Source organism: Cheilinus undulatus, linkage group 12, assembly GCF_018320785.1.
Source record: "Cheilinus undulatus linkage group 12, ASM1832078v1, whole genome shotgun sequence".
Taxonomy (NCBI): Eukaryota; Metazoa; Chordata; class Actinopteri; order Labriformes; family Labridae; genus Cheilinus; species Cheilinus undulatus.
In genome coordinates, this window is record NC_054876.1 from 34,413,297 (window position 1) to 34,701,654 (window position 288,358).

Genomic DNA, 288,358 nt, shown 5'->3' on the forward strand with positions numbered 1-288,358 from the left:
AGATCCTTTTGGTCACGTTGTGCTGGCACATGGATGTGTTTCAGTGGCCAGCGCTGTCGTAGCAATTCCATATGATGCTGAAAATGAGCCTTCACATGGAGAATATTGCTCTGTTTCCATCGGGCAGTTGCCTCCATTAAGTGTGGTCTTGAAATGCTTGATGTACCATTTGACAGAACAGCCAGTAGACATGTAAGAACATAATTTGTTCATCATAATGGACAAATAGGGGGCACGCCAGCTTCAATCTCTGTCATCTGCTTGTGTGATGGTTACTCCATTCTGGGGGTCATTTGGCAGCACAGGAACATTCAAAGGAAACGCATTTATACGCTGAGTACGTTCTAAAAATTCTTCAAAAATGCTGCAGTAATAGCCTGCCACGCACTTCAACTACATCTGCGATTTGATTTCCATACATTGCTGTTGACAGAAGCCTCTTTTGTTTTCCTCTTTTTCTCTCTCATCCAATCAGACAACAGAGTGACAAATGGTGAGAAAGATAATTTTACCCCCAACACTTTTCCTGTCAACATTAATTCAAAGTGCAGAGCAATCCAGTAAATCTTGACACTGGAGTAAGTGTAACACTCTTTCTCTCATCTTTTAATCAATTTCAGTCCACAGACAGAAATCTCTTCAACAAGGTTACGATGAGTGTGCAGTAGAGTGTCCCACTGAGGACACTTCACCTTCCCCCTCACGCTGCGTCCGACTCATAGTCATATACTGGTGTTGTCTGCCGGCTCTTGCTGACATTAACAAGATATGCCTTTCAAATATCATGGCCTTTGGGACTGGGTCAGAGGAACTATTTATAGAAGGCCAGGACTTCATGATAGTTTGGCTCACTGTGGTGATAACTGAGAATAGAGTTGGTCTTAAGAGCTCTGCTACAGCTGATTTTGTGTCAGTTATTGCTGCAGGCGCGTGAACAGATGTGGTCCGCACAGACTCTGGATCACTGGCTCATGCACTACTTCCAGTCCTTGTGCAGTAATACAGTGGCATGGAAATGTTTAATGCTGCAGTCACTCTGATGGGCTTTAAAGCAGGCCAGTGTACATGTCCAGATCGAATGTCTGCTAAAAAGTGAAAAAGGGGACAGAAAAGTGTGAATTTAACATCAACACACAGCATGAAAAATGAGCAGATTTGCAGCTTTTTCCCTTTAGTTACAGCACTAAAATATAAGGGGAAGCAGAAGTTAATGTTCCAAGGCAGGGAGGGCAGCATTAATCATATTGTCAGTGCCAGTGGGCCAAATTGTTACTTTTTTTTCAGATACTCTTAAAATAGCCATTGTGATAACTAAAAATTTAATGAAAGGAGAAAATATAGTTTTAATTATAACAGCTATCAATATTTATGTTTATGAACTGATGAAAATATAATTACATTTATTTAAGGCTTCAATGCAGTGAACATGATAATTACCTTGAATTTTAATAGATTTTCTTTGCATATTTATTTCTTTAACAAGTGCATTTAGTGATGCAAATTAAAACATGTTTGCCAAAAACAATTGCTAAAAAATGGTTTAAAAATGGAAAATATATTTAAAATATAAAATACAATAAAAATATATGAAAGAAAAATGTTAAATAAATATTAAAAAATAAAAAATAAATAAAAATAATAAAATAAAAATATATTGAGAACTGTATGAAAAATAAATATAATAAAATTAAAAATAAAAATATAAATGAAATAGATAAACATGAAAGAAATTTCAAAATAAATCTAAAATATTTTGTCATCAAATAAAAAAACTAAATAAGATGAATAAAAACACACCAGTAATCAAAGATTATAGGAGAAGCATTTCTATTTTAATTTTATCTTCAACTTTATAATTTTTGGTGTTGAAATTGACTTGGGGGCTGCACTGAGTGTGATGGAGGGCCACATGTGGTCCCCGGGCCACCAGTTACTCACCAGTTATAAAGTAAAAGATTAAGAAGTCAGTAAACAGTAAGTATCCAAGGAACTCCTGTCAAGAAGAGGATAACAGGTATGTTGTTTTTCAACACACAAGGCAGTGATTTAGAAAATGCCTGTTCAGTTAATAAAATATAGAGAAATGAAACTGTGAAAAGATCTTTTTAGTTTTTCACTTTTCACTCTCATGGTTATATTAGATAATACTAAATTATTTAAATCATGTTGGAAGTCATCTTACCTCACTTTCATAATAAAACTTAAAAAGGCACCAGAAACTCTTTATTTTGAAAGGATGACTGAAAATGAAATTTCCTCCTCTTATACATATGATCTTATTCATTCACGTGTCACATTACTGAGAAGTTACAACCTCTAACTCTAAAATCTGCACCTCCCTTTCCCTAAAATATCCAATCAGCTCCACCCTCCTCTTAATATTAATAGCCTTGCCTTTAAATGTCTGAACCTGAGCCTGTAGTGTGGGCGCCTCTCCTGCTGTATATCCAGTCTTGGTGGTGTGCCTGCCTGCCTGCCTGCCCGCCTGCTGTCTGACTGTTTACATCCTCCCAGAACTCCTGCCACCATGTCGAAACCGCTGTCCGACCACGAAAGGAAGAAACAGATCTCAGTGAGAGGCCTTGCTGGTGTCGAAAATGTTGCAGACCTGAAGCAAAACTTCAACAGGCATCTCCACTTCACCCTGGTCAAGGACAGAAATGTGGCCACCAGGAGGGATTACTACTTTGCTCTGGCTCACACTGTGCGGGACCACTTGATTGGCAGGTGGATCAGAACCCAGCAGCACTACTATGAGAAAGATCCAAAAGTAAGATTGAGTAATCAAAAGCGTCATCTATATATAAGTGCATTCACTAGCTGGCTTAACTATTTTTAAATGCTCTCAGTTTTATGGAACTACGAACATAAAGCTTATATTTCATATTTTCTAATGATTCAAACTACCTTGAGATATAAATAGCTTCCAGTAGGATATGATTTTGCACAATACAATACAGTGAACGATAAAATAAAAATCATATTGTGTCATATTGTTATCAAATTGTTTGTATCGTACTGTATTAACAGAAGGGCTGAAATTTCATTAATCATGATTAATTACGGTCCACAATTGGTGCAAGTATTTTTCTTTAGTTGCCTTTAATAGCATGATTTATTGTCCCTTATAGCACTTTGGTTAAGCTGCTGCAACATCTCTCTGCAGCCACAGTGATGTAAATAAGTCCAGCACTACTCCTTAATGTCTCATTTCACTTAAAAACCCACAGACAGTTCAGTGGAAAAGTCAAATGTCATTTGCCCCTTGTGCTATTAAATATTTAAAGTCCCATTATTTTCTTTTCAATCCATAACAAGTTCCTATTTCCATGGTTATGATCATGATAAATATTCAATATACCATAAAAAGCAGGTCTGTCTCTAAACAGGGAGTCAATTACCCTTAGTTTAAGGCAAAAAAAATACCAAATCAGTTCTGAATGCAAAGTAGTGGAATTTTAAAAATGCTATGAAAAGGATGCGATCAGTTATGATTAACTACAGGATTTCTGAGATGAACTGTGATTAAAAATGTTCAAGGGATCTTTCAATAATTTTGAAGTTGGATTGGATGAGGTACTTGAGAAAAGCAGAGCCAATTGCCCCCAGAGATTTCACTGACCGTTGCCTCTTCAAACTTGACGTGCTTTGGGAAGCTAGGCCATATAGCACCACAGATGGGTATAGCTGCTCTGCGTAATTTATCAAGTTTAATGTAAAAATGGGCCCCAAAAAAAAAAACAAAAAACATGCTGGCTCAATTGTACGCATTATTGAACATTCTTGAGGGGTTTTATTTCCCACCCAGACAGACTTTGTGTTTGGCTCTATTTTGCGAGCCTTTGCTACCGTCGATGTGCTCTTCCGCCTCAGTGTATCTGAACTGCTGTTTGTGTTTGTGTTTGTGGGCTTTGGCAGAGGAAACAAGAACAAACTAAGCTAAAACAATAATAAAATGAATGAGTTTAAATTGAGTGATCATGATGAAAATAGTGCCAACTGAACCAACATTGTTTGTTGGCCCATTTTTACATTAAAATCGTTACATTACGCAGAGCAGCTACACCCATCTGTGGTGCTATATAGCCTAGCTTCCCCAAGCACATCCTGTTTGAAAGGGCAATGCTCATTGAAACCACTGAAGGCTGATGGTGCTACTATTGCCAAGTACCTCATACAACACAACCTCAGAAATACCGAAATGTCCCTTTGATGTTTCATTCAGATATCCTATCTTATCACCTTCTCAATGGTTAAATCCGACGTTGGATCAAATTAGCTCCAAGTATGATACGATAAAATGTGATTCAGCATGGGACAAAACAGCATGAATCAGCTCATACTGTTCAGTGATATACCACATTTGTATCTCATTGACACACTTGTATCCCATTTGCAGCTTTATGCCATCAAAGAGCTGGTTTACAAACCTTTTTAAAGAGAGGATTTAAGAGGAGATGAAATAAGATGAGAAAAGACAAGATGGGACGGGATGTGACTTGAGGGGACAGGAAAGGACAGGATGGTATGGGACAGGATGGTATAGGACAGAATAAAACAAGGCAAGGCGGGATGAGAAAAGATGAGATGAGATGATGGGACAGGAAGGAACAAAATGAGGTGAGGCAAGGCAATGTGAAGCTAGGCGAGGTGAGACTAGACGTAATAAGATGAGATGTTGCGAGATGAGGGGACATGAGGCGAGGCAAGGTGAGGCCAGATGAGATAAGATGAGGCGAGATGAGATGAGACAAGAAAATAAGATGATACAGAGTCTAGGAAAGTGAGATGAGACAAGGTAAGATGAGATAAGGCAAGGCAAAGCGAGACAAGATGAGGCAAGATGAGGCAAGACAAGATGAGATGAGGTGAGGTCAGATGGGACAAGACAAAGTGAATCAAGGCTAGGCAAGATGAGTTGGGCAAGGTAAGTTGGTATATGATTCAGTGAAGTGAATCTTATTGTTATGCATTGTTTCTCATTAATCATTGCATCATATTGCTTGGAACCAATCGCGTTGCATCACATCCCAATGTATCATGTACTCGTATTTTTCATCCAAGGACTCATCTAAATCTTGATTGAATTGTAAAAGTGTATCCTAATGTATCATATCTTATCCTAGCCTATCATCATCTTGCTTGTATGTTGAATCTGATTGGGGCTGGTTTAAGCATCCAGAAAAAATACAGTATGTATTCCTGGACACTGCCTGCCCTCAACAGTACAGAGCACAGTGTTTAATACACATGCCGAGCAAGAGCTACGCTCTTTCATAAAATAACTCTGCTACATCTTACCCATAGAAGTGTTTACAAAAAAAAGTCAACCACACCTTTTTAAAAGTGAGATCTTTATATTCCTAAGCTGCACTCTCCACAGCCTGATGTCAGTGTAATGCCAACTCCTGACATTTAAACTTCAGCGGGCTCCTCTTAGCACTCAGCTGGTATGCTGCCTCTCTTGTAGTGTGTTGAAACATTAAACCTCTCCATGACCTTCTGTACCCATCCTGTCTGACCATAAAGCACATTGCCTCTACTTGTGTCATATGAGCACATGCCCCCAAGGACATGCGAGTGCATGTTTAAGTCACAGAGTCAGAAAAAAAAATAGATCTCAGCACCTGCAGTGTTATTATCTCGCTGCTACAGAGAAAACAACAGGAAGCTGGTGTCACGATAGCAAACCATGCATCGTTATTGCTGAGAAATGTCACACAAATCTGCGTGTAATTACAATCCACGGTTCAGAAGTGGAGTCAAACTCTGCCTAGATTGCATTCACTGAACAGGGAAAATGTTTAATTCATTATTATTTATGATTTTTGTGAATAACCCCCCCCCCCCTTAGTATCAGAAGAACATTTTCCTACACACCTGGGCTTTCTCAGCTGGGTTATTTTTCTGCAATGCAAGTGCTGAAGCCAATGAATATTCATTTTATAGAGGAAGATGTCATTAAATGTGTCATATTTAATTAGGAACAGGTTAATCTCATGTCCTAATGTCCTACAAATGAAATCAGAAATGTTCTTCCTGCAGCCTGACTAATGTCTTGTTCTGGTTATCTAGACCAAAAGGTCAAGGACTCAGAGTTCTGTATAGAAACATTATATAAGCCCTCAGTCTTAAGTTTGGTGCTGGATATAAGGTCACATCTTGTAAATTTAAAATGAGTGTTTCTCCATTTTTTATGAGTATTACTGAAAACATACAAATCTGCATATGCAGAGATTGAAGTTTGCAAAATTTTGGAACATACGCTCATTTATAATTCATGAGATTCTATAACAGACAAGGCTCTGTCACATTCATTATTGCCTCCTGGTACCACCTCTCTTATGTATCACTCCCGTCTTGAACCCCACAATGAAAGGGTATCAGGCTTGGGCTGACCTTTACAGTGACCTCTACAGGAGCTATTTTTGCACCGACCAAAATGTTGGTGTTACGTAACACCCGGAGCAATCTGTCCCCCCAGCCCCTTTCCTCTCCTCTTCTCTCCTCTGCCTTTCTGCCTCTGCCTGGGTCTGCCCCTGCATGTTAGAGGAGCAAAACACAACTAAATGGCAAAGGCTAAACACAGGCTCAGGTGGCAGATTTCTAAGCAGCCCTGACTGGGATGCTAAATCATGAAACTTGAAGAATTCTTTGACAGTCGGCGGCGGCTGTTTTTAGGACATCTGGCGTCTGATTTCATGGGTTTTCTGAGGCAGAGCTTGAATCTGAAAACGTTTGGTGACCTTTCCCACAAAAAATAGGGATGTCCTGATAATATATTGCAGTACCTTAAGCTGAACAATACAGGATGTACATCTGCAAATTTTGTTTATTTATTTTTTGGGAAGGAAATAAACGGGTGTCACAGTACAAGAATACTGAACTTTGTTAAAATTCAAGGAAAAAATGTAATTACATTAAAACCTGCTTTGTACAATGATAAAAAAAAAACATTCCTAGACACCTTACAATTGGTAATTTTTTATTAAAAAATGAAGACTGCTACAAAAATTTTGCAAAAATTGGTAAACATTTCTGCATATTTAAGTCGTCAGATTCTTCAGTAAAAACAATGTGTTTCTAAATGCTAAAATCTTTACCATATGGATGACTGGAACGCATAACTCACCAGTTTCATCCACTTAACCTCATGTTGCCAACACATTTGTGCAATTTAGACAGTCCTCTCCATCTTCCTAAGTTGAAAAACATCTGAAAAGTACAACGGATCAAAAAATATTCAACTTTTCCAAATGTTTCCAACGCGTTTGTGCAATTTAATTAGTCCTCTCAATCTCCTTTAGTTTTAAACATCTAAAAATGTCTCTGTCCTATTTGATACCACTGATCATTAAAATATTCCACCAACTTTTTGAACGTTGCCAACACATTTGTGCAATTAAGCCAGTCTTTTCATTCACCTTAAGTTGAAAACATCTGGAAAAATCTCTGTATTTTTGATACTACTGATCATTACTCTACCAACTTTTCCTAATGTTGCCAATACGTTTTTGAAATTTAGACAGTAATTGCATTTGTGCTCTTTAGACAGTCCTCTCACTCACCTTAAGTAGAAAGCATCTGGAAAAATCTCTTTTTGATACTATTGATCATTCAAATATTCAAACAACTTTTCCAAATGTTGCCAACACATGTGTGCAGTGATGACTTTTTTGTTACTAAAAATATGACTGCATACATTTTTTGTATTTTTTTAATATCAACTATTTTTGAAACATCTCATCTACGTCCCCAAATGTTGCCAACATATTTTTGTGATTAATGAAGTTTGCGTAAGTTCATGCAGGACACGGAAGTCATGTGCCCCGCTGTTATCAGCTGACAGGCTGATGCTCGAATCACTGTTCCCAATCCCACTCAACCAATCACAGCACATGTTTAGCAATAAGGCGGTGTATTTAAATTATGTCTCCACTCTCACTTATCCCTGCTACTCCTATGCTACTCTGTCGCTGCTGTCTGAAATATTGCCTCCTCCACCCCAGCCTCCTCCTATTAAGTCTCCATGTTGTATCCTATCAAGTCTCCATGTATGTATTTACCCATATGGGGGATTTTGCATGCACTCCCTGGAAAGCCTAAGCCGGCTGCCTGGCTAACCCAGGGAGTACTCTGAAAAGCAGAGCTATAATGCCAACTCTAACTGTATTCCATTTGGCAATAAATGGTTCAAATCTATGACGAGAGTGTTCCTGACTGAAAGACAGTTATCACAAAAAATACTGAAGATCAATAAGTTTCTGTGCTTTTATAAGCTATCGGTCAACCAAATATCTAACCAGATGTTCCACATGTTGACAATGCATTTATTAAATTTTGACAGTGCTTTCTCTTCATAATCTGACTAAAGTCAATATTTATGATACACCAAACACTAAAATGTTTCACCCACTTATCCAGATAACAACAAACTTGTGCAAGTGAGACAGTAATCACCCTTCTTTTGCTAAAATATGACTGAAGATAAGTTTGTGCTTTTTTTATACAACTGTTCCTTCACACTCAAGCAACTTTTCCAGATTTTGACAGCTCATTACCAAATTTGTGCAATTTTAGACAGTTCTTTCTCTTTCCTTAGGTAAAAATACAAATGATGATCAACAGCGTGTATGCTTTTTCTGTATCACTCTTCATTCAAATATTCAACCAACTTTGCCACTGTATTTGTGCAATTCAGATAGTGCTTTATCTCCCCACTTCATTAAAATCTGACTGAAATTAAAAAATTTTTCTGTACTTTTTGGTACCATCAATAATCACAATGTTTCACCAACTTTCCCATTTGTTGTCAACACATCTGTGCAATCTGACAGCATTCTCCCTTTACTTTGGTTAAAAATATCATTGGAGAGCATTACTTTTTTATGTATTTTTGAGAACACCTATTTTCAAAATATTCCACACACTTTTCCAGATGTTCCCAACAAAATAAGTTTGACTGTGCCTTACTTTTTGTTGTTTGAATGCGTTGTCTTTGTACTGTGATAAAACTGATCATAATGTTGCTGAATTTTGTGCAAATTGGACAGTGCTCTCTCTGTGGCTCTATCCTTTGGTTTAAATTATGACTGAAGATCATTACATTTCTGTACTTTGTGATAACAATTTTAATTGAAATATCCCTAGAACAAATTCCAAATGTTGAAAACACATTCGTACAATTTAGACAGTGCGCTCACACTCCTTTAATAAAAAACATGTCTGTACTTTTTCTTACTACTGATTATCTCTTTCTGTCGCTACTTTGGGTAAAATTATGACTAAAGATCTGTACATTTTTGTTCTTTTTTCATAACATTTATCATTGAAACATCCCTCCAACTTTTCCAAATGTTGCCAACATATCCATGTAGTTATTATACTATTCCAAATGCTGACAATGCTCTGGTACACTTTAAAAATTGTTGCCTCTTTCCTTTGGATAAAAATGTGCATGTGGATCATTAAATATTTGTACCTATTTTGATGCCACCTATCTCTGAAATATTCAGCCTCCTTTTCCAAATGTATTTGCACAATATAGTTAGTGTGCAGGAGTTTTCTTTTTTCCCCATCTATACATTTCTAACAATGTTGTGGTCAAAAAAAAAAAAAAAAAAAAAAAAAAACATTTCTGTTAGTATTTCTTTTACAGAGCATTAGGCTGTCATTTTTTTTCTTTGAATCAGAATCCACTAAAACTAGATCAATAGAAACATCTGATTTATCTAATTTGAAAGATATGTTTATTTTAAAATTCAGCCCTACAAAATAGTAATAAAAATCCCTGTTAGCATTCATAAATTTGATATGATCTTTTCTCTTGCTGTAGCGTGTTTACTACATCTCCCTTGAGTTCTACATGGGCCGCACCCTGCAGAACACCATGGTGAATCTTGCACTGGAGAATGCCTGTGATGAGGCCACATACCAGGTGAGACACAGTGATCTACCATCTTTTGCTCTGTTCTGTCATTAAAATGGTTCTTTCATTAGTTGATGCTCTGCTCTGCTGTCATCTGTAGTTGGGTCTGGATATGGAGGAGCTGGAGGACATGGAGGAAGATGCAGGTTTGGGAAACGGTGGCCTGGGCCGCCTTGCCGGTGAGCATCTTTTCACCCTTCATATTAGATAAACTCAAGGTTCTATAAAGCCCTGTTGGCTGGTTTAAATAATACATTATCTTATGTAAGAGCTAGTCAAAGGTTCATCTGCTTTGTCTGTGCGGTTTTCAGCTTGTTTCCTTGACTCCATGGCCTCCCTGGGTCTGGCTGCATATGGTTACGGTATCCGTTATGAATTCGGTATCTTTAACCAAAAAATCGTCAACGGCTGGCAGGTAAAAAAGCATTTCTTCTTCATTAATTTGATCAACTTCACACACTTGTTTCAGCACCAGAGAGGCTGCTCATGTTTCTTTTCACCTTAAATCACCTGCTGGATTAGTTTCCTTCATCATTATCTTGCTCTGCTGTTTCTGTCATTTTCTCTGTCTGGCTCAGCTTAGAAGCCACTCAGCGGTGTAATGAGGGCTTTTTTCCTTCAATATAAATGTGTGTCATTACTCAGGTTGAGGAGGCTGATGATTGGCTGCGCTATGGCAACCCCTGGGAGAAGGCACGTCCTGAGTACATGCGCCCTGTGCACTTCTATGGCAGGACTGAGCATCACCCCGATGGTGTAAAATGGGTCGACACTCAGGTGAAAAAAGGGTTTCAAAGGATGATTACGTTAGTCAGAGAGAGATTAAATATTTACTCGTGTCATATGTGCATCTCTTCCTGTGTTGGTACTGGCAGGTGGTGCTGGCTCTGCCATATGACACCCCCGTCCCTGGCTACAGAAACAACGTTGTCAACACCATGAGGCTCTGGTCTGCCAAGGCGCCCTGCGAGTTTAACCTTAAAGACTGTGCGTGTCCAGGAGAGATCAAACATTTTCGGTCATGCAGCAGCTGTCAAATATGATAAATAAAAGGAGTTTGTGTGTTTCCTTACCCTTACAGTCAATGTTGGTGGCTACATTCAGGCTGTGCTGGACAGAAACTTGGCTGAGAACATCTCCCGTGTGCTGTATCCCAACGACAACGTAAGAAATTATGAATACATTACTATATATAAAGGCCATGCATGTGTAAACTTGGATTAGAAAGGAAACAGCTGAAGGTGGATCACTATAGGAGCTGTGTGCATTACCGTATGGCTCCTGTATATCCTGAGGACTTATCTTTGCTCAGCAAAGAGATGGATTTCCATAATTTGGACCCGAGCTGGTGTCCTTTGTCTTCAGCCAGAGCCATTGTGTGCTCTTTCAGCTTCCTTTAAAGCCATTTTATAGCTGACGTGAGGACTGACCACCGTGTGCCGACTCCCTGAAGGCTCAAGGAGGAGGATTTGGGAGATAACCATCTAGCCCAAGCTATTACTCATGTCAGGTGTAGTAATTTATGTCCCAGCAAGTGAGAGGAGAAACAGAGTTGGACCAGAGATACTAGCTTGGTTTAAATTCAGCTGTGTCAATGCTACACTGCTGTCATTTTAACTTGTGTATCACGAGTAGTGACACAACAGAATTAGCACTGGAGTGTACTGAGGGACAGGCTGGATTGTTTATCAACTAAAATATCACCAAGGTCAAATGGATTTCAGTTTTTCCCTTGAATAATTACAATGCATGTTACAAAAAGCATAACACCTTAAATTTAACCATAAATGATCAAGATTAATAGCTAAAAAGTATCTGCATATTCATAAAGGTCTTTACATTAAACGCACAACTGTGGAACTTTGTACAGTTAAACACTTAATGGGAAAAAACATCTCAATCTAAGGTGGGGAAAGCACCGTAAATAATTGTGCCAATCATGGGCATTATTCACCCCTTCCAACCAAAGTTAGCAAAACCAGATTGTCCAATGGTTCTCAAGATTATCTAGCAGTGATTTAAGGAAGACAATCAAGGCTGCCCCAGTTTGAAATTCTAAAAATTAAACACAAAACCAGAGTACAACCGAGCATTCTGTGGATTGTTACTTGGATTGGAAGGATAGCCAATCAGGACACAGACTGACTAAAGAGGGAAGCATAACAAACCCAGCCATGGTGATGATAGTAAATTTTTAGTTTAAAGTAAGATGTATATCAGCAATGGAGGACTAATTTGTTGATTTGTGGCAACAACAAAAGTGTTTGTAAATTTGTAAATTGATCCTGTAAAAGATACCACAGTCTAAATTGCATCCGTAGTAAACTTATCAGGTAGCGAACAGCAGTCCCAGTCCTACTATACTCGTGAGGCCTGGATGTTCACTGATGGCCAAGGGTGTATCTTTTGGTATCACTGGCAAGACAGTGTGTGGATGGGAAGGGTTGATACAGGAATGGCAGCTGCGCCTTTACAGGCACCTGGCATGCTTGGGCCTGATCCAGCTTACCACTTACTGGATACCTGGTGGGCTGGTCCAGATGCCGAAGTTGGCCAGGGCCGGCCGCATGCATGCGTGGTTGAGGCTCTGGAGGATGACCATCAGGAGGCCAGAGCAGTACAGGACCAAGGTTGATGCGGCCGATTCATCATATACACCAAGACCTGACCTAACAGCTAGCCACATTTAGCCTGTTTACTTAAAAGTTCAACTTCGCACATGCCACACACTATAAGAACAAAATCAATAAAAATCTCATTATTTATCATCATGTAAGGCAGGCCTATTCAATTAGCGGCCCAGGGGCCACATGCGGCCCAAAACCAACCCCAAAGTGAGCCTGTGGTCATGCCAGAGGGCAGAGGGCAACCTGCTGCACAAGTTTTCATAAACTCCCACAGCATTTCAGACCATGAATGCAACACTCCACGTAGCCTAGCAACAGTCTACCTACAACGCACTGCGTAGTTTTGAAGCGTGGCTAGCGATGCTGACAGAAGTAGGCCCAAGACATCGAGTGTAAAACATATCCTTTTCAACTGTAGCTACAACCGTGCAATTTAGTTTTTATAAACTTAAAGATTTGCCGGGGTATGATGTGACCAAAATTATTATTCACAGAATTTCCTTTTAATTTTTCATTCTATTTCTTCTACTTTTATTTAAGTGAAAAACACATTTCTGCTACCTCAGGTTAGGTTCAAATACAGCTCTGTTGTTGTGTTTTTAGGCATTTTTTTGATGTGCTTTTGTCATGTTGCCAAATTTAAAAGGGAGACTATGAACATTACAGACACATAGCTGACGTCTCCTGCTACATGTCAGCAGCCTGTTAGCTGAAGCTAGCATTACTAAGCATTCACTCTGAAATTCTCTGTTTATGATAAAAGATAAGGGAGTAAATACTCTAAAGCTTGTGTTAATGTCATACAAGAGTTTCAGGTTTCAAATTTGACCACAGCATACTGACATTTGACTGTGTTAGCAAGTTGCATCCTGGATGCTGGAAGAAGAGTCCATCATGATCAACATTGTTGACTCTCTAGTTTCCAATCCTTAAAAAGTATAGTGTTCCAAAGCTTATTGTGACCACAGACCCATCACACTTGTAACTCAATATCTAGGGGGTAATGTGAGTTATGTGGGCTCTGTTGTCCAACAAGACTTTCATTTATACCAACCGACTATCTGACTTTCCATTCCAATCAATCACTAACACATGCTTTACAGGCACAAAATGTCTAATTAACTGTGAGAGGTTAGGATTTGGGTCAGGAATATTTCAGATAGTTGTTAAAGGTTTTTGGTTCATCATAAAATGTATGAACAGATTTTATTCACTTTCACTGACAAACCACTTTCTATTAAAGACGAATGTTGGAATTTTTGCTGAAATTATTAAAATTCCTGCAGATGTTTTCTACAGAGCTATTAAAGATGTTCTAATACCTTTCTTTTAGGTTTCTTTTGATTGTTATTATAATGAAAGAAAATCTTTTCTCTAAGTGCATTCTAGTCAAAGAAATGCAAAAGGCCATGCTTAGAGAAGAGAAAAAACTATTCATGTGTGCCATCAGAGCAGAATCAGTCAAATATGTGTCTTCATCTGCAGTTCTTTGAAGGAAAGGAGCTCCGTCTGAAGCAGGAGTACTTTGTGGTATCTGCCACCCTGCAAGACATCATCCGCCGCTTCAAGGTCTCTAAGTTTGGCTCCAGAGAGATCACTCGCACAGACTTCAGCAAACTGCCTGACAAGGTGAAGCGAAAAACTCAACAAAATAGATTCTGTCAAAAATGAAAAGATTTCCCCCCGATGCTCTCCCTGTGCTGTCGTTAAATTGCCTCTGTCATTGTGTTGAACAGGTTGTGGGTGGCTTTTAGCGTATCGTATGAAATGAAAAGTCTCTACAGAGCGCTCTATGGTGTGTTCTAATTCTGTAGTGACACTTCATTATGTTTTGCATGTTCAGGTTGCCATTCAGCTGAACGACACTCACCCGGCCATGGCTATTCCTGAGCTCATGAGGGTCCTGGTTGATGAGGAGAAACTTGACTGGAAAAAGGTAATAAGAAGCAACAGGAGTTTGATTGTTTTTCATTTTAAAGCCTTATTTTTATGTTTTTTGTTAAATTTATATCAAACTGTCATATATTCTTTTCAAATATCTCTTTGATTGCTTTGCTGAATTTTTGCAGTTTACTTAATACTGTGAAATCCCATTTTATTGAAGAGACTAAACAACCAACAGCACAAAGATAAATCTAAATTACATTATTTGCTCTTTTACAAATATTTAAATGAGTTATTCCTGGTGTATTTCTTGGTAAATTTAAATGTCTGTATCCTGTCTATGAAGGCCTGGGACATCTGCGTGCGCACCTGTGCATACACCAATCACACCGTCCTTCCTGAAGCTCTGGAGCGCTGGCCAGTGGAGCTGTTTGCTCATCTGCTGCCTCGTCACCTGGAAATTGTCTATGAGATCAACCGCCGCCACCTGGAGGTCAGTACAGCACATTGCAACACTGCATCATGTCGCACTGCTATGCTGTGTTGTACACTGTAAGGCTGCTTCCTACTCTTTACAACAGAGGATCAGTCCACCTTCAATGAGAGAAAAGGAACCAATAATATGGTGATCAAGTCAAACCACTGAATATCTCTCTGTACTTTCAGGGGCTTAGCTGAACAGAAGGGACTCAGATTATATCTATTTAAATGTATGCTCATGCATAGTGCCATCAACTTAAGATAAATAAAGTGAAGTTAGAGAAGAAGAAAAATATCAACAATTCATCATCAGAGTTTAGATTAGATATTGATTATCTGTTTTTACAAGCTTTGTCATGCTTCTCATTGTCCATTGCTGACCATTCTTACTTTTCTTTATTTTTTCTACATTTTTACCTCTTGAATGAATGTCCATCTCTCCTCAAACACATCTTTCATGTTTACTCTGAGTTCATATTTTTTTCCATTTTATAAAATCTGAGGGTTTCATTTTCTTCCATTTTGATAGTAATATGAAGAAGTGCAGAGGCTTTTTGTTTCTTCCCAGTGAACTAAGAATATCCATGGAGGGATTCATAAATATTATTAACTATATGATTAATAGCACAGTTAATCAAAGAAAAGTTTAATCCAACTCTATGTCAGTAGGTCTTCACTTCACTAAGTGTGCAAAAGAGTTTCACTTTAAAAACAACAGTCCATCAGAAACATGAGCCAGGGAATCTCAGCTGTGATCTCTGTACAACAGGAAACATCTAAATATATCTGAACACATATAAACACACATCTCTGCCAAAGGGCATCATGGGAAAGCTATGCTTTCATATACCCAGGTTTGAAATTCACCAGTCTTAACCATTACCACTGCCATGTCCTCAGTCAACAGTTCAGCTATGCCTGATGGTTTGAAAAGCTCTTTGGCCCTAATATAGAAACACCCACAATGCACCACAGGCAAATGTGGTGCATTGTGGGTGGCAAATTCAAAACCAATCAGGAGACTAAAAATAAATTAGATAAAAAATCAGGATTGTGGAAAAGAAATTAATTTGTGTTTTTATTTCAATTTTGCATCTGAAATAATGTCTAAAACCTATGATTTATACTTCTTTTCTCATATTTTGCCCTTTTTCAATTTATAATTTTGACCTTTTTATCTCAAATTTTGCCCTTTTCCCAGTTATAATTTTGACTTTTTATCTAAAGTTTTGGCCTTTTCCCATTTATAATTTTGACTTTTATTTCAAATTTTGACCTTTTAGGGTCACAATTTTAAATTCTAAGTCATATTTTGACCTTTGTAACTAATCACTTTGAATTTCATCTCATGTTTTGACCTTTTAAACTCTTTTTACTTGAATTCTCATATTTGACATTTCAGACTGACAATTTTTAATTTTTTTCTCATATTTCGACCTTTAAAACTTTATTGTGACTTTCTATTTGATTTAGTTTTGTTTATTTATTAAGGGACAGTGTGTAATGACATTGATCATTCATACAAAGTAAATGAAAACATGGTTGCACCAGATTAGCGAGTCTCTAATTTCCATCTGTTGTCCCACATAAAACTGACACAAAACATACATAAAAGTCCATAAAAGTTGCAAAAACAGGGGCAGACACCTGAAAAGACCACAGCTGACAAGACAAAGTACAAAGCATTTTCCTTTTCAAAACATTACTTTAATATTTCATTTAGTTTTTGGACTTTAGAACAAAAATGTTTGACTTTTTATCTCAGATTTTAGCCTACAAACATACCATTTTGACTTTTTTAAAATCTCAAAATCATTTATCATCAGCGCTAAGTTTTTTCCCCCGTAATTTAAAAATAAGATGGACAGTTCTTTCTTAAATGTTGAACCTTTTAGGCCACCAGGTTAGACCTAAATTCAGAATCTGGCTCCTGCTGTGATTGAATTTGACACCCCTGGCTTAGACAGCTGACCCACTCAGCTTTTGATCTCATCCAGAGGTCCATCCACACTACTGTTAAACACTAAATGCAATAAAAAGATCCTTAAAAACAGAAAAAGTAAGAAAGGGATAGCTTCTACTCCTTTTCATTAAACATATTAGGAGTCTATCCATGAAGTAAAAAAGTTACTGTGATCCTGATATAAAGCCTACCTGTTAACTGCCCAAAATGCCACAGCAATTATCTAAATCTTCCCATTGTTCCTGCAAGATTCAAGGTTTGCAGTCAAGTGGGAGGCTGCACACAGATATTAAAGTCAATAATTTATTCCACTCAAACTTATAAAGATGACAAAAACTTAATATAATATGACTCGCTGTGGTATTTAGGTAGCAGACATATTAGACTTGTATGGATAGGAGAGAACACAGTGATCCGTGTTGGTGGTGCAGCAGATAAAAAAAAAAAGAAAAAAGTCTGAGGCGGATACAAAAAACAGAGCGTGAGAGACGGAAAACTTTCAGACAGGGAATTCCTTTATGTCTTTGAGAAGCTTACCAATGACAGGCAGGTATGAGCAGATGACCCTCCTCAGGCCACCCACCCTCAGACTCCCATTATCTGGAAAACAAGCAGCGGGGCAAGACAGATAGGCAGGCAGAGAGGCTGTGAGTGCCCACAGAAAATGAATGGATAGGCAGGAAAATTTGCTACACTTTATTGTGTATTGCAATAGCTGATTCACCAGGATACCTGGCAACGGGGACCAAACTTTGGAGCATCTTTTAATAGCTTTTCACGCTTATTATGTTGCACACATTTTTCTCAAGAAGACAACAATATAATGACAGATTAAAGGAAAACTTTTAGTAGCTTGGTGGATCAAAAAGGCACATCCATATAAAGTGTGTGTTATTGAATAGTCAGCAGGGCTGGGCAGATGCAGGTTCACATGAATTGGCTGGATGTATTAGGCTTTTATAGGCTAAGAAGTGCTGTTGGAGCATTTAAATGCTGCATCATAAAAGTCAACATGAGAACTAAAAGTATTTACAGGCTTTTTTGTTGCATTTGTCAGGATGATGTTTAATTGTCCCTGATAAAAAAAAAAGGAGTGCAACTAGACCTCACTCTGTTTCATTCATATAAAGTGTGAAGGGATAAAGGACGGTCGTTTCAAGCAAAGTTAGGGTTGAACAGTCATTGCATTCTTCAGATAAAGTCTGAATAACACAGAACCTCATTGACCTTTATTAGCCTTTACAACATGGAATGATAACAGACCATGGCAAACCACGAAGAGAGGGAAAATTACACTAATGTTTACACATTTTACAGAGGAGGCATGAAAATGGAAGGAAGTGAGCTGCCTTCCTCTGCCTCTATCTGGTAAACACTTGTTAGGGTCATCATTGTTTGTTTGAGTGGTTGTCTGAGATTTTTAGCAATGTAAACTGAGCTGGTTGCACTACCCTCCATCAGCTAAATTACTAACTTTATTACTGACATTGTAACTTTAAAGTCAACTAAATTTCAGACTTGCTAGAGCTAGGGCTAAAAAGGCATGGATAATGGCTTCTTGTCACATGCGATATGCCAGTATCGCATCCAATACCTGCATTTTCAGCAATATCCACCTCACACGGTTACAGTATTCTTCTTTATAGATCTCCTCTCATTCCTGCCTGACACATGTGCTGCTTTCAACTTTGGCATCTCAGCCACGAATTTCAGAAAATGTAGACACGCTCTTGCAAGCACCTAACCCATTAGGCCAGACCAGATATCTCTTCTTATTAAAAGAAAAAAAAAATGTAGATACAGAAAACAGTGAATGAACCAAAAAAGTTGTGCTTTTATCTGTTTGTGCAAGATCTGTATGCTGCTTATTCTGCAATAAATGCAAATTGGTGTGCAACCTTAGAGCAATGGTTCTCAACTGGTTTAGCTTCAGTACCCACCATCACCTCCTTAATGACAAATCGGGACCTAAATTTCTTAAATTTTCAACTGTAATTTAAAGTTTTTAATTAAAAATGGGGCAATTTGGACTTAAGATGGAACAAACAAGATGTAATGGAACTAAAAGATGGAGACATTTCCTTCAAAATTAAAAGCAAGTCAAAGCGCTTTTGCCACAGTTGCAACATCCAGGACCCACTGAAAATTGCTTCACGACCCACCATTGGGTTTGGACCCACCTGTTCAGAAGCAAGGCCTTGGGAAGCTAATTCAGCAACACTATTAGTGGCATGGATTTTAGACACACAAAACAAAAACATTTACACCCGCAAAGACTATCAAGGCATGTATGCTTGAATCAACTGAGGAGGTTGTTATGAATGAGATAATCCAAAACAGTTTGACTGATTAATTAAAGCTGTAAAAATTATTACACATACTGTATGCCATGAAAAATCTGAGATCCTTAATCATGATCTGGCCTCTATCCAGATTAACTGAGTAGCCCTGCACAACAGCGTTACCGTCAAGTGTTACCGTCCATTTAATAAATTGATAAGTTTCAATATCAGAAAATCAGGCCTCATCCTTTGTAGAGAAGTAAGCACTTTCTATGGTAAACCTTGATTAATCTCCTTTTATGTTGCATTTTAAAATTCCACTATCTTGTATTAAAACAGCTTTTGTTACTGGATTTTTTTTGCTGTCTTGAACGAAAGGTAATTGACTTTGACTTGACGTTACATCAGGCGTAAAAATAACACAGCATTTGATAAAAAGAACATCATGCCAACAGTCAAACATGGTGGTGGAAGTGTGATGGTCTGGGGCTGCTTTGCTGCTTCAGGACCTGGACCATTTGCTGTGATTGATGGAACAATGAATTCTGCTGTCTACCGGAAAATCCTGAACGCAAACATCCGGCCATCAGTTCATGACCTCAAGCTCAAGCACTTTTGGGTTATACAGCAGAACAACGACCCAAAACATAAATGCATGTCTACCTCTGAATGGCTCAAGAAAAACAAAATTAAGGTTTTGGAGTGGCCCAGTCAGGGTCTGGATTTAAATCCAACTGTGATGCTGTGGTGTGACCTTAAACACCAGTTCATGCTGGAAAACCCTCCAATATGGCTGAGTTTAACCGATTCTGCGAAGAAGAGTGGGTCAAAATTCCTCCACAGCAATGAGAAAGACTCATCACCAGTTATCACAAATGCTTGATTTCACTTATTGCTGCCAAGAGTGGCACAACCAGTTATTTGGTTCAGGGGGGAAATTACTTTTTCACACAGGGCCAGATACGTTTGGATTTTTTTCCCCTCTTAAAAAATTAAATAATCATTCAGACACTGCATTTTCTATTTACTTGGGTTGTCTTTGTGAAATGCAAAAATGAGTTTGATGTTTAGAAAAATTTAAGTGTGATAAATATGCAAAAAAATCAGGAATCAAAAAGGGGGGAAAAACTTTTCATGGCACTGTATGTGTTGAGTATAGAGTGTTATCATAACCTACCTTGTATTTCCCACCCCTGCTTTTAAAATCATAACATTATCAAGCCCATAAAAACGCACTCTAATATCAAAATTGTGTTCTTTTCACAGAAAGTTGCAGCCAAATATCCTGGTGATGTGGATCGTCTGCGCCGCATGTCTCTGATTGAGGAGGGTGGACAGAAGAGGATAAACATGGCTCACTTGTGCATTGTGGGTTCTCATGCAGTCAACGGCGTGGCCCAGATCCATTCTGACATCCTCAAAGCCACTGTGTATGTGCTGAAAATAACTGCTAATTAGCCTGTATTTGTGTTCATATCACAGTTAAAGCTCCTGTGGGGAGGTTTTAACTGGTCATGACACAAGGTGAAATGAATACTGATGCCTCTATGTGGCCTACAGAAGCAAACAAAATCATTAGTGAAGATTAATCATTTCTGTATTCTTATTTTATTTAATGTCTGCCATTCTTGCCATGGGGTAGGTGTCAGATGGGGTGAAACTGCATTTTTTAAAGTGTTTTCTCAACAAGGATTCATTGTACATTGGACATAAGACATATGAAGTAAAGATTTTTGTCAAAACCAATCACTTTAACATGCTCAGAATAAGATCAGCAGAGAGATAAATAGTCCCTTTTTGTCCACAGGGGTCCCCAAAATGACAAACCAGATCTCCCTCACAGGAGCTTAAACACAACAAAAACCACCAGATATATGGGCTGTTCATTGAGTTGGGTCTGTTTTATGAATCCCCAACCGTCACGGTTTCATGGGTTTTGTGATATTTATGACATTTCTCTCTCTGTGTCTGCAGTTTCAAGGACTTCTATGAAATGGAGCCACATAAATTCCAAAACAAGACCAACGGCATCACTCCCCGCCGCTGGCTCGTGATGTGCAACCCCGGGCTGGCTGATGTTATCGCCGAGGTCAGCTCTGACACAAACGCACTTCAAACAGGCAAAATTAACATCTGAAAATCCCTTTGACATTTTCTAAATGTCTGTTTCCAGAGAATTGGTGAAGACTTTATCCGTGATCTGGACCAGCTGAAAGGTCTCCTCAACTACGTGGACGATGAAGCGTTCATACGCGATGTAGCCAAAGTGAAGCAGGTAAGATGATTAGTTTCTATTATCTAAACCTACAGGACAAGAGCTGTTATAGAATGAACACCATCAGGATTAAGATAAGCAGATACTTGAGAACAGAGACTTGTTGGTTTCTATAGCTGAGTATGTAAATCTATGCAGATGTAGCTCAACAGCACGAAGCCCTGAGGAGAGATGTCACATACTCCACATTAAGCAATCTGTGCCCTTTAAAGATAACTAACACAGACTGCTTGATGGTGTACTGTGCACACAATCAGGCAGCTCTTTACAAAGAGCCGACCTGCAGAGCTGTTTGTTCCTCTGTGATCAATGTCAAAACCTCCACTAACAGCTTTTCCTCTGCACCAGCAGTCAGCATCATTCAAGTCAAGGAAATTGTTTTCCTTTGACACCAGGTACATGTTTTTACTCTCAAAGTGGGTTCTTTTTCTGCTTTGATGTAATTGGAAAAATTGTCGTGATGTGCTGATAATTTAGGAAAACAAGCTGAAGTTTGCAGTGCATCTGGAGGAACATTACAAGGTGAAAATCAACCCCAACTCCATGTTTGACATTCAAGTCAAGAGGATCCACGAATACAAGAGACAGCTGCTCAACTGTCTGCACATCATCACCTACTACAACCGTGAGCAAAACTATTCAATCTCCCATACCTTTAAATTTAAATATATGGACAATTTAAATCAATTAGATGTAAAAATGTATATTTCAATACTTTATTCCATCTGGTAGAGGGAGCTACACTATGTGGACAAAAGTATTAGGGTGCCTGACCATTACACCAGCAGGGACTGTAATGACATTCTATTTAAATACACACATGTAGCATGCAGCTATAACAGCCCCCACTCTTCTTGGGAGGCTTCCCTCAAGATTTAGGAGTGTTTCTGTGGCAATGTGTGCCCAGTCATTGTGTAGAGCATTTATGAGGTCAGACACTGGCTGTGTCCCAAATCACTCCCTTTTCACTATATAGTGCATTCATATAGTGAACATGCCATTTTGTAGTGGTGTCCAATTCTGAGTGGGCATTGTTATTCACTATATCAGGCCTATTCAATTAGCGGCCCAGGGACCACATGCGACCCAAAACCAACCCCCAAGTGGCCCAGCCTGTGGTCATGCCAGAGATGTAGAGGGCAACCTGTTGCGCAAGTTTTCATAAATTCCCGCAGCATTTCAGACCATGAATGCAACACTCCACGTAGCCTAGCAACAGTCTACCTACAATGCACTGCGTTATTTTGAAGCGTGGCTAGCGACGCTGACGGACTGTAGCTACAACTGTGCAAATTTAGTTTTTATAAACTTAAAGATATTATTCACAGAATTTCCTTTTAATTTTTCATTCTATTCATTTTACTTTTATTTAAGTGAAAAACACATTTCTGCTACCTCAGGTTAGGTTCAAATACAGCTCTGTTGTTGTGTTTTTAGGCACTTTTTGATGTGCTTCTGTCATGTTGCCAAATTTAAAAGGGAGATTATGAAAAAAAAGTACATATTTCATAAAAGTGATCTGTATAGGTTTGAATTTGACATAACCAGCTGCTTACTGGGCACCGAACATATATGACCCAGCTACATTTCTTGAGTTTAAAATATGACCCAGCTGAATTTGTAATTGAATAGCCACGCACTATTTAGTGCACTCATTCTGTCCCAACCGAACACCCGAATGTCACTAGCCCAGCAATACTTACCATCATGCATCGCGGTTGCTGCTCTCAAATATGAAGGGCGAATGAGAGGAGCACAGTGACACATAAAAAACTTTTTTAATGCTTTTTTTGTTTCTTGGTTTTAACCAAAGTATTTAATATGTAAAAAAATGTTAAGGATTCAAAACAGAGTAACTTTTTCCCCCTATGAGGATTAGAAGACATGAGACCGTCATCTTTAATATACACAAAAATGTGTATATTTTTACCACTAAAGACACAAAACTTATTAATCTATTAGTATTCTAATTTTATGTGAAAATATGTTCCATTCAGTTTCAGTTTTTAGTTAAATTCTACCATTAATTTCGATCCTCAGCTGCTGTCATGGAAATCAATGAGCTGTTCTTGCTATATGTTTTAATTGTGAGATGGCGCTGACTAATATGAAACAAATATAGACTGAAGACTGAGCAGAATCACTGCAGACACTTCTTCTGGTTTATAAATGATAATTCAGATGAAACACTAGATTTTAGGAAGGCCCTATACATTCTTTTTATAATGTGCTTTTTATTCAAATTTCAACTCATTTTGTCACAAATTTTGGACTGAACTGGGCATAAAGAATCCAATGTGTGATGGGGTTTTAAGGATTTTGGCTGATTTGGGGTTTTATCAGTAACTATGTAACCTCCACAGTATTACTTCTATCTATGAACAAAAATAAGTAAAAGGCTAATTAGCAGTTTTACATCCGAGAAAAAAATGTATTTATACATTAACTGACTTAAATCATATGCGTTTAAAAAATTAAAAGATTGTACAAATTGACAAAATACTACCATAATCCAAGTATTGTGAAACATCATATCACAAGTTGAGTGTATTGCTACATCCCTAGTTTTCAAGGTACTTTCAGGGCATAGACACTGAGGCCTTAGTCCTTTAATCTCTTCATTTCTCCTCCAGGCATCAAGAAAGAGCCTAACAAGCAGTGGACTCCAAGAACAATCATGATTGGAGGAAAGGTCTGCAGTTTCAAAGCATAAAATCCAGCTTTAAAAATTCACTCCACATCTCTAACTCTCTCATCTTCCTTTCAAACAGGCTGCTCCTGGATACCACACCGCCAAGATGATCATCCGTCTGATCACAGCTATCGGCGATGTGGTCAATAATGATCCCGTGGTCGGAGACCGTCTTAAAGTCATCTTCTTGGAGAACTACAGAGTCACACTGGCAGAAAGAGGTAATCACCAAATCAGTTCCACTTTCACAGCCTTTTATATCTGATATTCTGTTCCCATGTTTGAAATTCTGCTCCTTTTCTCCTCTGCAGATGTCCCATCATTATTATTTATGCACAACACAGAATGCTTATTAGAGTCATCACCCCTCTCCTTATGTCATCTTTCAGCCATCCCTGCAGCCGACCTGTCACAGCAGATCTCCACAGCCGGCACTGAGGCCTCTGGCACCGGCAACATGAAGTTCATGCTGAACGGCGCCCTAACCATCGGCACCATGGACGGAGCCAACGTGGAGATGGCTGAGGAGGCCGGCGAGGAGAACCTCTTCATCTTTGGCATGAGGGTGGATGATGTTGATGCACTTGACAAGAAAGGGTAAGAAGAAATGAACCTTGATTCGTCACAATTAAGCTTGTATCTGTCCAAACATACAGCTAGGGAGGGATTATCTGTGGGTTTTAATTTGCATCACGGACCATCAATTGTTGAGTGATTCAACAGTCAAATACATGAGTATGTGATCTGGAACCTAACAGTGTTCCTATGCAGAAACATTTCAAAGCTAATCAAATGAAAATTTAAATCTAGGCTAGTAAACTTACCCTTGCAAAGCAGATGGATCCGCTTGTTTCTGTTTCTCACTGGCAAATCACCTATGATGTCACGTGTTTTGTTGCTCTGATTGGCCCGTAAACATGTGACAGACAGAACGTTCATCCAATCACCCTCCTAGTTTTTTTTCAAAGGCTCTGACCTTTCCCAAACGCTGTCTATGAGAGGTTTATGAGATTGATGTGTGGAACAAATCTATCTAGCGTGTCAGGTTATAATAAACTTGTTTACGGGTGAGAAAATACTCAAAACAGTCCAAATGTAGCACAGTGGGCCTAGTACTGTTAGCACCAACGCCCTTCCCTGTGTAGAATATCATCCACATACCTGGTTGAGCAGTTAATAGTCAGCTCAAACAGCCTACATAACAGTAACAACTTCATCTTCATCTTCTGAAAGGGAATGGATGGACAGACTATATTATATGTGTGCAAACATCCAATATCATACATCCTTCAAGCAGACCTGGCACATGCTACAGCGTAGCTTGATGCTTAGATCAGGCTCTACATTCAGTTACCATAACCAAATCTACAGCCCTAGCTAGAGACCGGCAACTGTGTTACAGCTTAGACACAACATCTGGCCAGCATTGAGGGCCAGGATAAATAAAAAAATGATCAACATAACCAATGAATTATTCTGGTGCAGACTGAGAGGGAGATGGTATTTAATCATAAAGCTGGTTACACACCTCTTACATACACCACCACAAACAAACTGACACTACCCTATAGAACCTTAGTTCCCAGCCTGGGGTCTGGGACCCCCTGGGGCGTTGCCAGAGATTTCAGGGGGTGCCCGATGGCCTGTCTGCTCTGAGGTTCTTAAAATAAGGTTCACCCAAATTACCTAAAACCATGATAAAACCTATATGAATGGTTCATACCAAGGTCTTTTGTTAAAAACACTTGTGGTTTGGGCTATGGTGTTTGGCTTTAAATGATGAAAACAATTCAAATTTAGTGTATTTTTGACAGCAACATGTCACCTTTTTCCGTGCGGGTTCTGGGGGGACCCGGCTCTTCTTAGATATGTGAAGGGGGGCCCAATGGAAAAAAAGGTTGGGAACCACTGCTATAGAAAACAGCAGTAGAGCGCATATCAACATTACAAGAGTGGATATAAAAATTAAGAGCAGTGAAAACTCGTGTAAACTGGCAGCAAAGTAGAAGGTCGAAGTGCTCACCGGCTAACTTGCACACAGGTACAGAGGGGGTATGAATAATCAATATTTTTCCATTTTCTAGCAAATTGCAAACTCTTAATTATCAAGGGAAAGCATTTATGTTGTCATTGTTTAGACAGATCCCTTCATACAGGAAAATTTCAACACCACCCTTTAACATTGATTCTAGTTCATGAGACTTTTAATGAAATGATTAGCAGGAAGCATCTAAATATTTGTTGACGACCTAAAAAACAGTAAGCCTTTCAAAATTTAACAGGACTGGCTGCTGGATTTTTCCAAGCATAAATGTATTAGATAATGTATATGTGGATGTAATATGTATATGAACTGCATCATGGGTGGGTGTCAGTCACACAGTGTTTCATACGGTTCACACAGTGTGACATCTGCAATTTTATTTTAACCTATTAATCTCACTGAATGACGTGAATATTTCTGTTACATTTGTGTATATGTATGAATACATAAATGTATCTGAATATGTAATTATGGTTTTGCTTTAGTTTTAGCATCCTGAGCCTTATGCAGCATCCGCTGGTAGTCTGAGTGACAATAAAGGAACCTTGAATCTCAGAAGATTAATTTGCTGCCATTAATGCTCCACAGCCTTACTGTTAATAGTTCTTACTGAGAGCTTCATGCATGCTGTCAGTCATTTCCAGACCTGAGTGTTCTCCCCACCCCTGCTGATGTGTTGTGCACTTAAAGCATGGCCTTGTTGGGGTGCTTCTCTATGAATAGGCACTGATTACTACTCATTCATCAATAGGCTTGTTCCTACAGCAACAGGTGTGCATCTGTTGTTTGCAATAACGCTTATTGTTTTTATTTTGGTCTCTGCTTAGATACCATGCTGAAAAGTACTACAACTGCCTGCCTGAGCTGAAACAGGCTATTGACCAGATCGCCGGAGGCTTCTTTAGCCCAAAGCAGCCTGACCTGTTTAAAGAGATTGTCAACATGTTGATGCATCATGACAGGTAAAGACACATCTAACATTCGCAGCCTGAGGGCGATGCATGCATACACATACAAATAAGGACGTGTGTAAACTTGAGCCTTGGAATTACGTAAGAAAAAATAAAAAACTTGGCCTCTGCACATAAATGAACACTCATATAATACACAGCGTTCTACCTGATGTAAGCATTGTTTTAAATCAATTCTCTTTGTTCTGCACAGATTTAAGGTCTTTGCTGACTATGAGGACTATATTAAATGCCAGGAGAAAGTTAATGCTCTCTACAAGGTACGTTCATCAAGAGGGAATGGTTCCACAAAGCTCTATAATAACTCATAATCTTGAAATAATTCCCCTGAAATTCACTAACCAATCATTTTCCAACCAGACCCCCAAGGAATGGACCAAGAAGGTGATCTACAACATCGCTGGTTGTGGCAAGTTCTCCAGCGATCGCACCATTTCCCAGTATGCTCGTGAGATCTGGGGCATGGAGCCCACACTGGAGAAACTCCCCGCTCCTGATGACAAATAAAGAAAAAAAACAAAACAAAGCAGCCCACCATGCCTTACTTGCATCACAACATGAATGCCTTACCAACAACATGGTAGATACTGCGCCTAGTAAAAGCCCCCCACAAAGCTGCAGCCAAAGAGCATTAAATGCTTCCTGAGTGCTCCCTGAGTCATACACAAAATGTTAGACGGGCTTTTTAATTTAATTTTTCATACCAGTATCTTCTCATATCAGAGAAGGAGAAAACATTTTGCTAGTTATCTTCAGGGATGCAGGATTGGCTATTTATAGAAGCTGCTGTAAAGTGGATTAAAGAGCTTTGTGGTGGGCTTCTTGAATCTAATGGTGATATTTTTATATTCACAATATAAAGTCTTGTATTTCCACTCAGACTCATTCTGAATAAAATGTGTTTTAGAAAACAAAGCAGCCTGGTCTTTGTCAGTGTTCTTCACCTTTAAAGTACTTTAGTAAAGGTATTTTAAACACTTCTCTGGGCATATTTGTCCTTAATACTCCACTCAACTCCGCTGTATTTATAAAGCACCTTTCATACATAAAAGCATACAGCCCAAAGTGCTTCACAGAGGAACAACAGATGGTAGGTAAAAACAAAAATTTAAAGTACTTGGTCGAATTATAAAAGACTAAAACATTTTTTAAACAGATACAACAAAGACATAAAATCATGAAAGCACAAAACAATAAAACATGAGGGAGTTTCATTTTATCAAACTTAATAAAAATTGGGTGAAGTTTGATAAAACAAAAAAAGGCAAGAGATTAACCTAAAATAAAATACAGGGGAAAAAAGGTTCAGCAAGAATTTGAAAAAAGACGGGTCTTGGCTTTACTCTTGAAAAAATCCAGATAACTGGATTGCTATGCAGAAGTTGGATGTCAGAACCGAGGATGGCATCACACCAAAGTTTGTTGTGTTCCAGTTGCTGATAGTTGTTAACTCTACTACTGAGTAGAGGCTACAAGGCTACTAAAGTCCCTCAAGTTACAGAGTCCGAATTCTGAGTTCAAGGCGCATTTATGATGATGCATCTTACTGGCAACTAAGAATCTCTACCTTGTATACAATTAACACCCAAAGGCAGTGGATTCCATACTCCAGGGGCATATAAACAAAAAGCTCTATCCACTGTGCTTGTGTGGGATACATTGGGGGTGCAAACATTTAAACCAAATACTTAGCATATAGCGTTAGTTCAGGCAGGCCACCGTATCAAGCACTGACATTGCCCTCATCAGCTGACTGCCAGCTGACTTAAGCTAGGCTGTCTTTAGGCCAAATGTACTCATGCCGCCATATGCAAGCTGCTCTGGCATGCCTTCTCTTTGCTGCTCCATCTGCAACCCTCCTCCACCCCAGCTCCTCCTTTAAAATGCATCTAACTTAATCAATGTGATTTTGTTGTCACTGATGCCTGCTCTGCTCTGAGGTTTATTTCTGCTTCTCTCCCTGCCTCAGGCTTTCCTTGTATACAAGGGAACATGTGCTGTTCCTGCTTGATGGTTTCCACAAAGGCTCATGGGAGGGCAGGGGGATCCCAGAACAATCATACTGACCACAAATAACAGCAATATATGCATTATAATAGCTGCTGAGCTGAAGGGTTCAGTCAGTTGAGCAGACTAGTTTATTTCCCACTACTCCATCCTATTTACCGGACTCATTAACTATATTTACATTCCCTAATAACGTTATGGGATTGTAATGATAATTCAGTTATTAGTCAAGCCCTTAGGCATTGCTAGAGAAACGAGGTTGTTGCTTTTTTTAAACTTTAGATTTTGATCACAGTACACACAAAATAATAAATTGGTGTTTTATTGATTATTTTCTTTGGCAAGCAACCATAATATAAGCGGGATCACGCTCTTCGAGGTGTCCAGTTATCAGGGAATAATGGAGTTCATGGAGGCAACTGTCCTCCAATCTGCGTTGGACTGTTCAGGCCTCTACATTGTCCATTAATCCCTGGTAATTGGACATTTAATAGGGCATTTATCCTTACTTGTTATGCTTACAGCACCTGCAATCTCAGTTTCAGAGTGCCTCTCATTGGAACTTATTTATGCTAATTTCAAAAATTGTGTTTCTCCAGATTAGTCCGTTTTAAATAGCTTCTAGTGCTTAATATATTCCATTGTTCAGATCAACATCTCATCTTTCATTGTTGTCGCCACAGTTCATAGCAGAAGTCCTGCCCCTTCTTGAATTTTATTATTCTGTGAGAGCGATGTGTGCAGTTATTCATTTGAATTTTGATAGATGGTAATGGATATCGGCTTAGCTGTCTTCCACATGTGGGCCATGTTAGTTGGTGACTCTTTACTGCCACCTTCTGCTCTGGAGTACATAGCAAAAAGGATCTACTATACCAGGGGTTACCAAATGGCAGACCGCAGTCCAGGTCCGGACCCAGACGCCATCTGATACGGACCTGGACCTGGACCCGGACCCGGACCTACAATCATTAGAAAGATAAAGAGAGTAGACAAAAAGATGAGTGAGCTTAGACAGGGAGTGTAGGGCCCTATGGTTTCTGCGTTAGCAGAATCGCGAAATTGGCCAATAAAAACGGAATCTACAATTTAATGTGGACATCGCGAAAATTTGAATGAATCTGACTGAAATGCTGTGTTTTTATTTAATAGGAAAGTACATCTGAGGAATATGTTCCGGGGGGACACTTAGGCGTGGCACAACTTGTTACCTTTCTATTAAGTTACTATCACTGTCTGTTTGAGAGAACAGAAGGATTTCCTCATTTACTTTAGAAACATCAGTTAGGATGTGATTATGCACGTGGATGTGTCTTATGTTGGAAATATCTGACTGTTACACTGGTATGTCAGGGTTATCAAAACAGTGGCTCATGGGCAAACTGTGGCCCTTTTCCAATAAATTCAAGGTTGTTTCTGTTTAATTGGTGAACACTTTATTCATTTACATAAACAGGGCACTCTTTTTTATGGTAAAATTAGTGGAAAGATTAAAAAATAGAATTCCAAAATATTAAATGGAATTTGGCAAAAAATAAAATGGATTTCATAGGGCTCTAAAGGAGAGATTCACAGATGGAGAAATGGGTGAGCTGTAGACAAAGAAAAATTTCATATTTTATTAGTGCAACAAGTCCCTAATATTGCACCTTGATCCACATATCACACTAACTCAAGTTAGACATTATGATGTTCCAGACCTTTGGTTTAATATATTTTCTCTGACTGGACCTCTTTGAATTTTAATTGTTTACCCCTGTACTATACTGCTATGTTGATGTTATGTTATGTGATGTTATGCTAAATCAACATTATATAATTATATTAAACCCCAAAACTTGAATTAATTCTGTCGAAACTACATGATAATATCTTGTAAATGTAGCAAATAGCTGGTCTATTTTTGAGTGTAACAAATTTGCCAAACATAGATGGTGCTAGACCATGCAAACATTAAAAAACAGCTTAAGATTGCTGTCGCTAATAAAGTTTTCAAAGCTAAACATGTTTTGTTTCTCTAATATGAGAAAATTGTGACATTAAACAGGGTTTTCATCCTTGATTTTTATTGCCTTTTATAGGATATGAACAGTTTGGAAGCTGTCTGGGTGCTGCAAGCAATAAAGATGCCATTACTGGATGAAGGCCCTAAGGCTATAAGACAGGATCAAATCTTGAAATTGAGTTGTTCAAAAGAAAAGAAGTACAACTTAACTGGAAAAGATCAGTTTATGTAGTTGAAAATATCTGAGCAGGATTAGGATTCCTTTGATAAAAAAAAATCATTCTGATCCCAGCAGATGGCTGAATTCAGACTAGATTACAGGGGAAAATAATCAAGAACACTATTAGCTATAGCTAAAACACAAGAATGTCTGTCACCCACACCCACATGTGACAGTTGTCACACTGAATGAAGATACAATGTTAGTCATGTGACCACCACTATGTTTTTTTTTTAATATTTCTGTGACTATTCAGCTTTCAAGTCCAACTGAAATCCTGATCAGAAGCTAGAGAACAGAGCACTGTGCATACAGAGTACATTTCTCCTGCATGTATGTTTAGGCTGCAGGTCACACTGCTGTCACAAATAGACTACACTGGCAGATGCCAGAATACAGGAGGCCGACTCTAGGTGACTGGCTGTAAATAACCTCATCCCAGTGCTTGTAAATATACAGTCTGTTTATGGCAAAGACGTACGTTAATTGTCTAACATCTTCAGCGTGTAACAGTCAGGGAAGCTCAACATCATGAGTCTTCGTTTAATCAAAAGTTAAACACACCAGCCTGGTCGGATCAAGTTAGGTAAATTTCAACATCTTTAGAAACTGCGGATGAGACTTAAGGAACACAGACGAGTTTATCTGCGAAGTTCATGAGGAAACGAGTTGTTACATCTACCTGCTCTTCCACCAGCTCTTTCCGCCCTTGTGTGTGTGTGCGTGTGTGTGTGTGTGTGTGTTGGAGTTGCTAACAGATGACAGCCCAGTGTGACGTAGCGAAATCTGAGAATGGTTTAAATCCAAATAAGAAAAAATAAATAAATAAAAATGTTAATTCAAACGTAATAAATCTAAATAAAAAGGTTCTACATTTAGCTGGTTTAATTTCCTTATTTGCTTCGGTGACAAAAAAAATGTGGACATTAAGGTTAAAAAAAGGAAGCAGTTTATCCTTGCAGAAATACATTTACCAGCCACTTTATCAAACACATGCTCAATTGCTTGTTAACACAAATAGCTAATCAGCTGATCAAATGGCAGCAACTCAACGTATTTAGGCATGTAGATGTGGTCAAGATGAGTTGCTGAGGTTCAAACCGAGCATCAGAAAGGTGAAGAAAGGGGATTTAAGTGACTCTGAACATGGTGTGGTTGTTGTTGCCAGGCAGGTTGGTCTGAGTATTTAAGAAACTGCTGATCTACTGGGATTTTATAGGGTTTGCAGAGAATGGTCTGACAAAAATGTCTTGCTGATGGCAAAGGAGAATGGACCGAGTGGTTCGAGATGATAGAAAGGCAACATTAACTCAAATAACATCTCGTTACAAGCAAGGTATGCAGAACATCATCTTACAACACATGGAAGCCTGAAGCCGATGGGCTACAGCAGCAGAAGACCACACTGGGCACCACTCCTGTCAGCTAGGAACAGGATCTGAGGCTACAATTCCCTAACCTTGCAAAGCAGATGGATACGCCTGTTTCCTTGTTTCTCACTGGCGAATCCATCTTGCAAAGCTCCCATCTAAACCGCTTGGGCCCGGTTAGAAAGGGACGGGACCAATCAGCGACGAGGGGCAGTACTTTCAGGCGCGGCAGAGTCATGACATAAACAAGCAACAGCAAGAGGCTGGTGCAATTATGGTGGGAGAGGTTAGCGTGGATGCTGCTAAAGCGCCAGTTTTATCAGAACTTGATGACATTTCTTTGTTAAAAGAAGAACAAAGAACAGCAGTGAGTTGTTTTCTTTTCAAAAAAGACAAAAGTCAAGTACTTACATGTCTATAGTTGCCATGTTTCGCGTTATTCCTCTGTAGCTGCGCACGCACAACTCGATAGCAGCTACATCATGCGTTTTTTTGCTCTGATTGGCCCGTAGAGATGTGACAGACAGAACATTCATCCAATCCCACTCCGAGTTTTGTTCAAAGCCTCTGCCTTTTCCCAAATGTTTCCTATTGAAGCTTTCCCAGATGGATGTGTGAAACAAATCTATCTGGCGTGTCAGGTTAACAATTCCCACAGGCTCACCAAAATTAGAAAACAGAAGATTGGAAAAACGTTGCCTGGCCTGTTGAGGCTCCATTTCAGCTGTGACATTCAGATAGGGTCAGAATTTGGCATAAACAACATGAAAGCATGGATCCATCCTGCCTTGTATCCACAGTTCAGGCTGCTGGGGGTGTACTGGTGTGGGGGATATTTTCTTGGTACCCTTTGGGCCCTCCAGTACCAACGGAGCAATTGTTTAAACGCCACAGCCTACCTGAGTATTGTTGCTGACCATGTCCTTTACTTTATGACCACAGTGTACCCATCTTCCGATGGCTACATCCAGCAGGATAATGCACCATGTCACAAAGCTCAGATCATCTCAAACAGTTTTTTTGAACATGATAATGAGTTCACTGTACTCCAGTGGCCTTCAAAGTCACCAGATCTCAATCCAGTAGAGCACCTTAGGGATGTGGTGGAATGGGAGATTCGCATCATGGATGTGCAGCCGACACATCTGCAGTAACTTTGTGATGCCATCCTGTCCATTTAGGCAAAAAAGGGGGTGCAACCTGGTACTAGCAAAGTGGCCAGTGAGTGTAGTTCACCAAAAAGCCTCAAATATCTCACATAGGTAGTACTAATTTAAAGTAACTGGAGGTGTTTTTCAATTTGTGTGGATTCTCGACTGACCCGCAATTTCCACATATGACGACTGCGCTGCGCACGATCAGGGGTTCGGGGATTGTGTTGTATTTTGAAAGAACCGGATATTATACACTTGTGACTTCCTGTTTGGAGCTGTCTGGTTGATGATAACTGATCCGGTTTGGCAGCAGCCAGCACTGAAAATAGACCTGCAGTGTATCTCGAACAAAACAGAGCAGGGTGGTGCTCCAGGGACATGCCACTGCCAGAGTGGAGCTCAGGCAGTGGAACTGCTCTGATAGACTCGAGAGGGAGCAATCTGCTCCACAGTACAATTCGCTGGCAGAACACGGCGTGGTCGCTGTATGTGGAAATTGGAGGTAAGGGCTGCTTGATGATGGTAAAAATCATAATCTGAATTATTTTTGACTGAGTGAAAAAAAGTGTAAAATAATGATTAACAATTAAAATTAATAAACAAAAAAATTACTTTCATGGCCAAATTATCCCTATAAACACTGAAACATTTATCCAATAGCAAAACCTGTGGTTCATTTAATCATCATGTCTTGTCCTTGGTTTTCAACAAAAATGAGACTCAGTTAATTGCCCTGCACTACTGGGGGCAGTGTGAGGTTCTCTTCACAGCACTGGTTATCTGGGACTAAATGTTTGAAAGTAACTTAGCATGATAAAAGCTATAAGATAAGATTTAATCTTTAAATTGTTTTTTTTATAAGAAAAATGTTCTCATAATCAGGTACAGTGAGAAAAGGCTGGAAACAGAGCAAAAAAAGAAACTAAGAAAATTGTTAAACTGGTCAAGCAAAACAACATTTGTTCAACATTGTTGAAACCCCAAAGAAATTTTCCTCATAGAATATTTCACCAAATTGCTTAAATGCCAAACAGTGAACATCTTATTTAAATGATCTGCGGGAATCTTTCAGTTTGTGTGGCTTTTGGCGCCCCCTGTGTGCACACTGTGCACTGTGAAATCTCCCTGAAAGCACTGGTAATCCTTGTAATCCCTTAAAGTCTCTACATTCATCAGGTTGCTACAGTTCAGTTTGCTTTTTAACAGCAAGGATAAAGGTGAGCTGGTTGATGTGATCCTTTTAAATAAAAAAAGTGATAACCAAATCCAGACCGCTGTTATCAGGATTAAACCCTTTGAACCAATGCAGGCTCAGGATTGTATCTTTACAGAGGATCAGAACCAACCATCAGGTTCAGTTCAGCTGAAAGACAAGATTTTTAAAAAACCACCAGAAACAAATACAGCAGAAACCTCCACAGAAAAGAGAAAAGTATAAATAGTTAAGCAATGCTGGATGAATAATACATCTGAAAGCACACTACACGTAATCTGCTGCTTTCTTAAATATTAAACCATGTTTTCTATCAACAGAGATGTCAGTTTAAATTTACTAATTGCATCACAAATCTGCATTCATACCTATTCAACTGACTCACTTAGACATGCTTATAGAAGCAGCAGCTTTATCTAAGCTCTAAAGGAAAAAGAACATTTATATATATACTTTTTATACTGTCAAACAAGGCTGGTGACTGCTGACCATTGACAGTAAATGATTACGTCATCAGTCAGAATAACACAGATTGGAAAATAATGGGCCTGAAGTCAAATAAGATACTGCGAAACTAGAACAAACACTCTTGCACAAGGCCTGACTTCTGTGGAGCCACATTCATCTTTGTGTTTCCTGTTGGGCTATGGTTTGTGGGATGCAAGTTCAGGAGGGGAAGGAGAGATTTTAAGAGCATCAAATAAAAGACAACCTGAGAAAAAAAATCTGCAGAAAAAGAAATAGTTGATTGTGTTGCCAGTCGAAGCTGCAGGCTGCCGGACTGTTGAGTCAAATGTATCTATTCTCTCTAAGAGTGTCAGATGGTGAGCGATACTTCACTTTCTGCTTTCGTCTTCAATTTATGAGACAGCTATGCTTGATTCTGATTGGCTGATTACACAGTGCAACTGTCTGCTATTCCTTGATATTACATAAATGTTCAGAAGGACCAAATTTCAAAGCAAACAGTTGCTAACTGTTATCATATTGGTCTGCTGAAAATAGTCCTGTACATTTGAGGTTTTTCTGTTTACTGTAGTAAGAAAACAAGACAAGAAATGAAAACAGCAGCTAATGGACAGTATAAGATCCAAAAATCCTTCCCTGTGACAGAAAATTTAACAAATGAAAGATGGCATGTAATGTTAAAAGGCAACTGACATGAAGGAGTTCTTAAAAACACAGAAAAGATAATGTCCACAGACTGACTGTGAAGAGAAGAAATCAATCATCTGCTGATCTAATATATACTGACCCCTCTTAACCTCACTTTACCATCTATAGAAATGTTTACCTTACTGTGTGAGTTTCACTCTGTTAACTGCAGGTTTGGATCCAGCTCTCCCTCAAGTGAAAAAAAAACACTTGCTCACCTGGCCAAAGGATCCTTATCTCTACAACAATTTCAGACATCATTTTACTTCCCCTCCTATTAAATAATATCTGCTGAGATATTCTGGGTTATGCTGCTGAAAGTTAAATAGTAGAAAGTCTGGGAGGGTTGATAAAGTTCTGTGAGGATGTGAAGCTTTAGACGAAGCAAAATGTAGGACAATGTAGAGCAGAGGTAAGTGGGGCAACACAAACAAAAACACACAGGAGGGATAAGAGCGTGAGATAAAACTGCAGCACTACAATCTCCAGCATGACAACAGCATAAAAGAAGTAGAGCAGTAGTTTACTCTTTATTCTTTGGTGACAAAATCAAGAGCTACAATTAACAGGAAATCAAATAAATATGTGATAATTAAGTTTACACAATTTCATTGTTATGCTTTATGTTTTGTTGACATTTAAATTATTTTCTTGATTTATAAGGTCCTTGATGCTTGTTATGTTCCCAGAGGGGCGAGAGGACGAGGGAGTAACAGCAAAAATAAAAAAAATACAAGGGAACAAAGGAGGACTTGGGTATAAGCAAATTTCAAAAGGATTTATGTACAACCCAAAACTCGTTTCTATCCAGCTTTGGGAAGGGACACAATACACACAGTGATGTTTATCAGAGGGTTTGTGGTTACAACTGAATCAAACAGCTCTCCACCAGCTGAGCTGTTTCATTGATCAAGTAGTGCAGCAGTGCCCAAACAAGTGACAATCCCCACAGCAAAGTAGGATGCTGTCAAAACCAAACATCCAAGTATGAGTACCAGAGGTAATCAATGCACCGGCATGATTTTGCAGCGGACCATTTACTCGCACATGACTCTGACATCACTGTTTGGTGAAGGTGCAGACAGGCGGGCATGAGTTTACTTATTTGGGAACAAAGGTGACTCCTGCATAAACATACATGACAAACCGCCTAAGTGCAGTCCACTTTTTGTTAACTGAACACATTAAGCATTACCTCTATAGCTGTTATGAAGAGAGATATCAGTAAAACAAAACATTAAGTCATTATCAAACAATGTGAAACAGAAAATTATCCTTTTGGCTTAAAAATATGAAGAAAAAAATCCAACATAGTCGACAAAATTATTGACAATAATGGTTTGAAATAATAACAACAATGATAACATTTCTAATAATAAAATGAACAACAGTTCTTGGATTATGAACGATATGCTGATATTTACTTATTAATTATAGATGATAAAGATCCAGAATAATCCTGCAAAGCAGATGGATTTGCCAGTCCATTATCAGGCAAACTCATCTTGAGAAGCTCAGTTCACAATAATTGCGAGGAGCAGAAAACATTTTGGACCAATCAGCTTTCTATGAGGAGAACAAGGAAATAAAAACTAGGGCCCCACCAACAAATCAGCTGGCTGATTTACTTGGTCGATTGTTGCCTATCAAAAATAACTGTGGCTGATAGACGCAGATGTTAACACTTGTTTTATCAACAATACAGTGCAGGAATATGACTTGATTTTACTTAGATATGAGGTCTGTGTTTTATTATTCATCCAGTAGAGAGCACGCCGACTCCTTTCATGTCACACCCTCCATATTTACTCCCTTACAGCAGAGTGAACTAGAGCTCAGAGCAGAGGTTGCGCTGGACTTTTTTTTTTGTCCATAATTTGGACGGAAAGGGTTGTAAAAATTCCGTCATGCCATTTTACAATCCGTCAATATAATTTTCTCTTTAATACCTGTAATATAATTCAATATGACTTTATTTCTAGTGTTTAATTAATGAAGCAACCTTTCTAAACTTATATTCAAAAAACAATCTTTGAGGTTCTGCATTTTTAAATGGCACTGAGAGAAAGATGAACACAGCAGCACAGCGTTTACTCCTCGTCATTGTTATGCAGTGACAGTGGAGCAACAATCCCTGTCTTTAAGCAAGCAACTATGAACTGGGCCATTTAAGATATCACGCACAGTTTTAAGGATATTTTTAATGTCAAGATGTTGTAGTTTGATGACCATAGCTGCACTGCGGAGCTGTGCGCATTTTTGTCTGCTCCACAGGTGTCTAATTTGAAAAAACGTCACACACTCTGACCTTGCACATTGAGTCAGGTGCGTTTGGCCTTGACTGTGAAAAGAGATGGAGAACAACTTTTTATTCTGTCTCTGTTATGACTCGTAAGTAGGCTACAAAAATATGCCTTTATCTGTTATATTTTCATGGTTGATATCCACATAATACACGGGAAAACTACGGTGTTTAAAGTGATGTTTTAGTAAGAGAAAGAGAGAAAGAGAGAGAGAGGGGGTCAGGTGGTGGTGAGCGAGCAAGAGAGAATAAAGCAACAGGTGCTGATCTGAACCATCATTCACCCATCCCTCTGTTATATTTCCATGGATGATATCTACATGATAAAAGAGCAAACTTTGGTGTTTAAAGTGAGGTTTTGGTGGTGAGCAAGTGAGGTGGAAGCAGTGGGAACTGTTTTGAATCATCACCTTGGTCACCTTGGACTGATATGAAATTTTGCATAAAATCCAAACCTGTTCCAAAAAAAATGGTACAAATAAAACGACAATTTGGGCATCACTGTGCAGACATGGTTAGAACAACATGAAACTGACTCATTGTGCAAAGGCCTTAACACTCTGCATCCCGACCTGTGTACTGAGACTCCTGCAGCAGCCTCTCAGTGCGCTGTCAGCACGGAGACCAACGTGCTTTTACAAATCTACGGTGCCAGAGCCCATCGGCTACAAAATTTTTGAAAGATTAAATGACCTTGATAGTCCATGTGTGCTGAATGGAAAAGGTGCATCTGTCTGTGTGTGTGTGCTGAAATGCAGGCTCATCCTCATCATTCCAGTCCGTCAAAATGACAGCCTTCAAAATTCTCCGTCATCCTTCAAAAAAATCCGTCAATGACAGAGAATATTCAGTTAACATGACCTCTGGCTCAGAGCAGCTTGGCTGAACATCAAATGTGTTGAAGAAACCAGTTTGTCTTAATATTTTATAACTAGTTTGTGAAATAAACAATAACTCAACCCGCTTGTGCATGAGTCATGACGTGCCTCGTTGTGTCAGCCACACTTATCTGTTTAAGTTAGCGAGCTAAAGTTAGGAAGACCTAACTTAACATAAGCTAGTAATAAACTAATAAACACAATGGACCTAATGGTGTAATAACCCAGACAGCCGGATGATGCCAGATAAGACCAGGGCAAATCAGTAAAATGCTTTATTTCTGACAGTTTTGCACAGCATTCTGTTCATAAGTTATTTTTTGACTAAAATATGTGAAAATAAATAAAATAAAATATCTGAAAATAGTAAAATTTTCTGCCTTTAATCTATATGTTTGAACTATATTCATGGAATCATAGGACCTCTTTTTTATTAGTTAATGAAAACAAATGTATGTAAAAATTTAGATGTTTTTATTCCCTAATATTGGTGTTGGAGCTACTAACATTATTTTCTTTAGTTTGATAATTTTATATTTATTTATTTGTTTGGGTAGAACTCCAAGATTAATTTTAATATTATTGTATCAAGTATTTAAGTACTGATTGGGGCTTTTGTTTGAAATATTTGGTAGTTTGAGGTGATGTCTATAATAGGGTTTAGGTGGGGTAGGATGGGTGACACCAGGTAAGGTCAATGGGTTTTTACCAGGAAGGCACGAGTAAGGAGCACACCAGGAGAACGCCAATTGTTTGTGTGAAACCTTTGTGAATAAACATCTAAGAATCTATATTTTTTACATGGATATTGACATTTTGATCCTGCGTAAGATTCACTATCTGCAGGCCAGTGGTCAGTTTTATTTTGAGTTTGTTTGTTAATTGATGAGAGCAAATCGCCAATAAAATTCGTATCGACCCACAACAGAAATGTGGACTCATATTGGATTTAGATGGGCAACTCTTGCCTTCATCTCCCATATGTGACTGTACCCTAACAGTGTTGAACTTCAGGTAATATTAACCTGACAGCACACCTGCCAAAAATTACACTGCTTTAATCATAATTTTAAACTATTAGTGTAAATGTAATGACTTAAAAAAGTAACAAATACTGAATTTGACATTGTTTCTTTTAGGCCTTTCCTCACACTGCACTCCTTTAATATGTAAAAAGAGCATGTGATGAGCAAATGTTAGAGTTAGAGATAGAGTGTTTCCTGTTGTTAGAATCAAACTTTTCCACAAAAGGTCAAAGTATGAGATGTTCCTTGTGTTTGTAACTATTAACAGAAAAAGCAGCAGAGAACAAGAGAACATATGTAATGTGTTACTGCAGTAGACTCGTCAGTGTTTAACTCAAGCTTTACTGACGCAATAAATAACTGCTAAGGTTCTCTTTCTCTGTGTTTAGTTTGTGTCCAAGTCCAAACTCAAACCAAACATCCAACAGCTTAAGAGATCCGCAAAGCCAAAGAAACCACAAACTAACATAGTTTAAATGACACAATGTCAGGTTATCTGTGCTTCTGTCACATCTCACTTAATGTGTCTGAATCAAAGGGATCATCTCAATGACTGACTTTTGTTCTCTGGTCATTGTTTGTGCCTGAAGAACATGCATGCTTCATTGTGTGATTTGGTATGCAGATATACAGTACTGTGCAGAAGTTTTAGGCATGTAGAGCACTAACGGTTCTTCACAGGTCCTGAAAGAGGAGGGAGGGCAGCCAGAGTCAGTGTCGACACATTTGATTTGTACGTGTGTCGCTCAGCAGCCAAGGTCGAGATGAACAGCATTTCTTTTGCCTGGGCCTTTGCACCCCTGGTAATACGCCCAGCAACCACCAATATTTTTCAGGTGCTTAGAACATACACACGACAACCAGGGGGTTGTGGCAACCCTACTACCCACCCTAACAGTACCCTAGGCTATGTTTAAGCGCCAAATCTACCCATTACTCCGCCCTAAAGCTGTGGTTTTTGTTTTGTTTTCATCAGATTATTTTCCCATGCCCTTGGTAATGTACAAAGACATCCAGAGCATGACCTGGGTTGTGTTGATCCTTCTCGCCCAATGGCGCCCTCAGGTGGGCATACTCGCCACTACACGCCTTACTTCAGCCTCTAATTACAGCCCAAACATACCTAAAACTTCTGCACAGCACTGTAAGTAGATTGATCTTTTGGTGGTTTTACATCTCTTTGGTCATCACTTTACCTTTCATCCAGCAATGTTCTGTCAAAATAATAGCAATTAGCTGAGAATTCTTCACAGAATTCTGATAGCCATAAAAGTACCATTTTGGTCTAATCAAACCAAAGAACTTTTTCCCACTTCACCATGGAGTCTCCCACATGCCTTTAGGTGAGTTCTAGTTGAAACTTAACACGACTTTTGAACAGTGGCTTTATCGCTTTTTCTAGTCTCCTTCTTGCAAAGTCACTCAGTTTGTGATGACAGCCTGATCTAGGCAGATTTACAGATGTGCTATATTCCTCCCATCTCTTGATAATAGATTGAATTGAGCTCTGCGCCTTGGAGTTTTTTTTGTATCCATCCCCTGACTTATACTTTTCAATAGCCTTATTTCTGGGTTGCTTGGTGTTGCTTGGTCTTCATGGTGTAATGATAGCCAGGAATATTGATTAACTAGTGACTGGACCTTCCAGACAGAGGTGTCTTTACACTAAAATCTCATTCACTGCACTCAGGTGATCCCCATTTCACTAACGGTGAGACTACTAGCACCAATTTACTGGGCCTCTGTTGAATTAGGTCAGCTGATTTAAAGGGGGTCAATATTTATGCAGCCACTTATTTTACCTTACATATTTTTATTTACTTTGTAGAAATCTGTTTTTACTTTGATAATAAAGACGTTTTTGGTAAAATAAAAAAAAAGAAGAAAAAGTGTCAGAAAAGCCCAATTATATTGACCATGATTGATTTATAAAATCAATAAAAGGGTAAAACATCCAAGGGGGTTACGACTTTAATAGGCATTGTATACGGTTGTGGTTCTTTCTTTATCTCTTTATCTATCTAATGTTTACATGTAAAAAAACATATACAAAATGATGTATTTACTTTTATCTGTGTATCTTTCTTCCCCTCCATTCTCTTACCTGCCTACTTAGGGGACTTCTTCCTTTCTCTTGCAGCTCCCTCTGTCTCAAGATTGTAATAATACAAGAGTAAAAGAAAAGATCAGCAGTTATATAGGTTGGGCGGCCTGCTTGAGTATTTTCCATGAGGCAAACAAACTGAGGGATGTTAACTTGCAATTAATCAACTGATCACTGTTTGGACATCCATGCTCCTTGAAAGCCACACTTAATGTGAAGGCTTGAACTAAAGGTTTATCAAAATGATCTGGAAAGATCATACCATTATTCACAATCCGAACAAACCCTTTGCTGCTACATAACAATCCCTACTGTCCTGTTAGATAACTTAAAGATTAATTTGCAAGCACAATATGGTTGCAAATTTATAATGGCAGTTTTAATCAAGGCTTTCATTAGCGTTCATTGAATATCTTTCTCTGCCTGATTATCAGCATCAGCCTGACATTGTATCTTGCTGCAGTGACCCCTGACCTGTCTGACTTTAGTGGTTGAAAGTCTTGTGCAATATTTGACTAAACCAGTCACAATATAACTACTTACGAGGGCTTTCTTTCTTAATCTGTCTCTTACATAACATGACTCGTGCACATTACTCAGAGCTGAAATCGATGTAAGAAATCAGTGAGTCTCACTGACGCCTGATTTCTATACATACCTGTGCAGCGTTCCTAAAACTCACCCTGACAAAGCACTAAAAAGCACTACATGAAAAAGCACCTTAGCACATGGCACTATTTATTTACTAAGCACTCATATTCTCTCTTTTTTAGTTTACTTAGACTTTTAACTGGAATGTACACATATCACAACAGCCATTCAAATAACAAATAAATGTTTGAAAATTCTTCAGCTCAACTTCTGCAAGTGATTTAGCTCATTGACATTTTTTTTCCACCAATTTTCACAACAGAACAAGGAGCCCTGGGAAGGTTGCTAATTTAAGAGCAATTTCTTAAAATTTTCCTTTATTTTTCATATATTCCAATAAATGTGCACTTTTAGGGTTCAAACTTCAAAATACTCAGCAGAAGGAGCATTTCAAAAGGACTAACTTTACCCCGATCAGTCTTGCAGCTGACAAAACTGAGAGTTTATTGTTGTGCTTTGGTGCACCTGCAGCTTCATCCACTCTGACATCTCATGCTGATCATTACACAAGTGTACACATTCCTCAAAACTAATCATCAGGGCTCAAACCAGGCAGAAATGTCTCTGAGTTTAGCCACATGTACCTTACAAATACAGTTTAATAACTTGTGCTCCTTTTCCTGTCATTGTAACATCACTCATGGACTAGAATTTTGTCTTTATAGTGCATCCTTTAATCCTACTTTTGCATAGTTGATTACAACCTTCATGCTCTGCACTTTTGTCACCCTTACTTTTAATGTCTCTTCAAATTAGCTCAAAGCCTCTTGTTTGATCCTAATGAATCTTATCTGATTATTAAATTAAACAGGGAATAATTACAGGAAAGGTCAAACAGAACCCCTGAAATGAAGCCGCATTAGTTTGCTTGACCTCACGTGTAAACACGGGCTCACAAAGTCATTCATAGACAAACACACACACACGCACACACATGCACCCCATCACCCTGTCCTTCATAAAGAGTGGAAAAAAAGAGCTGAGCTCAGTTATGTGCACACTCTTGATGCTGGAGCTCAGTCACACTGAAACCTTGGAACCAACATTGTTGGTGCACAGTGAGGACTCAGCAATCTGCCACCAAGCTGCTAATACCACCAGGGGTTTCTCTGCACTACAAATAATCCAAAGTTCAGGCAAGCTGCAGGAATTTAAGAGGCGATTACTTACTGCAACACGCTGCAGAACACGACAACTTTTGCTGCTTTCAATGTTTTTTTAATTCTATTTTTATAAAAACGTGTCTGGAGCATTTACCGGGATTTTTTTGAAGAGTTAATATCATCGGTGTTTCCATGAAAATCTTAGACTTCTAAATAGTACTTTAAAGATGTTATAAGAAACAAAACTAGGAAAATTTTACAGGTGAGTCTATTTAATTTGCTTTTTAAGATATTTTAATCCATTCCAAAAATTATTTCTGTAGCTAATGTTTATTCCCTGAATATTTCAACAAAAAAAAATACTTTTTTGTCTTTATGAATTCACCAATATTCTAAGGATACAGCATCACCAGCTTTAGTCACCCTGTGGAGTTCTACCAGTACAAACAATGGCATTTGGTGACCTCCTGGAGCAGGTGGGCAGCACAGGACGCTTCCAGATCCTGCATGTGACCCTCCTTGCAATCCCCGTTTTCATGATGGCAAGTCATAACCTGCTGCAGAACTTTGTGGCCGCCGTGCCCGTTCACTACTGCAGCGCTCACACTAACCTCTCACAGTCCCGGCTGAGCACCGAGCAGACGCTGCTCATCTCAGTGCCATTGGACCACCAAGGGAAGCCGGAGAGATGTAGGCGTTATGTTACTCCACAGTGGCACCTCATCGCTGTGAATGGAACGTCCAGCTCATGGGGACAGGGAGACGGAGAGGAAGAATGGGGGGAGGCAGACCTGCAGGGATGCACAGACGGGTGGTCTTACAACATGACTGAGATGACCTCCACCATCATTTCTGATGTAAGATTATCAATCTTTCTTTAGTCTACTTAAATGTCTAATATGCCTCTTTCCCGTGTGTTTTAAATTGTCTTACATTTTCATCAGTGGCACCTGGTGTGTGATATGCGCTCTCTGAAGGAAATGGGTCAGACTGTCTACATGGGAGGTGTTCTTGTGGGAGCTATTGTCTTTGGTGGTCTGTCAGACAGGTAATCTTTAAAGTTACACTATGGTTTTAATTACTAACCAGGCATTTATAGCTTTCAATAACCATGAATTTAACTTCTCAACTGAATGTTTTTAGAAGTCTCTAAAGCTCCTGTGAGGAATTTTTGTTTGTTATTATTATTATAGTGATACCAATCAACATGGCCATACATTCTGCCCTCTTTTAAGATTTTCACTAATCAGGAATCTTCAGCATGAAAACTTTATTGGTACAGTGTGCAGTATTTCACCTATTTAGTAATTAGTGAAACAAACTTTGTAAAAATAAAATCTAATATTAATAAGTAGGCCTATATAAATTAAAGTTTACTCATCTGATTATGTGAAATTGTTTATTTTTTATTAAAATTTATATTCAAACATAAGGAGGGTCCCGTCCATGGACTCTGCTATCTTAGATTTTTGCATCTGGCATGCTTCTACATTACCACAGAAGGTACCTAATAACAGATACACATTTTTTCTAAATTGCACTGCTTGCCATGGTTACCACCAGAAGTGAGCATCACAACCGAGAATCTGCTAGATGTTACAGTTTTTTTTTTCAATTTTACACTGTCTTCAGGTCATTGTCTTGCTGGAAAAAAATATTCTCCTAAGCTGTAGTTCTCTTGCAGACTGAATAAGATTGTCCTCTAGGATTTTCCTATATTTTGTCGCATTCATTTTACCCTCTACCTTTACAAGCCATCCGGAGCCAGCTGCTGACAAGCATCCCCACAGCATGATGCTGCCATCAGCATCATGTTTGTGGTGATGTGCAGTGTTTGGTGTCCACCAAACATGTTTTGTCTGATGGCCAAAAACCACCATTATTGTCTCATTAGACCAAAGAACTTTCTTCCACTTCACCATGGATTCTCCCACATGCCTTTTGGTGAACTCTAGCTGAGATTAAATGAGTTTTCTTCAACAGTGGCTCTCTCTTTGCCTCTCTCTCATAAAGCTTTGACAGGTGAAGAACCTGGGGAACAGTTGTTGTATGCAGAGTCTCTCACATCTCAGCTGCTGAAGCTTGTAACTCCTCCAGAGTAGTCATACATGTCCTTGTAGCCTTTCTCACTAGTCTCCTTCTTACAAAGTCACTCAGTTTGTGATGACAGCCTGATCTAGGCAGATTTACAGATGTGCTGTATTACTTCCATCTCTTGATGATGGATTGAATTGAGCTCTGCACCTTGGAGTTTTTTTTTTGTATCCATCCCCTGACTTATACTTTTCAATAGCCTTATTTCTGAGTTGCTTGGAGTGTTCTTTTGTTGTCATGGTGTAATGATAGGCAGGAATACTGATAAACTAGTGACTGGACCTTCCAGACACAGGTGTCTTTATACTACACTTGAGACACATTCACTGCACTCAGGTGATCCCTTTTTGACTAATTGCAAGACAACATGTACCAACTGGCTGGGCCTCTGGGTTCAGCCACTTTAAAAGGAGTGAATATTTACACAATCACTTATTTTTCCTTACATTTTTTAATTGATTGCACTACTTTATTAGATCTGTTTTCACCACAACTAAAAGAATTCCTAATCAAAAAAAGGCAAATTATATTGACCATGATTGATTTATAAAACCATGGGGTGAACTTTTTATAAGCACTGTATAAAGAAAAATTTTTTTTGCTGATCGTCTTGTTTGCTTCTATAACTCATAAACCCTCATCACTATTTCATTAATTCCATAAACACAAAAAACTCACAAGGGCTTTAAATATCTTCACATAAAGTAAGAGAACTCAAAATCGTTCTACATTGTTCAAGCTAAAACCTCCCTGTTTGTAAATCAACTTGGCTTCCAGATACGGTCGACGCAACCTCCTTCTTTTCTCTCACCTGCTGATGGCCACGGCTGGAACCTGCGCTGCTTTCTCCACCTCTTTCTCGCTCTTCTGCCTGTTCCGGTTCATCTGTGGCATGTCTCTGTCCGGCATGGGGCTCAACACCTTCTCACTCAGTAAGATGTTCGCCTAAACAATCACAGCATCCTGTATGATGGAGTAGAAAGGAACTAATTATATTTACTTTAAGTACTGTAATTTACTGTAGTAGTTTTTTGTTAACTTTTTTAGTGCATTAGGAAATCACTACTTTTAACCAGAGTAACTGTACTTTTACTTTAGAACAATACCCTCGTATGTTTTCCACCTCTGTTGACTACACCTCATTTATTACTCTCACCTCCTTAACTCACATTTCATATTGAGACCATCATCACAAATAGACTTGTAAAGAGCAACACTACCACTACCAAGTCCATCAATAAATCAAACCTGTTAATCATCCCCTGTAAGCCATTGCCACCCACTCTACATTCCCCCCACCTAATCAACTCACATAAGCATTTAAAATTGGCCCTTTTCAACACATGCTCACTAAATGACAAAAGTCTCATCCTTCATGGAAAGATATCAAAACAACAACCATTTCCACCCCCATTTATAATTCATTTGAACACCTGGTTTTTAAACTCCCTGGTCCCACTCCTCTTGTCACTGCTATCATATACCGCCCCCCAATGCCAAATCCCACCTTTTCACAAAATTTTGACACAAGTAACTTGTTCACATAAGTAACTGCTCCTCTACAGCTCCCTTGTCTCAAGGTGTCCCCCAGGGGTCGGTGCTTGGTCCCCTCCTTTTCATCACATACCTGCTTCTCTTTGGCATTATCATCCGTCTCCATGGTCCCAATTTCCACTGTTATGCAGATGATATCCAACTATACATCTCAACCAGCTCAATTACAACTAGTACCCTTACAACCTTGTCAAACTGCTTAAACGACATAAATTCATGGATGAACACACATTTCCTTTCACTAAATCTGACATCATGATCATCAGCCCTAAATCCATCACTAAGAACATTCGAAACTTTAGCCTCAATATTGACAACTCTACCCTCACCCCCTCCCCTCACATCCACAATCTAGGCATAATTTTTGACAATCTCCTTTGAACAGCACGTCACACAACTTACAAAAAACACTTTTTGTCACCTTAAAAACATAGTCTGTCTTCGCCCACTACTCTCCTTCTCTGCTGCTGAAACCTTAATCCATGCTTTCATCACTTCCAGACTGGATTATTGTAATAGTATTCTCTACGGTACATCCTCCAAAGTTTTCAATAAACTTCAGTATATCCAAAAACTCTGCCGCACACCTCCTCATGACCTCACGACCTCCTTCACTGTCACACTCCCACTCGTAGCCTTCGTTCTTACCCTTCCAACCTCCTTTCCCCACCTTTAAGAACCAAGCACCACACCTGGGGCGACAGAGCCTTCTCCATAGTGGCCTCTTCCATTTGGAACTCACTCTCAACTCATATTCAAAACTGCACAGACCTCACTACTTTCAAATCACTCCTCAAAACACACCTCTTTAGACAAGCTTTTAATCTGTGATTCTGATCTTGCTTTGTCTTTTCTGTTTTGTTGTCTGTGTGTTTTGCTTGTCTTGACTTTGTCTGGGGTTTTTTTTATGGTACTGTTCATGCGATTTTATCTTTTTTCTGCTTTGTACAGTGTTTGAGTTTTTATGAAAAGCGCTTTATAAATAAAATGTATCATTATTATAATTACACAGTAGCACATAGAGAGAATGATTCCACATCCTCAACCAGCTGTTGCTACAGCGTGTTGCTATCTCAGGGTGAAATATTTCGAAGGGGATGTAACTCCAAAAATGTAATTTTAACTCCATTCTGTGTGAAATGGTCTTCAGTGTTGGAGTTATTAGACAGTGCTGATTCATCGGTGTTAGTTCAACTCTGTAAAGAGCCAATTGACCTAAGCTCCACTCACTATGATTTCAAATGTGGAAGGATTTGTGGGCAGAGTTCCCCATCATGCCCTTCGGCAGAGTCTTTCATTATGTTTGGATGTTGTCTGTTGTACAGTGATCCTTGCTGGGATTCTTTTGGTCGGGGTTCTAGTGGATTGATGTTGTTGATGTGAAACACATTTGCACCATGAGTGAAGTTATCCAATGAGTAAAAGTTGCTGCCTGTGACTTTTAGTGATCCTAAAGGACACACAGAGCATCAGTAAGCCTTGCTATGGGGTTGACTCTCTGCTTTGTTCTTTCCAGAGTAGACCTGCCCTGCCAATGGCTTTCAACGGTTACTGCAGCTCTTTAATACTGTAAAATATTTACCACTTTCATGAGTTTAGTTTTACTGTGAGTAGTGGGAATTGTTAAATTTAACTCAATGAGTGTAATTAACACTGTCACTTTTGCTATGTATTTTATTTTATCATAGAGGTCTGACTTTACCTGAACAACCTGATTACTGATCTATTTTCTTGTTGTTCTTGCCAATGAGAAAAGATCATACTTTACTGTACAGCTCTCAGTAGCTACTCAGTATTTAAAGTAAACTTTAGATTAGATACTTTTTACTTCTTGAGTAATTTATAGAAGAGTAATTTTACTCAAGTAAAACTGAACTAGAGTAACTGTACTTTTACTTGACCATAATTGTCGTGTATGTTTTTCCACCTCTGCCTGTATGAAGGATGAGTGCATTCAAGGTAAAATCTATCAAACATCTCCTCTTCTGTGATTCTTTATTTCAAGTTGTGGAGTGGATCCCCACTCGCGTACGGACTGTGGTGGGGACATTAACGGGCTACTGTTACACAGTGGGACAGCTGATCCTGGCAGTTGTAGCTTACTACATCCGAGACTGGAGGTGGTTGACCCTGGCTGTGTCGTTACCCTTTTATGTCTTCTTCCTCTACGCATGGTGAGTACTGAGACCATCAGGTGAACGTTGGGCTTTAGTGATCAGAGCTCTAAATATAAATTAAGTGAGCAATACAAAAAAAAAAGTTTTTTTCTCTGGTTCCTCTAAAATTTAAGACAGAATTTAACAAAGCAGCTGTCATCAACACATGAATAATGAATTGAACATGTATGTACTCATGCCTATTTGGTATTTGCATGCCCTTTTGTCCTTTCTTGTTTCATGTTGTTGATTGATTAGGGACAATTGAGTTGCTTGTCGTTTTATTTGCTGTATTTTGTGTAGTTTGCTCAACTTGTTATTTTTGCACATCTCCCTTACCTTCCAAAATCTTTGAAAGCTCATCTTTGGTGTCCTTTTTATGTGTCCTTGCTTTAATATGGTTTCCCTGAAATATTACACCTTCTGCAAAAAATGTTAGTCATATTGGGATTTAATCTAAATTCAATTGACTGCCTAGCCCTAGTTCTTATGATGTCAAACACACTTTAACATTTAGGAATGAGGATGAACAGAGAAAAAGTCTTCAGCTGATGTAGGTGCAGCTTTGAACTCCACAAACAGATAGCTTTATCTATTTATTTTAAGATATATTTTGGGCTTTTTGTGCCTTAACTTGACAGTGAGGACATTGGATAGTTGGAAACAGGGGCGAGAGAGTGGGGAGAGACATGCGGGCTACAGGCCTGATTTGCACCCGGGCTGCCCACATCCATGGAGCGCGTCTTAAACCACTAGGCCATCTGCTCCCTAAACGTATAGCTTTTTAAGTCAATATCTACCAGCACTAATATCATGCTGATAATATGGTGCATCAATAAAACAGATGCAGATTTTTTTTTAAGTTTGGGTCCTTTTAAATAATAATAAATAATGAATAAAGTAATAAGTAATAAATAAAGTCCTTGTATTGTATTGTATTGTATTTTAGATGATCTATATCACTAAAATGAGAAATAACAGCATTTGCAGCATGTGTTAAGTATCAAAAAATATCTACAATTATAATTCCAATATCATTCTATGAAATGCAATTCTAATTTGGTGATCACTCTTCTGACTCTTCCTGAGTTAGAACATCAGAATTGTGATGTTTAAAAATGATTGTGAGAATAAAACTAAACATATATCCCCTGCAGGTGGCTCCATGAGTCTTCAAGATGGTTAGTCCTGAGTAACAACCCTGAGAGAGCCGTCAAGAACCTCAAAAGCGTAGCTAAATTTAATGGACGTCAAGAGGAAGGAGAAAAAATTGACGTTAAAGTAAGAATGCTTTCTGTAACTACAGCATCAAACTGATTTTATAATAAATCTGAACTGACTTACCTTTAATTATTATGCATAGATGGTGCAGGAGTCGATGAAGAAGGAGCTGTCCTGTTCTCAGGGCACCCACACTGTCCTGGATCTGTTCCGTACAACCACAATGAGATCTATGACAATCAGCCTCAGTGCCGTCTGGTACATGCAACACACTTCTCACACAAAACCACAGAGGAAGTTTTGTATCATTTAAATGACATGTTTTTTTTTAATACCCAGGTTATCAACAAGTTTTGCCTATTACGGTCTTGCAATGGATCTGCAGAAGTTTGGGGTGGACATCTATCTGATTCAAGTGATCTTTGGAGCTGTCGACATCCCGGCTAAAGTCGTCATAACTGTGACGATGAGCTTCATTGGAAGGCGTCCCTCTCAATGTGGTGCTCTCATTGTGGCAGGAGTGACTATTCTGGCCAACCTGTTGGTACCAAACGGTAGTTAGCCCCACCTGTACACATACAGTGTGATTATTATGCCACAGAAACATATAAGTGATCTACAACTTGTTCCACTATCCTGCAGATCAACAGACTTTACGCACCAGTCTGGCTGTGGTGGGTAAAGGCTGCCTTGCTGCCTCCTTTAACTGCTGCTACCTTTACACTGGAGAGCTTTATCCTACTATCATTCGGTAAGTTTTACAAATCTCCCATTCACTTCTGCTGTTTGATTGAATCCCATAAAAGACCAATGGACTAAAAAATTAATTCTTAGCCAGCAAATCTTGTCCAGATACTAGAGATGCCTACATCTTTGCTTTCCTATGAGAAAGAATTTTTTAGATTAGAATTTTGAAATAATAGTCCAGAATTTACATCGAGTTTAAATTTTTTTTCTTGAAATTTACATAATTTATTCATACATTTTGGGTAATTTAATTGGAAATTTTGGGGATGTTTATTTTTGAAATTTCCTTACATTTTTTTTTAAAGATTATTTTTTGGGCATTTTTGTGCCTTTATTAGATAGAGGAGGACAGTGGATAGAGTCAGAAACAGAGTCAAGAGTGGGGATGAGACATGTGGTAAAGGGCCTCAGGCTGGATTCGAACCCGAGCCACCTGTGTACATGGGGAGCGCCTTTAACCACTAGGCCACCTGCTCTTCAATTTCCCAAATTTTAAGGGAATTTTTTTTAAATGTTTGTGGGAATTTTGGGAAACTTTGGATAGAATTTGCTTTGAAATTTTGAAAAATTATGCTTCAAAATGTCAGGATTTTAACACAGTTTTAGGAAGATGTCATTAAAATCTTTTGGCCTTTTGGTATGGGGTTCCATTTGTGGATACGGCATGGGCGAATTAATGAAAATGGACGGTTTCATGAACAAGAACGTCTACCACAACATCTTAGTGCATCATGGAATCCCTTCTGGACTGAATCTGATTGGTCGTGGGTTCATATACTAACAAGACAATGACCCCAAACATACTTCAAAGCTGTGCAGAGACTATTTGACCAAGAAAAAGGAATCTGGAGTACTGGAACTGATGGACTGGCCAAGTCAAAGTCCAGATTTGAATGCTATTGAACAAATTTGGGATTTAGTAGATTCAAAGACTGATGGCACAAAAGTTTCATCTAAAGCAAGTCTGTGGGAACAGCTAGAAACTATTTGGAACTCAATAACAAAGCAGACTGTGGAAAAGTACATAAAAACAATGCCAGCAAGAATGAAATATTAAGTTTTTTGGTTATTATGTGTGAAAAAGGACTATTTAGTTTTTTCAGTTTGTTATTTGCCAAATAAATAACAATAACATCTCTAGTTTTAAACAAGTTTTTGAAATATTTTTAAAATATTTGTTTTCTCCTTTTTATGACAAGTAGTCTAATAAATTTGTTAAGCACTGTGTGTGGGTGGGGGTGGTGGTGGTGGGGGGGGTTATTAGAAATCTCAAATAATTTCTTTTCTTTTATTTTCTTTTAATTGGTCAACAAGTTCTTGTGGTCAAAAAACTTCTCATCGATGTGTTGCTTCTGCAGAAACAAGAGATGTGTTTTGCCATTTATAAGTTCGCCTCAGTGCAGCCATCTTTAAAAACATGTTACCTCTTAAAGTGTCTTCATACAAGGAAAAAATATTTTTTGTTGGACATTAAGATAAGCCTACTGTCCTCATAGCCAAAAATCATTTTTTAGTGTTCACTCTTTCCTGTTCAAAGACAAGGCTTATGTTTTAAACTTATAAAGGTCTACTGATTCCAAATAAGTGGGAAAAACTAAAAATGTATCCAAACAAAAGCTTGGATTTTAGGAGGACATTGGCAGCAAATATCAGCGGAAAGTAAAGATATATTATTTGAGTTTAAACAGAGTCATTGAGCTCCCTTGGCTGAGGTTTATGGATTTCTTTTTCATCCCTTTTCCTTGAGCTTGAAAGCATAGCTACTAACCTTTTCCAACTTTAGATCTATGATGAGGTAAACAGAGAAGAAGAGGCTCTACTCACACAAATTCACTTTTTAATCAATATCATTTAATTTTACTCACATTTATGTCAGCAGATAGTCTAGAAATCAGAAAAAGAAGGATTGAAACATAAAAAAGGATTTAATTTTTAATCCTCTTCTTTGTAAATGTTTGCTTCATATGTACATTTATTAAAACAAGTAAAGATATCAAGAGAAATGGGTTGAAAAACAGCTCAGTAGTTAGTAGCTACAAGAAGGATTTTTTCAATGGGTGCTGATTGGAGGGGGATCCACCATTTTTAAGTTTGGGAACCCTCGATTTATTACAAAAGGAAAGTCATGAAGATTTTAAATTGTCATTTGAAAACACATTCAAGCTCACTCGTACTAAAACCAGAGGAGAATGAAACTCAGAGCTGGACCAGATGAGTATGTGGTGTTAAAGATCTACTTGTAATGTCTCAAAGATCTACCAGTAGACTGTGACAGGTTCATGATCCCTGCTTTAAAATGTGCTGTAAGGACTGGAATCTAAGTTCTGAACTACAGATAGTTTAGCTAGTTTGCACTTGAGAAGAATGTGTTTTTATGTCAGGCTATTTCTAGCATTTTATCAGGGTTCTCTCAAGAAACCATGCTGCAAACCCACAGTATTATTAGGAGAATTAATTTAATAAAATGTGAAGTAAAAAAGGGTACATTTTTAATTAGTGCACTCAGAGCTCACTGCCTAACAGTGGTTTGTTACAGTGCTGTTTGTAGCTCTCAAAAAAGATGATGGAGCTTGGTTTTAATGTAACTGTCAAATATGATTTTGACTATGACTCTGACAAAAGGAGTAACAGATGACAATACATATCAATATTGATCTAGGTGTTGGTTAAAACAAGTTTGGAAATACCAGCTTTTCATATATTGACACATCCCAGTATTGTACATCCCTACAAGTTACTAATCAAAACTGTCATTACATTAATAAGGAGGTGCATTCACTTAAAAAGTCAATTAACATCTTATTCCAAGATCTCAGACACTGAAAACGCTCTCTTTATTTCTTGTCATAAAAAAATATGTGGTTGCCTCAGGATTTAATCCCCAGCTCCTGCAGCAATGGGTCAATGTACCCTTGTGCAGGACAGTGAACCCAATCTCTGAACCCTACCTCTCCATCAACAGTGTGTGAATGTGGTGTTAAAGAGTTTAAAGGGCTTAGGTAGTCAGGCAACTGGGAAAGGGCTGACCAAGTCAGTTATAATTTAACACTTCATGACATTTATCTAGTAATTCTGATCAAACATTTTATTTCCAGACATCTGAAGAGTAAAAGCTGTTTAGCAGACTTACTCTTCAAGTTATTACAAGCAATGTAGGCCTGTTTTGCTTGTCATAACTTGAAATAAGATGATTATCTGGATTCCACATGTAAGTCTGGCTTAGTTTAAATGCAATAGGATATTTATGACTATAAATTCAATCAAATATGTAGCTTTGATCTGATTTTTTGTAGTGTGTACAGAAGTCTAATAATCTCCAACTTATCATATAGAATTTGGAATATAGAGAACTGCATATAATTTTGTCATTTATTTACAGTATATACAGTAAGAGCTCTTTCTTTGCGTCCAGACAGACATCTTTTGTTGCAGCTGACGAGTTAAAACTCGCTGCAAACTTCTGCTAATTGTTGCTGGTCTGCTGTTCCCTGTACAGGCATGTTTTTCTTTTGGGCGGGTGTAAACTAAAGGTCAGAGAGGATGTGGGCTGTTACTTATTTACAGCGTTAAACAAAGTCCCCTGAATGACACCAGGGTCCTGAGGATGTGACCACACGTTACATATTGTTGTTGTGTAGCACAAAGGTGCATTTTTGCTTTGTTTAGCTACAATTCACAATGGAAAGGTTACTTCACATATCTATTTCTCAGGACAGGTGCGTCGCAGGGCAAGGATTCCAGCAAGCATTTCAAAGACAAACATCCACACACTGTCCAACTTGCAAAAAAAAAGGGTATTTATTTGCAATGTTTCATTACTAGACCTTCATCAGGCAAAAAGCCTTGGCATTTTCTGTTTAACCTTTCTGTGTCCTGCCATCACTGCAACATAGCACAGTTTAAACTTAACATTATGGCCACCTATGAAGATCAATGAAGTCAGAGACAGAAATTCTACTTTATAAAGCTTCTGCTTTTTCAGTTTTTGTTAATGTGATGAGAAAAGAAACAATACTATTTTATCTGATGACTGAAGACTTCATTTTTAGTAATAATCTACTAGAGTGCATTAAATTAAAAGATGCTCTTGTCCATACCACCACACACTACAACCTCATCCCTCTGACCGTGTTAACTGTAGAACTTTAGTATAACTTAAATTCAAGACTGAACAGTTGTGGGTTGCGTTAGACTGCACAGGTGGTCACTGTGTTAAGGATAAACACAGTCTAATCAGTAACAGAGCTGGAGCATGAGGGGCTTAGCACATACCTACAGGGGCCACAGGGTGTGATGCCAGCTAAGCTTTTCAAGCCATTTTAGACAAAAGAATGAAGCATGGTGTGAATCTTATTGACAGATATACAAATACATGTTTTCCTGAGAGAAAACACCTCCCCGAATAATATCCTACCAACCAAAACTACATAGCCTAAACATAAATATTTCAGGAAACATACGACAACAGTCAGTGTTAGTACTTTTCACTCCAATAGCTAGGGAGAGGCTGAATGCATACAATTAACTATCAAATTACTAGTTATCAAAATAGTTGTGCAGTTAAAAGTCTGTTTTTAAAAAGGGGATAATTTGACTTTACATGACAAAAAACGTAAGGAATGCTGCAATATTTTTCTCTTATCAGCAGGGGGCACTTCCTGCTTGTGGGTTCTTTTGATCGACTTTAGGAATTGCAGTAGCACTTAAAAGTAGGGATGAACCACGGACACACGTCCAGGTCAAGATCTGACATTCAGGTACTCACCGATACAGAGTACAAATATGAGTACTTGATAATACCTATCTAAACTGATCCTAAAATTATTTTTGAAAGTTTGTCTTATCTTGATCAGATGTTTTTTTTTTAATCTCTCCTCTTGATAATTCATCAGTGCTTACATGTTTCATTCTCAACTTTTGTCATCCTCATTTACGTTAAAATATAACCAAACTGCAGACATGGCCCCATCTTTGATGATTGGGGGGATGTTGACGTTCATTTTACAGTTGATGAATGTTGGATGGCACGCTGAATTCAATGAGACATCAGCTGCTGGTTCAGTGGGTCATTAACAGCCATTGATGCATAAGGTGTCCTAAGTTAGTCTAATAGGTACTTAAAATGTCTAAAAAGATTTACTAACCTTTCAGTGAGTACTACTTCAACTTTTTAAGGTTATTGGTTATCTATGATATTTTGAGTTCCACTTGTCAGGGTTTACAGTGCACAGCAAGATTACAGAATTAATAGTACTGCATAATTAAAGTAGATGATTTAGTTTAAGTACTGCAAACTTAAATTAACATTTAAATCTCAGTTTTGAACACTTAAAATAATTCATTCAAAACTTGTATTGCACACTTAAAACAGTTGAGTTAGCATCAGTATTTATTACTCATGAATATCGAGTCAGTGTAACTACAGCACATTTAAAATAAATAAGCTATTTTAACTTACAAAGTCAAGTTTAGCTGACTTTTTATTTTTGAGGCAACAAGTTTCCACATTGTTCTCAAGTAAGTTCAACTCATTTTATTTTACACTGTATCGGCCAAATCATGCCCTTTGGACAAACATCGCCCATGGGTAAATAATGGGACATGAACAGAAATCAGTTACAGATTTTTTTTTTTTCTGTTTTGTAAAACTCTGACCTGTTTTCATGGTCAAATATGAAAGAAAATGTGGGCATAGTGTATATGTTACACCAAAAGAAAGAATGAAAAATTCTGGCAGCTGTTTTGGCACCTGCTAAATTGTCATTTAATCATCAGAATCCATATTGACCCTAAATTTCCCAACCAGTGTATCTGCAGTTCTATTTTAAGATTGTTTGGCCCGAATATTGGATTCTGACAATCTATTTTTCCTATTTGCTAATCAATGGGAAGGTGTTAACATGCAAAGTCCTGAGGTTTATACCACTTCCAGCTCTTTAGCCATAATATATCTTATAAAAGGGTAAAATGTGTCCTATGAACCTATCAAGATTCTTAATTCACATATAGTGTACAGTATTGAATATGGTTTAAGGTTTCTAATTTTAGTGGAGACTGAGTGTTAGGTGCATCTAAAAGCTTTGTTTTCTCTTTCAGTCAGAATGGCATGGGCTGGGTGTCTATGATGGCTCGAGTTGGAGCCATGGTGGCCCCGATGGTGCTACTCACAGGGGACTACAGGCCTTGGTTGCCAGGTCTGATCTATGGAGGAGCTCCTATTATCAGTGGAGTGGCTGCAATATTCCTTCCGGAAACACTTGGATCACCCCTTCCTGACACAATACAGGACGTGGAGGACAGGTAGGATTAAGCTCTAGCCAGCAAAACAACAACATATTATATATATATAACATTTAAATTACATAATTAGAGATTGAATTATAACTGAAACGCATGTCCATAAATTAACATGACAATTCATATCCACTATAGATGACATAAACAGGACGAATGCATACAAAAGCAATCAACAATCACAGTTAAAGTCCCCTCAAACAGCTTGAGTATATAACTCTGAGATAATGCAGGGTTATAAAAATGACTATGAAAATAGCACTACGTCACTCCTGGGAGCTAGTAGCTGCCTGCAAGTTTGCGCTAACTTTAGCACACAAAGCACACACTAGCAATGGCTTGCTTTTGACTTTACTCACATGAAAGTTTGGTGGTGCTTGACACACAGACATCTTCTTTAAGCACATTTTCTTCAGGAGTAGAGGCGAAGGAAACCCTTCGAGCAAAGTTGTCTTCTATGCTCTATGTTCTCTTCTATCAAAGTTCCTCTCTATGCTAACTGTCACAGTTGAAATTCTGGCTAGAAACTTGACAGACGATAATAGAGTTGGAATTGAAAGAGGACCTCTACGAAGCTAACCTACGCTAGTTAGCTTCACTTGCTAAGATATGCGTTGGCAGGCATCAGATAAACCAGCATAGCTTTTAAACGGCTTCTGATATGATCCCGAGATTAAGCAAGGCGGACTACTTTCTATGCTCTTCATGATGCGCACAGTTGCCTTCGTACAACCCCTGTAGGTGTTATGATAAATGTGCGACCCTGTTAATTTGTGACTTTCAGCCGACAGCTTCTACTGTAGACTAGTTTTTCAAACTGATGTTGATATCTTAATGAGATCTCAAATAAATGAGTGTTAAGCTTGTGGTTTTAATGTCAAACATGGGTTTCATATTTGTTCAACGAAAATTTAAAAAAGGCATGAGAACAACCACTACAGGGAGTCGTTGGTTTGCACAGTCACTCATTCCAGGACAAATTGGCTGTTGCTGCGTTCCATTTACCCCGGAAGTCGGATTGTGGAGCTGATAATCTCACCTGGGAGTAGGAATAACACATCCGCGGTGAAGTCATTCATTTGTACAACATTCTGTTAACGATTATGTATCTCGGGGTGACCGAAGTTCCTCCGAGTTTCTCAGTGAGCCTTAGTTCAGGAAGACATATCCGACTGTTATCTCTGAATTTTAAAATTCCAAAATGAACTAGAATGCACCATATGGGCCCTGTGTTAACTGGCGAACCACCACAACCGCAGAAACTTGCCGTTGCCTATTTCACCAAACCCAGAATTCGCGAGCAGTAGAAGACAGTCCAGTAGTTTCTTATCTGTGTTGTTTAATTTGTTTATCTCTGTATTTTGATCTATGGACTAACTAAAGTGCATACCTTTTTAAGCCTGTTCAAATTAGAATGCCTGAGATAAGTTACATTGACATTTTTAAGAAAAATTCAGTCTTGAACTCTGACAACAAGAAGACAAATATCTGGAAATAGCATTATATTTTACATTTTATTACAATAAGCAAAAAAAAATCTAAATAAATTAAAAGATATTTATGTGTATCACTTGAATATTCTGTAAACTGGGACATTAATAACTATGCTGATATGTACATATATATACTGTAAACAGAGGAACTGTAGGTTAGATCTTCTGAAAAAAGCTCAGCAGTAGAGTGAGTTAAGTTGGGAACAACATGTATGAAAAAAGATCCATCTGTTTTTTCTTTCTGTGTTTTTCTGCCAGAGGATCTGGGAGAACCTCCAAAAAGACACCAAAGGAGGCAATAATCTTGCAAGACACCCAGTCAAATCTCCTAAAGCAGGCTGCCTGAGGGCATCTCTGCACTGCTCCTGATGTTTTTACTGACATGTTAATGAAACTAGAGTGGGTGCTGCTTTCTCTCTGGCCTGCTTGTATGTGTTGATTTTCATTTTGAGTGTATTATTTGACATGAACGCTGGAAAAAAGGAGTGTCAATGTTTTTATGAACAGGTCAAACAGTGAAATGAATAGATGCCAAAAAATCAGTTTTATGTTTATTTTATATACACTAGCTTGTGTCTTGAAACAAATTGTTTTATATTTTATATCTATGTATACAAAGAGGGTATAATTCTTAATAAAAGCCTCATACAGGTTAAATCCTGTATTTGAAAAAAAATCTGCCTTTGTCTCTGTTTACTTGTGGTCTATTGATTTTAATTATACCCTCTCTTTTTTACCACCTATTTAAACGGTAGGCTGGGTCACTGATTTACTTAGCTTAGGGAGTTCCAAGAGCATCCTTGACCTGCAGAAGAAAGAGATGATTTAAGAGAAAACAGCGCCACCCAATGGAAGAAAGATGCAACAGGCACGGCCAAAAGAGGCCATGTTACCTTCTTCTCTGACGTCATCTTGAGTTTATGAAATAGATCACTCAGTAATTCACCTTGGTGTTGTTTTAAAATCCATAAAGAAAGCACTGTACAATTTCACATACAAAAAATACTGCTTCAGTTTTTTCTTTAACTTTTCAGTTTAATGTTTGAACAGCACCGTCTGGTTTCCTGTGTTAGGTCCTGTAAATATGAACTTTAATCTTTAAACATTTAACCTCACAGTTTGTCTGCAGGACTTTTAAAAATCAAACTGAGTCATGGGTTACAAATATTGCATGGTCATGCTGAGTAATGTATAACCAAAGGGAAGAGTTAAGAATACAGTCTGAAACTACTTACTTTTAACAACCATATAACTGAAAAATAAACCATCTATATGTTTAGAGTCATACTTAGGCGACTCTGCTACATTTGAAAAATAGATTAGAATTTATATTTATAGTAGATTGTATTTAAGACCAGAGGAATTCTGCAGTTTGGTATTTTATAAGCAACAGCTGGGAACTTAAACTGCTTAAGTTAACTTAATATCTGCCTTCTTGTTCAGTGACACATGTCTTATCAAAAGTTCTTTTTTTTATTATAAGGTGTGTTTCTTTAAAATGAGACAGCACAGAAAACTGTTCCTTTTGAGGCTGGTGAACCTCCCCAGGAACATTTATTATTAATCCTGCTGTTATGGCACCATCTAGTGGTGCATTTGTGCTCCTGCATCAAAAAACTCAAAATATATTTGATATGTAAGAATACCAAAAACACATTTTTTACGTTTTTTTACTGTCAAAAAGACCTGAAAAAAAGAGTTCAGTTTAGCTCAGTAGTTATAGTGGAGCCCAAATACAAAAGCTAAAGACCTCAATGCAGTGGTTGCTGGATCATTCCCGGTCCTGGAGCTGTTTGGTGCATGTCTTCCTTTCTTTTATCAACTTTTTTAATCAAAGAAATATATATATATATATATATCTTATATATATATATATATATATATATATATATATATATGTATATAGCTTAACAAATTTATTAGACCACCTGTCATATTTGTCTCAAAGACCATCCAGCATCATGAAGTGCTTTAATGCAGACTTTTTCATTTTCAGCATTAAAAATACCATTTCGATGAAAGAGCTTCTACACACTGGTGTATTAACCATTGCAGAAACATAAAAAATGATTTTGGCAATTACCAATGCTGTTTATTTAGGGCAGCTGTGGCATAAACCTTACTTTGGTTAGGGTTAGGGTGGTCTAATAAATTTGTTAAGCACTGTATATATATATATATATATATATATATATATATATATATACGTGTGTGTGTGTGTGTATATATATATATATATATATATATATATATATATATATATATACTAACCCCTAAGCATTCTGGGTAAAATTCAAAATGCCTATCCATGAATACCCAAATTAAATTGATGCTGTGTTTGAACAAGCACAAAGGGTCTTTAGAAAGATAACACTCTGAATTTTCTCTACAAACTTCCAGACTCACTGTATCAAAACACAAAATACAACAACAAAAAAAAAAACAATTATTATTTTTTTCCTGTTTAAATTTGTATAGTGAAACAGAGGCCTGAAGATGACTGCAGCTGGGAGGTATTAGCTGGAAAACTCAGCTGGAGCAAAGTACAAAGCCTTAGCTAGTTCAGATACATAGCTGATAACAACAGAACAGAAAACAAGTATTTGACACCTGTTTTTATGAGGTAAAATCCAGGTGTTTCAAAGTGGAGGATCAAGGTTGACAGACATTTTTCTGTACAGCATTGCTAATATTTACCTGGAAAAAAAGACATTATTACAGCAGTGGACTCCTGAGAGCAAAAACTGCAAACTTGAAATGATAAAAACAGTCCGTGGATCCTTATGGAATTAAATTATGTTGGACTAATAATTTGATGGAGTGTTATGATCAGGAGAGTAAAGGAGAGCTTCCAGCGGTGGGCTGTGTCCCTCTAATGAATGTTTATTTGTGACAAATGTATTCATTGTGGCTGCTGTGGTGGTTTTATCCTGGAATGGTTAACATAGAGTCCTTAGAATCAGAGTCTTCTGGTGGTGTATAACATGTTATGTTTATATTTTGTAAATAGTTAAAAAAAAACTCACCAGCCTGCTTTTGGGCCCTCTGATTTTCCTCACTTTCCTCATTTTTCTCACTCACGTTTAATGCAGTAGGGGACATTGTTTTTTTTTTTATTTATTTATTTCACCCACATGCTTGATCTTAAACAAGATCCATTCCTCAATCTAGTTCATCTGAATGGAGGACACTACAGATGACTAATAATCATGATTTTGATTGATTTGGCCTATAAAGCATAGTACATTAAGGTTGTTTCATGGTGTTCAAACTTTGTGCAGGTCTGTGCGTGTTTTCCTGTGGTTATGGTCTTGGCTCTTGCTGTGCTGGCAGTCACTTCAAAGAGCACAACCACCATGTAAAACAGATTTTTTTATCATCTATAAACTCAAAGGCACCATATTAAATATATATCATAACCAGATTTTATGTGAGCACTCCTGGGACACCCAGTGTATCGTGTGTGTATAACAGCAACCTTAAGTCAAGATCAGACAGATCAAAATTCACAGCAACGCTTTCTTCAGAAATAACTACATCATAAAATGATATGAATAAAGATTTATTTTCTCATATGAACAGGTGGATTCATTTTTCATTTTATTTTACAATCTATGACAATCTCGCATTTTTTTCTTTTTTTTTCTAGCATATTTCAGGAATGACATGGGGAAAGGTTCTTTTTTATTGCTGAATGTTAAATGAAATACACTTTCACTGACTGGAAAAAAGAATTGTCTGCTGCTTTTTTTTTTTCTTTTTTTTAAACCATGCACCCATCTAACCGTGACCACAAGGACATGCAGAAGAGAGGTGTTCAAACATTTCAAGCGAGGGTGGGGTCGGGTGTGGCGGTGTCAGGGGGTAATAAAATTAAAACGTGGACGTGCCTGGTAGCATCTTGGTTAAGTGGGAGGGCTGGCGAAGTGAAGGGAGTATTACATTTAAAGTAGAGGAGCTTCTTTTGCAGTTTTCAGACGTTAGACCCAGAGGAGAGAAACTCAATGAAACATCTGCAAAGTGAGGTGAGACCAAAGACCTTCCTATATAACATCACTGTGCATTGACCAAACAGCAGATACAATAGCAGATCAATCTTTTTCATACTCATAGAATAATTCAGCATTTGAAAATCAAGTCAATTTCAGTTAATTCATGAATTTCCTTTTGAATTTTCTTTTCCTTCGGTGGAGGACAAGGGTTTCCTTTAAATGTATTATCATATACAGACTGAATTTGAAATGACAAATCTGTCAACAAGACAAAGCAGTACACAGTACTCTTGGAGGAGACACTATTCGACATAACTTTTGAAGTGTACATGTAAAGTGGAGCACTCTTAACCAGGTGATAACATAAGTCATGAATACAGTCGTTCAATGGACGTGGATATGTGAACAAGAAAGGCTGACAGCTTGATAGGCGGCTGCATAATGGCTTTAAAAACTAACTCATGTAAATATGCATTTATATCATGATAGTTCATTCTACACTATAGGCATCACATAGCTTTTTACACACACAGCACACTACAGTCACCTCTTAGAAAATGATGTAATCAAACAGCAAAATAGAAAGTTTGCATATTTTTGCATTGTATGATCCTCCAAAGATTCACAGCTATTTTGTTGATATTGTCGAGTTTGTTCTGCACTGTTCTGCTTCCACTTGGCGTTCCTTTTCTCTTTGAAGGGGGGAATGGATGCGGACATTTAGGCCTTCATCATCTGAGAACCTAAGTCTTAGGTTAGGTTAAGTTGAGAATGGGTGAACAGGGTTTAAGATGGGGGTTGGGGCATGTGGAAATCCTGAGACGCTGTGTGGCCCTTTACACAAGCCACAAAAACAGAATGGACACAGAAGGATGATGAGGCATGGGACTGGGGGCTGAGTTGAGTGGAAACAGATGCAATCTTTTTTGTTTTGCCATCACCTCTGATGGCAGGGGTCACCCTGTGCCGGGCGGCTCAGTGTTTGTCGGCCTCATAACGGGCTAACACGAGGACAACCTGCTGGGAAATAAAAGGGACCTAATTGGGGCAGGCTGGGGAAAAGGGGGCAGAATAGCTGTAAACACATCAAGCAATGACCTGCATAACATAGAAGCCTACAGCAGCCTCACCTGTGCACCTACACTGAGGCTCAGTGTTTGATAAAGCACTAATCTGTGGACCTCTGAGACGCTCTGTCAGCTCTGCTGAGACACCAGGAGACCCACACGTCTGATGTTACCACAACAAACTATGAAATTCATCTAACAATCACAAATACATGCAAGCAAACTGACATGCGCGCACACGCACACAACACACGTACAGAGTCATCTGTGCACACACACAACCAACCAATCTCTCTCTCTGTAGACATTAGTCAGAGGGCAAACAGGATCTACGCTGTTATTCATCAGGCGTTCTACTAGATCCCGAATCAAAAATCCTACAGGCGAATCATATTAATGTAAACATACACTTTATGTTGAAGTGGTTTATATTGCGTGACATGGAAGGGGTTATGTTCCAGTGGGGCTAGACTCCTCAAAGAATGCAACTTGGAAAGAAAAAAATAAAATAAAACAGGAAACCAGAGAGGAAAAAAAACAAACGTGTATAAAAAATGAGGCGTCCATATAAGAAAGGCTACAAAAACCTCCACTGGCCCTCTGGCATCGGCATACAGCAAAAGGCACCACAATATTACTCTATTTTTTACGTTGTGAAAAAACTGGCACATCTTTTATGCTGTAAATCAAAATGTACATATAAATAGAGTTTTCCCTATAAAAAAGTCTTTGCTGTTAACTAGTAGACAACTTTTGCTAAAATGAAAATAAATATTTCATTTGTTTAGAATATCTGTCAGTTATATAAAATAAAAATATTTCTTATAGATGCAGGTCTATACTATATTGATTTTCGTTTTCACTCTTTAATGGGGTGTATTGTCCGGTTTGGAGCGTGAGTGTGTAAGTCTCGTGTGCATGTTTCCATGCCCACTGTGCCGCCCCGACGAGTGAGAAGTCCGACTGTCCGCCGGCCTGTAGATGGTGGACGGCTCGGCATTCATGTTCTGCATACTGAGGAAGGGCGTGCTCTCACCGTCCTCCTCTGACTCACTATCTGTTAGGCAGCTTCGAGATCCGTAGTCCCGAGATGCCTCATATCCGCGTGGGGCCACGTGGCCGTTCAGTCTGGATCTCCGCCAGCGCCGGCTCCCACTTCCACTGGACCCACTTCTCTTTGGTTGCTCCCGAGAGGAGAGATACTCCTGGGTGGTCTCATAGTCTTCTTCCTCAGCCAGCCGATAGGGGCTGGAGGGCAGGCTGCCCCTGCTGTCATTGAGATAGGTACGACGCTGCTGCCGGTAGGGCTCCTGGCACTGGGCGTCGTGTAGCGGCACCTGGTAGCGGCGTAGCAGAGGTTGGTCATCCTCCAGCGGGTAGGGGTTGTGGACAGCAGGAGGCAGAGACATAGCATGGCTGGCATTGGGGGATGTAATCTGGAAGGTAGGCACCTGCGATGGCAATGAGTAATGGAAATCCACCGGCGAGAGGCGGGCTGGTGTCGTCAATGCTGACACATATCTGTAAGGAAAAGCAGAAGGGGAATAGATTTGTCAAGCTCTTCGGAATATAGCCTTTAAAAGGAAGGCTTTATTATTGCTAAAGTATAACTGGAAGAACAAGGCACTGGACATGAAAGCCATCAATGAAAACACATGTTCAGTGGAGTATTGTTTCATATACATATTTAGTTTGGATTTTCATTAAAGTTTAATTTCTTAACTTTTTAGAATCCTGTATAACTTTTTACAATCAAATTCTACAATGCAGGATCTAAATCGATTGCCCCATTTTCCCTGAAACTGATCTAATTTTTGTCATCAGAACTTGAACATGTTAAAGGAAAGTATACTTGTCCCCACAACAAGTTTCATGTGGTATCCCACAGGGAGCTATTCTAGAGCCTCTTCTTTTCTTAATACTCTTCCGTACTGGAATATTGAAACAGGATGTGCTTGCTGCTGATAATTCTCGAAAGTAATACTGTTTCTGTTACATATTGCACTCATATCGATGCCTCTCTCTGAACAGCCTTGAAGTGGAGTTAAAACAGACTATTTAAGGTAGTTACTCACACTTTACTCATCTTAGTTGACAACCTGGCTTTATCAAAGCTTCTCAAGCCTTTTAAACCAAAGCCCAGCTTAAGATCATCAGACAGGAGCAGCTGTTTAAGCTGACCTTCAGTCAACAATGATATTTGATAGTTAGTAAGCAATTTTCCTCGACAGCGGTGTTACTTTTTTCATCTTTAAATGTTCATCAACTATATTTTTCCCAGGAGAAAGACTAGACTAAGGGTCTAGGCCCTTCCCCTTGGTTTTGTGCGTTCAAGTCAGGTGAAGGGGCGTCCCAATTCTCTTTTGAATCGAGGGCTAGGGCTAAGGGTTGAGGGCAAATGAAGATTTTTAAGAACCACACTAGAAACCAAGAAGCATGAAGAATTTCCCACCATGCACTGGGCTGACTTACAAAATGGCCCAATGGACTACGAAGGAGGCACATAAATGTAAAAATATTTTCGGCATAATGATTATCGAAAATACAACAGTTGTGTTTTCTCGTATATTTAAACTTTAGCTACTAGGGATGGGATTTTATTGTATTTTCAGTATGTACACTTGTAGTGAGGGGTATTAACTGTTTAAATATATAGAGAAGATCAACACAGCGATCCATAGTATGAATGAGATGGTTGAAGCTTTATTGTCACCTCCGATGGTGCACAGTTTATTGGCAATGTGTGATGATGAACAGCAATCAAGTGGCATCTCATTTCTTGAGGGAAGATTTTCACCCATACCCCTTACCACTCTGTTTAGAGGGGAAGGGGTAGACTAAGGGGAAGGGCTAAGGGGAAGGGTTAAGGGGTAGGCCCTTAGAATAGCCAAAAATATATTCTGACAAAAAGTAAGTTTAGTTTTTGTCAAGAAGACTAAAACAAGACTAAAAGGAAATGTAGTTTTTGTCAGACATTCAAAAGCCAAAATATTTCTCCACAGTGGGTAAATCTGTGCATAGTGTGCATAGAACACACTAACATGAGTTGGTACCAGATTTAGGAAGAGAGAAGAAAGAAAATAAATGTTTGGACTAAAAGTAAAGACTAAAATGTAAGGACCTGTATCTTACTCAAACTAAAAAAGTGTAGAACTAGTAACACATTAGCCAGTGCATATCATTATAACTAAGGACTATACTTCTCCTACGAGTCTCTTATACATTAGCTTATCACATTATATTTGCACCTTTGCACAATAAGCTGTCCTGTAATGAGCTATCAAGTCACTTTATAGTTATTGTTGTTATAATCTTAGGAATATTAGTGAAAACAGGATCCAGCACACGTTTCATGGCTCAATATTGAAGTGTCTGCTGATGATAGATAATGGAAGCTAGGTGCTTTCGCTAATAACATAAAAGACTTTGAAGTATCAAATCAATATTAATCTTTACTGACAGGTTCGTTTTAACCTGTGTTTGTTGACTAGCAGTAGTCTTGGTTTCAGATTCTGTTGATATAGTTACCACCTCCTTCATCTCTGCTTCAAACATCATTTTTTATTGTCAAATTATCAAAGACATGTGTCATCATCGAGCCCTTGAGTTTTAATGTATTACTAATAAACAAACTATACATGTATTATGCCCTTGAAAACCAACTTGGATTTGACATATCCCTGATGGTGAATCACTGTGCATCACAGTGTTTGGAATGGTCTGTGTATTGCCTTGAGGAAAAAACAACAGTCAGTGTGAGACACCAGCCTGAGATATTCCCACCACACTGCTGACTCAGCTAATTCAGACGCTCTCCCCATGATGGAAGAGGCGCCTGTTACCTGAAACGACTCTGAGGGGATGTTGGTTATGCAATCTGTGTCTGCACAACAACTCAATGGCCACAGTCTATTTATGCACACATGTTTGTTGCATGCTTGATATTTCACAATTTTAGATGCTTTCTTTGTTAGTTTACAAGAGTCTGATCATTTTCTCTGGTTACTCTTAATCCAGCAGGTATCTGCTTGCTCTGCATAGTTGACTGTGATCTTATCTAAATCAGATTTAAACTCTTGCTGCAGCAGGCATCTTCAGCAGGACAGAAATTTTAAAATTATTTACAGCTACATCCATAAAACAGCTATAAAAACTTTAGGACCTCATTGCTCCATTACTTCCATTTCTGGCTCTGATGTTAAAGCATGACTCAAGCTTGACGTTTGCTGATTTGCATTTTTAACACCTAAAGTGTGTATTTGCAGGAATAAACGACCATGTGTCACCAATTTTTTTTTCAGATGTAGAAACAGTTGTTGTATAAAGGGTCTAAATCTGTTCCTGCATGTTCCTTTTGAGTTTTTGTGAATGTAATGTACGTCAAATATGTATGACTTCTGAAACACTGTTCATCAAAGGTGGGCTGCACTGGCTTTCTCACTGAGCAAAGATGCACAAAGTCAGATCTTTGTGTGTCTAAACAACATATCTTTGTATACAGTGGGTACCGAATATTTTAGAAAATTAAATTGTGTGACTTGTTGCAAAGAAATGTCTAGAATGATCACTCATGCTAGTTCATGTTGGACCATTATCTGATTTAGCCAAAACTAGCTGCCTAGCCAAGACCAGAAAGGTGGCTGCTGCCATTTCTGCAGAGCTTATTACATTCTGTCTCATGGTAAGGTACTTTCCCCTGTCTTTCTACTTTCTCTTGTTTTCTCTTTGCTGTTTTTTTAATGTGTGATGTTTGCACAAGGATTAGTTGTCTTGTTTGTGGTAGCATGAAGGAGCCATGGGCTAGATTAGGTATCAGCATTGTCACTACCTAGAGCAGGGAGTAGAGCTGTGCAGGGAGTAGAGCTGTACAGGGGGACAGATTTTGTCTTGACAGGCTGGTCCACCAAATAAGCTAAAATAAAATAACATTTTGGTCTAACTATCTACTAGCATCTATCTATGGCTATTATTCATGATCATTTTATTTGTATTTTCTTTGAAATTGATTGTAATTTCTAGGCATTAACAGTGAGATCAGTCCCTATCGTCTATACTGCAGCCAGCCTCAAGGGAGCCACTGAGATATTTTGGCCTGAAGTGGAAAGTTGACACAGAAAACTGCTGATTTAATCAGGATGGGACATCATGCATCATATAAACCAGTGGTTCCCAACCTGGGGTCCAGGACTTACTAGGGGGAGTGCCAAAGATCTTAGGGGGGCTTTGTCTGCTCTGACAAAATTAGATTTGCAAATATTAAGTAAAATCATGATAAAGTAATACAGTTTATACAATGGTCTTTTGGTAATAAAAACCTGTTAATAGCCACATCCTTAGGGTTTAATCAATGAAACAATTAAACGGATGCTGATTTTTGGCAAAAATATGATGAAAAAAAATTTGTTAGGGTCTTGGGGGGGCTCAGCTTGTCTTCGAAACGTGTAAGGGGGGGCGCCAAGGAAAAATGGTTGGGAACCATAAAAACTAACCATGGCTGACAGGTGGATTTCTGTAAAAACAGAGAGAATGTTAAGTCTCTCCTGATAAAAACATTTCAATATTAATCATTTTTTGGGGTTGATTTAATAGCTGTAGGCATTCAAAGAGAAAAGCTACTCTAAAAAACTACATCTTTTCTCCTTCTCACCTACAGGCGGCCTGGGTTCAAGTCTGACCTGTGTCTCATGTCTCTCCCTGACTCTCTCATTCCCCTTTCCAATTCTACCCACTGTCCTCCTCCCCTATCAAAAAAGCTCTGAAATATATCTTTAAAGCAATAAAGTACTTGTGCTTGGCAATGCACAGTGAACTGTTTTTTATGACGACCCTGCACGTGTTAAATTAATTAAATCATTCTGATTGTCTGAGAATGTGACCACATTTGTTAACAATTTATCATAATGAAACAAGGCTGCTCTGTGGCTATCTTGGCTCCAACTTTATGAGCTCCAACTTTCCAAATGTCTTATTGACTGTATCTTTTGTGGCTTTACTGTGCTCTTTTTTTCCTAACGCCTCCCAGTAAAGTTATATCAAGCTTTCACTGTTCATGAGTTTTTTGAACCGTGATCTGATTGGCTGATGTGCAACATAAAGAAGTGTCCATGAGGAAGAATATGTGGGTTAAAAAGGAGTTCTGGTGACTTTAAAGTGACATAAATGAGGGCCTGTGTACACAGGAAGCTCTATGAACACAAAAGGCAGAGTGTCCTCATGTATAGCAACCTTAAGCATGTTGTGTTAAACCTTAAACACAGGGTTTTCAATTACAGAGTGAACAAAGACGCACACACTCTACCTAACTGGGGCATCGCTCTCTTCCTTACGCAGCTGTTTTTAAGGCTGCCGTGTTGATGCTTAAACATACAGTACACCATTTCAGCATGGGGCCAAATTAGGCTCACATATCCTACATTTCCTCCCTGCTCATCGCTAATACAGGCATGTTGAGTGATGGATCCTTGGCTGTGAAATGCATTGTAATTCAAAACACCAGCACAGAGCAGGGAGGACATTTTGAAATTAGAGATGTCACCACGACAAAATCAGGGAGTGTTTCTTCTGCATGTAGAAAGGAAGTTCAAACATCGGCCATGGGTGACATTGACTGAAATAGGGCGAGCGTTTAACACCTGAAAGCATGTTATTAAGAGTGGATCTACGTATTTCATTTGAGCTGCTGTGCGCCAGTTCATTTTAAAGGAACAATACAACTTTTTGTGAACAGCCTTCTTTCCATCTTTCCCAGTGTTAGAAGATTGATTTTTACTTTCCTGTGCCTTTAGTGCAGAAATAGCAGGATAAATTTAGATTACTTTGTAGTGTTTGAAAGGCTTATTTCCTGACTTCTGACAGAAAGAGCTAACTGTTTCTTCCTGCTTTACTCTTAGTGCTAAGCTAGGCTAATCCCATCCCAGACCTCTCTCTGTAACACAAAGATTAAATACATATACTTATGGGTCTTAGGCCAATATCACAAGTGAGTGTGTTCTCTAAAGGTCACATTGTTTCTTAGATCAAATTAAGCGGAAAATTTAAGCCAAGGCCAGGGAATCATTTTACTGAAACTGTTTCTCTCATGGAAGTAAGCAATGTTTTTACTTTAACACAAACTGTAAATAAGAAAATAGAAGTTGAAACAAAAAATAGTATCCAGGCTGCCTTAAAAGTTGAAGTTGACTGAATATGAGTTGATAAGTTTGCCTCAGTGATGTTGACATACTGTCATATCTGCCACAGTGAAAAATCCTTCTCCTGAAACCACCACCAGGATGATAGTCTATAAAGGTATGGAAAGTTCAATGAATCTGGATCAATAACGCTGCCATTTGGGAGGTAAAGAACAATACATTCCTCATCAAAGCGTCGGTAAGTGCTATATAGCTACAACTAGCTATGCAAGGTTACATAATAATATCAGGATCACTGTCATCTGTCAGTCAGTGTTCTGTGCTGGAATATTCTTCTCAATTACCAAATATTTGATGGCAGCATTAGGAGAAGTGTTCAGCACCACTGTAAACTATAAGAAGGGAGCAGAGCATTTAACGGTGTTGATCCACTTTCCCTTTACTTGTTTTATTTTCTCTAATGGGGGTCTGTAGAAGTAACCCAGGTTTGTTGAAACATGCAGGTGGTCTGAGACCACCAACATCCCAACAGAAGAAAGCCATTATTGCTCCCAAAGCAGCAGTTTCATCAGTGTGTTATGTCATGTGAAAGCTATGAATTATCTTTTTTTTCTGTACTAATTAATTAAGGAAACCCTTCTTCAGTTTGTCACTTCCTGTTTTTATTGAGTGTTTTATTTGTAACCTTTTTTTCGTTTTGACCTTGCTTGTAAATTGGAGGGTTACTGGTTGTTTTTATTGATTTTCTGCGTATCTTCAACACGACATGCCTTATGTTGCTGTATGAAAAGTAATGCAGAATTAAAGTAGGACTTATTGGTTTTATCATTTTGTCACCACAGTGTGACTTTTAACAGATACGTGTAACTGATAGTGTGAAACTTTCAGAGTAGATGTCCAGTACATGCTGCACTTTAGCAGCCATCTCTTCAACCAAAAAATACCCCTGTGTTTTTATTGAATAAAGCTGTACTACATTCAGATATGCAGCCAACACTAATTTGTATTTGTTTTTTATTTCTTTCAAGTATTTAAAGAAAATCTTTTCTTTGGTTTGAAAATTCTATCGGTTCTTCTTGAATTGTACTCTTGCTACGTAACGCCACCATTTTGCCTCTTCTAACAGCATCTCTGAGTGAGTAGGGGCATCTCTTTTCACCAGGTGGTAACAGGATAACGGCTGAACAGCAAAGGATTCACATGAATGAAAATGATCTGAACCTCTGAGTGAAACATAAACATGCAAAAGGAAACGCCATCCCATCCTGAGTGAACAAAGAGCTAAAAAACTACAAACCTAGAGGGGACTTCATGGACATATTACGCCTTCAAAAAGGTAATTCCAATATTTCATGTTAGAAAGCAACCTCGATAGAAGACTCAGGCCTAAGCAGGCTTTTTGTTTGCATTCAACAATTTAAAAGTTGTCAACATTAATAAAATAAAGGGTTCAAGGCCCCTTGAAATGTAAGGTGTATAGAATTCAAGGTTTAAAAAAGTTTATTCAGGAATAACTTGCCGGGTTTGTGGCCTAATACCAACAAACAAGTGAAACTGAAAAGTTGATTTTTAAAGGCATTTCAAATATTTCATGTTTTCAAAGTAACCTCAGGAGAAGAATTAGACCCAAGCATGAGTGTTACATGCATTCAAAAGTTTGAAAAGACAACTCAACAGTAGAAATGTTGATGGTGTTAATTATGCCGTATCCTGGTAACAGAAGTGCCTCAATATCGTCGTGAACATGGGATGCTTTCAAACTATAGGCTTTCAAGGTGAAAAGTGTGTTTATTTAGTGGAGCAGAGCAAAAGAAAGTGGGAACTACAGTTACCATCGACCCTTGCGTACCCATCATCCTTTGCACGCCACTTGCTGGCTTGATCTTACAGTGCAAAAATGGTGGATGCTACAAGTGGTGAGGGAGAACCGAGTGACAAAATTTTTAAAGATTAATTTTTGGGGCTTTTTGCACCTTTATTTGATAGAGGAGGACAGTGAATAGAGTTGGAAACAGGGATGAGAGAGTGGGGAGAAACACAGGCCAGATTTGAACCTGGGCCGCCCCAGTGACAACGTTTTTTGAGATTGTAGAGGTTCTAGTGACTTTAAAATCCGACACCTGGAAGCATTTTGGTTTCCTGGTGTCAAGAAATGAGAAAAGACAAACAAAAAACAATAATGCAGACTTGGGCCACTTGGTTTCACCAGAGCTAAGACTCTTAAGGAGACGTTCACAATCCCCACAACAGCACAAGGGCTCGATATATCACCAAAGACCTACAGCTGTTTTCAGTGGTGAACAACAAAGGTTTTAGAAGGTTAGTAAATGTGCTTGAGCAAAATATATATTTTTTAGCCTAATGCAAACCTCTGGCACTTTTTTTTGTAATTTATTGTTATTTAAAGTGCAATTTTTTTTTTAAAATAAATGCCGTCATCATTTTTTTCCAAGCCCTCTTTTCTTTTTTCTTTTTTTTGATACAGCAATAAATACTGTGCTGTGGACCTGTTACAAAGTAACGTCCCTACACAATAGTTAGTGGGCTTCTATTGTAACATTTTTTATATTTAATGTCCTGCTTTTCTGAATAATGTTTTTGTTCCTATTTTTTCTGTCTTTCAAATAAGTCACACACCTTGAGTTGTTCTATATATAAATGGAGCTCTATAAATAAACTTGCCCTGCCAAACTGACAATGACTTATAAGTTACAATGACTAATGCTTTTGCTGTGTATGTTGGTGTATTTCATCATCATCTTGGCTCCCCTCACAGGAGAAAACCAGCAGAGAGAGCAAACCTCTCAATATTCTCCAAACCCAAAGCTACAGCAGCCACGCAGGCCTGTTTCCCACCTGTCGCTGTGCGGAGAGTCTCCCAGCGAGTCAAAGGAGTCTCCGTACTGCAGGCCCGGCCGATGGGGGTCAGAGTAACCACAGTGTGCGGCCCGGCGAGCCCGTGCCTCCATGCACGCAGGACTGCTGCATTTACTGGTCCCCACGGATGATGACATCATTCCCGGCGAGTCAGAGAGGATGCTGTCAGAATGTTCCAGGCTCCATGTCCGTTCCTCGTGTCTGACAAATAAAAATGTGTTAACATGTACACACCCTAACAAGACAAGAATTCTGTTTCCTTTATTTTTTTCTTATAAGAAGTGTGCCTTTATGGAAGCTTTTAAACTTGTTTACTGAAGCATTTCAGAAATGGATACATTCATTTTCTGTCTTTGAGGTTCTGCATTTGTATGATATTTTCAAGTACTTTCTGGTGCATGCTTACCTGTGAGTTGATGAATGAGCTCGTGTGGAAGAGTTGTGGGATCTGGAAGAAGCATGGCTGGCAGGGAACGACCCCTCCGTTGCAGGCCTTATGACTCGTTCAGTTGCAGGGATGTTCTTTGATATGTACTGAGTTTCAAGAAAAATGGATTTGGCAGATGGAAAAAGTGAAAAAAGACAGGCTTTGATGATGTAACTAAGCATTAAAACATTTGCTGTGGCTCCATCTGTTCGCTTATACTTCAGTAATGTCAGGAATTCCTTCAGATACTTACATCTACCATGGGGATTTCCTCTGGGCCTGGTCCTGGGTGATTGGGTCCGTTAGGTACGTTACGATTGGGATGTTCTGGACACATGTTTGGTCGCAGATGATTGTGCATCTTCTTTCTTTGTTTCCTGTTAAGAAATTATGTTAAGCAGTCATCTTAATACAAAAATTGACTATTTTACTGATAAAAAATACTATTTTGTCACAACAAACACAGTTATCCATTATTTTCACCAACGCCAGACAACACAGGTAGTGCCAACAGTATGTCAGCAGCTCTGGTGCACAGTTAAGTGTAGTTTTATAAATAAAATACAGGTGGTCTTAGAAATCTGAAAGGAAGGCAGTATGAAAAGGACATTTTTTTTCAGCAGGACTTACTTGGTTTTACAGTAGGCAACCACACACACGATGCCCACCACCAACAGAGCCACACAAATACCCGTGATTGTCAGGACTCTTTTCTGGTAGAGTTCCTCTGCCTCTGTCAACATCACACCCACAAATACGCAGACGCACCCACACACAACACATGCGCACAGTGAGAGAAATAAAAGAAATATGAAAAATAATTAGTGTCTTGAAGGAGCAGCTTTCCAATTTTTCACTGTAGATCTGCATTTCATTCTTATTTGATATTTTTGGACTAAATCCTGAGCAGGATGAAGCTTCATCTTTGCCTCCCTGAAGACTCTGTTCACAGCCAAACCTCTCCTCTCTCTTAATCATAAATATAACAGATGCTGGAGCTGCCTGTGCTGCAGTAAGGCAGCGTGGGAGGGTACAGGGGCTCAGCAATAGTTAGACTAATCTATTAAGCAACTGTACTCTCTAAAAATGTAATAACTTTCCAGTTTATATGATGTTACGTTGCTAGAGGCCTTTGATTTATGAGCAGAAGAACCTGCAAAGTATGCAGTATAGCACCATTATACTTATGATTTGGCAATGTGCAGTTCTTGACTCAGAGTCCGTTTTCACTGGACCAAGTTTCTTTAAACTTTATGGATAAATCAAATTGACAATATTTGCAAAGCTATCAAAGCACTCAGGGAAGCTCAAATTGTTTTAAGGTCCTAAATTCAATATATTTCTGATCTAAAAAGTCTTAATTAGAGTAATTTATTTTATTGTAATTGTGAAGGGATTGTGTTTAATATTAAAGATAAATGTTACTATTTGATGCATTGTGCAGTTAGCTTAGAGATCATTTACATCTGCAGTCCCTTGAAAATGAATAATAGCATTTTTTCTGCCTCTCAATAGGTTGTGTACAATCATGTGATCCCGAATGTCCATGGGGGTGGGCAGGAAGTGGTAAAGTGATTACTTTTTAAATGGATCTCTATACTGCGATAATCTTCAGAACTTTTCTAAATACATTAAGTACAGTCGCTACACTTTAGAAAATGTGAGTTTTTTCCACAGTTCAACTGATTTACCTGGCATGGAGGTGATCAATATCACAATTTACTCAGTCCTAAAGACCTCCTAGTGTCTAGATGAAGACGGAAGAATGCACCAAGAGTTTTGAGGAGTGTTGTACTGAGGTAAGAGGCTATGAAAATATATGTTAAAAATCTTTATTTTGTCACAAGTGTGTTTTTAATTGAAACAATAAACTCATCCGAATAAACCTTGTGGGGTAAGCAGCGGAGTAAAGATGTGCCCTTTGTGAATGAGCCTGCGCTCCAAATCAGACCTTTAATGTGAGCTACAGTAGCTAGCACCTGTTTGAGTTCTAGTTTCCTTTCCTCTGTCTTTTGTTGTTTTAATCCTTATTTTAAAAGCCAAACTGTGACCTCTACTTAGCTGAGCCAAAAGATCTGGATCTCTTAAAGAAGATGGATTCCCTGTCACAATGGGAGAGACTGGATGGACATCAGCTGAGGAAACACAGGTGTGATTAGAGTTTAATGTAACCAAACCAGACTGCTTTGTGAAAATGGAGCACACACAAGCGTTGCAAGACAATGCTCGTCCAGGCTTTAAATAGAGGGTTTTTTAATCCACGCCTACCGTCAGTTTTTAAAATTTAAAAAAATGTTCTGCCTAAATATCCAAGTACTTTCAGGACACCAAACTAGCTTAAGAATAAAGAATGTTTCTATTTTCGCACTTTGAACCTTTGGCATAGCCATAAACAGCTCAATGCATGGCCTTTTTGTAACTTCCTCTATGCCAAAATCACTACTTAACCCCCAGGGGGGTTTTCTCTGCTACCTCTGATGCCTACGGATCCAAAACTGAATAAAAATAAGAACTGGTCATGGAAATCTAGAAAAAAATTTAAGGTGAACATCATATATGATGACGCATTAGCTACAGTAAGAAAGCAGCTAAGGCTAGCCTTTAGCCACTTTCTAGCTATTGATCTCATAACCTAGGAAATGGCTTAAACCTATATGTTTGGTGGAGCTATACCATAGAGTAGGAAAGTCATAAATTATTAGCTAATGTAACATTAGCGAGGATATGACTGAATACTAGTATTAGCAGTTTTCTGACCTTAGCTGATGTATTATGTCGAATAATATGTCGTCATACCTAGCACTCTAGTATTTCCTTTATGATTATTTTAGTCACAAATATTTCAGCAAATAATGAAATGACACCAAATCTCACTTATTCTAGCAGTATAACTCTAAAGTATCTGAGCTTCCCAACCTACGTATTACTGAGATAAAGGACAATGACTTCTGTGTGAATTTTCATTTACAATCTATTAAGTCTTCATCCATACTCAGGCATTTAGTAAGCAAAATTATAGACTTTTCATTTGACAGTTATCAAATAGACATGTAACTTTTAATGAAATGTAACAACATGAATCTAATGCATTTTATTTTTCCAGAGAAGAGCTTTGTGTGAGGTTGAGGAGGACTCTTTGTGTCCCTGATAAAATATGAAGGAGCAAAGAGGTAGTGTGCTCCTTGATAAATAATGTAATAAAAATAAATTGAATTTGTAGAACTCCTTCCATGCGAGGTTTCCTCCTTTCATTCACCAGCAGCCATTTTATGCCAGCATGCCAATTTGTGTCATGTTTCTGACGCCATAAATAAATCATATTCTTAAATGATATTAGTGTTGGTATAACAACACAGAGTCTGCATGGTCCAGTACATACATTTTGTAATTACATGATGCCTGGTTTTACTCTTCACTTCCAACCACTGGAGCTCTTTTCTGGAAAAGGTGGCAGAAAACAAGAACTAACAATGCAGGAGGATGGAAATAGCAGCAGATAGATGAAAAACATGACTGTAGGTTCTATATTTAGCATGGCATGCTCACATCACAGCATCTACTCCTCGAAAGATAATTCAAACCAGTTACACAGATATTATGCTTCAAACTTCAAAGTTACATTTTAGATTCACTAAAGACAGGGTGATGCAAGAATCATGGACAAGATCACACATAAATAAAAACAAAAGAGATGGCATATCAAAGGGAAAGACAGGCTCTAAAGGCATGAGACTAAAAGGATTTAGGAAAGAAAGAGATGAAGATTGAAGAAAAACATCTGGTAGCTTCAAACATGATACATCATGCTTGTTACTGATGGAACAACAAACCAAAAATCAGTCCAAGAAAATAAAAGAAAAATACTCTAATGTGAGTAAGATAGAAAATCTCTGTTAATGGTTCTACTTTACAATTAATGTGCAGGTGATGACATCCAGGTTAATGTTGTTTGATGGAGGTTTGGTTGCAATTGATCAGAGGTTTGTCATTACAATGAATAATGGTAGGATTGATCCAGCGATTGATTGGTTAATCAAGGGACGATATGATTTAAAGACGGTAGCAAGTCAAAATGAAGGACATCTATTTAGAAGCTTTGCTAGGACTGAGAGTCAAAATGGATTGTTCCATACCCATAAATTCAATCCCAAGATGCTCTGCCATGGCAGAGTGTTGACAGGTGGAAAGAAAACAAAAAAGAGACCAGGTTTAGATAAGAGAGTGGCACCTTCTTACATTCAGTGGAGCAAACAAAAGCAGGCTTTACAGTAATAAGATGACAAACATGTCAGTAATTGTCAGACTGACGTGGACAGAAACATCAAACACAAGACACACAAGCACACACATGCACGCAAAACCTACTACAAATCACGCTACATGAGCACATGAAAACATGGCTGCAATTTTTGTCTGTTTTTATATGACTGATGCTAAATCATTCTTGGGTTTCTAACTTCTGTATGTCCCAGCACAGTCTGATGCTATGTCATTTTTTGATAGGTGTTCCAGCTTCTCAAAGTGCTGTCATTACATAACCATTCTAAATCTCCTAATGGGAAGAGGACATATCAAGCGCAAAGGCTCTCATTACCGCTGCATGGGGAAAATATGCGTCATCTGCAGAGATTACCTTTGGTTTGAGTTTTTCTGCTTTCTAAAAATTGCTACACTGTCGGTTCCCAAACACACCCATCACATGAACAGGCACGTTAGAAGGAGTGCGTCTGTACAGTATCGGAGAAATTCCACCGAATAAGAAGAATTATAGTAGGCCTTTACGTTATGTGGCAGAGGGAGGCTGTAGGGAGGCTGCACCAACCAGCTGAGTCCATATCTCTGGCAGCTCACTTGCTTTACTTGGGTTGAAGAACGTCCCAGCTGTTCTTATGACAACATGTGATTTTAAAGCCAAGCCCTTATGGCTGAGGAGCAGAAGCCATCCTCCTTCTCCTCTGTGTCTCCTGGGGATGGGAGGCGCCCCACTAGGAGGCGGGTTTTTATGGATGTGTGCGTGCCTGCTCCTTGAGAGAAAATTTGATTTATTCTCCTTAATTGTGAGTGGAAAATCTGGAATATGTGAGAGGCTGCTACAGCTCACTTTGTATTTTCTACATCGATCATATTTGAATGTGGCTTTCATGAACCTGATTTTTAACGTGGACCTGCACTTTTGAACCACACAGAGGTTAACAGCTAATGTAGAAAAAAAGACGTAGGCTACACTTGAAATGAGTAAAGACTTTTTTTTTTTTTTAATACTTTTTTGATAAGTGTGAATGTTATCAGGTTTAAATACATAACACTATTGGTTCAATCAAATGTTTTCATTTTCATTTAAACCCTTATCCTTTTACACTTAAATTGATGGGTCTGGAGTTCAAATCAAGCTGTAATGCTGGATGACTGTGTTCTGAGAAGAAGTAGCATATAAACGCAGTAGAAATGTGATTAAATGTTGTCATTTAACTACTTCTTCATCTATCTTACACTTTATATATATGAGAAATTAAAAGAGACATCTGACTATATTTGCTGTAAAAACAACATGTATCATAAGCCATTTAGGTATGAAAGCTATCATATAATCCTTAACATTAGCAACTAGAAAAGCACTCAGAGAGCGCAGACCTCCGCCATTAGCCCCATCTCCCAATAGTACAGAATCCTTTTAAAAATTCCTGGATCCAGTTGACGATCTGTATCACTCCACAAATTTAATCAGTTCGTCCTTATGCCATTTTTGACATTTCCTGAAAATTTAATCCAAATCCGTCCATAACTTTTTGAGTTATGGTGCTAACAAACTAACAAACCCTGCCAATCACATAACCTCCTTGGCGGAGGTAATCAACCAAAATCCTAGCTAACACCACAGTTGGCACTTAAATTTGCAAGATTACATTACTGTCAAGCATCAAAAATTACATTAATTCAGAGATGTACACTTCACTCAGTAAACAAATATTGGAACTGTATCTTAAAGTACAAATTCGACCTGTCTTAGCTAGCAAAACAAACAAACAAAAAACATTAATATAAGATAGAAAAAAGAAAAAAAACTCTCAGGTAACAGAAATATAACATTTGTTGGCAGGGAACTTTTCATTTCTCTGCTTCAAAATTGACATCTCTTTTTTGGCTAGCAAACATAACATAACAATTAGCTAGAAAATTACAGATAGCTTACATTACAACATAACCGTTAGCAGGAGATTTAGATTTCTCTCAGCTAGCGAACATAAAAATATGGTTAGCTATAAGTTTTCATCTCTTCTCGCTAGAAATATTACAACATTATGGTAAGCTAGAAATTAAGATGGCTGTCAGCTAGCAAACATTATAACTTCTTGATTTGCGAGGAATTTAGATCAGTTAGCAAACATCAAATTATGGTTAGCTAAATCTTTACATCTCTTTCAGCTAGCAGCATTACAGCATTATTGTTAGCTGGAAATTTAGATAGCTCTAAGCCAGCAAACATTGAAATATTATGGTTAGCTAGAACTTCACATCTAGCAAAAGTTACAACATTATGGTTTGCTAGAAAATTTGATATCTCTCAGCTAGCAAACACTGTAACTTCAAGGGTAGCAAGGGATTTAGATCAGCTAGCTAAAATAGAAATTAGTTGGCTGGAAATTAAAATAGCCCTCAGCTAGCAAACATTATAACATTATTGTTAGCAAGAACTTAACAGCTAGCAAAAAGTATAGCATTCCTGTTTGCTAGAAATTTAGATATCTCTCAGCTAGCAAACATATTAACTTCATGATTTGAAATGAATTTTGATCAGCTGGCAAACATAACAGTATAGTTAGCTATGAAATGTACATCTATTTTAGCTAGCCAACCTCACATTATGGTGAGCCATATTTTCATAATTCATTCATCTAGCAAACATAACATTATGGTTAGCTTTAAGTGCCCACTTCTTTCAGCTAGCAAACATTATAACGTCATGGTTGGCCAGATCTTTAAAGCTAGCAAAAACAACATTGCAATTAGCTAGAAATTTCAAGCTAGCTTACATTATATTATTATGGATAGCTATAAATTCACACCTCTTTCAGATAACAAACATAACAGGCTAACTATTGTTAGGAACAAATTTACACTTTCAACGTTGTAAAATTACAAGTAGGAAATGTACCTCTCTAACAAACATTGTTAGCTTTAAATGTACACCCTTTTGGCTAGCAAACATTGTGTTAAGCTTGAAACGTACCCCATTAAATAAAACACATAAGTAAGAAAGTCCTTGAAAGCGTATGCTAAATAATAGCTACTAAATTTGCTACTTTATTTAATATAATTTAAATTAAAGTATGACTGTATTTTCTCTGTATCTTTAGTCTTTTTACTTGGTTATCAGCCTTTAAACATATGAAATTATTTTACAATGAAAATTACTTATCAGATTGTTTCATTTCTGAAATATGCAAACTGAGACAGAGAGTTTGAGTTTGCCACTTTGAGCATAAAAATGGCATCTGTGTAGTTTTGACAAATTGAATTGAATGTATACACATGTAAATTTTACATAATTTAAGCCTGGTCTGTGTTAACGCGAATGGATGAGGACTGGAAATTACTGCCACCCTTAAAGCAGCCACACAGCTGCTCTCATGTTAAACAGAAAGCAAAAAAAAAGTGAGTGCTGGAAAATAAGCTCCCACATAACTTTGTCTTCTCTGCCAAAAAGAGCAAGTAATTTCAGTGTAGTGGATTATGATTTAATGTGAAATAAAATCACTTGTCCTTAAGAAGGGGATTTTTGCATTGTACTCTGAGCCAACATACAACAAACAGTATGTGGAGGCTCTACAAATCAGACCACAGGGACTCTGAAGGCAGCACCAGGCAACTGAGAAGGCAGATGAGATTGGTAATTTTGTAGTTGTGATGTTACATAGAATTGAAACCACATGGGCTTGCAAAGACATGATACAGGAGATGTTTGTTTTAATCTGACATGAATTAAAGGGTTTAAAACCAATGCTATATTATTTTATACACACTATCTTTCACCCTCTTTATGTTTATATCAGAGCCAAGTCCTCTATGAAATCTAGTGTTTATATTTCATTAATGAAGCATCACTTACTACTTTCAATATCATGTCAACACTAGAAATCAACCACCAGGTAAGACTGAGGTATGAAATAAAGACAGGTGCAGATGATAATCTGCAGACGCAAGTTTTAAAGCACGTGCGTCTTTTCAAATACATAGAAAACCTAAAGGGCAAGATCTATCAAGCTGTAGTTCTCCCCACACGTTCATGTAATCTTGCTGTAATTCTGCAGGTGATGAATGTGTTTTCTGATGTTGTGTGGTGCAGGGCAGACATCTCTTACCCCGGGCTAGCAAAGTTGTTTGACACGACACTCGGGTAAAGAGCATGAACTCCATGCTGAGGACATCTGCTGTGAGAGCACCATTTTGTTGCAACTTCTGAAGCTGTTTGTTCGCAACAAATTGCAGTGCATTGGATTTAACAATGTTTGGTGTTTACTTGAGTGCTGGCTGTGATTAAGGTATTTTGAAAGTGAAAAAAGTGGTGCCTCTCTTTCAACAACTTGCCATTTGTTCAGCCTGTAGCTACATGTTTACTCTACATAAAGAAAGCACACTAACATCCTAAGTATTTCCCGTCTATGATTCAACCTTTGGCAAATCCCCATTACCTGTAAAAATACAATCACATTATTCAATAAGTACATTAAAGCTAACAGGAATGTTGTCAAGTCAGCTCATGTATGACCTACAGTATATAATACTCATATAATAAAATAGGCCACAACTCATACTTAACATCTTAATATGGAAGATTTACAGGCCATATATCATGAATATGAAATACATTCTAAAGGGCTAATACCAACATCATGACAGAACTCTGACTTTCACAGATCAGTGCACCACTGTAGCTCATTTGTCTTGCATATTAAGTTGCTACAATTTTTTCAGGCTAATCATTTCTGTCAGTCAGCTCTGATAGGATAATATATATTTTGTTTAATGCTCCTGTGAGGAGCTTTCATTTGCTTAAATCAATTTTGCTGATCTCAATGTTAACAACAGTAAATGTTATCTCTTAGATATTTAAGCATCTTCCAGTGAAAAATCTCATCCTGCTTTCTTTTAACAGCCAATCATGTAACACATACTGAATCTTTGTAGGAAAAACATGTTAATCACCTCATCAGACACTGACTCGGTGGTAGAAGTTACTTCTCATTGAAAATCTCTGTGGTGGGATACATAGAGGTCAAAATCGCTAATCAAAGTCAAGGTTTTGATTTGCTCTCATGTCCTGGAGGGTCTGGTTGATCATTTTTGTACAGCCTAACTAGATTGGAGTGAGCTTTAACCCAAATGCAGTAGCAAGAAAAGGTATGTGAACCCTTTGAAATTATCTAGTTTCTGTATTAATTGGTCGTCAAATGTGATCTGAGCTGCATCTAAGCCATACGTATAGACAAACACAGTGTGCTTACCTTAATACCACACACATAATTATGATATTTGAAGTCTTCATTGAAAGCAGCCATTAAACATTCACAGGATTCACCTAAGGGTTCACTTAGTTTTTCAAGCAGCACTATGAATGTCAACTGGCTGTGATCAATAAAGACTTTAAACATTATAATTGTTTGTGTGGTATTAGGTTAAACACATTGTGTCTGTCTATACTTGTGACATTGATGCAGATCAGATCACATTTGATGACCAATTCATGCAGAAAAGTAGAGCATTTCAAAGGGGTCACATACTTTTTCTTGCCACTGTAGGTGTCTTTCCCCTGGCTCTGCTTTTCCCCTCTTTTCTCAGTTTTTTAGTTTCCCTTCAACATAATTTTGGCATCAGGATTAGTTGTTATTTCTTAAGCTTAACTACCTAGCCTTCCAGTGGGCTGAACTTGAGACTGACTGTGGAAGATAATAAAACTACAAACTGATTATCTAATATAGGACAGTTAGAGAGTATAATCCTATGATAAGTATAATTTAACCAGAAGACATAGAACATTAGGTGCTTTTAGGAATTTCTCCTTCAGCCTTGGAGAGAGACTGGCAGGTTAATGCCGATCCAGAGGAGCACAAATTTAGTTCATTGGAATAGTCGAGAAAACTGAGATTCATTTTCAGTTTCACTGTCCAGTGCATGAGAACTTATGGTATTGTTATTGAAACTGTCTGGAGCTAGCATGTACAAGGCCTGGGTCTGTTAAAGGTGGAAGGGTGTGGTGGCCACTGAGGGCCATGTGGTATGGTATAAGACTTATCAGTAAAGCGTGAGGATGAACGTTTGGGTGCGGTGGGTGGGGTTCTCTCTGAGGGCTTATCCTTTTCATTAGGGCACTAGTATCTTGTGCTGTATTGACATCTCCATGTTTGTCTCATCAAGTTATTCTTGCTGCCATTTTCCAGTGTTTGCTCATCTGTGGACTGATGTTACATCTTTGCATCATATCAATATAACAAAGAGTTTAATCTAGGTCTGCTTTTGTTGTGACCTGGAGCTATACGGAATAAAAGTGACTAATCTGTTCATTCATTTTTAATATTAGACTGTGTTGTTACATGCAGCCGACTTTTTGGAGCTCCACATCCACACAGCATCTAAACTCAGCCGCCTACTTGTTGCTACCACATTTACTATCAGCTCTTATTCTGAGAGTGCACGTGCAACACAGTGCGAGTTAAAAGGGCACACAACATCACATGCAGACCAAACACAATACCAGACTCTCCGCTAAAACTATGCCAGCCTGTGAATGAGTCATCTAAGGAGGCACAGACACAACTGTTAGGTAATAACAGGACACTAATGCAATCTCTCTCCACACCAGCATGCACGCGTGACACAAAGACAGTCTGACAGAGTGACAGAAGAGGAAATTGACATACGGTAGAAACTGGCCATAACGTAGGTTTGACAGCGATCACCAGTAAAGTCATTTGGACACCTGATGGAAAGAAACAAAACCACAAGAAGAGAGGAGAAGGGAGGAGAAGGAGGGTAGTGGAGGAGTGAGGAAGAGAAAGAGAGAGAGGGCAAAGGTGGAGTGAAAAGGAGAGTTCGCACAGAAGAAAAGGGGGAGGGAGGGAGGGAGGAGAGAGGGAGAGAGACACAGAATTAGAACAACAGCATAACCACAGACAGCTGAAGCAGAGTGTTCCCATGGATGACACCACCGTGTGCAGGGTGTAGTGCACAGCTCATTGCGTGTTGACCTGAAGAGAAGAAAGAAGAAGAGGACAAGGGGAGGAGGAGGAGGAAGAGGAGGAAGGGCAGCAGGAGTCCACAGAGGTAATCCAGGTACAACTGTGTCCCTGTGCTCTGCTGCTCAAATCAAGCGGACATACTTTTGAAAGGATTGGGCATGTACGACCGCTGCGGCTCGGTTTGTAAGCATCGTGGGCCAAAGTATCCATCCGGACATCTGGGAAGGAGCAGACGTGTGTTATGAAAAGGAGAAATACAGAACATGGGGTGTACTGTAAATGAGTCACAATTAAACTTCAGAGTGGATACACTGTTTAAAAAAAACACAGAAAACATACTCCAGCAACAGGAAGTCTAATACGTTAACTTACACATCAGCGACATTCCATAGCCTGTATATTAAGATGGACAGAGCAACAGCTATCTGAAATTGAAGCCAAAATATTCAGAGCTCCCCTTACTGATCAGATGCAGTGCAGATCATAGCTCCACCTCCTTGATCCTAACAGATTTGTATATGTTGCAGGAGTATTTTGGATTCATTTTAATACGACAGGTTCTTCTAGTGATTCTGATGACACACGAATGTATGTTGGGGATCAGGAAGTGGGGGACAGCCATAAGGAATGAATTGGAGCGGAAGAAATTTAGTACTTAACAGCTTTAAATGGACCTATACACTGCAAATTTCTTTATACATTGAGTACCATCCCAACACTTAACAAAGAAGGGATTTGTTTCACTGTCTAACGTATTTACCTGGTTTGGAGGTGATCAACATCACAATTTACTAAGTCCTGCAGACCTCCTAGTGTCCGGTATGTCTAGCCAGATAAAATAAGATGTGCTGTCCATAAACGAGGTCACACTAAGAAACAGCTCTTTTATGTGAGTCACTGCAGCTAGCTCCTGTTTGAGTGCCAGTTTCCTTTCCTCCATCCTTTATCATTATCTAATTCACATTTAAAAAGTCAAACTGTTAAAAAAGAAGAACTGTCTTGGAGCCAAACAACCAGCTCTACTGCTGAGCCAAATGATCTGGATCTCTAAAAAGAGACAGATTTCCTTTCATAACAAGTGAGGCAGGATGGAAATCAGCCGATGAAATTTGGGCAATATCAGCTTAATTTGCTAAACCATGATAAAACTGGACTGAACCAAACCAGACCTCCTTATGGAAATGGACCACACATAATCTTTGTGTGACACCGCTCATCCAGACTTCAAACGGAGACTTTGCCTTTCTATATATGGATGCCTGCCCTACCCACTGAGCTAAAGCACCCGGATGGAGGCTTTCTATTTTCTGCCTGCTGTCACTTCATCTTGAGATTTTCTTTTAAATTCCTGAATATTTTCAGGACACAAAAGTAGCTTAAGTACAGGCATTAAGAATGATTTTATTTTCGCACTTTGAATGCTTGGCATAGTTGTACACCGCTTAAAACATGGCCTTTTTGGTGCGTTTCTCTATGCAGAAATCACCTCTTATACCCCCAAGTGGAGTTCTCATCCATTGTGTGAGATCATCTGAAAAGAGCCTGCAGTAGGAAATGGGAAAATGCTGTCCACATCAATACAGAGTCAATGGTGTGAACTGTGGACCAGATATGATAACACATAATCAGATACATTAGAAATAGTATAAATAATATACCTCTGCTAAACCTTGATAATACCATACTGAATGATGAAAAAATGGTCCATTTAAAAATACCTAACTTAGATAGGAGTGTTATGAATCAAAGTGGGGACACTTTTTATTACCATAAGGTGAGTTTTCATTAAAACAGTAAAATATATACTGTATAAAAACAGACTGAAAAAGAAAATAAAAAATATTCAATTTGATCACACATCAATTTCAAAAATTCAATTTTTTGTTCCAATCTGTCTTCTTAACTTGATTAAATAATTGAAAAAAGTTAACTGCATATTTATTAATTTTAAGAGGATTTCTTTCTCCATTTTTGCAGTGTAGACTTCAGAGGCTCCAGCAGCAAAGGTCAGCTCTCTATTTGACCTCAGTCTGTATTTTGCAGGAGCAGAGAAGCTTTGTAGGTGATCAATAAATCAATCCTGGCCAGCCTGTGCAGCTAAGCAGAAAATGGGGTAATGTGGTTTCCTCTCTTGGTGTCTGTTGGGAGCACAGTAGCTGTGTCCATAACCTGAAAATGTGACAGCTTTACAACTGTTACCATAAGACAGCATGGTAAGGTAGTCAGGAATCCTTAACTTCAGCCTCACAGGTTGAATTTCCTTTTATAATTGGAGGTTTTGTCCATGACTGGACGTCTCTGTTTACCGTGCTTCCTGACTTGAAGAAAAACATTTTTGACAGACTACTGTATCACTACCATCCTGTGTGCTGGCCTCAGCCATATTTCCTCATTATAATCACATTAGGAGGAGCAGTTGGTCTTTTAGGGGCACCAGCATTCCTCTCGCAGTCACAACTAGACCACCAATCCAACAGAGGTCATCGGTCGTAATTTACTGGTTTCACACAACGCCTCCCAGGAGCACCATAACATTCAGCATTAAATTACTCATCCTGAGTGATGGTGCTTAACTGGGGGAGAACCACCTAGACCAAGGAGACTTTGCTGACAGATGAAAGAAATAAACTGTCACTGCATAATTTAAAAATCAGATGAGCGTGCAAAATATCCAGGGTGGTGCAGCTGCTAACTCCATTAGCACTCTTTTATCTTTGCTTTAAAACAGGAGGAATAAATCACTGTCAACACGCATTAAAATATGATCAAAACTCAACACGGCATTTTGGATGGAAAACAATAAAAGTTTTACAATATGTTGCGAGACATGAAACTATATATTCTGTATTTGGTACACTTACATAAGCTGTTCCTTCCATTAAGAGATTTGTTGGAGGTCCCCAGAACATAATGCTGCTTTTATTTTGTTCGACACAAGAGATAATTCTCTTTCAATGAATACATTTGCTGCTTTTTGACATGACCACAGGTTCAGGAATTCAAAATAATCTTTATGATAAAATTTCATTTACTAGATAATTTCAAAGGGTTCACATTTCATTTTCTCATACCTTAGAGAAGCTAAGCTCCCATGGACCCACTTAGAAAATTTTATATCAATTTAAATTGTTTTCATTGACAAAATAGGCCTATACACACTTATATAAACTATCCATTATTACAATGGTTTATAAGGGCCACTATGGAAAAAAATATAAGTAAATTTGATTTGTTAATTTTCAAGAAAAAAAAAGTAAATTCTCTGGTTTAAAAAGTCACACATTTATATGAGAAAAAAATATTTTTTTGTACTTTAAAAGTCCTAAATGTATGTAAAAAAAAAAAAAAAAAAAAAAACTTGTCAAAATCCAACTGTTTTCAGTTTCGTTTCATGTACATTTTTTTACTTTACACACTTGTAAATTTACAATTTTAAAAACGTAAAAATTTTAAGAATTTGTAAAATCAAAATTAATTACTTTTTTAAACTTGGGAATTTTGAGTTTTCCCCCTAAATTTCCAACTTAAAAAAACTCTCTAATCTGTAGTTTTTCTTGTACATGTATGACTCTGTAATAAAAAAAAATACGTTTTTTTTTTCACCCCAAAAATTGACTTCTTTGCACAAAAATTAATCTAAATTTTTAGGTGGGCCCTAATATGCCAATGTAAGTCATGTTTCTAATCATAATTTTAGAATAATATATATACATTTGACAGAGTCCTGCACACCCCCTGAGATCTTCGGTACCCCCCTGTGGTGCCCGAACCCCAGCTTGGGAACCAATGGTCAAGAGCACTTTTATCAAAATAACTGGATAAACAGTGTTTATGTTTTACTCTATAGTTTCTTTTAGTGATTTTAAATTCACAGGACATTTAATGTCAATTAACTCCCTAGCTTTTTTTTAATGCAAGTTTCCAGTGTTTTACAAGTTTGCAACCGTTTTCCCCTGACTGAATCTTTTTGCCACTTGCAGCACATTAGTTATCACTGGCTACATAACAACAATCAGAATTTGTGATTAACTTCTTTACGTTTTGGCTCAAAAATCTTTAAATTGCCACATTCTTACTCATTTTTGGTAATTATTGTATTCATAGGAAGTTATTAGAGAAAATCTGTCTACTATAGATTTACCTTCTTTGTGTCATTTTTGAACCTCGGCTCTCCCCTAAACAAAGTTGAGGGCTTAAAGTGAAGGAGCGGGGCATTAAAGTAGGGCTCGCTGTCTGCAGGACTTGTTTAGCCGGTGAGTAATGTCCACTGAAGCCTGGCCTATATTGAATGAGATGGCTGAGGGGCAACAAATCCCTGCAGGCCTTCACTGCATTATCCAACTTTTCTGGCCCCGTGCCCCGGCCGTGAGTGAATTAGCTGCAGCAATTGAGTTATTGCTGCCTCCAATTTGTACACAGCGTATTGAACGGCTGTTGCAGCCGTGTCCTCACTGCTTGGAGAGCATTCTTCCTTCAGCCAACTGGGCACAAACGCCTTGCTAATGTTTCAGCTCTACATCAAGCTGGCTGGAGAATTATTCTACAATGACATATGGCGGAGCAGAACACGTAACCTGAGATGTGGCGACCATGACAGGAGAGCCCTGTGGATGTTTTGAGTTGTAAGTTTTGGGTATTATTGTGGTTTTTAGTGGAGCTATACTGAATAAAACATCAGTAGGGCTGCATTAAACATTTTTCTGATTGATTTTTAGAATTATTTTCTATGTCTTTTGGTTAATTAATCGCCTATCAGAGTTTTTAAAGACAACTGTTGAAATATGAGAAATTGTCTTGTAATTAATAACCCAAATTAAAGATATCTGTTTACTATATTGATATCTTTTCCTTTTGAGTATAAAATGATAAAGTAGCTTGTTTTGTTTTGGTGCATGTTTAAAGAACCCAAAGACTTGGACTTTGATTTTAAAGAGCAGTTGCTTGGTCTAACATTTTAAAATATATCCTGTTAAAAATAATAAAAACTTGAGAAGCTAAAACTGTGACTTCCTGACATTTTGCCATGATAACAATTCATCTATGTGCTAGTTTATCAAAACAGATTTTGACTGGTTTCCCAATAGTATATTTTACATCTGATTCTTCTGTCTTTGCCATAAAAACATATCTAAAAACAGAAAAACAAGAAGGAAAACTGTTTATTTGACATGATAACTCCTCCCTGAACATCATGCCAAATCGAGTTCCTTGACCTTCAGTCTTATACAAACTAAAATGTAAAAGTCAAAGCCAAAAAAAGAGGTTGTTTCTGTGATAATGTCAACCTGTTTTCTCCCTGAAAAGCACAGATCTATGGCTCCTCCGGTACACTTTACACTCGGGTCTTGATCCCCTCTGCCAAATGTAAGCAATGATTCTATTTACCTCACTGGGGGCCTCAGAGAGGCATAAATATTTGCTCACCACTAAACCAGTGACTCATGACATTTTGGAAAAGGCTTTTAATGTGAGGCTCTCCTGTACGCTAAACAAGACTTAAAAGGATGAGTGGAGCACCGCCTCGCTCCATTATTAGTGTTAAAATACACAACAGGTGGGTAGTTAGGCAGACTGGCAGCTTTTTCCTGTGATGTGATGCTGCTGTTGAACTAAAAGAGGGATGATCAAGTGCTTCCAAGTAAACAAAAAACTGAAGTAAGGAAATATTAGGGTTTTTAGGGTGACGATGGAAAACTTTTGAAGGTTCAAAAAAAAGAAATGAGGAAACTCACTTGCAGGAGAGCTGATTGATACCATGTATGAAGTAACAGTCGCCGCCATTCACACAGTAGGCCTTCTCTGTGTCGTTGCATCTTCTGGCGTGGCCTGAGCCTGGAGATAGCGTTGTGGTTACTATGAGAGAAAGCACAGAAAAACAAGGAGAGGGTTAGGAATGGCCCACATGAAAGGTTTTCAAAATGTTCACAGATGTTAAAAATGTAAGACAGTTTTATTCCTATTGTGTGTGAGAAGCAACAATCTGACAGTTCACAATATGCTCAAGATTTCATTCATGTTCATCCAGCATCCTGAATCTAAAAAATCTCACAAAATCTCTCCAGAGTTTTTGAGTAAGGATAATGGGCAGGAAGATTTGGTGATAGCGTAGGACTACTTTTAAGAAAATTTATGAGGAAAAAAAGGAAAATGATTGATAAAGTCATGGAGACAGCAAAAAAATTGGCTGTACATTTTATCTTTCATTATGTTTCACACACAAGAGAATAAATAACAGGCACATTAGAGAAAAAACATATGCAGTTGAAGAACACTCGAGCACTGTGACTGATTCACAGCTGAGGAAATGCTTGACTATGTACAGATTCAATGAGCACAACCTTCGAGAGAGGACACTACAGACAAAGCTGGATCCCCAAAGAGGAAAGACTGCAGCCAACAGGAGGTGGAATCAGAGCAGCGCTTCCTAACCACAGAGACAAGTCCTATAAATCTAAGCTATTGGCCATCCTTTACATCTTTCAGTAGGTTTAACAAATTCAAAACCAATAAAAACTGTAAAAAGATGCCGACTATGATCGTTCAGTTTTAAAATTCCTTGAAAGATAAAGTGTTTTTTTTCCACCCCCTGAGAAGTGGTTGTTTGGAGATAAGAGGTTTCTGCCCAACAGCAGCGAAGTGGCTGATATGAAAAACCCACCCATAAGATGAAAAATATTAAGTTGAACAAATGAATGATGACTTAAATGAGGCAAATTTAAGCGACTAACTGAAAGATGCACACTACAGGCAGTCCTCTTCTATCATGTTCAGTATACCATTCACTACGTATTGTGGTTGCTCCCCACAGCCAGGATATCTCTAACTGAGTCAGTAACTTCACTCATGCCGCAAAAGTGTCTAATGCCCAAAGAAAATCTGGGAAAACTCTGCAGATTAAGGGATTATTGTCAAATAATTTGAGTGGAATGAAAAAAGCTTTGAATGCTGACTTAAAACTACAAATGTGTTCAATCATTCAGAGATGAAATAGCTATTTTGGATTTTTAAGTTAAAGCAACTCATTTTCTTGAACTTCAGCTGTTCGGTCTTACAGTGCAGGTAGCCCCGGTTCCCCCCACAAGAGAGGAAGTGGGATTGTGGAAATCAAACTTATTTTATACAAACAGCTTGAAACTAAAGCAAACTGTCTCTTAACTCAACTAACTCCACATCTAGCAAGATCATCTTTAGAACCACTGAGACATTGTGACTTTGGCGCCTAAAATGGACTTGATTATCTTGTCGTGTCTAAACTAGCTTAAGCAACACTTGTTTCATTTGAACCTGGATTCATCTTTTATGTGTTAATTTCTGTCTTTAGAGCCCCAGCAGGATGAATAAATGATGATTAAAAAAACTAAATTTGTTGTTAAATTAAAGCTGAGTCATTGCACAAAAGGCTTTCATGAAATATGAACATTGCTGTTGTTTTCAGTGTGAAAGTCTCATATCTGGACAGCTTTATTCATGTAATACACTTGTACTCCACGACATCTCTTATTTTTCCATCCACAAGTGTAATTGTGTCTTAAGCAGTGTTGACACTATCTCGAGAACTTCTCCAGGCAAAGATAAATATTTCCCTGACGCAATGTAGGAGTTGTTTACAGCTTGACTCAGGTCCTTGGATCGGCCCTAAATGTCATGTACCTGCACTTAACCCCACCCCCTCAATGAACAGATCTAACGTGTTTTAGATCAAGTCTGCTTATCAGGGCACGAGTGGGGCCGTTTGAAGGGAAGGAGGCACCGAGAGAAACACACAGATGCATGATGGGGCCTGAGTGCATTTAAGATACCGCCACGTGAATATAACCGTGTACCTGCTGTCAGACGCTATCAGCACCTTAGAAAAGTGTGACAGTTTGTTGGTGGGGATACAGAAGTTTCCGTTTGTTAGATCTTCAGCGTCCTGATGCTTAGGTCATGCAGAATGATGTGACATGAGATTGCTGGAGGATTTGTTACTCAGATCTCACATATAGTCGGCTGTTTGCCACGGGGAGCAGATTTCACAACTTCCCTCTGTAAGAGTGTGTGAAGAAGCCGCTCTCTTCGGGTTAGAGACGTGTGCTCTGTGTTGTACAGAAGCAAGCTTCTGCTTTAGCTAAAACAACAGAGCTCAAATCCCATGCTAGTTAGCATAACAAAGCAAACATGAGGATGACATCAGTCTGCGCTTCACTCGCCAGAATTAGTCAGCACTCAAACTCCAAACACAATATTATAACTGGAACAAGAAACGCTGGACTATTTTCTACAATAAAAACCAAAGTGACAGCGTTATTAGCTGACAGCAAAACAGCCTCAACAAATCATGTGGACTTTATCATCTTTTAGAAATATTTTCTTCATTTCCCTATTGATGTTTTTGCATTACTTTCTTTATAGTTCCCCTGTTTTCCACTTTTCTTAATTTACTTTCTAGGAAACATGTAGAAATGTGTTCATTTTTCAATTTTATTAAAAAATCTCACAATTTTATTAAAATTTTTTTATAGACAAACTTGCCAGATATGAGATCAACACAGATGATTTTAAATTTTAGTGTAGACATTAACTCATAAATAAAAGTAAAAACTAAAAGACACACAAATGTGTCCCATGTTTATGGGAGGATTCGGTAAACCTCAGCCAACTTTCAATACAGAAGCCCAAAGCAGACATACACTCATACTAGAAGTCAGATGAGCTGGGTTTTTCAGGGCCAATATTGACACCAATTATTAGTTCATAAAATGGATGATAGATATTTTGAATTGATGCATATAAAAAGGCAACAAAATTTACCTACTGTGAGAAAAGTAAATTGTAAAAATATTGATCTCTAGCTCTGTCAACATGACAAACAGCACAGATTAACCCAGTAGCAGCAGGAAAACAGGAAGTGATGCCATTGGCTCACTGTGTCAGTGGCACCCAGGTCTCAGTGTTGATTGGCTAGTACTTGTGTGACATCTAGTCAATGGGATAATGTTGTGGGTGTGACGTTAGGTGAGACCCAAGAGGGTGAAAACAATGCCAGAGGAGAGGACACCTACAGAAGCTCCCTTTATTGAATCATTAATTTCATCTACTATTGGTAAATAGAAGGCCAACATTAACAACTAGACAAATGCCAAATATTGGCCTTAACAATTGGCCAGACTGACAACTGGTCTTCCCCTAACCTATATATATTATCCTTAATTTTTCAGTGTTAATGAGGTGTATTTTCCAGTTGTTTTCTTGATTTCTCATCTTATTTTCCTTGCTTTATCAGCGATGCAAGACTGGAAAATTATGGGGAAGTGGAGAAAAATTACATTTATGGATAAAATGTCAAATACAGAGTATAAATTGCCCCGTTAAATAAGATGCAGTCTGATTTGGGGGTGTGTCTTCCAGAGAGAAAAAGGTTTACATAGCTGTGTAAAAGTCTATAACATGCATGTCTGTAATTCTGTAAAGGCAGACTAAGATTACACAATTCAGCCAGATTTTGGCCTGACTTAATTGCTGCAGCTCATCTTCAAACATTGGGTTGGAATATGACCGCTGGGAATGACAAACAGTCTTTCAGTGTGACATATTTAACAACGCATCGAAGATGCTCTAAGACTCTGGTCTCTAAAATTGTTTTTTCCCGAGACACACCTGAGATTGAGACAAAATCTCAAGGCATGCTATATCCATATGCTTGCAAAATATTAAGTCATTGTATAGTAATAGAAATGATGTATGGCTGTACAAATTCCCACGACACACCTAGACTTGCCTGGTGTGCCTTGACACACCATTTGAGCAAGTCAGAATTTTTCTTGCATTGTCATCTAATTGACACTCTGACCTGATGTCAACATATTTTATCCTGAGGCCTTTCAATAGGACAGAATTAGCTCCTTACTTTGTAAAATGCTACCATCCCCAAAAGAGCTGGCCTCCCTAATGACCTGTGAACTTGCACACAGTTGTGGTGAAAGTGGTGATGTCAGCATATGATGAGCAGTCAGGATCTTAATTTTAGTGTGGCCAGGCTGTTGGCAAAGGTGGGACAACATTTTTGTTGCATAGTCTGACATAGTGAAGACATAAAAGGCCAAAAGAATCAGTGTCGTCTGAGCCGGCTTTTAGTACCATCTGATTTTGTCATTTGAAGTTTGCAATCCAGCGAGCTACACGGGTGGTTGTTAAGCTCTCAGCCTTGAGTGATAGATGTGGAGCACAGACCCACATCTCATCTGTAACTTGACTTTGTTTTGGAGGAATATATTCAGTCACATCAAGTTGCACGCAATGTGCAATAGTACTTGTAATGGCACATGTTTAGCACTTTATAGTTGGATGCAACCAACTTAAAGATTTACTTTTGGGCTTTTCTGCCCCTAGAATCAGGACAATGGGTAGTTACAATAACTAGGGTGAGAGAGAGCTGAGATTACATGCAGGAAAGGAGCCACAGGCTGGATCTGAACCCAGGCCACCCACCTTGAGGACAACGACCTTAACACATGGGGCACACAGACTTTACCACAAGGCTTTTGGCACCCTGCAGCATACTTTCTAGATCAAAACAAATGACTATAATGTAGTTTTTTTTAATTTCTCTTTATTGTGGACAATGAAAATATTCAGTCTGTTTATGTGAAAATAACACACAAACTTAATGGGCGCCAAAGTTCACAAAAAGCCCCTTAGAAATGTTTGCTAGTGCTATGTTTCTGAACATTTGATGGTACAGTACAATGTACTCATGTAAAGAAAATTAGAGAGAAGAAACTAAAGACATGGGCCTGTTTTTATCATTATTATTAATCATCTCATCAGTGCTACGGTATGAAAGCATTCATGTGGTTTTCACGCTCCGGTAGACATAAAGGTGCCCGTCTATCACTAACATCCACCCAAACAACGTGACTCATAAATCAGCAGAACGTCTGATGTGATGAGACATGCCAATATGAGCTCTGATTTAATACTGACCTTTCATTTCTGCACTTAAAAAGCTAATGTATGTGGGCTTAAGTCATAATCTGTCATGTTATTGTTGTGCTAAAGTTCCCTTAAATGATTTAATGTTCCCAGCATACCGCAGCGTCCATCTGCCGTCACTTCAAAACTTTTGCGAAACTATTTCCAGGTTTACCAGTTCATCAGTACTAGCTCGCCATCACACCTGACCCCTCGCTCGCAGTGCTGGCGTGTAAAACACCTCGTAAAAAAAGATCAGACAAAGCTGTCAGGGAGAAGGGACCTGAAAACATTGTAAAAAACCTCCTACGCTCAAAATAGAAGCCTTGTGCAGACTTCAACCGTAAAAACATGCCAAACAAAAGGGCGGCAAAACAGGCTCGATCTGGAGCAGAGGCCTATCCCAGAATGCACTAGTGGGTGGGAGGTAGGGAGGGAGAGGGAGCGCCCTGGACAGATCATCAGTCCTCTGAATACATACAAAGCTCACAGACACACGCACACAAACTGAAGTCCACCTGGCCTACATGTGGGTGGACTGCGGGTGGAAAACAAACGACCCGGAGAGAAGCCACACAGGGAGGTGGAGAACATGTAAACTTCACACAGAAAGGATCAAGGCGGGTATTTGAACCTTGAACACGTCCTGCAAGGTTTATTTGGCTACTAGTCATGCCTAATCTATTCCACTGTACTCACTTTTCTCCCTTCGTGTTCAGTCAAGGAGAAGATCAATACTTTAAACTAGTTTTTCACAACACAACACAGAAAGGCCTTTATCACCCGGAGTTAAGGATACATAGGCATTGAGATACTCTGCTGTAAACAAAGGACGTGACCTTAGGTAACAAAATGTAATTTTTAGGGCTGTGAAATTATGAAAATTATTTATCACAAATAATCTCAGGATCTCTGTGGTTTACTGTGACGAAACTTCCAACTTTTAAGTTTCCCTATTTCACATACATAACTGTTTTGGATATAGACCTGCTTTTATTTTGGAAGAAAACAGGAACTTTGGGTGGACTGAAGATTATGACATGAACCTAACCATGGAAAAAGGAACTTGTTATGGATTGAGAAGGAGTCACTATGACTGCAGGGAAACACTGCAGTGGCTTAAATAAAAACTTATGAAACAAACAATAAAGCATGTGAGTATTAATGATTTAAAATAATAATGCACTAATAATGGATCTTACCTATTTACAATGAATCTAATAATGCCGACAGTCCTAATAATTTAGCGTTTAATTTATTTTCTTGACCATCTGATTTGCACGTTTTAATGTATAGCTACTTCATTGTCTGTATTTTAATTGCTTCTCTAATTTGACAACATATCACTAAAAATGAGAGTTGCCCCTTTAATGATCAAGTGTTAATAAAGGTTGGCTGATTAAATTTTAAGTTTTAAATATTTCCTGACTGACTAGAACCAATTCTGTCTGTTTTAAGATCACAGTTTCTTTTTTATGTGTTGGTTTCATTGGCATTGACCTCCCTTTTTTAATTTTCTGTGATTATTAGAATTTTAACATAAAAAATCATACATCCCTTGGAAGCATTATGACAGAAATCTGGTTTACAATGACACAAGACACATTCACAGATGGCTTCTAGTTTTAATCATCAGCATAAATCCTTAAAACACCTACACTTGCACATCTCTATAGCTAGAAAAATCATTTATGTGAGCTGATGTACAAACCCACCAGCCAGATAATGTGATATGCTGAAAGAGACATCAGTCACCAGTGTTCTTCTGTTGTTGTCGAGTTTTCCTGCTGGCATCTGGGATATCTAGCTGATGAATCAACTAAGAGACTTTTTACCCCATTTAGACCTGATGCAACATTTCTGTGCATAGACTAGATGTGATGTCAGAGCGTTTTGGGTTGGTCTCATTGATGTGAATACAAAGACTGATGAAGAGCAACATGGTTCACTAACACACACATGAAGAAGGCAGCCAGGACACAAAAATAATGTTGGTTTTAATCTCTTTAGCCACCACACGGAAAGAAGTTGATCAGTGATGACTTGAGTCGTGTAATTGTACTGAGGCAGACGACAACAACTAAGAACTTCAATGAATTTAATAACAACACACATTATAATGTTGGCCGTAAACCCTCAAGCCAAGGCTCCATAATTTCAAGACTAGGATGATGCTGAATATCCTTATTTGATAAATGAGTTTTAAAAAGTGTTAACCAACATCAGAGCCATTTATTTACAAAATAAGCAAAGGAATCAAAATGTCTTCATGTGCTTAAAGGCTGAGAAATAAAGATTCAATTTCTGTGTAGTTCTTCAGAAAACCTTCAGGCTTTTTGAGAGGTTATTGTCAAACATGGCTCTGGTTTTAGTGGCTTTTTTACATGCAGCCTCAGATCTTAATGGGTTAAAAGGTAGAAGAAGTGACCAGTTAGACAAAGTGGTATCTTTTTCATAGTTAACATGTGAAAGGCATACCAGGGGTCTCACACCAAGAACATCAGTATCATCCCTATTTGTCACAGTTGGTGTATCTGTAATTGTAACCAGCATCTCTGATGCTACGTCATACTCTATAACAGGCACTAGTGATGGACAACGTAATGAATGGAACAATTCAGCCACGTGTCTCTCTTTTATCTTGAAAAAAAGACTTTATTTAAGACTTTAAATCAGTTTTATGATGCCATGTTTGTAAGCACCTTAAAACAGAGATAGACACCATCTCTTCATTCTGAGAAGAACCTCAGAGTTACAGTCTCTAACAGCTGCAGCAGCGCTCTTGTTTTGTTTTGCCATGCAGCTTGCAGGTGGAGAGCCCCCCCCCCCCCCCCGAACAGACAAGGATCATTTGCCTAAGCGACAAGCTTCACCTGCCTGCACTCAAAAACTTCAAGAGAAGCAGAAACACATTCCTGTGGATATTATTGTACCATCACTGCCGCAAAAACATGCCGACCACTCTCACGCTCAATTTAATGATTTCAAAGACACTACTAGAGATATGTGTCCATGATCTGCATCCGTTTAAAAACCTGTCTAACTCATTTCTAAGGAAAGATACAACTGTGGCATGAAAAATATTTTAAATTCAGTAATGGTACAATACGAAATGATACGATACAATACGATACAATATGATATGATATGATGTGATGCGATGCGATACATATTGGACTCCAAGAGCCACACTTATTCAGATGCCATCACAGCGATAAATAAAACACATTTAACCTCCTACAAGAAGAAGATATTTCACAAACGACATGTACTTTACATGCTTTTTACCAGTATCATAATTAGGTTTACAAATGTGGTATTACTGTCATTGAAACCCCTCCAAAAATCCATTTGAGAGCAGTTAATTATTAACTGTAACCCAGAGATCCCACAAACTGAGTGCCTTTCAGTCCTTTTTCCTTTGTGTCCTCCAGTTTCTCCCCCACAGTGAGGAGAAGTTCTCGTGTCTGAAGTATAAAGTTAATGTCAGCCCTTGTCCCAATAAGCTTAAAAGCACATGTTCACCTGTTCTGATTATTATGTCAAGTTTAAAGTGAGGCTACTTTGATTCGAGCAGCTGGAGGCCGGAGCGAGGGAATGGCAACTACACTGAGTGTCTATAAATCTCACATATGGACCCACTTCAAGTTTTATAATAAACTTGTAAAGCTTGACAAAAGTATGTAAAAACCCGCTGAGCAGCAGTAAAATATCAGGGCAGGACCCTGAGATGCCTCGGACTTATTGCTTCTCGTTTTCACCTGCTCCTTTCTCCAGCCTTTGGATCTGCTGGTGTGAAAAACAGAGAGAAGTCAAGATGAATGTCAAAGCATGAGTCAGCGGAAAATTTGAATGCGTTTCCATATATAAAGCATCAACGGATTTGTTTCCTTGCTTCCTTTGAAGGCTCACAATAGAGTTTAAATTTCTCCAAGAAATTTGGTTTGTGTGGTCAAGTTGTTGAAAAAGAATATTTTTCTAAAATGTGCTATCTGGATGTTCCAGTGCTGTTTAGCTGTAAATAATTCCTGTTGTTTATGCTTTTGCTTGGTGACATACCCACGTAGCATAATGTTTTTTTGCAGATGACACGCTATGTTGATGAGAGACAGTTATACACTATATGGACAAAAGTATTTGGGCAGATTGTGTTCCTGTGGGAATTTCTGCCAATTCATTCTGGAGAGCCTTTAAGATCAGACACTGATGTTGGATGAGAAGGCCTGGCTTGCAATCTCCGTTCCAGCTCAGTGGCGTTGAGGTCAGGGTTCTGTGCAAGCCACTCAAGTTCTTCTATAGCAAACTCATCAAACCATGTCTGCACTGGGGCAGAGTCATGCTGAATTAGAAAAGGGCCTTCCCCATCCTGTTGCCACATAGTTGGAAGCATAGCATTGTTCAAAACATCTTGGTATGATACCATACTCCACAGAACAAGTTTCCACTGCTCCAGTGTCAGTGTGATTTATACCACTCCATCCAACACTTGGCACTGGACTAGTGACGTGAGGCTTACATGCAGCTTCTCAGTTATGGATACCCATTCCATGAAGCTCCTATCGCAGTTTTTGTGCTTACATTAATGCCAATGGAAGTTCAGAGCTCTTCAGCTATGGAATCAGCAGTGTTGGCGACTTTACCACACCATGAGCCTTAGCAGTCGTTGACCCCGCTCTGTGATTTTATGTGGTCTTCTGCTTCACGGCTGAGCTGCTGTTGTTCCTAAATGCTTCCACTTTCTAACATCACTTAAAGTTGAAATTGGAATGTCCAGCAGGGATGAAATTTCACAAACCATCTTAGTGCAAAGGTGGCATCCATCACAATACAACACTAGATATCAGTGAGCTCTTCAGAATGACACATTTTGTATCCCAAATGTTTGCAGATAGAGACTGCATGGCTAGGGGCTTGATTTTATGCACCTGAGGAAATGGATCTGATTGAGACACCTGTATTTAATGATAAACAAGTGTGGCCAGATACTTTTGTCCATATATATCTCCTTCTTAATGGCTTTAATTTTGTATTCGGCCATCAAAAGGAGGTTGATAAAACTTTATTTTTCATTCGTACAAAAGTGAGTGTGCAATTTCAGTTTTTTGGGGAGCAAAATAGAAAACAGCTACGTAATGTGATCTAAGTGATTCATTAAATGTAATGCCACTGTACTGATCATCAAGCCTAAACTGATTAGGAGAGCTGAGCTGTCCTGCTTTGTCTTATTTCAAGGATTTTCCCGAAATTAAACTGTTTCGACATATTACAAGAAGTTGACTAATGCTTTTATTATCTTATTTACACTAGGGTAAATCTGTTTTTATCTCCCTCAGTCAAAATTTTATTAAACTCATCAAACTCTTCCAAAAAGCAGCCCTCAAGAAATTAAATCCAGAGACTGTATCATTCTAGTTTAGCATGCTTGCACTGTCTTCCAGTTTCAGAATTGATTTTATGTTTGTACTGATGACATTAAAGACATGAAAGGGTTATTCCCGCTCTATTTCGCTGACCTTTTAACTTTTTATGAACCAAGACACAGCCTCAAGCACAGTCCTATTATTTGTTCCACAGTCATGGCTCAGGACAAAAGGTGAATGTGCCTCTACTGCTGGAGCACCTGAACTGTAAAACAGCCTGCCAGAGGAAATTAGGCAAGCAAAATCGATTTTACAGTAGGTTTTAGGACCTTCTATTTTGGCATCCCCACCATCCTAATATCATAGCAGAAACTTTTTTTTGGTACCTGATTGTAAGTATCTCAGCTTTGACCGTCATTGGGTTGTTTTTTTGTGTTCTTGTTGCCTTGTGGTGATGTTTTATGGCCAGTACCAGGTAAAGATTTTAAGAACTTGTAAAGGTACCAGGTTTAAGAACCATACAATAAAGTATTATCATAGTTATAACTCTTAATGTTCATTCTTGCACACAGAGCTTTATTGTGTCATCATCAATGATTCACTCATGTTGTTTACAGGTTCAGGGAATTATTAAAGGACTTTCGAGAGATTTCTTAGTGAAATAAGCTTGCCTCTGTAATTTTTGTCCCTAAAGAACAGCTTGGCAAAGCAAAATCTGTTGTTTTTTTGGCATCCAGCACTGTTTTGTATATGATACAAAAACGTCCTGCTATTACAGTATATATGAGGTTGCATTTTTTCAGTGATGATGCTGATATTTACTTGTATGGCTAAAGAAATGTAGGCTTGCCAAGATGGGACTACAGCTAAGTGCTATGTATCTTAGTATATTTAGATGCAGATATATTTTGGGGCTTTATAAGCCTTTATTCTAGAGAGTAGGCCAGTCAGAAAACAGGGATGCAAGGTTGAGGGAGAGACATGCAGAAAAGGAGCCACAGACCCGCGGCCCGTGTTCATGGGGCGCAACTTAACCTCTAGGCTATCTGTGGCATACATCTTAGAAATGAAGCCATTAGCAGCAGCCTGGTTAATGAGAAACATCTTAAGACCAACACCAGTGGAGCATGCAGTTAGCAAAAAGCCTCTTGAGAAACTAAAAAACTACTGACAAGTCCTACCTACAGTTACGTGACAAGAATTGTTTTCCTGCATTGGAAAATCTAGATAGTGCATTAAGTTGGTCAACTAAAAAATTTGACCCAGTTTGTGGATTTGAAGTTGTGCTTTTGTGTCCAGTAAACACAGATGCTTCTTCTTTGCGCTTTCCTCTTGATGTTTCCACATTAAAAGTCTAGTTTATGTCCCAACTGCACGAAAGACCAACACAAAGAGTTTTAGTTACCCATAGAAATTATTTTGTTCTCTTGACTCGAGCCAGATTTAACTCTTTTATTTTAAATTGAGCAGAGATACAGATCATCCCCATAGACGATGTTAAAACCCGTACAAGGAGCGTGGTGCCTGCAGGCCTCTGTGTCATCATGAAACAGAACTTTGTTTTCTCTTTGAGGTGATCTGGTTCAGCCAATAAAGTGTTTACTCAGCTTGTAACACATGTTTACTCCAGATTAAAACTAACGACAAGCCCAAGAATTTATTGACATGGCTCGTGATGCACATACAAACAACAGGAGAGCATCTCATTAAGGTCATTTGATGTAGATTATAAAATAGAAGGTTCAACAATGTACTAGTAGGGTTTTAATACAGATAACATGATATTGACACAGTTTATCAACACACAGTAGGTGCAAGCATGACTGAACCCTTTCACTAGAATAGGGCCTGATGTTATTTCTAAGTAAGTGAATAAACAGGAGAAATGAGAGTCAGATATCAATACTTTTGAATCTGTGATGACAGGATTTTATCCAGCTTTTGATCATATTGTAAATAATAATAATAATAAAGTAGGACTTTACTTTACTTTATTGTTTTTCCAGGCAAGTTGTGTTAATATCTGATCTTTGGTGAACTCACTTGTAATGGCCCAGTGAGGCTGCTGTGAGCAGACAACAGTCTCTGTTAACAGTTGGTTTAACATGTGCAGTGACTGCTGAACATGTTCATCATAGCATGTAGAGCAGCTGCAGAGTGGAGTTTGTCAATATAATAAAAAAACATTAGATTGTTGCATTTCAGCGGACCGTTCTCAAATAACAAGTCATATTTTATACCTACAAGTAGTAATGCTCTTCAGTTCTTACATAAAACACTTAGCAATAAGTCTATTTGGACCCAAAACAGCAATATTAGACTGTCAAAGCAGCTCAAGAGCAGTGACCATCATGACTGTTGGAAGTCATTCTATGAAGGACAAAGCTCTATATCGTCAGAACCGGTTGATTTTGGGGGTCAGGGTTAAAAAAGACAGTATTTCGACCCAGGAGGTCAAAGGGTTAGAGTCCATAGGAAAAAACACCATTATCAAAAAGTATCTGGTTTGGACATGTGATTGAAATTTCATCATTATTGAAATACAAGCAAATGCAAATGCAAAAAAAAAAAAAAAACATTAAGAAGGCCTGAATATTACACAACAAGAATGAAAAATTTAGTATGCATCAATAAAAAAATGCTTTCTCACTTAGCATGTGTGCATTTTACCCAAGGGAAACCTCAGTATACACTGGCCACACTTAAACACCACTTGATCAACTCATGTCAGTTTACAGGTATTGTGTACAACTTGAAGAAAAGCAGATAATCTGAGAAAACTTAAGTTCAAGATAATGATTAGTATTTTTTATTTTCTTGCAAAAAATTGACTAAATTGGTCATTTATGCAAAAAAATGTTTGAAATTGTAGGATCCTCTTTAAAAAAAGGTGTCTATAAGAGTACATAGAGCTATAGGAAAAGGGTATCTTGAAATCCAGAGGCAACCTCTATGATTGAAAAATGCGTCTAATTTTGGAGTGTAAAAAAACTGCAGTTCCTTGAGTGACCACTTGAGGCTGCCTGCAGAAACTGGCGCTGGCTGCACACATTGCGACAAGGGAAGGGTTGTTAAAAACATATCCGTCTTGGTTTAAATAAGGACAATGAGTTATGCATAAGTAGGGCCATAGCTAATTTGACTACAAGCCAGCATGGAGTAGCTGTTTTTCAGGAGGCTCTTTCAGCTACGCCTCTCAGAAAACTGTCAAATTCATCCCAGGGTCATTTTGTCAGCAGGTATATGATGTGAGGCTGGAGTAGAGTGTGGCTAAAGATAGCAGTTAGCTCCAACAGCCTTCGTTCCTCTTTTTAGATTAATATCGGGCTCAATGTGGTCACTCGTCACTTCTGTTAAGTGGTTACACAAGTATAACCTAAAACAGCATATATACAACTTTATTATTTTTAGTTAGATTGAAAATATTGCAACACCGTGGCAGTCCGACAACACGCTGAGCTTCCTGTGTTTGTGAAGAGCCAGGGGGAAAGCTCCGACAGTAAGGCAGTGGCTCTGAACTAAAGCTACAAAGAGCAAATCTTGCACTGGCTAATTTGATATCTGAATTTAAGAGTTTAGCAAGCTAATGGTGAGCATTCCTGAAACCAACGGCTATATATTTTACTGTATGAGCCTGTAGGAAACCCCTAAGTGAAGGCTGTGACTAATGCTGGGATTTTTCAGCTATGGAGTGTGAATCTGTAGCTTTATATACAAATATTTTTTAACTGTCATCAGAAATTAATATTGGCTGTAGGGATGTTATGTTACCAGAATAAAACATCATTCAATTTCAATACCTGTTCAATGCAAGGACAGCAAGAATAGCAGTCCTAAACACTTAATATTGGGAGTTTATTGTTTTTGATGATCACAAACTACAAACAGTTTCAATATTTATACATTTCAGTGCTTACAGCTTTTTGAAGAAAGAACCCTAAATAAATTTGTTCTTTTAAGGTGTCAGGGAGTTTTGATCCATTGTTAAATACAATTAAATAAAATATTGTATCATCTTAAAATACATGGTATCCTAAATACTGAACTAACCATCTCCTAAAACTTTCAATCTATTTTCAACCAATCAAGACAAACATTTTTCGACACAAGGGCTTCTCTGTTCACCTGCTCCTCTCAGTCAGGATTGTCATCATGTTTGAAGTTAAAATTAAAGACAAGGCAACAGCAGGCAGCACTATCAACAAAAATAGCCTTTGCTTATTTTGAAATTGACGGTTTTGCTTTAGTCTTCCCTTTTGTGATTTTCCTTTTTTATTGGTTGTCATCGTGTTTCTAGAGACAGCACTTTATCTGCATCTACTCCCAGGAGAGGAGCTGCTGATGCTGAAGCTAAAAATGTCTGATAAAAATGAGCTTGGTTTGATCACAGGCTTCTGAAAGTTTCCTACTCATCTTAGATTATGGTCTCTGAGAATGAATACGGGTCACGGCCAAAATAACATCAAACTTAATTAATAAAGATCTTTACATGTAATGGAGAATACATAAATATCACACAGTGCAGTCCCACATATCACCCGCGGGACCAGATTTCAGGTTGCTGTTGTCAGGTCTGACTCTGCTATCTGACAAATTCCTTTAAGATCTTTTACTCTGCAAACAGAGGCGGTTTACCCAGCCAGGATTTGGTTAAGTTTTCTTAGATTTTGAAGCCCAAAGTTTCAACTTTCCTCGGTCCTGTAGCCCAGGGGCTGAATCTGAATCTTGGAGTTGACAAGGGGTTTCCTCCAGGTTAGCGAGGGCCACAGTGTTTAGCCATCAGCCCTCGCCAGTGACTTTGATTAATCCTTCATGGCCCGAGAACTGAAAAGAAAGCTGGGGGTGCAAGCAGGACCATCTGGAAACCTTCATAAACATGCCTGTCTTTCCACGCTCTCCAAAGGGTTCTAGGAAAATCGTAAAAATGAAAAGAGAGGTCCCTATTGCTCCGTTTTTTCTCCTTTTGAGGCACCCTATGTGTATGCAGCAAACAGAAAAAAGCCCTCACACTGAATCCTCGCCCTCATTGAGCTCTAAACACTCAAATTGTGTAACTAAATACATTTTCAATTGGATGTCTTGGGTGCTGAGTTATACACATGTAACTCTAATGTATGACAAATGTTGATAATTTAGCACAGCTTGGCTTAATCTCTTGCACTTCTACAGTGCAATTGAATAGAAAGTCATCTCAAAACACACAAGACTTAGTCTGATTCTGTGTTCAGAGGAAGCCAAGGCTGTTATTCAACCAAGTGGTGGATCGCTTCCATCTGGACTTTGTTATGCTTTGTGTTTTCGCTCTTAAAAGCAACGTTATCTGGATAAAAAAGTATAAATTATGCAGCTGATTTGGGAGGATGTCAGTGAGGGAGAACAGTGTGCAGACCCCGTGCATCTCTGTCAGAAAATTTCTGCAGTGAGGAAAGGCAGATAAAGGGACATGGAGATTCAAAAAAATACATTTATATCCAAAGTTACGATACAATCTTGAAGCCATCAGTCACATAAATCCTTATTTATCTAACAAATGTAACAGTAATGTTTTATGGCCCGAGATACAGAAAAAACCTTTTAGTTATACATTTAAGGGTTGGCTCAAAGGGATACTTTGATTTTTTTTAAGAATTTCCTTTTTTTTTACAGTTATTTCCTTTCCTTTTTTCATCTTGTGGTTAAACTTTTCTTTCCAGTTTTAACTGGTCATGAAATTGACTTACATTATTACTGGTGCATTTTTGTGATTGTCCAAGGCAAACAAAACCATAAAGCATGAAGACTATCTTTTTTTCATCATTGTTTGAGCCTGGGATAGGTGTCTGCAAACAGCCTTTTTAAAACCATTTTCACACCAGAAATTTGAAGACAGTTCTACATTTGATTGTTAAAGCAGACAAGACTACATCTTTTTGGTAAAAACACTACTTTTACACGTACATGATAAAATCAGGCTAGAGATACAAGGCACCACTTTGTCCACATCCTCACAGGAGCTTTAATTTATAAAGTAACATTGATTTAAGTGCTGGTTGTGTTGATTATTTTGGACTGTACCTAAAAATATTATGCTAAAAATCTAGTTAATAGTATATGCACATTTTTGTTCATGAATGTGTATTGGAATGATAAGATCAGTAAAAGGATTACTGATAGTTTCTAACATAATGAAAAAGGGACTGTAACAAGGTCTCCATCCTCATGAGTGTCAATCAATATGTATATGTTATGTAAAAAAGAGAGTCGGTTTACTTTGTTGGTCTGACTAACCCTTAAATTTCACATACTCTGCCTATGCTACATGTGTGCAGTAGTTCCCTGCATCCGACAGTGCAGATGTAGCAATCTGTGTTTCTGAAATGATGCACAGTGATGTGCAGCCCTGAGCAGTAGGAGACCACAGACCAAAAGATCACAGAAGAACTACCAGTCAGATATTCCATGATGTTTCTTTTGCCTCTGCTGTGGGTGAGGTGCGGTTGCATATAAAATTTGTGGTTTTCCACCTCAAAAGTTTTCATAATACTTCTGTGACCCTCTGACCAACTGATGACCTTGGTTTTATACCACAGGCTGAGACATTATGTTGACATAGTGATGAGATTAACAGTCTAGTCTGTGCATTGGGTTTTATTTTGTAACTGACTGGATGCTTTGCACATTCTTCTTCCTGTTTGGGTCAATCTACTCTATGCGAGGTGACCGAGACAGGCAGAGGCCAGCGAAGACTCTAGACCTGGCGCTTATGGGACACCCTGTAAAAGGGCCGTAGCAGGCACTGTGGAACTGTACATATTGACTAGAAATGGAGCAATTTGCTCTGCAGTGTGCTTCTCATGCAGATCGCTGTGCAGACAGAGTATGTGGAATTTGGAGGTAAAACTGTACCTTTCTATATATGTACAAATGTTTTCCAGGGGGTGACCTTGTGAATCTGAATCAAATTGATTCAGACAATCAGTGGCAATACCCAGCCCTAGCATCCACCAGAGCAGAGTTGTAAATACTTCCATCAGTGTATTAATTTTGCCCGGTGCTTGGATACTGAAACAAGGACAGCAGTCCAATTAAATGGCTTATTGAGTAACGCATATGTGGTGGTCTGAAGGGGTGCTTAAACAAAGTGGCTTGCTAGTAATAGTATACATTTGCACCAAAATTGGATTCCAGTGCAGTTTTTTTCTTTCAATTGCCTTAGTTATATGAAGTCATGTCTGCAGAATCATATAGCCTTGCATGCATGTTGCCACTTGGGCCAGTCTCATCTTGAAGGGGCCACAGTGACCTACATCTCCTTTGGTGATAAACTTAATACAGACAAGTAAGTCATACAACCTACTTCAAAAATGCCGAACTATCCCCTGAAGTATAAGTCAGACAGGGTGTGCTAACAGGTGGCCCCATACCTTCACTTAAAATCTTTTACACCATCTTTTATCAGATAATGTAAATCATGAAAACTCGAACAAGAAGGAAAATGAAAGTAAAAGCCATAAAAATTGTCTGGATGGGAAAGTGATAAATGTCTTAAGTACAGACCCTTCAGCAGACAAATAAAGAGGGCTGTTTCTGTAATAGCTCTGCCACCCAGACATGCTTTTCCACAAGTCAGTTTTATGTACCAGAACCCCCCACTCCTCTCCTCCCTCTTTCCTCCCCACTTCTCCTGGCAGGGAATGTCGGACATGTCTCCTGTTACAGCCGGGGACCGTGCATGATCTTTTATCTCGATTCTGGGGTCCAATTCATATTGCATGCATTCTTGCTACACTTGTGTGGATTGCATTGTGTTCCCCCTCTGTGGTTGTGAAAGAGGAGTGCCTAATCTGGCTGGAATGAATAAATAAGATAAACAGATAGGGGGGGGAGTAGAAAGGAAAAATTGGTAAGTGTGGTTTTGCTACAATAGGAAGTTGCTGACAGCTGGGTCTGATGTGGTGAGGAGGATGTGCAGTGATCATGCATGCATGAAAGACAAACTTTTGTGTTCTTTCTAAGATGTAACCATTGTAGGAGTCATGGTATTAAAGGCTGGTATTAAAGCATAAAGAAAGTGCAGACAAATTACAGCCATAACAAAGGAAGATGAATGTCTGATGATGTAGAGCTTGTTTGCAAACGTATACAAAGAGGATCTGCTACATGTAGGAATTTGCTTTCCTTTCTATGAAAGATTTATACTTTGTCATCTGATTTTTGATTAATTAAACACAATACGTGTTTTCTTTTATCAGATTTAGGTGCACAAGTCAGGACACATGTTGCAGCTATGAAAGAAAGAAAGGACAAAACAAACAAGTGGGGAAAAAAGATGGATACAGGAGTAAAGCAGGGAAGAGGAGGATTGAGAAAAGGAGATTTGTCGACAGGATCTTAAGTTGGAAAATATTTCTGGTTGCCAAAGCCAACAAAAAACAGGCACGCACCTACTTCTACACATGAGCATAGGCACACCCAATCAGTGGCAACATGCAGCATCTGAGTGTTGGAGCTCAAAATAAGCAGTAGAGATTTCATGTGAAATACCCGAAGAGGAATTAAATTACTATTTACTGTAGGCAGGACACACCAAAGAGCCCATTATGAATGAAGGTGCACTTAAGGCGTTTGTTCAATAGAAAATTATCCACAATTCAAACAGCCTCAGATTGAAACAGGAATGTTTAGAAATGAACAAAATGGAGCCTGCCAGGAGCATTAATCTACCACCCACTCTTAGAAACACTGCCACTGCCACAACCAGTGTTTCTTCTTTTATATTCTTGTCTCCTATTACCATTTTTCAGTCACATAGCTGATATGCCTGGTCTTGCCTGCCTCAATCTTCACAGCGCTGAGGAGAAATCAAAGAGCAGCCCAGTGTGTGATTGCACAACAGCTGCTCATGCGCTGCAGAGAGGCAAAGTGTGTGCTCAGGAAGGGCAGGGTACGGTGCGGGGTGCACGGACGGGTGCCACTGTGGGCGCTGGCGGGCACAAGAATGTGTGCAGTTGGCAACAAAGTGACACATGGTGTGTGTTTTCTACGGCGAGGTTCCAGACAGGACTGATCCCTGCTCTGTGTTTTCAGAAGAGGCTAGGCGTGACGTGTTTTTTTTTCACTTCTGCTGCTTCCTTGTTTTGAGTGTGAGGAGGCCTGTTGCTTTCATTTTCACACTCTGACCTGAGAAAGTTTTGTTTACTGCATCCTTGTGCTTGCTTTTTAAACTAATGTGCTGTACGTGATGATATGAAGAGGAAAAATCACTTTAAATGAGCCAGTCAATTTTCTCCTGCAGGGATGAATACTCAAAATTAAACCTCATTTATTTGCCAAAGTTTCAAATCCTTTAATCATCCTCTTATAAGGGAAATCCCATATTCCCGAACATGTGGTAATCCACTTTAGAGCCACCCACCCCGATGGCATCTTTTGTCTGAAATCACCTGACAGACAGCAACGCTGGTGGTAAAAGTCAGCGAGGGCAGATTTGTGACTAAAAGGTGACACTTTGAACCTGAGGGCCAGAAGGAGTAATCTGTGAAAATACTCTTTTGTTTCTTCAGCATTTGCTGCAAAAGTGCTATCTAGCAAAACCTTTGCTCAAGGCAAGAAGCTGAGCAATTTGGAAAAACCTTGCTGTGAATACTCAAATCTCAGCATTGTATATTCTCCAGTCAAAAAATCTCATTGCACTTTTTCAAAGTCATGTTGCCCTGAAAAGACCTGATAAACATCTTATTTCAAGTACAACAAATGTGTTGAAATGCCTAAAATATGTGCAAAGTAAGCAAAATCTAGGTGTTAAAAGCACTCTTAATAAAAAATAGTGCATCTAATTCCAAGACGCCTAAATGTACACTATTTAAATTCTGCTGCAAAGGATCTCTTAATCAAACAGTAACAAAAGATGACAAGTAGAGCCCGGCCCTGCAGCTCTGCCAAACTTTGCTCATCTCTACTGCCTCTTGTTTTGAATTCAGGGGAAGATCCTCAATTCAAAAAGTGGCTGAATATAGATTTTATTTTGCATTCCAAATTGTTGTACAGCATATCAGTAAAAAAGGGAAAAAGTAAATTATCATTATTGGCAGATGTGAAAATTTTTTGCTCAAATTTAAAGCCGAATATCAGTGGTAAGGGATGCACATTGTCAGGGAAAATACAAGGGCTGTTTGGGTTCGTTGCATTATTCCCAATGACAATTTACAATCAGTGCATTTATTTTTTAAATTGCTATTAATGGCATTGTTTAATTTCCCTTTTCAATCCAGAACAAGTTCCTTTTTCCATTATTAAGTTCATGTTATAATCTTTGCTATACCTATAAAGGTATACCCAAACAGGAAGGGAAAGCTTAGTTTAAGAAAGTAGAAAAATCCAAAGTGACTAAAAAACCTGTTTTAAATGAAGATGAATGGAATTTTAAAATACAAGAAAAAGGATGCAATTAGTCATGATTATCCAAAAGAATAATGAATTTTAAAATGTTATCTGTAATAGGGCTGGGCAGTTATGGCAAAAATAAAAATCACGATTAATTGAACTTTTTACCTCGATTATGATTAAAGAACAGTCATTCCACCCCCAACCTCCAACTCGGTTTGTCCTGTAAATATTTGTATAATTTTAGAACAAACAACTGAAAGGAACAGGCACAGACTGACAATTTCTACTATTATTCATTGAAACACTTGAAATCAAAACACACATCAGCCGGACTTAAAATGCTTTTCTAAAAAAGTCAAATTTTTCCAAGAAAAGAGGAAAAAATTGAAATAATTGACACTGCAGGTTTACGTTGGTTAGATGCTCTAAATGTCGGTTTCGATTATTTTTTCGATTAATTGCCCAGCTCTGTCCTGTAATATAGTTTTAATTGTTTGACAGCCCTTAAAGTTATTATTTGAAAGTTAAAAGAAAATTCAAAGATTTGAAGAAATGTCTAGGAATGTACATCTGAGTATGTTAGCTTGAAGCTAAAACATAACAAAAATAACCATTAATGAGCTAACAGATTTAGCTTTGATTTGATGGTTTATGAAGTTAAATGAGCTCCTGGGTTCTGACACCAGACATCACTGCTCTCTTCTTCTTTGGTTCTCTTATTCTCTGTTTAAGTAAACACTGCGCTCCTCAGGGTGACCATGGCTCAGTAGGTAGAGTGACTTTTCCCGCAAGTGGAAGGTTGTGGGTTCAATCCTGCCGTCATCTGATGTGTCCTTGAAGAAGACACCTAACCCCAGTTTGCTCCCATTGCTTTGTTGGTGGCGTGTAAATGTGTATGATGTGATTAGCTAATATTGACAGCCAATTCTCTGCCGTGAGTCTGTGAATAGGGAGTGAAAGGGTGTGAATAGAAAGGTGTGACCTGCGGTGTAAAAGTGCTTTGAGTAGTCGGATGACTAGAAAAGCACTACAATACAAGCTCAAATCCATTGACCATAGGTGTATCTACTTAACAGTAAACCAGAGTTTTTGTTTTACTGATTCATTTCACATTATAGAGGAGAAAAGCTGTTAAAAATGTCCTTCCTGGTTCACACTGTGAGCTGCTCGCAAAGCATTCTTGGACCACTTCCAGTGCAAACCAGGAAGGCTTTATGTAAGGTTCATCAATGAAACCAAAACTATGGTTTACTGTTCAGTAACTATACCATATGGATTACCTTTTCACATAAACAGGAACATAGATCCAAAACAAGATGTAAGCTGCAAAGGTGGACGCACTGAGCAGCTGGCATGGTGTCTATTCAACCTGGAAATTTCTAGTGGGGCCACAGTGTTACGATGTAAAAGTTCTGCATTACAGAACACATAAACACATAAACGATGCCAGAGAATAATCACGCTCCATCACAAGTAAACGCCACAAAACACGAATGAGATGCAGCTAAAGACGGGATGTGTCTGTCATGGTGGCTCCGTCATGTCAGCCACCACAACACTAGAGCGCCTCGCTGCAGATATCAGGTGTCCACACACGCATGGGTACCTGGACATTCATGAATGCATGTGAGCTGCCTACATTTTTTTTTTTTTGAATGGAGGTATCTTTTCCACAGAGTCAAGCGCCGCCATAATTTAGATCAGCTGATCTCATGCAAGCCCTCGTCAAGTGACTCCAAGCTGATTTGTTCTTAGCACGCTATTGGTTCATCGCTCTCCTGCTGCCTTATCTAAACTGCTACTGCCTGGCTACACTCTCTCTGCAAGCTGCTCTTGCAACCCTCCTCCACCCCAGCTCCTCCTTCATTCTGCTTCTGACTTAATCAGTGTCATTCTGTTGTTATTGATACCTGCTCTGCTCTTGGGATTTTTTGCTGCTTCTCTCGCTGCGTTATGCTTTCCTTATCGGCATAGAAAGAGCAGGAACGTGTGCTTAAAGCTTTCTACGGAAGGGCAGGGGGATCTCCATGGATGTCTATGTGCACATGAGTTTATGGATATCTGTTTCTTAACCTTTGAAAACATCTGGAAATATTTTAGGTAATTTAATGCCTCAACTGAAAACATACAGTGACATAGTGGTCATTTTTTAAATCAATATTGACATTTTAGTGCAACAATTCTACATCTTGTAGCTTAAAGTTAAATCTACTTGCTGCGTTTGAAGGCATTTTAGCTTGTAAGCAATTTGGGTGTAATTTTATACTTGCTAAACCTTGAAGTTGAAAGTTGTTTATCTTGAGTTGGCGCCAACAAGTGTAATGACGATTTGAGATTACACAAACACTGGCTAAGACTTGAGTTTTTGCAGGGCATTCCTAATTTCAATGTCTTTATCTTGATAAATAAATTTTATGAGAACTGTAAAGTGCTTTATTGTTAATATTGTGTTGTTTATGGTACCTTCGTGTCACTACCCATGGATTCATCCTCACTGATGCATTCATCAGGTTCACCTAATGCATGCAATGATGATCACTGCTGATAAAGCAGAGTGGACTCAAACAGGGAAAAGACACGTTTGGGTTTATAGCAGTCAGCCTCAGTGACTGATAAAGGAACATGAAACTGGAGGTTTTTTCAGTGACACTACACTTGTTTTAAATTGGCTTTGAAAGAATAAGGGATAAAATTACATGAACTCAGAGCTTCTGTTTGACCTCTATAGTCTAGATTTGAGCGAGCTGTGAGGGGCAGCTAATTAAACCCAGCAGGAATAAGCTAGCTTATGATTAAAACCCTCAAACCCCGCTATTTTCTTACAGAAATGCGTCGCATTAAAAAGTACAGCAAAAATAAATTGGAGTAAGTGAGTGTGTGTGAGAAGTTTCAGTTTTGATGATTATGATCTTTGTTTTTGCGTGATAAAAAGGAGTATATTTTAAGCATGCAAGTCGTTCAAGAGGATCTCAGACAGATTTTAAGGAAGAGGCGTTATGAAAAAAGATTTTTTTTTTTGCGTACAAGATTAGGTTACATGCAGGTTTATATGTGAGAAGCCTCATGAGTACAACCTGGATTTATCTGCCAGAAACAAAAGTCAGGGAACTAAAGGCAGTGAGGAGTGAAAGTCACCAGGACAGCAAAGACAAAAAAACGTATCCATGCATTAGTTTCAAAAGTTTTTTGGATCATGACTACTTTAAAAGGACAAAACCTGAGGCCTCCACATGTCTCCTGTTGCCCTTCATCTTCAGCAGCTGGCCCTCATTTCTGATGAAGGGCAGACTCTGCAGTGAGGACCAGATACAGGAGACGTATACCTCCGCTCCATATTTGGCTCTGGTGCTCTCTGCTACAGTAGTGGCCAGCTGCTTGGACTAAAAGGTTTCCCCCTCTGCTGTTCCCCGAAAGCCTGAAGAGCACACGGCCTGCTTGTATGTGCGTGCAGCTCTCCTTCACTCGTATACACACACACCGCCCACACACACCCGGCTGTACGTCCTGAAACGGGCAACTGCTGTTTTTATTAAAGCAGCCGGTCCATTTCTGTTGTATACTAAAGGATGAGTTCAGCGTGAGTGTATCTGTGATTAAAGCGAGGCCTTTTCCACGCACACTTCACACCTACACGCTCAGGAGGAAATGGCTGCTGATGGTAACTCCTGGAAAGAACGTACTCACCCCCTCAGACATGATGTGATGAATACAGCTGCAACAAAAGGAAGCAGCGTGATGGAGTAATGGGAGGTTTAGCATGAGAGACAGCTGTGGAGGCCAAACTATAGCACTGTGAGCCTGAGCTCTAAGCAAAGGAATGGTAAGTATATGTTCCTCAAAGAAACTTCACAAAGTGCGATGACACCCGAGACCAAATCTGTAAAGTAAAAAGGAGGAGCGGGGACTTTTTGTTTGATGTGACTGAACAATAGATTCCTCAGAAGCCTGTTTGCAGCAACTGCAAATTATTACTGACTCACTACGAGTGAGTACGCGTGACGCAATGATTCATTTTCAGCCTGTAAACTCTCCTCTTCAAAAGAAGCAACAAATGTCACATTTAGGGTGACAAAATCTTTAATTCTTCAATACTTTTGATACCCAGTGATTACAACAATGCAATATTTGTGATCTTAGTGATAGAGTATTGAAAAGTACACTAGCCTTAAGTTTTACGATAACTACAGATCGCATTTGATTTTCCAGGGAGCACATAGCTAGAAACCCCCATATGGACAGATACATTAATGACAATGTGTACTGAATGAATAAAATTTGATCAAAGCCATTGTTACATTGTAGTATGAATATGAGGGTGCCACAAGCTTTATGCTATAAAGGAGGAGGCTGGGGTGGAGGAGGTTAAGCTTTTCCAGGAGCACTGTGGTGCATCAGCATTAATGCAAACCGCGTTTAGTGAGAAGTACGTCCTATTTACACTGCTGTGAGAGAAACAGCTGTGATTGGCTGTGGCAGCTGGGAGGTGATAATTGGGATCAGCTGGCTGTCAGCTGATCACAGCTGAATGTATGACTACAGCGTCCTACATGAATTAACGCTGAGCTTCACTATTTTGTTTGATTGCATTGAAAAGTGGAGATACCTCCAGATAAAATACCCATGGTGCTGTTGGGAAGTGTTATGGTAGTTACTCCATATTACTCATTTGAAGTTACTTTAAAACATCATTTATTTTATTTCTAAATACAATTTTCAAATATGAAACAACATTAATCAGATAGGACAAAACCCCTTGCACAATTCTGGATAAACTAGATGTTCATTCAGCCATATCTGAGCCAATAACTCGTCCAACTCTTTGCAAGAGGACCTTGGCAAAGACGATGCAAGGGTGATAACCAAACAAAGGGGAAAAATGAAAATAGAGAAAAAGAAAAACAAAGAGAAAAGAAGGTATACTGATGATAACATTTTGACTATGGGGCATGCTATGTGCTTCAAACACAGAGAGAAATAGACTCAACCAGAAAGTGTGATGTTGGCGAGGTGAAGTACATGTGGCCGCTCAGTCAGCGGGTACAGCTTCCAGCTGGAGGGATCTAACATGCTTTACTAAGGGCAGCCAATTTTTTGTCAATGTTGTGCAAAAGCCTCAAAAAATGTTTTATTTTTTCTGATTTCATAAAGGAGGGGGCATCCTTAATCCGTTTGGTAGGAGAGGTTGATGAAGGCTCCTTCAGAGCATCAAAATAGCATGCCTTGCTAGCAAAGAGAAAAGCTACAAGGTCAACAAAATGTGTGGGCAGTATGTGGTCAGTGGGAAGAACACCAAGCAAGCTGACCCATGGTAAGGAATGGATGTTAAGACCAGAGACCCCGCGGCAACAATTTGAATCATCATTCACCACAGTGTCCTTTAAGGAAATTTGTGTTTGGCAGATTATTTCATTGTTGTAACAGTGTTTCTTGGCAATAATCTTATTCTGCTTGAAAGCATGTTTATTTCCCATTTAAATGGTGCAAAACCTGTAAGGAGCATGCATTCATATGATGAGCAGCAGAGCTGAGTATGTGGGATGCGTCCACATACTCAGAAGATTTGGCAAATGTTTCACAGGCGCAACCTACATGCTCAACTCTGCTGTTCATCCTAAGAATGCATGTTCCTTACAACTGTGGCACCATTATAAAGAGAAATAAACAGGCTTTCCAACAATAATGTCCTATTCCTATTCTTAGTGTCGTATCTGTCTACATTTCTGTTATTGTTACAGCCTTAGTATCAAGTTTAAAATTCTGGTACAGTGACAGCACAATGCCACAGTGCTCGCTAATTCAAAACAAGAATCTTGCACTGTCACCCACAGTCGGGGTCACAATCATCATAAAAAGACCACCGGGACAGCTGTGGAGGAGGAGGAGGAGGGGGCGTTCCAGGGAATCTTTTATTATGCTATTAAATTAAGTCTCAGATAAGTTTTTTTTCTTCAGTCCTGGGAAGACTTCACAAAGCCGTGCACACAGCAGAGAGAAAAAAAAAAAAGAAAACTCCTGTCACCTCCTGCTCACATCACTCAGCTCTTCATGAAACAGCTGCTTCCGTCCACACACACACACGCATAGCGATATCCCCACTCATTCACACTGAGGGCTTAACTGTCCCACACAATGCAGCCAGATTACACTGAAAAAAGAGGGGATGTGATCGGATTTTTCTTATTCTTCTGCAAGATTTAATCAATGGTGAAACTTTTCACATCCAATTCGCAGGATTAAAGTTGATACAAGAGCACGGGATTGTGCAAATTCTCTTTTTATTCATATTTTTCCTGTTTTCTGTGTAAATCTATAACAATAGGATCCGACAGCTGCCTCCTCTCTGACACATTAGCACATGCATGTCAAAGCCGATAACTCATACCATGCATAACCCCTGTCATAAAGCCATGAATTACTGACATATTAAGGAGCTGATTTATGTCATATGTGTCAGCCACCTTGCATTACTTTTCCTCTAAAGTGACTTGTCGGAGTTGAAGGATGTTGATGCGTCAGAAAACACATGCAAAGGATGAAAACTTTTCCTGAGGAAGAAACGAACTTAAACACATCGTGTGCAGTGAACACACATGCCCAGGCGTAGATGCTTATGAAAATATGTTCACCTACATGCCAAAGTAGCAGTCAAAACATGGAGGTGTATCTTTATAACAGGTATAACAAGCTTGCAGTAACTTCTTTAAGATTCATGTTAAAGGATTGAGATGCTTGATATTCATCTCCAGTTTCCCTCCCTTTGATCTATTATTCCTTTGGAAGATATTCAAAGCATATAGGGTTCAAGTCCTCCTCCATCCTGTTCTGTATGTGTGATCTATTCTAGCGTCTCACGCCGTGCCCCTGATGGATGCATGATGTGTGTGCTTACGATGCAGTGGGTGTTCATCCGCTCACCACTTCAACTCTTCCATTTACTCCCGCTGTACCGGATTCTGCCCACTAATACAGAAAAAAAGGGCCATAAACAATAAACAAAAACAACATGTACGCAGGCAGCGTGGGTGAAGTGACGATTCTGTGAGAGCATTGGAAACTAAATATCACCGTGGGTGAACTTCAAAACATGCTTGGATGTGTGACACTCTGCAGCTGTCATGAGGTAAGACACGGTGATGTCGGGAAGAATAACAAACACTTGTTTCAGTGGAAATAGATGTTTGCAAGAACGGTGGAAATAATGAATAAGTGATGATGAAGCTGTTGTTTGTCTGAGGGCATTTGTTAGGTATTAAAATCTACTTCAGTTAGCTGCATTGGCAGTGGGGAGCTTGCTGTGTACAAACAGGTTTTTTTGCCTAATAAGAAAATGTATCTGAAACTTTACTAAACTTACTACACTTCAACCAGTGTTAATTTTGTTGACTAATTATTTTCGTTATAGTTTTTCTCCCCTGACGAAAACGAGACAGTAACAAATAAAAACAAGTGCACATGGGCAAAAACTAAAACAAAATTAATTGACACTTTAGTCAACAAATAAAAACGGGACGAAAATGTTTGACACAGACTTTATCCAATCAGACCTAATTTCGTCACGTAGAAAGTAGAGGTAAGTTAGGCATATATCCAATCACAGCTACTTGGCTGTGTGAAAAGGTGGGATGAGATACGGGGGAGATCCAATCTCAACTTCTTTTGCTGTGTGGTGGCGGGGTAAGTTGGGGAGAGATCAAATCAGTCGGCTAAATTTACGGTAAATTTCGTCGACTAAAATGTTGGGAAGTTTCGTCAACTAAAACTAGACTAAAACTAAAACAATTTAGATGACTAAATTATGACTACAACTAAAAGATATTTTTGGCAAAAGACTAAAATGAAATGAAAAAGTGCTGTCAAAATGAACACTGACTTCAACATCAGCAGAGTAGACCTCAGATATCAGTGTGATTGATAATGTGTACTTTAATATTAAAGGTCAAACACATACCACTGATCTTTGATGAACATTACACTTCCTGTGTTAGAACACTACTGCTTATTATTGTCACACCATCCTTTATTTTAAACATGGGACGTCCTGAGGCAACTTATTTTACTGTTGGTTAAACACAGATCTGAATCCAGACTAGTCGACTAGTCTCAGGTCTAATCCACACACAGGCAGGTATTTTTTAATACTTAGGTTTTAAAAAAGCAGCTCACTCACTGACAGTTTTTCATTTTCTATGCTGTCCCATCAACCCAAACCATGCCTTCTCCAAACTACTGACGTTGGCAGTAAGATTTATGTCTTTGGAGTCCTGTATGAAGCAGCAGTGACCTTCATAGTCCATTCAGGTGTCTCTAATGGTAGAGTAACTGTGTTTGTATATGTAAGCATGTCAAAAGTCCAGTTAGCACAAGTGTGGCTACATCTGCCCCGGCTATGGGAACAAAAAGGGTAGAAATGACTATAATGTGACTAAAACTAAAAGGCATTTAATGGAAAGACTGAGACTGAAATTGAAAATAGCTGTCAAAATTAACACTGGTTCACAGGTCGTTGGGAGGGGCAGTAAAGAGAGTATATCATATCCACTGCAGAGTTGTTTTATGTGAGGCTAGTGCTCTTTTGATTAGGCAAGAAGAAAAAAACAGACAAGAAAAAAATCATGGACTCATCCCGATTTATCAAGAAGGGGACTGGCTCTCCTTCAAATACAACTTGAGGTATGAATGTGAACAAATCTTAAGGAAATCATTTTCTAAGCACCTAAATCACTGGAGGGAGAAAAAGTGAGGACTTGGTAAATGTCACTCTAGTAAATGATGATACAAGGAGACAATGCTCTCCTGTCAGTAGGCGTCAGGATTCACGTCGTTGACGTCAGGTCAGTGGAAAACTAGAAACATCCCAACAAGAAAAATCCCAACATGCTATTGTTGCTGAACTGTGGTTGAGGGGCATCTTGGACATGATGTTAAAAAGTCACACTCCAAGACTGTTTGTCGTTCCTGATGCGTATAATTGGGCTTGATGTTTGACGATAAGCTGTGACATTGGAGTCAGGCCAAAATCAGTCTGAATCCATGAAGTCTGAGCCGGCCTTTAACAGCGGTTTGAGTGTGTATGGAAGGTCAAAACACACAGAAAAACCTCTGTATTCAAAAACACCCACTGACACGAGGACAAGTCCTCAAGTTGAGGAAGCACTCAGGAAAAAGTCAAAACTGGATCAGTTTAGGGCACCAGTTGTCCTGATGGTTAGGTAATTTTCCCCCCAATGGAGACTGTAGTCCACCAAACAAGGGGCCAGGGTCTGAGTCCAACACACAACTCCTTCCTGGCATGTTAAGCCCCTCTCTCTCTGGGATTTACGACTATCCATCGTCTTCTTAAATAAAGGTAAAAAAGCTCAAAAACAATTAGAAAAATCTGAAAAAAAGACTGGGCTTCACAATGCAATACTACCAAGCTTTAGCAGTACCAGCGCCACCAACCTCTGTTCCTTCTCGTAGGTAATCATCCACATGGCTGTGCTAGTTACACATTGCCCTAGAGGAGTTTAAGCTTACACAGACAACAATAATCTTAATCACCATTTTCCAGACCAAAAATACCACCAAACAGCTTTGCAATACAGGATGTCCACTGTGCTTGTTTAAATCCAGGCAGTAGAGCCCTAAAGGAGTATGGAAATAGACATCAACTGGCACGTCAAAGGACTTGGATTGGCTGCCTAAGTTGATCCATTCATCTATTTTCTACCAGCTTAACCTGCTGGGACTCACACTCACACCTACGGGCAATTTAGAGTCACCAATAAGCATGCCTTTGTTGGTGGGAGGAAGCCGGAGTAAGCAGAGAGGACGGGGAGACGGGGAGAACATGCAAACTCCGCACAGAAAAGGCTCTGACTAGGAGGCGAACCAGGAACCTTCTAGCTGTGAAGCAACAGCGCTAACCCCTGCATTGCTGCAGCCCTGCCTAAGGTGACACTAAACTGAAAAAATGTAAGAAGTAAAGAAACTATTACAAGCTGGTACAAATATGGACAGTTTAAAATGGTTTCACATAAACTCTACAATGCTTTTTTAACCAGCAGAGGGTGAAGTCTTAAAAATCTTAAAACTACATACTTTTATCATACTGGTGTCTACAGCCCATATAGGCAGGGGCATAGCGAGGCATTTAGGGCCCCGTAAAAGAATTTTACACAGGGCCCCCTTTAACCTGCTAGCCAAGCAGCAAATGTTGCCTCATTTTTACAAATATCTCTACATTTTAATGTATTTTCCAACCATAATTTCCCCATTTATGAGCAATATTTTTACTAAATTTACTTGTATTATTCTGCAGCACTGGAATACAACATTTGGACATTTTTAAAGGAGGAGCAGGGACCCCCAGTAATGTATTTTACTCTATTTGATACTAATTTCAGTGTGTTGACTGATTCATTTAGTCATTTATGATTCAATAATGTCACTAAAGCAAAGGAAAAATAAATAAAAACACAGTTTTCATTGCAGGCTTCTTAAGGGCCCATCCCTACTGTGGGCCCAGGTAATCAGTACCCTTTTTCCCCCCTGTGCTATGCCCCTGCATACTGGCCGATTCTTGCAGCTGAATCATGCATCCCAAGTTTGACTTTTGCACTAACTGGCATACTTTCTTAATCACTGACAGCTGATATTGCACACCATCGTAGACAGCATTTACAGTATTGATACTGGAAGAACAAAAGTAAAGCTTTGCCAGCTGACCATTTTAAATATAATGCAGGATGAACGGAGTTGACAGCAACTTGTTCAAACACTCTTCTTTGCTTCCAAACTCCTATAAACGCATCATTTGAGTGATTTAAAATTGTAACCACTCTGCAGCATTTTTAAACCATGAAGTCCTTGCTAACATCAATTTGTCTTATTCTATTTGAGCCCATTAGATTACAACATCCTATTTTTCTCCACAGAGCATGAACTGGACTTGGATTTTTGGCTCAAATGTACCACCAGACAAGAAAACCAGGCATTCTGGAGCAATTTAAGCGGCCACCTCAGAGCATCTCCTCTCCAGACCCCTGGACTGAGGAGAAAAAAGTGGGCATGACTAATAGCTCAGCTCTTGATCCACAAAACCTGACAGGCTGTTCTCCAGTGGCCTGTAAATACAGAACTCTGGGCAGACGTGAAGGCCAGTTCCTCTCAGATATGGTCGCTGCTGCTGATTCTTCTTCACTCAGTGATCGATAGAAGAGACCGTTCCACATTTAGGAAAACAAGACACATCCTTTAGCGTCATCTCAGACAAGTTTATGTTGCGTAGTTAGAGGGAGTACGTTTTGTTTTACCTCGACAGACGTAAAAGGAGCACAGGAAGTTGTTGTTTATCTGGTTCAAAGTAGTACTTACTGTAATGTTTCACTTACGCAGAGGAGATATGACCACTTACTGGAAGAGCACAGAGACAGCTGTGGGAGTGAGGAGTCTGGAGAACGACTATTTGTGTAAGGTCATGTTCTATTTGACAGTCATGTTAACTAAAAGGCCCGCAAAGGTTACTGAATCATTCTACACAAACATGAGGCAAAATGCATGACAACAACTTTTTTCTTTCAAGTGTCCTGACTATGTTCAAAAAGTGTCAAGGCAAAATTTCATCTGTCTGACTGTGAAAATAGGTCCTCTGAGAGTTTTACTTTTACAAACCCTAAAAAAAAAAAGACGTCTTCAGAGTTGGACTGGTTTGAATTATCATAACAATAAAAAAATCTTTATTTTCCTTAGAATTTAGACATCTGCTTAAAAAGAATGGCTTTATTAGAAGTAGTAACATATTTATAGACTCTTTGTGGTTGTTTCCACTGAAGGAAAACAAAGTTTGTGAAGCAAGACTTTAATAATGACCCCATGATAAGTTTACTGCTTTTTAAAAGTGAAAAATGTTCTGATTCTTTATCATTTTCAGATGTTTTTCTCTTATTGGTCCATTTTATTTTGGCATAACTGTAGTGATAAATCCCAATGAATCAGCCATCTTTACTCCAAAACTTTTTGTTGCTGAATAAAAATGGAAGACAACAAATACTCAATACTCAGTGGAGTTTTCAGGTTTCTGCACTTCTATGTTGGGATGACTTTTAACCTTTTAGCCGACTCACTTTATTCTTCATGCATTTTCAAAACAGGATTGAATATTTAGCTTGATTACATTTGAAAAAGGGATCAGCTTTGTTTTACCATCTTTCCAGCATTAAGACCGACTTTAGCCATAGTAAACACATCCATAACAAGAGTTTAGAGCAGATCATAACAGCAGAGGATTTTCATCAAAATGATCCTCCAGTCAGATAAAAGTTAATGTTTTTAATTTTTCAGTCCAGTTTACTTTAAGTTTTTAAAACTTCAGAATGTGGCATGTGGGACAGTTTTGGTGCAGTGATTTCAAAACAGGTATCTTATATTCTCTGAATATTCCTACAATCTCAAAGGAGCACAATCCTTGTGTGCAGTGACCTTACATAAGTAATGATGGGGCTAAATCTTAAAAAGATCAACTCTCCAGGGCCTGGAAGCCTGTTGGTTAAGTCTGCATGTCTCATGTACAGAGTAGGGGCCGACCGACTGTCTTGTTGATTACTGATGCTGATATTTTGTACGATTATCTATATTGGTGTTTTATTTGCTGATAGCCACAAAATTATCCATCACTCTGAGGTGCATCCTCTTTGTTCTGACAGAGATCTTACCTGACATCACACAAGTACTAGCCCAGGCTTTCCCAGACTTCAGTACTCCACAGCCCAACTTGAAACCTTAAAATCCTCTGGGGCCCACCAAAACATATGCCACAAAATACTGACCTACATATTTTATTTCATAGATAGATAGATAGATAGATAGATAGATAGATAGATAGATAGATAGATGAGAGAGTTGAGAAGACATGGGACATGACCTAACCACTAGGCCATCTGCACCCCCCCCCCCCCCGTATATAAATTTTTGATCAGACATCTGCTAGGTCACTTATTTTTTCTTTCCTAACATTCATCTCTTTATGTTGTGACCCCACAAACTCTTTCCTACTGATGTTAATGTCCCTAAAGCTACTGAAAAATTCTTGTTAGGAAGCAATCTGTGTCGTAGAATGTTTAATAGAGTGTCACCTGTTAGTCTGACACCAGTCAAACCGTGACACCACTTACAGTCAAATCTATCAGTGCTTTTTAAGTTTTGGCCCTTTTGACTATTATCAGAATGTCAAAGTATTTCATGATAAGACAAAATATGATTTCTGTTTTTAAAATGACTCTCCTAGTCCATCTCTGGGGCCAACTAGAGGGCCACGGTCCACAATTTGGGAAGCATTGTCTTAGCGCCTTTCCTGCATGTCATTCCCCACTCTCTCTCCCCAGCATCCAACATTATCTACAGTCCTCTTAAATGAAGGCATCATAGCCTAAAACTCAAACTTAAAGACAGAAAAAAAAGGAAGAGCTGGAGTTGACCTTGATAAAGATGCTGCACCTTGTGGTCTCTATCTGCTGAGCCCATTGTGGTGTTGCTAAGAAGCTGGACTGTTGTTTTGTCCACTCAGTAGTAAAAGTTATGGGGTCATTTTGAGTTAGTAAAGCTTAAGTTTTGTGATAGTTTAGGGACTCTGACTTCAGGATGGGGAGCAAAAACATGTAAAGGATTGTGCACATGTGTGCGTGTGTCTGTGTGTGTGTGTGTGGGCCTGCCTCCCTGCGTGCATACATGCGCGAAATTGTTGCTGGTGGGCCCCAGCATGACTGCTGAGGTTGGAGCAATCATATGTTCAGCTGTGATTTCCATCAACACATTCCTGGACGCTCACACACTCTCTCAGCGGAGCAGTGCGCAGCACCCCCCGAGGATGTGACCTGCAGCCTGCAGACACATGGCTGCCTCACCAGCGCTTATCACAACACAGCAGCCTGCAGGATAATGGGAGGCCTTAATCTGAAGCCACGTGGAGCCCAGCAAACTTTGACTGGTGTTGCTCCTTCACATTGGCCTTATAGAAAACAGTGGATGATATACTACACCACTCTGCAGAAGGCCAGCAGGTCTTACCATGCCAGACTGATTACAGGGGAGAGGTCAGACCAAATGGACAACAAATGGTCCCTGCTCGTCTACACTGGGGGGTTGGGCATAAGGCTGAAAACACCGCTTTGGAAGAAGCAGTGATTGTTACAGAAAACAGGACATTTGATATTCCAGACCACCAGGACACGCTCACTCACTCACACGCCGTTTCCTGTTTTTCATTCTGTCATGATGCCGAAGCTGGCAAAACACAAACAATAAAAAGTCTTATGGGTTTAGGAAAAGAAAATTTCTCCACTGATTGATCGCAGGTTTCAAGGCTCTGAACGCAGCCAGAGAAAGAAGCGAAGAGAATTAAATGAGTCTTAAGGCTGAAACATTGATAGCAAGCAACTTAAACATTCAACTCAGCAGAACGTCCAACCATCTGTGCTGAATAATTATACAGTAAACTGGCACTCAATCAGCTGACAGTGTGTGTTTCTCTTCCACTGGTCAAACAAAGAGACATGAGTAAAATCCCCCCACACACAGGGCCAATCCTTCACTGTTATTGGCAAACTGCAAGGCTGGCACCAAGCCACTGTGTGCTGCATGCTTTAAAATGTATGAGAGATTCACTTTGACTTTAGGTGCACTGGTTATGTTTTTACCGCCTGGGGCAACTTGCACACCATGCTTCAGAGTTACAGGGGTGTCGCATTTGTCTTGCAACACAAATATTGATACGGGTCGGCTAGGCTGAGTAATGACCGTCTGTTATGGGTAGTATCGAGACACTTTTTGGGGATTTTTATTTCAAATGATTCCTCATTTTCTGCACACTCCAATAAGTTAAACTGAGCTTTCACTTTTTATTTAAGGAATGTTAAAGCGAAACATAAATCACCCCACCTCAGGGCTATATGTCAGACAGTCCTTGTGTAATTGATGCCATGCAAATCAACACAAAGCACGTGTTCAAACTTGCAGATATGATTTTATGGTAGACAGAAGTCCTTTTTTTCTCTTTTTAATAGAAAAATAATTTAGTGGAGTCTGCCTTTTAACCTACTTTGTATGAACTAAGGCTGCATGATGTTGGCAAAAACTGACATCACAGTCATTTTTTCTGTGTGCATAAACTCACTGAAAAGGCCTTTACGACTCACTTTTGGGTCCAGACCCACCTTTTGAAAGCTAAGCTTCTAAGGACTAAAGTTTTAGGTCAGCACTTCATTTATGGATCCATATCAATTTCTATATTCACTAAAATTGATTTTCAAATATTAGCATATTATGGATATGGGCAGAAATTTCAATATTGTGCATCCCTATTAAAAACCTGTTGGACAGCCTTTCCTAAACTTGGTGCCAACTCGTAAGGATGAGACCTGAAAACCCTCTGGGACAACAAAACCCAACAAAACCCTTGTACAGCCAGAGACTTACAGTATTTTCCCTTACATTTTTATTTCATAAACAGAGAATTTAATTGCAAATGTTTGTTTGTTACAGACATTAACATTACTAAGAAAGTGCTTGTGGGGTCGCAAGTACAGTTGAAGTGAAAATGTGCCATTTATTTTGGTTTGCTCTGCAAAGTCACTGAAATTTTCTTTTTTAATTTTCATCTTTGGGAACAACTTTTTTGCCCAGCTAAGTCTATCCTAGCAGGATTATTATCTCTGAAGGCACTGATAGATTCTTAAATGCCAGCAGAATAGTAGAATTTTTATGCAGATTGTCATCAGTTAATCCAGTACCAGTTAAACCATGACTCCGGTTCCATACATCAGACAAAATAAATGACAAAAAAGGTGACCTGAGTGGTGGTGTTTTGTTACTTCTGGGACTTGATGATATTTCATGATCATTTGAAAGGGGAATAAAGGTTTTTAAATACTTAAATGGTTTGTAGTTACTGTAAATTACTTCTCACAGCTCACCTGCAGTACCTCTGTGGCCCACCAATGTTCCCCAGCTCACACTTTGAGAAGCACTGCTTTTCCCAATACTTGAAAAGGAAAGTGTTTAAAATTACTAGATATTAAGGGTTGCACATTAGACATAAATCATTCTGTATTTCTATCTACTGTTCTTTATGGAATATATGTTTGTAATATATCCCTCCCAAAGCCAGAAAAGCATTTCTCCAAACTAGCACTAATTAATATAAGGGCACTAATTGTTAGCTAGAGCGCCATCTGACCACATCAGTGTGGTGTTGAAGCAAAGCCTTCATCCAGCAGGTAGAATGTGCATAAACTCAATGAGAAATCATTTCTTCCTAAATATGTTTTATTTCAAATAGCTGTGAATTCAGTCTTTTGCTATGTGTTTGCTACGAGTGCTCTGATTGTGCTGAATTCTTCTTGAAGTGAATTCTTCTTGTGGTTAAAACTGTGTGTTGCTGCTATGCTCGGTCAGGTTTCACTTTAAAAAATAGTTTTCTGATCTCAGAGGTTCAATTAAATAAACACTTGAGAGCACTTGAGCACTTTAGCACTTGAGATTTCAATATGAAATTTGATTTGAAACAGGTTGAAATCAGGTCACGGTGTCTAAGACCAAACTGAAACTATTTTAAACCTGTCTAAATATGAATACATGAGTGTGTCACAATGCATGTCTCTCAATTTTCATTTTGTAATGTGAGTGTTAAAAACTGATGGAAATTATATTTTAGTAGCATTTTTTCAAAATCACTTTGCAGCAATGGACTAAATCCACCATAAAAAGATAAAATTCCAGTGTATTTGCCTTTTTATGATGAGAAACCATACATATGGCTATTTGCATTTCTTGACATCTGTCTGAAGGCATCACTTTGACATCCATGCATTCACCAGATTTAGCTGGGACATCACTGTGTCAGGAAACACGATTAGTTTTAATGTCTCATAGTTTGTTCATATCGGCACTGGATCAAGTAAATTAGTGGCATTTCCACAAAATAATATTACAGTGGTTGGTTAAACTTGCTAACTCAAAGACTTGAATAAATTTTATTTACACTAAATAGAGTAGTTTTCAACATTCTTGATAGAAGAAGAGAAAGAAGACTGCACATGCTCGGGCTGTACAAAGCTGACCGGTGCTGACATAGCCAAATACCTGGCAGACTTTAAATCTTGGTGCAGTTTGGTGCTGGGTTGGTATAAAAAAAGACTATGGGATCAAGACCAGCTTTGCACACAGTGCTGCTTTTTTCTTTGCTGAAAACAATGATGCATTACTCAGTAAATCATTCTTGCTGAAATATATATCAGATCAGAATTAATTAATCTTCTGATTGAAGCAGATTTCCCAGATTAATCTGGTCTGATGACTTTTATTTCAGCATCTACAAAGAATGCTTTAAAAACTTCACTTGTAAAACTGTTTTTTAAAATTGAAAGATTATTGTTGAGGCTTTTTGCCGTTACACAGATAGGAAATCCAAAGACAGACAGGAAATTCAGGGAGAGAAAGCGGAGGGAAACATGCACCAAGTGTGTGCCACACCAAGAATCGGTCCCACGATCAATGCGTTGTTGCCTCTGTATATTGGCGCCTGCTCTACCAACTGAGCTAAGCTGGTGTTCTGTTCATTTCTGCTACCTATAGAAATCTGCTACTTTGCCTTTTTGCACGTGCAGAAAGGCAGAACTCTAAAAAGTATTATGAAATCTTTATTATTATTGTTATCATGGGGTTCAGTGTTTCAGAACAGTAAAGTGTGCACATTTTGGAGCCCAAACTGCAAAACTAATTTTATTAAATCTAATTCAGGATTTCAGGGGTGGGACATCTTAATCATCAAATAATGCTCCCACTGCAAAATCCATTCAAATTACACTACTACCCACCTCACTGGTACAGTAATATGGGGAGGAGGATATTGCTATACTCTCTTCAGTCTTAATAGTATTTAAGGGGTAGTGTTTGCGCTGCACTAGCATTTTTTTTTCAACAAAGCAACAGAGCACTGGCACTGCATAACAGCTTTAAATGTCTTAGATGGATAACGATGTCAACATGTCTTTTCATCCAAGCATATTTGATACTATCCCTTCATCCAATCAGTGAAAAGCATTTCTCTTAATGCAGTGTTTGTTAGAGGGATACCTCACATGCAGGCACACAGAAATGGCTAAGACCCTGAAAGGCTCCATAAAGGTCCCTCCCCTGATCCCATGTAACAGTATCAAGGCATGCTAGTGTTAGCATGAGCTCCCTGATTAGCATTTACCTCCTAGGCCTGGCAATAGACCCACCCACCATGGTGATATAACTTTTTTTTTAATGTGGGTAACAATTTGAAAAGGGCAACATAAAATAAAATCTGTATTTTTGTTGCAATAAGCAATTATGGGTATTTAGGAGTACAATAAAAGGTAATCATTGCTTGAATTTAGGATGGATTATGTTTTCGCCAAGCATGAGCCTGTCCATGACTCTGGGCCACAGAAAGATTTGTTCTTTCCCACCTTATGATCACCGTTGCTCATGGGTCTAAATGTCTGAAAACAACCTGTTTAACTGACATTAATCCAAAGACAGACAAAAAAATGTCTGAACAACATGATAAAGCATTGAGATTGAAGCCTGAAGCTAAAATAGAAGTGGCACGGAGTGGTGAAGTCTTCACACAAAACACACTATAATTTAAAAGTAAAATTGTTGGACAGATGAATGTATTTATGCTCAAGCAGAACTAAAGCAAGCGTCAAATAAGAGTTGCCCCGACCAGTACAGTAAAACCTGCCAGCAGAGAAGGAGGCAAGCCATCGAGTGTCTTCAAGACTTAAGGTTAGTATTTCATCTTTAAATTCACTTCAGGAAGTATTTACATTGAGAGATTGATGTTATGTGTTTGATACAGGTGAAACTTTGAAAGAAAACTCCTTTTTTAATGTTTATTTCCTTCACTTTGAAAATAGTGACACAAAAAGATTAAGAATTGCAAAATATGAGGAAAAAATAACAAAAGACTAAATAAAAGTGTTAATCAAGATTTAGTTTCACCCTCCTTCTAACACAAATGGGGGGAAAAAAATCAGTGCCTGGTACAGCAGTATGTGTGAGCTGCTGAGCTTGTGGTGGCCTGTGTTCACCATGTGGTGGAGCTGAGTGATGCTTTCCCAAAGTCTGCCTCCACCACAGCAGACAGCAGTCAGGAAGGCAGGCACAGCCATGTGCTACGTCCTCTGTGTCACTATGACGGCTGGAATGATGCGTCCCTGTTCAACTGTAGCACATACAATTGCTAGCTTCCATTGTGAGTCTGTGTCTACAGTGAATGGTATCCTAATGATTGCTTTTTTTTCCAAGCATGTTAAAGGAGTGATAGCATGCTGGCTGCCAGTGCCTCAACACAGGTGGAAAAGCCATGCTCAGTTTACATCAGATACAGTAGGGAGGACAAGACTCTGCATCCAAAATGGGTGTGAAAGTCTCCTCTGCAACACAGCAGGCTCTTGTCTTCCTCCTCTTCATACCTCCCTCCCTCTCTCTTCCTATATATGTACCCTCTTCTCACTCATCCCTTATGTCTTTGTCTGCTTCCTGTCATGCATTCCCTCATTTTGTATTTCCCCTTCTCCTTTATTCACGCTCTCTTCTTCTTTTGCTCCCTCTGTCCGTCTACATCTGCACCCCTCCTCTTGCTCTCCCCTCCCTAGAAGGCACACACACATACACAGATAATACTGCGGCTACATGCTGCTTTGGCAACATACTGCAGCAGGCAGGCAGGCTTACTCCACTGCAGCCCTTTAACACAACAGCATTTCTCTTATGACCTCAGGATGAAATCGGCTCTTTGTCTAATTAATTTGACAAAATCAAGCACATTTGGTTAAAAAGATGCTTCAACTGCAACCTGTTTCATCGACGGTGAAACCTTGCCGTCTTTTTCTCTAGGTATCTGCTGATTTCAGCCTTTCACAGGCATACGAGAAGGATGGCACCATGCGCTGTTTGCTAGCATTTCCTTTTGTTGACGTATGTAGTTTTGAGTGAAGCCCTCCTCCTCCCCTGTCTATGGACATACCACCTCTGATTCGCCCCGTCTTGCCTTCTCCCCTGAAGCATGACGGAACTAGGCGTGCTCTTGTAACACAATGGGACTTTTTTATTGAACGGTGAACAAACATTCGCACATACACAAAAAAACAAAAAAACACACGGAGACAGACATCTCATGATCTCTGCACACGATAGGACGTACAGTGATGCCATTGTTTGAGTACCCAGGAGTGAGCTGAGGGGATGTCAGTGCTGACAGACAGCCTTGCAATGAACAGACACAAAAACGTGCAAAACTGTGTTTAAGAGTCAACACACAAGCATGAAAATATCACATTTTAAACTTGTAAGTGAAAACACTGTCATAACACGACTTTGTCATATTTTATCAATCATGGCTACTGTACTGTTCACTGCTTTGTAATATTATATTTCCTTTGATATGTCACATTACAAGCTCTTTTGCCTGCTAGGATCATCATATAGAGTTTCATGGGCCACAAGTCACATGTTCATAAGCCTTTATTAAACACAAACAGGTGCTGCCACTAGGGATTCCCCGACCTTTGCAGGGTGCCGAGCATGATTCAACCCATTTCATTTAATTGCCATCAACATGATCATTACTCTGTAATTATCGTTTATCAGATTAATTTTTCATAAATGTTGGCGCTGTATGTCTGGGGTTGGATTCTTGCGTCACTGACCCTTTAAATATTGCATGCTCATGAGTGAAAAGAAATATATCACAGCATGGGAATAAAGCCAAGTGTCATAACAAGCGTACAGTATAAGTCACACGATCTGGCCATAAAACTCCACTGAAGCTTTTTAGATGTCAGGGAAAAGAAAAAGAGGCAATGTGCAGCTCCATTTAAATACAAGATGGATGACTTCTTTTCTGCTCTATTGTTTGCTGGAGATCAAACTTGCATGCTGAAACTTCTGAGAATCTCTGTGTTTTCAAACACAATGGGCCCTTTCTTTATCTGAAAAGAGCTGCAACTCTAATAATGCAGCTCAGCTTAAGTCTGCTAACGGTAAACAATGGTACTAAAAGGTGGCCTTGACAAATATAAAGAGGAGGGGGGGCGGGAAGTGATTATAGAGCTTGAAAGTGAATACAAGGACACTAAGTGATGGCTAAACTCAAGTCCTTACCCGATTTACCTCTAATGTCAGTGGGAGATGAGACTTATGCTCTTTGTTTTCAAGGTCAGTATGACAATGAGAGGATCTCCTTGGTGGAGCACCACAGGGAGCCGTAGTGGGTCCTCATAAACTTCCTGATGCACTGATTCTCAAAAGGCAGTGCAAGTACAGGGAGAGTGTTATTCTGCTCAATGTCATGGACACAATCTTTAGTAATAAACCCTCTGTAGTGACAAATGATTGTATATTAATATGGACAGTTCATTTCCTTCACTTGAACAACAGTGAAGCCAAAACACCTTGTGCAAGCAGTTACAAATTGCACTGATGTGTAACATAATTTGAAGCCATAACATGTGCAGAAGGGAGCTCACTGGTGGAACCTACAGACTGATACAAAAGCCCTTTTGCTACAAGCCCACTCAGGTATACAGCAGTCAATTTAAAGCAGACACTCTCTAGATCAGTGGTTCTCAACTGGTTGGTTGGGACTCAAAGTGGGTCACGAAGCACTTTCCAGTGGGTCGCGAATATGTCGCAGGAAAAAATGTGGCAAAAAACACTATGTATGCAAGCCCTGAGTAAATGTACAATAGATTGAACCGTGTATTTTCAACAGTATCTGGCTGCAGACTTCTATGGTGGGGCATTCTGGGCTCATCTGTTGCAAACCCTTTACAACGGGGCGACCTCAACCAGACCTCTATGGTGGAACGTTTTGGGCTCATCTGTTGGAGACCCCTACAATGCGGCAACCTTGACTGTGGGGCAGGAAGTGACATACATGACCCAAGCCAGAACCAGAATGATGTACTGAATGGCATTAAGCACTTGAACCCTAAGGTTAGGCTTAGGTTAGGGTAAAAGCCAAAGGTTAGGGTTAGGGTGAGGGAGAGAGGAATAAGCTTTCACCACAACACCACAAGCTAAGGAAAAACCCAACTAAGTATGTCACTTCCCACCTCTAGGTCAAGGTCGCCCAACCATAGAGGTCTGCAGCCATATGCCTTTCTGTATTTTTAGGTTTTCCTTTGATAACCAGTAAATTTTGGTATTTCCCTTAAGAGTTCATGTTATTTATCTCCTTTTCTTTGGATTACAAAGCTAAAATAACATGAAATTCCTTTAGAAAATAGCGAATTTACATGCTGTCTCAGAAAAAAAGGAGTAGAATAAGATGCATGCGTGTCTTTCCGCACTAAAGTGCTTTTTGAACATGACTGTTGCACCCTGTCTCTTGTTTACTTGTGTTTTGTTCTATTTGGGGTCCGAACCGCAAAATTCTTATTAAATAAATTCTAGTGGTTAGAAATTTTTTAAAAATTTGGATTGTGATTCCTCTTAAGGGGGTGGTGGTGGGTCTGATGCCAAACCAGTTGAGAATCACTGCTCTAGATGGAAAGTTCAACTCAGTTTTATAAGATTCAGTTATTTCTCTTGCATTTTTTTTTCTCTACTCTGCCAAACTGGTTGAGGATGCGGCAAAGAGCCAAACATTTCAGCAGAGCTGTCGATCATAAAAACTAGTCAGAAAATAAACACTTGGCTGTGAATCAGCATTTTAGTAACGATCAAGTCAGGCTCTGGGTTTAACAAAAGTTTAGTTGATGTGTATTTAAACTTCACCGTTTGACTCATGTCCCATCGTTTACCATGGAGGCAGGGTTTTTGACCTGTACTGCAGTAAGACATGGGGGGGGGGCTCTTCATCTTTTGGCTTCACTCTCAGGCAGCTGTTTCTCCATCCATCTTAATATACATTCTATGACAGTGATGCCTTTTCTATACAGTATGAAGATTTTAAGACACTTTACAGACTGAAAATCCAACTGATCGTGATGAACATCATTTTCCTGCCTCATATGTAAGAAATCTGCCCTGTTGCTCACCAACCAGATAGCATCAATCCTTCCTCAATCTACACAAAGCTATGAAGATTGTATCTGCTTTATGAGCTCCTTATACCATTTTATACTGGCTCCATCCACTCAGCCAGACAACAAGCTACCCACAGCAGCCACACACTCACTACCCGCACTGCTTTTTGGAACAAACACAAACTTGCCACCCCAACAAATGGAAGCAGCTGCTATCAAGACTCTTTCATCTACTACAGTACTTTGCAAAACTCAGCAACACTCGCACACCACTACTGAACGGGCCTGTTAGATTCTATCACACAGTCTGAAGATGCTTTTTTTTCTCAAACTTTCATATTCTGTCAAGCTATGTTGTACATTTTATGCTCTATAGCAGCGGTCAAAGGCAGTGTGTGGTGTCGTTTTGTGGGATATTCCATTGCAAACAAACTCAGATGAATGAAAGGGGAGAGACAGCACCATACATTTAAGCTCCATTCTCTGCACAGTACAGTATACTGTTCCACTGATTCATGGGCTGCGTTCACATGTGTGGACAGTTGTTCTTCATGCATGTTACCATAGTGACATGCCTGTTTGGGACAGCTCCTTTTGATCACTTATTTGGCAAAAGAACAGTCATTCAAAAACAACACTGTGCATCTGTGTGCTACTTCTTTTGTTGCTCAGGGGTCGGTACTCACAGCTTTGGACGTTGACAGTGCCGGTGGAGTTGTCTCTTCCCAGCGGGTTCTCCACCACACATGTGTAATTCCCAGAATCCTCCAGTTTTGCTTTGCTGATCTGGACTCTGGAGTTTTTCCTGTGGGAGACAACACTTGCACAGCTGAGTCAGGGGAATGAGGGCAGGGAGGAAATAGCATGGAAACGCAACAAGTGGAAACATGGGGGACAAAGAGGCAGACAACAGGGCGAGCTGTGGCAGCAGGAGCAGCATGGCAACAGCTCTGTGCTCTGATACACAATCTCTCACCCCAGGGCCAAAAACCGCTTACCGCAAGCAAAGCACAGGACCAATAGTTACAGCTTCTAAACATACTGTTTCATTATGGTCTTAACTTTAAAGCCCCATCTTGTGCCAATATCCTTACATCAGTAGGTTTTATTACTACAATGTCTACTTTTCTCCTCCAATTACCCAATAACCAACAGTATTCAAATCCTCTCCTTAGTCACTTGCTTTAATTTCATCATTGTTAGCCAGCACAACAGAGAGAAGGTCAAATAAGTTCAACTAAAACTCTTATAAACTTGAAAATGATATGATGTATGGTGTGTTTTACAGTGCCAACGTTGTAAGCTGAGAATAACTTAGCAGGTGGACACTGGACATATAAAACGTGGAAATACACAGATTAAACCAGGAGGGGAAAACTGTCGTCTGAGTCTTTTGATTCAAACTAATTGGCCAAATCTTGGAGCATTATAATACTTTCATATATTTGGAAAACGTACACATAGGATGCAATTTTAAACTTTAAAAGTCATAAATGTACATCAACCAAGACTTAGAGTTTTTGAGATTAAAAAGTCAAAAATACAACCTCTGATTTCAGTTTGGTTTCTTGTATTTTCTTTATTTTTTACAGTGTTAAAAATGTATGATTTTAAAAATGTGCAATTTTTGAGATTTTAATGTCAAAATTTAAGGCTTTTTAAAGTCGAATATTTTTCGGTTTTATTGTAAATTTACAATTTTTCAAACTCAAAAATTCAGGGTTTGTTTTCCTTTAAACTCCCATTTTTTGCCCAAATGTTAAAAGGTCCTCTTCATTTTTAAAATCTTTTTGGTTGGCACTGACACTGTTAAACATCATATTTCTAATCGTGATTTTTTTTTTTTTTTTAAATAAAAGTACATCTAATTTTGACAACAGTAGAGCAAACAGGGTTCCTCCCCTGCTCTGAAATCTTTGGTGCACACTAGGGGTGCCCAGACCCCAGGTTAGGAGCCACTGTATAGTGGATGTTTCAGTGCTGCTAAATGTAACTGCCTACTTTACTGAAGAAATTACATAATGGAAGAATATAAATCTTACACTAAATTTTAATGAGGGTGAAGTCACCATAATCTAACATATGTTCGATAATATCAACTTAGATAAATTTAGGTTTTTATATTACTGTTCTAAAAAAATCACTGGTGTATGTTCATTCATAAAGACATGTATGCACAGCTGTTTTCAACTGTAGCATTTTAAATCAAAAGTACAGTATTTTGGTAAAATGTACAGTAATGTGTCAAAAGTTTAGACATGTAGGGTGATAAGGTTTCCTCACGGGGCCTGATGTGCCACAACCCGGGGCTGGAGAGAAGGTTGAGGGGTGCCCAGAGTCAAGCTCGACATATGTTGACATGTGTGCCGCTTGGCAACCAGAGTCAGGCTCGATGGCTTTTCTTTTGTCTGGGCATTTACTCCGGGGTTATATGCCGGGAGAAAACCAATGGAGCCTTGGAACATCCACAACAAGACCAGGGGCCCATGTATCCCTACTACCTGCCCGGTCAGAACCCTAGGCTGTGCTTACCTGCCACATCCACCCCTTACTCCACCCTACAAGCGTAGACACGACAGATTATTTTTCCATGCTCGTGGTGTTAGGCAAGGACATCCAGAGTATAACCTGGGTTGTGTCAACCCTCCTTCCCGGCAGATGGTGTCCTCAGGGAGCTTACTCATGATTACGCACCTTACTTCAGCTCAACCTTTGGCCCAAACATGTCTAAAAGTTCTGCACAGTACTGAATGTCTTCCACTTCCCTCACTATTACTCAAATTAAGGTTTTTTACAGTATGAGCAAGAAGGTGATTCTGTCCATTTTATACAGTACAATGCAAAAATTCAAATCTTTGCACGTTTTGTTTGGTTTTTAGTTGATATAAAACCCACTGATCTTTTAATCCACAGTTGACAGTTCTAGAAAAACACCACATTAAAGATATCAAACAAATAAATAAGGCCCAAATTGGTTATAAAAATTAAAAATGCTGCTATTTAAGTGTCTTGAAAAGACATTAAGCCACTCAAGTAAAGTTCACTTGCTGAATTTGCACATATTCTCACTTATTAATACACAATACATGCCTTATTTGTTGTGTTTCATATCTAGAAATGAGATGTTTATCTGGAATTATCAGAAGAATGGGGCTTTAAATGACTTAACCCTTAGAGGTACACTGGCTATTTTGCCATTTTGTTAATACTTTTCTTTTGACAATAGAAACCACTCAGAAATGTAGACCATGCTCATGTTTGGTATTATTTTTTTGCACTACCTCAACTTTATCAAATGAAAACTAAAGATTTTTTAGGTTTAATTTACTCTTTTAGATATAGACCTCCAATAAACACAAACCACCCAAAAAGGATTTTTAAAAATTGTGATTTAAAACAATATATTATCATTTTAAAAAAATCAATCACAAAATGCTGAAATTATGAATAAGATACCAGCACTAGTCCTGTACAGTATGGTCCACTGTCCCATATGTGTAAAATTAATTTTTATATCAAATTCAAACGATCATATTTCCTGTTTTACTTGGCCTATTGATATCAAACACAAATAAAAAGAAAGCTTAAAAATCACAGTTTTTAAATGCAAAATGTTGCTTTGTTCCCTGCTACCTTGTGACAAGAAAGCAGATGATGAAATCATGCCGGTGTGATCATTGACCCCTAAGGATTGATTGATGTTTATGGCTAGAAATTAGAAAAAAATATACCTGCTATGATTTGAGTTTCTTGTAGTGCAGATTTTATGAATTCCGTCTTACTAGTCTTAAACAAATATATGATTAAGTTTTTCAGATTTCTTTCATCGCAGCATTGCTCAGTTCCCAATGAGTATTTAGTGTAAATTGTGAAAGAGTGTAAGATTACATCAAAGAGATGGTCCAAATCAAAAGCGGTGCTCAGCCTGAATAATGATCTTAATTCTTTGCAGATCTTGCACCAAAAAAATTCTTCCTTTCGATTTGCAAAAAGCATTTTATAGAAAAACTGCATCAGCACAGTCCAGGCTTGGAAATTAGCACCCGCCATCCGCCAAGTACAGGTGCCTTTGAGCAGTGTTGGGTGAATTTGTGACAGGAAACACTGTTGTTATGACTCCTGTTTCTTCCTCTGCTCCAACTTTATGAGCTAGCGAGGCGGTCATACATGTTCACTGACCACAGGATTTTATCTTCTTGCGTCAAATGTTTATGCATGGATGGCTTGACTTTGTCTTACTTGAGTCATCTACAGGCCTTGATTTTTATGATTAGCCTTTACATCATTAGACTATTGTGCTGGTTGAAATAAAGTGACTGGTGAAAAAAGAATAACTGGTATATTTGAATCTACCAGCCACAGTGGTAGGTAGGTAAAAAAGTTCATTTCAAACCCTGCACAGTCTGCTAATAATAGCCACACTGCTTCGACTTTGGACTGCCTCCTTCCTTTTTAATCTTACACTGAGTGTGTTGGAGGTTTACACGACATGCTTGACTTGTACTCACTGGCTGTTCCTTATTTTGACTTTTTTGCTTTTCTTCAGCTCATTGCCATCTTTGAACCACGTGTAGGTGGGGAGAGGGTTCCCTGTGGCCTCGCACTTCACTATGAGCTTGCTCCCCTGGTCCACTATTATTGGATTCTTCATCGGTTTTAACTTTGGAGCCGCAGCTGAAAAAGAGAAGGAGAGAGAAAAAACTCAGTGTTATTAACCCCTTCTGACGTAAACTTTCATTTTCATCTGGTTTGTTTATGAGTGAGTGTGTTAGTGTTTGGGGAGAAACAGGCACAAAAACGGGATGGAAAGACAGCAGAGGAGCCAATCATCAACATCTCCATGGACCGAGCCAACAGCTCTCATGTGACCGCCAGATGTTGTCACTAGAGACATTATCAACTCTGCGTCTGACTAATAAACATGCTGAAGTTCACTCTGGTTTTGCTGCGATAAAAACACCTGAAGCAATATTTAGCAAACATCTATCAGCTTGAGAAGAGAACGTGCAACCACAAACTCGCGATTAATGGAAGTCGGTAAACAAGAGAAACCACAAACATTCTGACAAGAAAATAACTGGTTGTTGTAATGCAGAAATCAAAGCAGAATACAACACTGCACTTCTATCTACAGTACTTTTTTTAAAAAATGCAGACCTAATCTTCAACAGGGATGTTTGGAGGAAAAATGATCATTGTCTTGAGTTATTTGCAACATTTTGTTCCCCAAAATGAAAAAAATAAATCATGAAAAATGATCTTTGCCAAACTGCACGTACAAACGCGCACGTACAACACACACTCTTACACACACTTGCCAGCTGACAGCTGCACACATGTTTAGGAGAAGACTCATCCAGGCCAGAGGGTGAGAGAGAAGGGGTGAACAGGGGTCAACCAGGGGATGTCCAAGATCCCCCCCCCCCCGCCTCTCTCGCTCTCTCACTGTGTGTAACATTTACGATTTCATGCAAACGCTAAACTGAGTGTGGTACAAATTACAGCTGTTTGCGATGCATCAAGCGAAGAGGATGACAGCAGGATGAAGGAAAACAAAGCCTGACAAGAACCGTAAAGTGCATATAATGACTTCAATTAAAATGGAGGTGCACCCAATTTATCCCCCTGGTGTCCTCTTTTTGGAGAGACTGTCCTACTTCACTGACCTGCTAAAGGCAACACGTCTGAGCAAGAGAAATAAACCTTTATGATGCTGCACTTCTCTTTTTTTGTGGATTTAAGTTAAATATTTGGATGGATTTGGAAGAACAAGTAAATCTGAATCTGAAAGGGTATTCAAAACTCCTAATTTAAAGATGATGACCTGATGTACATTTGCAATAAGACACATGCAATAAGAAAGCTGTTGCAAGAAAGCTACAAGGACATCTTTCCCCTGTTTTGAAGAGACGTGGATAAATTCTGCAGAGGCTGCAGCCATTAACCACTGATACATTATTTCCTTAATGCGTATGCCCTTTTTAATTTGTCCTAATACTGGCAGTTGTGGATATCAAAGAGTACCTCTTGTGCATGCTCTGCTAGGTCTGATCACTTGCTGTCAATTCTCCTCACAGACCACAGAGGTCAAAGGTTCCAACCAAGAATCTCGGTGGTGCAAAATGCTTGATTGCGATTAGTTTAATAAAAATGCACTAGTTGCCTTTCAGTCAAGGTTCATAATTAGTGCATGAATGTTTTTACTAGCATGAATCCTATGTCTTAGTCTCACATTTAGCACACATTGGTGAAACCCCTACAATGCTTCCCTGCAGCCACAGTGATGTAAAATAAGACTACCACTGCTCATTTATTTCTTATTTCACTTTAAAAACTCACAGACAGGCCAGTGGTAGGGATGAGTATCAAAACTATGGTACTGGTACCTACATGTCAGATACCTTCTGGACCAAATAAAAACACAGATATCGATACTTTATTTTCATACCCTATTATCCCAAATGAAAGGCAAAAAAGTCTTATGGCATTTGTGTGATTTATGTGTTAAGTTACACTGGTCCCTTTTCTTATTCCATATTCAATTTGCATTTTGTAAAGAGATTTCTGTAAATTATTGACAATACTCAGACAGTTTTTAGTCTCCTGCTCACTTTCAACACACCTTTTTCCTCTCAAAAGTATGGATTCAATCACCGTTTAGGCACCTGAGTCATATAAAAAGTATTGATTTAGCACCAATATCAGAAAAAAACCTAACGATACCCATCCCTACTCCGTGGGTGAGTCAAGTCATCAGGGTTTTATGTTGTCAAACATTTATATTTCTACTTTTCCTTTATTTCATTTTCAGTACCAAGTTCTTGTCATAATCTTCCATCTACCTGAAGATCCTTATTTTCTTTCAGAAAAAAGTAGGCCTGAATCTAAACAGGAAGTCAATTACCCTCAATTTAAGACAGCACAAAAGCAGTTTAAATGTGAAATAGTGCAATTTCAAAATGCAACAAAAGGAGAGATGAACTGCAATAAATAGAAATTGTGCATTTAATCATGAATGAAATTTTTTGAAAGCAGTGCTAATAGTTGTGCTGCTGATAATTATGTTATCATTTGCATGTTGTTTTATGACGTGCTGCGTTGTGCCTCAATAAGCAATGTGAATCCATTAGCAACTCTTAAATAAAAACGTAAGCATGGTTGACTCTCCAGATGATGAACAACAGCTTATGTTCTGAGAGGTACCTACAGTTGCCAAGCATTGTGTGTCAAAACTGGATTTACTACACCCAGCATGGCTAATGCTGCTGTAGCAATTCAGATGGTTCTGAAACATCAAGTCCAAACATCAGTCATATCAGCAAAAAGTAGCATCTAGCAAATCTTAGGAAATATCTGCGAGAATGACAAGGGACTGAACGGAAATGCTTGGTCTTCTGTGTAATGAATGACCATGTCAACTAGTCCCTTTAAGTCAAATACATCATGAAAACGGATTTTACTACTTAAAGAGTCACTTGTTTAGGTTTTCATGAAATACCTATCTGCTAAATACAGTCTAGACAAACTGAGAAACATTTAGTTTTAAACACACTGACACATTCAGCTGTAAGTCACCAGAAAAAATGGTCACTGGTTAAACTATAACACCTGCTCTCGTACAGCATGAGTGAAGGTTTCAGATTAATTATCAGGTTTTACTGAAAATCCTTTTCTTAAGCCCACACATTCATCCATATTACATTTTTCTAAAGACAAATTAATGTTATCTTTGTTTGAGGTTTTCCTCAGTGTATTGATGAAAACCAGACAAATGTATGACAAAAAATGCATTATCCTGAACCTGTGCTTTTTAATGTCAAATAATAATTTACAGCTGTTTAGTGCACAGCCGACAGGACTAGATCCTGATATGAGCTCCAATCGGTTGTAAAGTGAGAATCAGATTGAATCGAATAGTGATTCTGAATTCAACTGTGACCCCCCAGAATCTGACCTGAATTTGAATCTTGAGAGGAAGAAAAGATTTATATTGCTAGTGTGAAGCCAGCTTTGAGCTAGAGCTTTTTAAAAGTCAACTTTCAGAACACTGCTTTCAAGATGATCTTATATATGACTTTGTTACAAGTGAATCACAGCCCCTACTAAAGAACTCCAACTTTAGGTCTGTTCTGGGCTCCCCTTTAGTTAGTCCTAGATATCTACTAGGGGTGGGAATCACTAGTTACCCCACGATATGATAGTATCACGATACTTGGGTCACGATTCGATATTATTGCAATTTTCAACATTTTACAATACAGTGAGTATTGCGATACCATATATTACTATATACTGCAATCTATACAATTTTTCCAACTGTTTAGCTGATTGAGCATTAGTCTGGCCCTCATGTTTGTCGTATTTCCTCAGTATTTTATTTTCATGTAGCACTTCTTGCAAACCTCATGTCTCATGTCCATCTAAATCGTGCCCTGCTTGCATTCTTAATGTCCTTCCCCTGGTGCTGCCTTGTTTGTTGTTGTTCTAACTTTCTCCTGCTCTATGACCGTCACATCTGCCAACCTCACTAGACAAACAATTGTCCAAAAAATAATTTTATTTTTCTCTCATCACAGACTTCAGTTCAGATTAGTAATTAATTTGAAAAAAAAAAAGATCCATCTACTGTCTTTGGCATCATGTCCCATATTTGCCCGTGCAGCATTTTCAAGATCGCCCTTTGCTTACTTTAAACTCACTATCAAACCACTCACTGAAAACTTTGTGGAGTAAAAGAAGACCAAGACTGTGTGACCTCAAGCTGCATACAGCTGGCAGTGATGATGGGCATTAAAAATAACTTTATAGAAACTGTTAACCTCTGGTTTGCGTTTGTACATTATAAAGAGGCACCTGCATCAAATCAAGCCTCATAAACATTTTAAAACGCCTCAAAGAACGTTTGAGTGGAGATATTCAATGCTCAAGGGGCACCAACAATCACTTTTCAAACCCAAATACCCTTCACATTACAGGCAGGCGGGATTATGAATGCTAAATCTATTAAAAGAGAGTTGTCAGAGTGACTTTGAGCTGCAATCACAAACAGTAAAATGTCAAATTTAAAATAGCCCATAAACAGCACAGATCAATGGAAAAGTGCACACTATTCTTAGTTCAGAAGCAGCTGTTTGTTTCTAAAAATTATTCGCTTTCTGGAAAGACAGTGGGCTTTTATGTTTGAGCAGCTTCCTGTTGGAAAATGTGAGTGATGATATTCATGGCACTAGAAAATAAAGACAAAGATTCAAACACGAGGCAGATGTGCCTTTGTACTGTGATGCTCAGTAACCCTAATGAGCTTATTCTCACGCTGCGTTTTTGTTTTTTGTTTTTTTGCTGCAATTGCTCAGGCAGTTAGTTCAAGATTTTACTGTCCCAAAAGAGTTTGGGCAATAAAAGCCTCATTTATGCAGCAAGGAATGAATGTGTTTTTCTTCTAAAAGTCATAACATTATATAAGCTGAACATGTAAACCATATATCGGCATTTACAATCAGCTCTGAGAGTGGGGTGGGTTTATCGATAGCCTGCAGCAAGGCCACATACTGAACATGAGACTCCTGATGCTCCAGATGTTCTTCATTAAACTTTTCTGTTATTTAGCAAATGTAATGGACTGTATGGGACCTGATGTTAAATAAAGATTAGACTGCACAATGCTTTATGGCTGACTGATCCCCCTAATTTCCACATTACACTGACGAATGGAAAATTAACAACGGTGTATCTGTTGCACTGTAACGTCATGGCACATTGATTAACACATGCACATGTGCGCATGTGTTGTTTTTGATAAGTAGCTTCATCAGATATTTCCTCAAAATGTTCTGAAGTTAATTTGGCAAGAAAATCAGAAAAAGAATCTTTGCATACTGCCATATCTAATGGCTTATAAAACAAACCAAAGCCTTATTTCTGCATCTGTGCATGATTTCCAAACAAACTCAGCTCTGCTACATCAGTCCTGCACACAGCCGGAGGAAAAAGCCTGTCAGTCATAATCAGAGAGAGCAGAAATGGAGTTGCAACATAAAGAAAAATGCTTGATCCTTCTCCTGGACACAGGTCTGTCCTTGCCAAGCAAATTAAACAAACTATGCCCTTGCCTGGAAAAGTTGCAGAAACGCAGAACTGTACTACTCATCAGCCCAGAGATCCAGATGTGTGAGAGGATCGGCTCCATCTACAGGGTCTAATGAAGACATAGCCCATCAGACGCTCCAGCATCCAGATACACATGTTTAACATTATGATGCATGGAGATTAGCCTTCCAAGTTCATATTAAGTAATATGTTTGTTCCCAGATCATTATCCATGTTACGGTAAATAATCGTACTAAAAGAACAAATCCTGACAGACGAATCAGTTATCCAATTTTTTCTTTTTTTAACCAGAGTTTTCCAACATCTTAAATAAAGAGTCTTTATTAGAGGAAATAAAATCATTTCTTGGTGACAAATGGTTATCTCATTTTCCGTTGCAGCAGTGGAAAAAGTGTCCAGCGGCGATGTTAAACCCTCGCCCCCAACAACAGCCCGATTCTCTCCGTTTGAAGCCGAGGGGCAGCTGCAGACATGGACTATAAAAAACAAATTTGAGAATAGAAGCCTAACTGGCGTGTCAACAGCTCATGCTCTGGATAACAGTTGGAAACCTCAGGCCAGAGAGAGGTTCAAAAACAAAGTCCTGATGAATTAACAATGCTTTGCTCCTATTATTGAGTTAACATTTTCTGTTTTACTTCCAGGAGCTTAGAAAAGGAATCTGAGGCATGCCTTTGTGTTTCCCCTTCTAGACAAAGTATCCCTGATTACTCCGGTGTTATGTCACTTCACTGCACGTTGTCAAAAGACAAATTACATGGTGAGACAGCCAGAGAAATGGGTTCTGCATGTGGGAATGGTCTGCACACTAGTCACTGTAACACAACATCTGTTCAAAGAGATCATTTCAACAGCCTCCCTGCACAACCAAAACACTTTCACCCAACAATTATCAGTTACATTGTTTATTTAAGAGGTTAAACACTCATTTCTGTCTCACTTAACTCTTTGGAAAGTATTTCAAATTAATACCTGTGGTCTAATGATGGTCTTTAATTTTAAATGATAAAAGACATCCAACAGTTTTACTTTGTTTTTATTTGGTGAACTTCTTCTTTACTTGTCAACCAGTTTTCTCTACAACATGGTTCACCTTTTTTTTCTGGATGTGTTGCTCAAAAGTCTATAACCACTTGTCAGAGACTTCAGAGCAGGGATAAACGTAGAAAACAATGTCAACACAAGGATCGGACTCTTTTTCTCCAGATCTGAATTAATTTTGATTAATTTGCAATTCAGCCACAATTTAAATTGTTTTATAATCTATACAACTTGCAACAAAAGAAAGAAACTGATGTCCATTGTATAAAAGTTCAAAGGAGGTTAAATCTAGAGCTATTTTCTCCACAGAGAGCTGTTTGGCAAACTCCTTAGATCCAAAGAACTCAGTAAAATGAGCCAAAGAGCCATGATTAGGACAGCAAAAGAGGCCAAATCATCCCAACTTGCGTAAATACAACTGGCCTCTGTCTACAGTTTCTGCTCTACACGTACTGAAGTAAAACATTACAGAAAGCCACACTATGAGTATTTTTGTCAATACAGAAAAATGAGCTTTTCTGTAGTAAATGATGTAAAATCCTGTTTATGTTTGTTTGGATAAAAATCCAGACTGACAGTTAAGACTAGGGATATTCCTAGCCATTTGTTTTTTTTTTTTTTTTTTTAAATAAACAGAAATTAAAAGCTCAAATCAGTAGACTAGTGCAAAGATAAGAAACCACAGGTAAGTATCATGAAATTGGTTGGGCAGGTGTGTCTAGCGTTAGCAGTGCTTGCAGTGCCAGCAGGCAGCCTTCCTTGCAGGCGTCCACATATCTGTCCTGAATGGAGATAATTACATCTCAGCTTGAGTGGTTGTATGCCAGTTTAACCTAACACAGCCTACATGAGGGATGCTATCTGCCCACCGTGCTGGTTTACACCTGGTTAGTAAAGTAGGACGAACAGGCCCTTCATTTCAGAGGGGTCTGGCTGCAGACCACAGATCTAAGGCGCCCCTTTTTGCCAACCACTACCATGAGACGCTGCCTATGTCAGAACTGTGTCAGAAGTAACGTAATTTGCTGGTATAATGTTTAAAAGTTTTTTTTTTAAATAACCACATTGCAAACATTACAGAACAATCAACATTCAATTAAATAAAAGGTCAGAGGTCTAATCAGGATGAAATTATGTATAGACCTGTTTTAAAGTAGTTGCATGAACAGTGACTCATTTTGGCTCCATTAGCTTTAGCTAAAGCTAATATTGCTATGCTAGTTAAGTAGTAAATGTTACTAACTGAGGTAGCTGAAGCTTCTTTACTTTAACCTGGTATAGAGTATTTTGGGGACATCCTCTTTTCCTGTAAGCAGACTGCTTATTCTGCTTTTTAACTTTTGATCCTAGCCCTTACCTTAACCTGTATCCTAAAGCTAACTGGAGTATAATCTGATTTTATTTGGGGCGTTTTAGCCTGTATTTCCATTCTGACAGAGGTGGCACCTTACAGTAGTGGTCTGCAAGGGAGGGGCATCTGAGACCTGCATCCAGGCTATCTTGCATTAACTAGAGCCACAGCTTCACCCAGTGGCAGGGGGATGTGCTACAAGTGAGTCACAACAACTCCCTAGAATTGTAGGGTAACAGTAGTAAAATTGTCATTTAACCATTTAGGGCGAATCAGCGCATCCAATGTATCATGCACAACTCATATATTTAAATCACAAAATCTTTAGAAACAGTTTTTGAATTAGGGCACACTCACGCTAGGCCATCCGTACCGTGCCTGGGCCCGTTTCAGCCTAAAGTCCAGTACGTTTGGCCAGTGTGAGAGCAATCGTTCCGTCCTTCGGTGTGGCACACTTCCCGGCCCCGGCACAGAAGGACGAGTTGGGCCTAGGCACAGCATGGATGCAAATGAAGGAGCACAAGCACAGGCATGTGGCGTAGCGTGAAGTAACAACAAAAGGACCCGCCTTAGAGCGAAGAGAGCACACCAGGCAGCAGCTGCATGCTTGAGGCAGCAGGATTTATCTAGAAAGATAGAGAACTATATATTTTGTCTAACTGTATTTCAACAAGTTACAAAGATTTTATAAGAGCTGAAGAATTTAAATTCGCACAGCTCCACTACCTAATGGATCCCAGTCCAGTCCACATTCCTGACCAGTTTCTAGCAAAGTCAGACTTTAATGACTGTGAGAGATTTTTTTTGTTTTTTGAAATAAAGGAGAGTGCCAAATATGCAGCCAAGTGTGTGCAGGGGTTAATCTCACGGCTGATTTGACCTCTCTTACTATAAAATTATAATATCATACTATCATCCACTGAATTAACTTACCTTTAATTCTATTTCATTTCATTTCAAGAAGTAAAATTGTTGTCTTGGTCGCTGACGTTTGAACAGAACATCGTTTATCTATCCTGTGGCGTATTCACCTCCAGCTCTCATCAGATGGTTAAAATTGCTCTTGTCACTGTAAAAAAAAAAAAAACCTGACATATCCGTGCTATCCAGGCCTAGATGTGTTGAGCAGTGTGAGTACGGGCCAAAGGGGGGACAGGGGAGGGGGTCAAATGGGCTTCAGCACAGTTAGAATACGGCACGGTACAAATGGCTTAGTGTGAGTGCGCCCTTATACACTGAAAGGTTTATCATGTTTCATGCTTTTTACATTAACATCTAGAGTTCCTACATAAATTTGTGACATTTCTGCAATACAGCACACAGTTAACGACTGTAGAGTATTCACCAACTGACACACTCTGGATTTTCGAGACAGTAGGATATCAGTTTTATGTTCTGGCCATCACCAAAAATAATACACAGTGTTTATGTGAAGTAGTTGGTCGGCAAATCATCAAAGCCTGCATCCAGGCAGCATGTTTAATCATGCCAAAACCACAAATATGAAGCAGAAAGAAAGTACCCAATCGTCTCTTTAAAGATTATGGATTCTCAAACAGTCAGATACTGACATCTTTCACTGCTCTCAGCTTCTTAGAAAGAAACACAAGACGCACTGAAGCATCTGCATGACATGCGACACTCAAATGTGGATTTTTTCCGTGGCTGCCTGAAAAGGCTGAAGCTGACACATGGAGGATCAGGTCCACTGGTGGAGCCAGTTTTAGGCAGAGGATGGACAGGTCACACCAACCCATTCACTCCACATTCACACACTGATAGGAGATAGAAATAGCCATTTACACGCCACCAGTCTATCAGTTGGTGCAAATTGGGGTTGCCCAAGGATGCACGGAAATGTGACTGCAGGAGCTGGAATTTAAACCCATGACCTTCAAAGAATGAGACAACTGACTCAACCTACTGAGCCACAGACACCTCATTTAGAAGATATGCATTGAAATCAGGTATGAAACCTGCAGTAAATGCAGACCTATTATAAAAAAAAAAAAACTTTCACTTGTTTTGTCTAGACCAGAATAATAATTTGCTCTGCTAAAATAAAATATTTAAGTGATGCAACCAACTTCCATCCTTGCTTAACATACCACACAGATAAAATGACAGGGCAAACTTTTAACAAAATCTGAGGACCCAACACAAACTGGGTGATCTAACCCCTTGGTTTCCAACCTGGGGTCTGGGACAAGAGATATTGGGGTGGGGGGGTGGGGTCTGTCTGCTCTTAGATTGTTAAAATGACGGTCATTCAAACTATCTAAAATCATTTAAAAAATGAATGGTTCATACAAAGGTTTTTTGGTAATAATACTTGTCTATTGGCTATTTTGTTTGGCTTTAAATGATAATAACCACATTTATGTGTATTTTTGACACTTTTTTATAAGGGTCCTTGGGGGCCACAGCTCATAGATATGTGAAGAGGGGGGCTCAATGGGAAAAATAAAGGTTGGAACAACTGGTCTAACCAATAAATTCCATCCATCCATTCATCGTGCACAGAAAATCAGGAACTCAAGGGTGTTTTTAATTAGTTAAGATCTGTGCCTTTGTTTTGGCATAAAGCTGCCTCATGAGACACTGACTCGTTGTCTTATGATGGATTTGGTAGTGGTTTGGATTTACAAAGATATCAGGAAAGGTTGGCTTGCTAAGCAAAGAGAAAAGCGATGGTGTGCAGCAGGTGTACCACGGACTATGGAAAACATGGACATAAAGTCTCAGTGAAGTTACGCATCGGTTTCTGCAGAAGGGTTATTAACCCCATAATGGTAGTCCTCAAAGGCTACGTTCACTCTCCAGTTAAAAGTGACCCCAATCTGATTTTTTTGCTCATATGTGACTCATCTCTGATTTTTTTTTCTGACAGTTTAAACAGCACAAATCACATTGACTTTTCCTATCAGATTCAGGCCACTTTCATATGTGGCACTGTATCAGATACATATCTGATCTTTTGGAATTGGACCACAGTTTGAACAGCCAAACATAATAATCTGGTCTGGGCACAAGATCAGAATTGAGCATCAAAGCTTGTAGAAGGTGTGAACATAGCCGTACCGAAAACACTGAATTTGTCTAACTGTTGGTCAGTCGAGAAACAGGTGAAGAGTCAGGCAGATCAGCCATGCCCCTTGTGAAGTCTAATTATGTAACTCTTAGTTTTAACATAAACAAAAAACCATTAGTTATGAAAAAAATCAGGAGGAGTGGAGGTGGAGTTTTTAGTCAATAATAAGTTTCGAAACTAAAACTAAACTTTTTAACAAACATGAAAATGTGCTTAATCTTATTGTAAGGATGGGAATAATTAGGTAAGATGTAACTGCAGCAGAGTTTACAGTGCTGTGTAAAGCCATCATGCGTGTGCCTCTGTGATGTTTTTCCTTCACTATGGATGTCTCAGAGGTGTAATAGGGGGACAAAACAAACTTTTAGTTTTAGTCACATTTGAGTTTTTTTCATCCCTGAAAGTTTTAGTCTGGTTTAGTCAATAAAAACTTAAAAAATATTTTTGTCTGCTTTTAAACCACCCTTATTGTAAATATAGTATAAACACACTCATAATGCACTATCAATACTTGATTAACTTTAAAAAATTCTGAAGGAAAAACTTTAAGTGTTCTCTACCCAATCTCTGCTTGTGTTTTTATAAAGTATATACAGAGAGAAGACTTATCATTCATTCTGAATGTTCAACAGTCCAGCACTATCATCAAAGATCTGTTTTCAGGTCGTCTTAGTCTTGTCTTCCTTATGGAAAAAAAGGCTGTCTGCAGCATCTTGAGTCAAGTTTTAGTCAGCATAATTAACACTGCAGACAGGGGCATCAAATATCACCATGTCGTGAAAGGGCTGTCAAGATTAATCGCATTAATAATGATTAATTAGCATCCCCTATTAGTGCATTGACTTTTTTAATCGTGATTAATTGCAGGCTTAATTGTTGCTCTCCTAAAACATTGGGTGAGCCACGTCAGTGTCTCCATGCAGCCACAGTGATATAAAATAAATCAACCACTGCTCCTTAATGTCTCATTCCATCTTAAAAATAACCTCACAGAAAGATCGCTGGACAAGTCAAAGGTCATCTGAAACATTTATTATCAAAAATTTACCTTTAAACTGTTTTTTTATTTCCTGTTCAGTCCATAACAATTTTTTCCCATGGTTAAGTTCATGTTAAAATCTTCATTTTACCTATAAAAGCAGGTCTGTATCTAAACTGAGTTTAAGGCAGTGGGAAACTCCAAAATGACACAAACCAGTTAAAAATGCAAAATAGTGGAATCTGAAATGCTAGAAATAGGCAACAATTAATCCTAATTTACTACAGAAATCCTTAGATTAATTGCAATTAAAATTTTTATCCTTTGACAACCCTAGTCTCAAAGTGTACAGACTGTGGAGCATCATCACAGCACTGGGAACATACAGAGAAATTTACCATGAAAACATCCTGGGATTTCCAGTTTTTTGGAACAAGCCCCAAGTGGACACTCAAGGGACTGCAGGCTTTTTTTTAATTTGCATTTCGGCATTGGCTTTATTTTTTCAACCCAAAGGCTTTTAAACTTCTGATTGCATTACCCAGCATCTCTTTGAAGGATGGGGTAATTTGGCTCATTTATTAGACAAGTCAGTACATTGCACAATCAGTGCATGAGTGCAATGCTGTCAGTATCCTGAGTCAGTAGAAACTGTGCTAGAGTTAAAGCACAGCTATAGTTACAGTACATACAGGGAAGACTTTAGCACCAGCAGATAACAGAGTGAACATTATGATAGTAGGGATGTTGCACTTTAGTTTAAGATTTTCTGTGTTTTTATTTTGCTCTCTTTGGTCTCGTGAGACAATAAGACTTTTTTTAGCTGTCAAATATTATGGACTGTTCATTTTTTTATACAGCAACACAGAATAAATATTTACATCTTATTTTCAAGTAAAGGTGTCATGTTATTCACATCTGCATACTCTTTACATTGTTGCCATAAAATTAAATTGAAATTTGGAGAGGTGTCTGTGTTCCTTCTGACATTTGCAGGAATTATTTTCATGTTGTTAGTTGTGAGGGATTTTTCTTTACCTCATTTGACTTTAAAATTAAGAGCCCGTTTTAAACACAAGTGTTACAGCCATATCTAACTGTATCCTGGTTTCACATCTTAGTCACAAACTTTTAATGAATGTTCCAACTGTGCTACAAAAACAACATGCAAATCTGCATGAGAAAGAGTTTTTCCTTGTATTTGGGCCCTTTCAGCTGCAGCTACATGATGAACACATGACGATTTAATCCTAACAGTTACTCAAGTTATAGACCAGTTGAAATTACTCATTCATTAAGCTTTCAGTATTTCTACTTTAACAGTCAATGAAATGGCAGACAGTGTTGTTGAAGAGTTGTGAGTCCACAGATAGCCAAAGTATGAAGGTTTTACCAGCCTGTAGCTGTCTGGATTTCCCCATGTTTTGGTTCTACTGACTTTCACTGGCTCGCTCTAGACTGAGAGAAGACAGCTTCATCACAGACTCTCCCATGCTGGGACTGAATTTGAGACACATTCAACACTGGTGAAGAAAAATGAGCACATGCAAAACAAAAAGATGCTGAGCAAGCCAGATCAAACATTGTAATCCACAACAAATGTTAGATTAGAATGGGATGTGTCACTCTGTTTGAATCTCTCTGTCATTTAAATCAAAGCTGAAAACTGTCCCATTACAGCTGCATTTTATTAAATTCCAAGTTCATGCGAGGACCTTTGCATGGATTTGGTGCCCCTTGTGGACAAACTGGAATCTCTTCATCCTAAGCTTATACTGTTCTGTACATACGGTACATCTACCCTTACTTTCTTTTAAGGATCACATGTTTCTTTGAAAGAAAATCTCTGCCATGGGAAATGTAGTAAAGTCTGTTTATGCAGAGTGCTGTTACATCCTGTGTCTGACCGATCATGCAGCACAGGTTTCAGGCATTTCAAATAACCATTAGAAATAATTTATCTTGTTGCTTAGTGTATTGCTTTGTTGCAGCTCATACAGAGGCACAAGTATTGATTTAAGTTGGTTCCATAACAAATAAAATAGTCTAAATAAAATTTAAATGTTAATTTTTAAAGTATTTATACAGTATTATACAGTATTTTAATTTCGACCATGGAAGCCTGAAGAAGGCATGCACCCATACATTTTATTTCACTCTGCTTTTCCAGGATAATGAGTCAATTTTGATGTCTTCTTTAATATCTCAGCTAATTTATCTCAATATCTCAGGATAACAGTGCTGGACGTCCCATGGTAAGTTACTTTCAGTTGTGTATTTGAGAAATTAACTCGCTATTAAGGAAAAATCAGCAATAGAATAAAATCTATGTATATACATGTGCATAACCTAACGTTTAATCACGGGCCTGATGTTCCACAACCCGGAGCAAAAAAGGCTCAACCTTGCCGCTCCGCTGCCAAGGTCAAGCTTGACGGTATCTCTTCCATCCGGTTGAGACCAGCACTGATCTGCTATTCTTCGACTTCATTAATGTGATAATAAAGAGAAGCACTTGCTAAAACAAATAACTACACCTGCAAAAACTCAGACATCAGCCCATCTTATTTCTAGTCAAGAATACCTCTAAACACTTACTTTAGGCCTCATTCACATGACAAATCTAGATAAACATCTCATTTTCTGCTATCTAAAATAATTCCAGACTTGTCAGTGGCTTTTAAAGACAAACAAGGATTTATTTAAACAAGAAGTTAGTCAAGATTTGATATTTTTGCACGTTGTGCTCTGAAAGAGTTGCTGACACCTTATTTTTATCTGTTAAATTCATTTAAAAGAAAACTAAAATTAAAGAGAGAATGCTTGTCAACTGTTCAACCTTGTCATGGTTTTTTAAATTGATTTTTATGGTCTTGGTCTTGTCTCGGTCTCGGTCTTGACTCAGTCTCAACCCCGAAAAGTCTTGATCTTGTCTTGGTCTCGATGCACTGATCTCGGGCAAGTCTTAGTCTCTGATAGTCTGGTCTTGAGTTCAACACTAACCACTGGTGATATGCCCGTAGACTGCAGGCAGTTTTCGGGTCCCTGGGACATCTACAGCATGACCGGCTTGTGGCAATCCTACTATACCTGCCCAGACGATACTCTAGACTGAGCTTACTTGCCACATCAACATCTTACTCCACCGTGAAGGTGTGGACTTTGTTGTTTTTTTTTTTCCAACAGATAACGTGGTAATATGCGAGGACATCCAAAGCATGACTGGGGTTTCGTCATTCCTCCTTTCTTGCCAACGTTGCCCTCAGGCTGGCTTACCCGCCACTGCGCGCCTTACTTCAGCCTCAACTTTTGGCCCAAACATGCCTAAAAGTTCTGCACAGTACAGTGTGTCCACATAGGGCTTCCGTACACAACACTGCGCCTACTTTTAGTTTTTAATGTTTTATTACTGTCAGATTATTTCAGCCAGTTTTTGCTTTTTCCCCCAAAAGATTTTGCTTTAAAAAAGAAATACTTTAAAGACATTTTAACTGTATTTGTTTCCTTTTTTTTGTCTTGACTCTTTTCATTCCATTTGGATGTTTTTGTTGTCTTCTGTGAACCTGGAATACTGATATTAGTCAGCAGGAATGGGTATTTACTTAAAACTGCAGTCATTAATGCAAAAGAAAGCAAGACAAAGAAGAGGACAAAAATTGATGTCTCTTCCTTGAAATGTATTTCTCGTCATTTAAGTCCAAATATGTCCAATTGATGTTATATGAAAGTAACTCAATATGAAACAGAGACGAGCATTTGCCATTTCCTGATAAAAAAACACTGCTAAGTGCGTGACTTGCACTCCCAAAATTACAAAGAAGCTCTTTGGTAAACCTGCAGTTTCAAGTTACATCACTTCATTTGTCATAATTTGTCTGGAGACATTTACTTTGAGAGCCACCCTTCGAAGCACTCCTGTTTGCTAACGTTTGAGGTCTTGGCTTGCCTTGTTATCAGACTGTCACTGACTCTAAAAAAGGCTTTTCTTATGCAAAAAAGTATGGGAATTATAATCCTGGAAGTTTACCTTTCCTGCTCACTGTTGTTTGTGCCAGAACACCAAAAAGCAATTTTGTAAGAGTGATTATATGAAGCAAGATCACACCTGAACTGAAAGCTGAGGTTGTGTGAGGCTCCTCCACCTCCTCCCCCTGTGACTACTGGTTTCTATTTTTCCTCTGAATAACTTGTGTAGGTCTATTTCAATTAAAAAGGTGGGGTAGGTATTATGATAAAAGAATCTGGCACAAAATGAAGGAGCCAACACTTCCGAAGCTTATGATTACCAAACTCACTACACACGCGAGGCTGGGCGCACAGAGCGAAACTTGTTGTGTTTTGCCTTAATACATGATGAGATGGGTGGTTAGCTCTTTATGAATGATAGTGTCATCACCAGCAAAAACATATTTATGTAGGTCAGGCTGGCTGCAGAGGGATTTCTAACTCCTGCTTGAAAACAGAGACAAATACATTCATGTTGCATCGCACTGATGACAGATTTTGATGGAATGCCTGTAGCATTTTGCACTCCTTGTCTAACTCTTTAGAAAGGCAGCTAAGTTTTGAAGACTTTCCCTCCCTCAGGTCAATTTTCTTTCCAACAAGGCCATTCTTTTAGGTATTAATGTCCTCATTAAAGTCTGCTGATTTTTTTCTTTCCAGCACTTGATTTGATTCAAGAAAAGTCATGCAACATTCTTACAGAGCGTCAACTGCAGCCTCAAAACATGGGACTTAAATAAGAGATATGAGAGGAAATAATCATGTTACACTGCAGCAGCAGTATTCCATAAATCACCACTTTGTTCACAAAATTTATGAGCAGTCATAGTCAGTGAAAGGGCAATTATAGCTGAGAAATACCTGCTGTGAGGTAATCACCTCAAATAAAAACGCGCAATGCAAAGTTCCCCAGGAAACATAAGGCACATGAGACAATACTGTCTTGTTCCTGTGATGGGGGTGATGGTTGACTGACAGTCTAACAGCCTCGACAGATTGCTCCTGAGCTTAATTGCACTCAAGTAAAGTTTGTCACACCTCATCTACACAAGCGCCCTTTCACACACATGTGTGCACATGCAGTTATTAATCACAATGCAGAGTCCACGAAGAGTCAAAATGTTAAAGCTCCTGTGAGAAACTTTCAGTTTGAAGACTTTGGCACCCCTTGTGGGCAAAACAGTGCCTCTTTTCCCTACTGCTGATTGTAAAGTAATGGTTTTAATCACAAAACAAATAATTCTGCTTTATTTCAACAGTGAAATGTCTTACTCACCAACACTGGCAGTGGTTTAGTTTGGGATTTTATTCATAGAGTCTGTTTGCAGAAAACTCCTCACAGGAGCTTCATCTTAAAATACCAACAGTACAGAAGTCCTACTCTCACCGATGCTCACAACAGTTCACTGCTAGCAGCCATTAGGACGTCACATACAAGTCCCGCCGGTGCTTATGACATGAATGAAGGTAAAAAGTAGGGATGTACAATGACGTATACAATATGATGATATTCCAATTTCAAATCAATCAAAAACTGCATGACTCCAGCTCCACTGCAAGGTGCGTCATTTCTGCTGGCTTTGTTGTCACTCTCACCTAATGTCCCTCTGAAAACACTTTCTGATTGGCTAGACATCACAAAAGCACTGGCCAATCAACACTGACGCCTGGGTGAAGCCTGGGTGACACAGTGAGAGCATGGCTCTTGGTGCCGTTTCCTGTGTCAGTAGAGCGAGTGCTGAACTGATCCTTTTGCTTTATTTTTGTCATTTCCTTTTGTGAATAGTAAATGCCTTTCGGTTTATAAGAAATACCGGTTCTTATGAACTAATAACAGCTGGTATCAGCCTTGAAAACTTGTATCAGTCGACTCCCACTGAGAAGACACTTTAAAGTTAAGAGACTGATGATGAACAATGGAAGACTTCAGCAGAAGAAGGTCTGTTAGTCCTGCATGAAACATCATTAAGGAGCTTGTACATGTGGCCAATATTTACAGCTGATTCAATAACTGTTGATAAAGGCAGAATTTTTTTATCTAGTGATACTGTTGTTAATCAATGATAATTAACTATTTATGCCAATTTTTGCTGATATGGATATCATGCCAATAATCCCTAGTAAAAAGAAGTCCATTAGCCAAATAAGAAGGTGATGGAGAGATCAGACAGTAATGAAAAGAGGTTAAACTGACACCACATTGTGAATAAAAACATTAACTTTTTATGGTTCATTTGAATTTCTTTAGTTGATCAGATATTGTAAGGTTGTCGTGCAATATTTGAAGTTCTGTAGAATCGCTGTATCATTATGTTATTATTACCACAGGCCATATATTGTGTTTATATCATATCATATATCATCATATGGTTTAAAGATGTATAAACAACCCACAGTGTATTTTTTCTTTTATAGTTTTAATACAGCAGTGAACACTGGAGAAAGGCCACAAACTACAGGAGGCACTACTGGGTTAAGCTAACTATCAGTAATAGGCATCAGTAAAACTATGACTGAAAATGTAAGTGCAATAACTTTTTCCATGAGGAAGACGAGTTACAATGTTACCATATATTTCATATGACACTCATGTACAAAGTGACGTTCAGAGTTAGACAGGTGTTCACATTGTGAAGGACGTCGCCCAAGGGCCCACACTGGGTACCTGGCTGGGATGCCCTGGCCGGGATTCAAACCACAATTCTCCTCTGCCAAAGTCAGCGGGGTAAACTGCTGAACTACACAAACTAGCTAAAAAATAATAGATCCTGGGTGAAATAAAACTCCGACAGAAAGAAAGTTTAGTTAGAGGAAACAAGACGAGACTAAAAATGCAGGACAAGCATTGACAGTGCATCTATGAGTGTTTCACTTTATATGACTCGTATAATTTAGCTGATTTGATCAAACATAAATAAAACAAAAACTAAAGTGTTAGGAATGTTTATTGACTAAAACTGGACTAAAATGTTTTTGAGTTTTCATCAACTAAAACTAAAGGTTAACAATAACCAAAATGTGAAAAGGCATTTAATCTAAAGACTACGGTACAGTTCAGATAGTTAGCACCTAACAGACACAATTGGAAGCTAGCACTGCTCTGTGATTTAAAACACTTCTAGACTTTTAATTAACTTTAATTCATGCACAGATGACACATAACATTAGTAGTTGTCATGACTTGTTTCCACACTTTCATCATCTTTACCCTTGACTTTGCTCCTTTGGACCTAAATTCTTGCTTAACCAAATCCTCCACCAAATGATGCCACAAGCTGGCAAAAGATTTTAAAGGTCTTGATCAGAGAATAGAAGTCATCAGAGGATCCATTAAAAACGTTTCTTCCCCTCTATTTGGTTCCTTCCACCATGACACTATCCATGAGTAAACTCCATTTCAAACTATTTTGAAAATGCCATTAAACAGTGAGTTAGCACATGGTTTCACACATTTTCCCTGTTATGGTAAAAACAGTAAGATCTTGTTTGATTTGGAAAATCCCCTTTCAAGATTACATTTAAAATGAAAGATGTAATTTATCAAAATTTAATTGTGTATCAATGAGCAAAATCAACAAAGACTCAGCGACAGTATCAGATCATATTGATACAGATCAACAAAACTAGCCATGAAGCAAAAAGGCAATGCTATTGTCTATGAAGTCAGAATAAATCTGTGTTTATCACAGCAGGATTTTGGTATCTCATTATCTATCTGGGGATGAAAATGTTGGTTTTCAGGTTACAGAAGTACATTTCAGATTTTCCTGAGATCTCAAGCCTGTGGTTATCATGGAAAAACTAGTGCTGTTATCTGGAAATAATGACACAAATAAGTCATATACTGGAAATAATAACCACAAATAATAACCACAGGCAAAGTGAGTGAAATGAAATGTATGGATGCTTGTTCTCTTAGGGCAGGGGGGTACAAACTATGGCCCGGGACAGGCCGACCCACAGAAATTGCTGTGTCCCTCATAGACTCAATTAAAGGGCCCTCCTTGGATTTCATTTATTAATATCAATACATTAGATAAGCACAATCAGCATGTTTTTCTGACTAAATTGAGTCGACGCTGTAAATCGTAAGCAGAACAGGGACCTCTGAAATTTGATTGACCTCCCCAAAATCCTGAGAATGATTGTCTATTTGCCCCGTCAGGCATTAACTAGCCATTTAGGCACACTCAATCACTAAGCATAGCTTAGCCTACATTAGATTGATTTGACCAACTTTATGAGAGTGGCCCCGCCATCCTTATATATTTCTTTATGTGGCCCAAAGTTTGGACGCCCATGTCTTAGGGCTTCCATAAACAATGAACAATGAAAATACTATTTCTGGTTGTTAATTGTTCATTGATTCGGTGGTGTGCAGCTTTTTATCATGCATGTTAACTGTGGGTAGACAAACTGAATGTGAATTTTCATTGGTAATAAACCAACAAAATAAGCACAATGGCCAAAAAAAATTCCAATTGATATATTTTACTTGAAAAATATATCAAAATCCATCATAGACTAAAATGCTCCACCAGAAACCATCCAAAATGCAGAGCCCAGTCCAGAGTGTCTCCTGTCTGAAGTGACAGCTGTGACATCAGCAGGTACAAAATGTCTACCAGCATCAAGAGATGCCTTCTGAGATACAGTATCTAATCAAAGCTAGAATGGCAATAATGAGGGTATTGTCCTTAAAGCTTCAGTGAAACGGGGGCTGGGTTTCCCCATGACCTGAGGTCAAACTACAGCGACATGCTGCAGCTTGTAGGATCCACCACTGAGCAAGCATATTGCTGCATTTGTGACTCTGAAATACAGGTAGCTCAAACACTACGACAATGTCAAAGAGCTCAGAGAAGAAAGAAAATACAGACAGACTTTAAGTACGATGACTCACCACAGACTCAGAATTAAGACTAAAGTTATTAACCCTGTTGAAAAGAGCTTAATGAAACACTGTAAACGACCTCACAAGCATTACTTTTATGATTACACTGTTAAGAAGTGAGACGTTTTGAAACCTGTGATATGTAGAAGAGCATTTCCAAAAACGTGGTCATGATAGGAATCAACAGAAAAGCCATAACAGCACATTAACCACCAGTCATAAGTTAGCAGTTATGACACACTGTACTGTGGCTATATGAGGTCAAGAGTCCGGCCATCTCACACCAAAGTTTTCTTCATTCAGGATACAAGTTGTATCACTTAACTTCCTCACAACTACAAAGTGCTGCCAAACCAGATGTGCCTCTACACGCTGTCCACATTAGGAGACCAATCCATGTGACAGACTAGCAGCAGGCTTTGACAAGCCAAGGGGTTACTTAGTTTACCCCACACTTCCGTGATACAGTAACACAAAGTCATTCTCACTCTCTAGAAGCTTCTCTATCTTTTTCTCTCACACGTTTCTACATAACATACAGAAACACCTTTAATGTTCATTTACCTTTAGTGGGATCGCCCTCCTTTTCCCTCTGTCCTTTTCTACCCCCCTTCTTTCTCCCTTTCCTCTCTTTCTTCTTAGTTCCCGTCATTCTGTCAGAAGAAAATAATCCTCACGGAAAAAAATACACGAGAAAAAAAAAAACACAGGTAGTCCTTCTGGGAACGTGTGGCAAGTGGGCACCACCAGACTCTGAGCCTGTTAGAGTGTCTCTCCTCCTATATAGACTCACACCAATCAAGTACAGCAAGGAACCACCTACTCACAGCAGGGCAGAGAGAGGGAGGGAGGGAGCGGGAGAGAGAGAGAGAGAGAGCGAGAGAGAGGGAGAGGGAGCAGGGTGAAAAATAGGGAGAGAAAGGTAGAGGCTCTGCTCATGAAACTAAGAGGGGAAAAGTGAGGGAATACAGAAAGGAGGGAGGGGAGAAAGAAGGAGGGAGGGTGTAGGGAAGGCATTTCCCATTGCTTTAAGCTAATCAACTCCTCTCTTACTGGATCTATCAGATAAGCAGTGGCTCTTCCAGGCCCTGCAGTCACATCTGAGGGTGGAAGGAACCCGAGTGCACCCAAAAGGCTGAAGCTGGCCCATTTGAGCTCCATGGTTCCACTTTGTAGCCAAAAATCTCTGTTTCTTCTACCTCGGGAGCATCTTCTCCTCTGTAATGACCCATGCAAAAGTGGAGGCAGACCACTTAAGTTGTCCCCTCTGCATTGCTGACCCCACCCAGATAATTCAGAGACCTGCCCTTGCCAGGTTGGGTCCCCAAACGCTTCACATCTGGATCCAATTGGAGTGAGCACAGATTTCTGGGGATATATGTGCAAAAGAGCGATGTGTGAGGTGCAGAATGTCAGATCACAATCTGTGACAGACTGCTTCTAGAAGAATTACACAAAATCATTGCTTTGCTGACTTCCCAGGCTGCTCCCCTTCCTCACCTCGCCTGTCTGTCAGTCAGCTCAGCCCTAAGGACGAGTTGCAGCACGTCTGCGGTTGTATCTCTGTCTTTTTTCACTGTCGCTGGTAAGCCAGGTGTCATCAATGTCCACGTAGCAATACGGATTTACAGCCATTATCTCTTAAAACCACAGCTTTGTGCGCGATACCCAGCCCTGGCCTTCAGCAAATAAAGCAAATCTGTATTATTTTTTTTAAAAGGTGAGCTGGCATTTAGCATGTGCATACCTTAGATTTATCCTAGTTTTTCAGGAGAAAGTATAGGAAAATAGGGCAAAGAGAGACAATGAGGCAGAGCTCTGATTGGAGGCCAGAAGGGGCACAGGCGAGGCTCCTTAACGTGTCAGGACAAAAAACTTAAAGTCCACTCCTAACTATGATACAAGTTTTTATTCAGGTTTGTGGGAATTTTTAAAAGCAAACAACTTCAGCAAAAGCAACCCAGCGGTTAATCTGTTTATCTTTGTTTAACGTAGCTCAAACTGTGACTCCATGATCACAGAATTATCTTAAGCCGTTATATCAAAGTTTGGTTTTCTAATTTCATGCTGCCTGATTTCCACTGTCCTGTTAAGTGGCAACAAAATAAAAAAAAAAAAGTTGACACAACACAAGAATGACTCTCAATGAAACTGTCGTGGTAAAAAAAAAAAAAAAAAAAAGAAAAGAAAAAAGAAAGAAACGTCTGTAGATGAGTCATCTGTGGGGCCCTCCCGGGGTTTGTCTCAGTCCAGCCCTCGGAGGATTCTTGACGTTACTTTGGGAGGAGGCGGCAGCAGCAGCAGCAGGGACTGGAGAGGAAAGGGGGCAGCAGAGGGGTCATGTCTTAACAGGTCAGCGCACTCAATAGCATAAGCCTCATCTGTGGGCAAGGAGGTCAAACCGAGGCCAAGGTTTGACACGCCAATCACGTCTAATGTAGTGCTTTTCCTACTCCTGTGCTCTCCCCTCTCCTCCCTGCGGTTGTTGGCGATGATCTAATCTGTCAGCAGAGGTAACTGAGGACTGGCAGAGGCTACATCGTGTCAGAGAGCTGCCCCTATCTCCCTGCAACCTCAACACTCACTTCCTCCTCTACTAGTCAACAAGATGAGACTCGTTCCCAGGCCTGTGTGTCTGTGGGTGGGCATGCGGTTTATGTATGTGTCAGAAAATGAGGATTTGTGACGTCAGGTTCAAAGAAAAGTGACTTTCGGGATGATGCGATGCAGATTAGGAGCAGGATTTCTCAACCTACCCTTGAAGATCTCATAACTGCTTTTGAGTATGGCCTAAATTAGTGGCATGTTACAAACAGTAATTGCAAGGGGAGCTCTCATCAATTTGCAGTTTAAGTCACAAACTTTTTTGTAAACTTGCTGAGTTGCAGCTGAACTGAGCAGTGCAGTATGGATGCGAAAATGTTTTATGACTTTTACGACCACTATGCGCCACGAGTGTGTCCCTCTAGGCAGAGTTACATAAAACATGGCTACGCAAGAAGTGCACACCAGAAAAGAGAAAGGGAGGATATCACAGAGAGAGGAAATTAGGTTAGAGTTTTTGGTCTATAAGTTTGTGTGATGAGCTTTAAACAAGTTTTTATGAGCTCGGGAAGTACAAAAAGATTGTGAAATAAACTCAATTTTCACACCCGGATACAAATATGGTCATGAACATGTGCATCTAAATCTCTTTCTCTTTTTTCAGCCTTCTCCAAAGCATCTGCTGTTTTTCAACAACCGTGGGCTGTCCTTGGATCAGGGTCCGGAGGTGGAGGGGGCACAGTGGGCCAGTGTGGGAGGAGCAGGAATTGAAGAACACATCCAAAAAAAAAAAAAAAAAAAAAAAGGAAAGAAAAAATGAAGCCAACCCCTAAAAGTCTGACATGGATCCTTTGTATGGCCCTGCTCATAAATGCTTCACAGGCCCCATCTCCGCCTGCCTCCTAATCCCTCTTCACTGCCCCCAGAAAAGGGGAGACAGCTCTCATCTGTGATGGAGCGGAGCAGCAGCATACCTGCACATCATCACTGTGATACCGCTCAACAGCTCTCCTGCCCTTTCACAGGCACCAGAGTTTATCTTTTTGGACATAATGGCTTTAAACAGCCATTAGGTTATGTTGTTTACATCTGTTGGCCTTTTTGCCAACAAAGTGCGTATACAGAAGTGGGGGGCTCAAAGTGGTGTATTGTGCCTGCTTTTAACACACTCTTGACTCTCAGGGGTGAGTCGAGGGCAGCGGAGGGCAGGACAACACCTCTTACAAGACCCGAGAAAGATAGAGAGTGGAGAAAAAGAAAACAGGAAAGTAAAGAAGCTCCCATGCACAAATACTGGACAATATGGGAAAATACCAAACTAAATTCAAGATATTAGCTACATGAGGCTTCAGTGTCATACGGTACAATAGTGTTCAAAATACAGCAAAACACGACAATAAAGGACATAACTAGGGATGCATGTGTTTGGATTTTTGACAATATCTGATGAGACGATATATATCATTTAATTTTATTGTATATCGATACAGATATTTAAATGTAGCACAAAATTAAAACTTCAGGCCTTAAAACACACAATTTAGAGACTGAGGAGCAACAAAACAACACATTTCAGTCCTGAAATCACACTTTAATGTTTAAGGAGTGATGATGTATAGAAAAAAAGACTTCAGCTATTGTATGTCTGTTGGTCCAGCCTTAAACTCCACTAACTCTTTTTTGTTTGTATGTTTAATATTTACAGCTAATATAAGCGCAAAACTGGATCCACATATCAGTGGAAAGTGTCATATATGTCGATGTATTACTCTAACATCTGTTGATACCTGACAGTATTGTGATCCCTAAAGATAATGGTACAATATGATTAAATAAAGTATGATCATTTATATAAGATACCATTAAATAGGTGAGTGATTCCCAAAGTGTGGGCAGGGGGCTCCTACTGGCCTCCAGAGGTACTGCAGTTGGGCCACAAGAGGTCACTGACAACAACTAATTTCTACAGAAATAAAAAAAAAAAAGATAAAATAACTAAAAAAAAAAAAATTTAAATAATACTGGATTACATGTTCTTTAAGTCTCAGAAGTATCACAGCCAGAAGTTTTAATTCATCTCAACTGATTTTCATTTCTCTTGTCTGATGTATCAAAGGGGTGTCATGGTTTAACTGGTGTTGGATTAATTGGTGACACTTCGTTAAACATTGTACAGTGCGGCTTGCTTATGATTTTAAGAATTTATCCATTTTTGGAGATATTAATGTTACAAGAGAAGAGTTTGCTGAGCCAAAAAAACGTGTTTAAGATGAATATTAGGAAAACAAAATGTAAGTCCCTTTGCAGATGCCTGATCAAATTAATTAATGGCAGTTGCTAATGAAATGGGCTTTGTAAAAGCACAAACACTTTCCCAGTAATGTCTCTGTCTCTGAAAGCCAAGCATTTGCATTAAAATTCTCTGTTTATGAAACAAAAATCTAACCTTGCAAAGCAGATGGATACGCCTGTTTCCGTGTTTCTCATTCATGAATCCATCTTGCAAAGCTCCCGTCTGAACCATTTGCGCCTGATTAGAGAGTGACAGGGCCAATCAGTGACGAGGGTCAGTACTTTCGGGTGTGGCAGAGTTGTGACGTAAGCAAGCTGCAACAAGAGGCCGGTGCAATTATGGCAGAAGACATTAGCGTGGATGCTGCTAAGGCGTAAGTTGTATCAGAACTTGATGACGTTTCTTCATTAAAAGAAGAACAAAGAACAGCAGTGAGTTGTTTTCTTTTCAAAAACTTCAAAAGTTGTGTACTGACATGTCTACAGTCGCCATGGATCATGTTATGCAGTTCTTTATGGAGTTTACTCCTTCAGTAGGGGTGCAGGCGCAGCTTGTTAGCGGCTACGTCACGTGTTGCTCTGATTGGCCCGTAAAGATGTGACAGAGAGACATTCATCCAATCACCCTCAAAGTTTTTTTTCAAAGGCTCCGCCCTTTCCCGCTCTCTGTGAGTGGTTTTCCAGATGGATGTGTGAACCAAATCCATCTGGCGTGCCAGGTAAACAAAAATCAGGAGGTGAATACTTTTAGTCTCTCGTTGGGTTTACATTGGATTGCAGTATAGTGAAGTTTGGGAAAGGCTGAGACAGGTTGTTTGTTTGCAAATGATGTCATGTCACTGAAAGGTGCTCCAGGAGGTAATTTCTGCACAGAGTAGCATGCGACCAAAATGCCAACATTTAGCACTGTTTGTATCATATGGGGAGGATCAAGAGCGACTTTGAGTCAGGAATGTACTGACCTGCCTCAGTCAGTTATTCAATGCTGCTTTCAATCCTCGGTAGTTGACCAACCACAAACTAAATTGTTTTAAGTGTCTCGTACAACTTTATCTGGCACGCCACGTAGTAGCTGTGTAGATCCTCTGTAGTTATAAGTGATACCAATCACCTCCACTCCAGGCACATCGGTCAACCAGTGGGAAGTTTACCTGTTGCTTGCAGGTCCATCTAGAACTCCAGTACACACTTTTCTCCATTTCTAATGATTCACAACCAGCTTTTTCACTTCCTGACTTTCATGCATCATCAGGATCATAGGACTGCAAACAATTCATACCATACCATACAACACAGTTCAGTACTATTCAAGATATAAAACAAGAACAGAAGGTTAAAAAAACTGAAGAGGGAGGTGTGACAACAGATGTGACAAGGACAGTGGGGAGGACACAAACCTCTGAGAGGAACAGGAACAAGGGAGGATAAATGGAAAAGGACAGACAAAATGAAAGTAGGAATACAAGAAGGAAAGGCAAGGACAATACCATACTGCTATGATAGGATACAATACTCTGAGATACCATATGATACTTTTCTATAATATGTAGGGATGCACAGATGAATTGGTTTGACATCACTGTGTACAGATATTGGCCTTGTTCAAGAATTATATTATTTGTTGTTTAAAAAACTGTTAAAATAAGTTAAATTTAAAATAAAAAAGTAGCTATCTAGTGATATTTGAGCTTAACTGGCGTAAAAGTTATAAAAATGACCTAAAATGCAAGTTTTGTACACGATGCTTTGTGCAACATTGTGCACTTAATCCCCTTCAAGGGAAGGTGCAGTTCCCCAATCTCTGATGCCATTTTTTGGGGGTCACACGCTTAAAAGACTGGGAACTCCTGAAGTAAATGACTCTAGTGGTTCATTCATTAATACAGTATAAGCCTCAGCAGCAAGAGGAGGTATGTTTGCTACTAACGTGTGTACAGGTAAACAGAACAAGCTACGTTACCCACGCAGATGCTGAACCTACAAACCAATGAACCTGCATGCTGAAGGTGCCAGCAAACAGTCATGACAGCACACACTTACAAGCTCACCAAGAACCTCAGTGACAAACACACAGACCTGTCTGAGGAAAAAAATACCATAGATTAGTATAAAAGCTAGATTTTTTGCTAAATTATAAAATGTTAAAATGTTATGCAAGTAACATTACGCCAGCAGATCACATCACGTCACCATCACCCCCATAAATATAAAGTGTGAGAGTCATACTGGAAAACGGGAGCTCCAAAATGGCATATTTATGATGCTAATGTTATTAGGTTTCTTCTTTAGGTGCTTTCAAAACGACTGAATAGCTAAAAAGCTAACAATATTGCTACCAACTTATGTGACATGTCAGGTCAGTTAAAAGGACATAAAGTCACACTCCCTCTATGAAGTGTGATTTGATTACTGGAACAATTTTTTAGTGTTAAAGGCCAGTCCATAGACTTATAGTTTCTTTGCAGATGACATCAGACAGCAGCTGAGAACTCCACTTGGGGGGCAACTGATAATAATAAAAGGCCCTGGTTTGAGCTGATTACAACTACATCAATCATTCAAAGAGTGAAACAGAGTCCTGAGAGTAGTGAAATATGCAGACAAAAAAATAAAGTTTCAAACCTCATGGAGAAACAGCAGCAGGAAGGGCATAAAAAAGCCTTGGTCAAAAGCCTGGACTGGCGGTGTCTCACAACACTAATGTATGGTCCATTTCCACAAAGTGGACCAGTTTGGTTCAGTACAGGTTTGTCTTGGTTCAACCCGTTAATCTCTGACCTGTGTTTCCTCAGCTGATGTCCATCCAGTCTTGTTAATTGTGATGGGAAGTCTTTGTTGTTTAAGCAGTCCAGATCATTTGGCTCAGCCCAGCTGGCTCCCAAACGGCTCTTCACTTGGTACCAGTTTTTAAATTTGGATTGGAGGAAAGGAAACTGGCACTCAAAAGGGAGCTAGCCGCTGTGGTTATCATTAAAGAGACCTTTCTTTGCACAGGCTCCTACGTGAACGGCACATCATCGCTCAGTCACTCACCCGATAAAGTTTATTCTATTGATAGCAAGGTTATTCTAGTTAATAAAACTGACTAAATAACTCAAACTAAAACTCCAAAATCATTTTAGTTAACTGAAACTGCCATAAATAAAAACTAAGCTTTACAAAAAAACAAAAACTAACTAAAACTGTATAGGGCACATATAAAACTAACTAAAATAAAACAAAAATAGAGATAAAATGTCATTAGTTTTAGTCTTTGACACAACTGACACCTTCATCAAAGCCTGGCAAGTGTAAAATTGTCTGAATTTATTGGTCAAGTCTTCACACAGAGGTAGTCTTATGTCTGGAGTTGGACTCAAACATCCTCTTTAAATAAATAAAATGAGTAGCCTGTTTGAACACAGTTTTAAAAATGTATGATATTCACCCAGCCCTGACATATATTCATAAAAACTAACACTAAAACTAAGAAAAACTAAACTAAACTAACAAACCAGAAGTAAAAACTAATTAAACCTGAACTGAAACTGAACACAAAAAGTGAAACTAAATAAAAATAAAATCTAACAAAAAAAATACTTGGTTAATAGTATATCACCCTTTCAATTAAAAGTAGGCTATATGTGTGACTTTTTTTATATGTTAAAGAGGCTCGACTGGCCTCTTAGCTCAGTACAAGACTCATCAAGACTCTTGTCTTCCTTCTCCTGAATAGGAGACGCTAGGAGGTCTGCAGGACTGAGTATTAGTGACAATGATGGACTCCAGGCTTGGTAAATCAGCAAACCTGTGGTAAAAATCACTTTTTGTAAAGTGTAGGGATCCACTGTATGTAGACTTTTCCTGATGAGCATAGAGATCTACTAAGTGCCTACTTTTCTCTATTCCTATACATTCCTAATGGAGGCCCCCCACTTCCTGACCCCCAGGGGACATTCAGGGCAACATGATTGCAAGCAACCTATAGAATCTATTTTATTTATAGAATAATATAAGCATCATGGAGGCCAGGCATGCCTAAAATATATATTTTATACATTGAATGTTGAATTAAATTAGCCTAAATGTTTGTGTAAAAATCACATTGATTATGAAACTCTACAAGAAAAGAAGATAAAAAAAATAATGCAGAAGAGAGGTTTACAAGCAAGTGAGAACAAATCAAGAGGAGAGACAAAAAAATGGAACCAAAACAGGAAGGACAAGGATTATAACGTATGATATGATCCAGTATAACATGCCACAACATGATATGATGTTATGACAATACAATTCTACTGAAATTCAACAACGGTAAAATATGATCAGTTATGAAACATTAAGATAATACTGATATGAGGAGCTACTCTAGCGTGCAACGCATTTCAATAATACTTTATGAAGATGTCAGAATCATGTTACAGGCTCAGAGGATAAAAGCTGCAAGAGAGAGGTTTGAAAAGTAAAAATAATGTCCTCTCTACTGGATGACAGAAAGCAGCCCCACCTGCTGATATTCACCTTATAACAAGACATCTGCTCCCTCAGCTGACCATGCACCAAGGTGTTGGAGCAACACAGGCAGGCTGCCCGCTTACTCAAATAAAAACCTGCTCATATCTGTTAAAGGTACAAACCAAGGAGACTGCGTAAAACACACATTTGTGAGCCTGGACATAACCTGCTTGGTGCTGCCTTGCTTCTATCCACTCCTGTTTTAATATTTGTGCTGTAAATGTGTATGAAAGTGGCTTTTTGTATGAATTACAGAGAGAAAAATAAGGGAATAACAAGACACTAAAAGCCTTCACTGACACTGTGCTGGCTTAAAGGGAGACACGACTCAGATTAGTGTCTGTGACATCTGGAGGCCTGAGGAAGGGGCCGTTTTCTCAAGGTCAGCTGAGCCAAGGTCAGCCCAAATTCCAAATCTGAGTGTTACTAATGGCTCTGCTTAGCAACAGCTGAGATCAGGATCCCAGAAAAAGGCCAGAAATCACCTTCACAGCCTCGTTGCAGCTCAGAAAAAAAGGAACAGTTTAAATCACACATGGTCGTTACATATTTACGAGAAATCGAAGAGAAAGATCGAGAAAGAAACTAAGTGTTGAACAAGGAAGTGATCCTGGGTGGATTCAGCTTCTTTGACGTTTCCGCAGCACATAGCTGTCACCATGGCAACCACAGTCTTAAGGGTAGCAACTGGAGTATGTGAGAGAAAAAGAGAGAGAGGGATGTGGAAGGGCGGAGTGAGGAGGATGAGAGACAGAAGAAAGAGAGAGAGGTAGGAATAAAAAGAAAAGGTAAGACGGAAGAGCAACTGAGTGAGACAGAGCTAAGACCGAGAAACAAAACACACACAGAGGAGGAGGTATCCACAGAGCAGCTGCAGCCTGGCTACTGTATCGCTCCAGAAGAGAGATGTCCATGAGTAAGCCTGTGCCAAAGCCTGCTGGGAAACACTGCAGCAGCATCTCAGAGAGGCAGAGACGACAAACAGCATCACTGAGCATGCTCCGCTCTCAAGGCCACTGAGAGAATGAGATTTCAGCTCTTTAGCCTCCCAGTTTGTTCAGTTTTCACCAGTTTTATTCCTGCCTCCATCTGTCGCTATCATCGCACCAGCAGAACATCTCTTAGGCTTTAACAGCGGCCCGACAGTGATCAAATGGAGCGGATGTGTCTGATAACTGATTGATGTAATAGTAACAGGCGTCTCTTGCACTTTATAGCTATGCTGACTCTTATTTTGACAGGTTTGATTGGGGGGTGAGAAGAACAAGAGATGAGACATAGCAACTCATCAGCCAATGGGGCATAATACTGCAATAAAAAGGCACTCAAAAGCACACATACATGAACGCAGCCCTGTTACCAGATGTGATCCCAACGCCTCCAACTTCTTCCTGATCTTCCTCCTTATCTGGACGGCTGCCAGGGCTGCGCCGCAAACGACAGCCATATATTTGTCAGACCTGCAATTAAGCCGAGGTTGATTTATTTTACGTTTGATTCTCTTGCTCTCAGACAGACAGACACACCCATGCCGAGACACAATTGTACTGCTTTTTCCTGTTTCATGCCTGAAAATTGATGCCTCCTTTTTGGCATCAGTCATGCTGAGGTGTTAGAGTGTGCAGCTATGTGTGGATAGATGGAAGAAGTTTGTGTGGGGACATACTGAAGCTGCAGAGCAGCTACAAGGGTATTTCTTGATAGATACTTCCAAACGTATGCATGCTATAGCCTTTAAAAGTCAGTTCTTTTCTTATCACATACACATCAACCAGCCACATTGAGGCATTTTAGCTAGGGATGCATGATATCATCAGCATGATAAGTGTATTGGCAGCAGAGATGCAACAATATTAAAATTTCATATCACAATAATTGTGTCCTAAAATATCACAGCTATCAAGGTACTGTTATAAATTGTTGAAATTCTACTAAAAGTACAGATTCATCATTCAAAATCATTTCATCAAGTTTGATATAAAAACACCTCACATCAAATTAGCATCACAAACATAAAAACTTTATCAAATGTCCATTAACAAAGGTAATTAATAAGTTTGTCAGAGTGTTTGATACTTTCTGATACCACATGCTTTAAACAACATATCATGTGGTATTTTTTACACTTTGTAGGTCAGAAAAGCACCAAGTTACTGAAGAAAACCTGATTTACAAGTCATATTCTCAATCCAAAGCCCCTTTCAATCTGAGTCCTTATCGATACTTTCCTGTTGTTTGGTGAGAGACGAACGACTAGTGTGACACAATTAATCTGATTGCAGTTGCAGTCACACTGTCAAACTGTGCAGTTACATAAGTGCATAAAAGACTGCAATTATTTTTGTATTAAGCAGTAACTGAAAGGTTTACAAAAATGCCTGTAGAAAGACCTAAAAGGTCACAACAATGCAATAATTGCTTATTTTTGGGGGGAAATATTAAGCTATTTTGAAAGCAGTACAGTAAAAACTCCAAGTTTCGTATTTTTTTATGCTACTTTATTTCTTTATGTTTTGAGGTTAGGAATACACACCTTACCTCTATCATTGTTGTGATACCACTGAGGTATTATATTGTAACTGCATTTGCAAATTGCAATGTTGTCTAGTATAATTGCAATCACACATTATTACTAAAGCAGCACAAATGACAATCCACATTAAGAAGTGGTAGAAGATGAGTAGATTTCACTGTTCAATGTAGTGAATCTTTTTTTAACCGATGAAAAAGCAAGCACATTTCTTATCCTCACAACAGGATTTACTCTGGGTTCTCATCCAAAATAACATTTTATTTAGGTTTCCTTTGTGTCAGTGTTTATTTTGACAGCTGTTTTTAATTTTAGTTCTAGATTTTAGATTAAATACCTTTTAGTTTCAGTCTTATTTTAGTCATTTTAACCCTTTATTGTTCTAGTCTAGTTTTACTTGACAAAAGTTAAAAAGCATTTCAGTCCAGTTTTATTAAGGAAAAGGTCCCTCCAGTTCAGTGTTTATTTTTAGTCCAAACATTCAGTCTCTACTCCTGAATGTATTACCAAATCATGTTAGTGGGTTCTCTGCACCCTGCCAAATCTTGGAAAGGCAGAAGAGCTACAGATATGTAGTTTTGACAGATTTTACCACAGAGGTGAAACAGCATGGACTTTGAATGTCTGACGGAAACGAATAACATTTCAGTCTAGTTTTAGTCATCTTGACGAAAACTAAAATTAGTCACTAAAAGCTATTTTAAGCTAGTCTTGTCTCGTCTTTTTCATAGTTTAAGTCTAAATTAACACTTATATGTGTCATTGTTTCTTCTCACTCTCATTGAATGTGTCAGAATATAGCTGTTGGTCAGCATGTTAAGTTAAGTAATTATGGCCATTTCTCGCAATTTCACAGATTTCAACATTTGATTAAAATCTTTAACTGACAGTATCTGCTCCAAAGTTTGAGCAGATTAACAGCTGTTAAAGTCAGTGAGTGCATACTACTCCCACAGTCTGAGTTTTTTCCCCCATCAAGCTGACAGTTTAAGATAGGCTACTGCATTTTGGTTTAATTTGATTCATAATACCGATGTGTTTTTAACTTATGCGTTGATTAGCCTACAGCTATAGTGTTCTGTAGGCCCACTTGTCTGTCTGTGTCACTGTACCTTGGTGACAAATAATCACAGTGAGTGGAGCAGGAGACAGAGCGGAGGAGAAAAACAGGAATACCTCCTCATTACTGGCATGTTCCTTAACAGCTCCAGTCAGCCTGTGGTTGTTTTTCTCCATTCACCTGAGTAAACTTACTGCATGAGTGCAAGGGCATTGTTTGATGAAACTGTATTGCTGCCAGTCTTGGTCAGGTCTCCCTTGAAAAAAGAGATTGTTGATGTCAATGTGACTAACCTTGTTAAAGGTTAAATAAAAATAAAATAAATTAATCTATTAGCATGTAATCTGGACATTATTTATCATGAAATCAAAGTGTGGTTATTACTAACAGTCTGAATGATTATTAAAATATGGATGGTATGATAACTATGGGGATATTTTATCACGATTATCATTAATACGGGTAACCGTTTCATATCTAATGAAAATACCGCTGATATTTACATGTCAGCAGTATAAATGATATACTGCAATTAAATATGAATAAAAGATACAAGTGCACCATCAGGTCTATGTGGTTGACCAGGCCGCTACACACTGAAGGATGCTTACCGAAACCTAAAACAACTACCAGACTGTCTCCATTGCCGCTCCTCTCTAAAAAAGGTGAGAATATATAGTTAATGGCTGAAATGAGTGTGAAAACATCGGTATATTGGATCACAGTGTTGATTCCTAAAAACACAGGAAAACTGGTAGGGAAAATTGCACTCTTGAAGAACCTAAAGTTGAAAGATGATGCAAAAAACCCTCAATTTTAATCAAGAATGGGCTGATATAAACTATACCTGTGTACCTCCTCTTTGAATGGTAAGTTAGATGGGTTGGAAGTTTATATTCTAAGAAAAAACTCTAAGAATAAAGTGTCACATCAGCATGTGTAAAAACGGTGCCATTTTTAGAAGCGACGTTCCCAGGCGTACATTCTGCTAACCAACTTCACACTGCAAGTGTCAAACAACATTGCACTGTAGTGTAGTGAAGCTGATTTGTAGAATGTGGCTACTTTAGCACTGCCGGCCTTCGATCTTCTTTGCAGATTAACGTCCTCATTCCTGTGTATCTGACTGGGATTGTGGGATAGAAATAATAAAAAAATGTGAATAGTTAACCAATTCATAAATCTGCCGCTGACAACAAAAGGATCCTAATTTAACTGTTTAGCCGGCTAATCAGTCCTTCTCCCAATACCTCTGAGATGTAGACAGAATAAGGCCTTGTCCACACAGAGACGAAAAAGATCTGTTCCTGATTTGTTTTGAAAAGTTTTCAGTAAATACGCAATCTTTCCGGAAATGTCCGCATCAGCATGGAACCACTGAAAACAACTGAAAACGCTGTAATATATATATGTGAAGCCTGTAAGTTGTGCTGTAACGCCTCCACAGAAAAACACCAAAAGAGAGAGGAAGATAACAGAAAACTGCCACAAACTTTCTCTTGGTTGCCCTTCTGGTTGTTCTCCACTGGGGATTTAAGAACATCTGGTGTATGCTGTTCTCGTGGTGGTAGAGGAGCATCAGATTCTGCTGTAAAAGCCATAATAAGCTCAATAGTTTCTGCAGCACAAACATAACCCTGTAATCCACCATTGTTGTCTTGGTTTGACAAGGCATGGGGCGTTAAATGGGCTACGTTATGTATGATGTAATCTTTTCGAGAAAGATGCGGTTGGCTGTCAACATGGAAATGAAACGGAAAGCGTTTACAGATTTGTTCACTCTGGGACCGGGTTTCAAAAAGTAGCTTTTACGGTCTCCCAAAATGTCGTTTCTGTGTGGATGAAACGCCGATACAACAAAAAAACTTTTGCGTATACTCCTGAATTTATCTCAGTGTGGACAGGGCCTAAGTCACAAGCAAAATTTCAGTTATAAAAGAGGGAACTGGTTCCAGCTTCACCAACTCTCACCTACTATTAATCAGTTTACAACCACTGCTGCAAGCACAGCTTTTTTTGAGAGTAGCAGCTCTACACCTGGTTTTTGGGGGCCGGATGGGAAGCTGCTGGGGGCCCGATGTGGCCCTCGGGCTGCCAGTTGATGATGGCTGCTGTAGAGGATGTCAGCTGCCTCTCAACTACAGCTTAAGTGCCGAACACTAAAATAAATTTGCTCGCTGATGAAACCATGGATCAAAGTTGACGTGCTTCATCTCCATTGTCTTATATCTTCCTTCTGTGATAACAAAGAGCCTCTCAGTAGGACAATAATAATAGCTTATGCTCTGATACAGAAATAGCACAAATATTTCTAATGACAGATGCTGTCTGAGCATGACTTTGATGATCCTCTTAGACAAAAATCCGCTCTATCTTCTTAAATCTGCCTGATTGAATCACTCTGTATTTTTTCCTCTTTTTAAACATATTTATGTCTGTCTGTCTGTCTGTCCCTGCCTGTCTCTCTCCCTACTGTCTCGGGGTGGAGGGTGAGGGGAGATAAAGAGGTTTGTGTGACTGCGAGCAGATTGACTTGAAGATAGAGGCTGGAGAAGCAGATCTCTTCCACCTCCACATTCTGCTCCCTCTCACCCAGATGAATAGACAAACAGTCTCCCACATGCTCTCACAGTTTATCAAACACACACCCACATAGAACCAGGTCTCCATGCAAACACATATGTGCGCTCTCACCAGAGAGAACAACACACACTCAATCTAAGTGTCCGAGGGCCGGCAGAGTATACACTGTCACACTCAAATACTAACAAGACCCCCTCAAACACGCACAGACGCAGACGCAGACAAACACACAGGTGCATCCACATGTAAATACAAGGAGCGCATGGGTCAGTGATGCCTTCAAAATGGACCGCTTTTCCACTCATAGTGTTTCTAATACAAACTATCTCGCTGTAGAAAAGCTCACTTTATTTACCAAATGGACTTTTAAGACCTCACATCTGATTCACATCATAACATTTGCATGTTGTTTTCCATTGCGCACATGTTTTTCAGCGTAAAACTAATTAAGTGAATTTTTTTAGTCTTTTATGCTGTCATTGTAGATCACTGTGGCTGTCAGTAAAAGCATGTACAGAAAAGCCATTAGACAAGTCCTTTTAATGTGGAAAAAATGACGCTGGCTAACTCACAACACGAAGTTTGCCAAAAATGTCTAAATTTGCTGCATGCTGTGTAATGACACAATTCCTGTTCTTAATTGTCAACAGTAAAAAAAAAGTGCACAAGTCTGGGCACCAGTTTAGCTTACAAGTTGGTAGAGCTATGAGGCTATAGTCCTCACACTGGTCATGGAATCGATTCCTGGTCTCAGTACGTGTGGTGCATGTCTTCCCCCATCTCTCTCGCCCCATATTTTCTGTCTCTTCAGCTGTCCTCTCTAATAAAGGCAAAAAGGCCCTAAAAATAATTCTTTAAACAAAAAAGGACAAGTTTCACAAACATTGCAGCATTTTTGTACAGAAGTGTTTTCAAAGTAACAGTGCAATTTAGATTTAGCTGATTAAAAACAAACTGTCATGACTAATGTTCAGGACTTATACCATGGTATCAAAACATCATCTGAGGCTGGCAGATGACCTTGTGGTTAGATTGTGCCTATGTATGTGGATGGCCTGGGTTCAAATCTGGCCTAAGGCTCCTTTCACACATCTCCCTGAACTCTCTCATCCCCATTTCTGACTCTATCCACTGGCCTCCTCTGTTAATTAAGGGCATAAAAAGCCCAAAAATATATCTTTAAAAAAACATTACTTTCATCATATCAAAGTCTAAAATTCTACCAGTGTCTTATGGAGACATTGCCACTGTTCACCACTGATTTTTAGAACCTAAAAACAAGAAACTACCAAATATTGGATGACTAGTGGCAAGCACATATAGAGATTTTAAACTGACCCTTAAACAGTCATGGTGCAATGTCACAACTGAATGGTTTACAAAGCACAGCCATCACTCACACTGTACTGTCCGATGGTCAGCCACGACCTGAGTGCTCACACTGCTAGTGTAGTCGGCATGGGCAGAAACAAATGTCAAAGAAGTGTCCTTTGAAAAGTCTCACATATGGAGGTTGAAGTCACATCTATTGTTGCACTTTCATGCTTCAAAAAGCTACAAACAGCTACAAAACTGCTTCCACTATCACACACATAAACAGCAGCCAGCAAACACAACTAGCAGCAAATGATAACAAATATTCTGTGTATGCTGGAGGTCCACATACAGGCTTAATTCTTTCTCATATATTTCCTTTATCATAGGTAAGACAACAATTATTCCTACTGTTCACACGGTGATTTAGGATGCTGTCCGACAGTATACAAAGGAAAAATACCCCAAAGTTGGGGATTCTGCTTGTGGTTCTGCTCTCACTGTGTGAGCATGTGCAGTCACATGACCAAAATATCAAACATGCCAGGAACCCATCAGACCAGTGGAGAGAAGATGTTAGGGCTGTGGTCAGCTGTCTGTCCCCTTGAACTTAAACAACAAATGATCACAGTGAAATCCAGCCCAACTTGTAGGTGAGCTGTGTGACTCAAAATTAGGCTGAAAATCTCAAAGTGTTCTCAACTCAAGACTTGTTTGACTATGAGAGTTTGTCCAACAGGTCTTATCTTCTGCCCAGAAATAAACCTCTTCTCTGAATCAGCTTTTACATGTGCTAAAACTCTAACATTTAATTGACATCATACATCAGGTGAATATCAGCAATTGATATTGGTTCATGCCAACTTTATTTGCTGATGTTTGTCAAAAAGGCTAATATTGGACAATACAGATATTAAAGGCTCAAGACCTTAAGTTTTTTGATGTGTTTTAACAGCAGGTATCTAAACATCGAACAAAATGAAAGGAAATTGTGTTTGTAGATCATTGTTGTAACACTGCGTCTTGGCAAAAAAAATTTATACCAATGGAAGCTGTTTTTCTCCTCACATTCGTAAGGAACTTGCATTTGTGGATGAGCAGCAGAGCTGAGTATGTGGGTTTACCTTGAAAAAAATTGCTAAATCTTCTCTGCTAATGCCAAGTTTGGCTGTTGCTATTGACTCTTATGACATCACTGGTGGTGATCTCAATGCAGAGAGATATCGAGATGAGCTTTTTCAACCAGTGGCAATCCCATATCTCCACAGTCTGGGACGGTACTCTATCCTCCAAGATGGCAACGCTCACCCCCACAGAGCTGGGTTTATCAGAGACTACCTCCAGAATTTGGGAGTGGAGAGGATGGAACGGCCAACCAGCAGCCCTGACCTCAGCCCCACTGAACGCTAGTGAGATCAGCTTGGGCGTGCTGTTCATGTCAGAGTGACCAACACAACCACACTGACTGGCCTGCGACAAATGCTAGTTGAAGAACGGGATGCCATCCCACAGCAGTGTGTGACCAGGCTGGTGAGGAGGAGGTGCCAGGCTGTTGTGGCTGTGTATGGTTCTTCCACGCACTACTGAGGCTCCTTTTTGTTAAATGAAAATTTGTTTAATTGCCAGTATTTTACATGAGCGCATCCCACAAACTCAGCTCTGCTGCTCATCCCACAGATGTATGTTCCTTACAAATCAGGCTCCATTTACAGGGGAAATAAACAGGGTTTTAAGATTTATAGCTATGAAGCATTGTTACAACAAAGACACAATCTATCAAAGGCAAATTTCCTTTCTTTTTTTCTAAAGTTATATTATTTATTTTTACAAGAATCATATTGAAGTTTAAAATATTATAGTATTATGATAATTCTGCAGTGAACAACTTCAGTTTTTTTTAATGAGCTGGTATCTCTACCATTAACAAATATTTGATTTCTGGCGTTTACATTATTCAGTCAGTTGCACTTCACTGCAGATGAAACCATGAAGTAAATTTTCATTCAAGGATAAAGTGGGCCTAAAACTGCAGAAATGTTAATTCACATGAGAGAAAGCAGGAGAAGGTTGTGCTCTTATCAGCAGCAGCCCCCCTTCAAAAACATGCGTGCATCCGCTCTGTCTGCTTTGCATTCTTCGCATCAAATCAAATTCCTCTTGCGCTCTGCACTTGTCCTTTATCTCCAGAATGTGCTTTTAGAGCAGCACAAACATGTCACAATGAGGACACAGTGTGGAGTTTTCACACAGAGTGAAACCAGCTTCTTGGTCAAATCATTTGCATTTCTTGCTTTTTTTCCCCTCTCGTGGATTGCTGAGGCTCGGCCTTATCAAGAGTCTGTCTTATCTCTTTTGTTTGTTTTTCACCAATGTAGGCTTTTCCTGGAAAACAGGCCACTACGCATGTGTGAGCTTAGATCATGCTTTGGCGGCATAAGCTCAGATCAAGGCGGGTTTCAAATTGAGTGATGCTTGATAAGTGGGCAGCAGAGTGGCCCCACACTGAGCTCTGGCAGAAGCAGACATGGCTGACAGGAAAGCCAGGTCTGTGGTCGGGTCATCTCGGAGCAACAAGACGGCTGCACGGGTCCACAAAAACCCTCTGTAAACCCTCTGTGGAAGCAAATCCACGGCCAAGTGCAACAGCGACTGACAGGCCCAGCGCTAAGAAGGAGGTCAAGACTAGCTGAAGCTGTAACAGGTCTAAATAGGCGAGCTACTGTTGTATGAGCAGCTTAGCGATGGCGGAGCAGCACCAAGCTAAAATCTAATAGTTGAGTATAGGCCAGCAGGGTCTTAATCGTTGCTAAAAAGAACATGTAGAATTAATATAATGCTAAAAGATCAGTTTTCAGGCAGGGCTGCACATAAGGCTTGTGGCTTTGCAGAGTTTTGACAGGATAAAACTTGGGCTTTGTGTTGTTTTCATGGTACATTTTGCATTGTTTTGTAATGCTTGCTTGCCAACAGTGGTTTTCTGGCCCATAGCCATTCACACAGTATGATAACTGGCTGCTTGCAAGCCTAATGTCATGGAGACAACAAGGGAATGAAAAGAAACATGCCTAGACAATGCGTAGCAAAAGTACACATCCCAACAGATGTGATGGAGGGAAAAAAGCGGAAATGGGGCCTTACAGGGCTCACACTACGGGGACTTTCTGTAACACTGATCTGACTGGCTTTAACAAGTACGACAGAGCTCCGAGAGGAATGTTGCTTTCTCATTTAGGGGCAAAACACCCCCGGAGTTAAGGGGTATCAATATCACAAGGGAGATATATTCCTCTTTTTTGTCTGCATTTGCTGCAGTGAGGTGATGGTGAGTGTGCTGGTCTGTGGGCCAGCTGGGACACATCTCAGCTCACCCGTGCACACACACTCAAAGAGATTTCCACACACACACACATACTGAAGGCTTGCTTTACGCTGCTCACTATCTTTCAACAACAAGCTGAGCAGGGACCAGACGGAAAGAGGTCCTATTTGTGCAGGAAGATAAATACACTTCTGCACCCAGTCCTGTCCCCTCCAGATTAGAGCAACACAATAATGAGCAGGAGCGCCGGTGGAAGGTCAGAAGAAAGCGAGGGTAAAGGATAGAGTAACAACCGACTACCAAAACACACAACCCCCGCATACATTCAGACATACGTACAGACATTGAGTCAGGCAGGAGGGATCACACACTCCAACACATGGTTTCAGTTTTATTAAAACATAATCAATGTTCAACCACATTTGGCCTCTTAATTCTCACGCTAGTTTAACCATGTCACCTGTTACTGGTCATCTTAAAATTTCCCTTATGAAATCACGAAGGAATTTGTAAAGGGGGAATGCAAAAAAATCTACAATAAAATTTTAAAAAACAATTCAATGATGGACCATTTAAACTAAATCAACAATATGCTTTTATTAACCAGCAGAGAGCACTATCTCCTTTTGGCTTCTGTTTTTTAACATCACTAGTTTAAGATTTCTTTCTAAAATCTGATTTGTATGTCAGAGAGAGTGAGCAGGGAACGACCTGCAGGAATGGAGCTGCAGGTCCAACTTAAACCTGGCGTCCAACCAGGGACAGAAAGTTACTGATAACATTTACTCAAATTACTGTAATTGAGTAGGTTTTTTTAAGTACATTTTGATGTTGGTAATTTTACTTTACTTAAGTAGGTTTTTACCACAGTGTCACTGAAAAAACACTCCAGTATAGGATTTTTGTATGTCTAAAAAACCCTCTGTTTCAGCCCTGCTCAGAACGAGCTGTTTCTGTGTCTGTGGCTTTAAATGTCACTGAGCTGTCTGACTCCGCCCCTTTCAGGAAATGGATGTGGCTTAATGGTTGCGGCTCTCCTGATCCTCCCCTCAGCTGGCAGCTGAGAGGAAGATCAGGAGAGGAGGGTGGAACTTTCTTCCAAGCGGGGAGGGTCAACCGAACCTGGGGGTGGGGCTAACTCCCCACATGACATCATGAGGGGCAAATCTGAGAACAGCTTGTTTCAGCACACATTTTCTGAAAGGTGGAGAAATTGGGGTGGGGGGTCAGACAGGTCAGGGGCACATATTTTTATTAGAGATGCCTGGAAAAGTGATTTTTGCATAATATTGTCCCTATAACTCGCAAAGAAAAATTTTCACTCTATTCTGAGTGAAATAGTCTTCAGCGCTAGAGTTATTTGACACCAGTGTTAGTTCAACTCTGGAAAGAGTTTTTCACTTAGGTTTATAGACCAATACTTCTACTGTTACTTAAGTACATTTTTACCAGAGTAAATCTACTTTTACTTGAGTTCAATAGTCATGTACTTTTTCCACCTCTGCTGCCTACATGATGACTGTAGTCTCCATGCATGGAGCCCAACCTGATGACCATGTCATAAGTGCAAATATTAGGCTTGGGATGCTTGTTGTGAGCTGAAATCTTGTAAGTCAAAAACAGTGAGAAAATTTGCAAGAGACTGATGAACGACACAAACAGCACAAACAACATGATGCAGCATGTTAACATAAGCTGTTGTATCAGATCACAAACTCATTTCAGTCTCCTGTATTATTTGTTATTTCAAGCTATTTTTGGGGCATTTTGTGTCTTTATTAATAGAGAAGGACAGTGGATAGAATCAGAAACAGGGATAAGAGAGTGGGGAACGTACAAATGGGACAGAGAGACAGGCCGGACTTAAACCCAGCCGCCCGCATACATGGTGTGCATCTTAATCATTAGGTCATCTGCGCCTCTTGTGACAAAATGTTTGAATGTGACAACATTTATAAGCAACCCAGGATTTTAATACTTATAGTATTGGGACTTGAGTATGTTACGCGTCAACAAACCTGTTCCAAACTGTGACCCTAAAAACGAGGTAAGAAGTTACAAAGTGGGTGCTGGGTTCAAAATACACAGAGCTGAGCAGCACTTTTGTCGGAAGTACTTGTCATGTTTTGTTATTGTTCTGATTGACAGCTCACTAGCAGCAGCATTTACATACTGTGCATCCAAAATTAAATACAAATATGAACAATTTAAGTCAAAGTAGTACAAAGACACAACAAAAACACTGTAAATATCAACCCACACGATGCAGCACATCAAACGACAAGATCATATCAAATCATAATTGACTTAAATCTTATGTCTTCAAAAAACTTGTATAAAATTGTGATCAAATGGCCTGGAGACAAAAGCATCACAAATGGTTAGTATCAACTTCCCAATCCAGGTAGGGGGAAATCATGCACCTAACTGTTCACTAACTGCTGTCCAACTACAAAAGAAGCATGGTGTGTCGCATCTTGTGTTATTTCTGTGTTGCAGCTGTCACTTGCTAAAGGGTCGGTTCAAATATAGAAAACAAATTTAAAAAACGAGGAATTTTGTTGCCTTTTTTCCAGTTATGAAGTCATGCCAAACTGTGACCCAAAACTAATGTCCAAACCAACCTGTGATCCCAGTGAACCTTTACATCCCTAGTTTATACTATTAGTATTTGAGTGCAATGACTCAGGCATGTTATTTTAGATCTTCAAATGACCCTTATGAAACCCACGAGAACTTTCTGTCTCTTGCGAATTTTCCTGCATCACTCACTCTTGAAAAACTCCCAGATTTAAAACTCAGTGGCGTCACACTTTTCAGGAACACAAACAGCAAAGAGACCCACTGCATGAGTGCGGCTAGTCATCTTATCGTGGGATGACTCTTCTGAAATGTCTCTAAATATCCACATTCATTCTGTAAATATTCAGGAATGCATGTGTGGAGTTGTTTACAAGTTACTCTCCTTTGAGTCAGCTGCGTCATAATCGTTTATCAGCTCTTCCTCAGAATTATGTGCGGGATGGTAACTCTCAATCACGACTGACAGAATTAAGCAATGGGTGCGTGTTTTCTCTGATTCTGCTGAAAAGCGGGAGACCCCTTCACTGCTGAGGGAAACATGATTTTTCTCTTGGTCCACTTCCAAACACTGACAAGCCATTCCATTCTGTTTTAAGTCTTTTCATGTTAAGACACACATCAATCCACACCTACAACATACCTGAGGAAACAAACCTTCTCTCAGGATATGTACTGTGTGTGTGGGGCGAACATGGCCGGACACGTCCCTTAAACACACCGGGAGGCGCCCAGCGGGAGTGCCAGCAGCCCCTCTTTTCAACACTTCGGCACGCTGCACACAAACACAGTTGCCCTTCCCATGGTCCTTTTGTTCCTGTCGTTTTGTTGAAGTTCCTGTCATGGACACTGTCAGCTTTCCCTGGACATCTATAAGCTGCAAATATACACTGCACTAACTTCTTTATGATAGTCTGTCTGGTCTGCATGGCTCCACTCATGCTTTAATAACTGCTCACATGCAGATGAGCTCCTGACTCTATCCATCTCATGTCTGACGCAGGAAAACATGCATATGCTTGCCGACACTGAATTATAGCAAATGTACTTTACAGAAAATCAGACAATTACCCAAAGAATAACACACCCAAGCACTGGCAAGCATCTGCACAGACCTGGGAACAAATTTGCTTAAATTGCTTGCATTCCTTATGAAACTCTCCCAGGCAAACGTTGATGCAGACAAACAGATTTTGAAGAGCCTGTTTGAAGTGAATGTGTGTTTTTAAAAAGGCTGCAGGTACCAGTATGAGTGCATGCAGGTAAACATAGTTTTGTAGCCTAAGTAGCATGCCTGTCGCAGTCAGTTTCCTGTGTTGAAACAACAAACTTTATTACCATAACATGACCTAAAAAAACGGCCAATTATCTGTTCCCTGTGCCATCTACCCATGACGTGATGTAACGTCATCCCATCGATAAATAAAACCAGGAGAGGATGAGCCTGTGGTGCATGATGTGCAGCAGCTCAGGGCTTGTAAGTAAATGAATGCCGGAGAGGATTCTGCAGGGAAAGGTTATCTCCTGCACTGTCCTTCAGTGTCACGCTGCTTCCTGTGAATCTACCTGACACATCAGTGAGGAGACACCGCAATGGAGAAGCAACCAGAGCTGCGAATGGAAAACACAGAACAAAGCGGATCATTTCTGCAAGCTGCAAGCTCAAATACGGAGCTGCAAATTAATCTGGCTGCAGATATGCAGCAAACACTACAACTCAATAGCACCTGCCTCTTACAACTTGGAAACCTAGTGATAATAGAGTGATAATTAGCTGTGCTATTTCTGCCAGAGACTTTGGCACCTTTGGTTGGCACTTTAAGATTAATAAGACATTTTCCTTCAACCTTGCAGCTCAAACATGCTGCCTTCTCTTCCAGGAGATCATAAAGCATAACTGCCCATGCAAAGTGATATCATTGCTTTTGTGCTGGATTTTTAAAGCCAGATAAATGAATTTATTATAAGGTGACACAAAAGTGCAGACACTGTTCAATTTTTAACCCATGTCCTCCACCAATGCTGACAGCAAAACAATGCACCCTTATCCTGCAACTTTAGGTGACGCTGCACCATAAATATAGTGAAGCATACAAGGCTGACATTGAAGACCTTAAGCTGTTTACACAAACCTTTGATACCCTACGATTGAGGCTCTGTCTTGTCATCTATAAACCAGTTTATGGAATATTATGGAATGTGTTTTCTGTGCTGCTACGCCCACAGCTACAAAGATCTGCAAGTGAAGGAACACAGAAATTTGTGCCCGGCAGCCTCATCCTCCCTCTTTGGACTGTGCAATAGCAGGTTTCTCCAACAACATGCCAAAACAATGTTGATCTCAGCCGTAATTTGTGTGATCTCGACGCTGCTGACAACAACCCTAGTGTTACAGACAATTATGCTGTTCATAAAAAAGTATCCATCAGCTGTGGATGTAATCCTGCAAAAGTTTGCAGAAGCAACAAGCTCAACAAGTGTTAGAAAAATATTTTTGCATGACAGAGTTACCAGATTAACAATCTGCTTTATGGGGCGGTTAAAAAATGAGCTTACCTTGGGTTTTCTGAGTTATGGCTTTTACATGCATTGATCCGCAGCGGGATTACACGACTAAACAGGGTTAATAATGGAGCTGTCGATAGATGTTAACAAAGCCAAGTGAACTCGAAAAGAGGTTAACAGCCCAGAAACAATTTATTGGCAGCCTTTTGCAGCAAAGTATTAGTCAATCCGGTGGCTACGTACACTTTATGTAGGACAAATTTAGGGCAGAGAACTATAAGGTTTTTTGAGGCTAAGACATTCCAGACTCCATGGCAAAACAGGCCAAAAGTTCTGTTTTATTTAAGGTGCTAAATGATTGATTTGTTTTCTAGGTTGTCTTTCTTTCTGTTTGCAAAATTACAACTGCATTAAAAACAGTGACCTCTTCTTGCAGATTCAACTTCAATTTTTAATTTGCCTGCATAGTGATGCATAGCTTATTTTCACTCTTGCCCTTTATGTCTTGTTTAATGCTGATATTATTTGTGACTGTAAAGGGTTAATTTTGTCGACAACCCTTCATGCTGTGCACAGAAAAAAAACTTTTAAATATTTAATCACATGCACTGGCTGCAGCCTGTGAAGGAAGAGTATTGCAGCCCAAGATAGCTGCAAATTACTGAATGATTCAAAAGGCAGGGTAAACTTAAACTGCCTTCACACAGCACAAAGCATAAAGAGAGGGTCGAAATAAACACATTATACAGTGGAATCAGAAAGGAGAAATAAATATAAATACATATGCTACACTGCGAAGAATGTCTAAACCCTTAGTTTTATTTTCTGTTTTTAATTTAGATTTTTGTTAGGGTTTTATTTGTTAAATTAGCATGCTCTCCAATGGTTTAATGCTGATTAAAATGATAAAAAACAGAAGGTATAAATCTTCTCTATAGTTGCATTCATAAGCCCCTGATCTTGGTTTTTGTGAATAAGAAACATTAGGGGCAGCTGTCCGTGTTTTCCAACCGCACAACTGCTCAGAGTTATTACTTGGCATCTTTTTGACCTCCGTCCAACACCGTACATGATTGCTTCTCCCTGAGGGACACCATTACAGTTAGTTTAGTCAGAGGAACACATCCGCTTACAGCTGACAGCAGCATTAACAACAGCAGAAAGATGGCCTCCGCTCGTGAAACAAAGTGGAATCCAAATGGCAGTGACTTTCACAGTTGTTCTCCTGTCCATAACTCCGGGACTGAGCACTGACTGTGGGCTTTTCACTACTTTTCTGACACAGCTCCAGCCGCAGGGGCAGGCAGCCCAACAACTGCTGTGACATTCCCAACGGACTCATCCCTTTCAACTTTTTTTTCGGTGTTCCTCTTGCTTCCTGATCCTGATCATATACTGCCTCATTGTGGTGGAGGCCACATTGTTCACTGGGTTACAGAAGTCAGAGGCCTGGTTGTTAAAAAATCAGAACAGAGGGTTTAAAAGTATCAGAAAGTCTAAAGTAAAATGACAAACATGTTTTTAAGCCTCCATTCAGTAAAGATGAACATTGCAGTAAACTGGTCTCTGTAAATTATACCAGCAAGAGGTTAAAGTGTCAGTTAAGTGTTTTAAAAGGGACTTTAATATTTGAGTCAATTTACCACATTTAAAATGTTTTTTTCCTTATATAATTTTCCTATCTTTTTGTCTTTTTTGGCCTAGGTTTTTTCTTTTACAGATTTTAACTGATTTTAATTTATTTTATTTACTATTAACATGTCTGTTTTTCAAACATATTTTTTAATTTCATTTTTTCTTATTCAAATCTTTTACATATTTTTTAAATCAAATCTGTTATTTCATTTATGAAAGGTTTAATGTAGAAAAGGTGCAACAAAAATGGAGCTGAATTAGGTTAAGCAACCTTTAGCAACACAAATGGACACAAGTAAAGTTTGATCAAGTAAATCTTGTACCTCTCAAATATACCTTGTATAATACGAAAGTATTATATCTTGAGGCATTCATGATTAGAAAGTTTACTCAAAGCAGGAATCAAATGTCCAGAACATCCAGTTATAAAGCTGAAATAAAAATAATTTTTTTCACACAAAAGAACCTTTTAACATGAAAATTGTTCGTGCTTCAAGTTGTTCAATGACCTATTTGAAATTTTTTTTTTTAATTTTTTACTCAACTACTCACATGCACACATAGGAGCAGTCATTTTTGAATTATTGTAGACTTTTCAGAGCAAATATTGCACTTTATTCTTCTTTTAGTGCTAGCTGACACCTCCATGCCCTCCAGCAGCTGCTAAATATCTTTTGGCTGTCAAGATTAATCTCATTAATCGTGTCGACTCTGACTAGTAATTGAAGAAATGATGAATGAATCTACAGGAGAAGGGAATAGTTTAAAATAGGCAACAATATATATACAGTATTTGTAAATCATAATCCATATACTCCTATAAACATTTTTGGTGCGACTGCAAACAACAAAAGGTTAATATAGTCTATGACGTAGAATTTACACACACACACACACACACACAAAAAAAAGCTGTCTATAGATTTCTAAAGTGGCACATTACATACCTTACCTGCCACCTTCTTGGTATCCATTGTTTAATTTTATGTTAATTTAACCTTTATTTAAGCCATTTGGACCCAAGGCCACATATAAAATGCCCTCTAAAAACCTATGTAGTGCTCAGATCACTAAGAAAAGACAGATATTTATAGTTTTGAGACTGGCTCTATAGGTCAGCCAATTTGCAGTTAAAACTGATGGGATGTTCTCTGGCAACTTATTTGTGCTTGAACTTCTATTGACAGTGAGTTTGGTTCTATCAGCATTTAAGTTAAGTTTCCGCAGACAATACTGAAAAACACTAAAGCAGATGAACAACTCAAAGGCCTGAAAAATGTATTAACAACAAACAACATTCATGGTGTCATCTGCTTAAAATATTATGAGGTCTTTGACAAGTTGTCACACAGATTGTTGACATAAATGGTTAATAAAATAGGTCCTCAGACTGAATGTTAAGGCACCTTTAGGACCTCTGGAAAGGAAGAGGTGGATCCAACCATCTGAACACACTGCCAATCAGATAATTGGCATGCCAATGTGATGAAGCACATTTATCAGTAAACTGTGGTCTGCAGTGTCAAACAGCTTAGATAACCAATAAAATGTTACCCTGCAAACTACAAAATTATTTCTCCCTTCATGAAAAGTTTTTTTTTTGTTTTGTTTTACAGTGAGAATGTACTTTTTTCTTTCAAATGTTTGACTATCATATGCAATATTATTTTTCCAACATGATCAGTTTCATGGTCCTATGTATAATGTCACTAGAGCTTACTGTAGTCCACTTTACTCTGATTTATTACTGATCATTTGTGAACTTTGATTTTATCTGTTTGTTGTTGTTTTGTTTTGTATGTTTTTATGTATACTGATATGGACCTTTGGGTCTGGAGTAAAGTGTAAAGTGACATATGCAGAATTACAGCTATTTTTCACTCTCTTTTTTATTTCACTTCTAGTATTTGCTCTTTGTGTATTCTTTTTTGTACTTCAAAGTTGCAGTTAGCGGGTAAATAATGTCCTTAAAGTCTAATGAGGTTCTATCTTATTTCTCTGAAAGCTTGATTTCTTGTGGATATTCAACACAAAGTCTTCGGGAAATGATAATGTCATCACCTCTGTTTGCACATGCTCAGTGTTGCTTTGTGTAATCAATAGCGCCTGAGTTTCTGTAGCAAAAACAGCACATTAACACTGTGTTTCTCTTTGCCATGTCTAATTACAATATGTCAAATCATTCATGAATAAATGTGAAACTACTTTATATCTAAATATTTAAGTCACTACAAAGGGGAACCAAGCACAGTTCATGCTGAGAATATTCTTCTTTGTGACAGTAACTCTATTGCCTCCTACTGGCATGGAGAGTTGGTTTCACTGAGTGGAATTATTTCAGCATCAGGGATATTTTGTTACACAAAAACCATGTGGACCTTTTTTGACTGAGCGAGGGGGAAGTTTTCTCTCTGCAAATATTTAAAAAAATCTGCTCTAAATAGTTTTGCTGTTCCACAAGCAGCTTTCATCACATGTATGATTTCAAATCAGAGATTAATGGAGATTATTGGTTGGGACATTATGTATGACTCCAAACTGTAAAACTAATCTGCATTCACACCACCAGCAGCTGACCCAATCCTCCTTCTCTGTCAGATGGTTGTTATCAGATAAGCTGCAGAGCTGCAGCAGCACCGTAGGTGATACAGTACCACTTTAGACATGATGTATATGGAATACATCAGTGGTTAAATAATCACAAAAATACAAATAAAGGAAGAAAAAGTGCATTAATTAGTAATGCTTAACATTCAGAAATGCATTACCGTCAATGCAACAATCGCTGTCCCTATAAATGCTCCTAAAGGTAAAGAATAATCACTGTGGACCTAAGAGAGACTAAAAACATTGTCAGTACTGCAGAGGGACACATTGTGTCTTATGTGCTTATTCCACACGCTTTCTACACTTCAGGCATTTAGATTTACTCAATTAGACTATAACTGAAAAATAAACATGCAATATATCTGCCTTTTTTCAACCAAATCTGCTGACTTGCAATTTTATTCAGTTTCCCCCTGGTGTCCTAATTGAAGAAACTCTGTAAAATCAGTCTAAATGTTGCTGGAGCACTTGGCCGTGACGTGGTGCCTACGATTAATTTGAAATCAAATTAAAAGCCTAAAACTGCATGCCACTGCAGACTTGTTTCATAGGTCTTATGAAGCTGAACTTATAAGCCCATTATTCTCCATGAGCCTGGCAGTAATTCTGTATTACAGCATGGAAATTCATAATCATTCAAAGCATTGCTTTGGTGTGTGAGAAATCAAAGGGCAAGTTAAACACACACTCAAAACTGTGGAAAATATCTGTCACAGTGGAGCGGGTTAAGCACTCATGTAGAACTAAACTCATGTTTAAGAACTCATAATGGCTGCTAGTTTTTTAGGTCTGTGGTGCTGCACATTACAGCAGGACTGACAACTACTTAGTTCTGTGTCAGCTCCAGAGATTATTCATACAAACACAGGTTTTTTTTTTTAATCATTGCTGGATATTTTTGTGGTGATTAAAGCACATGCGGTACAATCCAAGATTATTGGATTACTGAAGTCTGTCAAAAATGCAACTTTGTTTTCACTCTCTTGTTTTTATAAGTCTTCGAAGAGCGTAATCCTTAAAATTGCCATGCACAGAGCTCCTGTTCCTGGAATTACTTTAGCCCGAAATGAACTTTGGAGTGATATACCTGATGCCAAAAGGAGAATGAAATGAACCAGGAGACAAATATAATTCAGTTCCAGTCTTTTTGTGCTGCTAGTGACACATTGCTGAGCATGTTTTTCCTTAGTGCTCTTATAATGTTCTAACCTTTATGGAATCTCGTCACCTTCTGCTGCATGTGATCTCATCAGTGACCTTAAAAGATCCTTGATATATTTGTCAGAGGTCTTCTAGTGAAAGGCACCAAACAAGCTTCTTAGAGCAGTCTAATGCCAAGTATGCTGTGAAACTGATCACGTTTCTAAATGCTGCAGTGATCATTATCCCCCTAATATTACACATGCCAGCTAACAGCTAAACAGAGCATCAGAGGAACTGCTACCGGTACAGGCACCTGTCTCTGACCAAAATTAAGACAGATGTATCTACAGTGGCCAAAAAGAATAAACCTGCTGCAAGAGCATTAATGATTAACCTCAGGAGAATTATGCTGCACACTCCCAAAGATGCAAAATCCAAAAATAGTCCATAACAAAATTCAAAGAAAATGTGCAGAAAGGGAGCTGCAGAGAGCCAGCACATGAGCATTACTATCAAACAGATTCAAATCAACAGTTTTAAATATTTCTTACATAGAAATGCACTGTCAATACACAATTATGCAAAGCAAACATCAAACACAAGCACAGTAGAAAAGCACGGCATATCATAGGAGGTGCTCCATGACTGTAGGGGGCAGTAAGTGGAACTGAATTCTGGTCAAATGTATTCACTGGAGAAAATCTCTACAAGACATTTCAGCCTCTAGAGTATTGCTAAACTGAGACAAACAGAGCCCACAAGTCCTACAGAGGTGAGTGGGTGCCCAGCGTCTCACTCACTCCTCTTTATTTCTAGTTTTGAAGCTCTGGACAGTCACTGTGAACCTCCTGGTACTTGTTATACACATACTAACTCTACACATACACATACAAAGACTGATAGCTTCGATCTCCCTGCAGTCCCTAAGATCCTGTGCTTATAAGAGGAGTAAAACACCAGCATTCATAATTTACTGCTAGCTGCATGGCTAGCAATTAGTTAACAAGCAAACAGCAGCAACACTCAGCAGCACTGCAGCAAAGCTACGGGTATGAAAAAATCCATACAGTTGGACGCCGTTTCCCAAACAGCAGAATTTTTTTTCTGAAGGAGGGTGTCTGTTTTGGCAGTTGCCAGTAAAACCCAGCTCAGAGCACTCTACTCCAGCAGCATCTATCATTTTGGTTGGATAATCAATACATTCCTTAACCAGTCATGGTCACAAATACAGCAGCTTCACACAGCTGCCTCTAGCTCAACCATTGTGCTGTTGGCTGTTTTGGCATCACTTTTCCTGTTGCACTATTTTTTTTAAATTTATTTGCATTGTGTGACTTGACTTTGCACCATGATCTGTTTTTTGTTTTTGTTTTTTTTGTTTTTGTTTTTTTTTTCTTTTAATTGCAATACACTTCAATTGTGAGATTTGCTTTGGATTCAGAGGCATTTTGAATTTGCATTATTTCTAATGTGATGTGCATTTCTGGTAGAAAAAAATAAATAAATCAGGGTGGTGCAGCATGTCTGGCCTCTTCAAACATGGCCCCTAGCAGAAATTGTGGGATGCCAATGAGCCACAATTTGAACATGTAGTTAAGGCTGCAGTTGGACCTGAATGATAGGACAAGTGTCATTAGTTCTTTAAGCTAAAGCCAGACTACCTGTCTAGTACTAAATGTGGCCCACTTTCCTCAGATCCCTCTCTAAGTAACCACCATGTTATCAATAACTTTAACCTTTGCGAAATTAACACGTAGCACAATTTGACCTTAGCTGTCAGAAATAAGACTTTTCTGCCATCATTACATATTTTGCTGATGACTAACAATGTACAAAAACAAACTCTTTAATGCACAATTTCTGAAACTACTCCAACAGCAGATATTTTACTGAAAATTCTTCAATGAAATTAATGCAACATCACCTGCTCATCAGTGTTCATTTTGTCAACTAAAACTATGACTGGAAATGTTAGTCGACTACATTTTTTCTGTTAGGAAGACAACACAAAGAGAAGCAAAAATATATATTTGACAGCTGTAATGAAAAACTAAGTTTAGTTTCTGTCAGTGAAATCAAAATGAGACTAAATCTGTCATAAAACAACATATATTTGTAGCGTTTTGCCTCTCAGATGTAGAAAGCAGTGATCTCAGGTTTGGCATGGCAGGGTGCAGAGAATAAACTGGTGTGATTTAGGATCAGATTCAGGCAAAGACAATAAATGTTGTGACTATAGTTTTGACTAAAATGTAGTCACTTTTATGGACTAAAATGTATTCTAGGTTTTGCTGACTCAAATAAAACTAAAACTAGTAAGAGTAGAAATGACTAAAATGTGATCAAAACTAATGAATATTTCCTCCTTTGGGCGAAAATTTCAAAAATCTGTCCAAATTAACAAGCTGCTCCTAACCAACAACAAATTTAGCACCTAGCCTTTCATGGAATACCAACATTGTCAGCCAGCCCAAATAAATTATTCCTTTAAAACAAAGGAGTGTAAGTGCTAACTTCTATTGATAAAAACACCAAAAACCCAGGTCTAATCGAAGCTAATGTTGCTCTGTGCTGGAGGGTGCAGACGCTCCAAACACTTAGAAATATAAATCTGTGCAAAAGAAAGTTTAACTTAATCTGTACTTCAGCAATTAAAATACACGTTTCTTGCTTTAGAAAAATAAATCTAGTTCAAAAGTCAATTAGATTTGTTAAAAACACAAGACATTATGATTTTTTTCCTGAAAAAGAATTTCACTCAATGTAAGCCAATCTCCCCATGTTCATTCGCTGTTCTATCCTGTATTTCAAAACACAAACTACTTCAGTGTCCACTGTGGTGCATTATGGGTATTTCCAAATTAGTGATAAAGAGCTGTTGAAACAATGAGGAATAGCTGTACTGTTGGCTGAGGACATGGCAGTGGTGGTGGATAAGACTGGTGGATTTCAAATCCGGGGATATGTAGGTAAAATTTCCCAATGATGCCCTTGGGCAGAGTGCTTCTGTGTGCTATAGATGTTTAAATGTTTTCCTGTGAGTTTAGATGTTGCTTGTTTAACAGAGGCCAATGCTAGGATTCCTTTGTGTTTCTGATAAATTATTGTTATTGATGTGCAACACTTTTGCATCATCACGGTGGTCAGCTCTTCCTGAAAATGACTTTCAAATCTGTCACATTCTTACATTTAGAAACTTGAGATTTCTTTAATAACTTTTTCTTTTTATCAATAGGATCTGGCTGCAGACCTCTATGGTGGCTGCAGACCTGCACAATGGCGCAACCTCGATCGTGGGTCAGAAAGTGATGTACTTAACTCAAGCCAGAACCAGAATAATGCAATCAATGACATATATTCTCCACTTGCTGTCAGAGGTTACAATAAGTGGCTATTTTTCACAACAGCAGAATTTTCTGAATAAAAACCAAAAATTACTGAGGGGGATAAAATTAAATTTAACACCATAAACTGAGCCAGATGCCTCTTTGTTTTGCAGATTTTTTTCTCTACGTTAAAGTTCCAAGTAAGAGGCTAAGAAATCATGTACATTTATTTATTTATACTGTATTCTTACACATATGTAACAGGTACTCTATGCTATCTTTGACCTTGGAAAGAATCGATTTATGTTGGCTTGAAACTAGAGATTTCTAAACTAAATTTCTATACAAGTGATTGGTACAGCTACACTATGATTTAAAGCAATGTAACTGTTCTATTCTCTGATAGCAAGGCATACATGTGCCAACAATGTCTTATATTTCACCACATTCATCAATATAACGAAATTGAAAAAGCACAAATTGTTCCATTGGAATGCCCTCAGCATATTTTTTATGCTACAGTGTTAAAGTGCACTTCAATAATCGATTAAAGACTGGTTTTTGAGTTAAAACATCAATATGTAAGCTGCACTGAGCTAGTGATGATGTATTTGCTCGAGTGCTTGAGAGTATGTTCGTGTCAGACAGAGGCAGGATAACAGGTTAGTGTTATGACATGTGAAAGACAGCTTAAGCTCTACACTAGACAGATCCTCTTAACAATAGCCACCAGGTCTTCACCCTGATTATTGCAGGGCTGTATTATCTACACCATTAGCAGACACTGCACTAATGTATCGCCAAGCATGATGGACCTGTATAGTATCTGGACATAATAATCTTGTTTAGATGCACAAAGGCCCAAAGATTTACTCTTTGACCTTCATCACATGGCATTAACAAACTGCAGCAGTTATAGTGGCTGTAAAAGTATAGGGATGAAACACTAAGACATGTTACTAGTCTGCAGGGTTGACATTTTCTACATTTTGATACTTTGAGATATCTAATGGTTTTAAACAATATAATTTGACATTTTAATGACCAGCAGAATTGAAAAATAGCAAATCTACAGGAAAAAAGGCAGATCTTTAGTCATATTTTGAACAAAAAAGTTGTTGCAAGATGAGCCAGTTTTATTTTGCTCAAATTCAAAGGAATGACATATTCAGAGTCTGTCTGGTGTCTCACATAGATACAGAAGTGATGTTTAGTCTGTAACACCGCTGGGTGAAGGTTGCTTATTCAAAGACAAAAATGGAAAATATGTTTCTAATACTTAAAATACTTACCCATTTAAAAAAGATAAATGTGTTTTAGAGAGGAGAGCATCAAATATGTTAAAAGTTAACTCCTGCATGCTGTCTAAACTGTGTGTATGCATTGGCAAAGTGTTGGTAAATGTTACCTATGTATTTGTGCATTTTTAACAGGATGCAGGAGTTTACGTGCAGTTGTTGATAACTAAGATAAAAGTTGCACATATGTGGTGCTTAGGATTTCTGTTTTGCTGCCATTGTATCAACATAGGCATCAGTATGGTTGGATTTTTACTACTATTGTATTCAAGTTTAATATTCTGTGTGAAGTTTATGTCCATTTAAGACCCAGAAACTGTATGATTTCTTTTTTTTTGCAATGATGAGTGTGTGTAATGTCTGGACTGATGCAACTTGAAAAGAGCGCAGTGTGAAAAGCGCTTCAAAGTAAATGCTGAGAAGCAGAGCAGGAGTTTAAATTCCTCACTCGTGCATTAGTCATCTAACCTCAACAGACATGCTTTATAGCGCTTTATATAGATTTAGTGAATCAATTGACACTGTGGTGAACTAGACCAAATACTTGCCTACACAATACTACTACTATAAAACAAATATGGCTGACTATTTGACTTCTTCACTGCTTTTGCTATTCAAACTCTAAAATTGAGAATGTGTAAGGAGGATGCTTTGCTACAAATTCCTCTTATTTGTTATCCTTGGGGTATAAACGCCTCCAACAGCACCCCTCTTCCTCTGCTTTGCAACAGCTGTGCTCTGCAAACAGGTATCAACCACGACCTGAATCAGTAGCCCACAATTCTTCCATTACAACTGGTCTGTCACTGCAGAAATGTGACTGCTTTAGACAGAGCCTGAATATGCTCACTTTGTCATAATGATAGCTTGTACAATGATGTCTTTAGAAATGTGGAGTACAGATCTGAATGATTGTTAGAGAGTGCCTAATGGGAGAGGAAAATGAGGGTCCAATTACTGAAAGTGGCCCTGCCCTTTTTCAGAGATCTTATAAATATACATCAAGCTATCTTGTCAGAGTAGAGAGGCCGAGCAGAGATCCAGCAGGGCAGAAATTCTCCATAAAAGGCCCAGCGAACATAGAAAAACAAATGTACACTTTAACCTAAGTAAAAACTAATCCATATCCTTCCAGCCTTGCAGATTTATACAGAAAAATGTGAGGGTTATGAGCAGAACCCAGTCAGCAACAACTGCTGTCATTCATGCTCTACATCAAGCTCTTCTAAGGAGCTCTCCCAATTCAAAGAAAAGATGCACCGTTTACCGCTCGGGGGCAAAATCCTGCCCGTCTACCACCTCAATGCAGCAGCTGTGACCTGCATACAGTGACAGGTTTGTGATAGAGTGTGCATTCACAACAACATTGTTCCATTAATTCATTTCAGAGGAATAAATGGGGCTTAATGAGCGATAATTAAATGCTCTACAGAGTGAGAATGATTTGCACGCCTGTCAATAACAAGTATGAAGGCGGTTTAAGGGCGATGTGATACTCCCAGGCTCAGATGACCTTTTTTTTTGTGTGGAAGTGTCGCACCAATTTGTACTGTATTTTTACTGGCACAATGCACCCGACTGTCTGCATACACCCACGACTCATGCACAAACAAAATCCACGATGGGTCTATAGAAAAAAAGCTGAAGGTCTCAGCTACTAGATTCCTTTCATTCTTTCAGAAGGTTGTCAGATTTCAATATTTTGATACTTATCTCTACCACTGTTGGAAAATAATAGTGTCTGTAATTTTGGTGATAAAAAGTATTTTAAGTACTGACACTAAAAGAAAAGTCTTTATTTTATAATATGAGTGAGTGGAAGAGGAATAAATCAATTTAAAGTCCTTATACAGAAACATCTGCAATGTTTCCATATGAAAGCTGCAAATGCTTGTGTGCAATTTAGACAAAGATGCTGTATTTACCTGCTTTTAACAATTAAAAACAAGACTTGCAAGACAAGACAAGATCTGCTTTTGTTGCTGTGATATCAAAATGGGTCTCCTTTTCATATGATTTTGACTTGTTTCATATCAGAATTTAAAATGTTGACATCGTGACAACTTTACATGAGGCTATTAATTAAGAATGACTAATACTTGGTTAAAAACCCTTAACATTATGCTTATAAAATTTTAAACAAAGTTTAAAGTTACACCAGCAAAAGCAGTGCAATGAAAGATCCCATTCCAGTTGCAAACATTTTTGCTCCCATTCAGTCAGATGCAATTCTCTTATCTGGCATCTGATGTCATACCCTCAATCTTTTAAGCTGCAGAGCAAGCTTAAAAGAGGAACCCAACAAGGTCTTATTCATGCCAAATGTGTAGATAAAGCAAACATCATCCTAGCTGCTCTTACTGTATTGTCATCATCATTGACATGTCATAAATCAGCACTGGGCTGCAGCAAAATACTTACTTCCATGTGTTAATGCTCAGAACTTGACAGCAGTCTGTACTACGCTTGTTCTTGCAGTACGTCAATAAATGAGACAAAAGTTGCAAAGACAGCTAAATAACTGAACATGAGAATAACACTGAATCATGCTGCTTTCTTTCAAACTGGCAGGAACCCAGAGCTCCCAGCTGACTGAGACCCGAGGAATAGGTGCAGGAGGTTAGCTCTTTAGTAACCTGTTTATCAGACAGTGCTTAGGAACAGGTAGACAACAACTGCATCACTTTGAGAGCTGTACAGTGTGTACAGTTAGTCCCCTGGTTCAAACACTTGGGAGCTCAAGGGCCCCCTGAAGACAAGTTTGAGATGGGAACTACAAGGACTTGGAGGCAATCTGAGAAAAAATACTTTGATACTAAAGGGGTTATCATGTTACCAGAATTTTAAACTGGTAAAAATCAGTATGACACTAAAACCTGTTTGATACCACAGAAACAGAAATACACTATTCTAGGCACTCAACACTAACTCCTTTTTTTGAATTATCAAAAATTACAGGCAAACTCATGAACACTGTCTACATTGCACAAACATTGGCACTGTTTTACTGGGCTAGGAAAGTAATGCCACATGGAATTTAGGCAGTGTGCAGGAGTTTTCTTGTATTTCTTAATGGAAAGTATAAAAATGACAACCTTATGACTGCTTTGAAATTGAAGAAGCAATTGCTGCATAATAGCCTCCATTAGGTTTAAAGACATGAATGAAATAACAGATTTATATACAGAGCTAGCAAGATCTGTGTTAGCAAGATGTAGGTTTGGAAAGATGCTGGGAAAGCAGAATGCATTGTCCAGCCAAGAGTTAAAGGAGACTTTTTTAATTACATCTAATTCAAAGTCTCAATCTAGCCTCATCATCTATGTATCTATCTATAGTGCTAATTCATAAGCAAAATTATTTGAAGACACTTTAAAGGGCAGGTCAAGACAATATTCTTTGATATTTTATTTATAAAGGCCCAAGAATATCAATAATGCAAAAATCACTACTAGAAAATAATGTAATGCATGATCATATAAATGATCAAGAAAAATGTTGGGGTGACAATTTTGCAAACAAGACTGTTTTTATTTCCTTTTGGATATTTTTACTGTCTTAAGCTAAGGGTAACTGACCTCCTGTTTGGGTACTACCCTGTTTCTATTTTGAAAGAAAATAAGAAAATTAGTGCAGATCACAGATTATGGCATAAACTTCCTTGAAAAGAAAATAAGGAACAAAACGTGAAACATTTAATAACACAAGACGCATTTAACTTCTGACTTGTCCAATTGAGTTTTTAAGATTGAAATGAGACATTGAGAAGCAGTGGTGTACCTATAGAGACAATAAAGCATGTGATTAATTGTGATAATAAGGATTAATGCACTTATTATGGACCTTAATTAAAGAAGATTATTGCAAAACCTCTGACAGCCCTTAGAAACATCTTAAGTTACCAATAAACAACATGGCACTTATGCTATTAACACTGCACTATGCTATCAGAAAACCTGATTCTGTTCGCATCCATTCGTTTTTTATTGCCAATTAGTTGCATTTAAACAATATTTTCAGACTGAGCTACAAGTTTAAGGCTCAAACTCCTGACACAATGGCATAAAAATAAAGATGATTCACTTTTATAAAGCTTAATATAAAGGATAAAAACAGTCACTGGAACATTTTGGATCTTGGGTCTGAGCTAACTGAATTATGGGAGGACGCCAAGAGATGTTTATGTGTTTATGTGTTATGTTTATGTGTCTGTGTGATGTTCAAAATGGCATGATCTGGGACAAGCGAGAGTCACAAAAGAAACAATAAAGGGATTAAATACTCTGAGCAAAAAGAAAAGCCCTTAGTTTACAATAGCCAACATGAGCACCATCAGCTATGTTGTCAGGTACTTTAAACTACATAAAAGAGATCAACAGAGGCCCGATGAGCGGGCGTGGCAAATCTCTCAGGTAAAACCGTGAGGCGTCTGTGCCAGTTTGATCGCGTCACTGACCAGCTTTGCTAAGTGCTGGAAGAATCAGGGGGGATGTTTTTGCTGCTCAAGGTACTCAAGAGGTAATAAGGTCCATTTTGTGTCACCTCTCTAATGGGATGATGAGTTTAAAAGCCAGAGTGAGAGTGGCAAAATCAAGAGCAATGGGGAGCATTTGTGTCCCATGAGTAGAGGCTAAGAGGATTTAAGGAGGCGGCAGTACAGGGCACACTTCATGTTCTGGGCCAAAACACAAGATTGGAAGGAGAAATGTGTGCAGCATGTGATGGCAGTAAAAAAAAAAAAAAAAAAAAAAGATTATTTTATTATGTGTGTTGCATTTTGTGTAATCAGCTCAAAACACACAGAATGAAAAAAAATGACAAGTTCAGACTTGAAGCAGTGTTGCAGGCTGACCAGCATGGGACATGAGTTGTAGAAGAAGATCCAGTTACAGACACCGACACTACTGTATAATTAAACTAGAAGAGACTCATTTCACCCCGGTGAAGTGCAAGAAAGACACTCTTTGTGAGATTAGAGCTTTTGACAAGTTGCTCTTGCAGATCAAGTGACAGTACGCCTCATGAATTCTGTCACTAAAACAAAACAAAAAAGGTGTCTGCACATGCAGATAAATGTACAACTGTTTGCATGCAGCCTTGTGCACAATCACCAGTGCAAATGTGTTCTAGATTATTCCTCATATGACCTAAAGCCTCAATGGATTGACTTTGCAATAAAACGGGAGAAAGGAAGCCAGGTTGAACACCAATACATCTGAATACAAGAATTGTGATTATAAATAAACAATGCATTATCATAACAATCTCAGTGTGATTTTAAATTGACCTCATATAGGTGAAAACTGCAGCCACAGCCACATCTGTGTATGAACCTCAACAGAGAAACCCCCATAGAAGTGCTGACGGGTTTTTTTTTCCTGTCAGCAGCAGCTCCATCTATCCTAGGTTTGCACTACAGCCTTCACTACTAGCCCACTTCGTGCACTAAACACGCATTTGTGCAGGTCTTGTAATACAATAGGCTGCGCCACAATGTGAAGCATTAAAGCATTAAAGCAGGACGTGAGCCTAAGAAGAGCCTAGGAGCCAATTTGCTTAGGGCAGCGTGATTTCCCCCCCACGTGATCCCGATGATACAGGCCGCTGTCCCTGGTCCTGAAACTGAACCGGGTCCATTGAAAGCACGGGCTCGATTTGATCAGAGGCAGGGACGCGTTCTGCAAACAGATATTTGTTTATAAAGCGTAGGATGTGATAGATGCATTAAAATGAGCCTAAAACTGTAATGCGGGTTTGCAGGATGCAGGTAGCTGGATTCACACGAACTGCAATTCCTCATAAGCATCAGTGCGAGGCGCATGTCTGATGCAGTTGAGGGGAACGAGAATGGGAGAGAGAAAGAGAGTTTGATTGATCATGTGGGCTATGGGAGCCTGCGAGAGTTGTCGAAAATTGCTGCATAGACGCCCCTCAGGCACCTCTCTGGTTACCCAGTAACTCCCAACATCGCTGTGGCCAAAGTAAGCACAAAACAGCAGAGTACCTGTTAACCAAAACGCCCTCAGCCAGCCGGGCTGCTAACACACCGTTCATTCTTCCGGGTTGCACTTCACCGGTAATCCACATTACATTCACTTACCGCAGTCCTCACACAAGATCTTCCCAACATCCTTTTTTAGGTTCTTTCCACTGGTGTCCAGAGGCGCGAACGATGCCTTGAAAACCAAGGGCTCGTCAGTGGGGTCCATGAAAAAAATGTATTTGTGGTTCTTCTTCACTTTGGTGCACGGAGCCTCGGATCCAAATTCTCCCACGGTGACGAGCTGTTCTCGCTCCAGACCCCCGCTGTTCTGGGGCCAAACATCCAGCACTTTGACATTCACACGGTACGGCTCCGCGGAGACGTTCACAGGCGTAGACTGCACCTTGCCCTCGATCACCACGGCGGATTTGAAAACCTGGTCCTGCAGGGAATTCAAATTCGGGGAGTAGCAGGCGAATGAGACCCCGATGACCAGCATGGATAAATGTACTGAATCAAGCCTCATGCCGCCTGCTTTGGCTCGGTGGTCGCTGGTCGCGTTGCGGCAGGGCTCTCTCGGCTGCGGGGCGATGGCGATGGAGCTTGGTTGAATGTAGAGACAGCGAGTAGGCTCCTGTAGCACGGCAGCGCGGCAGACCTTGCATAAGTGTCCATGCCATCGGGATCCGCTGCTTTTTCGAGTGATTTCCAACGGGTAAACAGCTGGGTTTCAAATCCAGTCACTGCTTTCCGCTAATAATAAGGCATTGAAGACAGGCAAAGCAAGGAATTGGCGGATTCTCCCCTCCAGAAGATGCCCCCTATGCTGCCATAGTGTAGCCTTAACTGCAAGACGACGCCACTCTTATCTTTGCCCAAAAATTGCAGTGGTGGGGTACCGCTATGATGCTTTTCTGTATCATCTGCAGCGGAGGGAAAAGACGCAAAATGCTGCAGTGAAGCACAAGTTTGGTAGTCCGCTCGCAAAAACATAAGCCACGTTTCATTCCCCAAAATACAGCATTATTCGTGGTCAGCAGCTCTAACGCTAATACGGCGCCTTCCTCCGCGGCTCTCTCTCCGCCTCCCCCACCAGCCACAGACGGAGAGGAAATAATGCCGATTGCCAAGGGGCTCCGTCAACGAAAAAACGCAGGAATGGAGCACTGAGATACAGGCAACCGATGGACCAAAGGGTCGATGTCCTCGCTGCCAAAACCCAGTTACTGTACGTCAATCACTCCATGTTTTAGCAGCCGTGATCTCACGTTAAAATGAAACAAACCACATCCTAAATCCATGACCGTCCCCTCCTTAGAAACGCATCTTACTGTAGCCAAGGCATCACTCCAGCAAATGAAATCTGCTCACATTAAAAAATGCAGCCGCATATAGTCCGGTGGGCCTAGAAAAATCATATGGCCGCGATGACTAAGGCTGCGAAAGCATCTCAGATTCTTCAACAGACTGTTTTGAATGAGTTTTGCGTCTCATCCCATTAAGTCATGCCCTGCATTCAGGTCACATTCACTGCTCTGCCTCTGAAAAAACTGATGTTGAAGCACCGCATTAAATCCATACAGATAAATCAGCTGCAATATTCAGCTCTAAAGCAGAGAGAACTATTCTCAGCACTTTACAACGAGAAAAAGGGGGAAATATGCTTTTATAGGGAACCTTTTAATTCAATGTGCAAGCTTATTCTGAAGGAGCTTCATAACCAAATCAGCCCGGACACGGAGACGTAAGTCTCAACGAGTGTTAAAACTGTAAGATATTTATGACAGTGTTTTACATCGAGCTATAATTGCAAAGGTTTGGTTTGGTTTAGCCTAAATGTCAAATAGAATGCGGATACAGGATGTTGTATTCACAAAGAGCGACACCTGCTGATCACAGTATGTCTATAGTTTGACACAAATTTGCTGTACATGTTGCTGTACATCAAACTGCCATAATGCTCACTATCAAAAAAGCATGTCAGAAATGAAAGTTTTTGGGCTGCTAAATTAGGCAATGTTAATTAATAGGTTACACAGTTAAGGGGAATATTGCATTTTCACTGAAATACGCTTAATACAGCGGCCGAGAAGTCCCAAAAGAGGCACATTTGTACTAAAAATGTAGAAGCTAATGCAGCTGCACAATTATTCATGTTTCCATTTGTGCGCATGTTCCAGAGACCTGAAATAGCCCTCGCTGCTCTCCGTGGTGCTGAAACTTTACGAGGCCTATAAATTACGCCTATAGCGTGCCGATGTAAGACACAGGCTCCCAGTAATTTATCACTGCGTTAACAGAGGTTCTCTTCCTGGTAACAGAATGTGCCATTGTGCATTTTAAACAACACTGACACAAACGCAGAACACACAGTGTGTTCATGGCTGTAACCCTGACGCCTTGACAGAGTGAAACATATAAAACAGGTCAAAGGATCAACAGTGACACAAGATTGTCCTTCACTTGTACCCAGGTGAAGTCAGTATCACTGCTCACTGATGTCTTTATATATTGTCCTCCATTACAGGTGCAAAAGATGTTGCCCTACCTGTTACCACCAGAAGGCTACAGCTGCAATCCCTCAGCATCACCAAAAGAGGGCGCGCGTGTGTTGAAAATCCCACCGTGCGTGTTGACATCAGAGCTGAAGCGTGCGGCGTTGAACTCGTGCGTGCATGTGTCGCTCTCCGTGCCACGACTCGCCGTTTCTTGTCCATCTTGTGAAGCGAGCAGGAGCAGTCCTCTGAGCTGTTTTAAAGGCCTGTGCGCGTTTCTTAAATGTGTCAGTCGGTTTGTCTCGTCCTCTGTTGCCCTCCGTCGAGGCTGTAAGGCGCCGCGCGTGCAGACAGAGCGCTGTTAAGGTAGGTTGTGGGCTCTCGCTTGATGGAATGACGCTTTATTTACATGTCATTCGGATGGTTCTCACTCTCCTGCAGCGTTTCAAGTGTCCTAACGTGACACCAAGCATATGTCATTTCCTCGCGGACTTCACAGAAGCATAACATGACGGTATACTGCCATGGCTCGGAGCTGAATTTATAATGGTGCTCTATTTGGAGCAGCGTCACAGCGTTCCGGTGTCGAGATGTAGGGCAAAACTTTGTGAGGTGATTACAGCTGCTGTCTTTTCCAAACTGCGACGACACCTCTCCTGGGACTATAATCTGCTCTAGACGTGGCATCGGCATGTAAAAAGCTGCTTTTCGTGGTTCATTAGCTGTATTAAAAACAAGTCTGCAAAATAGGTTAAGTATGCTACTGATTCCCGGTCAATTTCATTGGGAGCTTGTCGTTGTAGTCTGTAGAAGCAGCTGATAAACTGCGGCACTACGACACAGACATAGGGTGTGATTTTGGATATTAAAGTCCTAATAAAAAACTATTGTATTGTCTGTATTCTATGCAGTAGACATGGAAATACTCGTCTGAATTTCAATCAAACGCTTTGGGAATAGCTTACCTTTTATATGTATCCAGATTTATGAGTATCACAGCACAGATCGAACAATTTGGGGAACATAAATTAAAAAAAAAAAGAATATTTTTTTTAAATATTAAATAAAATGAAAAAAAAAATCAATGACACTTACAATGCTATATTGCAACAGTCAGGCCTAAATATTTAGGTCAAGATAAATCAACCAATCAGATGTATAAAAAGGCCGGCCCATATGTTATGGGCCTAAATAATCTACAGAAAAATATATAAACAAATAAATGCCAAGTGTTATCCCAGAATTTAAATAATTTTCGGTCACGTGAATGCATGGTCAACCTCTTAAAAACCGTGATCATTTACTCACCTTTTTTTCTTCCCCAAACTTGATTTGTTTCTTCCAAGAAGAAGCTCTGCTTTCTGTTCAGGTGATCAGGAGGCCCAACGACGTTTGGAGCAATAAGAGCATCAGGACACATTTATGAGTTTTTACTGTTTAAAAAAAAATAGCTTTCAAACGTATAGAAATATTAAACGAGAATGAAAGAGGGGAAAAAAGTTTAACTGCAATAACCATACATAACTAGCTCTCACGTTGAGTTAAAGAGGAAATAAAATTTCTCAATGGCAGAAAAAGCTTTGGGGTTTGGTCCAAACGTTATTTTAAACCGACCTTCAATAAAATGATTGTCCTGTTATGTTTGTTAATGGGCTTTGTCTTCATATAATAAAATTTAATTTAACTATTTTTATATCTGTTACATAAAATATCATTTTATTAATTTATTTGATGGGGCCAAAAACTATCAGCATACAATTTAAATGACTGTTTCAAATTTACAGTAATTAAATACTCTGAACTCATACAGTAAAGCATTATAGATCCTTTTTAATAAACAATTTAAATATGCATTACTGTAAATTAAAGTATTTTATTTAATATATATATTGGAAAGATTTATGATTAGACAGGCTTCCTCAGCATTATTTAATTCTTTTTTAAAGCATCATTTGGCACTTCAAGCATTAAACTTAAATCTTTTTAGCAGGCCCATGTGACCTGTGATATATATAAAATTAAACAAATATAATTTAATTGAAATCTACATTTGAACAGGAACGCTTTTGAGATGTTTTCTCTCTGTGTTAGCCTACATTGATTTGTCCTACTGATCTGACGTCAGGCCTTCAGACAGCCTGTCAGGGCGCTAACACTAACGTGGCCAACATTTTAAATCAGGGTTAATCTCGTATTTATCCTCTATAATACCGTCTATTTAATATCATAATTATTTTTTGTTTTTTATAAAAATTAAAATTGCATTTTGCATCGAAATCCAAGATGATCACACAATAAAAACTGGAAAAAGGTCAAAGAAGGCCTACAAAGTGGCTCATCCGTCATCACTAGAGCACTTGGCCTATTTACTTTCACATTTAAAGCTATGTTTTATTACTATCAATGCTCACCTCTTCATGATATGTGTAGGTGAAAGGCCAACCGGATACTTTTTAGAAAAGCTATCTGTGGGTGTTGATGGACATGCAATGCTTTTACGCACATGACGTCTCCAGTGAGTCGACCACAATGGTAAGGAGGTTTGTGGGGGTTAGAGTGAAATTAAGATTAAAAGTATAGAATAAATCCACTAATGGGGCCTGAACTGTAGATCATTCAGTCATAAAGTAATAAGGACATTTTACCGCCCTGGAAAACTTTTTCCCAACTTCAATGACTGATCATAATCACGCATTAAATGCAGGCGACAATGTTTAATTTCGTTTTTTAAGTTGGCAAAAAATGTCGTTTGAAAGGAAATTTTTAGAGACGTATCTTTTCACTTTGAGCTTTCATTTTTTTAAATCTTTTTTTTTTCTAAACTCTTATTTAGAAAATAAACCTAGTGTTAAAATTGACTAGATTTTTAAATAAAATAACAGCAAACTGCACAAAATGTTAAGCTAAATGAATAAATAAATAATGGATTAAATTTAGCTTCTACGAGGCAAATATATGTTTACGTTAAAGGTCGTGCCAATCTATTGTTTTACAGATGGACCACCTGTGGCATGATGGGAGAAGATTTCTTACAGGACTCCAATAAGAAGCCATGTGTAGCCTGAAGCTGTCGTCATGTTTGGCTTTGAAATGCTTCACTTAGTGACGCCACAGTTACACCAGATATGAAATGGTCTGTCACCTTCAATAGCTTATATCCCTATAGATTGAACAAGGAGTATTTTATTAGAATTTTGACGTTGTAAATCGTCATAAAAGGTTCATTTAAATAGTTTTATTGAAAAGACCGCACGAGCAGGGCAAATAATGGTTTGCTTTGCAGGTAGGCCTGCATCTTTGACTGTTTTACTCAGATAAAGCAGGATGCCGTTTTGATGTTGCTATTGTATGAAACAAACTCTAGTAGCTACAATCAACCTCACGTGACGTTTAATGTGATAGACAATATTCTGCTACACAATGAAGAGGTTACCTTACAGCAGGCCTGTGAGCAGGTAAGCTATTCAACTTATTAACATGATGCATTCAGAGAAAGCTCGGACACCTAAGTGAAGCCTTGTTATATAGACATATTTTGAAAACAGCATGGATAAGCAAGTGGTGATTCATGTCAGACAAGAGTTTAAAAAAATAAATGTTGATAGAGGCTATTAATACGCTACAAATATGAACAATGTGCGTTTATTACATTTGTGTAGTGAGAATAGGAATATAGCTCTACATGCTATCATTTTAGGCCTGCATGAGTCGACTTAATATGCGGTGGGGAGTTTGTAAAGCTCCTACAGACATTTTTACGATATCTCACTTGCTAAAATGTTGCATCAAAGCTGACCGCAGGCCTACTCTGGATCCAAAATGGTAAGGGAAGAAATGTCTTACCCGTCCTCTTTTTATTTTTAATCCTCTGTAATAAAAGGGAATTTTCGGATATTATTACCGATTTTAATGTAGCCGGATATGTTCTCATCGCTGACAAAATGAGGTGAGATAGCCTAGCTTAAATCTAATTCCGTGAATGGTGTTTCTAATAATAAAAAAATGTTACAGCGGTCTCTCTGCCCCTTTACAACTATGCTTTTGAAATGCAACACACCACTGTCATGAAGAACAAGCCCCTTTGGATTTAACTTGTGATGGAGCAACTTTTATTGCAATTATTGATGTCAGAGGGGTCTAACGGGCTGTCCCCTTACTTCCCCGAGAATAGATAAGTTTTGAAAGAAAGAAAAAAAAAGTCAAAGACGTGTCATTTCAGTCTGCCATTTACTGCTCTAAAGAAGATTAAAGTTGAGAAGTGAGTCTTGGAGTAGGTGTGCTAATGGCCACACACGCCAGTTAGTGGGTAGTCAACATTGTCTACTTATGGTCAGCCTATTAGCCGTATTTTTTAACGTGATTAAATCAATAGTAGCCAAATAAAGCAAGGCAACTACATAGAAAATTACAGAGAATTATTTAAATTGGTTATTTGTCATTTTTAGTAATTTAGGAAGCTATTTTGGATAAGACTTGTAATGCAACAACGTGGTTGACTGTTTATGCTTTGACAGGTACTCCCAGAAATATTCGACCTTACTTTATATGCAAACAGAAGTCGTTTTGCATTACTTAAAATATACAATTAAAATTTAAATAAAAAGGTGAATAGGACGAATAATAAACAAATGAAAAGAGCAAATAGGTACTTCTACAGTTAGCTTACCAGTTATCTAGTATTTTCTGCTCTTACTTTGAAACAGAGGGCAAGTTGGGGTGCTCAGGTGACAAAAACAACACCCTTTTCGATGAAATGAAACTGAACCACAGAGTGGGTTAAGCATTTCTTTCCATGAAGCAACCGTAGGTTTCATTTTAAAGATTTGACAGCTCATGCCATTACACTTGAAGGGAGAAAAACTGAGTCCTCGCTCTGCATTAACGTCTCTCCCTCTTCGCCTCTGTGTACCTCTCTGTAGATCTCGCGAGAGCTCCGGCGTTTTCTGTGGCTGGCCGTGGCTTTGCAGCAGACAGAGGGAGAAGGCAGGCAGGCAGCATCATGGCGGACAGAGACAGTGGAAGTGAGCAGGGAGGAGCAGCCACGGGCCCAGGCTTCGGTTCCATGCACTTAGCGGCAGGAGGGGCGGGCTTGGCTTCCGGGCTCCAACACGAGACTCAAGAGCTGGCGTCGAAGCGGGTTGACATCCAAAACAAACGCTTCTATTTGGACGTTAAGCAGAACGCGAAAGGCCGCTTCTTAAAGATAGCAGAAGTCGGGGCCGGTGGAAACAAGAGCCGCCTCACTCTCTCCATGTCCGTGGCGGTCGAGTTCCGTGACTACTTGGGGGACTTCATCGAACATTATGCCCAGCTGGGTCCGAGCAACCCGGGGCTGGTACAAGACGAGCCGAGGAGAGCACTCAAAAGCGAATTCTTGGTCCGGGAGAATCGGAAATACTACATGGATCTGAAAGAGAACCAGAGAGGACGGTTTCTGAGGATTCGACAGACCGTTAACCGGGGGCCCGGTTTGGGATCCACGCAAGGCCAGACGATTGCTCTGCCTGCCCAGGGACTTATTGAGTTTCGTGACGCTTTGGCTAAACTTATTGACGATTACGGTGTAGAGGACGAACCTGCAGAGTTGCCTGAAGGGTCATCATTGACTGTGGACAACAAACGGTTCTTCTTCGACGTCGGTTCCAATAAGTATGGTGTGTTCATGAGGGTAAGCGAGGTGAAGCCAACGTACCGCAACTCAATTACGGTGCCCTACAAAGTGTGGTCCAAATTTGGGAATACTTTCAGTAAATATGCCGAGGAGATGAAGAAGATCCAGGAGAAGCAGCGGGAGAAAAGGGCATGCGAGCTGCAGCAACAAGAGGAGATGCCGGCGGACGATGGAGACGAGGATTGATATAGAGAGCAAAAAGATGCAAGAGTAAAGAAAATAACAAGAGAAATATAATTAAAAACTCTACTGTATAAAGAAAGAAATCTAAAGATTTAACTGTAATGGTTTAACTCCAAGGGAGCATCACCCACAATATAAGAAACCTCCACAACCTGACAGTTATGACATGTTGTCACTCATCGCTGGATGTTACCCCACTTATCCACCATTAATACAGTTAACAGGCTGCTAAACAAAGTAATAACATTATATTTGAACATTGTTTCCTACTTGACAAATGATATTGAACTGAGTGTTTATTTCCCTTATTAACAGAAAACTTTTGTACCAGTTAAAGCTATTGTAAAAAAAAAAAAAAGTGTTTGCAATGTTCAAATGGAATTATTGCTGAGTTCCGAAGAAAAAGCGTTTCCTTTTCATGTGAGCTAATGACTTCAGCACAAATCAGATATTTTAATTTTTAAACCAAATTCAAAAACTTTGTAAAAGGTTGTCACATGTACTACTTGCCATTCTATTTACCTTTACCTGTGAGTAGAGATGTGTTTACACATGATTCATATGAGGGCTAGGCCTGCTTCGGAAACTGGTTACATGTCATGCAGTATAAAAGGAACATATAGGCATTTTCATGAAATGAAATAAGTGCTCTATTTGTTGTGCAATATGCATTGCATAAAAATCAAATATATTAAACTGGTCAATGGATCTGACAGGATGACATTTGCCAGAGGCATTCAAAGAAATATTAATATTGTAGTTTTGTTTCAGTTGAAATTGTTGCCATGCAGATGGATATATATTATAGACTACCTTTGTGTCTCGTTGTTAATGCAATGTGTTCATTTTAAAGGTACTAAATGTGTATTTGACAGAAGAAATGCAGAGACAACATGTAGCAAATGGCCTGAATTGCAGATTACTCAAGAACCCTACGCAAATTGTTCTGATTGGCCCTGTCGTCTGAAAGAAAGGAGGCACAATTCAGCAGAGCATCATTGGTTAGCACATCCAAAACAAGAGAAACATTTTGCGATCTTGTTCAGTCATCAAAGTCCAAATGGTGCCAAGGAGTGCTGTTGCTGCATGTTTATCTGCACTAAGATTTCGTTGGTCTCCCAAAATATTGGCTCAAGGACCCTTCCTTATGTATCTTTATCTGCCTATAGTGTACGAATCTCAAGTTTGAGTACCAAGTGATTTCCATCTGAAGGCTTGGTGTAGTTGTAGTAGAAGTTGTTTCAAAGTGTGATTGTAAAAAGGAGCGACCTTGTGAACCCTAATCAAAATATCACCTTCATACAAAGAGGAGGGCACTGAGGAGCCTGCCTGGATAAGCCAAGGACAAGAGGGTGCAGTTCACCTCAGTGGGTGTGCCCGTCCCTTCAAGTTTTAAGATCTAAGGGTGTGAAGTTCTATGGGGCTACTTTGGATACATACTCATAGCTCTACTTTAGATTTGTAAGCCCAAATATCTACCTGGGGTTGATGAGATTCTCTTTTGGTCTAATTGTAAATATTTGGGCTACCACACGGAAAAACAACTGGTTCTAATCCAGTTCAGTCGCATCTCATAGATGTGTGATAGCAGTTTTATAAACTCTGTCAGTAAACTCCAGAGAAACTGGCAACAATCAGATAATGTCAGATTTACCTCAGCATAGATTAAATGACTGCTCCCGTGTTTAGATTGACTGGAAACCAGCAAACTAGACTGTCCTTGACCACCTATTTTTGGAGCCTGTGGTATAGCCTAAATGATACCTGATTGGGAGCATCCTCTTCAGCATATAAACAACCTGGTGCCTTACACACTCCGCATGCTTACACGCTGGCCTGGTGCTTTGGATTGCAGTTTGGCTTTTCTTTTCTTTTAGTCTTGTTTCCTCTTTTTTCTTCCATTCTTGTGTCTCAGCCCCCTTGTGTGCTAGTGCACGACTCGTGGTGCTAAAAGGGTTTGTTAAAACCCTTTAAAAAACATAGGAGCAGAATTCTTAACTTTTTTCTGCTACCTTCCTCCTTCCCTTACCTAATTGCCATCGCCATTCCCCAGCTATCCAGGTATCGGCCTACATGTAAACATGGAAAGGGGTGGTCACCTAGATGCAAGATGATGCAGAAGAGTTGGCTCTTCACTAGCCAAGCGCATTAGCAGGAAGAGCAGGGGCTGATTGGGAACATCGATACTGGCCTGACATGATAACAAACTTTTGTTGGCAAGCCCCCTTTGAAATGCTCGTTCTATGGCTTGGGTAGTTTTTTGTGCAAGTTGTAAGTCGCTCAATTAATGGGGAGCAGCAAGCATGTCTTGTTTTGTTTTTGTTTTACGTAGTTTTACCTTTTCAGCGTTATTCCACATTATTTGTAATTTTGGAATGTTTTCGCCCACAAAAAATATATCTATTTTTTCTGTGCAACATTTCATCACTGTGTGCAATATCGTATGTGCCAATGGTGGCAATATATGTATATCAATTAAATATATGATTACTATTTGAAAGCATGTGGCTGAATTCCATGTTTATTTCTCATGAAGGAGTTGTATGCCTTTATTTGCACTCAAAGCTCCATCCTTAGAGGAAAATATAGAAGATGAGGTCTTAGCAGCCTGTTGGGTCGAGCAGTTCACAAAAGTACTTTAACTTGAAACAGAACGTCACTGCAAGTACGCATCTCTTTAAAAAACTTGGCTTATGGGTTGTTGAAAGAAGACCATAAAGACTATGGAGTTTTTGTGAAAAGGAATCTTAAAAAAAAAGTTAATCTCCATTTTAGCTTTAAGCTAAGAAAAGGTGCTTCAGTCCAATCTTCATTAAGGTGTATGGTGAACTGTCTTCAGTGGTTGTTGTGTGTAGCACTTTGCTTTCCCAGGTTAATGAAATGCCTGACCAATACTTGTTTAAGTAATCTCAACAAAGAATGTCGTTCTCTCTTCTTTTATTTTTTTTAAAGAGGGTATTTGATTTGCTCATTTGGTTTTGATGCATTAAATATAATTTATGTACATTTGACAAATTTTAAAAATAAATTTAATTTACCCATGAGGGAAAATCTTCAGTCAAAATGTATGTGTTTTTTATGTTTCATTTCTTGTTGGAAAAAAAATCTTCCCAAAAGTCAACATTTTTTTGATGAGTGTTTAACGTTGATGTAGTGTTGTCCATAATGTCTGACTCTACATTTGCAATGATACTAATAAATGAAGCTTAATTTTACAGCCTTTTAATGCAAACTTAGCAACGACAAATACCCGAGGAATTATTTGTAGAAATTTCTACATAAGTACTGTATGTAAAAAAAAAAAAAAAAAAAAAAAAAAAAAAAAGGCTGTAAAATAAAGCATTACTTTGTTCTCTAACCATCCTGACTGTGCAGTTTGTTAAAATCTGTGTACAAGGATTACTTGACCTCATGTAAAACTAATGAAATACAACATTTTAACACAGCAAAGCATAACTGAAATGTATTTTAAGTTAACATTGGTTTCAAGTTAATGCATGTTAATGATAAGATGGGGAAGATAAAAGCGATTGTTTATGCTTAAAAATAGGCCAATAATAAACATCTACCTGATTATCTGTAGTCTATATTTAGTCAGCCTCATGGCAATGATGCTGTGTAAACAATGTAAAAAAAAAAAAAAAATTCCCCTGCCCTGTTTGTCGTCAAGCTACTAACAGATACTTCAAATCAAAAGGTGTCAATTCAGGCATGACTAAAGCATGCATCTCCCACCTTCACCACTTTCCAGGGAGGTCTGAGTGCAGGGTCTTGACCTGCCAGAAGGCCTTTCTGCAAGATTTACAATATGTATATATGTTATGGCACTGATGGTCTCTTGGCCTCTCTCAGCCCCCCTGCTGGCCACGAGGAAGGGTGAAAAAAACTGAAGGGGATGTGCTAAATTAAGATGGACTCCAGCCCAGATGCCAACTCAGACTCTGAGTTTGCTCTTCATCCAAGAACCCACATACAGGAGATGATCAGTTGAGGTCATCGCAGCGTTGGAGGCACAAATGCAATGCATAAACAGGTGATAAACTGCTTCCTGTCAAATCAAGACACCGTGAAAGCACAATGTCATTTTTCATTTCTGACTATAATTTGTCATTTATGCTACTTTAAGAGGCACAATGGCAATAATTGCTCACAAGAATACTGCAAGTCCAGCTGCTACACTGCCTAGTAAGAGAACAACTACATCTAATTCAAATTTAACTGCTGCTGCAACATGTTAACCATCACCTGAGCACTCCCTGACAGCACTGAGTAGCATGGATGGCTACAATACACATCATACCATTAGTTTAACATGTCAGAACTGCTGCAGTGTGTGTATATGTAGGGTGTGGTTGTTGATTACAATGCGTTTGTATGAATGATTCATTCGTGGTGACATCGCTTCCTTTTAAATTACACTTGTATTTTAGTGCTATTTTGAAGCAGCTGAGCATTAGCTTGGTGGTGACGTAATTCGTTGCCTGCGTTTCTGGGTTTTGCCACTAGAGGGCGGTCTTTACCAATGATAGAAAGAACACAGAGGAAAGAGAAACAGAAGGGGAAGCTTCGTTTGGCTTCATTAATATGGAGGAAATAGGCACAGGCCAAGTAAGCCGATATTTTCAGAAACATTGCATGACGTATGAGCAGTTTCTCAAAGATTCCTAGGCTTCTGCATACATACAACTTAAAATATGTACCTACCACTCAGACTGCTCACATTTGGCCTGTAGACATATCTGATATTAAGACTGGTGCTAAGTTAGCTTTATGACAAAGATAGTATCATTTAAAAAGTCATTGTTTTAAGTAGAAACCCATAATTTTGTTTTAATTTTATTTGTGAAGAGACCATGTGCGATATCAAACAGGAATGTTTATGATGCATTGTACCTGTTAGCAATAGCTATTTTACATCTGCACTTTTTGCAGGTTACGCACCAGACTGTAATGCCTCTGCATGACCGACAAAAAACAAGATCATCAGGGTAAAGATCGACTGTTTCTTTAAGGTTGTTAAATGTTGTAAACCCATGCTGCAGGGAAGGTTTCAGACAAAAGAGATTGATTGCAAACAGCTAGTTTAACAACTAGTATCACATTTAACATGGCATTTTTAATGAGTGGTATATTTTTCCTTCCTTAAAAAAAATCTGTGTAAGATTTGTTTTTGTTAAAACAAGGCAAGATCAGCACAGAGGCATGAGGTACAGTTTTGTCCACAAGGGGCACCAAATATTATAACAAACAGATACACTATATGGACAAAAGTATTTGGCTGCCTGACCATTACACAAACAAGGACTGTAATGACATTGTATTCAAACGCATGTACTGTAATATGGAGTTGTTTCACCTTTCGCAGCTCTAACAGCTGATTTTCAAGATTTCGGAGAGTTTCTGTGGGAATTTGGGGCCATTTACTCTTTAGACTGTGAGTTGAAGCACGTCCATTGTGAATACTGCCTTGCCTACATATAATTGCTTTAAGTAAAAAGTAACTAATTAAGATTACTCAAATTATTGTGATTTAGTAGTTTTCTTTTTGTATGCTTTTACTGTTAAAATCAGTACTATTACGTAAGCAAGTTTTAACCAGAGTAACTGTACTTTTACTTGAAAACTATACTCTTTTACTGTTTCCACCTCAGTTGACTTCACAGTAGCACATAGAGAGAGACTGATTCCACCTCATATCCCAAAACAGCCAAAACTGGAGTGTTGATATCTCAGGGTTAAACATTCCAAAGGTGAGTTTAACTCAAAAGTGACATTTTAACTCCTATCCTATAATGCCCTTGGGCAGAGAGTTATTGTTGACGTGAGACCAAGTTGCACCATGTGTGAAGTTATCCACCAAGTCCCTGTCTGTGAAATTAGGTGCTCCCAAAGGACACATAAGTATGCATTGACTTGCAATGAGGTCGACTCTCGTCTTTGTTCTGGCCTGATTAGAGTTACTGAAATTTTGTCGAATTGTAAAATAATTAAAACTTTCAAACGTTTTAAAGGTTTTTAAAGTGTAGTTGAACTACATGTACATTTCTACTTGAGTAGATTTATTGACCAGTACTTTAATTGCTTGAGTAATTTCTAACCGGAGTAACTGTAATTTTGCTTGTAGTTTTTTCGCCTCAGATTGTTTTGAATTGCATGCTTTAAAATGATATAAAATAATTACATCACTGCTTTTCAATGTCTCATTTCAGTGTAAAATAAACCTCACAAACAGTTCAGTTGATAAGTCAAAAGCCTTCTGCACATTTTGTTATCAAATACTTACCCCTTACTTTTCTCAGTTAGTCTTAAGTCTACCCAGAGTTCTTTTTGTTCTTCAAAATAAAAGCAGATCTGTATCCAAACTGGAAGTCAACCTGCCCTTAGTTAAAGACAGTACAAAAATAGAGGAGGAAACTGTAACAGTTTTAAATGCTAAATAGAGGGATTTCAAAGTTTTACAAGGGGGCATAGTAACTACTATTAAGTACAGAAATTCTGGGATTAACCTCAGTTAAAGTTTTTCATCATTGATAAGCCCTTATAAAAACAAAAATTTTATGTGTATAGGACAAGATCAACAAAGCAACAGAGGCAGTACATTGTCCAGCAGGGGGTGCAAAATCCACACAAATCAAATGTTCATCATGGGCACTTTAAATACAGAAGTATTTTTTAAGAATTCAAACTTTATATATATATAATATATAGTGCTTAACAATTTTACCTGTCATAAAATGAGAAAACATAAATATTTTAGAAATCTTTCAAAAACTTGTTTAAAACTAAAATGTTATTGTTATTTATTTGGCAAATAACAAACTGAAACAACTAAATAGTCCTTTTTCACACATAATAAACAATAAACTTCATATTTTGTATGGCCTCCTTTGGCCTTGATAACAGCTTGCATTCTTGCTGGCATTGTTTTTATGTACTTTTCGACAGTCTCTTTTGTTATTGAGATCCAAATAGTTTCTAGCTGTTCCCACAGACTTGCTTTAGATGAAACCTTTGTGCGATCAATCAGTGAGCTCTCCACGTTTTACCATTTTGAACAGGAATGAGGAATTTCAAACTGGATTCTCTTTTTTATACCCAAATTTGAGCTGGCTCACTGGGCTTCTTTGAGAAGTCAGAAATTGATCAAGCATAACATTCAACCACTAAAACTAATTTTTCTCTTCAGGAATGCAAGTAAATAACTATAACTTGACATATTCAAGAAATAATAATGTCCTTTACTGATTTTTCAGGGTTTTTTTTTTTTGTAAATCAGTAAATCTGAAAATTCATGGATAGCAATGATAATGATATTTTAGCATTAAAAATATAATTTGGGTTAAAGAGCTTCTACATATTGGTGTATTAACCATTGCAGAAAGATAAAAAATGATTTTGGTAATTGCCAATGCTGTTAATTTAGGGCAGCTGTGGCATAAACCTTACTTCGGGTGGTGATCTAATAAATTTGTTAAGCACTGTATTTTTCTCTAATAGGTATTTGAACTCATGTTGGGAACTTGTAGCTGCCAGTGTCAATTGTACAAACCCCATTCAAAGCAAGCATTTTATCTTTTTGCTGATCCAGTCATGTTCACAGTGTTATCTGATGTCAAAATCTCATCATGCCCTCTTTTATCAGTCAGCTCTATCACTCATTTAGAATCTTTGTTAACAAAGGCTGTTTCTTCACAAAGTTTGACACCTATCCTCAGCAAAAGCAGCAGTTTCAAGCATCAAAAATGGCATAAAAGCAACTAATTGTAATGCTAATGGACTTGTTTGATTTTTCAGGTCATAAAACGGCTTCTGTATTATTTCAGTACGTTTCATTACCAAACAAAAATGTCTTACATCAACTTTAATTAATAGAAAAGTACTTTTTAAAAATCAAATCTATGATTCAGTTTCTTCTTACAGGCAATATCAATGCTTAAACATGTCCATTGTATTTATTCAAGGGAGGATTTGCATACTAAAAGGAGTGAAACCAGGCACTCCAAGCATGAAAAATCCAAAGATGAGGAAGAAAATACTTGAAAGGCCTGTATTGTACTGGTTTAATTATATGCAAGCCAGAATGAAGACCTCAAAGGTCAAATCATGGAAGATTTTTAATGATTCAGCCTTTATAATAAAGGCCTTGTATGTATTTTCTTCTTATTTTTTTATGCTTAAATTTCCTTATTTCTTATGTTTTAGCAGGCATAGTTTCTAGCCCTTTTTCTGAAATAGTTTGACTTTTTTCATGTACTCTGATTACATTTAACAGAGATAACTTAGTTTTTCCTCTATGAAGATTTATTTTGGAAAGAAAAAGGAACCTGAAAGGCAAGGATTTTCTGCCAATTTTTCCGCGTCTTTAATATGTGAGGTCAACTTCCTGAATTTCTCTCTTCCCCTTTTTCAAATAAAGTATGGGAGTGTATGAGAGAGACGGAGGGAGGGAGACAGCTTCAGGAATGCTGTGATGTCATCAGCCAAGTCATACACACACAGAGGAGGACCCACAGGCGCTGTGACTCTCCCAGCTTAGTTAGCATACTGTGCTGTGGAGCGGCTGTCTACATCCCACTGTGAGTACTTCAGCTAATTCTACCATTCTCTTCCAACTTCCTTTCGCTTTTCTACCACTTTTTCTCCACTCACTTCCCCTTTTCACCGGGTGTCTGTCTCTGCACCCTAAAATATGTTTACACCAATCTGTATTCCACCGGGGTGATAGTTCTCAGTCAGAGACAAGCTTCCTTTCCCTCCAAGTGCTGCTTTTGTTGGTAGCCTTTGTTTAACTCCCTGCTGTGATTGGTGGAGTCCATTTCAATCTCCTTGTTTGAGAAAACCGGTTCATGCTGTCCCGGTTTATGACCCAAGTGTGTTTTTTTGTCTGAACCAGAAATCGTAGAAATGGAGCCGCTATCTTGTGGGAGTTTTTATTTGAAGGGGGGAGAGAGAAAGGAACATGGGTTTGGGAAGGGATGTGTGTTGGGGAAGAGGGGGGAGAAAGAGGAGGGGGGGAAAGTGGGCCACTGATGACAGAAACAGCCCCATTCCTTTGGAAGTCTCCTCCCATTCTGGGCCGTAGCCTCTCTGTCAGTTTGGAAATGGGGTTTGGGCTCTTCCGTGTTCATAGGGAGGAACAAAACAAGAAACAAACAGCAAAGGAATGAATAGAGGGGCAAAGTTTCTGAATGAGACAAAGGTGGGACATCTAAACTTCAAGAAAAATGTAGAATTTGTTGGGAAAAACTAAGCTGAAATTAAGTTTGGAGATGTTTCATGAATGTGTTATTTCTTCTTGTAGATAATCCCAATGATGACCCCCAAAGACAAAGAAAACTGACATCTCAGCAGGGAGGAGAAACTGTCAGCACAGCACAGACAGGAAGCAGGATTTTGTGTGTGTGTGTGTGTGTGTGTGAATGAGTGAGTGTGTGACTGTACAGTATGTACATATCCCTGTCTGTAAGGATAAGCACGTGCCCTGATTGCTGAAGAAGACACTTTCTGGGGTTACCAAAAGTTATCCTAAAAACAGAAACCATTAAAAGTCGTCCAACGACATGCGATTATAAAACAACACTGTCCACTTCGAGAAGCTGCTGGCCAAAGGACAGCATCCCCTTTGTCCAACCGCCTGTCCTGCCCGTCAGCCAACATGCTACAGCAGATTTTAAAGGACATGTACATCGACCCCGATGTGCTGAACGCTCTCAACGAGGACCAGAAGAAGACTCTGTTCTTGAAAATGCGCCAGGAGCAGGTGCGGCGCTGGAAAGAGCGGGAGGAGAAGCTGGAAAGAGACGGAGGGGACGCTGAGTGCAAGAGAGCAAAGCCGAAAAAAGGTATCCCACCATGACCACCACCTCACTTTTGTTAGCTTTTCTGCTTCCTGTTCAGCTAGTGCAACCAGGTGTGGGGACAGGTTTGTCAAGCAGACTGACCACCACCTTTTAAACGCTGCTTTTGTTTGTTTAAGGATTAAATTCTGACTTTTTTCCAGCAAAAAGCTCAACAAGTTCAGAGCAGAAGCATCACAGTCAGTCTAGCTTATGCTGCTTCCATCATCTCAACAGCTTTTGGTTAAGCAAGCTCAATATTTACCTGAAGTCCACTTAAAAAGTACAAACTTGTGTTAACAGACTACAGCTGCTCCCTATAAATGTCTGTAAAGTTGTAAAATCTCAGATTCTGACTTAATTGATCCTGACACTCAGCATGATTTACAGCCAGCAGTCCATTTCTACTTCACCAACTGGAAATCTATTTATAACCCCACTCCTAAACAATTACAGCAGATTGATGACGTTGGATGGTGAGAGTAAACACCGCACTCACAGCTGATGTTAACATTTACACAAGCAAAGTAAAGAGAGTGTCATAGTTAAATAATAGGCATTTATTTATAGAGTTTCACTGATATAATGGTGGATATGAAGTATGTGGCAGTGTTTGTATGTGCCTCCATGCACATATTTGGCTTTAAGGCTTTTGCTGAGATCATTCTGTTCTAGCTATGTGTGCATCAGAGCAAAATATTCACCGGGTCAGAGATGTCGCTCATGTCTGGAGCTCATGTTTAAATGGCTAAAGGCAAATATTGGTGTGACAGACAGAGACGAAGAGTAAGGAAAATGTCAGCAAGGCAGGATTTAATGACAGTGTGAGCTGTTTATGTGTTTATCAAGATGTGGATTCTTCTGAAAGGCTGCAGTTGTGGTGAGCAGTGAGTATGTAGCCGCCAAACAAAAGGGGAAAAAAGAAACAACAACCAGAAACTCAGGAGGCTGTGTATGTGCTGAAACTGGTTTGACGCCTGCGACAGAATCTCACCTGTCTGCATTTTCTCTCTGGTGGCAGCAAGTTCTGCTTTGAGAAATGATAGTTTAACGGCCATGACATCACAATCAGTTTACAGTATTTTTACGTAATCATACATGGAATCCAGTTATGATGCCAACTGCAGAGTATTCGATTGTAACTTTAAAAGACAATCCAACTCAAGCATCAGACAGAGCCAGTTCAACATATTAACATCGTGATGATTTCCATCAGTGTGTGCACTAAACAAGGGAAGCTGAAGAACTTGTACAGCGTTGTTCTGCTCTGTATTCAGTTAGTTCTGCATAAGAAATCTAATTTATTGTTTTTATCTCACACTGTCACAGATGATCAGCAACTGAAAAGACAATGACTTGGGGAAATCGGGTCATACTTTAAACAGTATGCTTGTAGGCAAATAACCACCAAGATACCTCTAGAGTTAGCTTGCAGTTGTACCTTCTCTATCACTACTATAAAGACATAAAGTTTACATTCAGATACTTTGTAATAAGCAGTAACAGAGCAGTTGACAAGCATGAGCTAACATGTTGTCAGAGTTGTTGTTTTAACATCAAATACAGTCAGAGGTCACCCTGCCCTTAGACTGTTCTTTGTCTTTTCAGTTGCTGATTGTTTTGGAGGCATTTAGATAATGATGTTTAAAATGAATGTGACTTGCAGCTGGGTTATATTCCTCACAAGATCTAAAAACGCCATTCAGACACCGTACTACTAACATTAGGTTGTCAGCAACTGTAGTTTTCTGTCACACTGTATACCAAAAGGCAATGTAAGCATTCAGGCATTTTGATATTAACAGTAACATTAACTAGGACAGTGGTTCCAAGAGTGGGGGTTGGGAGCCCTGGGGGGGTCACGAGATATCAAGAGGGGGTGGTGGGATGGTTTCCAAAAGAACAAAGAGAAATTTAAAATTATTTAAAGTGGTATATTTCATTAATTACTGCAAAAGATACACTTGAAATGACTTCAATTTAAAATGAAACCATAGCTATTAAGTGAGATTGGTGCTTAATTAAGAAAAAAATTTAACCTTTATTTTAATTGAGAAGAAGTGAGACGAACAATAAGCAGCAAAACATACTAGAAAAACGTGAATTAATCAAATATGCAAAAATTTATCAGAATTGGATTACAATCATAAAAATCCTAAAGATCAGGTAGAACATCCAAGTCATGAAGTTTCAGGTCCTTTTGTTATTTATTCCAGGCAGTTCTTTATTTATTCAGTTCTGACCCTAGGGATAGACAGTAAAATGAAAGTAATGCGTACAAAAACTCATTAAAATACACACTTCTACATAATATTTTGTGCAACATCCAGGGCTTGACATTAACTTTTTTGCTCACCAGCCACGGTGGCTAGTGGTTTTGCAAACTTACTAGCCACTCGGTATTTCCACTAGCCTCAATTTTGGTGTTTGGAAACTATGAGCTATATGCTGAATTTGGTACAAAGGGTATGATATGATACAAATGCTCTACTTTCCCTCACCAATATGATCAATATCAGCTCTCCTCTTAATAAAGCACCTCTCCCTGTACACAGCACACTACAGATATTTCATACTTCACTGTTAGAGACAGTCATCTAAGAGTCAAGACTCTTAGATTTTTATTCACCCTTAACAAACAAAGAATATAGATGGAGTATTAATCAAACAGTGTTCAGACACACTACACACCCTAGCTCACACACACAAACGCTGACGCGCTGATCTTCCATGGACAGAGAGAAGCTTCAGGAGAAGGAGAAAGTTCAGGTCTGAGCTTATCCTCCAACATTCTGAAACATTTTCCTTAAACAGATAGAAGCCTTCAGTCTACATTACCAACATGTCAGTGCGAGTGTGTATCAGTATATGTTTGTCATGCAGTATCTAAGCTCTTGGCGCTGCATAAAAACGCACGAGTGGATGAAGAGATCAGCCTTTTCAGTTATTTTGGAGGTAAATTTGAGCCTTTATGTGCCGAACAGCCTCTCTGGAAGCCTAAATCATAACGGCTAACAGCCATCCTGGCTAGTTAGGGTCACGCTACTGCCCGCCACGGCTGAAATCCCCCTGCATTTGGCTGGTTGGCGGGTGTAAATGTAAAGCCCTGGCAGCATCCTATTGCTCTGACCACCTCCAGAGATGGCAGGAGTACCCAGTCTCTGGCATTGTTTTTTCAGGGGTCACAAGCTGAAAAGTTTGTTAAAAAGGCAGTAAAAGGATAACCTTAAGGATAACCTAGGATAAGTTTTAACCTTATTTATCATACTGTACAAAAGAATAAAAAAGGTGGTTTCAGCATTCGGGTACGTACCTCCTAGATAGCATTAACATTAGCTATGAGTTTCAGCCTTCTCTAAAATACTGTATTACAACATAAGGAGCTGCATTTAAGCATTCAGGTACGTCCTAATTAGCATAAAAATTAGCTATGAGTTTTATAAAAGGATTCGCCATTCAGACACCTCTTAGTTAGCACCAACATTAGCCAGCAGTTTCAGCCTTCTCTATTGTACTGTATAACAAAACAAAAAGTTGGTTTTAGCATTTAGGAGCCTTCACGTATACAATAACATTAGCCAAAAAGTGGTTGACGCTAGTGTAAGCGATATCATGTTAGCCAGTAGGTTAGGGACCACATTGTTTAATATGAAATGTAGCTTCAAGTCATGCTGGGCTCCCAGTATACTTTGTCTTTTATTTGCTGATCAGTGATAGCATTTAGACACCTCCTAGCTAACATTAGCATTAGCTACAAATTTTAGCCAGTGCTAATTTATTATTATTATTCCTAATCAAAGGCCTTGTTGTTCAAGTTTTTGAATGTTTAGCTAAGCTTTATCTTTCTGCTCTTAGGTTATAAATATTTTAAAATTATGGAACTTTGTTAAGCATCATCTTGCAAGTCACAGATCAGTCAAGAAGCTGTTTAAACAACAATATGTCACATTAACTATTTTGTAAGGCATGTGACCTAGAACAGCAGATGGACATTAAGAACATGTAGACTATAGGATTCCCATCATAAGTGTAAAGTCAAAGAAAAATGGCCACCCTGTGAATATGGTAAATCAACAGCACAGTACAGTTGGTGCATTAACTTGGATTGACATAGTAATGTGATCTGTCTTGCCTTGGCTCCTCACAAAGCACTTGCTCTATACACTGTGCTGCAGAGTAAGAGAACAGAGCTCTTTCTATCACTTAATGACCAATGCAGCTGTCCTAAGGAGGCTGGATGGGGACTGCAGGCTGAGATCACATGGTGCTACTCTTGTCCACACAGTCTGCCAGTCTGTGGTGAAAGAGGAAATGGTGGATAGTTCATGTTTTTGTGTAAAAATAGGAAGTGAGTCATGACCCCGATCCACAAACAATTAGCAGGGGGTGAAACAGGAAGTGTGCCGGAAATGTATGTGTTTGGAACACAAAGAGAGAGTCTGATTTTTATCCCAGCGACCTTGTGGGAGAGCTAACATACTAAGTTTTTCTATGTTTTTAAAGTGAGTTCAGCCTCAAGCCACTGCGATCATGGGACCTCTGCTGTGATAAAGCTATGCCTGTACTGTTTACTGGTACATTTCTGTGTGCATGTGTTTACGTTGTAAGCAAACTGGTGATGCTCACATGAGGCAGAGCATATAAAAACGCTTAAATAGCCATATAACAATGACTTGCAATACAATTACATATATACAACAATAAAGGATTATTTAAATAAATTGCAATACTCTCTAACCTTTTCATTTAGTTGCTTGGAGTGTTCTTTTGTCTTCATGGTGTAATGGTAGCCAGGAATACTGAACCAGTGACTGGACCTTCCAGACACAGGTATCTTTATACTACAACCACTCCGACACATTCACTGCACTCAGGTAATCCCCATTTCACTAATTGTGAGACTACTAGCACCAGCTGGCTGGACCTCTGTTGAATTAGGTCAGTCACTTTAAAGGGGGTGAATATTTATGCAATCATTTATTTTAGATATTTTTGTTTAGTTAATATTACTTTAAAGAAACCTGGCTTTACTTTGACTTTGTAGAGTTTTTTGTAATTTATTTTGGTCAAAAAAGCCGAATTATATTGACCATGATTGATTTATAAAATCAATAAGAGGGTTTAGTATCCAAGGGGTGAATACTTTTTGTGGGCACTGTATCTACGGACTTAAACTAAAAGCACATGAAAATGGGAAAAAACTAAAGAAAATGTTATTCTAAACACTAAAACTCATTTTAAAATAGCTGCCAAAATTAACACTGATTACAGCTTTATCTGTCAGATAAAGAAAACCGTTCTATCTCCTCCATTTTCAGCTTTTGTCTGTCTCTTGAAACTCCACTTTTACAAAACACTATTTTTTTTACAGTAGGAGATGGGCATAAGCCAAGTAATTAATCTGCTGTCTTCTAAATGTTCCCCTCTGAGCTGACAGATTCATCTCAGCTGCACCTGACAATGGTGTTGTGGTTTGTACCTGTCAGTTTGCCCTGTTGGCTTTGTTTGCCCAAGTATGTTCTGACTGCTGTGTTTAACGTAATCATCCTGGTATGCCCGGCTACAATGGGATCCACAGGGCAAGCTGGCAAAACCAGTTTAACCATGAAAGTATGTTATCCTGTTTTCAACTCACCACTCTGTGAGTCTATAATCAGCTGATTTATTTCTATTCACTGACTTCTGTATGCTACCAAACACTGTCACATGGCAGCAGCAGTACATGGTGTGTGACCCTTTGTGCTTGTTTATCCATGATGATTCAATGATACACAAACCAGGAACACAGGAGTGTTAAACTGGACTTTATTTATTTGTATTTCAGGGATTTGGATTGTGTTTGAAGTGGGAATAGGATGGTGTTTGCTTCAGTTTAGGGAATAGAATCAGTAAAATGTTTCAGTAAACTTTCACACATATGTTTACACCAGACAAAGAGGGTTTTCCCCTGTCATTTACATGAAGGCGCTGTGTCACACATTTGTGTTCAGCTGTCTGGGTCCCATCAGCTGTTCCCCCTGCTGTTTATAGACTGAACAGGCAGATAAAGTGGTGATAAAGTGGCAGTTTCATTTCAGAATGATTGAATCTGCAGCTGATTATCTGAGTGATTTCCTTAAAAGAAACAAAGATTAGATCTTTATTTATTCAGGATATCCATTAAGACTGTAATTTCTTTTTCAAATGAAATTCAGACAAAATATCACATTATAACTGATGTTTTAGAAAGAACAAGATTATGTAAAAATTTTGTTTGTTGCAGTGGAGAGACCACCATATTTATTACAGTAAATTTGCTGATTGTTGATTATAATTCTTTATTTTTTGACAAACCTTTAAAGCAAGTTTGTAAATCAGACTTTTTTTTATTATACAGCTCCGTTCAAGAACAGATTAAACAAAGTGCTTCAAAATTCCTTGTACACCACAATGGAAAATATCAACAAGAAATCTTAATATAAAGCTAGTTCCTTAATTTTAGTTATTTTTTTCTAAATGTATCTTGTTACCTAACCAGTTCATTTATGTATTTATTTAATGTAATAAAGTGTTGTGATTTTGGGGGGGCCAGTGAGGATACTTATGTTAGGGAATAAAAACTGTAATTACCAGTATGTCAGCTGATTAAATTGTTACACTTTTTTCCAGTTATTTATAAATAAAACAAAAACAAATAGCCGCTTCTGGTTCCTTGAATATAGTTCAGACATGTCTTACAAAGATATAAAGTAAAAGCAGAAAATTTTGCCATTTTACTTTTAAATTTTGACTGTCAGAAAGCTGATAATTCTTCTGTTGGCTTCTTACTGAGGTGGTAGTGTGTGTTGGTGTGAGGAGCATCATATTGAGGAGTCTGTGATATTTTACCAACCCCACTTACATGCACAAGAGGGTCAAAATATTAGGAATACCTCTAACAACAACACTCACTATAATGTCAGTAATAAACGTAAAGAAGAATGAATCATCTCTCTGAAAGTGTCAACAACGTTGACATAGTCATACATTTATTAAAGTAGAATTCATGCTAGAGATGTTGTTATTGGTTACATTACGTTGCACAGATGTGTCTAATGAAGTGGTCAGTGAGTGTGTTCACAAATGATGAATTTAATATCATTTGTATGTCTTAGGTAAGTGGATAAGCACTGTCATAAAAGTCAGTGGCAAAAACTGGCCTCTAAGTGTGCCGCAAACTATTTTTTTTCTCTTTTTTTGGCTTTATTATTCATTCATTATGTTGAATATGTCTAATGGTGTTATTTTTCAAAGGAAAGACTGCCATAAAAAAGGACACTAATTTTGATGCATTGTTTTTTATCAACCTCTAAAGCAGTGGTTTTCAACTGGTCTAGCCCAGACCCACCACTACCTCTTTCTTGAGAAATCACAACCCAAATCTCTTTCAACCACCCACATGTATTTAATAAAAATGTTGCAGTTTGATAGAAAGAAACATGTAACTGGAAAACGACAGCTTTGAAATGTGCATTACAGAAGCCATGAGAGGAAATTCATGGATACATTTTATTTTACTCTGTTTTCCCATGATAAAGTGAACATTTAATTTACACTTATTTTTCTGAGATTTTATGAGATATGTTGTGATCATTGGAAAACAAGCTTTGTTATCCTGAGAAAAGGAGATAAATAGGTCAAAATCTTTAACAAAACACACATTTATTTTTGATGATCAGAAACAGATGTAATTGCATAGGTTTCCATGCATCCTGGACTTATGCTCCAATTTTTATTCTGAGCTCACAATTGCAACCCACTGAAAACAGCTCTGTGACCCACTTTTAGATCCTGATCCAGCTGAGAACCACTCCTCTGAAGAGACATACATTAGAATATTATTGACATAAATAATTGGTTGGTCTTTATTTTTGTTCCAGTCTTTCCCTTAAAGTTTCCGCAGCCACCCTAACATCTCCACGCAACCCCCCCAGGGCTCAGGACTTCAGCCTTAAAAAACACTGTTATACATTTAGCCCAAGGTGGAAATATTACCAGACTATTGTACTCAAAGAACAATACAAGTACAGCTACTTTGGTTAAAATTTACTCAAGTAGAAGTAAAAGTACAAGTCTAAATCTACTGAAATAAAACGGTAAAATATGATCTTTCCTTAAAGGTACAGTGTGTAGAATTTGGCTGCATTTCGCCGGACAGAAACGGTGTAAATGGGATACAATGTTTATATATTTATGTGAAGTATGTTAAAATAAGTGCACAATCATCCCCTTTAAACTTTCGTTTTCTTTTTGCAAAGTTAGAAAAAAGCTTTCTAAATTTACATTACCGCGGGTCGCCCTCACAGAGGCTGACATAACGAACCGCCATGTTGTCTACAGCAACGTGTTGGGGACAGAAAGAGCGAAACGCAATTTTTAAATACGAACCTGCCCGCCTGTCCTGAAAGCTACCTGGAAGGCAGGTGGAGAAGAAGACCGACCTATAATCTATAAAAATAATGGTTACAAAAATGAATGAATAAACCCTCACCTCCTCACTGCTGTAAATGATGTCCGGTTCACAATCCTTTCTGGTCTTCACGGGCTCTCGTCGCTTAGTGATGTGATGTTTTGGTAACAGATCGGCTCATTCTAAAATCTGAATGCTAGATGTCGCTAAAATTCCAAATTCTACACACTGCACCTTTAATGTGCAATAACTGCAAAAGAATATGAATCTCCAACCAGGTTAGTTATTATAAGGTGAGACTTAACCTAAAGTAAACTGCAATAGCTGATTTGGGACGAAACGAAAAGTCAAACTACTGGCTATTTTATTGTTGTCGGAAGAAAGCTTATACCTCCTCGTTTTGGTTTTTAGCGTTTTTTTATTTACTCTGTACTTTAAGCTTTTTAAAATAAAATGAAGATCAGATTTTAAAAAGCACTCAAAAAAGTACAATGACCCAAAAAACTACTCCATTACTGTAATTCTATTAAATGTAATTAGTTACTTTTCATCCCTGCATTTTGAAAATGATGACAAAGGACACATACTACATCAGTATTGTAACGTGTAACCTTGAAGTGTGATTCAGGGGTGTCCAAACTACAGCCTGGGGGTCAAATAGGCCCATGGTTCATTTGTCTTTGGCCCACCACAAAGCCTTAATATGGCCCACACTAGAGCATTAAGCTTGTCTGTATTGTACTTCTTAATATCAACACTCAGTGGTGCTGCTGTGTTAATTTTGTAGACAAACTTTCCAGAAGAAATTGCTGACATGTTTTTATTCATGACCAAAACTGAGACTTCAATATGAATAGTCAGTCACAACATAATACCGATATCTCGCCTCATAAAGCTCAAAAAATAAAGACAGGGGGATTAAGGCAGAAAGTATTAGGATCACACTTACTCTGCTCCATCTCAACATCTGATTTAAAAAGGATATTGTGTTTTTCATCTTCAAACACCAACACTCTGTAAAGTTTGTCAGATTGGAGCAGTTTGCTCGTGTTTTGTGTCTAAATGTGGAGATGAGTTGTCAGCTTCTCCCCTTTCTGCTGAACAGAGGATCTTTCTCAGCCTGACCAGAGGCTGATCCAGTGTTTCCTAGCACTTCTCCACAAAATCCTTGATGATTGGCAACATGCTGTGTTATATGCTTTTTTTTTTTTCCAAGCAAGTTCAGTCACTTGGCATTTTAAACTACACTGGATCAGTTTTACTGACTTTATGCAGCAAACTGAGCTGTTGTATAGTGGCTAGGTCATCATTTATGAGTTTGTGGCCCTGAGTGCAAAAAAGTTTGGAAATCCCTGGTGTATATCCAAAAATATATATATGTGTAGGATTCAATTTGAATTTCTTCACTACTAATTACAACAGTAATTTAGATGGGGCCTGCTGATAAATTTTGTGTTTCATTTTCACTAAGTTTGTTCTACAATCAGACTAAATATTGCACACTTTAATGTGCAATAACAACAAGAGAAAATGGATCTTAAGATGGAGACTTAACTAACAGTAAAATGCAACAGCTAATTTGTAATGAAATGTGGGACCACTCTGCTGCTATATGCTTCTGACCATCATGTGTTGTAAAAGTCAAACTACTGGGCATTCACTCATTTTGGTTTTTAGTTTTTTGTTCTCATTCAGCACTTGATGTTTTTTAAAATGAAATGAAGAACAATACTTCCCCAGAAATATTTTCAAGTAAAAGTAAAAGTGGTGATTTAAAAGGAACCCCAAGTTCATCTTGTTGGATAGATATTTGTATCTCTTGTATGTATATTAAACTAAAAAACTCTAGGAGGCCACCATGTTTTGGTCCGTGCTGGCGCTGTGATGTCACAGTTCCGCAGTGCTCCTCGCCGTTTCTATGCAGTAACTGCTGTTTCAGACTGGCAGCCAGTGTTAGGGCCGCATCTCAGAAACGCAGCACATCTCACGCACAAAGAATTCTAAAATTTTAGGTCTCTTCTATTTTCTATTTGCACCACGAGCGGTTATCTGTCCATATAGACAGGAAAATGATAAGTACAGAGCTATATTTACCTTCTTGTAGCAAATATTTATGTCCATATTTTCAGAATGTATTTAAATTCCGTTTCATGATCAACCAGATAAAGGCCACAGGCTAAAATGCGTCTGTTTAATAAAGTTGTTCCCCAAACGTCTAATCTTTATGAAGCTTTCTGTTTCCAAATGGTTCAAGTAAAGGTAAGCAAAGAACGAAAGCACTTCCGGTTCGCGCTTTTCAAAGTAATTGTCCACTTGATCATTTCTTTGGAGACTTCCTTCGTATGTACATAATGCTTTTATTCTGAAAAGCTCTCGGCATGCTTCCACTATGCACTGAAATCAGTCACTTGTAGGGAGTTTTATTGAGGTAAAACTTAGGAATGACAGAGCTTTAACAGCAGGGAGACAAAGCTAACACACTGCAAACTCGCTGTTATAGCAGCAGCAAAACCATCTTAAAAATGGTTACTGCATAGGAACAGCGAGAAGCGCTCATAGGGAGCGCTGCAGAACTGTGACGTCACACTACCAGGGTGGACCAAAACATGGCGGCCTCCTGGTGAGTTTATAAGCTCAAATTTACTCAGAATGCAGATATCTAGGGAGTTTTTTTGGTTCAATATACATCTGAGAGTTAAAAATGTCGATCCAACAAGATGAACTTGTCTGATCATGCAGGGTTCCTTTAAAAAAAGTACAAGAACAAAAAAAGCTACTCAATCACAATAACTTGAGTAAATGTAAATAGCATTGAACTCATTTTCAGTGTGTGTTTCTATGTGTATTTTCTGCAGCCAACAGCAAGAATGTGAGCTGGCTCCTGGGCCGAGACGGAGATGTGGCGGTCATTGTGATCGGAGAGGTGGACGAGCTGAGCTCCAAATTCATCTGCTCAGGACTCGGAGAGAAGAAGACGCCAAGTCTCCAGAACAATACAATGTAATACACTGCTGTTATATACAACAAATTACAGGCTGTGAATTATGGAATAAATATAGCTTAGCTTTCTGTTTTCTGTTTTTGTTGTTGGGTTATATTGATGTTGAAAACGTGCAGTGTTTATACAAAGATTTGACTTCTCTGCTTCTTCTTTGCAGCTGTCAGACGATTTTAAAGAGCAGAAAAACCACAGAGACCACCAGAGCTGAAAGAGAGAACCTTCCTCCTAAAACACAACCTGGGATTGCACTTAACCTGAAGGTGTGTAGCTATTTTGTGCAGCCCTAAAAATCAATCATGTTGTCTGTCACAGACAGTGATCCTCAGTCTGAGAAACTGAGACCATGTAGAGGTAGAGAAGGATACAGATTGCAGTTTCTTTTTTTGTAGGATTTTTTCAAATATTTTCTTTTCTTTCTTTATTTGGAGATGACAGAACAGTGGATAGCAGAGGGAATCAGGGAGATATAGTGGGGAACGACATGCTGGAAATGGGCCACAAATGGCATTTGAACCTGAGCCACCTTCTTGGATAGCTAGCTTCAGTACATGGAGCATGGCGTGACCACTAGGCTATTGGAGCCACAAGATTTCAATTTTCTGTCACTTTTTCTTCCTTGTAGTTTGCCCACAGTCTGCATTTCAATATTAACATAAACAATTTTAGATTCGGAAGCACTGGTCTATCAGACAAACTTCATCTTACTATCTCCTATCTCCCTATCTCTTTAAGCTTTCTTCAGCACTCTTTGTTTTATCTCATTTTCTCGAATCAACATTTCATCCATAAACTAAGACAACTATTTACTTTCACTTTTCCCACCTGCAGTACATTTTTTTGCTAAAATAATCAGGCTCTGGTTTTTACCAGAGCTGGTGAAAATCAATTTTCACCATCTGAGTTACAGCCCTCCTAATTTGAGCCTCAATTTTTAGGGAAAATAATCACTGACTGTGGATCATTTCTAGGGGGCTGTAATTTTGGATGTGTTTTTTGAGTGTGTATGTGCATGTGCTGGTTTTAGATTTTGGGGGGCAGGTGGAAGGGAATGCTGTCTCCTTTTTTCACGCTATCTTTAAGAGAGATTTTCCTTGCGTTGTCATGGAAACCTTGCACACACTGAGCCAGAGCGAGCCGGGCTGGACGGTCTCATCTGGCCTGACCACGATGCTTCTCTGAGCTAAAGCTGCACGCTGCTCACTCAGTGGAAATTAGAGCATCACTAATTTTCCTTTAGTCACATTATCAGCCATACTATATGTTTAAATACTTCCAATGATATTTCTTAGGTATCTTTGTTAAAATATTTATAAATCATTATACTATTGCTGTGCTAAACTAAGCAGGATGACGTGTCCCCTTTTAGTTTTGTCTAACATGGCTCTGTCTTCTCTGTGAACAGGCCAAATGTGAGGAGACGAGCACTTTACACCCTCTGCCGGTGAGTCTGAGTCACTGCCTGCTTTAATTATTGAGCTTTCTGCTCTCGGGTTGCATCATGGCTTGTAACACTTGTGTAATGTCTTTGTTAAACCCACAGATGTCAGTGAGTGAGCATTCATCATCTCCAGCAGCAGAAAAGGTATTTATACATTCAAGTTAATTGTAGAATTTTGTTCATTATTGTTGTAATTTTAATTTTTTAGTTGTTAAACACTTGAAAGAACAGAATTCCAAATCTTCTAGAAAGACAGTGAGACTAACGACTAACTCTTATCTTCAATGATGGATACCCCAGACAAACAGAAAGGCATTCATTGTGGTAATGCACCTTTGAAAAAACGCCAACATTTTTTTTTTACAAGTTTATAGACATTTTTCATTATTACTTGTCATTATCATTCATTTAATAGTTCAATTTTACAGCCCACAGCAAAACCATGAGCGCTGAAATCTCAGTGTTCAACATTTTAGAGCTGTCAAGTGTAACTCCAACACTATTCTGAGTTAAATGGTTTTCAGCGTTGGGGTTATTTGATAGTGTTAATCATCAATGTTAGTCCAATTTCATAAAAGTCAATTGATCTTAACTCTGCCAACTGCCTTTTCAAATCAGTAGGCAGAGGTTCCATCATGCCCTTGGGCAGACTCTTTATATTGTGTCTAAGATGTTTAACCTTGCTCTTGTTTCTGGTGGATTATTGTTGTTTTTGATGTTAGACCCTCCTGCATCTTGAGTGAAGTTATCCACTGAGTCAGTCACTTCCCACCTGTGGCAAAGTTCAGTCTACAGTAAAGGATAATGTACTGATTTTCAGACACCTGACAATACTTAAAGTTGCAAGTAACTGAAAAAAATTAGACGTTGTTGAAAGTACACTGCTATGTATAAAGAAAACAACCCCGTGAGAGTTAAAAATTAACACTACATGGCACTCAGATGGCCTTGCGGACTGGGGCGCAACCCAAGTACGCGGGTGGCCAGGGTTCAAACCCGGCCTGTGGCCCTTTGCCGCATGTCTCTCCCCGCTCTCTTCCCATTTCCGACTCTGTCAAATAAAGGCACTAAAAAGCCCAAAAATCAATCTTAAAAACCCCCAAAAAAATTAACACCACAAGAGAACTAAAATACTAAATTTAACTCGGAACCCAGTAGAATTACATAAACCTAGAAAAAGTGTTACATTTAAAACTATGGGATTTAAATTGACACAAATGATTTTGCTGTGTAACATAATACCTGTCATAAACAGACTGTAGATTATTTGTTTTTGGAAAAATAACACTGCAGTATAATTTGCTCCTACTTTCATCAATTTTACTCCTATTTTTGCTCTAAAATAACTTAACTATTTGCTTTTTTTATTATGAATAAAATATTTTTATGTTATAAATAGAAAGAAATGAAGCTTCACTTTACCAAAGCTGTACCTGGGAAAAGCATTGCAAGCTAAGCAAAATCAACCTGACTAGAGAGACTAGACACATCAAAGCGTACTTCATTTATTGTTTTTATTATTTTATTTTATTTCTTTTGCTATTGTTGCTGTTTTCATGTCAAACCAATTTGTTTTATTTTTTATTTTTCTGTCTGCTAACTAAGGTTACATTTTCTATTAGTTTTTATTCATATTTCATTTTCACTTCTTGTTTTCAGTTTCTGTTTGGTTTAAATATTTTTTCTGCTGTTTTGTTAGTTTAGCTTTTATTTTGGAAAAATACTTAAATTTATTGGTTGTTTTTATTAGTTTTAGAGTTAGTTTTAGTTTTTTCAGTAATATTAGATACCTTTCCAGGGCATGAACCCGGAAAAAGTAATAACAACATAGTAGGGATGCACAATCAATATCATTATCAGTGTTTACATGTAGGTCATACCTAAAACTTCAGTCCTCAAACACACAATTTAAAGCTTGAGGATGCACAAATGAACAAATTTCAGTCTTTAAAGCACATGTTAAAATGTAAGGAATGATGATGAATATAGAAAGACTTTAGCTGTCATAGGCCTGTTGGTCAGGCATAAAACTCCACTAACTTATTTGTTTATAAGGCCAATATCTGCAGCCCAAATAGGCTGATTCTTATAGCCAAAATACTTGTGTAAATATCAGCAGAAATGTTCATATCTGCCAATACTGATATCACACTGATAATATCACACATCCCTACGATTTAAAAAATACACTCAAATAGGCTGCTCTTCACTCCTTATTTTATGTATTTAAATTTGATGTTTGAATACAAATCAAGACCTAGAATTACCACTGTGTAAAGTCTTCAATCAGATCAGGCCTTTTTCACACGCTCCAGGCTTGGGCATTTATATCAGTCAGTATACTGCTATTGAAAACTAGACTATGGAGATTTTGTCTTATTTAATCTTAATTAAGTTAGGTTTGCAAGCACAGAATACAGTTTTAGTTACTTTTTGTCTCATCTTTTTTTGTTTCAGTTAACAAACATGATTTTTATATTTCAGTTTCATTTATTTTTCTAGTTTTAATTAACTATAAAAACCTTTAGCTAGCTTAGCATGTTAAGCAAATTTGACTGACCACACCATGCTGAAATTTTTTGATGATAGCTAAGATTAAGTTTCAGACAAATTCTGCTCCATAACAGCCTGATAGAGGTAATGTCTCCTTATGGTCACCCCAGTCTTTGATTAGCATTAGGGGTCCACTGATATTGTTTTTTTTTCAGGGCCCGCACCGATCATTATTAGTATGTCAATGAGGCTGATAACAGATATTTGGAACTAATATGCATTTATTATGACATATAGTGCACTTTATGAAGCAAAAGTAAAATTGCATGATCAAAAAAGGAGAATTAACTTTTTTGCAATATATCTATCAGCATGAGAAACCGCACAGAGCATAACAGTAGCAGCAAGAAAACAGGAAGTGATGCAATACGCTTACTGTGTCAGTGGCACCCAGGCTTAAGTGTTGATTGGCTAGTACTTATGTGACATCTTGCCAATCAGATTGAGTTGTATAAAGGACATTTGGTGAGACTGTGGCGAGTGAAAATTATAGCGGAAGACGCCCTGCCGTGGAGCAAAAGTAGCATACTTTTTGGTCAATTAGTAATAAAATGCCGATACTGATAATCAGGCAAACTCCAAATATCAGTCTAAATAATCTAAATAGGTCCAAAAAGTAGCTTAACTTGTGCAAGACAAGCCTCTAAGATGCAGCTGCCACTGCAAAAATGTATAGATTTATGTGCAGTAAAATCAGTGCAGAATGACTGCCTGTGGTCCTTCAAGTTAAAAGTGATCTATTATCTTTGCCTTTTGTGCATTTAATAAAAATGACATTTTGGATTAAAATACGGACACTTTTAGGAAAATATAGTGACCAGCAGCATTACAACTTTTATTTCAGCAAAGTTACACAGAATCCAAATGTGAAATAAGTCTAAATGACTGCTACGTTTTTTCTAGTGTTAATAGTTTTAAGGTTTTGTTTGAACAGTTGACAAGCATGCAGTAGTTTATATTTCAGAGTCATCTGCACTTAACCAGACACGTTAAGGCCTTTTATGTCTCAGAAAGTTTGGAATAAGTAGAATCAGTCTGAGCTTTTTTAGATGTGGCTTTTAAAGTGCCTACGTGTTGTTTCATGGCAGTCCTTCCCTAAGTGAGTAACAGGAAATAGTGGTTAGGCCAGCTGTCCCCTCACTCCAAACCTCTCTGCAGATCATCTTTCCCCCAGCATTCTCTGGGCTCCCTCACGTCTGAGCCGCCGCACCCCTCGCAGCTCTCTCTCCGGGGAACAGCTGAACTCGACCGTCCCCCTCCCGCTGGCTCCATCATTGCTCCAGCCTTGAGTTTTCTGGGGAGTGTGCTCTTCTCCTTCCTTTCTCTTGTTTACGTGCACACAAATGAGCGTTCCCGTTAGTGTGCAGGTGACACACACACACCGCCAGAGCAGCTGAATCACAGAGGCAAGGCAGGATTTCTGGACTGCCCCAGAACAGATGGTTGATGAACTTGATCAGGGAATTAAAACGCCAGAGATAGAGAATGCGTCAGTCGCAGATGGATGGGATTGTGGGATAGTCTCCTGAGGTTTGGGCGCGTGAGCTCGCCTCTGTTCTCTGTTTTTCATTCCTCTTTGCCACAGAAGGAACACGTCTCTCCCTCACTTCTTATATCTATACCAGACTCACTATACAGCAGGCCCCAACTCAGCTTCTGACAGGCACAGTGGACGTAATAAAAAACATTCAAACCTTAGGAGCCGGCATGCATCAAATCTTAACTTCCTGATATCTAAACTACTGAATTAGCCATCCCTGAAAAATGACTGATGACACTTTGATTCCTTTCACTAAAATTACCAACACACTGATGTTGATAGTGTTGCCAAATAATAATGTTCGGAAACAAATAGATTTTATGTGAAAATAATACATTTTATTATTTGATCTCTGACATGTTAGATATCTTGCTTACTCACAGAAGCACGATTACCCATTCTAGCTATGACTGGATGGGATCAGTGCCAGTAAAACAGGTAACTGCCGCATTAGTTCCCAACTTGGGGTCCTGGCCTCCTTTAGGGGGCACCAAAGATCAAGGGGCTAGGCGCCAGGCTTTGCCTATTCTGAGATTGTTAAAACTAGTTCACAAAAATCATGAAAACACACTGACTGGAGAGTTTATACAAAGTTGTTCTAGTAATATTATGTTTGTTGGCTTCTTCTGCTTTGATTTTACCAATGAAAACAACAAAGACTGATATTTACTTTTGACACAAATGTGGTACTTTTATCATGTGGGCCTTGAAGTGCTCTGCTGTTCTTAGATGCATTTCAAGGGCTATGATCGAGGTCGTAATACTTTTTTGATTTTTCATAATTTTTCCTTTTTTAGTTTTTTTATTTTTTACCCTTTTAATGGCTTTATAAATCAACCATGGTCAATATAATTTGGCTTTGTTGACAAAAAAATAAAAAAACAACTCTTAAAAATGTGAAAGTGAAAACAAATTTCTACAAAGTAATGTCAAATAAACACAAATATGTGAAGTAAAATAATGACTGCATAAATATCAGGATCAACTGGCTGTATGGAATGTGTCTCAAGTGATTATAGTTTAAAGACAGCTGTGTCTGGAAGGTCCAGGCACGGGTTAGTCAGTATTCCTGGCTACCATTACACCATGAAGACAAAAGAATACTCCAAGCAACTCAGGGAACATGTCTTTGAAAAATAAAAGTCAGGGCATGGATACAAAAACATTTCTGAGGCACTGAATATCCCCAAGTTCAGTTAGCTCCATCATCAAGACATGGCAGGAATACAGAACATGTGTAAATCTGCCTAGATCAGGCCGACCTCATGAACTGAGAGACGTGTAAGAAGGAGACTAGTGAGAGAGGCCACCAAGACACGTATGACTACTCTGAAGGAGTTACAAACTTCAGCAGCTGAGATGGGAGAGACTCTGCAAACAACAACTGTTGCCGGAGAGAATGGCAAAGAGAAAGCCACTGTTGAAGAAAACTCATTAAATCTCAACTAGAGTTCAACAAAAGGCATGTGTGAGACTTCATGGTCATGTGGGAGAAAGTTCTTTGGTCTGATGAGACTCTAAATTGTGCCTTTTGGCTGTCAAATAAGATGCTATGTTTGGCAGACACCAAGCACACTATCCCCACTGTGAAGCACGGTGGTGGCAGCATCATGCTGTGGAGATGCTTCTTCGCAGTCCAAGTGTCTAATTCTTGGGGGATGGGGGCAAGCCAGAGGCACATATTTTTGTTAGAAAAGCCTGCAAAGGCGTATTTTGCATAATGTGTGGCCTTTAAAGCGAGTGTGTTGATGGTATTGGAATTAAAAGGAGCATATCATACTGATAATAGTATCAAAGGTTGTTACAGTACTGGTATAGATGTAGAAAGGCAGTATGATACTGTTATTTATAACCATGGCAGTATAATACTGAAACTGGTGTGAGTACAACAGGTTGTATTCAGATGACATCACATCAGAGTGAAAAACACCAGATGGGGGGCAGGAAGTGATTTCTGCATAGAGAAATAACTATCAAAATGCTTATGTGTTTATAGTCGTGCTAACTGTTTAAAGTCTAGATAGCTGAGTCAGACAATGTTTAAATAAGGTTTGTTTCCACCAAGCGGTCCAGTTTGGTTCAGTAAGCCCTGATCTTGCTTGCTGATGTCCGTCCTGACTCGCTTGTTGTGACGGGATATCTGTCATTTTTAGAGATCTGGATCACTTCGCTCAGCTCAGTAATGATAACCTGTCTTTTGACTCAGAAACTTTTTTTTATTCTGAACCAATCCAGCTTTTTACATATGTATCAAAAAATTTCAAAAATGGGAAAAAAAGGAAAGTTGCTGTCTTACTGGACCCAGCTCCATTCACTCAAGAGCCAGCTTGAACAACCGTCTTGTCTGCACATGACACATCATTACTCGGTCGCTTACCTCACTATGCATATTTGCTAAAAGTATATCATTGTGTCTATTGAAACCATGTTTATGACAAAACAAGGGAGAAAAGCGGTTAAAGGGGAGCGGTTAGCCTCTCAGCTCAGTACAAGACTCTTGAAGACTTTTTGCTCACTTCATCTGTGTAGACTTGCAGATGGACGAGTAAATCATTTATGATATGATTCCTCACCACTTTACTTCACTTCCTGCCATCCATCTGACATTCCTGCATCATCAGAATCACATGACTGCAAACAACCTATACTGGTATTGATGTAAGGGCAGTATGATACTGATATTAAATCAAATCCTATTGATATTTGTATATGTGTGTTGATATTATATCAAAGTGCAGCAAGATGCTGTTTTTGATATAAAGGGCAAAATTACATATTGGTACTAAATGGCAGTGTGGCACTGATATTGTTAACAAAGTGGTTTGTTTTACAGGTATAGGTGGGGGTATAATAATGATATCCTAATTAGATGAACTCTACCTGGGAGTTGTACAGAAAAATCAATCTGAACCTTGTCAGTGATTGCCTGGTAATCTTCCTGGTGATTGTCTTGTTTGTAGATGGGTTAATTTGTGTCTGGAAACAGGGAGAGGCTGGTTTGGTGCTGCAGATGCAGCATTTGGTGATGTAGCGCTGCTGCAGGTTTCCTCCAGTTGATTTAAAGAGGGAAGGAGTCAGCCTGAGAGAGGAGAGAGAGATTGTTGATTAAGAAGGCGTTAGATCAGGGAGGAAGATTAGCAAGGCAGCTTGATTTCTAAGTCACCTTATAATTTTCCTTCCACACATCCTTAAACTCTTAATCAGTGGTCATAGCATTGTGTGTTTCATTACTGAAACGCTAGAGTACTGTAATTTGCTGAATCATTTATCCAGTGATTTAATCAAACATGACAGTAATTCCACTGTATGTGAATCAGCTGTCAACACTCATCGCACTCTTCTGTCCTCTTTTTGTCGCTCTTTCTTCAGCTGAAGTCAGACAGTGCAGTTGTGGAGAAGTCAGTTCCCCAGCCTACCACCACCACCATCTGCTCAGGGCCTCCCATGAGAACGAGCCCTGTCAGTGTGAGACCGGCCTCTGCAAATGCAACGCCGGGTTCTGTCAACACGGGACCCGGCCTCGTGAGTCTGAGGCTGGCCTCGGCTGTGGCGTCCCCTTCACCAAGCAGCACCGTCAAAAAAGAGTCTGAAGCGACAGCACCAGCAAAACTCCTGCAGCGCTCGCAGGGGCAAAAGAAAACCCAGGAAACACAGGCTGGGAAAGGTGAGTGGGCAAAACATCACAGAGCACATGACATGACAGATGAAAAAATGAATACATGAAAAAATCTATTATCCTTAATCACTTTTATCAATTAAATAAATGGCATTTCAGCAAAACAGCGTTTTTGATTATCTCAATATACAAAAGTGTTTCTGTCATTTTTGTACAAATTAGTAAGTAGGAGTTTGTCTGCAATCTTTGATATTATACAAATGGACATATTACCCAGAATTGGGTGTCTAGGATTTCTTTTTAAAAAGTTCTAAATATGTTTTATTTTTACTACTATCGTATCAGTTTATCATTCTGTTGTTGTGGCAACCACTTTTTTCTTTACCTAAAAGACATGCAGAAATATTTTGTGCATTGCTGTTCAGTTGGCCCCACTTTTGCAGCTATTACAACTTCCACTCTTCTTGAAAAGCTCGCTACAAGATTTTGGAGTGTTTCTGTGGGAATTTGTGCCTGTTCATTCTGTAGAGCATTTGTGAGGTCAGGCACTGATGTTGGACAAGAAGCCCTAGTTACTAATCTCTGTTCCAGTTCATTCCAAAGGTGCTCGATGGGGTTGAGGTCAGGGTTCTGTGCGGGCCAGTCAGGTTCCTCCACACAAAACTCATCAAACCATGTCTTTATAGTCCTTGCTTTGTGTACTGTAGCACAGTCATGTCGGACTAGAAAAGGACCTTCACCAAACTGTTGCCAAAGAGTTGTAAGCATAGCATTGTCCAGAATGCATTTTTATGCTTAAGAATTAAGATTTTCGGGGAGCAGGTGGCCTAGTGGTTAAAGGCACGCCCCATGTACACGGGCGGCCCGGGGTTCGAATCTGGCCTGAGGCCCTTTACCGCATGTCTCTCCCCCCACTCTTGACCCTATTTCTGACTCTATCCACTGGCCTCCTCTATCTAATAAAGGCCCAAAAAATCCTTTAAAAAAAAAAAAAAAAAAAGAGAAAAAAGATTTTTCTCCTCTAGAGATAAGGGGTCTAGCCCAAACTCTGAAAAACAGCCCCATTACCATTATTTCTCCTCCACTAAAGTTCACAGTTGACACAATGCAGTCAGGCAGGTAACTGGCATCCACCAAACCCAGTCAGTGTACATTACACCACTCCATCTGAAGCTTGGCATTGGACTTGGTGATGTGAGGCTTGCATGCAGCTGCTCAGCCATAACAACCCATTCTGTGAAGCTCACAGTGCACAGTTTTGTGCTTACATTAATGCCAGAGGAAGTTCAGAACTCTTCAGTTTTGGAATTAGCAGATGGTTGGCGACTTTTATGCACTATGCACCTTAACAGTCATTGACCCTGCTCTGTGATTTTACTTGGTCTACCACTTTGTGGCTGAGTTGCTGTTGTTCCTAAACAACTCCACTTTCTAAAAAAGTGGCATCCATCACAGAGCCACGCTTGAAGTCACTGAGCTCTTTAAGACAACCTATGGTATGTTGTATAACAATGCTTACGAATGGAGACTGCATGGCTAGGTGCTGGATTTTATACACCTGTGGTAATTGGTCTGATTGAAACATCTGAATTCAATAATCAACAGGTGTGGTCAAATAGTTTTGTCCATAGTGTATGTTTTTAGTCGTTTCAGCCAACCTAAGCTGAATGTTTCTGTTATTGCAATAAACAAAAGTAAAGGTTATATTTTTATTAGTGACGAGTGAAGGAAGTAATCTCTTATGTCAATAGACTAATAATTACAATGAGAAAACAATATCATTATATTGTTTTGACCCCTGTAAGCCATAGGCCCTTAGATTTTTCCTAACTTTTCTTCCCCATACAGCACCATTGTTAGGGAATGACATGCAGGAAAGGAGCCACAAGCTGAACTTAAACCCAGGCAAACTGCTTACAAGGGGCTTGACTCAGCCTCTCAGCCATCTGTATCCTTTATATGTAGGATGTTGGGCAAGAAGGCAGGTGCTCTTGCACTCATTTAGCTCCTCCCTCTGCACATGCATGCTTATGCAATATGTGTGTGCTGCCACACATGTAAAAAGTCAACCCTTTATTTTGCTGACTTATACTGGTAAAAAGTGCCTCTAACTGAAAAGATGGATCTTAATGTTTAGCTGAGCCAAAAATCTGGTTGGTTAAAAAAAATCACAATTCTCTTAACTACTGTTTTATGTTTTCTTTAACAAGGTGCAAATTTTAGATACACTGGACACATATGTTGTTTAAAATTCAGTCCAAAGTTCTGCAACTAGATTAAATGCAGATGCAAAAAGTCACTACAACAGGAAAAAAAAAAAAAACAGAGCGCTTTGGAGAGCTGCAGGGCCAGTCAGAACAAAGTTCATACCCAGTAGTTTTCTCAGTCCTGTAGCAAGAAAAAACAATTTATTTCTCCAAACCTAGCGTACCTCAGCCAACAATGCCTCAGCCCACTGGAATCTTTATGGAGTGACAGAGCAGAAAGAGGCCAGCGTGGAGGGGTACAAAAATTATGTGAATGAAGTTGGTGGCATGGTAGCTCCTCTGCCTCACACACTTGGGATGAGATTTGACTGTAATTGAAAACTTGCATGACCTAATGAATGAGTAGTAATTATGTAAAAAACAAATGTGGCACACATGGACTTGCTAGTAGCCCATTATCCTCTGCGGTGAGCTGCTAATCCACACTACAGATCATGCTACAGCATCTCAATTTGATTTACGTCCAGACTTTGACTTCACCAGTCCAAAACCTTCATTTTGTCTTTTTAAGCCATTCAGAGGTGGACTTGCTGGTGTGTTTTGGATCATTGTCCTGCTGCATAACCCAAGTTTTAACTTGAGATCCTGAACTGATGGACATTCTCCTTCAGGATTTTCTGGTAGAGAGCACAATTCATGGTTCCATTAATTACAGCAAGTCATCCTAAAGCAGCAAAGCAGCCCCAGACCATGACTCTACCACCACCGTGTTTAACTGTTGGTATGATCTTCTTTTTATTAAATGCTATTAGTTTTACTCTTGATGTAATGGAGCACACGCCTTCCAAAAAGATCAACTTTTATCTCGTCAGTCCACAAATGTTGACAAATGTTAGACGAGCCTTTGTGTTCTTCTTGGTCAGCAGTGGTTTTGGCCTTGGAACTCTCCGATGAACCCCATTTTTGCCCAGTGTCTTTCTTATTGCTGAATCATGAACGCTGACCCTAACTGAGTCCAGTGAGGCCCGCAGGCCTTTAGATGTTGTTCTGGGTTCTTTTGTGACCTCCTGGATGAGTCATCGATGCACTCTTAGTAAGTAAGGTTGGCCACTCCTTGGAAGGTTCACCACTGTTTCAAGTTTTCCCCCTTTGTTGATAATGGCTCTCACCATAGTTAACCTTAGAAATGGCTTTGTACCCCTTTCCAGTCTGATAGACATCAGTGACTTTGTTTCTCATCTGTTCTTGAATTTCTTTCGATGGCTGCATGATGTGATGCTTTTTGAGATCTTTTAGCCTGCTTCACTTTGTCGGACGGATTCTATTTAAGGGATTTCTTCATTCGACAGGTCTGACAGTAATCAGGCCTGGGTGTGGCTCATGAAATTGAACTCAGCTTTCAGAATAAAAGTGGAGTAAATTTTGGGAAGGCATTGACTTTTTTGACATGGGGCTGTAGGTTTGGGTGACTTGAAAAACTGAAAAACTGCAGAGTTGTATGTACTCAGGTTATCTTTGTCTAATATTAAAATGTGTTTGATGATCTGAAATATTTTAGTGTGAGAAATATGCAAAAAATAAGAAATCAGGAAGGGGCAAATACTTTTTCACAACACTGTACATTAGCAGCATTTGACAGCGCTCATATTTTATCAGCTTTGACAAACCCATCTTAAGCCTCTCTTTTATTGTCTTTGCTTTTCTGCACCTCTTTCGAAATTTTTTTTAAATAGTAGGAACACTTTCAGGTTCTTGTTTAAGATATCTTGGGCTTTAACAAAGATATTATTGAGTCTTGTCACAATATATTGTGCAGATATCATCCTGTTTGACTCTTATTGATTACCAAGTACCATTTCTAGGCTTTCTGTCTGAACACAGCACCCTATTTCATGAATTGACCCAATACTCATTCACTTTACAGTGACCCAGTTATGCAGAAGAATGGGGAGTGCAAGGGTGAAGTTAGCACCATCCAGTGGAAAACAATGACACTGTAGGAATGAAACATGCAGTTGTAAAGAAAAGCTGGTCTCCATAGGGTCCCTCTGCTGGAATTACATTCATCCTACAGCACATTTCCTCCTCTTACACTCAGCAACAGTTTGTGGAAGTCAGAAAGTACTGCACAACTTTTTTTTTCAGAGTTGAATTAAAAGAGGAAACTTTGGTACAATGCTTTTTCATCAGTTTTGAACATTTTTTGGAGAGCTGAAAGGCTTCTCTCCGTTTGAGAGTCAAAACTGTTTCTCTTTGTGGCTCATAAAAAATAAAAGCAACAGTGATTAAGAGGGTGGCAGGGTCAATGCCATCCTTAACTTCTGTAGTGTGAAATAATTGCAGAATTCTATTTATTGTCAGCTCAACAATAAAATCCGCCAATGTGGATCATTTCTTTCAGGAAATCACACACTACAGTCTCAGACAGAAAGTTCCTCAAGGTTGAGTTCTCGTTTTCTTCTCCCTGCATGTTTTCTAGCACTTTTTTGACAACAGCTGAATGGGAAGAAAAGATCTGTTTTTCCCACTCTTGCTTTTAATTGATTTTTTTCTCACAAAGTTCCATGCAGTATATCATAGTGTTTTCTTTTAAGCCAGGGCAAATCACTCCTAAAGCCAAACACAGAAGGCTAACACTTTTTTCAGTAATGTCATCACACTGCAAAATATTTGAGATAGTGCAAAGATGTCGAATTAAATTGAGGAGAATATTTGATATCATAACCAAAGACTGCTGCAATGGTTTTTATAATGGTAATACATTATGACAGACAGACAGATGGATAGATGCTGTATTAGATACTGCAATTCAAGGTATGGAGTAGCAGCTAACAAACATGACATGAGACATCTCTTACATTTGACATCCCCCCATATTAATCAAAACAAATTTACACAAACTTAAAATGTATACAATAACCAAAAGTTAATATAGAATTTAAAACAGAAAAATTCAACACCTTTGCAGCCTTTATACAATTAACAACAAAAATGCATTTTAGCCTCTACAAGAACAAAAACTGCACAAAAAAGTTACAGCTGAATATGTACATGCTCTTGTTAGTATGTTTTTACTTGTATATAGAAGTCTGGGTTCATTGATAGTAATGTTTCAAGATGTGCAAAGGGTGCGAGAATGCTGACTAGAATTGATCAGAAGTATAAATGTGAGGGTGTGGGCAGATTTACATGAGGTATGATAAGCTAGGATACTTGATTAGTTAAAGTGTGCATATGAGAGGAGGCATTTTACCACCGAAAGCTCTTTAAAATAATTTAAGTTACAGGGAATATATTTATTAATTACAGCATTTGAGTACAGTAAATACATTAAATTAGTATGTGGTACCATAAATGGATCATTTAGTGCAGATATGCATATAAGGTGAGGCATTTTACCGCAATGATTTGAGTAACAGTTAATAAATTAAAGACTGCAGATATGCATATGAGGTGAGGCATTTTACCGCAGTGATTTGAGTAACAGTTGATAAATTGAGTGCAGATATGCATATGAGGTAAGGCATTTTACTGCAGGGATTTAAGTAACAGTTAATATATTTATGAGTGCAGATATGCATATGAGGAGAGGCATTTACTTCAGTGATTTAAGTAATAGTTAATAGATTATTTTGTGCATGTACTTTTGAGAGGAGGCATTTTTGCTACAGAGAGCCTTCTTACAGTATTGAGTTACAGTGGCGTAGTTAATTTCTTACAACATTTGAGAATGGTGAATGGATTAAAGTAAATTAAGCAATTTTACCACCACAGTGATTTAAGTAGCAGTTAAATGGTTTATTTAGTGCAATGTGCATATATGTTGATGCATTTTACCATTATGGTTGAAGTTACAGTTAGTAGATTAATTAGAGCAGATATGAGGTTAGCCATTTTACCGCAGTGATTTAAGTCAAGGTTAATTTATTAAATAGTGCTTGTGCTTATGAGGTAAGGCAGATTACCACAGTGATTCAAGTCACGGTTAGTAGATGTTTTATTGCAAATATGCATAGAAAGCAAGGTATATTACCACAGTGATTTAAGTCATGGTTAGTAGATTAATTAGTCCAAATATACATATGAGGTATGGCATTTTACCACAGTGAGTTTCTTACAGTACCTAAGATACAGTAATGCAGTAAGAGATAATGCAGTGTATTTTACATTAAACAGGGTTTGATAAATAAAACTTCTATTTTCTGTCACCCTGTGACTGTTGGTTGGTCCTCAAAGCAATAGTGAGCATCTGTTTGAATTTAGCCTCATCATGGCAGTGAATGACCAACAAATGTAAGAAAAAAACACAGAAAAAGAAACATCTGTTAGGGTGAGCTGAACTCAGATTTAAATAAATGCATCTTGGCTCTAAACAAATATGGGCAGATATCTGTCCTCAACAATGGCAGGAAGCTGGTCCTTCAGGGAGGAGAGGAGCCACTATACAATAATGATCATGATACAGCTGTTTTCTTTTGAATGTTAGTAATAATGAGAACCTCGGGACACTTGTAAAAGACCTTAATAATCACATAAGTGACGTGTAAGTGTGTTTACAAGTGCCACTGGAGTTGAATGAGATATTTAACTGCCTGAGTAAAAACACTTGAGAATATAAGAGGCTGAATATGACATCGGATGACAAGAGTTTGGTTTTGTTTTACTAGAGTCATCAGGATAAAATGTGTCTCCAAATTATTAAATTTTGGATTTAGAATTGAAACTGACTGACTTCAAAGTTATAAGCAGCAGGGTTGTCACTTTACCAGAATTTCAAACTTCACTATAATGCCAAAAAAATAAACAACTTCAACCTCTTTTGTACAATGGTACAAAAAAAAGTCTGATGAAAACTGGCACACAATATAAGGTTATTTCTTTTTAATTATTAGTTTTTCAGGCAAACTCTTTCACACTTTCTAAATTACACCAATATGATGGTCAACTTTTTGGTGCGCAAAAGTGTGCTTGCAATTATTGATGGATTTGTCTATCTTCTACGCACCTGTCTTTTTAAAACACTGAAGCGATTTCTTTTTTTTTGGGGGGGGGGGTCTAAAGGGCACTATTGATCATTATAACAACAGAGATTTTATCTTCTTTTAATATACAGTGCCTTCAAAAAGTATTCACCACCTTGAATGTATCACCCTTTTACTGATTTTTTAAATCAGTCACGGTCAATATAATTTGGCTTTTTTTTACTAAAAATATACATAAAAAAACCTCTTTAATGTCAAAGTGAAAACAGATTTCTATGAAGTAATGTCAATTAAATAAAAATATGTGATTTAAAAGGAGTGATACAATAGAGAATTTTGACTGTATGTAAAAAGGGCAATTCACACCTGATTCAAGTGCAGCCTGACTGAGGTTGAGCAGTTTTGCAATAGGGTAAAACTGCATCGTCCAGATGTTCAAGTCTGATTGAGACCTATCCACAGACTCAGTGTTGTGATTGCAGCCAAATGTGCATGTACTTAATACTAACTTGAAGGGGGGGTGAATATTTATGCAATTTCTTTGCAGCAATTTAACAAAGCAGCATTAAATAAAATTTACCTACTAGGGATTCACAACATTAGATTTTTGCCGATATCAGATATGCCGATATTTACAACATAGTTTTAGCCAGTACCAAGGCTAAAACATGCAACTCAAGGAGGCTGTTCCAAATTCGAGCAATCCTGATGGAAAAAGCCCTATCACCTTTAGTTCTAAGTCTCCACTTTGGAACAACCAGGAAGCCCCCCACCCGAGGATCGAAGGCTGCAGACTATTTAAGCTAATATCTACCAATACCAATATCATACTGATTAATACTGAGCATCCCTGTCACTTATGTAAAACAACATTGTCACAGCACTTACCTCTACCAGAAGCCTGTTAATGTCATCAGTGTTGTAAACTGACTAAATTATCTACAAACAGCAATAGCTTGTGTCCTCTTAAAGCAGGAAAAATAATCATTAAAAATGTCACAATTCTACATGAAAGTTAGTTTAAACCAACACTTTAAAGTAAAAAGGGTAACAATGGCTAGATGTTTTTTTTATTTGAAATCTATAGTGAAAATGATCACTCAAAGGTTTTTTTTTAAGTGTCATCAACATAGAAACAACATTAAAATGATGTTTTTGGCAAGATTAAGGATATTAGACTAAAAGGAAATGGGATGAACGTAGAGCTGACCCTTGAGCTGAAGAAACATGCGCTGTTTGCGTGTGTGCTGTCTCACATGATTTGAGCACATGTGAGCGTGAAAGTGTATCAATCTCTGGCAGCTGGCAGGGTGTGTTCATATATGTGTGTATCTGTGTTTGTAAATCCTGCCCTGTCTGTCGGTCGGCTTTTCCTCCCCTCTCTCTTCACCTTCAGAGGGAAGGACACACATTCCTGCGCTGCTTCCCGACTCTAGCCCTGGGCGACGCTCAGCCAGAGCTGATAAGTGACAGGGGCCCCCCGCCCCGCCCCCCCCCCCCCCCCACACGCACACACACACACACACAGGAGGCCCCCCCTACCACCACCACTACACCATCACACACAGAGACACACAACACAACAACTCCTCTCCTCCCTGCCCTTCAGTCCGCAGACACGCTGCTTGGGAATTCTGCCCTCTGCCCCACTTTGGCCCCCCTCCCACTACCCCCCTCTTCCTCGGCTCTTTCTGTCAGAGACGTGGAGGTCTTTAAAGAGATAGATTGGTCTTTAATTTTTGTGCTAGCCTGGTCAGTGACACGGCTTCCCACCCCTTCCTCTTTGTCCTCCCTGTACGTTTTATGAGCCAGCCTGAGATGTGAGGAGTGGCGTACGAAAGCTCGAATGGGAGCTTAATCAATCTTGACGAGTGATTTAATGCTGAGATTCTCTTTCATTTTAATAGGTGTGTTTTTTTCACAGGTAGCTTTTAATGACTGTTTCTGCTGACGGAGCTGAGGGTGCAGCTGCTGTGGAGAGTTTCAGGCAGAAAGGCGTGGGGTCTGAGCATTTTTCATGGGTGTGTTCGGACAGGTTAGTCAGGTTCCCATGGGAAGGTGTTTAAGTTTTCCTTAAAGGTGCAATATGGAGAATTTTTCAAGCTAAAATATCTCACGTTATGTTACATATATACTTTTAGCTGACACTGACATTACCTCAAATAAGACCAAAACTTTTCAAAGACAAAAAATAATCACTTTTTCTGGTTGTAATGGTCCATGTCTGGTCATGGATTACATCTGAAACCACACACTCACTCCCTACTCCCTGTTCCTTTTGCAGTGACCTGTCTGTAGTTGACTATATAGGGCACTCATCTGAATAATAATAATTTGGAATGCACGATATTATCACCATGATATCAGTATTGACCAGTGCAAGATTTATTAGTCAGCTAAACTAATCATTTTCTAATACCACAGGCCAGAAATCCCAGTCAAATGCTCTGTTAAAACTGTAATAAAAACTCCTGCCACTAGTAGCCACTGTAGCTTCAGTTAATGGCCGAGGCTTTCCTGTCAGCACTTCTCGGAATGACACTTTTCTGAGCTAGAAAATGGAAATTAAGTGGTACGCAGGCTGTCGAGGGTTATACTCATTACTACTCAACTGAGGTGAAAAGAGGCAGCATATCAAACACAATATTAATCTGCAAAGAGGAATGGAGGCTGGCAGAGCTAGCTGCTAACCCTAGCCACGCTCTACACAACAAATCAGGCTAAAATCATACCAGCTGGCACAATGACCCTGTGTTGAATTTGGCTGTTTTCACATTATTTTCTCATTTTTAGACTAATCAGTTAAATTGATTTCAAATAGGTGTGTTTAGCTGAACTGCTAAAAGAAACCTGGGAGCATCCTTAGTACTGGTAGATATTAGCTTATTAGTTAATTATTGGTATTGTCAGAGATGAATATTTCAGCAGATATTTCAAACCAATATATCTGCTGTGAATATCAGCCTGTATCGTCTGTAAATATTGACCGTAAGTATGAAAAAGTTGGGGGAGTTTTCAGCAGAACCAACAGATGTACATCAGATAAAGTCTTCATAGTTCATCCTGATTCCTTACAGTTTAAAGTTTGTTTAAAGGGCTTAAGTTTTAGGTCTTGACTGCATGTATATATGGGTATATAATCTAAAATAAATCAACATCGGATTACAATGATGTTTTGCAGTAAATTTCCCATTCAAATTCTTCTTTGACATTTTGCAAAATCCTGACATCAACACCTTTAATGCATGAATCAAGCAAACCAGCTATGTAAATACTCATGACAATAAAGCATTTCGTTTGGTGTCTTAGTGATGTCAAATGTTTTGTCTGTTTCTAAAAAATAGACTACCAATATTGAAAAAGAAATGTAGTACAGAATGTAATTGGTGTTTTTTCCAGTGGAAAAAATGTAATTAAATATCGGTATTGCCCCAAATGAGTTTTAAAATATCGGCATATTGAATATCGGCAAAAATCCAATACCATGCATCCCTAATTCAGCCCTAGTTTTAACAAAAAAATAATCTGTTGTTATGGTTTCTTGGATGAATTTCACATTATGAGGGAGGAAAAGTGTTGAAATGACAGTACCTTCTGACTTGGTGCTGTGAGTGCTTTATAACCCTTGAAGAAAACCAGGAAAGCCACTTTTTAAGTTTTCTCCCTCTAAAATTTCATCCAGGAAACAAAAACAGTGTTTTGCTGATTTATAGATAGATTAATTGGAGTAGTAGGGCATCATTCCCATGAGTCCCCTCCTCGTTAAATGTTCCTTATTTTTGTTATCATTTTGGTTGAGAGCCCTGGGGTGGTGAACTTTATATACTTTTACAGAAGCATTAACTGTACTCATCCCTCTGAGACCAACATTGTAATATTTGACAAGAACAAACACAGGTTATGAGAAGTTAATTACCTTTAAACTATAAACTGTAACTGTAAACTTCTTGCTTTTTCCCCCTCTTGAATCTAGCCATTGTGCCATACCAGCGACACTATCGATGCCTTTGAATCCATTACAGAATTTTTTTCTCACAAGCTTGGACCTTGAGTGACTTTTCAGGTTCTTGAAACATTATATCCACATCAGTAACTCTGACACTGAACGTCCTTATATCAATTTTTAGTCATTTTTTTTATCATTTGCCCCCTTAGTTGCTCATGCTAACCACCATATTGTTTTCCCAGAATGCTTTGTGATGAGCTGTCAACCACTGGCAGACTGTTTATTCATTGTATCATGCTGTATTAAAGTGCGCATGCCTTAACACTAAGAAGCTGGTGGAGATGGCCTGAATAGCTCATAATTAAGAGAAAGAGAGACAGAGAGCCTGTGATGTGTCCCTCTGTGTTTCTTCAGACAGGAACTGCTTTAAGAAATGGCACAAATTCAGCTAACACAAAGAAGCACAAGGACTTTTTTGTTAATATGTCAATATTTTGACTTTTTTTTGGTGACAGAATGTTTTTTTTTTTTTTTTTTTTTTGCTTTTTGGTCCCCAAGAAATGGAAGAGCAAGTTTCTTTGAGTCTTAATTTTTGTTTTCTCTTTTGTCTACATATTCATAGAAGCCAGGTTGTCCTGAAGAAAAGGATGTTTAAAAATTGTCTGTGCACCACAGGGTTGACGTCTTACAAGCTTTTTAAGACAATAAGTCCAGGTGAGACAACATATTTAAAAATAGCTGAGGGCTGGGAGGGTTAAATTCAGAAAATGCGAGAAGGAAAAAAGGTATTTGGGTTTATTAGGGTATCTTTTGTCTTAAATCCATACAGCTATTAAATCAACTTTATAAGGAATTCATAATAAAACAGCTGATTCAGGAATGACTTCACATTTTAGCCGTTTTGACAGAAGTCTACCTATCAGCCATTATTTGAAAATATGATGCAGGATGAATAAATCTGCAGTTTTTTGTGTTAACTTTTCCCTGCCTGAGAATGAAAATAAATAATAGACAGCACGACAGCCCCAGAAATACATAGCTAAATATCTCAATCGACCCCTTGTGGCTGACTGCAGTACAGGCAGCAGAGACTGATGTCACTGTAAATGCCAAAAAAACATGGACATTTTGAAAGGAAATGCACATACTAATACAAATATATGTTAACTAGACCAAAATATTCATGTTATTGTAGGTTATTTGAAAGTCCAGCCCCTTCAATGTCTGGCCTTTGTACAGATGTAGTTGATGACCCTTGATTTATATTAAGCACACATGTTGTGCTTAGGATACATAAAAGTCTCCACCCATAAACTAACACTCCTTCTTCACTCCTGCTATCTCCGTGTCTCTCTATTAAGCATTCCTCTCAGACCTGCACCGAGGCTCTGAGCTCAAAAAACTCTCTGACCATGAGTGTGTGTGTGCCTCTGTGTGTGTGTGTGTGTGTGTGTGTGTGTGCTCGGTGCGTGCCTGAATGTGTGTCAGCCTCAATTGCTGGAGCCTATCCAAGGTTTCCGTGGTGACCACACAACACAACGAGACAATCAGAGGCAAGCCCACGCAGCGCGGCGAGAGGACATTAACACAGGAACCGCGGGTCAGGGGGCAGAGGAAGGCAGGGCAAGGCAGGGAGAGAGGAAGAGATGAAGAGGGAGGGCGGAGGGAGGTGTTAGAGCCACGGGGAGAGAAAGAAGAGAGAGAAAGGAGAGAGAGAAAGGAGAGTAAACAACAATAAACAATAACACAAGCTTAAAGGCTACTTTAGGTCTCTCCTTTTTATGCCTGCAAGACATCAAGAAGCTTTAAAGGTTCCCCGGCCCCAGGAGTGCCTGTGCGGTTTTGGCTGTACCTCACCTCTGTGTATGTGTGTCCGCTACGCCTCGGTGTGAGAGAGAGAGAGAGAGATAGGTGCATGCGTGACTGAATCCATGTGCAGGAGGGTGTGCAAAGGTGCACGCTTGTGTGTGAGCATGCACGCACCTGAATGTAACATGAGAACGGGAGTGTGTCCTTTTGAAATTCAACTGTTAGAGGCTGGTTGTGTGTGCTTGTGCATGTTTTTACTTGATTTTGTGTTAGTGTGTGTTTCTGTGTGAGCTTCTGCAGCCGTGCACGCCAGCGCTCTCACATATCTCTGTCCCCCGGGGATGACGCTAAAAATATGTGGCTCCTCAAGCCTTCTGGTGTCTGAGCAGCGTCTGTCTGCTCTCCATTGCCGTCCCTGTGGCCCTCCCTCCCTCCTACCCTCCCCTCCGTTACTCCTGTTCCCTCCATTCCTCCCTCAATTACACCCTCTTCCAATCCCAGCACACATACACACACAGCTCCTACACCCAGCTGTGTCCCTACTTCACTTCCACTGAGGATGACCTCTGCTCAAGCAGAGAGGGGATAAAGGGAGGCCAGTGAAAAGGAGGCAAAGGAGGTAGAAATGAGTGAAGGAAAATGTATGCACAGTATCTGGAGAGGGGAAATGATCAAGAGGAGCAGAGGAGCTGAACTTCTGCCTTCACAGCTTTAGCATGTGTTGAATGTTTATGGAGTTAACACATTTCCTTTTGTTATCAAGGTTTTAATGCAACCAGAGGCTCAGACAGACAGTATAATTACTTCAACTGACAAAATACCAAAGCCTGGTGGTGAAGTTTGTACTTTCAAAACCTCCAAATGAGCCAAGTAGTTCCAGAAATACAACATATCTTCGGTGTGCCAGTCATTTCAGCAAAAACATGGTCCCATGACCCCTGAAAGTTCTCCTCTTCATCACGGATTTGAGCTAACACGTTCATATGATACCGTTTCCAATTTAATTCTAGTGATGTTCCTAGACGTACAGTGTCCAATCCTATCGCACCATAACAGTGCAACTTTTTTACAGAATGTGGCCAACATTAGCATTGCTATCACAGGCCTCCAGTCATTTTGCAGTTAACTTCCACATTCCTGTGCTGAATATTGACACTAAATGCTTTACTTATATGCGAGTATAGTCTCTGAATTTTATCCTCATTTTCTAGATCAAACTAATGCTACATCGCACAGTTCCTATGCTACCAGTGCTCTTGCAGTTAGCAGCTGTTACAAGAGTATAACAACAACATGCAACATATTTTGTACTTAGATACATGATGCATGTTGGACAAGAAGGCCTGGCGCACAATCTCCATTCCAGTTCATCCCAAAGGTGCTCAGTAGGGTTGAGGTCAGGGCTATGTGTGGGCCAGTTAAGTTCTTCCACAATGAACTCATCGAACCATGTCTTCACAGTCCTTGCTCCATGCACTGGAGCACAGCCATGCTGGAATAGAAAAGGGTTCCTCAAACTGCTGCCACAAAGTTGGAAGCATAGCATTGTCCAAAATGTCTTGGTCTGTTGAAGCATGAAGGTGCGACAAAGCAGTCAGGTAGGAGACGTCTCAGCATCCATCAAACCTAGACTCGCCAGTTTGACTGCAAAACCAAGAAGCGTGTTTCATCGCTCCACAGAAAGCGTTTCCACTGCTCCACAGTCTTGTGCCGGTGTGCTTTACACCACTCCAGCTGACATTTGGCATTGCATTGAATGCAGCTGCTCAGCTAGAGAAACATATTCCATAAAGCTCCTATCGCGCCTTAGCAGTCGTTGACACCGCTCTGTGATTTTACGTGGTTTTGTGCTTCATGGCTGAGTTGCTGTTGTTCCTAAACACTTAAACTTTTTAAATAATATCACTTTCAGATGAGCGTGGAATATCCAGCTGGGATGAATTTCATGAACCATCTTATTGCAACAGTGGTATCCATCCCAGTACCATGCTTGAAATCACTGAGCACATCAGAAAGACACATTTTGTATCACAAATGTTTGACTGCATGGCTAGGTGCTGGATTTTATACACCTGAATTCAGAAATTAACAGGCGTGGCCAAATACTTTTGTCCATATAATACAATAGTTGAACTGTTTAGAGTAGATTAAGAAAAAGGATAGAAATTGCCTTCTCTCACAGTGCAAAGGTGACAGTTTGTTTTTGAGTTGTATAAGCAGACACTTTCACACACTAACAGAAGGTGGCACCTTTAAAAAAAATAAGCAAACTAGATTTAACTTCTTAAAAAAAGCCATTTAGGAGTTGTGTAATGTGGTCTACAAATAAAATGTCCAATTTATGATTTTCAGTGACTGTCTTCCCTTTTTTCTTTTTTTTAAACTACAAATGAAAAATAATGACTTCATACAAGTTAGGCTTTTAATTTTATTTCCACCATTTCACAAAAGCAAACTCAGTTTCCTCGCTGGGATTAAAGTGTAAGCTGTAAACTGTCTTTTAAAGTGCAATGTGAAGTTTAAGGAGAGGAGTTCTGCACTCTGGGTCTGAAAACTTTATCTGCTTTTAAAAAAGACTGAAATTAATGCTGTTGTGTCATGAGAAGGATATTGATTATTTCTCTATTCTTATTTAATTGCTTGTTATTTCTTCCACTAACTCAGTGTCAGGTGAAAATTTTCAGCATGCTTATCAAAAGTTCATTTTTTCATCATTTCTATGCAAACGCTTTATTGTTAATGATATAATCATTACCAGTAAGCAGCATGCTTTCTTTTTGTGTTAGGTTATTGGAGAAGTGTGTGAATAAAATATCATTTTATTTAGAGGGGCCCCCAAAACTAACACAGTAGCTTTAACCTTTGCTATAATTGCAGTGAAGTTCAAGAGAAATTCAAAATTTCACTCTTCAAATACTGAAGTGTAATTGCTTTAAATCAACCATCATCCAAATAAAATGTAACTGATCATAATTTCAACTTAAGGAAGATTTTTCAAGTTTTTATAGCTTTATTTTGTTGCTGTGTTTAGATATTGACCATTTGCCATATTGTAGCTTTTGTTCACAGAGAGATGCCATAAAACTGCCATTTTACCCTGGTGAAGAAACCGTAAAGTTGATCCTGATCCTTTTTGTTTTTCAGATGTTGGTTCATCAGAAACCGTTCGTCAGATACCACGGGAGAGCGCTGTGTCATCAGAGAGCACCCCGACCTGCGCAGGGCGCGGCCGGGTGGCTCAGCTGATGAAAACATTCAGTGTTGAAGGATCCACACCCCCCACACAAACCCCCTCCCGCAGCATCAAGCCCCCTCTCCCCACCAAGCCCAGCCACCTGCGTCTGACCACCACGCCCTCTGTCAGGTAATCCTCCACACTGACGCCCACTCATCTTCATCCCGAAAGCAGCCACACTGGACGATATTGGACGCCTAATATGGAGCCTCTGCAGAGTGGGCTGATGGGATTGAGAGCTCCAAAGGTGGCTCTCTCTTTTTGCTATCACTCCCAAAGCACAGAAATGGAGATGCTTGAATGTAACAGTGTTCTCTTTATTTTTGGAGTACTGTAAACACTATTAGTGGGAAGGAAATGCCAAAATTGTAAATGTATCTGTATAAGCAGGGTGTTGATGACTATCACACATATTCACTTGTTTGTTTGACACTTCTACTTATTTGAACATGTGAAAAATGCACAAAATACATTCACGCAGGGCCTGATTCAGAACAAATGGATGGTGATCCCTGGTATCAACTGTGTCTGCTATCTGCTCTGTTTTGAGGTCCAATTCACAAAGCTTAACGTGCTGATGACATACAAGAGCAAAGAAGCCTTTAGAATTTTTCTGCTCTGTGTGGTGCCTTTTGTACCTTTCCTGCAGCTGGAACAACCCTAGAACACCCACACCTGTGTGGGTACGCAAATGCTGAGTTTAACCTGTGGCAGCCCTGGACTGATTAGACCCCTAATTTTTAGAACAGAAGTAATGTTATAGTAATATTCACTGACTTTGTTTCAAGATTATTTATATTCACATCGTAGAGAGGACAAACTTTGTTTTCATCAGTGGAAACTGCATGTCTTTTTGACAACACTATAATATAATGTGGTGCAGTTACTGCCAACTCGCAGCACATGGTAAAATTTTCACTCCAATGTGCGCAGCTTATAGTGTTATTTTGCAAGTTTATTTACATAGACAGGCACCAATTTTGCACCAATTGACTGAATAAATGGATCATGAAGATATAAGTAAACAGAGGTGCAATTCAGTGCAGGGCAGTTACCACTAACTCGCAGCACGTTGCTTTTTTGTGAGGCTCAGTTGCATAGACAAGCCAATTCTGCACAAAATACAGGATAATGGATAATTTAGATAAACATAAACTGAATTGAATTTAGTGTGGCACAGATACCACCAACTTGCAGCAGATGGTAAAGTTATAACTCAGACTGTGCGGGGCTAATAGAGGTCATTTTCAATCTGGTTCATCTGCATATACGGGACAATTTCGTACAAATTGACTGAATATATGGATTGTGTAAATGCATGTAATTTTATTTCAGTGCAGCGCAGTTACCACCAACTCACAGAGGGTAGTAAAATTTTCACTCTGACTGCATGTGGTTAAAAGAAGTTTTTTGCACTGAGGTTCAGTTGCATAGACAGGAGCCAATTTTGCACAAAAAGACTAGATAATGGGTCATTTAGATATACACAAACTAACTGGGATTTAGTGTGGTGCAGATACCACCAACGCGCAGAAGGTGGAAAAGTTAACACCCTGTACGTGGAGAACAGAGGTATTTTGCAACCAGATTCAGCTGCATAGACAGGGGACATCCACATGGACTATGTAATGTGTCATGTAAATTTACAGAAACGGGGGACAGTTTAGTGCATCTCAGTTAACACCATCTTGCAGCAAATTTCAAAATTTTAACTCTTAACTGAGCATAGCTAATACATGTTGTGCCAACATGTTCATTTGCATAGACAGGGGCCAAATTTGTGCTAGGTAACTGCATAATGGGTCATTTGGATATGCATAGAAAAAAGTAATTCAGTGCAACACAGATACTATCTCACAGTGTATGTGTACAAACGAGCCAATTTTAAACCTGCCAAAAGGCCTATTTAGATGTACATAAACTGAGGCGCACTGTATGGGTGCTAAGTCCGTGGCTTTTACTTTGTGAATTGGACCGTTTTTTGTGTCATTTGCACAGATAGCGGGCGCAAATTCCATGCAGTCCTACAGCAAATCAGGCCCACAGTTTCTTTTCAGTCCAATTTTTAAACCCTGCACACACAATATTGGTTCCTTACCAATATCATTATTTTCATCGCTGGTTGTCGAGGCTCAGTATTTGAGGTTCATGACAAAAGAATGGCCATGGGACGGCCTAACGGGGTGAAAGGAGGCTCAGTTGGGTCCTCCTTCATCTTGCTGTCTCTACTCTGGGACTAGTGCAGGGTTGTTTATTTGTCACAATGCAGTGTATGTCTCCCTGTGCCACCTGGCAGGAGCCTCTCTGCGACCTGTTGTGGACCAATGACAGTGCCAAACGCCTCGTCTGTCTCTCCCGGCGGATCAAGTTAAACAGTTGCTGCCAAACGATCCAGCTCTGTTGCTCTTCTCCATTTTTACTGAGTGCTGTACAAGTGATGTGTGGTTGTTTTTTATGTTTTTATACACTTTTTAAAGGGACGAAGATGTTTGTAATGGGATATTTAATGTTGCTACAATGCTGACTTTTTAAAATTTATGTCCAGCTTGTATGGTGCAATCAAAGAAACAATAAAATTGTCTGAAAGTCTTTCTCTTTTAACTCAGAGTGGCGTCCCTTCTTCATAATTCCATACTGGATAAACACACACCATTTCCATGTCTTGTAGCTCAAAAATCCAAACTTTAAGAGTCAAATCTCACTGAAAATGAGTCATTTTTAAATGTCCAGCCTCAGAGAATAGTCCTCCATGCTTCACTGGGGCAAGTGTAGAAAATTCAAATTTCAGCAGGGCTACACATCATCATCCACCCCCACGCTTGTTATTACCGTGCTCCGACATTTCCTGCTTAATTTCCAGGAATGCTCGCCAAGCTTGCAAATGAAACTGAAATGTTTGCCGATGCTAAAAGTGAGAGGCATATTCTCACATTTGGATCTGTGATTTCCATTGCAGATCGCGGTTACCTCGGCTAATGTTTGGCAGCTGCCGATTCTGTTGAAAAAAAAAGGAAAATCTCCAAGGTAACAAAACACCTCAGTGGTGTGAATAAAAGCAACAGTCTAAAATTATTTAAGTTGATAAACCGCAGAGTGATAAATGATGAAGGTAGAAACACTTTCAGTGACAAAACATGAGAATAAGAAGCTTTTGCATGTCTTTTATTTTGCAGAAAAAGATCTTTTTAATAACCCTGGTTAGGCAATAGTAGCATCCGTGTATCATAGGAGCTATAGGATGTTAAAGAACGGTGCAAAAGACTGTTCATTTAAGCTGAGACAGTCTATGCCATTGCAACATCATATATTTTCCCTGGCTGTGAATGGACAAAGGGAGAGATGCCTGGTTTCACTATACTGGCAATAGCAACAATAAACTTGTACAGTAGTACACAGTGAAGCAGATATTGTGCATGTTTGTCTACCTCAGTCAAAAGTAGATTTTAAGTATAGTGGTATTTTAAAGAACGATTCAATAAAACTGTTTGTTGTCGCAGCAGGCTTCATTCTCAACATTTTACCACCATCTTTGCTGCGTTGTTGTTGTAATATTAAGCATGCATCATTAGCAGACATGGTTTGGTCAAGCTAAATATCTGCATTAGGATTCTTCTGCATCTAGGACCAGATCTGAACAGATACTCCTCTTTGGCGTTTGTTCATTTCAAGAAGACAATTAAAATAGCTCAAAAATCTGGTGTGGATAAGCTCAGCCTGTGGAGCGGGTGCCCCAAGCACAGAGGCGAAGTCTTCTGACGCACTTGTCGCTGGTTTGACTCCCGCCCAGTCACCATTTGCATGTGCGTGTCATTCCTGCCCTCTCTTCCCACGTTTCTTGTCTCTCCTCAGCTGTCTGACCATTACTGGCAAAATGCAGAAAAAAACAACTCAGAGACAGCAATGTCTTGTAACAATGAAAGCATGTAACAATGTTACAAGTCTTTTCAATTAGAACATTTAATCTTTGGATGCAGCAGAAGTGAATTGAAGTGTTAAGTCCATTCAAATAAAAAGATCAGTTACACAAGGCAGTAGTGCAGGGGTCTGCCCTGTCGCTTCACTGCAAGAAGATTCCTGATTCAAATCCCTGTTGGTTAGTAGGGGTGTGAATCAAATATTTAGTCACAATACGATTTTGATATGTTGGATATTTTCTGGTACAAAATCTGCCACAATATGATTTTATTACAATCCAGTAGTCAAGTATGATACCAGACAACTTTATGGGTAAATTTCACACAGAAAAAAAGCAGTTTCTGCAATGTGATTACTAAAAGCATTTCTGTGATTAATAAAAGAAATAATCTTTTTTTACCTGCATTTCACTACAGTCATTTTTTTTATGGTAAATTTAAATAATTTACAGGACACCTGTTTACCTGAGGGCCAGTATGTACTTTTTCTGCAACCTTTAATAATCATGATAAAAAAAATTTTGGCCTCCTTTTTCCCTTTTAAGATTTTTTCTTGAACATATTTACTCACATGTGGACATGAACAGATATTTCCGCCCAATATCAGCCCTTCATAGGAGCCCTTATGATGTGGAAAATAGTTCATGTTTTTTTGTTCTTCAATATAACATTTAAGTTCAGTGAATCTGTGGCACATGATGTTACAGTGATGACTTTGCATTATTTTGATTTATTGCAATTTTTATTTTGGTCATTTGAGGGGTGACTGCAAAGTTTTAGTTAAACAAACACTCTTCTCTTTGTGCTTGAACCATGTCAAGTTCACCTGAGATGCTGGGCTTCAAAGGAGTCATGCAGCAGCAGACTTGTCCCTCTCTGTTCATCTGTAGAGCCTGTATCAGACACCACTCGCGCTACTTCAGCCCTGGGTAGCTAACAAGGGGAGAGTGTTTTTATAAAAATGCAAGGCACAACCTGGGGTGGACTCTGTCTCAAACTTGTCCACACAGCTGGCAGAGGAGTGGATATCCTGTTTAACTCAGCTGCTAATTTTTAGCAACTTCTGCTAACACTAGCATGAGGACGCGCTGCTGGGTGGAAACTCTCATCAGGAATACAATTTGGGATTTAAAATAAAGTGTAGCTTAAAGGTGACTTGATCAATGTTTTGACTTTCTATCGATCTAATTGGATAATTACTCAACCAACTGCTGTATTGATATACATTGATGGACTGTTACACCCCTATTGGATAGGCCCTTATTTTGCATGTTATTAGTGTACCTGAGTTGGTTCTCTTCAGTTTTCTCAGACTCTCTCTAAAGTCCTAAGAAATGCTTGTTAGAATAAGTGGTGATTCTAAATTGCCCATAGGTGTGACTGTGACTGATTGTTTTGTACATCAAGGGTGGGCAAGAATATGTTTTAAAATGTGTGGCTGGATAGTTCAGTGGTTTACATTGCTGACTTTGGTAAAGCGGGGGGTTAAATTCCAGAGATATGGGGGTTCAATCCCAGTCCAAGCACTATCAGTATCCAATGTAGATCCTTGGGCAATGTCCTGAACACTTGTTTATGTCCAAGATGTATGTCACTCTGGCATCAAAATATTATTTAAAATGCATGTTAATGTATCCTTTTCACTTTTGAGTGTTGATGAGTGCAAATTAAGTCATTTTCTATTGTCATATCAGTACTTAAATGTGCGTAAAGCTAAGGTCAGACTACATGTTTTAAGCATGATTACTGCCCAACTCCACAGCCAGGGGGATTCTAAACCTGAAGGCTCCAAATCTGTTGATTCATGTCATGTGGTGTGTCATAGTGATAAACAAAAAGGAATATGTCTGAGACACCTCACAACCTCCCGACAGATTATTCACATTTGTTCTTAGAACAAATCAAAGAAAAGGTTGGTGAATGGCAGAATCTTAGAAAAAAAAACTGCAGAAGGGTTTTAAGAGCAGATCTCTTCTTCAGAGTGGCTGGGGAACGAGCCCTGGTGACTTTACTCCATTCTTTTAAAAACTGAGTCAAAGACTCTGTTGATAGAGCGGAAGGTACTCAGAAAAGGCCAAAGTGATAAGGCCGTGGCAGCAAAGCATGCTCTGCAAATAATGCACTGTTGTCCAAACGCTCGTGCCCATGTTTTATCAGAGCAGGCCCACAGACAGGTACAGCAGGGAAACTGTTATGACTGTAAACATCTTGCTTCGACTAACAGTCCAGTGGGAAACATATAAATGCACTGTTTAAGATCCATGAGCAGTAGGTTCCCCCTCTTTAAAGGCGTATAACCAAACACATCATGAAACATTAACAGTTTCACTCTACACACACTCTGTAGGTGCTTGTGCAACACGCTGCAAAATGCTGAAGCACGCAACTGTGCGCCGCCGCCTCTGTCTCCCAATGAGCCCAACAATGGCTGTGGCTGTTCTCTGATGCGCAGAGACATCGTCGAGCAGTTTCCAGGAGATATCTGTGGCCAGTCCCCTTGGTATGCCCCCCTCCCCCCTCCCTCCCCTCTTCTCCCCACACATACACACTTCTCTTCATCCTCGGAGCCTGGCCACTGCTGTCGTCAGGGCCCTCCGACGGGAGATAAAAAAAGAGGCTGTTGTTGTCTCCTCGCAGGAGAGATGGACGCCTGTTTCTCTCTCCCTCTCTTTTTTTCTTTAGCTGCCTCACTCTCTTCACACCCACAGAAGGGGAAGGAAAGAGGGAAGAGAGAGAGGGAGAGAGGGAGGGAGAAAACAAGAGTGTAGGAGAAGGAAAGAAAGCTGCGTGCCGTGGCGTTCCACCACACCACCAATAACAACCCTCCTCCTCCACCACCAGCACCCCCAGTAGAGAACGAGAGAGCGAGAGAGGAGAGAGAGGGGGGCCGGGGCCATGTGATACGGAGAGCATGCGGGCACAGCTTCACCCCCAGGCAGAATGAACGGGGGCCTGCTGTGTCTCTCCTGCATGATTAATCTGGCTGAGGGGCAGGAGGACTGCCACAGCCCTGCCTGCATTAACTCCCTACTCTCCAGGTCGGCATGAACGCACACGCCATAACACACACTAGAAACACACCAGCGGCATGGTCAAGGCATGGCCAAACACAGGTTTGCACACACCAAGTGTTGTAATGGAAGCAAACAACAGGATCTGAGGTGGTTTGGATGTAAAATGTTCGTTTTTGGTAACCTTGCAAAGCAGATGGATTCGCCCATTTCCGTGTTTCTCACTGGTGAATCCATCTTGCAAAGCTCCCGCCTGAACCATTTGGGCCCGGTTAGAAAGTGACAGGACCAATCAGCAACAGGGGCAGTACTTTCAGGCGCGGCGGAGTCGTGATGCAAACAAGCAGCAACAAGAGACCGGTGCAATTATGGAGGAAGACATTAGTGTGGATGCTGCTAAAGTGTCAGTTTTATCAGAACTTGACAACATTTCTAAGTTAAAAGAAGAACAAAGAACAGCAGTGAGTTGTTTTCTTTTCAAAACCGACAAAAGTCGTGTACTGACATGTCTATAGTCGCCATGGTTCGTGTTATTCCTCTGTAGCTGTGTATGCACACCTCAATAGCAGCTGCATCACGTGTTTTGTTGCTCTGATTGGCCCATAAAGATGTGACAGACATAACATTCATCCAATCACACTCCAAGTCTTTTTCAAAGTCTCTGTCCTTTCTCAAACACTTAGTATTGCAGGTTTCCCAGGTGGATGTGTGAAACACATCCACCTGGCATGTCAGGTTACATTTTTGGTATTTTTAAAGCAAATTAAAGCTCCTGTGAGCACTGCGTCAACTCGATGACCCCTGTAAATGAAGCTGGAGAAATTGACTTAGTGCAAACGCAAACACAACAAATATTTCTACAGCTGTAGGTTAAGCTATATATAATCTTATGCTTATTCATATCAGATATTCTAAATATTGTTAAAAATATCTTACCATTTTGTCTCTATGCTAATTCTTGGTTTTAACTAGGGTTGTCCACATCAAAATTAAACAACAGTTTTTAGTTGGCCCTACACTCACTAATTTTACTCACTTATATCTACTTTAATGGCTTTTCTGTATTCTAGTGTCTTTTACTTTAGGGATTTATTTCTTGTATTTATCAACTCACTGTTTTTTGTTTTTATTGCTTTGATTCTACTTTTATCGTTTGCTGTCTGTCCAATTGTTACAACGCACTTAAGGCTGCATGTCTTTGTATATCTAAGTTACTATACAAGCAAAGTTGAGTTTTAAATGAAATAGTGATATTTCAAAATTTGACAAAATGGGGGATAATTTAAAATAACTAAAGAAACTCTGAGACAAATCATGATTTAAAAATGTATTAATCGACAGCCCTGATTTCAGCCAGTGGTGTAGTGTAGCATATACACAGGTGTACAGAGTATACACACTTTTTTTCCATCTCTATAGAGTTTACGCACTTCTAAATAATAAATATATCCAATATAGACAGTCCGGCTGCAGAATGTAGATCTCAAACACCCCCTCTGAAAGACCATTACTGTGAGACACCGTCTCTGTGCTGTAATTTGCTGGTACAATGTATTTCCAGTTTTAGTTTTTTTTTCTTATTCAACTTTACTCATAAACTAGCAGTTATATTCATGAAATAACAACATTGCAAACATTAGACAAAGCAGCAAAGCTACATAGCTATGTAGCTACATAACTAAAGTTAAGCTCACAAAGCAACTACATAGCTATGTTATCTACATGACTATGTTAGCTTTACCTGTGTTTGCTAAAGTGCATGTTGCAAAATCTAACTTTGCTACATTTGCTTTTGTTAAAAAAAAAAAAAAAAACCTTAATTACACAGCTAGTGTAGCTATGCAATCAAACATTAAAGAGGTCAGAGTTCTAACCTGGGGGTAAATTATGTATAGACCAGTTTTAGAAGTAGAACAGTGAATGGTGGCTCACTTTAGCTTCGTTAGCTTTAGCTTAAGTTAACATAGCTATGCTGGCTACACAGTTAATGTTACTACATAAGCCAATCTAACTGCGTTAGCTTTAGCAACATGAGCTTTAGGAATGCTAGCTCCGGCAATGTGAGCTAATGCTAACATAGCTGCATAAGCTACATAGGTAATGCAGCTATGTAGATAACATAGTTTTAAATTTTAACTCCTGTTATCCTTAGAATTACATTAACCCTTACCCTAACCCAACTAAAAGTTGAATCAGATTCTATTTTGAAAATTTTAGCGTGTATTTCCATTCTGATAGATGCAGCATAATGTTTGACTGTGAGGACGGTTGAGAGCTACGTCCGCCATCAGACCCCTCTCCTATAAAGAGTGTATGAATTAAGGGTCTGCAGATTTTACACCACTGGTTTCAAGCATTTTTAACCAGAGCTTAGACTTTGACCATGCAGTTAGCAGATGATTCAGTCACTTGCAGCTCTAACCACATGGAATATCCTTTAGGTTATGGACTGTGACATAATGGCATCTTATGGAAGTAAAGCAACATGATCCCCAAGATCTAGAAACAGCTTGCACCGACAACTAAAGGAAACACACCTATTACTAAGACTATAGGAATTATGGCAATGGGCTAATTCACCAAAATGTTGAAGTATCCCTTTAAAGCTAGCTGTTTTCAATTTGAAACACACTATTCTCCTAAGTTAAATGCAATGTTTTATCTACACTGGAAGTCGGATATTGGGTTTGGAAATGTCATCACACCAAAGTTGACTGCACTGCATTAACTACGAGTCGGTAAGTCAGGGAAGTTCCACAGAGTTTCTGAGTCAGAATTCCTACGTTTAAACAAAAATATCTACTGTATTTACTTTTGATGGCCTTTTACTTTTAATTTTTGGTAGCAACAAATTTTAACCGACACCAAAGACAGTCACCATTGCAATTAGTCTATAATTCAGTCCATTTGCAGTGCTGACCGCATGATAATAGGTATAATGCTGACGTAAAAAGGTTGCTTTATGTAGCTGCAGAAACCTGATTTGTGTGTTGTATTGTTTTGGTTAGTTTATTTGTAAGTTCTATCATCTGTCTGTTATCAAACCATGCTTGGACTAACTGTTTTTCCAACTTAAAGCTATCACTAACCCTAAGCCTCTGTAAGGATGTTTCAGAGGAAATGTATGTGTGGATTTTGATGATCCCTGTGGGCAAATCAGACTTTTCTCCCTTTTGACCATATCCTGAGCAGGTGAAAAACATCATCCTCTTTGATTTTGAAAGTTTTGTGTGCAACTTACAATGAATCTTTGGTGTTTAAACATAAAGAAAATGCTGCTTTGATGTGACGCTGTTATTCCCACCATCTGACACCTACCCCTCACTAGTAAATATGACAGACATATGAATATCTATATTGAAATATTTATTCTGTTTGATGACCGGGCTGTTTGCTTTTGTAGGCCAGACATATGCATAAATATTCATTTTTAATCTTTTTCATAACAAGCAGAAGCTTTAAAAAACACTTTTATTTGCCTTTTTTGCTGGTTAAATGTTCAAACTTAGGTCAGAATGTATTCCTAATTTTTTCATGTATTTTTATTGATTGTTTCCCAACATTTTATATTTTCATTGTTATAATATCCTTTAGTCTCCCCAAATCCTATTCTTCTAGTTTTTGTTCTTAAAGCTCCTGTTGGATGATCTCAGCTGTTCACAGACTGAAATTGATATTAGTGTCTCTAGCTGAACAAACAAGGCCACATAAGCACAAAGATAGACTATTTTAATAGTTGTTTCAAAGGTCTTAAACTGCTGCAGTAGTTGTCAGATGAACTGATTGACAATTATCATCTTTTTCCACATGTAAAAAACTTTTGGCTGGCTGTTTGTATGAAAGATTCAGTGCAGCCTGAATAAAGCTGAATCAAGTTTGAGGTATCCTGTTGTAGTTTAATGGTATACTTGTCTATTTCCAGGCACTGACACATCACTAACTCTTCTGTAAAGAGCACCATGATGCGTGGCCGCTCAATAGCTTTGGTTTCTCGGTAGTTCTGGTTTCCTGTGACTCATCCTCTCATGTGACCTCGTGTCTCCCAGGCAACATCGTGGATGTTTGCCGGTGCTGGTTTTTGTGCAATTCATATGAGGCAGATGGTCCAGGAAATGTGGTTTACTCTTCAAAAACATCCCCCAAAAAACAGAGAGAGAGTGTTTGGCATGTGATGGTCAAATTTTCAAATCAGTGTGACAGCTTGTGAAGTTGCACAGCAGGCCTGTCATATTGTCTCACAGTGTTACACTCAGCCAATGTAGACACAATATAAAGGAAGTCATGTATGCTGAAACCACGCACAGGGCGTCCTGCCGTATTTGAACCGCCATAGATCAGGAGGTGGTGTATTGTGCAGGAGTGAAGTCTGAGCATCCAGAGGCAGGCAGAGGGTTAACATCCTGCAGTCCGCTTCACATTAACTGGAAAGGAATGAAGTGTCAAGCATGTTTTCACCACAGCGAGACGGTCAAAAACTCCCCCCTCCTCCTCCTCCTCCTCCAACCGAGCAACGAGTCACCCCCCAAACCCTTCTCTCCCCCACATCACCCACTCTTCGCCTCCCGCTCCCCAACAACCTCCCACAGCCATGACCAAATTATTTTCCAGCCTCCCGAGATTTGCCGTGCCAGACAAAAATCTGCAGCGCCGTCCTGATTTGGTGAGCGAGCACACTCAGACTCCCTCATCTATCGATGCTGAAATTAGGTCTTCTTTTTCACCAACTTGGCCTGTTTTGATGGCTCTTTGTGCGCTCTAAAGAGTGATGCTCCAGCCAAAAAGTTTCTTTTTTGTTTGTTTACTTTCATAATTCGAACATAGACGTGTCAAAGTGGGCTCATTCTGCCGGATGGATGCATCCTAACATCTGTATGGTACTAATGCAGGTGTTCTAGTTTCAAGGTGTTGAATTTAAAGTACTGAATGAGCCACAAGGAGATGGAGGAAGAAGACGGAGGAAGAGGACGGACGCTGATTGAGAGAATGAGTGAATAAAGAGGAGGGGGGGTGACGAGCGTGAGGAGAGACGGAGCAGACAGAGAGAAAATAAGCCCCACCAGTGAGCAGGCCACACAGCCCTGCCAAACTGCACGAAAAAAAGCCCCCTCTGTTTTATTTATAGTGCGCTGTATCCATGGCAACCAGAGAGGTCAGGCAAGCTGGGCCTGCGCTTCACCCCGCTCTGGGGATCAGGATTTCACAGAGGCTCTCAGATGTGAGGAAGGTGGGCTAAAGCGAGCTCGCTTGCTCGCCAACGCAGCCCTCCTGCCTCTCGGTGAAGTCTGGGCCCGCAGAGGGAGGAGAGGAGGGGGGAGCGGGAGAGAGTCATGGGAATTCTGTGGGAACGCTGGTTTGTGGCGATGCAGCAGAGAGGAAGGGGGAAACGAACGTGCATGTTAGCAGTCACACGAAGAAGCTGTTTGGATGGGTAGCCTTCTGTCAATGGAGAGTATTTATTTTGTTTTGCTCTTTTATTTTGAAAGGGTCATGCAAGGTCATGAAAAAGTTTTTCTGAGGCATTAAGCTTTCACTTGATGTATAAATCAAATTAATGTGTCTCTTGATATGCAAACAAAATATGACACAAAATCACTCGCCAAAATTGTCAAAGAATGGGAAAATTTTCTCAAGTTATATTCTTCATCCTGTTCCCACTTATATTTCACTGTGCCAAGCAGTTTCTAATAAACGAGCCTAATTTACTCCCGCCTCTCCTCCTTTTTTTTAAATTTGTGGGTTTGTTTTTTCATCCCAAGAACGACTTCTTCCAAAACAGCTAAGCCAGCTGGAATCAAGTCTCAGGATGAGAGAAGCACAGAGAGAGAGAGAGAGAGAGAGAGCGAGGTAGAGGGAGGGAGTTTTCGAGAAGAGATGAGGGGAAGAGCTGATTGCCCTCCAGGAAATGCATGGTGTGACTACAGCAGAGACCTCCAGATTCCTCCTGGGGCAGAGGACGTGCGTTGCTAGGAGATGGTTGTTGAGCTGGTGTTGCCATGCGTGGATGCTGTTGCCTGCTGATGTGCAGAAGGACGACAACTCGCAGTTTGGTTAAGGGATCATGTGTGAAAGGACCCTCATGGAAAAAAAAGGAACTCTGGGCCATCATCATTATCATCAGAGAGTAGTAATGACCTCCCTGGTCTCTAGGGGGCACTCTCAGCACCTGAGTCACAGGATGTGTGACGTGACCCTGACACTGGGAGGCTTTAATGGTAGCATGTTTAAGTGCTTGTTTCAGTTTGTAAATTGTGGTAGCATACAGAATCTGACAAATGGGTGCTGGTTTTAACTCAGCTGGCAGAGAAAGCGCCCAAACAGAGGCTTCAGTCCTCAACGCTCTTAGGCACAGGTTCAAGTCCTGAACCTGATGATGACTGGTGTTCGTCTCCCCAGAATTTTCAGTCTCTCTTTAACTGTCCTATCTTTTATGAAAAAAGCTCTAAAAAGAAAGAATCAGACAAGTAGTAATCAATTCACCAGCTCCTGATTTATGAGCAACTTTGATGACAATTGACTCTGGAAGGACATCAGCACCATCTCAACTAGAACAACACATCTGATCCATTATCTCCCATCACAACACAGCTTGTTAGCATTCAGGCACTAAGACCCTGGAGACAGAGATGAAAACGATATACTGCCATTGCATTTTGAAAAAGTTTTCCGTAAAGACGGGATCGTTTCAGGAAATATACAAGTAAACATGGAACCACTGAAACGACTGAAAACGCTGTAGTGTGTATGCCAAGCCTGTAAGTGGTGCTGTACTGCTGCCACGGAAATGCATCAGAAGAGAGAGAAGATCACAGAAAACTGTCGCAAACTTTTTTTCTAGTTGCCCTTCTGGTTGTTTGCGTTGGATTTAAGAACATATGGTGTGTGCGTTTCACGGTGGTGGTAAAGGAGCATCAGATTTCGCTGTAAAAGCCATAACAAGCTCAGTAGCTTCTGCAGCATGAACACAACCCTGTGGTCAGCCATTGTTGTTTTGGTCAGACTCGCGCAGGCGTCTTCAGAGAGCTACGCTTTGTGTGACGTAATCGTTTTTAAGAAAGATGCAGATAGCCCTCCACACGGAGACGAAACGGTAGTCGTTTACGGATTTATGCACTCTGGGACCCATTTTCAAAAAGTATCGTTTACAGTCACCCAAAACGCTGTTTCCATGTGGCTGAAACGCCGTTACGACAAAAAACATTTGCGTATACTCTGAATTCGTCTCCGTGTGGACGGGGCCTAAATGTTAAAAAGGCAGCTACTACAGACTATTTTTGTGTGACCCAGTGATGAGGGGTTTGTGGGAAGAAAGAAGAGGGGAAGACCATTGTGAGACAGCATCTCTGTCAGACTCAAAACACACTAAAACTTTAAAAACAAAATCGTATCAAACTTACATTTAAGATTAGGGTAAGGGTTGAAGTAAGCATTAAGATACCAAAAGTTATAAGTCAAATCTGACCTGTGAAACCTGATACCAAACATTTAAACAGTCTGCTTACAGGAAAAACAGCTTGTCCTCCCCGAAATAGTCAAACGCAGTAATGTAGCCTATGTAGCTACATAGTTAAAGTTAAGCTCACAAAGCAATTACGAAGCTACATTATCTACATAAGTATGTTAGCTTTACCTATGTTCGCTAAGGTTCATTTTGCTAACAGCTAACTTTGCTACATTTTCTTATGTAAAAAGCCTTAATTACGCAGCTAGCATAGCTATGTTAGCTTTAGCTAAAGCTAATGGGTTGTTTGAAAATCTGTTGGGGGTCAGAAAGTGGTGAACAACAGTTAGGAATGAATGTGAACTGAGGAAATTCAGCACTTTAAAGACTGAAATGGACCTGAACGCTGCAATTACCATCAGAACATTTCTACATACACTGAGTATGATCCCTACACTTTACAAAAAAGTTATTTTTACCACAGTTTAACAGATGTTCCTGGCATGGCGGTAATAAATATCACAAATTACTCAGTCCCACAGACCTCTTATCCGCCTGATTTAGACCACCAGAAGAGTGCAGTGAGGTATCTGTCTCAGATTAAACTGATCTTGAGAAAAAGAAAAGGTTTTTCAAAATATAAAAATAACCTCTTAGTCAATGGTAGTGAGAAGGAGTGGGGGAAAAACCGATACAGCATAGTATCGCGATACTTTGCGCAGTGATAGATCATATAGTATCTTCCACCAACTATCATTTTTTTTCTAATTAATTGCTGATTTGAACTGAAGTCTATGATACTGCATAAATAGCATCAGTTGCTTTTTGTCCACTTGGTAATGCTGTTGGGCCCTTTCTCCAGTGAGGTCGGCAGAGGTGACAGTCATACAGCAGGAGAAAGCTAGTACACCACTATGGCAGCACCAGGGAAAGGACATTAGAAATGCAAGCAGGGCACAAACAACATGGACATGCCACATGAGGTTTGCAAGGAGTGCCACACGAAAATGAAATACTGCGGTAATACGATAAAAATGAGGGCAAGGCTAATGCTTAATCAGCTAAACAGTTGAAAAATGGTATAGATAGCAATATATTACAATATATGGCACTGTAATACTCTGTCAAGTAATTAGATTAAGACAATGATAGGAAGGTTAACATATTCTAACAATTGTTTAAGTTTTTTTTGTTTGTTTGTTTTTTTAAGTCAAACCATTCTCCGCAGATGCGTTCATTTAAAGTGATGGTAGCCTGCAAGGCATCATGAAATCTAAACACATTAGCACTGTTTGATGTTAGACTTAAATATATAAAAACAAAACATAGAAATGAGGATTTTGTTATCAGTGTTAATATTTCAGGTCCGAAGCTCTACCTATTATTCCTTGAGTGTTGCACCAGTCACCAGAAGAAATGCTGCAAAAACTTACTGAGGTAAAAAAAAAAAAAAAAAAAAAAAAGCATTGTTGAAGTTTTTTGAGTGTATGAGTTGCACCTAAAGCAAGCAGGTTTTTTTTTTCCAGCAGAGGCAGAAAGCAGAAATAGAAGCCTTGAATTCAGATCTCAGGAAACAATAATCCCACTTAACCAGATCACAAAAATGTTCCCACACATACCTGCGCTCAGACTGACACACAGGAAGGTGTGAAAAACAGAGAGATAAGAGAGAGCGACAGATAAAAGGATTGATCATTCAATAAAATAACCATTCAGCTTAGCAAAGACCTTAACAGCATGGGAATCTGAGCTTTACATTTCTTCACCACTTGAAGATGAAATCAAATTATTTTTTTTGTGATTTAAACTTTCTTCAACTTGAAATGAATAAATTGTTCATTTAAGAGTTGTGAAGGTTGACCTTTTTAACCCACATCGAGAAAAATACTTTCCTATACCCAACATTTAATTACATTTTACACAGCTCTTCACAATACTGTAACTAAAATAAAGATGAGTGAATCTGTATTTTACTTCAGCTCTCTCAGTGCACAGATTCTCAGTTTGATGTCTGAATTGTATGTAAGTTAGGTTGAATCACTTCTTGTTATGGCTGTCAAACAGTTAAAGTTTAATCCCAATTATTTACTGTGAAAAGTTAAACTTTTTTTTGTTTCATTCTGGCTTTTTCTTAAACTAAGAGTAATTAACTTTCTGTTAGCAGATAGACCGGCTTTTATTTTGTAGGAAAAATAAGGAACTTCGAGTAGATTGAAGATCACAAGATGAACTTGACCAAGTAAAAGGAGCTTCTTATAAAGTAAAAGGAAGGAAAGAAAGAGTATTTGATAACACATGGTGCAGATTACCTTTGACTTGTCCACTGAGCTGTCTGTGAGGTTTTTAAAGGAGAGTGAGATATTTAGGAGCAGTGGTGGACTTGTTTTATATCTCTGTAGCTACATGGAGGCACTGTAGTGGAAAATAAAGCATTAATGGGATTGAAATAAATTATTACACTCATTTTTTTTTACCTTAATTAATCACAATGAATGCATTGATACTGACAGCCCTAGTTTTTATTTTTGGTAAGGTATATTTACATATCTATTTAAAAAATACAATTTTCTTCATCATTGTCCACTTGTGTTTGGGCCTTACCAATGATACCATGCTCACTTCAAAATGATATCTTTGCCGCAGCAGCCTTGGTTCTGTTCTGCTCTGGCCTCCTGATGGCCATCGCCCATGCCCCATCTCTCAAGGTACCCCCCCTGCTGGCCCCTCCATAATGCACACAGTCAACCCCAGTGTCTGGACCAGCCGATCAGGTCCTGGGCACCCAGTATGTGGTGAGCTGGATCAGGACAGAAAAGAGCGGCTGGTTCCTGTAAAAGCGCTACAGGAAATAAGGACTGCCAACAGAATAACCACACCACAGTTCATTACACTGAAACAGGGAAGTTTTGTTTATTTCAGAGATCTGTCTTAATACCATACACTGCTAACCTTGCAAAGCAGATGGATACGCTCGTTTCCGTGTTTCTCACTGGCAAATCGATCTGGCAAAGCTCCTGTCTGAACCGTTTGGGCCCAGTTAGAAAGTGACAGGACCAATCAGCAATGAGGGGCAGTACTTTCAGGTGCGGCGGAGTCATGGCGTATGCAAGCAGCAACAAGAGGCAGGTGCAATCATTGCAGAAGAGTTTAGCATGGATGCTGCTAAAGCTCCAGTTTTATCAGAACTTGACGACATTTCTTCGTTAAAAGAAGAACAAAGAACAGCAGTGAGTTGTTTTCTTTTCAAAAACAACAAAAGTTGTATACTGACATGTCTACAGTCGCCATGGTTCACGTTATTCCTCGGTAGCTGCACATGCGCATCTCGGTCGCTGCTACATCACGTGTTTTTGGCCTGTAAAGATATGACAGACACAACGTTCATCCAATCACCCTCCGAGTTTTTTATTAAAGCCTCTGCCCTTTCCCAAATGCTTAGTATTGAAGGTTTCTCAGATGGATGTGTGAAACACATCCATCTGACATGTCAGGTTAAGTTTTTGGTATTTTTAGAGCAAATTAAAGCTCCTGTGAGCACTGTGTTAACTCGATGACCCCTGTAGATGAAGCTGGGGAGAGTGACGTAATGCAAACCCAAACACAACAAACATTTCTACAGCTGTTGGTTCAGCTATATATAATCTTATACTTATTTATATCAGATATTCTAAATATTGTTAAAAATATCTTGCAATTTTTCTCTATGCAGATGACACCTTACTTTAACAAAAACTCAAATTGAAAACTTAAGAGATTATTTTCAATTTGTAATTGTTGTCCGCATAAAAATAAAACAACAGCTTTTAGTTGGCCCTACACTCACTAGTCTTACTCACTAATATCTACTTTAATGGCTTTTCTGTATTCTAGTGTCTTTTACTTTAGGGGTTTGTTTCCTTACTTTATCAACTCATTATTTTTTGTTTTTATTGCTTTGATTCTACTTTTATCATTGTTTGCTGTCTGTCCAATTGTTACAACGCACTTAAGGCTGCATGTCTTTGTATATCTAAGTGACTATACAAGCAAAGTTGAGTTTTAAATGCAATAGTGATATTTCAAAATTTGACAAAATGGGAGATAATTTTAAAAATATAATAAATGGTTGAGCGAATACCAACTCTACCTACCGAGCCACAGCTGCCACATAAGCCAGCATGACAATTTGTAATTAACTGAAAAATTTAAAAAATGTCTCTGATAAAGTTGAAGTCCAGGATGAGTGTATCTATTTATGTCAGTTTAGTGTAAGTTTTACCTTTTGTCATATTTCTTCCCTTAACTCCTTTTGGCTGCTGTCTGACATTATCCTGCAGTCTCCTTCTTTCTCTTTTATCCTGCTGCTGTCAGCTTTTTCTTTAGGCAACTACCTTGTATTCACTAACAATATTCCATATTTTCATACTTCACTATTTTGTCCCATCCCAACTATCTAGTGTGATTGTTCATTCCTAGGAGTAAATGGCCCTCTTACACAGTAGTTGATAGATTTCCAGAGGTAACAACAATAGTCTAAATGAAATCAGTGAAAGGGGGACAGAAGTTGGTGTGAGCACTCAAAGCCTCCTGAACAAATATAAAGACTGGCTACAGGAAGAAATTTAAATTTCAACAACAAAGAGCACTCAGGCATTCTTTAAAAATCTGCTCAGCAGCAAGAACCTTGAAACATGTATGACTGAGGTCCAAGCCTCAGCTGAGTGCTTCCTCTTTGTGCTCTGATTGTGATTAGAAACAATAATGATCCAGAAATTAAGGTCAGCTGAGTTCAAGTAGGAATACTGTTCTATGTCATTCATCCATTCGTCCATTCATATTCCAATCTCTTTCTCACCATGCTGTATGTAGAATTTAAGCATACTAACAGCATAGTTAGCAACTTACCAATGCATATCATCTTCACATGAGCCACTGGATTGTCTGAAGAGCTGCAGCGAATTGTGAGTTTATTGTGTTAGTTTAGTTAGTATTGTGTATAGTTTTTGAATATTTGTACTTTCAGGGTTTTTTTGTTTGTTTTTTGTTTTGTTTTTTTGCGGGGGGGTGGGGATCTTATACTTTTACTTCACTGTTTTTTAAAGAGAACTGTTGTGCTTTTCACTTCACTTTATTTCTATGATGCTCTTTCTACTGTTGTTCTGAAGTCAATAAACTGTGTTTTTGTAGAAATGGGTGTGGTTTGTCTAAATGCTGTTGCTGTACCTGCATGTTGCATGTCTCCAAAGTTGAACATATTCAAACGCAGAGGAATCACCATTCTCATCAGGCAGTTCATCTAGGAGTAGTAAGAATGGCTAACTGCAGAAAAAGATGACAATTCTCGAGCTGAACGCCCTTTGTCATCTTGAGTCCATGTTGAGTATTTTTTTTTTTAAAAAGAATAATCCTCATCATATCCATGTGTTCTTGACTTAACTCATGTATTGGGAAAATACTACAGTGATTTTTTAAGTAGTTTGTATACTTGTGTATTTTTAGAAGGAAGACCTCCCTGCATCCAGGGGGGCCCAAATCAAAACAAAATCAAAAGATGACATGTAGTGACACGCTTTTCAGCTCTGGCCAATTTTGGACACTTCTGAATGCCATACAGTAACAATATTTAAGCTTCCAGTAATAGTTCACTTATTTTCCATCACATTCTTAATCCTTCATTGCAGTTAGTGGCAAAACATTCCCTCTTAGGCTATAACTTTTGAAATTAAGAAATTATCTGAGTAAGAAAACAGCTGGAAATATAGTATAGTATAGTATGGTATAGTTAGCATAGTATTGTATAGTTTAATGTAGTGTAGTGTAATGGAGCATGGTATAGTATAGTATAGTAAAGTATAGTATAGCATAGCATAGCATTGTATCGTATCATATCGCATTGCATAGCATGGTATAGTATAGTACAGTATCGTATAGTTACAGCAAAGTACAGCAAAATATAGTATAGTATACTGTAGCATAGCATAGCATAGTGTAGTGGGTTTTACAGTGATGTTTCTTGTTTACGGAGCACTGGTTAGTTATCTGTTGGGATAATCTTTTGGTTTTGTCAGTGGAAGATGTTAGTTGGCTGTGGTAAGCTATGGTATGGAGGCAGCTAATGTGCTAATGTTGACATGAAACTAAGGGTTTTTGTTGTTTATATGTTTAACAAAGGCATTTGTTAAGACAACTGCTGTAATTTCCAAGGTCCAGTCTTGAGTGATTTATGTAAACAAGCAGGCTGTAATAACAGGGTAACAAATACCTAAGTGTACTGTTGGCTTGGCTTCTACTGTCTTGGGTAGGGTTCGGAAAAAAAAATGTGTCCCTGTTCCTGTTTTAGCAAAGACATAGAGCTGTCTCATAGTGTTTCTGTTTTATTGTATATAAATGCAGGTGATTTGTCGCACGTGGCTATCTATAGCAGACGTCTGGTAGTTGTTCTTAAATGGCCAAAGGACTTCAGGGCTTCCAGTCTTTAAAAAAAAAGTTGAGCTTAAAATCATGCAGAGTATAGTACAGTATAGTACAGAGAACTTTGGTGTGGTATAGTATAGTATAGTATAGTATAGTATAGTACAGAAAACTTTGGTGTAGTATAGTATAGTAAACCTTGGTATAGTATAGTAAACCTTGGTATAGTATAGTATAGTAAACCTTGGTATAGTATAGTAAACCTTGGTATAGTATAGTATAGTATAGTATAGTATAGTATAGTACAGAAATCTTTGGTATAGTATAGTATAGTATAGTATAGTACAGTACAGTACAGTACAGTAAACCTTGGTGTGGTATAGTATAGTATAGTACAGAGAACTTTGGTGTGTTATAGTATAGTATAGTATAGTATAGTATAGTATACTATAGTATAGTAGAGAACAGAGAACTTTGGTGTGGTATAGTATAGTATAGTGTAGTATAGTATAGTATTGTATAGTACAGTATAGTATAGTACAGAGAACTTTGGTTGTAGTATAGTATAGTATAGTATAGTATACTATAGTATAGTAGAGAACAGAGAACTTTGGTGTGGTATAGTATAGTATAGTGTATTATAGTATAGTATTGTATAGTACAGTATAGTATAGTACAGAGAACTTTGGTTGTGGTATAGTATAGTATAGTAGAGAACAGATAACTTTGGTGTGGTATAGTATAGTATAGTATAGTATAGTAGAGAACAGAAAGCTTTGGTGTGGTATAGAATAGTATAGTATAGTATAGTATAGTATAGTATATTATAGTATAGTATAGTACAGAAAACTCTGGTGTGGTATAGTATAGTATAGTATAGTATAGTATAGTATAGTACAGTATAGTATAGTACAGAAAACTTTGGTGTGGTATAGTATAGTATAGTATAGTATAGTATAGTATAGTATAGTATAGTATAGTATAGAGAACTTTTGTGTGGTATAGTATAGTATAGTATAGCATAGTATAGTATAGTACAGAAAACTTTGGTGTGGTATAGTATAGTATAGTATAGTATAGTATAGTATAGTATAGTATAGTATAGAGAACTTTTGTGTGGTATAGTATAGTATAGTATAGCATAGTATAGTATAGTACAGAGAACTTTGGTGTGGTATAGTTTAGTATAGTATAGTATAGTATAGTATAGTATAGTATAGAGAACTTTTGTGTGGTATAGTATAGTATAGTATAGCATAGTATAGTATAGTACAGAGAACTTTGGTGTGGTATAGTTTAGTATAGTATAGCATAGTATAGTACAGAGAACTTTTGTGTGGTATAGTATAGTATAGTATAGCATAGTATAGTATAGCATAGTATAGTATAGTATAGTAAATACTGTAGGTGCTTGAGCATACCACAGCATAGTATATTGCTGCATTTATTTTATTCATTTGATAGGGACAAGTATGAAGCATGTAAACCATTGCCACATGCTACAGCATTTATAGCCGGAGCTAATTTGCATTGCTCATCCCTAGCTGGGCTTTTAAAATACATAAAATCACATATACACACAACACTCCCAACATTAAAATGACAACCAATGCACACAAAACAAACACTTTATCACTTCATCATTTTTGCCCACAAGTTATTGGCTACCCTAGGACTGAACATGCTAATTTTCTTTCTTTCTGTTTAGCAGGGCTGCACAGGCCATCCTGCTTCTTGGCAAATTGATCTGTTGATTTAACTATCTATTAAAACTGTTAAGCGCCCATAACTCCATATTGTCTTTCTTTTTAGTAGCTTGGATGCAGTTTTTCCCTTTTCACAATAAGACATCTTGCTACAGCACAACTTTAGAGCAAAATGTCCCCACTTTCTGTCATACTTTGGGCCACACGGCTCTGTGTTTTTCCTTCTGTCCGATTCTCATTGGTATTGTCCAACCATTCTGTTGATGTCTCTGTCTGTTTTGCTCATTTTTCTTCCTCCTCTCCCAGCACGGGGTGATCAGGGACTTGTGCTGGTCTGCGGAGGCAGACTGTGTAGCCAGAGCTGCTGAGGGGGCTCAACTCGGTTCTGCTCTGGTTCTGGTGCTGGCTGACCAGAAGGCCCCCGCGGCTCAGGCCCGGCTCCAGGACGGGCAGTAGTGGAGCGGACAAAGGACTTCATTCTCTACGGGGGGAGGAGGGGGGGAAGGATTGAAGGGGGTGTTAGGAGATGAGGAAAGCGAGAGAGAAAAAGAGGGAGCGAGCGAGAGGGAGGAAGGGGGGCTGGCGAGCCAAGCGCAAGGGGTCTTATCCTCCCGGCTCAAACACATGCCACCAGCTGCTGCCCCCTTCCTGTGCTTTCATTAAAAAGCCTCCCCGAGTCCGCTGGGTAATCCACATGCTTTCCTGAAAAAGTGTGAGGTAAATACAGTGTGTCTGTCCGTTTCTGTGCCTCTCCCAGCTCTGTTTCCCCTCCTCTGCTCCCTCTTTCTCTCTTTCATGATGTGCTCTGCTGGGCAGTGGAGTGCCGTCCATTCTCTGCATGGTTGTGTGTGTTTGTGTGTGTTTTTCCTCAGTGTGTGTGTACCTGTACGTGCGCCCATGGAGTCTGTCAGACTCTTAGCATTTTCCAGCACTCAGCCCAGAGCCAAGGCGAGCGCTGCCAGAGGGAGAGCCTGCAATGTAGGGCGCCCAGCGAGCCGGACGCAGGCAGAATATCAACGCCACACGGCAGACACTCCTCCCAGCAGCCCACCTGCTGACTTACGTGATCCAAATGTGAGGAGGAGGAGGGGGAGGAGTGGAGGGTAGTGGGGCTGGAGGGGGACGGGCTGCAGGAAATTGCCAGGTAGTTTCCAGACCCACTTCCCTGTGCTGCGCCCAATTAATCAGGGCTACATCTGTGTTGGATGGACCTCTACCCCGAGGGGAGGGGGTGGAGGAGACGTTTGTGTTTTTGTCTGCATATGCACACACTCGTATGTAAGCATTAGTTTGTGTGTGCTACCTGTGTGAGCAAGTCTTCAATGGCGGAAAGGGGGTTGTTTGTGTTTGTGAGAATTTTTTGGCGAATTTTGGAGGTGGTGGTTTGTGATGCTGGTTTTATTCCAGTCTTGCAGTCAAAGCTACATCCTTCTCTGGCCCTGCACCTCCTACTCGTCCATATTCGTCTTCTGGTTTCGGTGTCATCCACCCCCCACTGACCCTCTACTCCCCTTACACACACACGTAAACACACACCTCCCTCTCTCTCTTTGCCGAGCCTCACTAGAAAGCAGATCATTTTTCAGCACCTGTGCAGCTCTCTGCCTGTGTGCTTACTTCCTGAAGCGTCTGGCACTCCTGGACCTGAGCTACCCCTTATTCTTTCATCTCTCCTTTCCAGTTAGCTTTTTCTTCCCTGTTTGGCTGTTTTGTCTCCAGTCTCTTTCCAGGACTATTCATATGAATAACAAATGAAGTAGAATAATATAAGGCCAGCCAGTGATGAAGTTTCCTAAGAGAAGGAAGCAGCTGGTTTTACATCCTACTACTGTCTGGATTTAACACACATTTTTACGTTACAGATTTATTCATCCTGCATAATGTATAAAAACTTATCAGCCCTATTCTAACTTGGTAATCAAAATCATTTATTGTTTATAAATATTTCAAGTGAGTCTCCACATTGAGAAACTGAGATTCACCTTGAAAGAAAAAATATAATAATATCTGCTCTCCATAGTATTAAAAACTTGTGGTGGACTAAAGTGGACTAACTTGTGCAATCATTTGCAGCAATGACTGTTAGTGATCCACTGAGCCAGTAGCAGAAGTTTCACCAATGTCAATGTGCCACTCAACATTCATTGACATTAGCAGGTAGAACAGTTACATCGCCCCCTATAGGCTGGACGTCTTTAATTGAGACAGCAATTTCACTCATGATGCATTTTATTTATTTATTTTATTTAACCTTTATTTTACAAGGAGAAAATCTCATTGAGATATCTTTTTTAAAGAGTGTCCTGGCCAAGACAGCAGCAGCAAACTGAGTGCATAAAGGTTTGGTTCCCAAAGGCATTCTGGGAAAACTGCAGATTTGTCATAACTCTAGTAATTTGAGTAATAACCAAGTGTTGGCAATTTGTTGAGCTAAAACTATCAGTAAATTAATTTGGAATGATTTAAAAATAATAAGTTGAAACTTAAAGGACAACTTAAAAAAACATATGTGGAATCTAGGCAAATTTATTTTGTGCAACTGCTAAAATTGATAAAATTGAGTTAATTCAACTCCATTCATTCAAGTCTGTTTAACTTAAGTTTAGTTGACTTTTCTTAAAAAATTTCAGCACCTGCAACACAAAATCATTAAGTTAAACTTACCTGTATTATTCATCTGAGATAACTTAAAAACCTTAAATTCAGTCAACAAAAAATTATAACTCGATCTAGATAAACATTTTCCATGCAACTGCTAAAATTAATCAAATTAAGTAGGATCAACAAAACATTTTTTTCAGTGCATGTTCAGACAGGGCAGTATGTGGTCCTCATTTGAACACGTTTTTTTATGTTCCTGGTACACATTTAAAATCAACTAGCCTAAACACATTTTTAAGATTACTTTTACATCATTAAAATAACTTTAATTTAACACAACTTTTTTACATTATTTTAACACATTTCAAACCAAATTATTTGAACACAGTTTTATTACTTTTGTACAATTAAAATCAACTCATTTGAAATGGAGACAGCACATTTTGAAATTAGTCAAAAAATATCAGAAAGATTGAATTACACATTTAAATCAGTGAAACAAACTTAATGATTATACGCGACAAATACTAAGGGTCAATTTTTGTGTGTGTGGGTGTGTGTGTGTGTGTGTGTGTTTCTTTTTTTTTAAGTTTTAGGATTGGTATTGTTCATGTTGTTTTAAATTTAACTGTTGTTTTTACTCAGTTATGATCCATTTGCTTCTTGTGTCCGTCATTGTTTTTTTCTTCTTTAATTTTATCTTTCTATTTATTGATTGATTTTTCTATTTTTTAAATTAATTTTGAATTGTTTTTTCTCTTTTTCCTTCTCTTTTTTCATTTAGTCTTAAGTTATTTTATTTATTCTATATATCCCTACTCTGTTTCTCTTTTCTTTCTTTCTTTTTTTTTTTACCTGTTTACATAGGGTGATCAAGAGAACACCATAAGACAGAATTGTCCAGTCACTGGAATATATAAAAGTAAAACTCTACAAGTGATGCTGACAAATATGAGGAAATGGAAAACTGTCTCCCATACAGTATTTCTTCACTTGTTTTCTTTTTGCTTTTGTCTTTTTATTGTGTATAGTGTTAACACTGTTATGTTATACAAAAACTAAAAGCAAAGTGTTCAAAAATATATATATACAGAAGTATATTTCAAACCCAGTTATGGCACCTTAACAAGACTCAGAAAGTCATAACACTGTCACTTGCAGCAATATTTCCAATAATTGTTTCCTAACTTTTCTGCCTGCTCATATTTTCATTCCATAAAACAAAAATACACAATAATAGCATCACTAAGCTCTTTATTAAAAATTTAAGATGACGCCAGTGTTAATGATGGTCAGGAAGAATCTTAACTGGTGTAATACAATATTCACATTGCTGGAGACTTCCATCATTTGTGCCTGAAATGAAAGATGGTAACGAGAAAAGAAGCTAATTGGTGAAAAAATAAGTTAACATAAAAAAAACCCTTGTAATTTCAAAGTGAAAACTGATTTTAACAAAGTATTGTCATTTTAACAAAAATTTGGGAGATAAAATAAATGACAAAAAAGCAAAAATATTCCCCCCCTTCGATTGTCCTCTGGGATTTTATGTTTGTTTGTCTGTTTTTTTTTTTTGCCACATTCATTTTACCCTCTACCTTAACAAGTCTTCCAGGGCCAGCTGCTGAGAAGCATGCCCACAGCATGATGCTGCCACCACTGTGCTTCACAGTGGGGATGGTGTGTTCGTTGTCGTGTGCAGTGTTTGATGTCCGTCAAACATAGTGTCTTGGCTGATGGCCAAAAACCACCAATTTGGTCTGATCATACCAAGGAACTTTCTCCTGCTAAGCCATAGCATCTCCCTCATGCCTTTTGGTGAACTCTTTACCAATCTCCTCAAAAGCTTTGACTGGTGAAGAACCTGGGCAACAGCTGTTGTATGCAGAGCCTCTCCCATCTCAGTTGATGAAGCTCATAACTCTTTCAGAGTCATCATAGGTGTCTTGGTGGCCTCTCATTGGTCTCCTTCTTGCATGGTCACTCAGTTTGTGAGGAAGCCTGATCTAGGCAGATTTACACATGTGCCATATTCCTTCCATTTCTTGATGATTGATTTACCTGAACTTCGGGGGATGTTCAGGGACTTGGAATTATTTTGTATCCATCCCCTGACTTTTACTTTTCAATAACATTTTCTCTAAGTAGCTTGGAGTGTTCTTTCATCTTCATGGTGCAATGGTAGCCAGGAATACTGATTAACTAGTGACTGGACCTTCCAGACACAGGTGTCTTTATACTACAATCACTTGAGACATTTCACTAACTGGGAGACTTCCAGGACCAAAGTGCTGGACCTCTGTCAAATTAGGTCAGTCACTCTAAAGGGGGTGAATATTTATGCAGTCACTTATTTTACGCTATATATTTTTGTTTAAATGTATAAATTAGTTTTTACTTTGACATTACATAGTTGTATTACAATGTGTCAAACTGTATCGCATTTGTATTACTGTGCTGCACTGGACCGTATCTTAAAAGTTCTCATCACATCTGTCTTGATTTTGTAACAAGTCAAGTGATGTGAATTTTCAATGTGCACAGTTAATCCAGCCAGATACCGAGATAATTGTACTGAGTGACCTTACAGAGTTGTAACGTGTGAAGTGTTGTCAGCAGGATCTCAGGCTTTTGTAAAGCAACTGTGAAGATCACATCTTGCAGTTTGTGGAGCTCTTGTTTTAGTATATTGGTAAAGTAAAGTATGTTGGTAAATGGTAAATGGACTTGGACTTGTATAGCACTTTCTAGTCACCTGACTACTCAAAGCACTTTTACACCACAGGTCACACCTACTTGTTCACACCCATCCACTCACACTTCATGCTAATGTCAGAAGTTGCTATGGAGGGTTGGCCATCAGTATTAGCTAATCCCATTTGTACCCATTTACACACCACTGAAGCAGCATTGGAAGCAAACTGGGGTTAAGTGTCTTGCCCACCTCAACAAGTGACTGCAGGAGCTGGGGATCAAACCCACAACCTTCCAATTGCGACTCTACCTACTAGGCCACAGTTGTCCACAAAGGCAAAGCAGTACAGAACTACAGTGTGTCATCGGTGTAAAAGGGTATTACCTTGAGGTAATACAGATGTAATGTTGTTGATATAAACTGTGAAGAATACATGACCCAAGACGCAACCTTGAGGAACCCCATTTGATAGAGGTAAATATTCTTAAAACTATACACTGCTGCAAGTTTGACGGACAGTCTTGAAACCATTTTAATGGCAAGTCACCAAAACCAACATCAAGTCAAATGCTTTGGTGAAGTCAACAGTTTAACTGGATATAGTATCGCGTCATGCTGTGTTGTACTGCACAGTATTGTGTCCCATCATATTACATTGCATCATATTGTATTGTTTTTATCTAATTAAGTGCATTGTATGGTATAATATGGTATTGTGGCATTCATATTGTATGGCATGGTATGGTTATGTATCGTACAGTATTATGTTGTATTGTACTGTATCAGATTGTATCCTATTGTGTCGTGTCATATCGTACCGAATCTTGAATTACCCTGCGATTCACAACTCAACTTTCTATCAGAACAGTCTGTAGTCCTCTAAATCATTTGTTCCAATCTAATTTCACACTCTGAGAAAATCTTTCGTCTTCAACCAATAAAGCGAATAGGACGTGTCCTATCATGTCTCTGTGTATATTAATGCGTGTGTTAGAGTGTGACGCTCCTGATCCTGTGTGCAGGCCTGGCATAGCATGGTGCAGTGCAGAGTGGAGAGGAGAGGAGAGACAGCTGCCCTGACAGATGCCGGGAGGCAGGACCCCACTGGGAAGCAGAGGGAGGGAGCTGGCACTGTCTCACCCCAGCGGAAGCACCATAGGCTGCAGAGGAAGTGGGCAGGGGGACAAACCAGGGGCTCAGTGTGTGAGAGAGTGCATGTGTGTATGTGATCTACTTTGAGAGGACCTTCACAGTTGAGCTTTTGCGCACGTATATCCGTCTGATGCACAGAGCAGTATATACGGTTTAGAAGTCCAACCAATCAGGGTAGACTCGCGCTCCATGCTGTGCCCATGATGATCTGAGCTTATTGTGAAACATATATGAACAAAGGCACAGAGGTTGAACCTGCACACATGCCTAACATTGGGGAAAAAAATCAACACAATATATCTGTGGAAAAGGCTTTCCAAGTGAACCTAGAGAAGCTTTAATTTGATTCAATCTTTTTCGTCTTTAAAATGGGAAAGTAATAGAATTTCTGCACTTTTGACCTTTTAAAAGAATCTTTCTTTAGGCTATTGTTCCTGTTGCTTAATCAAAGATTTCAGGTACAGTACAGGAAAACACAAGAACATCAAATGGCCTGCCTATGTGACTTAAAGGTTGTTCAGAATTTTAGCTTTTTCAATGCTCTTTTTTGTCTATTAGGGTTTTTGTACCAAAAAAAATGTATTTAGCATCCATGCAGATGCTCTACCATCTTGACTTAAGGGTTGCAGGGAGGATTTTTGGAGTAGTCAGTAAGTTGATTTGTAAAGTGGACGTGATTAAAAAAAAAGTTGTGGAGAAAAAGGGGATAAAGTTGTCAAGTGGCCATGCGAGGTTAAACTGGCATATAGAAATAGAGATGTGAACCTGCACTGAGGATTGTAGGCAGTGCTAATGCTGCTAATGTTTGTTATATTCTGTAAACCAGCGTGCACTGTCAAGACCAGTAGTATCACATTAAAACACAAAGAAACTTACTATCAGTTTGTTAACACACTCAAACATAATTTGGTTTATACCACAATGAATGAAACCTGACACAGACTGTTTCATATGTCCATAGCATGGATATATTTCACATTCATGTGGGAAAACTTCCATACAAAGCATTTGGGAAGGGCAGGACTTAAAAAAAAATAAAAATAAAAAATAAAAAATCTTGGAAGGTGATCTGTCCAACACATTCATTATGGGCCAATCAGGACAACAAGACAAAAAGAGATAGCAGGCATGTGCAGCTCCATTACAAGCATAAGCTTGTTGTAGTTAACAATCAGTGCAACTTGTTGGTGGATAAAACTCATGCAAAGACCGGTCTGAAGAAGTGCAAAAACTTCATCTCCACTAAGGAAATCTTTCAGTGTGGCTTTTTTTCTATTGTCTAAATAAAGAAATGTAGCCAACTTCTGATGAAACTGCCACTATACTATAGCTACATCCGAGCTAATCGCAGCACTGACAGCTGAATACACCTGCTTATTATCCAACTAAACCCCTCATGTAACTCTTGCAAACTCATGCCAAAGCAGGCTAGGAGAAGCACAAAAATGTCTTGTCCATGCTGGAAAGCTCCAGTGTGGCTCTTTGCTCTTGATTCAA

The 288,358-nt window shown here is 39.0% G+C and overlaps 5 protein-coding genes and 1 long non-coding RNA gene across 8 annotated transcripts; 4 read left to right on the plus strand and 2 right to left on the minus strand.

Annotated features, from left to right (window-relative positions):
* Positions 1-2,424: 2,424 nt before the first annotated feature.
* pygma (phosphorylase, glycogen, muscle A) lies at positions 2,425-28,061 on the plus strand. Its single transcript, XM_041800555.1, has 20 exons — positions 2,425-2,770; positions 9,836-9,937; positions 10,029-10,107; positions 10,240-10,343; positions 10,574-10,705; positions 10,804-10,915; positions 11,010-11,092; positions 14,041-14,184; positions 14,399-14,491; positions 14,786-14,932; positions 20,431-20,594; positions 21,139-21,253; positions 21,338-21,439; positions 21,917-22,064; positions 24,073-24,131; positions 24,211-24,352; positions 24,521-24,728; positions 27,003-27,137; positions 27,340-27,406; positions 27,507-28,061. Exons 1-20 carry the CDS (start codon positions 2,528-2,530, stop codon positions 27,651-27,653), a joined length of 2,526 nt encoding a protein of 841 aa, XP_041656489.1. The 5' UTR covers positions 2,425-2,527; the 3' UTR covers positions 27,654-28,061.
* A 16,176-nt stretch (positions 28,062-44,237) lies between these two features.
* slc22a6l (solute carrier family 22 member 6, like) lies at positions 44,238-60,527 on the plus strand. Of its 2 annotated transcripts, none has more exons than XM_041801577.1 (11): positions 44,238-44,595; positions 44,731-45,190; positions 45,278-45,381; positions 47,205-47,359; positions 49,987-50,155; positions 51,295-51,418; positions 51,501-51,616; positions 51,698-51,912; positions 52,001-52,109; positions 58,202-58,405; positions 60,151-60,527. In XM_041801577.1, the coding sequence occupies exons 2-11, from the start codon at positions 44,783-44,785 to the stop codon at positions 60,236-60,238; spliced, it is 1,692 nt and encodes a 563-aa protein (XP_041657511.1). In that variant the 5' UTR covers positions 44,238-44,595; positions 44,731-44,782; the 3' UTR covers positions 60,239-60,527. The 2 variants fall into 2 exon arrangements, with proteins under 2 accessions (XP_041657511.1, XP_041657513.1); XM_041801579.1 differs by having other exon boundaries at positions 44,738-45,190.
* LOC121518894 lies at positions 47,317-59,177 on the minus strand. Its single transcript, XR_005992676.1, has 4 exons — positions 58,759-59,177; positions 58,274-58,377; positions 51,482-51,563; positions 47,317-47,390 (listed from the first exon to the last, which is right to left on the minus strand). It is a non-coding gene; the product is annotated as an uncharacterized LOC121518894 (long non-coding RNA).
* Positions 60,528-63,438: 2,911 nt separating the features above from the next.
* nrg2a (neuregulin 2a) lies at positions 63,439-203,543 on the minus strand. 2 transcript variants are annotated; one of them, XM_041801391.1, is made up of 11 exons: positions 203,132-203,543; positions 140,842-141,007; positions 137,020-137,138; positions 92,352-92,472; positions 86,302-86,360; positions 79,519-79,542; positions 76,016-76,118; positions 75,639-75,762; positions 75,365-75,492; positions 74,938-75,159; positions 63,439-66,472 (listed from the first exon to the last, which is right to left on the minus strand). In XM_041801391.1, exons 1-11 carry the CDS (start codon positions 203,538-203,540, stop codon positions 65,818-65,820), a joined length of 2,130 nt encoding a protein of 709 aa, XP_041657325.1. In that variant the 5' UTR covers positions 203,541-203,543; the 3' UTR covers positions 63,439-65,817. The 2 variants fall into 2 exon arrangements, with proteins under 2 accessions (XP_041657325.1, XP_041657324.1); XM_041801390.1 differs by lacking the exon at positions 203,132-203,543 and adding an exon at positions 162,366-162,688.
* Positions 203,544-205,725: 2,182 nt separating this feature from the next.
* On the plus strand, positions 205,726-213,866 carry puraa (purine-rich element binding protein Aa). Its single transcript, XM_041801615.1, has 2 exons — positions 205,726-205,875; positions 210,429-213,866. Exon 2 carries the CDS (start codon positions 210,509-210,511, stop codon positions 211,364-211,366), a length of 858 nt encoding a protein of 285 aa, XP_041657549.1. The 5' UTR covers positions 205,726-205,875; positions 210,429-210,508; the 3' UTR covers positions 211,367-213,866.
* Positions 213,867-219,790: 5,924 nt separating this feature from the next.
* Positions 219,791-260,555, plus strand: zgc:100829 (uncharacterized protein LOC445149 homolog). The gene is made up of 8 exons (XM_041802235.1): positions 219,791-219,939; positions 220,665-221,205; positions 232,483-232,627; positions 232,786-232,888; positions 234,031-234,069; positions 234,169-234,210; positions 241,529-241,823; positions 257,864-260,555. Exons 2-8 carry the CDS (start codon positions 221,019-221,021, stop codon positions 258,085-258,087), a joined length of 1,035 nt encoding a protein of 344 aa, XP_041658169.1. The 5' UTR covers positions 219,791-219,939; positions 220,665-221,018; the 3' UTR covers positions 258,088-260,555.
* Positions 260,556-288,358: the final 27,803 nt, after the last annotated feature.

Bases quoted from the DNA above. Each gene is read 5' to 3' on its own strand.
- pygma (XM_041800555.1), top strand. From the start codon at position 2,528: ATGTCGAAACCGCTGTCCGACCACGAAAGGAAGAAACAGATCTCAGTG. The intron at 10,108-10,239 runs GTGAGCATCTTT...TGCGGTTTTCAG, and splicing joins TGGCCTGGGCCGCCTTGCCG to CTTGTTTCCTTGACTCCATG. The intron at 11,093-14,040 runs GTAAGAAATTAT...CTTCATCTGCAG, and splicing joins TGCTGTATCCCAACGACAAC to TTCTTTGAAGGAAAGGAGCT.
- slc22a6l (XM_041801577.1), top strand. From the start codon at position 44,783: ATGGCATTTGGTGACCTCCTGGAGCAGGTGGGCAGCACAGGACGCTTC. The intron at 45,191-45,277 runs GTAAGATTATCA...CATTTTCATCAG, and splicing joins CCTCCACCATCATTTCTGAT to TGGCACCTGGTGTGTGATAT. The intron at 51,617-51,697 runs GTACATGCAACA...TTTAATACCCAG, and splicing joins ATCAGCCTCAGTGCCGTCTG to GTTATCAACAAGTTTTGCCT.
- nrg2a (XM_041801391.1), bottom strand. From the start codon at position 203,540: ATGAGGCTTGATTCAGTACATTTATCCATGCTGGTCATCGGGGTCTCA. The intron at 92,473-137,019 runs GTGAGTACCGAC...TTTCTCTCATAG, and splicing joins CACTGTCAACGTCCAAAGCT to TAACCACAACGCTATCTCCA. The intron at 75,160-75,364 runs GTAAGCATGCAC...TTTATTTGTCAG, and splicing joins GCTCATTCATCAACTCACAG to ACACGAGGAACGGACATGGA.
- puraa (XM_041801615.1), top strand. From the start codon at position 210,509: ATGGCGGACAGAGACAGTGGAAGTGAGCAGGGAGGAGCAGCCACGGGC.
- zgc:100829 (XM_041802235.1), top strand. From the start codon at position 221,019: ATGCTACAGCAGATTTTAAAGGACATGTACATCGACCCCGATGTGCTG. The intron at 234,070-234,168 runs GTGAGTCTGAGT...TTAAACCCACAG, and splicing joins GCACTTTACACCCTCTGCCG to ATGTCAGTGAGTGAGCATTC. The intron at 241,824-257,863 runs GTGAGTGGGCAA...TTTGTTTTTCAG, and splicing joins GGAAACACAGGCTGGGAAAG to ATGTTGGTTCATCAGAAACC.